A 243,793-nucleotide genomic window follows, 5' to 3' on the forward strand; every position below is an offset into this window, starting at 1 on the left:
AACACATGATGAAGATGTTGAATTTAAAGTGGCCCACAAGAAACAGCTGTAGGATTGTATCCAATGAGAACAGTAGATGAGTTACCTCATGATTTGAAACAGACCATAAACCCATAGTATGGGATTTTACAGGGAAAGATATTGGACTAATTAAATATATAGAACCAGTCCAAATCACTGCAAAACCTAATGCTGTTTGTTCGAGAACACTACCATGCAATTTGACCCCAGGGAACAGTTAAAGGAATAACGCCTGTAACCGATGACATGCTGAGGAAAGGGATTTTAAAAGAAATTAATGCAATTCCTTGCAACTCTCCCATTAAGGGTTTGCAGCTGCTTCAGGTAAATATTGAATGGTGTAAGATCTTTGAAAGCTTAACAGCATTGTTTTTCTATGTTGTCCTATTGGTACTGAATCCAGCTACCATATTTTTCTAAATTCTGTGCACTGCGGAATGGTTTGCCATTTTGGATCTCTGCTAGGCTTTAATTTCTATTCCATTGCATGAGGACTGCATGAGGACAGCATGAGGACAATTATTGTTCTTGTTTGAGTTTTGAGATAGAGTTTTGCCATGGTGCCTAGTTCCACAAGGCTATACAGATAGGCCATCGATTTTCAATCAGATTTTGAGAAATAATTTTGAGTCACTGAAGAAGCCTAACAGAGCAGTATTTTGATGACCTGTTACTGGCATCAGCTACAAAAGAAGCTTGCAGACAGGACAAAATTGAATTGGTGAACCACCTAGCAGAGCATAAGGTGTCTCTGGCCAAACTGCAATACTGTCAGAAAGAAATACAGTATTTGGGACACATAATTTAGAAGTAAACAAGCAGAAAGGTGTCACAAGAAAGGATGGACACTAACCTTAAGAGGAATCACCAAGAACAAAGAGAGAAATCAGGATGTTTTGGGGGAAATGCTGGCTACTGTAAACAGTGATTACCAAACCTTTCCCTAGTGGACCTGCCTTTACTAAGGCTGACACACAAAGATGTGTCCGTTCCGCTTCTGTGAAACAACTATTACTTGAAAGCTTTCCTAGAGCTGTCTCTGTCATTTTCCAGCACTAGAAATGTACAGTATGATGTTCACATTATTTTGCAGTGAGAGGTGGGGCTGCACTCTCTCAATGTTTACTCAAATGCATGGAGATTCACAAAGACCTGAAGCATATTTTTCGACTACCCATGACCTGTGGGCGCACAACTGCCCACCTGCCTTAAATCGGTTTCCATGGTTGGTGTCAGTGTCAAGAGCAGCGCCGGACAGCCATAGCGGGCAACGGGCAATCCCCTGGTGCGCCGCACGATTGGGGGCCAGTTTCGGGCCCCTGGGGGCTGTTTTTGTTACAGGGCCATTTTTGCAGCATAGGTGTAAAATCGTCCCTGTACCAAAATCGTCCGAAAACCGGCCGCAGCAAAGAGCTCGACGGCACCTCCAAACCCCCCCTCGCCCCCCCCCAGTAGGGAGGGGCGCTGACCGATCACTTTGCCAGGGCCGGTTGTGGTTCCCAGTCCGGCCCTTGTTGAGAGATGTGAAAACATAGTGATGAGAAATCCTTTAACAGTTTTTGGCCCTCACTCTGTCCATCAGCTCACCAGAAGAAAAATACAGTGTATGACAAAGTGCAGACTTACAAAGTAAGAGCAACTGATTCTTGCAGCTCAGAATATCACTCGCAGACGAAGTCAAGATTTCAATCTATCCAAATTATTAACTGTAAATGAAAGTTGTAGCGATGATTAAATTGAAAATGACTGCTCAGATGTTAAGGATGTATGCACCAAGCCAAGGCCAGATATAAAAAATGAACGTTTGGAATAACCTGATTATAAAATTTTTGGGGATGGCTCATGCTTGAGAATGGATTGCCCTGATGAGAGCTAAAAATGTATCAGCACAATTAGGAGTGACTATATTTACAGATAGTTAGAGTGGCTTTGGTTTGGTCCATGAGGACATGTAAAAATACTGTTTGATGAATTTCAAATTTCCACAGAGATTTAAGTAGTCAAATCTGTTGCTAATCAAAGTGGCAATGATTACGTTACAGTTTGAAACAGATTTGCTGATAAAGTTGCACAATATTTTGTGGTACCAAGCCAAACCTTATTCCAGTATAATTTTGACTATGGAAATATTGTAATTTCTTCACCCCTAACACGCACTGCACTGTATCACTAACTTTACATAGGGGCTCCTTTAGTAGTGTATAATAACCTATGTTTTAAAATGTGTAGAAAGAATATACATTTCAACATTTTTGAGAATAAAATGAATTTAAGTGTAAGATTGTCTTATTTGTTGAAACAGAGAGGGTAAATCCAGCTTCTTGGATAAGGTTTTTAAGATATGATTGCAAATTAATACAACAGAATCATTATTACTTAGTGAGAGATGATAAAATGCCAGATTTGGAGGAATGTAGTGTCACTCCATCGACGTTTTATTGTGAACCTCTAACATGGGCCACAATGGTGGCCATTCCTTAAAAAAACCTAAGCAGCTTGTGTGTTAAGATCTTTCTTTAAAAATGTTGTTGTTATTGTTATTGTTATTATGGGTTTATATAGCGCCGGGTCACCTACAGCTCTCAGGGCACTTTGACCACAGAACATAACATCCAGGAGAGAGAGAAGGTGGAATGCCTAGGCTGGGCTGAACGATGTTCGGAACAAGCTGGTCTTCAGGGCTTTCCTGAAGCGGAGTAGATTCTCCTCCTTTCGGAGAGTTTCAGACAGGGCATTCCAAAGCTTCGGTACTAAAACCGAAAAAGATCTGCCTCCCATTGTGGCCAGCTTAAAGCGAGGACATACAAGGAATTTGGCATCAGAGGACCTAAGATTTCTTTCCGGCCTATATATCTCGATCCGTTCCTTGATGTAGGTCGGGGCCTTCCCGTAAATGGCTTTGTGGGCTATGCAGAGGCTTTTGAAAACAGACCTCTGTCCAATTGGTAACCAGTGTAGGTCTTTTAACAATGGAGAGGCATGGGTTCTCCGCGGGAGATTGAAGATAAGTCTGGCGGCGTCATTTAAGACTACCTGAAGTCTGTTAGTTAGTGTTTTTGGCATGTTAATGCTATTCTTTGAGTTCCAACTAAGGCCACGGTCCCATATACATTGAGCTCTACTACACTGCAAACAAAATATGCAGTTGAACATATTGGATCCACTGTAGATACAATTATGACCAACACAGTCATAGAGGAGGTTAAGCGTCTACATTCTGTTCCCTTGTGCTCAATAGAATATTCTATCTTTTCTCATTGAATCTGACTCATTTGTGGCCAAATATGTAAATTCTTAAGTCACAGTATTGTCTGGGGAATTGGCTGCCGGGAATGGAGATGAACGCAATTTAAATATGCTCCTATGTCCCCATAGGCTCTATCTGATTCACTCCCTATGCCCAAATTGTTGCTTGGAGTGTGTGGAGCTGCTCGGAGTAATTTTGAGAGCACCCTGCTGGTGTGTAGCAGTCATAGTGGCAGCAACAGGTGAGTAAAGACCTCCTGGTATTAAGATGGTGCACAACACTGGAGGAATCAGGGAGTGGCTGTGGTAAAGACAATAATGGGGCACACATGATTAGCTGTGACCTAGAGAGGGAGTAAGGTGTGATTTTGCCTCCTTCACCAGCATTTTGTAATACTGGGAAAGCACTAGACTGGTGCAGAATACTGAAAGAGAGAAGGCCTAGATACATTGTACCGCAGCCATAGAGACACTTTACCATTACCAACCGGTATATGGCAGCCTGTGCAGAAGTGCAGACCTGCGAGGCTCTGGAGTTCTTCCAGATATGATCAGCTGGGGCACATGGATTACTTTGTCCATGAGCCTGAAGTGGGTGATGGACTGAACATATAGGAGGTGAATTCACTGTCTCTCTCCTATATGTCACTACGATTTGACATTTGTGAGGTGGGGGAAGTAGTTGGACCCCATAAGAGAAAGGCTGATGCTACATCCTGCACACCCACTAAGAATGAACAGTAGTGAGGGCACTGGTGGGTTTTGATTGAGGGGAGGACTCAGCTTTCGGTGTACAAGGAAGACGGCAAAGAAGAAGATGTAGGATTGGCGCTATAGCACCATTAGACCCATGATGGTGCAAATTGCAGCCACTGTGAAGGAGAAGCTGAGGATGGCAGGCCAGCTGAACATGGAAAGATCCCTGAGTGGGGTCCCTGACAAAATATATGGGGCCTCCCTTGCGTCAGTTTTGCGCTGCTGATGCGTCACTTTTTGTGACGCATCGGCGGCGTAAAACATGCGCCTTGTTGCGCCATATTTAAAAAGTGACGCATCTAGGTAGATGCGTCACTTTTTAAACCCCTGCGCCACATTAAACCTGCATCAGGTATAATGTATGCAGAGGGGGCGTTCCCCCGCAAAAAGCCTCGTAATAGTGACGCAGTGAAATCTATGAGATTTCACTGCGTCACTTTTAGGACGCTGTTGCGTCAAAATCTTGCTCCTGCCTCACAGCAGGCGCAAGACTGACGCAAACCCTTTCACATGGGGCTTTCCCCATGTGAAAGGACGCATTGCTGGAGTTGCTTCACTTTTGTGACACACTCCAGCAATGCGTCACTTTTGCTCTTACAGATACGTCAGAAATACTGACGTATCTGTAACTCCTTGCGACATGATGCGTCATACATTAAATATGACGCTTCATTGGTGTCGCAAGGAGTGCGCAGTGAAAAGAGACGCATCGCTGTTTTCATGCAGCGATGCGTCACTTTTCATAAATAAGGCCCATGGTACTGACCCCTAGGTGTCTGAAGAAGATGACTGAGATAGCATGAACCTGCCAATAGTGATTCCAAAGACCTCTGATGTGGTGATTCTATAAACTACAATGAGTGCCTTGTAATTTGAAATGTGCTTGAATCTGAATGCTCTAGTGATCAGATTGTGCAACTAACTGAGTGATCCTGTAATTTGACATTGCTCAGTTCTGTGTAGCTCGTAGCTCAGGTACGCCATGGCCGAAAGGGCACCTATGGTGGGGGATTAATCATTGAATTTCACCACATTGAGAGTTTGGGGATGTTGGAGTACTTGAGACATAAGAGATAATTGTAAATCATTACACACCCCTTATCCTTATCAGGATCCTGTCTCAAGAGGTGTATGTTATTTTATCATTCATCCTATTGGATGTTGATGGTGGGTAATAGTGAGTTGTCATTAGGCCTTGGGAGGGAGATTGTTGAGAAGTTGTGTTTTTAATTTGGTGCATCATAAGGTGGCTTTTGTCATGAAAATTGTGGCAATACAGCAATACAATATCTCAGCTGCAAGGCTATTTCATTTGTTTGAAATCCAATCCAAAACGTGTGCAATGGTTAATAAAAGAATTGGATAATCCACCCACAGACTCAGTAGTCAGCATTGGTTGGTTTCTTGCACTCAGCGCTGGTTCCTCTGCTATGGAGGAGGAGCATCACCCCCCTCCCCCCCCCCCCCCCTGCTGAGTGCCAGGCAGCAGGCAGAATTTGGGAAAATAAGATGATAATAAAACCATTTTATTATCATTTTAGTTTTCTTTCTGCTGCAGGCAGCCAAGTCTGTCATGGTCGGGCCATGATGAGAGCAGCGGGAGGAGTAGTGCACACATGTGTACAGCTGGGTGAAGTTGAGTCGCAGGCTTCTAGGACCTAAACAATTGTCAAAGAAGCAAGCTGAGGCCAATGACAGCCCTGCTTTTACGAAAGCAGCGTCTTGATTTCATCTAGGAGCCTGCGCAGTGTGCAGGGAGCTCAAGCTGAAGAATCCCAAGACAGAGTCCGGCAGCGCAGCAGCAGGTAAGTGCTTTTTTAAAACATTTATTATATTCCCCCTAACTCCCCCCTACCCTCGACCCACAATTTGTTATGAAAGGGAGCCGCTACTGCTTGCACTACTTGATCCAGTCATGTCCTGAATTGGTAGTTTAAATGTTTCCATACATTAAGGTGTACATCACAGATACATCAGATCCTAAGCGGGGTTTTTAAGTTCAATGCACTATCTTACTGAAGTACAACTCAAACAATCAACAAGCAAGGTCGCTCATACTTTATGTCTCATACATGAATCCCATTGAAGGAGAATATGTGGGATTTCTCATTTATAGGTCCACAGGGAAGAAAATACTAAAAAACTAGAACAGTAGGACATCAGTTTTTGGTGCGCATACCTACGCGTCTTGCATCAGTAATGGTTGCATGTCAAAATATTTACTATGGAAGGAAAAATCACTTAATCTTCTGTAACAATCTTCTCGGTGGATAAATTAGACCAGACTGAATTTTGAAACTTCCCATGTTTTTCAGTGCCGAATTGAAGATTTCCCTGTGAAGCACTCCTTTCTGCACTTTTGCTGAAACCTACATTTACGCTATCTGGTGCTCTGGTGTATCTGTATTGACCCCCTGGCTATGCGGAAACTGGTGCACATCTTTCCCGGATTTAGTAGCCCCACATATTCTAAAATCTGCCAATTTTACGTTATTTAGTGATATTTTCTTCACCCGGATGACCCCAAATGTCCGCACAGTTCAACTTTAATAGAGGATCTTGGAGTCCCCAATCTGAATATGTGTACCTTTACCCCACTCATGTTGCAGGACATCTTTTGGGCCCGGTCTTTTCCAATTTGTCAAACTTGGTCACTGCTTCCCCTTGTCCTTTACTCTGGTCCGACTATTTTGTTGTGCCTTTTATGGTTAGAACTCCATCCTCTTATGCATAATCTTAATCTACCTCAACGGCTAAAATAAGGATGTGGTCTGAGCTGAATGTCCCGGCTTTTAACAAACTACTTTATTGTTATTAAGGCCATAGAAAAAAGCTTACCACTCATTTTAAAAAGCTCAGGCCGTTCCTTGACTCCAGCTCCCTGGTTTATTGAAATGCTAAAACATGAAAAGAAACAATGTAGGGCTCTAAAAAAGACTTGGAGAAAGTCCTATATTGAGGACACCAAAACTAATAGAAACTTAAAAAAAATATCATGGTCTCTTTAAACCTGCTCGAGACGTTTTTTACTCTAATAAAATTTTTACGCGGTCAAAATTGCTCTAAAATGCTTTTTTAAGGGGGTGAGGAAATGTCTGACCCTTGCAATTTATCTAACTCTCCTCTGCTTTCTCAAATCCAATGTGAGGAGCTTCCTTTTCTCTTGAATCAAAAAGTGGAAAAGATTCACTAGCGACTACTTACAGGGATCACAACCAAACTATCCTGGTACAATTTCTGACACTCTAAATGTGCTTGCTTGCCGCAGCTTGTTGCTTGCCAAGACTCTACGATCACCACCAGTAAATCACCTAAACTTAATACATGGTTGCCTTTGGACATTACGGGCCAGAAGTAGGTCTCCAAATACCGGTCGGTAACGACCGATTTCGGCCGTTACCGACCGATATTTGGTGATTGAGATGTAGGGGGCCTTAAATTTACCAATTCGGTATATTTACAGAATCGGTAAATTTACAGATTCTGTAAAAAACTGAATCGGTAAATTTATTGAATCTCAAATTTGTGATGTAGGTGGCACTGAAAACAGTGCCACCTGCCCTTAAGAATTCGTTATTTACCATGACATACTATGTCATGGTAAATAACGAATTCCTGTGTACATGCACATCTGTGCATGTACCCCTTAGGGCATGTATGTGTGCCACATGGCACACAAGCCAGAATCAGGGGTGCAACAGGGTGTCAAAGTGACACCCTGTCCCCCTTGCAAATTCGGTAATTTTACCGAATCGGTATTTACAGATTCGGTAATTGACATTAATTCCTATGGGCCTCAAGGCCCATAGGAATCAATGGCAATTACAGAATCGGTAAATACCGATTCATTAATTACCGAATCATACCGATTCGGTAATTAATTCGGTAAAATTACCTACATCCCGATTGCCAGTTCTTAAATATCGAATCGGTATGATTCGGTATTTAAGAATCAGTAATCTGGGATTACCTACATCGGGCACTACATCTTTTAAATGTATTCTTAAATCCATCAAGTCTTGTTGTCCACTGGATCCGTTACCACCCCACATGCTTAGCCAGTTGGATTCCAGCCTAATATCAATGATTATGGATCTTCCTAATGTCTTCCTACGTGAAGGGGTTGTCCTTCAGGAGTGGAAACATTCTATGATCCTTCCTCATTTAAAAAGAGATAATCTGGACCCAGCTAATCTATCTAATTTCTGACCTATTTCTCTGTTTCCCATTATCTCCAAGATTCTGGAGAAACATGTTAACTGCAAGTTGACTTCTTTTGGGGAAGCTCAGAATTTTCTTCACCCTTCTTAGTGTGGCTTTAGGGCTGGAAATTCTACTGAATCCACCCTCCAGGGGGTATCTGAGCTTCTAAGACAGTGCTTGTATGAGGGAGAAACAGCTGCGCTCACAGTGTTACATTTTAGTGCTGCCTTTGCTGTGTCTCACTCTACTCTAAAAGGAAAGACCGATGGTAATTGACCTTGTTTGCTTGGCTCTGGAGTGATTCTGTCAGACTCAAATAGACGATCTCCTCAGAAGCAGATGACCTTACCCCAAATCCCTCCTGCCGCTACCAGTGGCAGATGTGGAACAACTGTCTCTGACTACAGCCATGGGGAGAGGGGAAGTGGAAGACAAAACAAGAGAGACTACCTCAGGGCTCAGGTGCTTCTCCTGGGATTCTTTTGAGGACCTGAAAGAGTAAGCACAAACAATTACTTCTCCCTACCCTAACTTTGAATATCAGACTTCTCTATTGTTATATATTTTACCTTTCTTAACCTGAGATCTAGCCCCTCTCTAAGTTGTTTTGTTATTTTATTATTTGATCAATTGTGAGAATTCTCTGCAACTCCCACGAAGAATTGGTGAATATAAGTTCGCTATTTCAATCAGAGTGACAAATGAATTTTAGAATGCTTTTTCACTCTATTAGGGAATTAGAACTCATACAATCTTAGTAACAACTTCGAGAAAATATTAAATAGTAAATTGCTCATATCAACACTGTTGGGCAAAAGAGGTGCTTTTTACACGTTCAGAAATTCAGTCTTTTATTAGAAATATAACTTGCAGATTAGTTTGCACAGAAACTGTGATTAGTATTGTTCTCACTCATGTGGAAAAGTTCTGCCAAGGTTATGAGGATTTCTGCTGCTGTACCAGGTCTCTTGTCAGCTGCTGTTAGGTGTGCAGTTCTTAGCAGAAACCTCAGGCGAAGGTCCATTAGTCGAAATTAAACACTCTTACTTGAATTGGAGAGAAAACTCCAGAAGCTGTCTCCAATGACTCTTTTCACTCTGCACTCCCTCTGTGAAACCATGAATCCTCAGATGGGTTACTTGTTCTGAAACAGGAATCGTGCGCTGTGAAAGGAATGACAGACACGTCAGGAATTTATCACCACATCGTCAATCAATAGTATACAGAACGTCCCTGAAGGAAGAAAGGCTGTGACTCTGGAAACGGCACTTCAGAATTTCTTCTCAGAACTGAAACGCACTGGTAGCAGCAGAAAAGAAACCTCCTAATCCATATAAAATGGATTGGAGGGAATTCTTCCAAGCAGGACCAAGTCTTCTTTTGAGGGTGTACCATAATTCCTTTTGAAATAAGACTGGAAATAGATAGATGGGTCCTGACAGGTTCTGATCTTTTCTTAAAGTTCAGTCTTTTCAGGTTTTCTCTTCCACAGCCAGGTCCAAGTCACAAGCATTTTCTTCTGGAGTTCCGCGGGGCTCAGTGTTGAGCCTGATGTTATTTAATTTCTACATCTGCCCTTTGGCAGATGAGGTAGAGAGCCTCAGGCTGTCCAATTCTTCTTACGCAGATGACACTTAGATCATCTTCACGCTGTCATCTGCTCAGAATCATGGTTCTTCTGGCCTCAGTTTGGGCTTGAGTTACATCTCCTCTTGGATGTATAGCAACTTACTCAAGCTCAATAGGGATAAAACTGAGGGCATTATTCTGGGCAAGAACACCGCTCTCTGGGGCCCACTACTTTGGCCTGCTTCCTTAGGTGCTTTTCCCATGCCATCTTCAAAGCTTAAGAACCTGGGCTTCCTTGTGGAAGATGTGTTATCCATGAAGCCGTGAGTGGCTAAGGTGACATCTGCCTGCTTTGCAGTGCTCAAGTGACTTAAAAGATTATTTGGTTGATCACCTTCTCAGCACAAAGGATGGTGATCCAACCTTTTATAATCTCCAGACTTGATGTTTTCAACGTGCTGTATTTGTGAGCCTATAAAACTACCATCCGTCGACTGCAGATGGTGCAAAACTCTGCTGCCATGTTTATTTACAGTTGTCCAAAATTTGCCTCAGTCTCAAGTCTCTTTCATGAGCTGCACTGGCTTACGATCTTGAATGGTATCAAATTTAATGCACTCTGCTATATGTACAAGGCAATATCCGGTGTCTGACCTAACTACATTCAGGATCTCTGAGATCTTCTCAACTGGCCTTGTTTACAGTACAGAGGTTCCGCCTGTCCCGCATGAAAGAACGCTCTTTTGCATATCTAGGGCCAAAACTTTGGAAGTCTCTCCCAGACTCACTGAGGAAGTTGACATCTTTCCTTGCTTTTCACAAGAGCCTGAAGACCTGGCTTTTTTAATCTGCCTACTTTGCTCTCTGCATCCTCCCTTCCTGCCATGCACCAGGAAACCCTTTTGGATAGCTGTGGGCATTACAAGTCTATAATAATAATAATAATAATAATAATAATAATAATAGTAATAGTAATACTTTCAACAGACTGTTTTGCACCATGTTAGGGGTGCTGGAAACAAAAACAATGTGGTGCTGTTGGAGCCATGAATCACCCACCCTGGCACCCTGATTTCTGTTTTCCATCCATTTATCAGTGCCCGGTGAGGCAATAGGATGAGAGTGACATCAATTGAGAAGGTATCGCATGGCATTCTAACTTTGGAACCTTTTAAATATTATGGTCTGTGACCATACTTCTCAAAAGGGAGGCGGGCTGGTTAGATCTGCTAGGAATCTACAGGTACATAACATATCCACCAGAAAGATTGTTACTGAAGGTAATTAACCTATTCTTCTGATGGCTATTTCCACATGCTGAATCCTCAACTTTTGCATAGATTTCCAATTAATGCCCAACTAGGTGGAGGGTCTGAAACAGTGGTCAGACCAGGAAATCCTGGGGGACTTAGCGAGCAAAAGTCTATCCTCCTCATCGCTCAGTCCAAGCAATAATGCTTAACAAAGGCGAAAAGGGATGAACATATCACTGCTGTACAGATCTCAGCTATGAGGTATCCCTTTGCTAAGATTGAGCTTGTAGACTTCCCCCTGGTGGAATGGTAGAGGGGGCTCATATACCCTCCTCCGGATAGTTCCTTATGCAATACCACAGGTCAAAACGTTGACACAAAATGTATTGCATGGATGTTATATTTGTTACTCTGCAACACTTTCAAGACTTTCAAGATGTTATAGTCTGCCTGAACTACAAGGCATTTGTTTTGGCCTAATGTTCACTTACGTAGTACTCCTGACGAGCACTACACCGCTGCAAATACTGCATGCTTCTTATTGTTTACCTTTGATGTAATACATAGTCCACTCTTTGTGAACCATTCCAAATGCACGTGGATTGTATTTTCGTGCGTTGTGCATGAAGAGGACCATCACGGACGGTGAAACTGACTAGACACGCTCACTTCGGCACATCATAGCACACGAGTTGAATTCCTCCAGAATCGCCGAAATTAACTGAGCTGTGGTGCCTTCCTGTCATCCGTGCTCCTCTGCTGGGGGAGACGAAAAATTAAATGAAAGAGGGAGGTATTTATTCCTATTCCCCTTCTCTGACTAGCTGATCCCGCCCACCACGGTCAAGGTGCAGTGGTTCCTGTCTAGATATTCCCATTACTTCATAGCATTTTTGGCATCTTTAGCCCCCACCTGTATGATATATAGCTATTTTGAGGATATTCTCTACATTTGACCTCGCTCTGGGATATGCCTTAGTTCCCTTTCTCTCTACTGGTCAGTTTTTATACTGGCTTTTACCCTGAAGAAGGTGTGACTGATACCTGGGGCCTCACTGAAACACGCGTGGGCGCACACCTAAGATTGGAAAACAAGGACCAGAATATTTGAACTAACCAATGTTGTGATTTCATTGACCTAATTTGAAATATGAAATGTATGTTACATACGGAAGAGATATATGATAAGTACTCTTTAGTATACTGGACAAGGGACTGTGATCTTGGTCCTTGTGATCCCTCATGATAATGTTTGTTCTGATATTCTGGATGTTTTTTGTTATGTCTCATGGTATGAACAATATACGTGGTCTGCTAGGTATGAATGCAGTATGTAAGTTAGTATGATTGCTTGGGTTTGGAGATAGTGTACAAATATTCTAAGAGTGAGGGTGTTTCTTTATCAGTTGAGTTTTTGTCATGTTTGTACCCTATGAGACACTGTTTACATTCAAAGTTTTTGTCAAATTGAAAAGTCGTATGTCAAATATGGAAAATTTTGAATATAAACAATGTTAACTATTTTATATAAAATAATTTGAATCACGTCTTTTTGTGTATGTATTTGTTGAATCACTTGGCTCGAGTATGACGCTCTAGCGCTCTATATTGTGGTGAGATATTTGACCCCATTATTTAATCAGGCAGGTTGTTTGTGTTTTAAAATGTTCTATGGCAGAGCCTGCTTTTACCTGAAGAGTATGATACCAACAAAAAGGGTGTTATGTGAGCATCAGTAGAAAATACAGAAGATCTTGGTCACGTATGGCAATGAAGGTATACCACGGACCCTGTCCCCTTGCGATCAAATCTGCAAATGTCCAGTCCGGCTTTGATTATATGCCTCAACTTATCTTGTCCATTCTTTACCACCTCTATAAAATGTTCTTTGACATGGTCTGGTATGTGAGAGAGCACCATTGAGCAATAGCCCCAGGGACCGGTGTCATTTTGTCATTTGAGAGCTTGACTCCCGGCCGAGAAAATCTTTTCCCTGACCACCTCAAGTGTCTTGGACTCCCTATCTGCGGATGATGTTGAGAAGGCTCCTAAAATTTGAGCAAGGCAGCATAAAGCCAAACATACAGGGTCTCCAAGGACTGGTGGATGGAAAGAAATCGGGGTGGTCCAGAGCATGCATGGTCCAGAGCCTATTATTGCCACTGGAGCAGACCTCAGCTTCTCACAGGCCACCAGGAGCAGTATAGAATGGGCCACTGGTTTCAAGTTAGCCTGGCTGATGAGGGGTGATACCCCGAAACTGGTCCTAGGATGCTTGTTTCTGTCCAGGGATGACCTGGCTTGGAAGTTCAGGCAGGACTGCCCAAATGAGGAGCACGGGTCAAGACTGATTGGCATATGGCTGGGTGTAAACTGGGGTGTCATGGTGAGCAAAGGAACAATGGATTCACCCAGATCTCTTGACTGGGGGTGAATGTTTAATTTGTTCCGCATTCCATCCATCATTTGTGTGTCTTATGAAAATTATAGGACTTCTGACACCTTACAGATCAAATAGTGAAAGGAGGCCACATTAAGGGGAGCTCAACCTCTTTCTCTGGAGATCTATTAAGGCCAATGGCATTTCTGAGAGCTGAAGGTACTGAAGAAAATAAGTGTGCTGCTTCACTACTGTAGTCCATGTCTTTGGGTATGAGTTCAGGCTTGCCCAAAGGATCTGAATCATACCCAAATAGGTTTTGTGTGGTATTCCAGTGCCCCTGATGAGGCTTCAATGCCTGCTCTTTGTGTAGTTTTTGCTTCTCCAACACACATTAAGCTTCCCTCCTGTAGCCATAGACTATTTCCTGTGACTTGGAGGAAGGTTGATCATCTGATTACCCCACTGGTACTGGAAGCGCTGGAGTCAGTACTGGTGAAGCCCTGATTAGAATCAGGGGTCTCTGTGAAAGAGCTGATGGTATTGGAGGCGGCGAAGGGGGACTCTGAGGCAAGGCTAATTGTAGTGAAATATATGGTTGTGCTAGTGAAAAGGCCAGTATTAGCTTGACCTTGGGTGATGGACAACAGACCCAACACGTCGGGGAAGGAACCTTCAAAATGAATCCATACAACATCAAAAAGGATCCCATGAGGTTTAAAGACGATCAAGAGAAGACTTCTGCCTTCCTAAACATTTTGAACAATGCATTGAGAAACAACAGTGTATCCGCATTTCTGGTTGGAAGGTCAAAACTAGACCCTTATTAATACACATTCATAAGCATTATCCATAAAGACTGTGCAAGTCGGGAAGAAGAGAGTATCTGAAGGTAGAAAGAGTATCTCCCAGAAACATTGCTACTGAAGGTAAGTAATTTTTTCTTCTGATGAATACCCCTACCTGCATATTCCTCACTTTTGTAAATAGATTGATAATCAATACAGAATTTAGAGGAAGGACTTGAAGCATAGTCAAAAAGGAGGTCGTAGAGGAAAGAATGAGCAATATGGCTGTCTCATCTTACTTCGGTATCCAAGCAATACTGCTTCATAAAAGAATGCAGAGATGCCCCTGTAGCAGCCCTACACTGTCCGCAACAGAGACTCCCCTTGCTAAAGTACAACATATAGCGCTGGTGGAATGTGTTTGTGTGTCTTCTGGTGGTTGTTTCTGAGCTAGATAATAGCTAGATAATAGCAGTTTTAATGCATAAGATATTCCATCTTTATAAGGTCTACTTTTAAACAGTTCTCACTATTATCTTTCCTCTGTCACTCACAAAAAGTTGAAAAAAAACGAACTTCCCTTTTTGGATCCAGTCCGTGGAGCCTATCCTACTCTTCATAGAAATGCAGAGGTTAGAAAAAGAAAGAAGGGTAATAAATTGACCCAGATGGAAAGGGGTGAGAATCTTGGATAAAAAAGCAGCTCTGTTTTTTTTTTTGAAAATTTTCTTTATTGGCAGGATAAATGAAGGTATAGTAAGCAGAGCATAACAGTTCGGCACAAAAGTCACATATTTGCATCATATGATCGCTCTGACAGGATATACACATTTTCATTTTTCATTATGTCACTGTAACTCCCAAACTAAACTCCCGCCACCCTCGCCCTCCCCCCTCCAGGCACTTCCCATTCACTTTTATACCAGCCCGTGATGTCGGACATTCCTACACGTGTACATGGCGGGTGCTACAGCATCCCTGCTGAATGCGCACTAGGGGCATGTGGGGTTAGACACTGTCGTGTGAGTGCCGTCTGCGGCTGTGCACCTCTATATTCATGCGATGGGTCCCACCTGTTGGTTGGCGCCGCATATGTGTCAGGCTATGAAGTGGAACTACCCTTATTCCTGGTGTCCCAAGTCTATGGTGTGTTCTGAGTCCAAATCGTTCCCCGACTCCAAGGACCCCAGTAAAGCATTCCAGTCTAGGGAAATGGGGTGTTTCCTAAGCCCTCTGCGTTCTTCGCGCTGCAACGTCGTACTTTCAGCCTTTCCCCACCTCACTAGCTCCGCCCTCCACATCTCAGGGTCTGGTGGCTTGGGGGATTTCCACCTCATGGTGATCGCACGTTTCGCTAGGAGCATGGCTAAGTCTGTGAACCGTGTACCTACGCTCTTTCTCCGCTACACGGGGCCCAGACCCAGGAGGGTATAATCCAATGTGTTGTATGGTTTGGAAGGGACCAGCCTGGCTAAATCAGACTGTACCGAGGTCCAATAGTACCCCAGCTTAGGGCAAGCCCATAGCATGTGAACCAGTCGGGCATCCTCCCCCCCACACCTTGGGCATGTATTAGGAGTGTCTGGGAACATAGTGTGCAGGCGGTGAGGCGTCAGATATGCTCGATACCTTTTTGGGGTATTTCAGGATCCTGTCCCATTCCTTATCTCTGAGCGTTCTCCCGGTGTCGTGTTCCCACTTATCCCGTAATGGTTGCAGTGATATGGCCCTGCCCTCTCTAATACCATGCGTTATCCACCTGGTCAGGTGGCTGCCAGTCCCCATTAGATACTGCATCGTGATTAGCGGGTTCGTGGGTGGCTCCGTCCCGTCAGGGGCCCATGCCTGTGCAATGTAACATTTCACACCTGCGTGTAGCAAGAATGACCTCCCAGGTGAGTGGTGTGTAATGTGAAAGTCCTCAAAAGCCATCATCTTGCCATCATTAAAGAAATCCCCCACTTGTGTCACTCCCAAGTCGTGTCAATCTGTAAGCATGTGGTTTGATAGTGTTCGCAGCCCAGCTGGTAACCGTAGTAGTGGTATCGTAGGGGCGTAAGTTGACGTGGGAGACGCGTATTTCACAGCCCGCCTCCAGTGGTCAATCGCAATGCGGAGAAGGGGGGGTGTGGATCTCGGGATCCCCGCCTTCGGGAGCAATAGGGCGTGAACCCTCCCTCTATTCCATTCTGAGTCAGACATATCAATTTCGTGCAAATTGCGTCCTGCCAGCCAGTAGGCAAGCCATTGCTGGTGACATGCAAAGTCATATGCCCGGAGGTCCGGGACCCCCATACCACCCGCAGACGTGGGAAGCTGCAATTTCTTTAGGCTAATACGTCGCCTCCCGGTGCCCCAGACCAATTCAGTCAACAGGGTGTCAAGTGTTTTGAATACCGCGGCGGGGATTTTCAGCGGCAGTCCGGTAAAGTAGTACAGCAAACGTGGCAGGACCACCATCTTGGTAATAGTCACCCTGCCCACCACCGCTAACGGGAGCGTGATCCAAAATCGCACCTGTGCTCTCAGCTTCGTAATTGCCCTTCCCACGTTGCCCTCTAGTAGGTCCCTTGGATCTCTATACACTTGTAACCCTAGGTAACGGAAAGTGTGCTCCGCCACCTGGAATGAGTAAGGTGCAAAGGGAAGATGAGTTTCCATCCTGGCTGCAGAGAAGAAAAACCCATATGACTTGGGTTCACTAATCGTAAGGCCCGACATGGTGCTAAAGGTATTAAATATTCCGGGCACAGGGTCTAAGTCCCCTCCCAGGTCTCCGAAGTAGAGTATAATGTCGTCCGCGTATGCTGATACCACATGCGTCGTCTCACCCCTCCGTACACCTCTGTGTAGCGCGGACTTCCGGAGTTTGCACAGTAGGGGCTCTAGCGCTAGTATAAACAACAGCGGGGACAATGGGCATCCCTGCCTGGTACCCTTAGCCACTGCCAATTGCGCCAATATGCACCTGTTTGTGCGGACCCGTGCAGTTGGATATGTGTAAAGTAGTTTCACCCAACTAATGTACTCTATCGGCAGCCCAAAATATTCGAGTACGGCAAACATGTAGTCCCACTTGATGGAGTCGAAGGCTTGTTTCAAGTCTAGTGATACGCAGCCCTCCGTCCCCGCCCCTCCCGGTGTGCCTAGCATGATTTGGCTGAGGCGCCGCAGGTTCATAGCAGTGCTTCTGCCCGGGACAAAGCCACACTGGTCTGGGTGTATGAGCGACGGAATGTATTGAGCCAGTCTGTTCGCTAGCAGTTTACTTAGTATTTTGTAATCCGTGTTTAGTAGTGACAACGGTCTGTAATTTGCTATGCATAGGCTGTACCTATCTGGTTTCAGCAGTGATACTATTAGTGCTTGTAGTGTGGACTGTGGGAGACCCCGGGCCTTAAGTGCCTCCCTATATACCTCCAGTAGTCGTGGTGCCAGAAGATCTATGAAGGCTCCATAGAATTCCACTGGGAGGCCGTCCGTGCCCGGGGCTTTGTTCCGTGGGAGGGCGCGAATGGCCAGTCGAATTTCTGCTACTGTGATAGGCCTCGCCAACTCTTTCCTCTGTCTCTCCTCTAGCTTCGGTATGTCCAACCCCCTCATGAAGTCCCCGAGGGCCCCATCCACCATAGGGTCGTGTGGGCCGTATAACGTCCCATAGTAGTCTTGAAACGCTGCGTTCACACTCAGCTGCGTTGTTGCCAGGGTCCCCCCCTGGTCAAGTACCTCCATTATGGGCAAGTGTATCGGGTCGTCTTTTACCAGCCGGGCTAATAAAGGTCCTGCCTTGTCTGCCTGTGCATGTTGTCTACTCGTGTACTCACGGTAGTCAAGGATACGCAGCTCCTCTAACAGTTCTGCATGTTGGATGTGTGCTTCCTGTAAGGGCGTGAAAGGCACATTCGTGCCGGCAGCTTCACTCTCCAGTAGTGCCAGTCGTCCCTCTACGTCCCGGAGTTTGTCCATCACAATGTGCCTCATGCCCACCCGTGTGCTCATCGCTTCACCCCGAATCGTGACCTTAAAAGCATCCCACTCCACCTGGCGGGCGCTCGCTGACCCCCTGTTTATGTCAAAGTAAGTCACAATGGCCATCTCTAGTGATGCGCGGAAAGTCGTGTCCTCTAAGAGGTCTGGGTTAAGGCGCCAGGTTGGTATGGGAGTTGGGATCCTACCCCACTGAAAAGTGACTTCCACCGGGTTGTGGTCTGAGAAAGTTTTCCCCATGTGTTCCGCCGTTAGGATCGACCCTAAGAGTGGCGTGGTGCAGAACACATGATCTATTCTGGTGTGCAACTTGTGTGGTGGTGAATAGAATGTATATTCCCTGTCCAATATGTGTTTGCCACGCCATGCATCTGTTAATTGCCAACCCTCCGCCCACTGCGCTAGCGCCTCTGCCTGTTTCCTACTTTCCGTGGCCTGTAATGGTGGGTGCGATCTATCCATTGATACATCTAGTACAGCATTAAAATCCCCTCCCAGCAACCAGGGAAAATCAGCCCAATCAGCCAGCACTCCGCTAAGTGTCACCAGGAACGCTGATTGGTTCGAGTTCGGTGCACATACACTTCCCGACACAACTGGGCAACCATCCAGCAACCCTCGGACAAGTACATATCTGCCATTCGTATCCGCCCTCTGTTCCACCAGTTTGAAGGGGACCGAATTCCTCAGCCACACAGCTGCATTGAGAAGGCTGAGTTAGAGGTGGCGAACAGTTGACCCTTCCACTTTTTAAGCAATTTCCCGCTTTCTGAGGTCGTTAAATGGGTTTCCTGAAGGCAGGCAATATTGACCTTCCTGCGGTTCAGTTGAGCTAAGATTCTATGCCTTTTATGGACCGACCCCATGACACGAACATTCCAAGTGCACAATTTATAGTCATTAAGGGTTACCATCCCTAGCGGCAGCAGGTGTAGCCGGTGGATTCCGCACCATGGGGCAGGTATAATTAAACAGCCATGAGTCTCGTGCCCGTACAAGAAACAACCCCGTAACTCCCAGGTCCCCGAACAAAACCTTTCGGGATCCAAACAGTAGAGCCCAACGTGGGCTTGCCTTACAGTTAAACATGTCTATATGGTGGGGGTCTGGGGCCTCTTACACCAGTCCAGAGTCAGTTGGTAGCACTCCATCGCACCGAGAGCAAAGAAGGCCCCCCCACCCCCCGATCGCCTTGCAGATAGTTCATACATTACCATCCGACTTGTCGCCTAGCCACAGTCACAGGTCATGTGCTTCTTGTGCCGTGATCTTGGGAAACAGCTGCAGGCTATCAGCAGACCCCGACACCTCTGTGTGGGTGGCAGAGCGGCTGGCTGAGGCGGCAGGGTCCCGGGCGTCGTGTTCAGCCAAGGCGGCCGATGTCAGTTGGCCTAGCTCCTCGGTCCTGGCCGATGACGGTCCCCCAGAGTCCGCGTGTCGATGCGTGTGATCCTTGGTCGCTCCCTGCTGGTGTCGGCCTCCCCGGTGCGATGATCCCTCACCGTGATCCTCCCCAAAGGTGTCCTGCGAGTTCGGGGGCATCAGTGTCACCTCAATCCATTCCGCCGCTTCCTCCGGTGATTCGAAAAAGTAGGACCTATTGTTATAAAGCACCTTGAGTCGTGCCGGAAACAGCAGTGCGTACTTCAGACCCCTGTCCCGCAGCATGCTCTTAACTCCCAGGAACGTCGAGCGGGCCCTCTGCACCGCCAGGGTGAAATCTGGATACACCGAAATAGTCTTGTCCTCAAAGCGCAATGGGGCTTTCTCTCTTGCGGCCCTCAGGACCGAGTCCCGGTCTTTGTAGTGTAGCAGGCGGGCAATTAAGGGGCGCGGTGACGCTCCTAGTTTAGGCGGCCTCGCCGGCATCCGGTGCGCTCTCTCCACACTGTATAGTGGCGTGAGGTCTTGGGGATCCACTATCTTTTTTAGCCAGTCCTCCACGAATTGGGTAGGGTCCTTCCCCTCGCTTTTCTCTGGAATACCCAGTATGCGCACGTTATTGCGGCGGGCCCGCCCTTCCGCATCATCCAGCTTGTCCCATATCATTTTGATCTGCTTGTCCATTTGCTTGAGTTTCGTAGAATGGGATGTTTGTTGTGGTATGAGGTCGTCTAGCGCTATTTTGTTCTCCTTGACTTTCTCCGCCAGCTTCGTATGGTCCGCCTTGAGCAGTGAGAGGCTCGTCGCCATGTTGTCCATTCGGGATTCGAGCGCCTCCCTGGACGCCTTGATCTCGACTAGTATAAGGTCCAGTTTCGCGTCTTGTGAGGATTTGCCCGTCGGGGGAATCATCTCCACGTTCGATGACGCCAGCGGGTCCTCCGAGCCCGTGGACTGAAGATCAGCTCCAGCTCCGTGGTCCTGCGCCTTGGCCCTGTTCCTGCCCATATTGTGCAATGGATGTGTCCCCAGTGCTACTGGTCTGGGCCAGCGGCGAGTGAGTCCCAGTCGAGTGATATGCCGGTGACCCCCACGTTCCGCCGCCAGGGAGAGGCCACCCGTCGCCGCTCCGCCGCGTCCAGCGTATGCAGGAGGCCTCACCAGCCCCCCCCCCCAGGGCTCAGCAGACACGGTCAAAAAAGTTCGGGAACGGCGGCCCACACAGCTCTCTCGGGAGCTGGTATCTCTCCCCGTTATGACGCCAGTGAAGGGGGGTAGGGGGTCCACTCAAGGCTAAATGTTGTCTGCGGCGTGCCGCAACGCGGTGGGGTGCCTATTATCCCGCTGCCGCTTCGTGCACTGTACCTTCTGGCTGGCGGCCCAATGCAGCAGGCAGAGTCCTCGCAGTGCCGGGGGGGGGGGTAGGAGGGGGGGGCCCTCCGTCCGGCCCGCCACCGACAATGTCCCGTGCAGTCCCTCCGGGCAGCGGCACTCGGGGTAGGGTAGTCGCGGCAGCGTCCTCAGGGGGTCCGTTGAGTGCAGCGGGGGCAGGCGCGCTCAGGCCGGGATCCAACGCGGCCAGCGCCGCTTCCTCACCAGTCAGACAGGGCGGAACGGCAGTCCTCGCAGGCAGCGCCCTCGCCGGTTTCTGTCTCTCGGGGTGTTCGGCAGGTCACTGTCATGTATCCCTCCCGTGGGTTCTCCGCTGGCGCGTTCCGGCTCACCGCCCCTTAGTGGCCCAGGCCGTACCCGCAGCAGCCCTAGTCGGCTCCGGCCGCCTCCACACGCCAGACCGCTGCTCCACCACGAGGGCCAGGCCGCTCCCGAACCACTGCCCGTAGACAGCCGTCCGCAGTCTTCCTCAGCCGCTGATCGGCGTCAGGGGTCTGCACCGCCTCCCGGGACCGGGGGGTGTATCGTGGCAATCGGGGGGTAGGGGGATAAAGGATATTCAGCTAGTGTTGGTGGTTATGGACGGAGCCTCGCTAGATCACGTCCGCCATGTTCGGTCCTTGGCCACGCCCCCCAAAAAGCAGCTCTGGTTTGAACGACCAACTTGTCAGGGAAAAAAGAGTAAAGGACTGGCAACAAAGTCTCAACGAAGCAAGAGCTGCTAGAAAAAGTTTTTTGAATAGTAAAAGCCTTATCTGGCAAATATGAAGGTTTGTGAACAGGGAAACTCTTCAAGGATGTCAAAACACAATTGAGGTCTAATTGCAGCATAATAAATAAAAAATGGGGTAGCATGAACCATGTTTGTATGGCCCTTTTAGAAAAGTATAAGGGTGGGTGACTTAAAGAGGGAATGTTGGTGCAAGGGGCAGAGAAAAGCCTACAGTGCTGCTAATTAACCATTGACCCTCACCATAGCATAGCATAGCCTAGATGTGCTAGCGATAGACAAGCTGTAGAATATCAAAAAGAATAGTCAGTCAGTCAGAATACTTTATTTTGATAAATCAATATCATAAAAAGACAATAGTACTATACAAAATGTACATGAAATACAATTACATTAATTATACACACTAAAAACAGAATTAATTATACAAAGTTAATTATACACAATAAAAAGTATCAAAACTTTTAAAAATCTCCTTAAAAATTCATAAAATTTCATAAAATGAGATCATAATGTAAAAATTTAAAAAGGATCTTTCAATATAGTTACCCTAAACTGCTATTTCATAGTGCGAATAGTTATCCCGGATTTCATCTCAATTCATTTCCATACATTTACGGGTTATCAATCATATTCTTGTTCCTGATCCTGACTGCACCCACTAAAAAACTAGCAACGTGGAAGATAATCCTAGGTTTCTGTAATAATTGCAGATACAAAAGAGCTGGCTTAACCTGCAAAAACCCAGCCTCCTTTAAAATAGGGACCAAAAATGTTGACCTTTATTCCGTATAATGACCACAGAACATCAGAAAATGCATTGCGTTCTGGGTAGAAAAGTTGTCACAGGAACACGGGGTTGCATTTTCAGGGGTACCCCAATTAGGGAAATAGCCCAGGTTCAAATGAATCATATTAAAATGGAATCGGGTTAAAAGAAACCTATGATATGGGTGATTCACTATATTAAGATAGATTTCAGGTTCTTGTTGGCTGGATATGATAAGGTTGGTCCTCACAGTAGGTTTTTTAATTCCAGTTCTTCTCTCTCCAGACTTAGCATTTGTCCCATTGCACCCTTGATTAGTGCAATCTCCTTTGATGTTATTGACTCTGGTGAGAAAAAAAGCTCTGGTCTCCCTAGCTTGACAAAACTGTTTTTAATGTATGTCAGCCACTGAATCTTATTATTGTTGTCTAGGTGTAGACAATCTTTCAGAATAATATGATTCAGGGGATTTCCTGGTTTAACCAGGTCTTCATCCAAGATATTAAAGGGGACATTTTTATCCTATCTGAAATAAAGCCTTCCCCAAGTTCGGTGTGGATAGTATATGAGAAAGTAGACTGTGGCACTGAGAGGACAGATCTCAAAAATTTATTTTCAGTAATCTGCAAACAATCCCGGGAACGATATCCCCAAATTGAACTACCATAAGTGGCCACTGCGAGGCATTTTGCTTCGTAGATTTTCATTAAAGCTACTATAGGCCTTGCCCCCAATTTTTTGAAAAACCCTGGAGAGCAGAGGTGGTTCTTGCCAGGGAAATGTTTCTGTTTTTTAGCTGCGGTCCCCAGTTCCCTCTTTCATCAAAAGTTATCCCCAGATAGGGGAATGTAGATACTCTACAGAGTTCTTCTTTTCCGCAGGTGAATGTTTTAGAGTACTTCTTCCTAGAACACCTTCCCATAATCATGATCTGGGACTTCTTAGCATTTATTTTAAGATCCAGGGAACCCATAAAATTCTCAAAAACATCCAGGAGGTGTTGTAATCCAACCCCAGTCCGCGAAAGAAGGACAGCGTCATCCGCGTAGAGGAGAACCGGAATACCAAATTCTCCTATACGCGGGATGTCAAGGGTGGCCTCCTTTAGTGCAGGTTCCAAAGCGTTTATGTATATCGTAAAAAGAATGGGAGCCAGGATGCACCCTTGCCTGACCCCCCTTTCTGAGTTAAAATGGCTGGTGCAACGGCCCTCCGAGGTGACCCTGACGGAGGCTAATAAGCCAGAACGTAAGTCCGCCAGAAGGTTAACTAAGGCCCTATCAAGACCAATATTAAGTAAAATTTTCCACAGCTTTGACCGATTTACAAGGTCAAAAGCTGATGAGAGGTCCATGAACCCCAAGTACATGGACCCCTCCTTGGTCTTAGTGTATTTATCCAAAAGCAGGTGTAAGTTAAGACATTGGTCTAGAGTACTCCTTTTTGGTCTAAACCCATATTGCACATTGGACAGGACCCCTTTATCGTTCACCCACTCATTCAATTTAAACAAGATGACCCGTCCCAGAATTTTAACCGAGGAGTCAATTAATGAAATGGGTCTATAACAAGGGGGGTCCTGTCTGTTTCCTTTCTTGAAGACAGGGATGATGATCGATTTTTTCCACGAGGACGGTATGTTATCCTGGTTTACAACAATAAAAACATTACACAAAATCTTTGACCAGAATTTCGGTGCGCATTTAAAGACATCTGCAGGGACCCCGTCAGGGCCAGGAGCTTTGTTTTTTAGGGTCAGGTCTATCGCTCTTTCCACTTCTGAAACCTCAAAGGTTACAGTAGAACCCTCGATACTAAGAGGGATGTCCCCCATTTCAGTTTCATTGCTAGGGTCAGAGTATATTTTGCCAAAGTGTTTTATCCATCCCTCATCTGGAATGTTAGCCTCGAGTGGGGAATTCTCCTCACCCGAGAATAACGGTTGGTTTACAATTTTCCAAAACAGTCCGCTATTTTTTAGGGTATCCGGGGCAAGTAGTTGGGCCCATGCTTCATCTTTTAGCTCTTTTATCCTGTCTAAGATAGCTTTCTTGTACGCAGATCTTAAGCTAACTATTTGAGCTATATCTTTTGGTGTGGCCTTCAGGGCCCTAAGTAGGTCCCCATGTGCCTTAGAGCATGTTTTATTAAACCATCTCTTGCCATAATGCGTCTTCTCTCTTGAGCCTATAAGTAAACTTTGGTTTATTTCTCTACAGATATTGTCGAAAGCAAAAACCACATCTTGATTTTGCGCCTGGTTTGCTAGACATACGGCCACCTTGTCCTCAACTTTATCCAATACCTCTACTAAGAAGGTTTCAGGGACGATATTTGACCATTTTAGCCTGCGACCTTGGCCTTTAACGGTCACATTTAGTCCACCCTTGTGTGACGCCGTTTTCATGGAAAATATGTCCGTAGACATTATTTCCACGAACACCGGGTTATGATCACTGAAGACCGAGACCTCCGTTTTATATATTAAAACTTTACACAACAAAAAGGAAGACATGAAAATATAATCAATGATAGTACCATCATCTATTCCCTTAAATGTAGGAGACCTACACACACCTTCACCCGCATCCCGACTCGTATAGGTTCCATCTGGCCAGGAAGTTTTCAAGGGCCTCCCCCCGTTTAGAATGTTCAAGGTGCATAGGTAAAGAGTAAGGGGGGTCTTCATCTTCTAAACTGGCACACGGTAGGTTGCAGGGTGTATATTAAAATCCCCAAGGAATATTATTTCCAAAGTATTCACGTTTACACTGTAGACTGACAAAAAAAATTCCAATACATCCAAATTATAACTGGTGCACTCATTTGCACCTGAATTATAAAAGTTGATCAATACAATCTTACTCTTATCAGGGATGGATAGTTCCACAATTAAACTGTTCTCACAGCCTGAAATACATTGAGATAGTGTGCCCTTTATGTCAAGTTTAAATAAGCTTAGTAAGCCTCCCTTGGCTCTTCTTGCGGCACTACTAATTGCTGGGATGCAAAAGTGTCTATAACCATCCAATGAGAAACTGTTTGTCTGGTCCCATGTCTTTTGAAGAACAATAATGTCAAATGTTTTTAATATGTTAATCCACGTGTCATTCCCTGCTTTAGCCTTGATACCAGCAATGTTCCAGGTTGCAATTCTGAAGATAGGAGGTGGGGGCTGGGCTTTAGTCCTGGGTTTATTTGACTGTCGATCATTTTCCTCCAGTGAAGATAGGGGGGTATAGCGATTCGCCAGAGGAAACACTTGATCAAATTGATTGCACGGCCTAGCCAGCCGGTAACAGTATGGGTCAAGTCTATTTGGTGGTTGATATGCATTTTGCGGGGGACAGATTAAACCCCGCCTAGGTAGAGCAACTGGAAACTTAGACTGATCAAACTGTGAAGGCGCAGGGTTACTAAGTTGATTATAAAAGAAACCAAGGGGCCGTGCACATACAATATTATCCCCGACTGGTAAGGAAGCTGCTCTAAGTAAAACTGTAGCCACATGCCGCGGGTGCTTAAAATTTACAATAATGCAGTCCCCCCCTAATATTCTTCCTAGAGTTTCCTATCCAGCTGACTCTTCGAGTGGAGATTATATCATTAGAGAAGGCGAGTGGAAAACCACAGTTCCTGCTTAACCACAATAGCGATTTATTTTTCAAGGCCTCATGTGTTTCTAGCCTAGAGTCAGTGAGATAAGAGTCCACCTCAGGAACATTAGTTAATACAACAGTATATGGTACACACTCAGGGGGAAGATTAACTGGAGCTCTTCTCTTAGCCACACTCCTCCATTCATTATTCCCCCCACCTACAGATGTCTGGTTACTAGAAGTTGTAGGGAGTGGTTGGGTTACTGGTACTGGTACTGGGGGTGGTTGAGAGGATGGTACCAATGGGGGTGGAGTGCCTGGTACATTTTGTACATTTGTTGTGGCCCTATTCCCCCCATTGCCGGAGCTGCCTGCATCCTTATTAGCATTATTTGCATTATTGCCAACCTTCTGTGTTTTGGTCAAGGTTAAATGAGAGTTCAAAAGACCACCCAGTCTAGATACCTCTTGTGTTACCTGGTCTAATTTTTCCACAAGAGGTTTAATCAATTTTGATTCAATTAAACTTGCCAACAGGTCAATATGGGCAGGAAGCAGGTTAATCATCTCAGCATTATTTGCGGTCTCAGCTACACTCCCTAGACTGGTTGATTGAGTCCCAGCCTTTTTTGATTTCCTGTTCCCCCCCCCGCTTAGCTGGTACCTTCCTACAGGCCCTCAATACTCTTCGTACAGGCGAGGATGCAGGTGAAGGTGCAGGTGAAGGCCTCGGGGAAGGTATCGAGGAGGAAAGTGATGTAATTTCCAAGGATTTATCCCTCTCTTCCTGCCTCTGTTCTGGAAGTATGTCGTTGGCACTAATTACGATCGAGTCCTCATTACAACTACGATCCAGAGCAGGAGAGACTAAGGGGGCATGCAAGCTTGTTGGTGAGACCGGAGGGCTTACCCGGTTTAAAGAAAGACGCCTTTCTTTATTAATTTTACTGACCACCTTTACCAAGTAATTGTCCATTGTGCTAGTCACAAGCGGTGTTTTAGACGATCTAAGTTTAGACATTATAGTATACCTAGATTATAGATCTAAGCACTTTATTTTTAGTGACACGGGTATTATTGTAACAGGCAAGGATTACCAAATGATTGCCTTAACTTCAAATACATCAAACAGGGACCACAGTACAAATAAAAATAGTAAGTCTCACAGTTTTGAAGTATCCAGGGGCAAAAGAACCAAGGTCCGTGGCCCAGCCCAGCCTCGGTCTGCCACGGACGGCCACAGACGGCCCCGTCCTTGTCCCGGGGGATGAGGGAGCGGCGGTGCCTTTATGCGACTCCTGGCACTGCTCAGAGGCGTCACTGGTGGTGGTCACGGGGTGGGAGGGACCCGGCGGAGCCAAGCCCAGCCGGGGAGCAGGCGGAGCAAAGCCCAGCCCTCTGCTGCTGGTTCTGCGGCTGAGTTCGGCGGAGTAAAGCCCGGCCCTCGATGGATACTGCACGCTGGAAAGGCTTCCCCCAGGACTCCGCGCCGACTGTACCTTTATGCGCCTCCTGGCGCTGCTCAGAGGCGTCACTGGTGGTGGTCACGGGGTGGGAGGGACCCGGCGGATATAGTGAGAAACATACAGAGAGTTGCATGAAGACTGCATACCACACCCATCTGAGACAATGTATCAATTAGGAAGAATGACTTGGGCTCTGTGTTGGCAAATTTTCCCAAGAACTTGCTGAATCATGGGTACAGGAGGAAATTTCAACTAAATCGCCTCCCCAAAGGCTCCCCACAACGGATACTGAACAGTACAGAACTGTGGGCAATGGACATTTTTGCAGTTGCAAATGAATCCACCCACCCATGACAAAGGGGTGATTGATCAGCTCCAGTTGGAGATGCCACTTACGGTCAGGCAGACATCGGGTCAGGCTGTTGGCTCTGGTGATTAATGACCCTGCGTTATGGTTGGCTGCTGCCCCACTCCTCCCTTTTTCTTGATATACTGCATTAAAGCCGTATTGGCTGTCAAGATCTAAACATACTGACCTTGAAAGTAGGGAGAAAAGCCTTGACCACAATTTGAATTGCCCCGCATTCATAAGAAGAACTTGTTATTCCAGAGGCCAGAGTCCTCTAATCTACATTTCCTCCAGATTTACACCCCACCCTGCGTTGGAGGCATCCATTAATGTTGTGGCCACTGCCTGAGAAGGCTTAAATGGCAATCCTGAAGATAGGTTGTTTTCTGCTCCTTGTCAGCTCACATCCACTGCAGTGGTCTGAGAGATCATAACATCATTCAACAGATCCCACCCATTTTGGAACCACTGCCTGGGGAGGCACCACTGGCGAACCATTATACACCAGGATGTATATTTGAAAAGGAGGATGCAAGACGTGAGCAGAACTAGCAGGCATAGGATCATCAGGACTGAAATTTAAGATCCATCACAAAACATCTGAACTATAGCCTGAATATCTCAAATTATCTGAGCAGGTAGAAAGGTTCAGAGAGATGCTGTATCCAGAACTACCCCTGTTAACTGAAGGCATTGAGAAGGCTCAAGGTGAAATTTGGGCTTGTTGGCAGAATAACCTAGACCAAACATTAGCTATCCTGTGGACTGCAAGTAGCACAACACCATCGCCAATGGCTGAGATTTTAGCAGCCAGTCTTCGAGGTAGGGAAATACTGGCATCCCCGACCTTCTGGAATTAGCCTCTACCACTGCCATCACCTCCCTAAAGACTCCAGGTACTATACTTAGACCTAAGGGAAGTACCACATACTAGTAATGAGTGGAACATATAAATAAATGGAGGTTTTTTCTGTGGGACAGCAGAATCGGTATGAGTAAAATATACATTCTACAAGTCTAGGGACACCATCTAGTCTCTTTCTTCAAGCACCAATTGGACTTGAGCCAAGGACAGTATCTTGACCTTTTCCTTGTGCAGGAAAACAATTTAAGATTTAGAGGTCTAGGACTGGATGAAGACTGCCATCCTTTCTGAGAATCAGAAAGAACATAGATAAGCACCCCTGCCCAGTATGCTGGCTTTGTACCCTGGCAGAAATTGAATCCAGATATGTATCTACGAAACCAACAAAATTGTCTATGGTCCTTTGGGCTTTTGAAGCATCAAACAACAAGTGATTACTCTATTAGCCTTAAAGTACCCTAAGGCAGAGGCAGCTTTCTCATCAAAAGACTTGAACCATTAAATGGTAGAATCATTAATATGGATTGCCCATGCGAGGAAAAAAACTGAGGTTTTCAGCCAGACATGTCCTCTTAATACTTCCAAGGAACACACAACTATCACTATCTAATCATCTGTATGAAGCCTCCTATTGAAAGATTTACCTTGATGTAGCACAGCCATCAATAACTAAGTCTGAAAAACTTCCTTCTAGGTGGACAGGCGATATTGGAACATCGAGATTAGCCATATTCTATGTTGCATGCATATAACACTCTGAAAAGCAAGCAGCATTGAGGGATTTTAAGACAAGGTTTCATGATGAAAAAATCTTCTTGCCTACAGCATTCAGCATCTTAGACTCACTATCTGCTGGGAAAAGTTCCCATAGTCAACTGTGAGGCACATGATGCTTGTACAATTGGACTTTTAGGAGAAGGGTGTTGAGGCAAAAAAACTATAACCTGTAATGTCTTGCAATTACTCTGTTAACTGCTGAAGAGTAAGAAGGTCTGTTCCAGGCAGCCAATACTGATCCTGTGACATCCCATTAAAAGGCAAAAGAGCTTCTGCTGCTTGAGATAAGGATTGAAGTATCTCTGTGAGAATGTTAGCCTTAGCTTGAATAGAAGGCAAAGGAAGCTCTAGGACCTCGGTAGCTTTTCTAACCACTTTGTGATTTGAAACCACTTCTAGGGGAACAGGACCTGAAGGCTCAAACATCTCAAGTTATAGAGCAGTGTCTACGCCAATTGTTTCCCCAAGTTCTCGATAGACCTCTGTATAGAAGAGACATAAACAGAGGAACCCCTCTGTCTTCACCTGTGTCCGGATCATCTTTAGGCTCTGAATCAGTTCTAAATAGAGCATGGAGAGTGACTCTCCTCTACTGGCTCTATTCAACATTTTTTTGCCTCTTCTTGATAAAATGGGCATTCCTGAACTGTCCAATAGAGAACACTCAGCAGTCGGGGTTGGATCGCTGTACTCAGTGCCAGTAATGATGGGATCAGAATCAGTGCCGACATTGATGGAGAAGGAAGTGGAGCCTTCTGAGACAGCAATAGCTCCTGAGACAGCAATAGCGTCTGGGTCAGCACTGAAGGGACCAAGTGTTTAGGTAAAAAGGTGGTGAAGGGTGCCGTTGGAAGAGGTCTCAAGGGGTAGCAAATGACAACCCGCCTCATACTAGAGGGCAAGAAGCCTGGGGGGGGGGGGTGCATGGCCCTTCCAAATAACTCAAAAGCTGCATTAAAAAAGAATGCTGAATCTGCCTCTGGAGCTGAGAAATCCTTCACCGGGCAGGAGTCTATTGACGCAGGCAGTGTCAGTTCAACTGGAGCCTAAGTAGGTAAAAAAAGCATCTCCCAAAAAATCAAAAGGGTTAGGTGAAACCTCGTGTGTCTTACCTTTTCTACAGTCTACATGTCTCCTGTTCTTTTTATTTTTTTGCCACCTGGAAGTTTTAGGAATAGGAGAAGCAGGAGACTGAGCTCTTGGATGAGATTTATATCTTCTCATGCCTTCTTCTCTTGCCATGGTCATATAGACCTTTACTTCCCTTTTCTTTATGACTTTAGAGAGGATGTTCTCACAGGACTCACACAAAAGTGTGTCATTGTAAGAGCTCACGCACCATAGGCAGATATCATGAAGGTCAGTGATCAACATCTAACCCTCACAATCCCTGCATGGCTTGGAACTTGATTTCTTAGGAGTAACAACATTCACACTTTACAAACGTTTGAATTTCGGAGAGAAACCAAGATGAGAAATTCACATATCTGCATTGCTGGTGTGAAAAAATAGAACTGTTATTGGTACACTGGTTAGGCACTTTTATACCGCCAATGAAATCACAGAGAGGATATTTCTGATGCTGACACAAAGTCAGCGTCCTCTGCCAGCATAGATGAACTGTGACACAATGTTTCCAGACATTCAAAAGGTGAAGAATTGGTGAATAGAAGTATCCGCCAGAAACTCTGGATAGGCCTGAGGACACAACATAAATTGTGGAGGAGCTGGTGGGAGCTTTGGCAGTGGGTCAGAATGAGGCCTTAGGACTGGGGTCAGGCCAGTGACACTGTAAGGTCTAGGTTCAATTGTGATCCTTTAAGAGTTTGATGTAGTTGTATTCTCAATTTATTCCCAGATGTGGGAAAAAGACACATAATTTGCCTGCATTGCTAAGGAAGTGAGCTAAGTATGTGTGGACCCAATAATGTATGGAGGAGTTCCAGCAAATTAAAGAGAACATTGGCACCACCATTCCCCTTAACTTGTTTGACACAAATGATCCCAGTATGATTATGACTGATATTATGGTATCCTGAAGGGTGGTTGTGTGCTGTTTTGCTATAAAACAGAAATGGAAGAAATTAGACTATGGCATTTGAAAGTCAGGGTTTGAGAGGCGTTGAGTTCTCCTATTCAGTAATTGAACATGGATTGTTAATGTGTTGATGGGTTGTAAATGATTTCCATCAGTAACTATGGGGCTCAAATTTGTGGTTCGAGTGGATCATAAACCCTTAGTAGATTTGTTTACCACTGAGTGGGCCGGTGAAGCCACTTCTAGAATAGCTAAGTGGCAGTATAAATTTCAGAAATTTGATTACAACGTGGGATACATTCCGGGGGTAAGGAATGTTTTGGCTGATTGTCTATCCCATCTGCCTTTAGATGATGTACTTGAGAGTGCTGTTATGGATGATGAAAGGATTGTAATTAATGAAATTGGAATTGCCCCTAGTGGTGCAGAAATGGTTTGATACTCTTGCTGAGGATGATGTGCTGAAGGAGGCTATGAACTTTGTAAGTAAAGGGTGACTTACAGAACCGACTTCTTTTATCTACCTCCTCTTATCTCTTCCCTTTTCCCCTTCTTTTCTTATCTTTTCTTTACTTCTCCCTTTTCCTTTCCTTCCTCCTCTTCTTCTCTTTCTATCTTTTTCACTATACTGTTTTCTTATGTTATATGCCTCATGTATTGTTTTATTCAGTTCATATTTGCTTTCATATGGCTTATGTAATGTATTTTTCAAAATTCTAATAAAAATTTCTTAAACAAAAGAAAAATAGATGGGGAAGTTTCACTTGGCTTAGAGGCGTTTCCTGCATGTTATGGTTGTAGGTTGTGTTAAAAGCAAATGCCAATGCTAGCAAAAGTTGCCAAAACATGCTGTTGTACTTACGGTAGGAAGGTGAAAATGCCTGTTGGCCGATGGTGTGGATATCCTCCTCAGATAAGTTTGGGACCTGGGAGGCTAAGGAAAAGTGGCCAACAAACAGATATGGACAGAGCAGGAATCCGTGTGGCTGGTGAAATGTAGATGTCAGGGATGCCGAGATCCTTTGAGAAACTGGACGAGGAGCTTTGACTGTATTAAATATAATAGGAAGGTGCACGTCATACGAGGAGCACGAGGCAGGAAAATTCAAGATTCTCCAAATGGATAAGGTCTTCCAAATACAGCTTGTGCTGGGTACTGGTTGTAAAGTAGTGACCTAACTACATGGGGCACTTAGGAGAATATAATGGGCAATGGGCATGCTAAAGTAGGAAGAATACTTGGGCAGACATTCACAAATCAGGAATGGGCCAGGATTAAACAATTCCTGTAAGAGGAACACTATATTTAAATTCAGACAATGATCTTCACCAGACATATTTGTAATCTCCTGTAGTTGCATCACATCGAGCCTGTGTTCACCAGTCCTTAGGATGGGGGCTCTATTGATACAATACCCTACAGAAGATCAGCAATTTCCCTGAACTTAACACAGTGGGACGAATACAGAGAAGTACATCAAGATCCTATGATTGAAATTATCTACATGAAAATAGTCCACTCCGTTTAGATGCCATGGGTGAAACAGGAGACCGGTCATCAACTTGACCCAAGTACCACCACAGAAGGAATATGTAGTGTGGGAATTGTATCAGCTGGGAAATATAACAGTGATATAGATGGCAGGTAATATAATGCACGAAAAAGAGGAAAGATGGAAGCATTACATTTATTAGAACAACCTCTAAGGCAGAATTTTTTGAAATGTTATTAATGTTATCTGTTACAGATGTCTGAAAACTAAATAATCATTGAACAAATGTACAAAGTGATCAAAGCTCATCTCAAATGTCAATAAAAGAATGAAAAACACAATGGTTGTGTTTGTAAAATATAAATGCATGAGGTGGTTGTTCAGGTTCAAGAGCAGCACTACAGGCAAGCAAACGTGGCAGTCGCAGACAAGAACTGTGGGGCATATTACCAAGAACAAGCGATAATTATCGCTATGTTGGTTTAGCGGCGATATTTTTATCGCCGAGCTGCGGCGATTTTTATCGCTTAGGAGCCTTGCTATTATCAAGGTTTATCTCCTAAGCGATAAAAATCGGCCGAAATGCATGAATATCGCTGTAAAGTCAGCGATATTCATGCATTACCGAGCAAATGCTCTTAGCCATGTTATCCACCTACCATTGGATAACATGGCTAAGAACTGCTCAGGGGCAGGTGTTAGCTTTTGGAGATATTCGCGCTTAGCGCGAATATCTCCAAAAGTTGGTAATAGGAGATAGCGCTGTTAGCGACTGTTTCCATCGCTAACATCTTGTCACGCCCACTTTGCATGTCATTAGTGATAAATATCACTGACATGCAAAGCGGGGCCCAAGATGGTCGCTATCTCCTACTAGCTGTCGCTAACTGGTGTTAGGGACAGCTAGGTAATAGGGAGATCATTTAATCTCCGTTTTCTTCGCTTTTAAAGCCAAAAAAGCAGAGATAAACCCCCTTGAAAATATGCCCCCAGGTTGTATATATGCAAGGTTGTGGGTGAGTGTGGTTACACGCAGGTGGTGAGGTTCACTGAAGAGCAGAGTTGGATTCTCTCCTGGGTTGGGTATTGCGTGACTCAAGAGGTTGAAACTTTCAAGGTTGTTGCTTCCACATCATGTGATTCTGGGCAAATCACTTAGGGCCCGATGTCGGTGGCTCATTACCGTTTGATAAACCCGAAATTCGGTAAATTTCAGGCTTGCCAACCGGTATTGAGCCATTTCCAATGTAGGTGATGATTCGGTAAATACAGAATCGGTATTTACCGATTCTGTATTTACTGAATCATTATTTACCGAATCGGTAGATGGTATGTAGGAAGCACATTTAGGAGTGCTTTTGTGCTTTAATGATTTGTTATTTACCACCAACTACAAGTTGGTGGTAAATATCGAAACCTTTAAAAAAGCTATTTTGTGCTTTTTCAACTGTGCCATGTGGCAGACAAACATGCCCCTAGGGCATGTATGTGTGCCACATGTGCACACATGCATGATTCAGGGGTGCACCAGGGTGTCAATGTTAATGTGACACCCTGCCACCCTTGAATGTGTTCCCCCTATGACCGTCGGAAATTCCCATTCATTCCTATGGGCCTCCAGGCCTCCAGGCCCATAGGAATGAATGGGAATTACTGAATCGGTAAATACTGATTCTAAAATACCGAATATTACCGATTCGGTAATATTTACGGAATTTTTTGCTACATACCTTTTACCGATTCTGAAATACCGAATCGGTAAAATTCAGTGTTTTAGAATCTGTAAATGGCAATTACCTACATATGGCCCTTAATCTCCACGTGCCTGAATGTGTAATGTAAATACGGTGCTCATGTAAAGCGCTCCAATACCTTCGGGTCGAGTTTGCGCTTTATAAATATGCAACAACAAAAAAGTCAATAGGAAAGTTTGACTTATTTGCTACGTGTGCTGAAAGAAACAAAAAGGTGGTGGTCTAAGGGGTCTGACAGAGATGTGATGATGATAAGATGCGAGCCCACCAGCTAGCAGAATTTGCAGAAGGTACTGAAGTGAACCAAGTCTCAGTGAAAAGAGCATGTAGGAACTGTAAGAGGTAAAGTCACAAACGTAGGAGGCATATCTGTGTATGTAGTGAACAGTTACAAAAATGTACTGGAGTCACCAGTGTGCCGGATTATCTAGGGTAACAACTCATCAAAGTACTGCCACCTAGGAAATTAATGATTCTTAGTAGTCGGTGTAGAGATAGAAGATGCTTTTGGGCATTGGCACATGTTGCAAAACAACATGTACAAATGCTGCCCATTCAAAATGTTCACTCCCAAAAATGCTCTAATTCTCTAGTGAGAATAACGACGCATCACTAAAATTATAAACATACTGGCCACAATATAGCTTCAGATTAATCTGGCAAGCCACAATTTGGCAGAATCATTTATACGTGCCTGCGTAAACTGACAGTGCGGAAGCCCTGAGCACTTACAGCAAGGAATCTACCTAGGTGCTTGCAGAAGGGAGTGGACTGGGCTGACAATGGTACAGGTGAATGACTTGGTGATCATTTAAAAAGAGAGATACATACAGAGCCTATGGATGAAGCAAAAAGATACCCTTTGTGGGATGCCTCCCAGTACCCTGCATCCTTCTTCACCACTATTCACATTATATGACAGCAACTGGGCCATGCCACCTAAACACCCTAGCTTCTGCAGCTTGCTTTTATGAAAAGTTGCACTTCACTCCTCCACCCCTAAAACTGTGTCTGAAAGGGTCTTGTATCAGCCCTACAGCCATTTTCCCCACAGGATCCATAGCTTACCCCTCCTTGCTCTACCAACTTATGAATTGCCACAATCACCATGGCTATGGAGATTACTAGATCTGTCTGAAATAAGACCAGTTTCTTTACCGCGACTATAAGCAGACATGCCGCTTTTCACTTTGACAAATGCAAAAACCACAGTTGATGGACAGAATGCAGAACAATGTCATACATTCACCCCAGTACAGAGATCTGGGCCTAAATCCATTGTTTTTTTGCACTACACACCACCCCAGTTCAGACATGGCCATATGCAAATCAGTCTGACCCTGTGCCTCGTGGGAACAGTCCAGCCCGTACTGCCAAGCCATGCCTTCCCTGGACCGGAAACAAGCTTCCAAGGACCGGTTTCTGGCATTCCAGCCGTCTTCAGCTCGGCTTGCTTGAATCCAGTGGTGTGGAGTGCATGGGACTCACGTCTGAGAATACCCATCCCACTCGGGGTGACAAATGCAAAAACCACAGTTGATGGACAGAATGCAGAACAATGTCATACATTCACCCCAGTACAGAGATCTGGGCCTAAATACATCGTTTTTTTGCATTACACACCACCCCAGTTCAGACATGGCCATACGCAAATCAGTCTCACCCTGTGCCTCATGGGAACAGTCCAGCCCGTACTGCCAAGCCATGCCTTCCCTGGACCGGAAACAAGCTTCCGAGGACCGGTTTCTGGCATTCCAGCCGTCTTCAGCCCGGCTTGCTTAAATCCAGTGGTGTGGAGTGCATGGGACTCACATCTGAGCATACCCATCCCACTCGGGGTGACAAATGCAAAAGCCACAGTTGATGGACAGAATACAGAACAATGTCATACATTCACCCCAGTGTGTAGGTATCAGGCGGTAACAACCAAAACTTGCCCACATAATAGTGATAGGACACAACAATCTACTTCCGTAGAAAAGACAGTTTATTATAATTAAACAGAGTACATAAAAATCCACAAAAGCAATTGTCTTTAAATTTTAAAAAAATATGTGAGAAAATACAATACACATAACCAAATAAGGTTACTCTGTTTAATTATAATAAACTGTCTTTTCTACGGAAGTAGGTTGTTGCGTCCTATCACTATTATGTGGGCAAGTTTTGGTTGTTACCGCCTGGGTTGATACCTACACACTGCCTTTTCCCTGACCTAGGGGTTTCATTATCTTCATTACAGGGAACCCTTGTTTGATACATACATTCACCCCAGTACAGAGATCTGGTCCTAAATCCATCGTTTTATTGCACTACACACCACCCCAGTTCAGACATGGCCATATGCAAATCAGTCTGACCCTGTGCCTCATGGGAACAGTCCACCCGAACTGCCAAGCCATGCCTTCCCTGGACCGGAAACAAGCTTCCGAGGACCGGTTTCTGGCATTCCAGCCGTCTTCAGCCCGAATTGCTTAAATCCAGTGGTGTGGAGTGCATGGGACTCACGTCTGAGCATTCCCTTCCCACTCGGGGTGACAAATGCAAAAACCACAGTTGATGGACAGAATGCAGAACAATATCATACATTCACCCCAGTGTGTAGGTATCAACCCAGGCGGTAACAACCAAAACTTGCCCACATAATAGTGATAGGACACAACAACCTACTTCCGTAAAAAAGACAGTTTATTATAATTAAACAGAGTACATAAAAATCCACAAAAGCAATCGTCTTTAAATTTTAAAAAAAATGTGAGAAAATACAATACACATAACCAAATAAGGTTACTCTGTTTAATCATAATGAACTGTCTTTTCTACGGAAGTAGGTTGTTGTTGCGTCCTATCACTATTATGTGGGCAAGTTTTGGTTGTTACCGCCTGGGTTGATACCTACACACTGCCTTTTCCCTGACCTAGGGGTTTCACTATCTTCATTACAGGGAACCCTTGTTTGATACATACATTCACCCCAGTACAGAGATCTGGGCCTAAATCCATCGTTTTATTGCACTACACACCACCCCAGTTCAGACATGGCCATATGCAAATCAGTCTGACCCTGTACCTCATGGGAACAGTCCACCCCGAACTGCCAAGCCATGCCTTCCCTGGACCGGAAACAAGCTTCCGAGGACCGGTTTCTGGCATTCCAGCCGTCTTCAGCCCGGCTTGCTTGAATCCAGTGGTGTGGAGTGCATGGGACTCACGTCTGAGCATACCCATCCCGCTCGGTGTGACAAATGCAAAAACCTTTTCACTTTGACATCACAAAATTTGGCTCAAACTCTTGATCAAGGCCATACTTCATGGCATCCATTAAAACCATTCTATCTTCAGCCACATCCTTATACTCCACACGGGCCAGAGGTGATGTGATCATTTCTACATAGATCCCACATCTCCATTGAACAGACTCTTGTGGCCGCCACCGCTTTCATTTAATTGCACAATTATCTGCCTCAAATCCCATCTACTCAACTATTGTTATCATCTATCTCTAGGCCCTACTGGCAAGAAAAGAATGCTGAACTTCCTCAGTTATCACTCGCTGACTTGAGGATTTCATCCTATGCCACAGATGAAAATGCTTCTTCGTTAAATCAAACACGCACATGTGAACTTGAACCAGTACCTCACAGACACCCACCTCACCAATGACTCAGATCACAAGTTATTTAACTCCTTATCCTCTCTAACTCTATTTACAAAAATTACTTTTGATTACCCTTTCATCTGAACTCATCATTGGGCTTACAGACCATTTATACTGTCCCTTGCTGCACGATCAGCAGGCTGTCCTGACTCTGCTGATCGCTCTCTTTTTCTTTACTTAGCAGGTCTCGCCTGTTATTGTGTGCATTTGTATATTTCCTCCTCTGTTGTTTTTGCCTCCTCCGTTGTCCCTTATTCATGTACGAGTATTGTAGCACTGTTGCCATGTCATAGCACTATCTAATCTCCTCCACTGTTGTTCAGCTCTATCATAGGGCTTAGTGTCTCTCCGCTGCTCGCAGTGAAACACTGTATCACTGCTTTTCTCAGAGTCAGCACGATGCACCACCCACTATTTTCCCTGCCATCTTTCTTGCGGCCTCCGACCATCGAGTTCCCCTGCCAAGACCTACTGATTTAAGGCCTCAGCATGGACGTGTGGCCAGCATGCCAGAGGAAAGCCCTTCTACACCCGTCCGTGCCTAGACCACACCTAGCACCTGGAACACTGGCCCGCCCACCCACCCACAAACCACAGATACACCAATACAGCTTGAAACCCACAACAAAAACCTTCTCATGATGGAACTGTTGCATTACCTGCAACACCGGGGCACCAGTGCTCAAAAAGAAAACCAACGCCAGACCGATCCTGGCCACTTCTGTTCATCTCCAGTGCCTCATGCTCTATGCACAATCTCTCTGAAAGTACGCCACTGAGATATGGTACAACATGACCTCCATCACCAACATCATCTTCGACACCAAGACCTGGCTCAAAACAGCATTCGCACCCAACATCACCTCAGCAACACCCGGCGGCTACAAGATTGCATATCAAAACCACATCGACAAACATGGAGGTGAAATCACCATAATCCGCAAAGACACCACCCACTGCATCACCACTGTGGACGACACCCCCCCAATCATGGAGTATCTCAAATTCCAACTCCACACCAATGGCAAAACCACCATTAGAGGCACCCTCACCTACAGACCAGCTGAGCCCCGCAACAGCTTCTGCAACACTATTCCCGATTTCATCACCCCGCTCACAATCAACTCCAACTACTACATTTCCCTAGGTCGTCTCAATTTTCAACTTGACTACCCCAACAAAACCAACACCCCAACCTCCTCAAAATCATGTGCAACATTGACCTCACCCAGCTTGTCGCCAACCCCACCCACACCGGAGGACACACACTTGACCCCATCTTCACAACTAGCAACAGAGTCAAGTATAGCCACGTCACAGAATTCTCCAACCCATCAGCTACCGAAAACATCATCACCACCTCCCAGCAACTCTGCGTTAGCCTGCCGGACTTCTTTCCCAAAAATCTCCTCCCTCTACAAAATAAACGCACCTCAACCCACCACGCCGACACCCTGAGCCTCCTTGCTCCGACAGACACAAACCCCTACATCAATAATGCTCACCACCTGGAATCAGCTCATCACCAATGACAGCACTGCCATTATGAGTTCCGTACACTCAGGATTAGGAGTGGACAGAACTCACAGAGTTTTACTCCATTGTATTTTGCTGTGTTGCCCAAAAACTCCACGTGATTTCGTGGAGTTCTGTAAATGGCTGAATTCCGGTCCTAGTCATTGCAAAACAGTGGGGCTTAGTCCAATGATTTAAACAAACACGATCGAGCAAGTTCTTTCTATGGTGGCACCTTGCTCGCATAAACTAGTTGGAACTTGCTGGTATTTATGACATGCCTATTTTTCGCCTCTCTGGGAACTCCCCCGTGCACGACTCAGAGGTGACCCTGTTGCCAATTGCATAAAGACCGTATAAATGAGGACAATAAATTTAAAAAAAACAGTGGGGCTTATTTACAAGCCACTTGTGCTGCCGGTACGCCACTTTTTCCCATTTTAACCCCTTCGCTGCGGCGGCTATTCCGCCGCAGCGCTAAGGGGGTGGGGCGACCCCGCGCGGCGGCTCCATACTAGTGACGGAACCGCTCCGTCACGGCTCGCGGGTGAGCTGTGCTTGTGACGGAACGGTTCCGTCACGAACCCGCCCGCCCATTAAAGCGTCAGCGCAGGCGTGAAATCAGCGCCGCGCAGGCGCGGCGATCGGGCCGTGACGGAACCGTTCCATCACAAGCACAGCTCACCCGTGGCTTGTGACGGAGCGGTTCCGTCACAAGCATAGGAGGGGTTAAAAGTGATGCACCTACCTTTCAAAAGGCTACCTATTGTGCCTCGGCAAATGATACTACTAAAAGTGCAGAACTGCACATTTGTTAGGCGGGAGATCCCACTGCTTACAAATCGTAAACGACAAGAGGGAGCATACAGTAGAGCTTTGATTGATGGATGCCACTGAGCAACCTTGAAACCGCATTTGAGTACAACGTGTGTTTCCTGAAGTTTCTAATCTGGGGGTAAAGTCCCCCTGTGACTTGCATTGGTGTTGGTAACCACAGATTGCACGGGATAGAGCTGTGAACACAACAGAACATGACAGCAGAATAATTGCCTGCACACATTATCTACTCGTTTTTACTACACTAATGTAAAAAGAAGCAAAAACGTATAGCTCGCAACCTTTGTACTTCTCTTGCCTCTTTCAAAAACAATGTATTTAGAGAAATATGAAAGCAGAGTGCGTCAGGTGCACCGCCGATTTTTTCTTTTGAACAGAAAGGATGCGTTTGGTGTTTTTAAGTGAAATTTTGGTAACAAGTGCACCATTTGCCCCATGTTTTATTTAAGTCTGCTTGGCAAGTGGAACACCTTACAAGTCACAAGCTTACTTGACACACTGTGAACGTTTTAGAATAATTTCTCACTGCCCCATCAGAAAGGCTTGGAAAGGCCTGTTAAACATATGCGAGCATACTTGACAATTTTGTGAAGGGTATCAACCAAAAAGCATTTCAAATTGAGGCGATCAAAAAATAGTACGAACACAAATGCAAGTCTAAAGAAAGAAAGTAAAAAATACAGCAATTATGAGCTGGTGAGTAAATTCCTAGAGGAGTTCAGTGCATATAACAAAACTTACATATTCATGTCTTGGAGACCAGTTTAAATAGAAACAGTGAATAATTATCATAAAAAATATGCAGATGCACTGTAACAGTGTCGTACATTCGGGTGCACATCCAGCTTTTGAGGGTGTTGGGCTGTGAAAAGAGAGGATATCTATATTTATTCTTGCTTCCTATGTTCTGTCACACAATTAGGCCAGTCTGGTCTCAACTCCCTCCCCGCTGCGGGCCCTCTCTAGATTCAAATCTTTTGCCATTGTGGCTCCTGTGGTGGGGAACTCCTTCTATGGGAGTTCCCTATCCTCCATGCATAGAGCTCAGGAATTATGAAATCTCTTTTAAAAAAAATAGGGGCATATTATCAAGAACTGGGATAAATTATTGCTGCATTAGTGGCAGAAAACTGCTGCTAAAACGGCAATAATGAATAATGGGCTTGATAATATGACCGTGTGAATTTCCATTGCAGCCCAGGTTAACACCAGAACCTGCTCTACAAGTCAATCTCATCCAGCATGAGGAAACTAGACAATTTTCTTAGTGTCCTCTTATACAAACGCTGAGTCTTGATGTAAGTTTGTAATGCTCATTTAATGATCCGTTTTAGGAAAACACCAGCCAACGCGTTTCGTTCTGAAAACAGAACTTCTTCAGGGCTGTAAGTTTAAAAACATATGAAATGACAGTATAAGTGCTATACAAGACAACACACAAAGTATAAAAAATAAAAAGATTACAGTGCCCACATAGAAAACACAACATATAAGAAAGCCGTAGCATTTCATCATGTATACAAAAAGTGAATATATACAGTATTTACATGGACATTTGGCATAAAAACATTTTAGTGCTATACATTATTATTTACATAGACGATTGAGTGGTAGCCAAAGCAGTTCAATTCTACTATTGTTAAATCAGACTCATTTGCGTACCGTAAAGACAGCAATTTTAGTAAAGGCTGTAGGATACATAGAACTTATTATTTGTCATCATTGATACTTTTACTGCTCCTGATTGACACCTCAAACTACAAGATATATTATCGGTCTCATAGCAATAGAGTCAGCAGATTCAGGCGTCCTGTTCCATATTTACACCTCCTACCACTTTAGTCAATAATAAATTTCAAACACAGCAAGTAACGAACATTAGATTGTTACCATTTCCAACCACATATAGGGCAATTTCAAAGATGTGTAATGACAGCGACCATCACAGCCACTTCATTCCACAATTCCTTATGTCCAAGACATATATGCCACTAATAGACTATATGATCGCAACTATACCTTCTGTATGTGGTCATCACGAGCCAATAAGGCCAAATATCAACCCCAACAAAAATATATAATTAAATAGTACACCGTTCATAAATAGAAAACATGCAATGTTCCCTACCGAAATAGTTGTTCCAAAGCAAATTAGCTTCCAATCTTGAGAAATAGCGGAAGGGGGAAAGAGAGCTTTTTATCCTTAAGCTTCTTTTCTATTCTTTATATTATGACTTGCCCCAAAACGAGCTCCAAATAACAAGAATTATATATATCCCACTTCGGTATTCTTCCTTGTGTTAATGATTGGGAAGACCAGAAATTCGTTAATTTCCAGGAGATTTTGTATATATTTAATGACAATTTATCTGAAATGATAAACAGAACGTACATAAACGTTCATAAATATTTACTCTAAGACGATTAACACTAAGCATACAATAATAATATCTCTTCGTCGAGTCATATAAATGTGTACTAATGTTAGAGCAATGTAGACTGACGCCTACCTTAGGAACGAAGATCAGTCCTATGTCATAAGGAATATGCGTCTTATATAATCCAGAAAAAATAAGTATCTTTGCGGTAGTCACCTAAAAAAAGGTTGTAACATTTAGGATTTTTTAAGATTTTTTGAAATATAGAACCAGCATCAGTTTAACAAATTAGACTTCTATTAAATTATCCCAAGATATCAGAACGCTCGAGATGAACCCACTAAATGTAAGCGAGCCATAGTAATCGCAACCTGCAAGCACCCGTGTATGCAAGACCGTGCCTCCAGATTGAGACGCCGCAAACACCCGTGTGTAAATTACCACGCTCCATGCGGAGACATTGTTTGTTTTAAATATATACGCACTCGAAGTGACCCAACAGTATAGAAACGCGGGCCACAATAGTGAAAGCCAGCGAACACCCGTCTATGCCGTACCGCGCCATAAGAATGGGTCCGGTCTCATGTTACCGGACCCGAAAGCATAATTACGGAGATATAGTCCTGTAGCACCAGTTACGTACATGTCTTGATATTTGAGTCTGAAATTACCTGGTAATGTTGATCACGATGCATCAACACTGCGGCGTTCTGCCGTTTCGAAACGCCGTCATCTCCGCTACCTTGAGGGCGCACCCATGATTGGAGGCTAACTAATGACACCGCAGGTCATGTGTTCGTATGTGTAACCCGCTTAACATGTGCATCTAAGTGTTAGGTTAAAAGCGCGGCCATCTTAGCGCTATCATTCTACCTTATAACAATTTAAGAAATCTTTATGTCAACACATTTTGACACAAATGGTTACGCAGAATTTTAGTAAAAACTAGATAAACTTCAATCTCTTAGAGTTACAGTTTCGCTTTCATAAGTTGAAAATGTGTTTTTTCACTACTTCATAGAGATCTTTCTTTTATTTTAAACTCAATACCTCGTATATTCTGTAAGGTCGGTCCGAAGCGTAACCATATGGAAAAATAACCTTTCGTACGGCAACATAGTTAGTACGTAATAATTAAACTCTACAAAACGACCAGACCAAATGTATACAATCAAATGCATACATGCCACAAGTGTGTCGGCGATATTTCATTCAGTATGCATAGGAGGATTGCAAATGAAATATGGTAATTCCTGAATTATATACGAAAAGAGAAATATACAGTAAACAATATTAAAGCTAAAAAGTGGACACAGAAAAATGTCCCATTAGTGGTTGTAGGAATTGTTTGGGATTGCTGTGATCTATTCGTTCATATCATAAGTGGGCGTAAGAGGAGGATGTATGGTGTCTCATAATACCAGTTAAGAGAGAGTGAGTTTGATGGGGCTCAGCGCAAACTCGCCCTGGGGTACCAGATATACCAATATAGTTTTGTATTCTCAATACCATACTGTAAATATTGAGGGGGGACACATGACTACTGTAGATGGTAATACATCTCATCTTCCGTGTTATGTCCCTTCCCAAGGCACCTCAAGCGACATATCCAGGAGGCCTCCCTCTTTCGCAGAGTGAGTTCACGATTGCCCCCCCGAGGGTGTGGGGGGATGTGGTCAATACCCTGAAACCATATGTTTTTAGTGTCTTGGTGATGTTCTTGCATATGGTACGCCATTGGGTATTTAAGGTCATAGTTCTTGAGTGTCCGTACGTGTTCCTGAATTCTCAACTTTAATGGTCGTACCGTACTGCCCACATAGATTTTATCACTTTCACACCCAATTATATAAACCACATGGCTCGTGTTGCAGTTGATGTAATGTCTTATTTCATACTCCCGGTTAGTAATATATTGGATTTTCTTAGTTCTGTTTTTACCAAATGGGCAAATGTTGCAGCCGCCACATGTGAAAAATCCATTTGGCGTTGTGGATAACCATGTCTTGGTTTTGGATGTCAAGGGGTAACTGGGACATAACATATTACGTAGCGTTTTCCCTCTCCTAAATGTGACTCTTGGTGTTTTGCTAATGATATTTCTCAAGTTAGGTACTTCTGTAAGTACGCGCCAGTGTTTTCTCAAAACTCTAAAAATGTTGGTACTATTCTGTGTATATTGTGTGATAAATGCAATTGTCACTGTCTCCTGGGCTTTTTTACGCTTTCCTTGTTTCTTTACTAGGGTGCTTCCTCGAGTAACCTTTTGTATTCTTCTGTCTGCTTTATCCAAAAAATTTCCTTATAGCCTCTATTTTTGAACCTTTTCTTGACCTCATCTATGTGTTCTCTGAATTCGTTGTGTGTGCTGCAATCGCGGCGAACGCGCACCATCTCCCCAAAAGGAATATTGTTAATGGTGGAGCTGGGGTGCGCGCTGGACGCATGCAGTGTGCTGTTGCAAGAAGTGGTTTTGCGATACAGACTACTTTGTATCCTGTTGTCCTTTATGTAGAACAATATGTCCAGAAATTCGATATTAGTTCTACTGGACCTGATGGTCAATTGGACATTGTAGGGGTTATCATTTAGATAGGTGTGATATTCAGCGAGTTGGTCTTCAGTTCCCTTCCAAAGCATGATGATATCATCAATATACCTCCCCCAGAACACGATCATATCAATTCAGGGGGAGGCATATTTGCCCCATGCGTGCTCCTTTTCCCACCACCCCATGAAGAGTCCCGCATATGAAGGAGCAAATTTGCTCCCCATAGCAGAACCACTAGTTTAGTGGTACCAGGTGCCACAATGTAAAAAGAAATTTCTTGAGAGTATCAGCTCAGTCATCTCGATCAGCATATCATTATGTTGAACATGGTCAGCAGTTCTTAATGCCAAAAATGAGGAAATAGCTCTTATCCCAAAATGTTGAGATATGCACGTATATAATCCAGTCACATCCATTGTGACAAACAAAAGGTCTGTAGACCATTGAAAGCCATCAAATGTACTCAGGATGTCCCCTGAGTCCTGGATATAAGCAGGTAGGTTGCTAACAAATGGTTGGAGAAAACTCTCGACATATTGGGAAAGCCGCTCAGTGGGCGAATTGATCCCCGATATTATGGGGCGTCCTGGGGGAAAGGTACCTGCCTTATGTATTTTTGGGAGAATGTAGATACAGGGCGCCATTGGATTTACTACTTTCAGGTATCTACATTCCTCCTCCGAGAGAAGGCCAATCTCGCCCCAGTCGTGAATCCTAGTATTGATATGAGAGACAAGGGAGGTAATGGGGTTGTCATTCAAGCTTTTATAGCAGCTCAAGTCAGCTAGCTGTCTCCTAATCTCGTTGTTGTAGTCTAAAGTGTTCATGACAACGACATTCCCCCCCTTGTCTGCCTCTTTGATGGTAATAGTTTTGTCCTTGGCTAGCCCTTCCAAGGCCAAACTCTCTTTCTTGGTCATATTTTGTTGTTTGTTTATGTATTTGTTAGGACAGTCAATCATTGCATATACATCCCTTGACACTCTCTCTCTGAACAGATCAATATTCTTGTGGGTATTGGCCGGAAGAAACTTAGAGCGTGGTCTTAAACCGCTCGTGATTGTCAGGTCTTCCTCAATGTTGAGATCTGCTCTTATTTCCAGCAAAGAAAGATTATCATCACCTTCGATAGATAGCAATAACTGTGCATTTTGTAAATCAGAAATGGTTGTAATACAAGAAGACACAGTGACAAGTTTATTTTGGGCAACAGGATTATCCTGAAAGTGGTCTTTTAATTTCAAAAGTCGCAAAAACTTAAAGAGATCTACCATCAAGTCAGTCGGGTCCCCAACTTGTGATGGACAGAAACGTAGTCCTTTCTGTAGTATTCCTGTTTCGATTTCAGTGACAATGCGGTCTGATATGTTTACAATAGTCAAGGTATTACCAGATGTTACTTCATTGTCAGTATTATCTGGGTGTGCTATGTCGCTTAGCTTTTCTTGGATCGGGTGTCCATTGGGTGTGCTGTTTCCCCTCTTGTTGCCCGGGCTTTCCAGCTTTTGCCAACCCTCCTGGTTTTGGGTCCTGTTTTGTGTTTGTTATCTTCTTCCCTTGTCTGATTCTTTCCATCTCCAATAAAAAATTCCGTATCGGAGAGATGGCCCGACATGCCCCACCATCCTGTGAAGATGAGCTATCCAGAGAAGAGACTGAACTACTATTAGCACTGATGGATTCTTCTCTTGCTCTTTTGCCTTCTCCCCCTAGTTTTATGTTATCAAATTTGTGGGCAAAGGTATAGATACGTCCTGTTTTGTAATCGTTATCATCACGTTTTTAGGTCTCGCCTGTCGATGCGCATGCGCATCAAGCAAGGCGAGAGTATTGGCACTTATCCGCTCTTTATCCACACTGCAAGGAATCGTGGCGATTCCTTGCAGTGCACGAGAAATTTAAGCTCAATGCGCATGCGCATTGAGCTTAAATGCGCGTGCACATGCCCCCAGCCGCCTACTCTCTCTCACAGCCTCCCCCAGCTCCGCCCCCTCACTACTTGATTGCACGGCCGCTAGGCCGTGCTTCCCCTACTCTCCTCCCCCCTCCTCCTCTCCTCCCCTGCCTGCCTGCCGCTAGGCCGTGCCTCCCCTACTCTCCTCCCCCCTCCTCCTCCTACTCTCCTCCCCTGCCTGCCTGCCGTGTCGCACCTCTCCCCTCTCCGCCCCCTCCCCTGCCCGCCCCCTCCCCTGCCCGCCGTGTTACGGTGAAAGGCTTGTTTCCGTTTGTCTCTCTCCTTTCAGGTATTCCCTTCCTGTATTCTTTTTCCTCGAGCTTTACAATATTTCTCCCAAGTGCCCCCACCTTCTACCTTTGTCCCTCAATTTAAACATTTTCCTTCGGCCTCCTTTTCAATTATGCTCCTCAATTTTCTGCCTTGAGGTTCAGTCGCCCCCTTCAATGGCCTTCCTCTCCTCGTCCTTCCTTCCTCTTGCCTCTCTCCTCCGTTCCCGGTTCCCACGCTGCCTGTCCCTGCCTCCTGCCTGTCTTTGGGGTCTCCGTCTTCTTTGGTTGTCCCTCCCCTTCCCGCCGTGTCGCATTTCTCCTCCCCCCTCCACTGGTCCCCGCAGCCTCCTCGAGTGAAGCCCCTGCCTGCGCCAGCCCTGCCTGTGAGTACCGCGTGCCTGCAGCAGCTCTCCGAATTCGACTGCCTCCTGCAGGCGACCCCTCCCTTACATGTTACTGCTCCATGTCTCTGACCGCATCGTTTCTCTCCGCCTGTGACTGCTCCTGCCTGCGATTGTTCGTTGACTGTAACTGGTCTCCAGTTGTGTGTGTGCGCTCTGTAACTGCTGCACACATGAGCCTGGTCCTGCGATTGCTTCCTGTCCGACTGTTTCTTGTGTTTGTTTAACAGTTTATTCTGACCAATTGATTTACAGTTCACATTCGGGATTTCACACGGTTTGCGAAGTTAGCTGGAAACTAAGTATATGCTGGGGCTTTGTCAGGTACATGCAAACGAGAGCAAACTTACTCAAACACAACTCCAGACCTTCCTGAAGTAAAATCCTTGTCTGACTGGCGCAGAGTTAAAAGAGGCGAACGCGCTGTCGTCGTTTGCGTTCCAACTTAAATATATCGCGCCAAAAGATTAAAAGCAAAGAAGAGCTCACTCACGCGCACACACGCAAATAGTTGTAACTTTTACAGCGCGTGCCTCTTGAATTTACGTAGCAAATCTCGCGTCATTGTTGATAAAAAAACACGTGCTCAATTATACTATATCCAATCCTGGCTGCCCCGCTACAGTATTTGCACTGAATTATTGCTCGCCCATGTCAGGCTTCGTTTAGCGCTTGCAAACGGGTGTAGATTTAATATAATGTTACCCGTCTTCAGCCATGGTTCTTTCCTTCGCGTTTTGCCTCGTTGACTCTGCGAGAACCCCTTTAACTTCCACGGCTCAGAACCGGAACGCAGCAGCCAGTCGGATACCAAAAGCAAACGAAGCCATAATCGTTGTCGCCCCACCGTCGCTCTCTTCCACAGGTTTCCCATCTCTTCGGACATCCGCTTCCAGGAACATACAGTTTCCTCTTTTGGTCACCATATAGCAGTGGGAGTCTAATGCTAAGCCTGCCGCTGCGTTTGGGTTTGAAGTCGAGCAGGCTGTGATGTCCTCGCTTCCAGGCACTGTATCTGACCCTCGGGCGCTCTCTGCTAATAGCCAGTCAAGCCCCAGCACAGTCTGCTCTTATTTTTTTCTCACTCACCCTCACTCACCCTCACCCCCTCCCTCACCCCCTCCCTCACCCTCACTCACCCTCACTCACCCTCACTCACCCTCACTCACTCACCCTCAACCCCTCACCCTCACTCACCCTCACTCACTCACCCTCAACCCCTCACCCTCACTCACCCTCACTCACCCTCAATCCCTCACTCACCCTCAACCCCTCACCCTCACTCACCCTCAATCCCTCACCCTCACTCACCCTCACTCACCCTCAATCCCTCACTCACCCTCAACCCCTCACCCTCACTCACCCTCAATCCCTCACCCACACTCACCCTCAATCCCTCACCCTCACTCACCCTCAATCCCTCACCCTCAATCCCTCACCCTCAATCCCTCACCCTCAATCCCTCACCCTCACTCACCCTCAACCCCTCACCCTCACTCACCCTCACTCTCACTCACCCTCACCCCCTCACCCTCCACCCTCACTCACCCTCAACCCCTCACCCACCCTCAACCTCAACCTCAACCCCTCACCCTCACTCACCCTCACCCTCACCCTCACTCACCCTCACCGTCACTCACCCTCACTCACCCTCACCATCACTCACCCTCACTCATCCTCACCCTCACTCACCCTCACCCACCCTCACCCTCACTCACCCTCACCCTCAACCGCTCACCCTCACTCACCCTCACTCACCCTCACCATCACTCACCCTCACTCATCCTCACCCTCACTCACCCTCACCCTCACTCACCCTCACCCTCACTCACCCTCAACCCCTCACCCTCACTCACTCACCCTCACTCACCCTCACTCACTCACCCTCAACCCCTCACCCTCACTCACCCTCACTCACCCTCAACCCCTCACCCTCACTCACTCACCCTCAACCCCTCACCCTCACTCACCCTCACTCACCCTCAACCCCTCACCCTCACTCACCCTCACTCACCCTCACTCACTCACTCACCCTCAACCCCTCACCCTCACTCACCCTCAACCCCTCACCCTCACTCACCCTCAACCCCTCACCCTCACTCACCCTCAACCCCTCACCCTCACTCATCCTCAATCCCTCACCCTCACTCACCCTCAACTCCTCACCCTCACTCACCCTCAATCCCTCACCCTCACTCACCCTCAACCCCTCACCCTCACTCACCCTCAACCCCTCAGCATCACCCTCACTCACCCTCACTCACCCTCAACCCCTCACCTACCCTCACCCTCAACCCCTCACCCTCACTCACCCTCAACACCTCACTCGCCCTCACCCTCACTCACCCTCACTCACCCTCACTCACCCTCACTCACCCTCACCCACCCTCACTCACCCTCACTCTCACTCACCCTCAACCCCTCACCCTCACTCACCCTCACTCACCCTCAACCCCTCACCCACCCTCAACCCCTCACCCTAACTCACACTCACCCTCACCCTCACTCACCCTCACTCACCCTCAACCCCTCACCCTCACACAGTGCAATAGGTCTCGGAGCATTTGAGTTAGAGCTTTTAGAAATGTTTATGGCTTTTTTTTTTATTCTTTAGCATTGGCTACAGGAAACAAAAATGCTAAAGATTTACAAAAAAACCCATAAACAATTCTAAAAGCACTAACTCTAATGCTGCGAGACCTATTGCATTTCCAATGCTTGTATTTTTTTGAGTTTTTTATCACGCATATAGATTTTATATCTACCTATTACACCATCAAAGATTTCATAATTCTTCTTTATGCTATCTTTAAGGCTTGATTCATCTATCTCCCGTTCCAGATCGATAATCTCTTGTTTTAGACTAGCTACTTTTTTCTCAGAATGGCGAATGAGAATCCGCATCATAGTGTGGGATGCCTGTTTCAAATTGTCTTCCCGATCCTTGAGGGCCTCTTCATCCAGGTCCTCAAAGGTTGGGAAGATCAAGATGCGCAGACCACGTGGGATTTTCTGATTGTCTAGATATTTTTGCAGTGTTATACCGTCCCACCATCGGGACATTTCTAATTTTTTAAGCCTTTCTAACTTCAAAAACTTAGCACGTAGTCCCTCCGTAGCCGGTTCACCTGTCACATTGGAACTAGCGGCTTGACTATTACCAAACAGGCTTGAAGCCATCTCTTCTCTAGTGTCCTTGAATTCAGACATATCTCTCGCAAAATCAGGTCAAACAGTAATATTCAGTATTCACAAATGATCCTACAGCAGAAACTTCAAATTGCAAAGAACATACACAGTAAAGTAATTCTCTCGGTTAGGATTGTGCACACAATGGTTCCAAACAAATTATTTATGCAACAACACTTCAGACAGTGGACCACTCAAAGAAAAGGCAAGGCACCAATCATGGGATCACCAAACAAATTAGTTTTCAAATTCTAGCGTGCTCTTTCCAAATGCTCCCTGTCCTAAGAGCATCACCCAAACCTGGGGTAAGCAGTCAAAACAAAACTATATTGGTATATCTGGTACCCCAGGGCGAGTTTGCGCTGAGCCCAATCAAACTCACTCTCTCTTAACTGGTACTATGAGTCACCATACATCCTCCTCTTACACCCACTTATGATATGAACGAATAGATCACAGCAACCCCAAACGATTCCTACAACCACTAATGGGACATTTCTCTATGTCCACTTTTTAGCTTTAATATTGTTTACTGTATATTTCTCTTTTCGTATATAATTCAGGAATTACCATATTTCATTTGCAATCCTCCTATGCATATTGAATGAAATATCGCCGACACACTTGTGGCATGTATGCATATGATTGTATACATTTGGTCTGGTCATTTTGTAGAGTTTAATTATTACGTACTAACTATGTTGCCGTACGAAAAGTTATTTTTCCATATGGTTAAGCTTCGGACCGACCTTACAGAATATACGAGGTATTGAGTTTAAAATAAAAGAAAGATCTCTATGAAGTAGTGAAAAAACACATTTTCAACTTATGAAAGCGAAACTGTAACTCTAAGAGATTGAAGTTTAACTAGTTTTTACAAAAATTCTGGGTAACCATTTGTGTCAAAATGTGTTGGCATAAACATTTCTTAAATTGTTATAAGGTAGAATGATAGCGTTCAGATGGCCGCGTTTTTAACCTAACACTTAGATGCACATGTTAAGCGAGTTACACATACGAACACGTGACCTGCGGTGTCATTAGTTAGCCTCCAATCATGGGTGCGCCCTCAAGGTAGCGGAGATGGCGGCATTTTGAAACGGCAGAACGCCACAGTGTTGATGCATCGTGATCAACATTACCAGGTAATTTCGGACTCGAATTTCAAGACGTGTACGTAACTTGTGCTACAGTACTATGTCTCCGTAATTATACTTTCGGGTCCTTTAACATGAGACCGGACCCATTCTTATGGCGCGGTACGGCATAGACGGGTGTTCGCTGGCTTTCACTACTGTGGTCCGCGTTTCTATACTGTTGGGTCACTTCGAGTGCGTATATATTTAAAGCAAACATGGAGCGCGGTAATTTGCACACGGGTGTTTGCGGCGTCTCAATCTGGAGGCACGGTCTTGCATACATGTGTGCTTGCAGGTTGCGATTACTATGGCTCGCTTACATTTAGTGGGCTCATCTCGAGCGTTCTGATATCTTGGGATAATTTAATAGAAGTCTATTTTGTTAAACTGACGCTGGTTCTATATTTCGAAAAATCTTAAAAAATCCTAAATGTTACAACCTTTTTTTAGGTGACTACCGCAAAGATACTTATTGTTTCTAGATTATATAAGACGCATATTCCATATGACATAGGACGGATCTTCGTTCCTAAGGTAGGCGTCAGTCTACATTGCTCTAACATTAGTACACATTTATATGACTCGACGAAGAGATATTATTATTGTATGCTTAGTGTTAATCGTCTTAGAGTAAATATTTATGAACATTTATGTACGTTCTGTTTATCATTTCAGATAAATTGTCATTAAATATATACAAAATCTCCTGGAAATTAACGAATTTCCGGTCTTCCCAATCATTAACACAAGGAAGAATACCAAAGTGGGATATATATCATTCTTGTAATTTGGAGCTCGTTTTGGGGGAAGTCATAATATAAAGAATAGAAAAGAAGTTTAAGGATAAAAAGCTCTCTTTCCCTCTTCCGCTATTTCTCAAGATTGGAAGCTAATTCGCTTTGCAACAACTATTTTGGTAGGGAACATTGCATGTTTTTTCTATTTATGAACGGTGTACTATTTAATTATTTATTTTTGTTGGGGCTGATATTTGGCCTTATTGGCTCGCGATGACCACATACAGAAGGTATAGTTGCGAGCATATAGTCTATGAGTGGCATATATGTCTTGGACATAAGGAATTGTGGAATGAAGTGGCTGTGATGGTCGCTGTCATTACACATCTTTGAAATTTCCCTATATGTGGTTGGAAATGGTAACAATCTAATGTTCGTTACTTGCTGTGTTTGAAATTCATTATTGACTAAAGTGGTAGGAGGTGTAAATATGGAACAGGACGCCTGAATCTGGTGACTCTATTGCTATGAGACCAATAATATATCTTGTGGTTTGAGGTGTCAATCAGGAGCAGTAAAAGTATCAATGATGACAAATAATAAGTTCTATGTAGCCTACAGCCTTTACTAAAATTGCTGTCTTTACGGGACGCAAATGAGTCTGATTTAACAATAGTAGAATTGAACTGCTTTGGCTACCACTCAATCGTCTGTGTAAATAATAATGTGTAGCACTAAAATGTTTTTATGCCAAATGTCTGTGTAAATACTGTATATATTCACTTTTTGTATACATGATGAAATGCTACGGCTTTCTTATATGTTGTGTTTTCTATGTGGGCACCGTAATGTTTTTACTTTTTATACTTTGTGTGTTGTCTTGTATAGCACTTATACTGTCATTTCATATGTTTTTAAACTTACAGCCCTGAAGAAGTTCTGTTTTCAGAACGAAACGCGTTGGCTGGTGTTTTCCTAAAACGGATCATTAAATGAGCCTTACAAACTTACATCAAAACTCAGCGTTTGTATAAGAGGACACTAAGAAAATTGTCTAGTTTCCTCATGCTGGATGAGATTGACTTGTAGAGCGGTGCTTTTCCATATTGGACAAAAAATGGACTGCTTACCCCAGGTTTGGGTGATGCTCTCAGGACAGGGAGCATTTGGAAACAGCAAGCTAAAATTTGAAAACTAATTTGTTTGGTGATCCCAGGTTTGGGCCTTGCCTTTTCTTTGAGTGGTTCACTGTCTGAAGTGTTGTTGCATAAATAATTTGGTTGGACCCATTGTGTGCACAATCCTAACCGAGAGAATTACTTTACTGTGTATGTTCTTTGCAATTTGAAGTTTCTGCTGTAGGATCATTTATGTATACTGATTATTACTGTTTGACCTGATTTTGCGAGAGATATGTCTAAATTCAAGGACACTAGAGAAGAGATGGCTTCAAGCCTGTTTGGCAATAGTCAAGCCGCTAGTTCCAATGTGACAGGTGAACCAGCTACGGAGGGACTACGTGCTAAGTTTTTGAAGCTAGAAAGGCTTAAAAAATTGGAAATGTCCCGATGGTGGGACGGTATAATACTGCAAAAATATCTAGACAATCAGAAAATCCCACGTGGTCTGCGGATCTTGATCTTCCCAACCTTTGAGGACCTGGATGAAGAGGCCCTCAAGGATTGGGAAGACAATTTGAAATAGGCATCCCACACTATGATGCGGATTCTCATTCACCATTCTGAGAAAAAAGTAGCTAGTCTAAAACAAGAGATTGTCGATCTGGAACGGGTGATAGATGAATCAAGCCTTAAAGATAGCATAAAGAAGAATTATGAAATCTTTGATGGTGTAATAGGTAGATATAAAATCTATCTGCGTGATAAAAAACTCAGAAAAATAAAACGCGAGGATAACGATTACAAAACAGGACGTATCTATACCTTTGCCCACAAATTTGATAACATAAAACCAGGGGGGGGAGGCAAAAGTGCAAGAGAAGAATCCATCAGTGCTAGTAGTAGTTCAGTCTCCTCTCTGGATAGCTCATCTTCAAAGGATGGTGGGGCATGTCGGGCCATCTCTCCGAAACTGACTTTTTTATTGGAGATGGAAAGAATCAGACAAGGGAAGAAGATAACAAACACAAAACAGGACCCAAAACCAGGAGGGGTGGCAAAAGCTGGAAAGCCCGGGGCAAGAAGAGGGGAAACAGCACACCCAATGGACACCCGATCCAAGAAAAGCTAAGCGACATAGCACACCCAGATAATACTGACAATGAAGTAACATGTGGTAATACCTTGACTATTGTAAACATATCAGACCGCATTCTCACTGAAATCGAAACAGGAATACTACAGAAAGAACTAAGTTTCTGTCCATCACAAGTTGGGGACCCGACTGACTTGATGGTAGATCTCTTTAAGTTTGTGCGGCTTTTGAAATTAAAAGACCACTTTCAGGATAATCCTGTTGCCCAAAATAAACTTGTCACTGTGTCTTCTTGTATTACAACCATTTCTGATTTACAAAATGCACAGTTATTGCTATCTATCGAAGGTGATGATAATCTTTCTTTGCTGGAAATAAGAGCAGATCTCAACATTGAGAAAGACCTGACAATCACGAGCGGTTTAAGACCACGCTCTAAGTTCATTCCGGCCAATACCCACAAGAATATTGATCTGTTCAGAGAGAGAGTGTCAAGGGATTTATATGCAATGATTGACTGTCCTAACAAATACATAAAGAAACAACAAAATATGACCAAGAAAGAGAGGTTGGCCTTGGAAGGGCTTGCCAAGGACAAAACTATTACCATCAAAGAGGCAGACAAGGGGGGGAATGTCATTGTCATGAACACTTTAGACTACAACAATGAGATTAGGAGACAGCTAGCTGACTTGAGCTGCTATAAAAAGCTTGAATGACAACCCCATTCCCTCCCTTGTCTCTCATATCAATACTAGGATTCACGACTGGGGCGAGATTGGCCTTCTCTCGGAGGAGGAATGTAGATACCTGAAAGTAGTAAATACAATGGCGCCCTGTATCTACTTTCTCCCAAAAATACATAAGGCAGGCACCTTCCCCCCAGGGCGCCCCATAATATCGGGGATCAATTCACCCACTGAGCAGCTTTCCCAATATGTCAATGGTTTTCTCCAACCATTTGTTAGCAACCTACCTGCATATATCGAGGACTCAGGGGACATCCTGAGTAAATTTGATGGCTTTCCATGGTCTACAGACCTTTTGTTTGTCACAATGGATGTGACTGGATTATATACGTGCATACCTCAACATTTTGGGATAAGAGCTATTTTTGGCATTAAGAACTGCTGACCATGTTCAACATAATGATATGCTGATCGAGATGACTGAGCTGATACTCTCAAGAAATTTCTTTTTACATTGTGGCACCTGGTACCACCAAACTAGGGGTATTGCTATGGGGAGCAAATTTGCTCCTTCATATGCGGGACTCTTTATGGGGTGGTGGGAAAAGGAGCACGCATGGAGAAAATATGCCTCCCCCTGGATTGATATGATCGTGTTCTGGGGGAGGTATATTGATGATATCATCATGCTTTGGAAGGGAACTGAAGACCAACTCACTGAATATCACACCTATCTAAATGATAACCCCTACAATGTCCGATTGACCATCAGGTCTAGTAGAACTAATATCGAATTTCTGGACATATTGTTCTACATAAACGACAACAGGATACAAAGTAGTCTGTATCGCAAAACCACTTCTTGCAACAGCACACTGCATGCGTCCAGCGCGCACCCCAGCTCCACCATTAACAATATTCCTTTTGGGGAGATGGTGCGCGTTCGCCGCAATTGCAGCACAGGCGACAAATTCAGAGAACACATAGATGAGGTCAAGAAAACGTTCAAAAATAGAGGCTATAATGAAAAAACTTTGGATAAAGCAGACAGAAGAATACAAAAGGTTACTCGAGGAAGCACCCTAGTAAAGAAACAAGGAAAGCGTAAAAAAGCCCAGGAGACAGCGACAATTGCATTTATCGCACAATATACACAGAACAGTACCAACATTTTTAGAGTTTTGAGAAAACACTGGGGCTTACTTACAGAATACCTAACTTGAGAAATATCATTAGCAACACACCAAGAGTCACATTTAGGAGAGGGAAAACGCTACTTAATATGTTATGTCCCAGTTACCCCTTGACATCCAAAACCAAGACATGGTTATCCACAACGCCAAATGGATTTTTCACATGTGGCGGCTGCAACATTTGAATAATGTATATGGCCTAGTGTGTAAAACACTAGGACTCTGACATGCACTACAAACAGAATGCTTTTCCTTTTAACCGTTCAAATTTATTTGAATCAGTGTGATAAATCAAACAATTCCATCACGTATGTGTGATGTACAATGGTTCATTGCTTCAAACAATCATTATGAGGTTCACAATTGAATAATATTGGTTAATGTCAAAAATCAACAGTGCATCATCAAACCATAAACAGATAAATAAATCAACAAAACCCAATGCATTTCGGGGCATAAATAGCCCCTTCGTCAGGGGTCTAAAGGAAAAAAGAAAAACAAGGAGTAAGTTTACTCAATGATTTGAAATTAACTAATGATCATTTTATCTATGAATTTTTATCAGCTTACCTATTTTATATGAACAAACACATATCTTATCAATGGGTTTGGTTAAGCTTTGTTTTCATGATCTGTGAAAGAAAATCACCAAGCGTCAAAAAATGATTGCATATTTTGAGGGCGGAAGGGAGAAATGTGTCGTTATACTATTTTTGTTACCTGTGGTAATGAGTAAAATGTATCTGAAAAACATAATCCGACAAAATCGTCTTAGTTACTTTCTAGATAAAATATTTGTGAAATGGTGAAACAAATAATTATCCAGGCTCACCTGTATTTTAGAAAAGTTGTGTCAATAAAGCGGAGACCTGTAGTAAAACAAGCGGTTTTGTGTAAATAACCTACTCATAGTGGATATCCTCTCTCTGTTCAATTAAGAACAAACAAACGTTTACCTGCGAGCCTAGCGGTTTGAGTGTCGGTCTCGCCGAAATGTCCGCTCTCAAAGCTGAAAAAAGGGGGAAGCGCCCGTTATTTAAAGCTGCTATGAGGTTACTAACGACTGAATATTGTAAAATGAGCCCGTTGTTTAAATTACCTTCCTTCAGTAAGCGTGCCGCTCAAAACGGAATATTTGCCATTGCTGTCACCGCACGAATGCCGTGTGCATGTTTGGTAGTCCTACGTTTGTTTTAACTTCCGTCTTGCTGGAGGGACGGACTATTTTCATTTTGGGTGTTTGTTGTATTGAAAAAACTTTATCAACTAGGGCAGCTTTGTGCCTTGCTCATTTTGCGTGACAGATTAAAGTATTGTAATAAAACATAAATCTATTTGATATTTACTGGGCGCGGATACTATCAGTTGTCTTTGGCGATAGTTGACTTATTCAAAAACCATGACAATGAATTTACGTGTATAGTTAACACACTAAACGGAATATTATACCACCACATACACTGTTCTAGTGTCGTGAGGTAGTACGTAGTCCTGCATCAAATTTTACTGTTTGTATCCCTCTTCTATGTTGATAGAAAGACGTTATATGGTATTCTTAATGACAAAACTTTATCGACTAGAACAACTTTGTGCCTTACATATTTCAAGAGCCAATTTGAAATATTGCTATTAAAAAAAGTCTATTTTAGGGCTGTTAGACGAATTTTGTTCTTAAGCAGTCGAATCAAATACTATCTGTTATTGGAACGTTGATTCACATATTGAACAATTATAACAATGATTTACATGCGTAGTTAACGCATCACATGTGGTTTTCAGAGTGGATGTGAATATGTACTTTATGCTGATTGGGCATTTTGTGATTATCACAAAAATTCCCAAGGGAAAATATGCTAATCATTTTTAGTTACACTGTGATTTTAAACGCTTCAGTTCAAACATGATACTCAAGGATCACAAATACAAATGGCTAAGTATACATCAATAAACACTATGTACAAAAGCTAAATATTTCATTGGAACTAACGAGATAACCCTGCCTATATACAATCTACAACATTGAATTTACATCAACTATCAAAATTCCATCTCTTTAATTGTGTACATGGATGGCTTAAAGCTTTGACGCCTTGTGGATGTGTATAATGTGCAAAGTGCTGTGGAAGTTATGTCTGTTTTACAGAAAACATGCCATTTCTAATTTGTCATTTAATCCAAATGGGGTCAGCGTTTGCAATTTTCGAATCCAATAGGTTTCTCTCTGGATCAATATTTTGGCATTGTCCATTCCAAGTCTTTGAGGCACTAGTTCTATGACTTGGAAACGAATTTGAGCTATGTTGTGGTTCTGCTCTATCCAATGTTGCGCCAAAGGGGATGTTAAGTTCTTGTTGCGTATACGACTTTTATGTTCTGAAAGTCTAATTTTCAATTTTCTATCTGTTTTGCCAATATACAAGAGGCCACATGGGCACTTGATTGAATACACAACATGCTCTGAATCACAGGTTGTGGTATGCCTCAATGCTATTTTTTCGCCAGTCCGTGGGTGTAGTAATGTATTACCAGCAATTACATTGTTGCAGTTCTTGCAATTATAGCACTTCATTGTGCCTTTGAAAAGTTGTTCTTGTTGTAACGGCATGGATTTACAAAGTAATTCTTTGAGATTCTGAGCTCTCTTGTACGCAAACAGTGGACGCTCCTTGAACAGTGTTTCAAAATCTTTTTCTGCTAGAAGGATTTCCCATCTTTTCAATATTGTTCTCTTTATGTCTCTAGATGCGGTCGAGTACTTGGACACGAACACCATTCTGGTGCTGGCAGTTTTGGATTTTTTAGTGAGAAGGTCAGCTCTTGGGATGGTCTTAATTTTTTCCAATTGCGCTTCCAGCAATTTCTTGGGATAACCTCTATCCAGATATCTTTGTTTTTGCTCACTGAGGCTCTTATCACACTGTTCCATGTCAGATGATATCCGTTTAATCCTCATGAATTGGGATACTGGTAAATTATTAATCAAATTTGCCGGGTGAAAACTGCTGAATAGTAGTGCAGTGTTTTTGTCTGTCGGTTTTTTGAACAATTTAGTGCTAATGGAGCCATCTTTGATTTCAACTAGTACATCCAAAAATGGTAATGCTGTATTGCTGACTTTGTGTGTGAATTGAATCCTTGGATCTGCAAGGTTTAGACTTTTGATGACGTTGAGTAGATCGATTGTTGAATGTTTCCATATAATGAAGATGTCATCTATGAAACGCTTGTAATAGATGAGTCCTTGCTGCCATGATGGATCTTCTAAAATGTAGTCTAACTCAAATTTAGCCATATAGATATTTGCGTATATACAGGCTCCTGGGAAACCCATAGCTGTACCTGTCAGTTGGGTATAGTACTTATCTTGCCAGATGAAGTAGCTGTTTGTGAGACAGAATTCTAATAGTTGTAATATCAGAAATTTTTCTTCATTTGGTTTGTCTGTCCTGAGTAGGGCCCACTCCATGGCTTCTATTCCCTGTTTGTGCGGAATAGATGTATATAATGCAGTGACATCTATAGTGCATAAAGTCCATTCAGCGCATCCTGTTGTGTCAATGTTTGATAAACTTCTGAGGAAGTCCGAGGTATCTTGGAGGTAAGTTGGCCATTTCTGTATGAATGGCTGCATGTGCGTGTCAATAAAGATTCCTGGGTTCTCAAATATAGATGAACATCCCGACACTATAGGTCTGAAGGGTGGATTATTTACATCTTTATGTACTTTAGGTAAAAAGTATATCTTGGGTCTCCTTGGGTAGATTTGTTGGAAATATCTCTTTGTGGGATTATCTATCCATTGTAGTTCTTCCGCCTTTTTCAATATCTCATCCAAGTCTTTTCCTGTGTTATTCGTAGGGTCTTGTGGTAGCTCCGCGTAGGTGTTTCTATCATTGACATGCTCATCACCCTTTTGTTTATAGAATGATGAATCCATTATTACGAGTCCACCTCCCTTGTCAGCCTTTTGTATTGTTATGGTGGTGTTCCTAGCCAAACGTTGTATTGTGCTCTGTTCAGCTCTTGTCAAGTTGTTCAGTTTCCTTTTGTAATGTATTTTACTTAAATCTGCTCGAACCAAAGTTTCAAAGGTATCCAAACTTTTATGCGATGTAGGAGCCAGAAAATTGCTTTTAGGTTTAAATAGCCTATTTGAGTCTTCCGAATTATCAATTGGATCCAGGGTGGTGAAAAAATATTTCAGTCTGAGGACTCTCATAAATTTGAAAAAGGATATCTCTGTTTCAAACTCGTTGGACTGGTATGTTCGTACAAAAGAAATTCCTTTGTTTAGCAGTTTTTCTTCAAAACTTGACAGCGGGTACTGGGAAATATTTATGACAAGGTTTTTGTCTGGCTCCGTAATCCTGATTTTTTCTGAAGGTCCTTGTCCTTCTCTTTCTCTCTCTCCTTTTCTTTTGCTTCTTTCTCCTTGTCCTCTTCTCGTCTTTTTTCTTGTTGGGCTAGTGTTAAATCTGGTGGTTTGCTGGGCGGCTGGTCCTTCTCTAAAAAAGTAGATGATGTACCGGGTGTAATCAGTGATACATCGACAATCTGCCCTACTCTTGGTGGTTGAGTTGAAATGGGTTGTCTAGCAATGTTTAACTCGCTGTCTGAGACCACACTCTCGTCTGAAGATGTTGGTTGCTGTCTTCTGCCTGTTAGTCTTTTCTTTGCGTAGACTTCAGCCCACGTATACGTCTCATTTAACTTGTAGTCGATGGTATCGCGTTTAAACTTACGCAGCTTGGTCTCTTGTAATTCTTTCCCGTATTTATCAAGGCGCGTGTTGATGTCCTCTAAGAATCTTGCCCATTGCGCTTCTTCTAGTCTTTCTGAAAGTTCTTGTTTGATATTATATATTTCTTCTTCCAAGTCCTTTAATGTTTTGGCGAGCTCTTCAACCAATAGCAATATTAAATCCAAAGAACACTTATTGAGGATTTCGAACCATTTTTCCATGAATTTTGGGTTATTATTGAGTCTATATAACATTGGTCTAATTGCAAGTCTAAGACCCCTAGGAATCCTTCTGACGCGATGATATTGTATCAAAGTTGTTGCATGTAGACGTTGGTTCAATTCTCGTCTAGTGAGATATTCCAGCTGTTTGAGTTGCTGTTCAACAGATCCTCCTTGTGTGTCGAAAGTCTTAGCTTCTTTGATAAGCTTATATATTAGGCTAGCTTCGTCCGCTGTGTATGCTTTTGTATTCGCTCGATTGTCAGTTATTGAGGCGATTGAATCAAATGACATTTTTAATTTGGTGCAAGGGCCCTTGGGGTGCAGTAAGTATTGATATGTATGAAGAAGGGTATTGCACTCGGGTGTATCAAGTTTTTGAGATATTCCTACGATAGGTGTGCTCTGTCAGATTAGTGCCTGCTCACTAAATAAACAATGTATATGGCCTAGTGTGTAAAACACTAGGACTCTGACATGCACTACAAACAGAATGCTTTTCCTTTTAACCGTTCAAATTTATTTGAATCAGTGTGATAAATCAAACAATTCCATCACGTATGTGTGATGTACAATGGTTCATTGCTTCAAACAATCATTATGAGGTTCACAATTGAATAATATTGGTTAATGTCAAAAATCAACAGTGCATCATCAAACCATAAACAGATAAATAAATCAACAAAACCCAATGCATTTCGGGGCATAAATAGCCCCTTCGTCAGGGGTCTAAAGGAAAAAAGAAAAACAAGGAGTAAGTTTACTCAATGATTTGAAATTAACTAATGATCATTTTATCTATGAATTTTTATCAGCTTACCTATTTTATATGAACAAACACATATCTTATCAATGGGTTTGGTTAAGCTTTGTTTTCATGATCTGTGAAAGAAAATCACCAAGCGTCAAAAAATGATTGCATATTTTGAGGGCGGAAGGGAGAAATGTGTCGTTATACTATTTTTGTTACCTGTGGTAATGAGTAAAATGTATCTGAAAAACATAATCCGACAAAATCGTCTTAGTTACTTTCTAGATAAAATATTTGTGAAATGGTGAAACAAATAATTATCCAGGCTCACCTGTATTTTAGAAAAGTTGTGTCAATAAAGCGGAGACCTATAGTAAAACAAGCGGTTTTGTGTAAATAACCTACTCATAGTGGATATCCTCTCTCTGTTCAATTAAGAACAAACAAACGTTTACCTGCGAGCCTAGCGGTTTGAGTGTCGGTCTCGCCGAAATGTCCGCTCTCAAAGCTGAAAAAAGGGGGAAGCGCCCGTTATTTAAAGCTGCTATGAGGTTACTAACGACTGAATATTGTAAAATGAGCCCGTTGTTTAAATTACCTTCCTTCAGTAAGCGTGCCGCTCAAAACGGAATATTTGCCATTGCTGTCACCGCACGAATGCCGTGTGCATGTTTGGTAGTCCTACGTTTGTTTTAACTTCCGTCTTGCTGGAGGGACGGACTATTTTCATTTTGGGTGTTTGTTGTATTGAAAAAACTTTATCAACTAGGGCAGCTTTGTGCCTTGCTCATTTTGCGTGACAGATTAAAGTATTGTAATAAAACATAAATCTATTTGATATTTACTGGGCGCGGATACTATCAGTTGTCTTTGGCGATAGTTGACTTATTCAAAAACCATGACAATGAATTTACGTGTATAGTTAACACACTAAACGGAATATTATACCACCACATACACTGTTCTAGTGTCGTGAGGTAGTACGTAGTCCTGCATCAAATTTTACTGTTTGTATCCCTCTTCTATGTTGATAGAAAGACGTTATAAACGTTATAAAACAAACGTAGGACTACCAAACATGCACACGGCATTCGTGCGGTGACAGCAATGGCAAATATTCCGTTTTGAGCGGCACGCTTACTGAAGGAAGGTAATTTAAACAACGGGCTCATTTTACAATATTCAGTCGTTAGTAACCTCATAGCAGCTTTAAATAACGGGCGCTTCCCCCTTTTTTCAGCTTTGAGAGCGGACATTTCGGCGAGACCGACACTCAAACCGCTAGGCTCGCAGGTAAACGTTTGTTTGTTCTTAATTGAACAGAGAGAGGATATCCACTATGAGTAGGTTATTTACACAAAACCGCTTGTTTTACTACAGGTCTCCGCTTTATTGACACAACTTTTCTAAAATACAGGTGAGCCTGGATAATTATTTGTTTCACCATTTCACAAATATTTTATCTAGAAAGTAACTAAGACGATTTTGTCGGATTATGTTTTTCAGATACATTTTACTCATTACCACAGGTAACAAAAATAGTATAACGACACATTTCTCCCTTCCGCCCTCAAAATATGCAATAATTTTTTGACGCTTGGTGATTTTCTTTCACAGATCATGAAAACAAAGCTTAACCAAACCCATTGATAAGATATGTGTTTGTTCATATAAAATAGGTAAGCTGATAAAAATTCATAGATAAAATGATCATTAGTTAATTTCAAATCATTGAGTAAACTTACTCCTTGTTTTTCTTTTTTCCTTTAGACCCCTGACGAAGGGGCTATTTATGCCCCGAAATGCATTGGGTTTTGTTGATTTATTTATCTGTTTATGGTTTGATGATGCACTGTTGATTTTTGACATTAACCAATATTATTCAATTGTGAACCTCATAATGATTGTTTGAAGCAATGAACCATTGTACATCACACATACGTGATGGAATTGTTTGATTTATCACACTGATTCAAATAAATTTGAACGGTTAAAAGGAAAAGCATTCTGTTTGTAGTGCATGTCAGAGTCCTAGTGTTTTACACACTAGGCCATATACATTGTTTATTTAGTGAGCAGGCACTAATCTGACAGAGCACACCTATCGTAGGAATATCTCAAAAACTTGATACACCCGAGTGCAATACCCTTCTTCATACATATCAATACTTACTGCACCCCAAGGGCCCTTGCACCAAATTAAAAATGTCATTTGATTCAATCGCCTCAATAACTGACAATCGAGCGAATACAAAAGCATACACAGCGGACGAAGCTAGCCTAATATATAAGCTTATCAAAGAAGCTAAGACTTTCGACACACAAGGAGGATCTGTTGAACAGCAACTCAAACAGCTGGAATATCTCACTAGACGAGAATTGAACCAACGTCTACATGCAACAACTTTGATACAATATCATCGCGTCAGAAGGATTCCTAGGGGTCTTAGACTTGCAATTAGACCAATGTTATATAGACTCAATAATAACCCAAAATTCATGGAAAAATGGTTCGAAATCCTCAATAAGTGTTCTTTGGATTTAATATTGCTATTGGTTGAAGAGCTCGCCAAAACATTAAAGGACTTGGAAGAAGAAATATATAATATCAAACAAGAACTTTCAGAAAGACTAGAAGAAGCGCAATGGGCAAGATTCTTAGAGGACATCAACACGCGCCTTGATAAATACGGGAAAGAATTACAAGAGACCAAGCTGCGTAAGTTTAAACGCGATACCATCGACTACAAGTTAAATGAGACGTATACGTGGGCTGAAGTCTACGCAAAGAAAAGACTAACAGGCAGAAGACAGCAACCAACATCTTCAGACGAGAGTGTGGTCTCAGACAGCGAGTTAAACATTGCTAGACAACCCATTTCAACTCAACCACCAAGAGTAGGGCAGATTGTCGATGTATCACTGATTACACCCGGTACATCATCTACTTTTTTAGAGAAGGACCAGCCGCCCAGCAAACCACCAGATTTAACACTAGCCCAACAAGAAAAAAGACGAGAAGAGGACAAGGAGAAAGAAGCAAAAGAAAAGGAGAGAGAGAAAGAGAAGGACAAGGACCTTCAGAAAAAATCAGGATTACGGAGCCAGACAAAAACCTTGTCATAAATATTTCCCAGTACCCGCTGTCAAGTTTTGAAGAAAAACTGCTAAACAAAGGAATTTCTTTTGTACGAACATACCAGTCCAACGAGTTTGAAACAGAGATATCCTTTTTCAAATTTATGAGAGTCCTCAGACTGAAATATTTTTTCACCACCCTGGATCCAATTGATAATTCGGAAGACTCAAATAGGCTATTTAAACCTAAAAGCAATTTTCTGGCTCCTACATCGCATAAAAGTTTGGATACCTTTGAAACTTTGGTTCGAGCAGATTTAAGTAAAATACATTACAAAAGGAAACTGAACAACTTGACAAGAGCTGAACAGAGCACAATACAACGTTTGGCTAGGAACACCACCATAACAATACAAAAGGCTGACAAGGGAGGTGGACTCGTAATAATGGATTCATCATTCTATAAACAAAAGGGTGATGAGCATGTCAATGATAGAAACACCTACGCGGAGCTACCACAAGACCCTACGAATAACACAGGAAAAGACTTGGATGAGATATTGAAAAAGGCGGAAGAACTACAATGGATAGATAATCCCACAAAGAGATATCTCCAACAAATCTACCCAAGGAGACCCAAGATATACTTTTTACCTAAAGTACATAAAGATGTAAATAATCCACCCTTCAGACCTATAGTGTCGGGATGTTCATCTATATTTGAGAACCCAGGAATCTTTATTGACACGCACATGCAGCCATTCATACAGAAATGGCCAACTTACCTCCAAGATACCTCGGACTTCCTCAGAAGTTTATCAAACATTGACACAACAGGATGCGCTGAATGGACTTTATGCACTATAGATGTCACTGCATTATATACATCTATTCCGCACAAACAGGGAATAGAAGCCATGGAGTGGGCCCTACTCAGGACAGACAAACCAAATGAAGAAAAATTTCTGATATTACAACTATTAGAATTCTGTCTCACAAACAGCTACTTCATCTGGCAAGATAAGTACTATACCCAACTGACAGGTACAGCTATGGGTTTCCCAGGAGCCTGTATATACGCAAATATCTATATGGCTAAATTTGAGTTAGACTACATTTTAGAAGATCCATCATGGCAGCAAGGACTCATCTATTACAAGCGTTTCATAGATGACATCTTCATTATATGGAAACATTCAACAATCGATCTACTCAACGTCATCAAAAGTCTAAACCTTGCAGATCCAAGGATTCAATTCACACACAAAGTCAGCAATACAGCATTACCATTTTTGGATGTACTAGTTGAAATCAAAGATGGCTCCATTAGCACTAAATTGTTCAAAAAACCGACAGACAAAAACACTGCACTACTATTCAGCAGTTTTCACCCGGCAAATTTGATTAATAATTTACCAGTATCCCAATTCATGAGGATTAAACGGATATCATCTGACATGGAACAGTGTGATAAGAGCCTCAGTGAGCAAAAACAAAGATATCTGGATAGAGGTTATCCCAAGAAATTGCTGGAAGCGCAATTGGAAAAAATTAAGACCATCCCAAGAGCTGACCTTCTCACTAAAAAATCCAAAACTTCCAGCACCAGAATGGTGTTCGTGTCCAAGTACTCGACCGCATCTAGAGACATAAAGAGAACAATATTGAAAAGATGGGAAATCCTTCTAGCAGAAAAAGATTTTGAAACACTGTTCAAGGAGCGTCCACTGTTTGCGTACAAGAGAGCTCAGAATCTCAAAGAATTACTTTGTAAATCCATGCCGTTACAACAAGAACAACTTTTCAAAGGCACAATGAAGTGCTATAATTGCAAGAACTGCAACAATGTAATTGCTGGTAATACATTACTACACCCACGGACTGGCGAAAAAATAGCATTGAGGCATACCACAACCTGTGATTCAGAGCATGTTGTGTATTCAATCAAGTGCCCATGTGGCCTCTTGTATATTGGCAAAACAGATAGAAAATTGAAAATTAGACTTTCAGAACATAAAAGTCGTATACGCAACAAGAACTTAACATCCCCTTTGGCGCAACATTGGATAGAGCAGAACCACAACATAGCTCAAATTCGTTTCCAAGTCATAGAACTAGTGCCTCAAAGACTTGGAATGGACAATGCCAAAATATTGATCCAGAGAGAAACCTATTGGATTCGAAAATTGCAAACGCTGACCCCATTTGGATTAAATGACAAATTAGAAATGGCATGTTTTCTGTAAAACAGACATAACTTCCACAGCACTTTGCACATTATACACATCCACAAGGCGTCAAAGCTTTAAGCCATCCATGTACACAATTAAAGAGATGGAATTTTGATAGTTGATGTAAATTCAATGTTGTAGATTGTATATAGGCAGGGTTATCTCGTTAGTTCCAATGAAATATTTAGCTTTTGTACATAGTGTTTATTGATGTATACTTAGCCATTTGTATTTGTGATCCTTGAGTATCATGTTTGAACTGAAGCGTTTAAAATCACAGTGTAACTAAAAATGATTAGCATATTTTCCCTTGGGAATTTTTGTGATAATCACAAAATGCCCAATCAGCATAAAGTACATATTCACATCCACTCTTAAAACCACATGTGATGCGTTAACTACGCATGTAAATCATTGTTATAATTGTTCAATATGTGAATCAACGTTCCAATAACAGATAGTATTTGATTCGACTGCTTAAGAACAAAATTCGTCTAACAGCCCTAAAATAGACTTTTTTTAATAGCAATATTTCAAATTGGCTCTTGAAATATGTAAGGCACAAAGTTGTTCTAGTCGATAAAGTTTTGTCATTAAGAATACCATATAACGTCTTTCTATCAACATAGAAGAGGGATACAAACAGTAAAATTTGATGCAGGACTACGTACTACCTCACGACACTAGAACAGTGTATGTGGTGGTATAATATTCCGTTTAGTGTGTTAACTATACACGTAAATTCATTGTCATGGTTTTTTAATAAGTCAACTATCGCCAAAGACAACTGATAGTATCCGCGCCCAGTAAATATCAAATAGATTTATGTTTTATTACAATACTTTAATCTGTCACGCAAAATGAGCAAGGCACAAAGCTGCCCTAGTTGATAAAGTTTTTTCAATACAACAAACACCCAAAATGAAAATAGTCCGTCCCTCCAGCAAGACGGAAGTTAAAACAAACGTAGGACTACCAAACATGCACACGGCATTCGTGCGGTGACAGCAATGGCAAATATTCCGTTTTGAGCGGCACGCTTACTGAAGGAAGGTAATTTAAACAACGGGCTCATTTTACAATATTCAGTCGTTAGTAACCTCATAGCAGCTTTAAATAACGGGCGCTTCCCCCTTTTTTCAGCTTTGAGAGCGGACATTTCGGCGAGACCGACACTCAAACCGCTAGGCTCGCAGGTAAACGTTTGTTTGTTCTTAATTGAACAGAGAGAGGATATCCACTATGAGTAGGTTATTTACACAAAACCGCTTGTTTTACTACAGGTCTCCGCTTTATTGACACAACTTTTCTAAAATACAGGTGAGCCTGGATAATTATTTGTTTCACCATTTCACAAATATTTTATCTAGAAAGTAACTAAGACGATTTTGTCGGATTATGTTTTTCAGATACATTTTACTCATTACCACAGGTAACAAAAATAGTATAACGACACATTTCTCCCTTCCGCCCTCAAAATATGCAATCATTTTTTGACGCTTGGTGATTTTCTTTCACAGATCATGAAAACAAAGCTTAACCAAACCCATTGATAAGATATGTGTTTGTTCATATAAAATAGGTAAGCTGATAAAAATTCATAGATAAAATGATCATTAGTTAATTTCAAATCATTGAGTAAACTTACTCCTTGTTTTTCTTTTTTCCTTTAGACCCCTGACGAAGGGGCTATTTATGCCCCGAAATGCATTGGGTTTTGTTGATTTATTTATCTGTTTATGGTTTGATGATGCACTGTTGATTTTTGACATTAACCAATATTATTCAATTGTGAACCTCATAATGATTGTTTGAAGCAATGAACCATTGTACATCACACATACGTGATGGAATTGTTTGATTTATCACACTGATTCAAATAAATTTGAACGGTTAAAAGGAAAAGCATTCTGTTTGTAGTGCATGTCAGAGTCCTAGTGTTTTACACACTAGGCCATATACATTGTTTATTTAGTGAGCAGGCACTAATCTGACAGAGCACACCTATCGTAGGAATATCTCAAAAACTTGATACACCCGAGTGCAATACCCTTCTTCATACATATCAATACTGGCTGCAACATTTGCCCATTTGGTAAAAACAGAACTAAGAAATTCCAAAATAATACTAACCGGGAGTATGAAATAAGACATTACATCAACTGCAACACGAGCCATGTGGTTTATATAATTGGGTGTGAATGTGATAAAATCTATGTGGGCAGTACGGTACGACCATTAAAGTTGAGAATTCAGGAACACGTACGGGCACTCAAGAACTATGCCCTTAAATACCCAATGGCGTACTATACGCGAGAACATCACCAAGACACTAAAAACATATGGTTTCAGGGTATTGACCACATCCCCCCCACACCCTCGGGGGGGGGGCAATTGTGAACTCACTCTGCGAAAGAGGGAGGCCTCCTGGATATGTCGCTTGAGGTGCCTTGAGAAGGGACATAACACAGAAGATGAGATGCATTACCATCTACAGTAGTCATGTGTCCCCCCTCAATGTTTACAGTATGGCATTGAGAATACAAAACTATATTAGTATATCTGGTACCCCAGGGCGAGTTTGCGCCGAGCCCATCAAACTCACTCTCTCCTAACTGGTATTATGAGTCACCATACATCCTCCTCTTACACCCACTTATGATATGAACGAATAGATCACAGCAACCCCAAATGATTCCTACAACCACTAATGGGACATTTTTCTATGTCCACTTTTTAGCTTTAATATTGTTTACTGTATATTTCTCTTTTCGTATATAATTCAGGAATTACCATATTTCATTTGCAATCCTCCTGTGCATATTGAATGAAATAACGCCGACACACTTGTGGCATGTATGCATATGATTGTATACATTTGGTCTGGTCATTTTGTAGAGTTAATGATTACGTACTAACTATGTTGCCATACGAAAGGTTATTTTTCCATATGGTTACGCTTCGGACCGGCCTTACAGAATATACGAGGTATTAAAACAAAAGAAAGATCTCTATGAAGTAGTGAAAAAACACATTTTCAACTTTTGAAAGCGAAACTGTATCTCTAACAGATTGAAGTTTATCTAGTTTTTACTAAAATTCTGGGTAACCATTTGTGTCAAAATGTGTTGACATAAAGATTTCTTAAATTGTTATAAGGTAGAATGATAGCGCTAAAATGGCTGCATTTTTAACCTAACACTTAGATGCACATGTTAAGCGGGTTACACATACGAACACGTGACCTGCGGTGTCGTTAGTTAGCCTCCAATCACGGGTGCGCCCTCAAGGTAGCGGAGATGGTGGCGTTTTGAAACGGCAGAACGCCGCAGTGTTGATGCATCGTGATCAACATTACCAGGTAATTTTGGACTCAAATATCAAGACGTGTATGTAACTTGTGCTACAGGACTATGTCTCCGTAATTATACTTTCGGGTCCGGTAGCATGAGACCGGACCCATTCTTATGGCGCGGTACAGCATAGACGGGTGTTTGCTGGCTTTCACTACTGTGGCCCGCGTTTCTATACTGTTGGGTCACTTCGAGTGCATATATATTTAAAAAAAACAATGTCTCCGCATGGAGCGTGGCAATTTACACACGGGTGTTTGCAGCGTCTCAATCTGGAGGCACGGTCTTGCATACCCGGGTGCTTGCAAGTTGCGATTACTATGGCTCGCTTACATTTAGTGGGCTCATCTCGAGCGTTCTGATATCTTGGGATAATTTAATAGAAGTCTAATTTGTTAAACTGACGCTGGTTCTATATTTCAAACAATCTTAAAAAAGTCCTAATTGTTACAACCTTTTTTAGGTGACTACCGCAAAGATACTTATTGTTTCTGGATTATATAAGACGCATATTCCATATGACAAAGGACGGATCTTCGTTCCTAAGGTAGGCGTCAGTCTACATTGCTCTAACATTAGTACACATTTATATGACTCGATGAAGAGATATTATTATTGTATGCTTAGTGTTAATCGTCTTAGAGCAAATATTTATGAACGTTTATGTACGTTCTGTTTATCATTTCAGATAAATTGTCATTAAATATATACAAAATGTCCTGGAAATTAACGAATTTCCGGTCTTCCCAATCATTAACACAAGGAAGAATACCAAAGTGGGATATATATAATTCCTGTAATTTGGAGCTCGTTTTGGGGGGAGTCATAATATAAAGAATAGAAAAGAAGCTTAAGGATAAAAAGCTCTCTTTCCCCCTTCCGCTATTTCTCAAGATTGGAAGCTAATTCGCTTTGGAACAACTATTTCGGTAGGGAACATTGCATGTTTTTTCTATTCATGAACGGTGTACTATTTAATAATTTATTTTTGTTGGGGCTGATATTTGGCCTTATTGGCTCGTGATGACCACATACAGAAGGTATAGTTGCGAGCATATAGTCTATGAGTGGCATATATGTCTTGGACATAAGGAATTGTGGAATGAAGTGGCTGTGATGGTCGCTGTCATTACACATCCTTGAAATTGCCCTATATGTGGTTGGAAATGGTAACAATCTAATGTTCGTTACTTGCTGTGTTTGAAATTCATTATTTACTAAAGTGGTAGGAGGTGTAAATACGGAACAGGACGCCTGAATCTGGTGACTCTATGCTATGAGACCGATAATATATCTTGTGGTTTGAGGTGTCAATCAGGAGCAGTAAAAGTATCAATGATGACAAATAATAAGTTCTATGTATCCTACAGCCTTTACTAAAATTGCTGTCTTTACGGGACGCAAATGAGTCTGTTTTAACAATAGTAGAATTGAACTGCTTTGGCTACCACTCAATCATCTATGTAAATAATAATGTATAGCACTAAAATGTTTTTATGCCAAATGTCCGTGTAAATACTGTATATATGCACTTTTTGTATACATGATGAAATGCTACGGCTTTCTTATATGTTGTGTTTTCTATGTGGGCACCGTAATGTGTTTATTTTTTATACTTTGTGTGTTGTCTTGTATAGCACTTATACTGTCATTCCATATGTTTTTAAACTTACAGCCCTGAAGAAGTTCTGTTTTCAGAATGAAACGCGTTGGCTAGTGTTTTCCTAAAACGGATCATTAAATGAGCATTACAAACTTACATCAAGACTCAGCGTTTGTATAAGAGGACACTAAGAAAATTGTCTAGTTCCCTCAAGCTGGATGAGATTGACTTGTAGAGCGGTGCTTTTCCATTTTGGACAAAAAATTGACTGTTTACCCCAGGTTTGGGTGATGCTCTTAGGACAAGGAGCATTTGGAAAGAGCATGCTAGAATTTGAAAACTAATTTGTTTGGTGAGCCCAGGATTGGTGCCTTGCCTTTTCTTTGAGTGGTCCACTGTCCAAAGTTTTGTTGCATAAATAACACCAAAACCTGGGCTGCTATGGGAGTTCACAAGGACATATTATCAAGCCCATTATTGCCGTTTTAGCGGCAGTTTCCTGCCGCTAAAGCGGTGATAATTGTATCGCTGTTCTTGATAATATGCCCCATAGTTTCTAGAACCCTCTGTGCACCTTTCTCGGGTTATGTTAAGTATGGTTTTGATAATGCCAGCTACTGTTCACTAAACAGTTCTTAGGCACAAGTGCTGTTTAAATACAATTAAATAAAACAAAATCATACAATTTCCATCGTCAGTGTGCACACGCCAGTAGCATGGCAGCATTGCAGTGTAAGCGAGAGACAGATTTCACCTAAAGGCAAAATCAGAAATGTATAAAGAAGACTCAGACACAGAAAGAGAGGCATAACATACAGCAGCGGACAGGTGACTGTAGTCACCAAATTGTAAGACCTAGGGACATTAGCAGAGCATGAGTAATGCACCCTGTGCTTCCTTACACAGGAAGACTCTTACCGGCTCATCGTGGCTACCGTAGCCCTGACGTGGTGAGTTCATGCACTATGTCTTCCAAACGGAATACCGAAAAAGAAGCCTATGGACTTAGAAGGAGGCGTACACTTGGCTTTCCTGACTCTCTGTTGCTCTCTATATCTCTCTCTGCCCCCTTCCACTGCTTCCTTACCCAGGGTCTGTGTCAGGACTCAGGAGGATTGTATAGGGCGGGCGGTTCTGTTGAGACGCATCACTCTGTGACCCACACGATCGCAACAGCAGAGCATGCAGTCACAGCACCAGGTACAGCTGAGCCATCGCCAGTCCTCCGCTGATGAGACAATGCTACTCTTGTGAAATTAACATCCACCTGCCAATTCACTTAGCCCACTAATATAAAGCGAGGCATGCACAGAGTGGCCTCAGCCTGCCTCCAGCCCAAGGTCCTGACTAAGGGTGGACCGCAACAACGGTAAACTCCAATACGTGGTATTGGCAGAGTTTTTGCTGAATTCCACGCTCCAAGCAGAGCTCAGAGTGGCAAAACTCTGTAAACTCTGCTGGGGCTGGCGGTGCAAAGTTTATCAACCAGGCCTACTCAGGATCTCTAACGCACCCCTGTCCCCACCACATCTACAACCTCAGGACCAAGATAATCGGTAAAAAACTCACCACCATCCTCAATGCATCCATCACCCAAGAAATGGAAACACACAGCAGTCAAACCTCTCCTCAAGAACCCTCCTGTCGACCCCAGCGAAATCAAGAAATATCATCCCATCTCCCATGCCCCGCCAAAGTTTTCGAGAACGCCATCAACCACCAACTCACGGAGCACCTGAAAAGTAACAACCTGCAGTTAGCTCACAATCCAGATTCCGCTCAAACGACAGCACTGAAAATGGCTTGATCACAACCGCTGACAACATTAGAACCCTTCTTGACTGAGGAGACATGTTGCCCCGATCCTCCTTGACCTCTCAGCAGCTTTTGAGACTGTATCCCATTACACCCTCAACAAGAGACTTCACCACAGGGGAATCTAAGGAAACGCCCTCAAATAGATCACCTCCTTCCTCGCTAGCAGAACCCAGAAAATCAGCCTACCTCCTTTCACCCTGGAACCCAGGAACATCATCTTCAGCGTCCCTCGAGGCTCATCCCTCAGCCCTACTCTGTTCAACACCTACATGACCCCTCTAGCCACCATCATCAGAAACCATGCACTTAACATCACTTCCTACGCATACGACACTCAGCTCATCCTCTCCCTCTCTGAAAACCCATCCACCACCATGAACAACTTCTGCAGAAGCATAACAAGTATCACCGACTGGATGAGAGACAACTGCATGAAACTTAACACACGCAAGATGCACGTTTTAATCTGGGGTAACAACACTTCTCTGTGGAGCGACTACTGGTGGCTTTCAGAATGGGGACCATTGCCCGCAACCTTGAAATCATCCTGGACAGCAAAATCATCATAAGGACCCAGATCAACACAGTCACCTCCTCCTGATTCCTCACCCTCTGCATGCTCTGTAAGATCTTCAAATGGCTCTCTGTCGACACCAGACAAATTGTTACAAAAGCCCTCATCACCAGACGTCGGTTGGCGTCTCAGCAGGACTACACGAAGTGCAGCGGGGCTCATCTCAAGGCTCAGGCTGTGCCGCATCACATCCAATAAAAGGTTACCTGCAGTAAGAGGGCCCACACAGGAAAGTTAATCTTGCCATATCTTTAATCGAGGATGACAGGTTACAGCAGCATAATGCCTCGAAATTTCTTAAGTCCAGCAAAACGTGTTTCGCTTTCCAGCCCAGAGAGCACTTCCTCATGGGCTCTGGGCTTTCTGCTGAGTGAAGGCTACAGGAGTTTCCTCCTATTTATATTCACTGAAAAAAACAAAGGTTACATTTACGGTATAGTAAGGTGAATTTCTCTGTGACAACATTAAAGTTTTAAGCTCAACAAACCACAGAAATGCACCAGTTAGAATTAGCAGCACTAACTATAACTTGCATCCCCATCATGCACTGCTTTTGACCTCACATACATCACTCATGACATGTTCTATGGCATCATTTATGACATCTCAAATGACATAATTGAAGACACCACTGAATAAATCATCTAAACTTCACTTTCACACATATTACTCTATAAACTACTATGACCTTAATGGCCTGATAGTAAGTACAAAATAGCTCAGGAGAAAATCATCCATTACTACTGCCACCACACAAACAGCTGTCTTAGATGTTGAAAACAAACACTGTATGAAACATTGAGCCTATAGCATACACTTCACAGGCAGCATAGATCAAATTAACAATCGACCACAGATATACGAGAAATACTCATTGACTGCAGAGTTCAATATCTATACAATTGCTGACAGAAAGCAAATATAGTGAATGTGACTTCAAAAACATATGCCCTACTATGGACAGATTTTTTCTGTATCAAGATCCCTCTAAACATCAAACATCAATGGTAGAATCAACCTGATACAAATAATTATACTGCCAAAATTCTTATATTTATTTCGCTCTATCCCTTTGGCTCTCAATATTTGTTTTTTTTAAAAAATTGGATGTCTTATTTAGCAGCTTCATATGGGGCTACCGTAAAGCAAGGCGTTCAATGGCTTAGTTAAAAGGGCCTTTGGATGTAGGGGGATTAAACTTTCCGGGCTTTAAATTATACTTTTGGTCAACATTTATTGAATGTCTCCGATGCCTAATTAATTTGATGGCTGAAGACTATCAATTTTATGTTTTTTACTTTTATTTTAGACATAGACTCAAATATGTTTCTCTGGAGGGTGAATGATCCCAATTACTTTAAAAGGGTCAGGTTTAAGATCGCTAGGGACTTAGTTAAAATATGGCAGAATATCTTGGACTTCTGTCACACTTCCTTTTTCCATCCTAAATTACTACTGTCGGGCAATCCGGGGCTTACGGAAATTTTTAGCACTGGTGCAATAAACATTTGGTCAGCACTCGGTATAAGGACACTAGGAGACCTATATGGAGCACAGGGATTCCTGAGCTTTGACACATTAAAACTTCTTTTTAAAGCCACTGATTGCATGAGATACAAATACATCCAGATACACGATTTCCTTATGCGAAAGATGAAACTCTCTAATATCTCGGATTCAGATATTTGGGACTGTATTTATTTATATAAAAATAAGGGGTTAATTAGTGCTGGCTATAAATGCCTTAATACCTATAAAAATACAGAATGTAATAAAATAGCAGAAAAATGGAGCAAAATGCTAGACAGTTACATTACAACGACAATGATTAACATTTCATTGTGCAATATCAACAATGCTGTTTCTTCATCCAGTCTAAGACTCCAACAATTTAGAACAACTTGTATGCTTTATCACACTCCAGAAAGAATCTCTAAATGGGTTGGAAATTTATCAAATAATAATAAGCGTACTAAATGCCCTAAGTGCGTGCTGGAAGCTGCGGACCTGGTACACATGCTGTACTCATGCTCAATGCTATAAGAGTTCTGGAGTATTTTGGGTAAGATAATTAATCAAAAACTGAATTGCCTTTTCTCACTTACAGCTTCCTCAGTCCTATTGGATATTAATATCATTAACTCTCCACATAAGGATATTATCACTATCATGCTGTCCTGCGCCAAACTGACAATCGCAGGTGCCTGGATTTCCCCTAACCCCCGTTATTCGCTGAGTGGTGGGCTTTGTTAAACGAAATATTTGGTATGGAATCTTCTTTTGCTAGACTAAGGGGCCCGAAGTCAATATTGAGGTTTGAAAGGCTCTCGGGACCTCTCGGTCTCTGATGGTTATTTTCCTGATGAAACCTGCTCCCTCGCCCTATATGTCTTTTCTCTCTTCTTATTTTAATCCCTTCACTTATCCTCAACTGGGATGATCTTTTCTTACCTGCAATGCCTCAGGGTATATAAACCTATCATGTATTCTGTTTTGTATTATAATGATTATGTTTTTTTATGCAATGATAATTCTGGTATCGCTGAATGACTCATGTGTATGCCATTGCGCTTTTGTAAATGTTTTTTCTGAGTTGCAATAAAAAAAAAAAACCTTAACACTCAACAAACCAAGGTGAGAAAATAAATTGATATGAGCTGAAAAGTAGGTATTGTAAACAGTTTTTTCTCTATGGAGATTGTTTACTCTGAATCACCATGTTTGCAAACGTGAAACTCTCATAAGTAATAATCCACAGTGTATTAAAAAGAATCTACTAAGAAAAATAGCCACAATCTGAAGATGCTGAAGAACATACTACCTGCAACATAGACACTGTGGTGAAAACTTTACAGATAGCTCATCTATCTAGCAAAACTAGCACAAATTATCATGCTAACAAGATTCTCTATATTAACTCAAGGCAGCTTAAAAAAGTTAGTATCTACTACATAGAATCTTTATCCTGTAGAAAACATTTTCTGTAGAATCAAAAAACATGTCTGAAGCATAATGAACACAAGTCAACTGTCACCTGGATACAGGTAATCTTGAATAAAAAATGAATAATTTGTTCAATACCTCTACACAGATGTGTTAGGAGCACATGCATTTTGTAAACACTTACAAGTTTTAGCTGAATCCAAGCTCTACAAAATTTGGTAAAAACATAATATGACAACTACCCACCACTTTGTAAACTATAAAACAAACTAGCACGCTCATTTGATGATGTCATCAATTATGAGATTTGAGATGTTATCAGTGACGTCATATTGATGTCATAGCAAATGTCATATGTGAGGTCATAAGCAGTACATAGCAGGGACTCAAGTTATAGTTAGTGCTGCTACATATAAATGGTGAATTTCGGTGTCTTTTTTATTTCAAAGCGTTAATGTTTTACTGAGTAATTCACCTAACGATAATGTTAATTTAAACTTTGTTTTTTCATTTAATCTCTAAGGTTTTATTTTTAAACCAAACAGATATTTTTATTGCACCTAACTATAAAATTACTTTAACCTTTGGTTGGTTATTGTGATAATACAGGCAGGACATGGTCCACAGTTTGCAAAATCTTCATATAATGTGTGTGAGTATTAAACAGAAAAATATTCAATATAAATTGTTTATTTGCTAAGTTATTGTAAATCTGATATCAAGACATGTCAATCTTTTTTGAGGTTTCATTAATCTTGTGAGAGGATCGTAAGAAGCTTGCAGGACACTCGTGAAATAGTAAAGTTCTACATTTCATTGTCGTCAATTTTCTATGGTTCTTTATCATGTTTTCAGTTATTATTTATTGCTAATCTATAATGGAGTAGTGAATAAAACATGATTACATGTACCATAATCCCCTTAAAAGTATTTTTAAAGCTTTTATTATTTTATCTTAATTATTAACATTCAAAACGTCTGCTTTAATTGTGTTTGTTTTATGGTTATTTTAACCAGTTAATTGCACTTATACTGTAGTAATACACACTCTTTCCACTCCCTGTACAATTGAGTTGGCAAGACTCTCGCGGGATCAAGCACAGATCACATGGCAGTGTCACTCTGTAGATTTCCATGCGACTCTTGTGAGAGTCTCACAGGATCATACAAGGCCCCCTTCATCAAGGTTCACAAGCAGAAGCTTGTCAATGACTCTCACTGGATCATACCAAATTTAGAAAATTAACAAATAGAAAAGCTCATACTGTTTATCAAGTAACTGCACCATACAAACATCAGTTGGTCAGGGGCGTAGCTACCGAGCTGAAGATGGCGGATTTCTAGACCCTTTGCTCCACGCTGGCCTATTGCTTATCCTGTCTGATCCGGGGCCGGAGTTGGAGGTGGCCCCAGTTTTTGGAATGCCCAAAGCAGGCAGGCCCTGGGGCCGTCCGTAGCAAGGAGGCTTGACTGAGGAGCTGGGCATTTGCGGTGACTGTGAGAGGCTAATGACTGTGGCCCAAAGATGGCAGACAGACCTGCGGGACTCCAGCAGCTGCAGATCTGCTATTCCTGGCCTGCACCAGTGTTGGGGGCCGTGAGTCTCCCTGCCAGCTAAGGAGGGTGGTGTGGCATAGCCGTGGGTTGCGAGGACCCATAGGGGCTGTTCTCGGGACCCAGGCCGGGGGTCTGGTGGATGACGAGGCCCTGATGGGGCGTGGTGCTGCTAAGACCCCACCCTAGTTGGGGGAGATACGCCTGGCTCATGGCTGGGTTCACATCTCCTTCAGACCTGCTGCCACTATTGGGGAGATCTGCCCTGACCTTGCCAAGGGGCAAAGTAGACACTGGTGAGACCGCTGCTGCTGCGGTCTAGCGTACCACTCTGGGGGCAACTACGGACAGATGGAGAGACAGCTAAATCAACCTTGGGCCCTGTGTTGCTGACCCGGGTGGACCCTGTGAGGTTGGAGCAGCTGGGCTGGAAAGGAAAAGGGAACCACTGGCGACAACGTGAGGAGTTGTGTCGCCCCCCCAGTAGGCATTGCCCCTCTCACAGAAGAGGCTGGAGCTGTCCCGATCCCAGTGACACAGTTTGGAGGACAGCATCGGCGAGCATGGACTGGGGAGCATGGGCTGGCCTCTCTGCCCATGCTGGGATGTCGGCCTAGGGGACCAGTGGTGGAAGTAATTGCCTGACAGGAACAGACTTGGCGGGAGCAGTGCTACAGTAAAAGTAGTGTTGTCCCTATGTGATGTTTGGCTGGGACAGAGTGAACAGTAAGCTGTGATTGGAGCAAGACCTTGGTGCCCTTGGGGAGTGATCCTCGGCTACCAGTGGGGCCTTGAAGTAACAGTGTTAATCCCCACTTGAGGGGGGCAACCGCTGGAAGACTTGGGGCTCCCCTTCTCCCCTGCTGGAGTCCGCTGGCTGCCTAGTGGAGGAGGGCTCCTGGTCACTGTGGGATTGCTGGTTGGGGCACTGGGCCACCACCTGAGAGGAGCACCTTTGTGGCACTGGTAACCTGATAAGGTATAAGGCACCCTCTAGCCCGTCGGGCCTGCAATCATCTACCTCTCCTGGGTACTGAGTCAGCAAATTGTGGGTGGCCCTTTAACCTCTGAATACTGAGCACTGCGATTGGTAAACCCAGGCCCAAACAGGGGGCCCAGGACCGGACTTGGGGGTTACCTCGTTGTCCCCACCCGAGCAGAGGGAGGACAACGAACCGGATGATGCCTCAATAGGCTCCCACTTGTACAGGGTCTTGGCGGCCATTGCTGACACCTAGGCCACGCTACAGTAAGATATCGGGGCAGTGTTCTGAAGCTGCTGCAGACAGAGCACTGTAACTGTTGGACCAGTTTGGTCCTGTGGAACAGACATTGGGAGATCTTCTCTGAGAACACAAAGCAATAAACCACAGGGTTGAGTACTTTACAACCTGGAGCGAAGGGCAGAAGACATGGAAGGAAGGAACTGCTGCAATAATATCCGCATGATTGTCCTCCCTAAAGGGATTGAGGGAATGGATATGGTTGCTTTCCTTGAGGATTGGCTTGACACAATTGTCGCAACTGATCACCTTACAGCCTTTTTGTACTGGAGCGAGCCCATCGTGTGCTGGTCCGGCCCTTGCCTCGACCAGTGAAAGCGCAATTGCTGCACAATCGAGATAGTGACATAATTCTACAGTGTGCACGTTCATATGGCCCTTATGAAGTTGAAAACAATAGAGTGCTCATATTCCCCAAAAAAAAGTGCAACAGCAGAGGCACTCTTTTGTGGAAGCCAAGAAGGCACTTTGCATGGAGGGTATACAATACTCCCTGATGTTTCTGGCTCTGTTTTGTATCATGCTGGATGGCAAAACACACTTTTGTGATACCCCAGGGGCATTGTGTGCCTGGAATGAAACCTACAAAAATGGGGCGCCTCCTGCCAAGTCGTGGGAGAAGCCGGTACCCACCTGCCATAAATCCAGGAGACACCGTAGGAGACCCACTGGGAGTCTGGAACCTGCCTCCTTCTCCAAGACTTACGAAGAGTGTAAAGCTATGCTGAGATTTGTCTCCTCCCAAAAGTCAATTGAGGACATAGACACTTCCTCCGACTATCGATCGGTGGCCTCTGACTCAGCCGGCTCGGTGCTGAGGAAGCATGCTTATTATCACCCCACAGTCTGTTGATGACATTACTTGAAGTGTATTCTGATTGACTCACTCAGAGGCATTCAGTGTGTCGAGTTATGATGCTTTGGAATTTAGGAGCCTATTTATTTCCATTTGTTTATACTGGGCTTGGCCCAGGCAGGGAAAGCACTGCTCGAATGGCCCTCTCCTGTCTGGACTCCTGTTGCAGATGGGCCAGCACGTGCCAGCTCAATTGGGTCTCCTTTTAAATAGGCAGTGATATCCCCCCCCTTGGGATTGCCACCACTGGTATAGAGAAGGTTGTTATGTTGTTATGTTAGTGATTCTTGTATTGCGTGTGAATCACCCTGGGGCATCGTGCGCTGTACCTGAAAGGTGGCTCTCCCTTAAGTATGTTTTTTCTTCCTATAGGTTTGGACGGCCAGCCACTGCTAGACTGCCCTTGGGTGTGGGAGTCAATGATTGGGGATCTGTTTAGTAACCTGTTGGGTTCAGGATGTTGCTGACTTGGCTGGGTTGGACGGGGGGGTTCATGGTTAAGATGCAGAGAGAGTGTATTAGTTGGAGGTCATGACTGATCGTCACTGTAATATAACCCTGTATTTTTACACCCTCACCCTTAGAACACGGTTATGGTCCCAGAGGGCCACTTTTGTCTTAGCTGACTGCAAGGAGAGCAGGCCTCCTCAAAGTGCCGATGACTCTGCGTTTGGAAAGATGCTATTGTAGGCCTGCTCTCAGACACTTCGGTGGCTTCATTTGTGATATTTGTGATATTTGTGGGGGTATTTCTAAAGCGCAGCGTTCGCTCCGGAAGGAGCATCTTGGCGCTGAAATTCCTGATAGACCAGTCATGGTAGCAGTATGAGTTTAGATGGCTGCTTTGGTGTAGTCATCGGGAAGGTTAAAGATCCAAGTCTTTAGAAGTTTTCTGAAAGGTTTTTCGAGAGTTTGTTCTCAGTTGCCTCAGTTATACAATATGCAGAATAAAGGGAGGATGGAGAGTCCTCAAAAGGGGGCGTATGGTGCCTGTCTGATAAACTTGCAAGCAAATATGATATGGCAAAAGTTGTGGGTGTTTCCTGTTATCTATGATGTGTGTATGAAGTTGGGTCTTTTTTTTTCCTCATTCATAAATAACTGTTGCCGGATGTAGGCATTGCAAGTTGAGTGGTGATGTAGGCGTTGCGGGTTGAGTGGTGCTGTAGGCGTTGGGGGTTGAGTGGTGCTGTACGCGATGGGGATTGAGTGGAGCTGTACGCGGTGGGGATTGAGTGGTGCTGTAGGCAGTGCACGTTTTTAGCAGGCACACTCCTCCAGCCGTCCGTGTACACTTTCACCAGGCACACACTACTATCTGTCACTGTACGCCTTCACCAGACGTACACACCACCAGTTGTCAGTGCACGCTTTCACAAGGCAAAAACACCACCAGCCGCCAGTGCACACTTTCACCGGGCACAAACACCACCAGACGTCAATGCACGCTTCCACCAGGCACACACCACCAGATGTCAATGAACGCTTTCACCAGGCACACACACACCACTAGCCCTCAGTGCACGCTTCCACCAGGCACACACACCACCAGCTGGCAGTGCACACTTCCACCAGGCAGGCACACATACCACCAGCCATCAGTGCACAATTTCTACAGACAAACACACCATCAGCCACCAGTGCACACATCATTTGTTAACGCATCCACAATTAACTATTGTAGCAATCGCAGTATGGCGCACTTTACTTTCAAACATATGATAATCTAAAGCGCAGCATTCCACCATTGCTACAAAAATAAATACACATTTATTTGGCCTACAATTTATAGACTTTTGTTGCAGTTGGTGTTGCAATATTTAGCAATTCCAATAGCTCAAACTTAATTAACCCGAGACCTATTGCATTGTAAATGCTTGTTTTATCTGGATTCAGCACTCAGCCACCTTTTTAAAATTTTTATGCTTTTTTGGGCCCTGGGGGTCCTTGTGGGATCTCCTGAGCAGGCCTAGGGAGGCAGGGTGTTTGTACCCTGCCCACTTTTCTGGTCTTTTCACCTTTCTTTAAAATCTTTTCTTGTGATTCGCATGTAGCTACAACAAATTCCAAATAAACACAAGGGCTAGTTTTAAAGCCATCCTATAACCTAACAGTGGGGACTAATCGCTGAGTTATCCGCACTTTAGCGCAGCAAAAGTGGCAAAATAATTATTGTCTCATTCTCAAGTTGGTTCACACTGTCATATTGCCCACAGGCTGATGGTACCAACACAGCAGACAACTAACAGCACCCCGCAGACAAAGCTGCTGGCTGTGCTGAACCTGTTGGTCTCTGGTACTTTCCAACCAACAACGGCCAGAGTAGGAGGAGTCTCCCAGACAGCCCTATTAAACTTCCTCACACGTCTTGGATGCATGTCCACAAAAGCAACAGCGGGCCCATGTTTCTGCACCAAACGCTCGTCCCAATTCGTAGTATTCCTGCACAACCAACCTCAACCCCAGCCATTGCCTTGCGACACTGTTCTCCAGATCAAAGAATGTGGTTTCTGAAATGGGTGTGTGCCAGGTCATGAAGTCCAGTAGTCAACAGTAGTGGAAAAACAGTACTTTATTACAAAAACATAAATTAACAACACAAAAACATCTAACAATGAGGGGCATTCCCAACGGGGAACATCATCACGGCAACTTGTGGATCCAAATAACTGCAGATAGTCTTGGAAATCCTAAAAAAGTCCGTATTCAGAAACCTGTTGGATAAATGGTAACAATGGTCAAGCATTAGTATGGTCCCAAACGTGATCTGGTACAATTTATTGCACTTGGACAAACTGGAATGCTTACAGGTATGATCAATCCTGCACAAAAAGACTGTAACAGTAGTTTGTGTGGTCATAGCCTTGGTAGGAAAGAAAAGGAAGGTTACGACCACACGAACTTCTGTTACAGTCTCATTATGCAGGATTTATCATTTCTGTAAGCATCACGGTTCGTTTCAGCTTGATACACCTGCAGCTTTACTTCCCTCACACTGCGCAGGAACAGCTGGAGACCAAGCAAAGTAACTATACGATTGCAGGCTTCCCTCACATGTTGGGGCAATTGACTGCACACATGTAGTAATTGTGCCCCTGCCGACACTGCACACAATCAACGCAACAGAAACCACATGCATTCTAACAATGTGCAGGCAAAACTGGACCGCCGGGGCCAGTACACTAATGTCATCACAAACTTCCCAGGCAGTGTGCATGATTCCTACATCTTCCACAAGCACCCCAGCCCTGGTCTACAGACCAGTCCGCCGCCCAGCGATAACTGCCCAATCCTGTGCACCCAGAATTCAATGCTTACCTGGCGCCACTGGCATGTCTCCAAGAGGGCCCACCACGTGCCGGGGCAACCTCCTCAGCGGTCGCTGAATTACGCGCCATAGGCCCCCTGTGCACCCTGCTGCAGTGCGCCGAGGAGTCATGTCTGTACAGCCTGCTGCCTTTGGTGTACACTGGGTCCAGCTGAGTTCACAATTCAAATTGGGTCTTGATTGCCAGAATGGCGTATTGAGGCCAAAGCATCACCGCAGGCTGCACGCCCGCTCAGCTATGGTGGCACTAACTCAGTGCATCTCAAGTCATCGCCATGTGGCAGGAGGCCCGTGTGGGCCAAAGTGCCAAGGCTGCCACAAACACTGCACCTCAAGTCATGGGCCCTTTATGATTGAACATCATGCTGCGGACACCATCATGTCACCTCCGGTAGTGGGGGATGGGATGTGGTAGGTCCCTAGACCCTCATGCATAAATAATAACCAGACGGACACGCCCAGATTGAGTGTGCATATGGCGTGGAGCACGTGCGCCTGGCCATTTTTATTGGCAGGGTCACAAGTACTGTGACGCCTGTGCTGGATGGATGTGGTGTGGATGTAAACCAGCCCTGAGGGAGTGGCTGTGCCATGCTGACAACTAGACCTGTGATCAGGCGATCACTACAGAGAAGAACTGGGATATGTAGCGTTGTCGTCCCCCCCCCTGTAAGGGTAAGCGGAGTGGGATGGCCTGGCGTAAGCCAATCTAGCGAAGGGATGTGAACAATGACCCTGGGGATCTGGGTGTGGGTCCGTCCTGGGTGGACAAGGAAGTAACTAATGGGTGTGTCTCTGTTGTAGTGTCAGCGCCACCCGAAGCACAATCGATAATGTTGCACCCTATGACTCAAGTCCCACAACATGAGCAACATAAATGTAAGGGGAATCACTGACCCTACATTCATCCATACTTCTACACTTGAATGATCATAGACATCTGTGTGAATTTGAATGTTTAATGCACATTCAGTGGAGTGTTGTTTTAAAGTATTTTCTTCTCTTGTTTTTGGTATAGCCAGTACTATGTATTCATCCAATCACTCTGCCAATACCTAAGCACTTTTAAATTCACCATGCACTCTCCTTGCAGTACTCTATTCATTAAGGCAGTACCCATGTAATGACCCAGGCACTAACACATGCACTGCTACAATCCTCTGTACACTACCCATGCAGTCCTCTAACCAACTACACACCACTCATTCGCTCCTTCAATATCCCCAGTAGTACCCATTCAGTCCAGCAATCATCCATGCACTCTTCCAATCACTCAGTCAGTACTATGTTCGTATCCAATCACTCCGCCAATACCAAAGCACTTATACATTCACCCTGCACTTTCCTTGCAGCACTCTAATTATCCAGTCAGTACCCATGTACTCAAGCAATGATCCAGTCGCTAACACATGCAGTGCTACAATACCCTGTGCACTACCCATGCAGTCCTCTAACCACCTACACACTACTCATTTGCTCCTTCAATTACCCAGGTAGTACCCATGCTGTCCAGCAATCAGCCTGTCACTCCCCATGCACTCCTCCAATCACCCAGCCAGTATTATGTATTTATCCAATCACTCTGCCAATAACCAAGCACTTATACATTCACCATACACTCTCCTTGCAGTACTCTTATCATTAAGTCAATACCCTTGTACTCATACAATGACCCAGGCTCTAACAGATGCACTGCTAAAATCCCCTATGCACTACCCATGCAGTCTTCTAACCACCTACACTCTACTGATTCACTCCACCAATTACCCAGGTAGTATTCATGTAAGTGCAGCAAACCCCATGTGATTCCCAAAGAAATCATTTCATTGGTTTGTATGTAGAATGTGTTTCTCTAGTAATAGAATAGTATATTTCTATATAGTTATATTAATGATATTACATTTATTTTCCTTTTATTCCCAGATATTTTTCATCATCATTAAGAAAGACTTACCATGACAAAAAAACAGAAAAGAGAAATCAAGAAAAGAAACAATACTATTTAAAGAAAAGCCAACAGCAAAAATAAGATGAACTACAACATGTGGGGAAAAAGAAGAAGTCTTGTGATAAGAGAACAAAATAATTTATTAAAAGACTTTCAAGGACTAGAAAGGGTTTTCACAATGTAGAGAATACCTCTAGAACAAAGAAGAATGAAATGAAAAAAGGACAAATTTATGGCAAATCACCATTTGATAAAACACTGTATGCTAAAAGAAGAAAGAATCAATTTGATGAAATAAGGTAACAAATGTTTAAAAGTACAGTACGACACAATTTATTGAACAATGGCAAGACATATAAAAAAGATCTACTTTTTATAAAAAGAAAAAAAATTGAAACTATAGTTGAAAAAGGCTTTTGAAATAAAAAGAAAATTGTTCATTTTAGTTTTAAAGAGAATGCGAACATTAGATAAACCAATGCATTCTATGAAGGACAAAAGTAAAAAGAAGAGAGTAATTAACGGAACTAACTTTTGCGATATTTTGTGGGGTGAATGGAAGCACACTTCAAGTTCAGAGCCTTTTTTTAATGAAGAGAGCTATTTTCAAAGCAATACATTAGTTCATGCATTTGATACCAATGGTCGTGCTTATGAAGTGAAGAATGGTTGTGCAATTGAAAAAGAAAAGATGGTTCCTAGAAATGTAGAAGTGATAGCTGATGAAGTCCTAGAGAGGCGTACAGTGTATACTTGGGATTGTAGTAGTATTTGTAGTATACAACAGGAGTCAATTGATATTTTACAAAATTACTTACGAGCGTATAGTAAAAAAAGTGTTAAACAAAAAATTAAGATGCTGCAAGGACTAGATCCTAGCAACGTGAGAAAAAATACTGGTTTGCAAGGTCATTCTCTGGCTTGTCTTTCTAGAAAAGTGTGTCAAACTGTTTTTCATCATTTGAGAATGTTAGCAGTACATCACTCTCAAATACGGAAGTTAGTAAGAAGATTGAATGTACTATGTAAAAAGTCCGGTAATCATTTTAAGTGACTTAAACAGCCTCTTTTGCATGGGTCTGTATCAGATGTAAAAAAAAGTTTGTGATGAAATAGAGTTTCATTACTTTGGTCCTGAACAAGAGTGTAAAGTAAGTGAGAGTTTGATAGGTGTAGGTGCTGAAGAAATCGTGGAAGTTAGTAATACTGAGAAGTTTGAAGAAGAAATAACGAAGTTTAAGGTATTTTGTTGTTAAAGACCAAACAATAGGGGTCATTAGGATCGCGGACGGACTTGAGTCCGTCCGCGACCCCTGAGTAGGAGGGAACGTCCGCATGGGCTGCGGCATTCCCTCTGTGCAGATTAGGATGTGACCGCCAGGGTGGCGGACACATCCTCTATTTTTAACATTGCGGCGGTGGAGCTTCAAGATGCACCCGCAGCAATGTTAAAAATGCATGCATTGCATTTGTATGTAGAAAGTGGCAGGCACCGCGCGGTGCTTGCCGCTTGCTGCATACAAATGCAGGGGGGTACCATAGGTACCCCCCATGTGCACCCCCCACCCCCCTTCACCTAGGGGGCCCGCAACAGGCCCCCGCAGTGAAGTTACACATGCTTTTCCACGGCGGAAAAGCCGCCGCAGAAAAGCATGTTTCCAAGCACATCCTAATCTGGCTGACGGTGTCTGAGAGACACCATCACCATATTAGTGCTTTTCCGCCGCGGTTGTAAGCCAACCGCGGAGGAAAAGCTGCGGACAGAAACCAGGACCCACCAGCCATCCCAATGTGGCGGTGGGTCTTGGTGGGTCCGCAGAGGATTTTCCGCATCCTCCAGGCCGGCGGTGGCTTCCGCCGGCCCAGAGGATGCAGAAAATCCTCCATTCTAATCAGCCCCTAAGTTTGTATTTGTTGTCGACGAACTCACTATAAAAATGAAACTAGGAATGTTGATCTGTATTTGAAAAGTGAAACAGAAAACAATGATAAGTGGAAGGAATTTTGAGCTTATTTGTTGGTGGAAGATTGCTTTGAGTTGGGTAGTGATCAACGTATTTGTAAATAGTTTTATACTAAATTAGACAAGAACAAAATGCCAGCTAGAGCTGTACATAATAACCTAGAGTTGGTCGCTATTCCCCCCGAACTGGTAGATTTAAACACGTATGAGTCCATTCTGATTCAATCTGTGCACCCATTTCAGGCTATTGTTCATATGGAGCCTAAAACAGGTAAGCTGCCACCATCAGATTTACAAAGAGGCTTAAAAGAAAAAGTTGTGTATTTACCTTTAGATAAAAAAAAAATATCTTGAAACTTTTGGTGTAGAGACAGAGGAAACTGAACCTAAAGGTATTCTAGTTAATGGTGTTCCTACAAAGAATTAGTAGATGTCAGCAAAGTGCAAAAGGCTACGTTATATCCCACAAAAAAAATGATTACTACAAAAATGTTTATGTGGAAGAAGAAAAAATCAATTCAGTTGATGTTAGCGAAATTTCAAGTGGCCAAATTGAAAAAGTGGACATCTCCAAAAGTGAAGAAATTTATAAACATTATAGTGTACATCCTTTAACATTCAAAGGAAGCGATTGGAAATACTATTGAATTATTCCATATGAGGAAAGAAAAGGTAACTCCCATGAGTGTTTGGGAAAGAAGTTTGGAAGCTTGTGGTTTTCTATAGCTCTTACCCACTGGAAAAGGTGGACGATATGACAAACGACAAGTACAGATTCCAGCATCAGAATATCGTACAACAAGACTGTACTCAGTAGATCTAAGATTTCGACAATGTATTCCATACATATTTCATCTTTTGTTTGAAAGTGAATTGTCTGGACTTTCATATGCAGTGAACCACATATTAAAAACAGGAGTTCATCTTCAACATGTTTCTGCAAAGGAGTTCATGGACAAAGTAGAACAGAGAGATGATCATTTAGAATCTCAATTGATTAATTTGATGGTGTGTCGACATGGTACTAATGAGCATTGGTATCGCCGTCATGGAGACGTTAAATGTATGTTAAGGAACTTAGGAACCCCTACATGGTTTGTCAAGCTAAGCTGTGCTTAATACGCATGGGATGATTTACTTGAATTTCTTCAAGAAGCAAATTCAAATATTAAAAACATTGAATTCAAAACAGCTGGAGAGCTGTGTTCCTTGGATCCAGTAAATGTGTGCAGATAATTTAACCATCGGTTTCAAGTTAAGATGTCTTTTATCTGCAATAAAAATAACTCACCTTTTGAAGAAGTTATTAATTTATTTTGGTGAAAGGAGTACCAAGCTAGAAATGCTCCTCATATACATATGCTTTTATGGATCAAAGATGCACCTAAGTTTGGAACTGATTCGAATGAGGCTGTTTTAACTTTTATTGAAGACTATGTTACATGTGCTTTACCAAAAACAAGAGAAGAAAATACCTTAAGACAATAACTTTTACGGTTTCAAACTCATCAATGGGGCAAATAGTGTCGACAGAAATACAAGTCAAAGGAAAAGTTGTATACCAAATGTCGTTCTGGATTTCCACGTCCAGTAATATCCAAAGGAAGAGTTAACAGTTTCATGTCACCAGTGAGGCATACTATAACTAAAAAATCTCCAACAAATACCTACAATTTCAAAATAAGTGAATAATCAAAGTATATTAATGATTATAATCCAGTGATTTTGTTGATGTGGAATGCAAATATCGATATCCAGTATGTTGCAGATACTTCCATTGCTGTTGCTCAGTATGTAACGTCATACATAACAAAATCTGAAAAGGCGGAGTTGAAAGAAATGTGGGAAGAAATTTCCCAAGAGAAGACTCTTGGTAAGAAATTGTACAGCTTTAGTTTGAAGATGCAGTTCCATCGATAGATTAGATCCTACTAATGTTCAGATCGGTTGACTGCTGCAAGTTTATATTCAAAGTCAAGAGGAATCATTTGGGTTAGTCTAAGTCTTGCTGCAACATGAAATCGAGAACTTAAATCTATAAAAGAAATCGAATATTTAGCATTGAATGAACCAGAAAGCACAGCTATATTTAAAACAAACATGTTGGATACGTATTATCCTAAAAGAAATTGCTATCTTGAAAACATATATAAAGTCCTGCAATACTACAGCTTTAAAAGAAATATTACAGAGAACATGAATGAAGATAAATATCCAGTAATTGTTTCTGACAGATGTTTGGTGAGACATAATAAAGGAAATCTCATTAATCACAGAAAAATGAGTTGCGATACTCCAGATAAAAGGGAATTTTACTATTTAGCACTTCTGCAACTCCTCAAGCCTTGGCGTACTGAAATGGAATTACTTGAAGATTTTAAGTTGTATGAAGATTAATTTAATGCATGTAAAAATAGCATTGAATGCAGTTTTTCAAAATTATCTACAAATTTTGAATGAAGAGATTGAACAAGAACCTACTATTGCAGCTGAGATTGCTAGAGACAGTTCTCAAGACAATCAATGTTCTGCTCCACTGAGTCAAGATTCACTGGGAGAACCAATTCTTGAAAATGAAGCAACAATTGCTATGAGTAAAGTAGAAACGGCAATACAGGATATTATGGAGTTGGGAAACTTGGAAGAGCAACTAAATATTGAACAGAAAGAAATATATCAGCAAGTTACAGAACAGATCAACCGTGGTTTACATCATGAAAATAAAGGATGCAACTGCACATCATTTCAACCTATCCAAATCTATATTAGTGGTCAAGCTGGTACAAGAAAAAGTTTTTTAATTAAAGCTTTGACCAGTTATTTACAGAAAACCACTAAATCACATTTATCTTGTGTTGTAACCACTCCAGTTGGGTTAGCAGCACACAACATTAAAGGGATTTCATTACATCGTTTACTAATGCTACCTGTTGAACATGAAAACAAGTAGGAATATCACAAGCTTTTTGGAGAAGCTTGTTTTGAAGTTTCAAGAGTACTAAAGAAAATGAAACTTCTGATAACTGATGAGGTGTGCATGGTCTCAAACTTAATGCTTGCCTTTGTACATTTACGAATGTAGCAATTTTTAAAAACAGATTATGATGTGTTATTTGGAGGAAAACATGTAATTGTTTTCGGCGATCTACTGCAACTTACTCCTGTAAAAGGGGAACCAGTTTTAAAAACACTTCTGCATGAAGACACCAGGAAATCTTTGGGACGTATTGGAAATGTAAACATTTGGTCATATTTTCAATACAAAGAACTTATTAAAAATATGCTACAGGAAACTGATGAAGGTTATGGAAGTATCCTTCAAGATTTAAGAATTGGTGTTTTGACAGAACATGGAAAAGAAGCTTTGCAAAGTCGGCTACTTACAAACTTGTTTCCAAATGAAAATGTTGCTCTGGAAAAAATATACAAAAAAATTGAATAAAAGAAATCTACAATCTGCCTAATGCCAACACTGCAAGAATGTTCTACAGTCAATGAAGAACTTTTAAAGCTGGAAAAACTAAAAATATTAAAAATGGAAGCTATTGATAAAATAGAACACAAAGGAATTACTATTATTTTGACAGGAAAATGTAAAGCAAAATTAGATTCTTTGGAAAATTCTATATCTAAAACTGCTGGTTTTGAAAAGAATTTGTATGTACGTGAAAACTGTATGGTCATTTTCCGGTGTCATTTGGATGTGAAAAAAGGTTTAGTAAATGGAGCAATGGAAAAAGTTGTTGATTTTGTTAATTATCAAAATAGAGATGGAATTGAATTTTTGAAGAGTAAATTTGATCAGATTGAAGAAGTAAAACAATTTGGACGTTGTGCTGTTAGTTACTTGTTAAAGATTTGTATGTTCGTAGAAACCAGTTTCCTCTTTCTTTGGCATATGCGGTGACTATTCATAAATCTCAAGGTTTAAGTGTAGATAGTGCTTTGGTAAACATTGGAAGTACCGTGTTTAAACAGGGTATGGCATATGTTGCATTGTCATGAGTCAGAACTTTATCTGGATTGTATTTGATTGATTTTGATGAGAGAAAGATGAATGCTAATGCAAATTGAGTAAGTATAATCGGTTAAGAAGACTGTATGTTTCCAACTTAGGTGAATATCCTGTATATGAAAAGTGTGTACTATGTCTAAAACGAACATATGTGAAACTGTGTAGTGAGGTTGGAAAGAAGAAAACAAAATCAAGAGAATGATGAGGTTCCAAACAAAAATAAAAAGGACACTGTTGAAGATATTGTAGGATAACAGTTAGACAATAGTACAGGTATAAACTGCTATGCTAATGTAGTTGTGAATTTCATATTTTTTCTAGAAAATCTACAACGACAAATTATGGAGAATCAAGAGGAAAGATGTTGTTTTTTATTACATTCTATTTATAAAAAGTTCACAACTGATAAAACTAGAATCCACAGTGCTTCTGGCATTCGGCATCTTTTAGATATATGTTCTGGTTGTTCACAATTTACACAGAATGTACAGCAAGATGCTCAGGAAGTTGTAATATTTATGCTTGCAGTATTGGATGATGAAAGAATACTAATTGAAAATCTGTTTGGACTACGTTACCAATGGGACCATGAATGTGATAGCTGGTAATTTTCTTCTACCACTAAAATTGACACTGAAAGATTCATATATTTGACAATGCCAGATTGCAAAACAGTGTCTTTTAACGAATTAGTGAAATCAGCTAATCAAAATATGAAATGTAGTCACTGCAAATCTTAAATGTTTCCAACAATATTTATAGAAAGATTTGGAGAATATATAATTGTAATCATACAAGGTTGTACAGCAGATGGAAGAAAATTGGAAACTAAAATAAAAAATGTTGTGGCACGTCAACTGTCAAAATCAGGAAGAACTTTCAAAGTAGTGGCAATTATTTTCCACGATGGACCTTCTACAACATCTGGACACTATACTGTGTATTTAAAGTGCAATAAAGGATGGGCACATTGTAATGGTGCTCATTTGGAATCCAAATGTCGGTTGCCTAATGAATTACCAAATTCATATCTTATATTTTTGATGCCAAAGTTCAGAAAACATCATTTGGCCTATTGGGAAGGTGTCAACATGAATTAATGATGTTATTTTGGAAATGTTCAATACAAATGATTTCAGAAATATCATTCCGCCTTGTGGGAAGATATCGATATGAATTCAGAAGTTTATTTTGGATATTCTCAATGCAAATCATTTTGGAAACATCATTCGGCCTATAGGGAACATGTGAAGATTTACTGTTTCAATTATTGTTTTTATTCTTTAATATTGTATTTAGAAAATTGTTTTTGAAAGAAGCAGTTCATATATTTGACCTTTGAAGTATATGCAATGTAAATGAGTGTTTACTTTAGAAAATGTAAACAGATAGTTCTATCGGTGATGCCATCAGTGATGTCATTTGAGATGTCATCAGTGATGTCACTGACCATGTCATGAATGATGTAATATGTGACATCAACAGCAGTGGATTACGGGTGTGCGAAATATAGTTAGTACAACTAACTATATAGGAGCAATTTCAATGGTTTTTTTAAATGCTAATTCCTAACTATATAAGGCCTGAAACCTATGGTTTTTTTAAGTGAATATATATATATATATATATATATATATGAAAGTAATTCGCCAACCAACTCGAGGCAGCCGCCCCAGCCCAGTCCCAAATGACGAAGGAGCAGACCCGTAAGTTAGTGCTTAGTCAAGGTGCTTTATTTCGTCCAGCAAGCCAGCCGCCATTACGCGTTTCACTTTCCACAAAGCTTGATCATATGGCAAGTTGCTTAGAGCTGGTGCTAGTGCGCGGGCAATTTCACAGTGCAACAAACAACATAGAAGAAATACTGTCAAACCATGTTGTACATCGGAATTTGAACATGAATGCAATTACACATTTGAACAAATCATAAAATATATAAATATTTAAATAGTTTTTAAATTCATTGTAAATTCATGTATAAATTCAGAGATTCCTAAACAATCATGTATAGTAATTGTACCAAGTGGGATATTGTTAATCATAATATCACTTGAAACTTTACCTAATATTCAGCAATCAATTCACATGTCTGAATCATGGTAACACCTCATATCACTTAAGATAGTAGAAATAAATCTCTACTACAAATGTGTGCTCAATATCTGTCTATCGAATAAAGCCCCAGTGGGCATATACTCTCTACTCAAGAAAATTAAATTCCTCATGACTGTGTGACACCCTGAAAAAATACCAGCATGTAAGAGGTCAACAAAAAATGTGCATTTGAATAATGAAAAAAAATGCTAGTGCTAGTGCTAGTGCACAAATACATAGAGCCAATACTAACTTCCCCAGGAACACTCCTGGTGTAACCCTCTTGAAGTAGCTCATTAGATTTAAACATTAAAAAGAAGTGCGGGCCCCTTTATAATTATAAAAGTTCTAAAATTCCACTACAACATTTAGGTACAGTACAAGCTATAATCAGAACATTCATAATTTTGACCCTAGATTGACAATCCTACATCCTGATCCCCTTTGGCATATAAAACCCTTCTTGATGTCAACTGCTGCAAAAATTATTGTTGACTAAAATAGCAGTTACTTGATTCTTAGATTAGTTAATAGGCTAAAGACATGTATATAAGTCCTCTGTCGCATTTAGCCCGATGGGCTGCTTGCTTTCTATTTCTAGAATGTACCGGGTTTCGAGTAGTCGAAGCCTCGCATCTCGATCCCCACCTCTTTTCATAGGCCACACAGAATCGATAACAAAATAAGATAAATGCGACGGATTAGAACTATGCTCAGTTTCGAAATGCCTTGCCACAGGGTAGGCTTGGTCCTTGTTGTTAATTGCCCTGATGTGCTGGAGTACACGCTTGTGGGCCGGCAAAAGGGTGCTCCCCACGTACCTAAGCCCACACGTGCACTCCAGCACATAGACCGCATAGTCCGTCTTACAAGTAAGGCGCTTGCTAATTTCACGGGGTTCTTGTGAAAAAGGGACAACATACTTGGTCTTGTTAATCCCATGCCTGCAAGCCTTACATTGGCCACATTTTTTAAAACCTCTGCAAAGAGCCTTCCATGTGCTAGACATCTGGGGTTCAAAGGTGTTCTTGACCAATGATTTGGCCATAGACGTAGATTTCCTGAATGTAAGTGTCTGATACCCTATGACCAATCGTTGGATCTCCTTGTATGAGATTCCAATTGCGATAGAGTATTTTTCTGATGGCCGAGTGTTGTCTACTATACGACATAATCATGCGTGGTTTGATCCCATCCCCCGAGGGGTTGTGTGGACATCCTGTTCTTTGGGTGTTAGTGCTACCTCCCGGGACATTAGCTGCGTCCTTCTTAAGGCAGCCTCAATGATGTTACTGGAATATCCCCTGGCCAGGAATCTACGCTTGCTAGCTTCCTGTGCAATCCTATACTTCTCATCTCTGCTGCATATCCGCCTGATGCACAGCATCTCCCCATAAGGGATGCTGCGAATCAGGTGTCGTGGATGGTGACTCGCAGCATAAAGGATGGTATTGCCCGCTGTCGGCTTCCTGTATAGTTTAGTTTCTATACTGTTGTCCTTGATATATATTTCCATATCTAGGAAGCTAACAGAATCAGCATGTATGTATGAAGTAAACTTCAAATTCAAATCGTTGTTATTGAGATTACTGACAAACTCTTTAGCAGCATTTTTCGTCCCCATCCATACAAAAAATAAATCAATGTACCTGAGGTAGGTGACCACATGTTGTTCCATGACTTCCCGGAGTTCCCCCGCCAGGACCTGTTCCTCCCGCAGCCCCATGTGCAAGCACGCGTAACTGGGGGAGAAACAGGCCCCCATGGCGACACCCCTTACTTGTTGGAATATTTGGTTAATGAACAAAAAGAAATTTTGCTCTAAGCACATTCTCGGCATGGTTAACAACATCTTATTGTGCACCCCACAGTGTATAGGACGTTTCTACAGGAAATGTTCAATTGCCTTAAGTCCATCCCGATGTCCAATTGAAGTATACAGGGAGGACACACCTATGGTCATAAGTAATAGATCTGGACCCCACTGCAAATTCTCAATTTTCCGAATGAAGTCCGTAGAGTCTTGCACATAGGAACTCAGTCCTTTCACCCAGTCTTGCAAGAAGTAATCGATGTATTTGGAAACATTTTCCAGCGAACTGTCAATGGCAGAGATTATGGGACAGCCTGGTGGATTTACACAGTCTTTGTGGCTCTTCGGGATCAGATAGAAGGAGGGTACTACCGGGTGCTCTTTTTTTAGGAACCGAAATTCATCTCAGTGATAACCCCCCCACTTCTCAAAGCCTGGAGTTTAGCATTTTGATCCCCCCACGCTGGTTTCAAAGTGGGCAAGTTACTTTTTCTGTAACACGAGGTGTCTCCAAGCTGTACTTCCGCCTCCGCCAAGTATAGATCACGGGGCAAAAGCACCACATTACCGCCCTTATCTGCTTGTCGCACCAAGATCTTGTTGTCCGAGTCCAACTTTTTCATCAATTGTACATAGCCCCAGTTTTGTTTTCTCTTCCTTTGACACTTACTGTTGGCGGCTGCATATAACGTTCCAAATCTTTAACCACCAAATCATGATAAACATCAATATTGTCATGTAGCATTATGGGCTAAAAGGTGGACTTGGGTTTAAAAGGAGTTAGACAGGCATTACCACTTCCCCAACCTGTATTTGCTTCAGGTCCTTGACTTCCCTCAGTTTCTTTTTGGAGGGACCAAATTTCATCCAAAGCTCCCTGGTCCCCCACCGTTAATAGGGAAGGGCTCCTAGCCGCCTCAACAGTTCGCTTTCTTTTTTACTGAAGACTGTGAAAATTACTGAGTTTTAATTTTCGTACAAATCTAAAAGTGTCCATACGTGCATCAGCATAGTTAAAGTTGCAGGGAGGGCAGTAAGACAAGCCCAATGCCAGCACTGCTTCCTCTTGTTTCGTTAATCCTGCGTTAGTTAAGTTAATTACTGAGTTGGAGTTGTTGCTTGCGTTGTATTCCGATTTTGATATTGGTTCCATCTCCCTCTTGGTGGTCCCTTGGCTTTGCCTATTACGCCTGCTGCTCCTTTTCCGGCGTTATGTGTATATATATATATATATATATATATATATATATATATATATATATATATATATATATATATATATATATATATATATCGCCCCCCTCTGGCGGTGTCTAGTAGCTAGTTATATTTAGAACCTAGTTTCCATAGGAAAAGTATTTTTTGATTTGCGTTGTTTGACCAATCATTATGAAATCCCCCCCCCCCCCCCCCCCCCCCCAAAAAAAAAGTGTCACATTAGGTTTGGTGTCATGGAAAGTTTGGGGGTGTTCTTGCAGTGGGGACAGAGAAATAGGGTTGCAAAATAAGAGTGCATTTGTAATGTTAATTCCCATACGAACGCATTGATGAACCTACAGCCCGAATCGCTGAACGGAATGACACCAAATTTGGCAGAAAGGTAGATGTTTTACACAGATTGTGCTTTTTGTTATCTGGTACAAATTAAAGTAATTAAAGTAAATATTCTAGTGATACCTCTGGCTGTGGATATTTCGTGGCAATTTTTCGGTTATAGACGTTTCGCAGTGAATAGCGAATGTGTGCACCAGTGGAAATTCTCTGATTGGCTGGACGCAACCTGAACAGAAAGTTAGGGCCACCATTTTATCGATTGGGAATCGTTCAAGGGGGCTGAAAATTCTGTGAACATTAACATAAGGAGTCAGGGTGGAGTTATGTGTCCAAAATTGATTTTTTTACCAATCACGTATGATATTTGTGATGACACCATGACGTCAGAGGCCCACCTGTGTAACATTGTGGAGACATCGTGAATATTGGTGAAAATATATATATTTGTACACATTTGCCAGTCACTGTAAAAGACTCATGTATGCACTCACATACTCACTCGGACACTTATACACCCATGCACATACCCCCTCACACACTTATACATCCAGTCAACCCCCTCAGATACTCATGCACCCACTCACATAACCATGTTGGTACTCATGCACCCACTTTTAGACTCACTCAGAGTGACGCACCAATGTATATACCTCTCATACTTAACCATACAACCACTCAAACACCCATTGCTTACACATACACCCACAACAGACTGATACAGACATTAACAGTTTAGTCACTAACCCATGCATTCAGTAGGACACGTTTAATTAGTCACTTATACAATCAGTCACACACCTCACAAATCCTACATCCAGACACTTATACACCTACCCATTCTTCAATACACCTTGGTATATATATAAAATATATTTAAACTTTACAGAAACACACCGTCACTGGATGATGTCATCAGTGACATCATTCAAGATTATCATCAGTGATGTCACTGACCATGCCATGAATGATGCAATACGGGACGTCATGAGCAGTCATTGCGGCGGTGTGAGTTATAGTTAGCTGAACTAACTATAACGGGGGAATTTCTATGGTTTTGTATGGATGAAATGTCCAACTAACTAGAACGTCCCTGAAACCTGTGGTTTTCCCAGTGAATTTCTAAGTTTTTTTATATAATAATTTCTAACTATAATGTCTGTAAAACCTATGGTTTTTTCAGTGAATTTCAAAGGAAGTATAAATGCTAATTTCTAACTACAATGTCCCTGAAACCTATATTGTTTTTATGTACATTTTAAAAAGACATGCATACTTTTTGTAGTGAAAAACTAACTGTAACAGTAGTCTGTTACAAGCTACAATTTAACAATGGTTAAAACTTAATTAGCAGTAATTAACATATAAGTGTGGACAAAGTGTCACATAGCAGCTATGATAACCGACTTCGAACAACAGCATTCATAGTTTGATTCCCAGCTCCAGTGGCACATTAGCCCACCACTATGTCACTGTCGGCAACACCTTGTTAATCTTTCTGACGCCCCTGAGCACCGGCACAGCTTTCCGGGGGTAGTTGTACGCTTTACAAATGCTGGCACATTTTTTTCATTTAAAACCATAGTTATGAGAAATATTAGCACAAATTTTTTTTCTTCTATTTTGAACGATATTTTTTTTTATGTCTTCCATTTAGAATTATGGCAATTAACCCCTTGCATTCTCATGACAACTCCCGGCCGTCATGAGTCACGGCGGGCGTGTGCTCACGACGGCCAGGGGCCGGCCGAATCCCGCCCACTATGTAAATGACCCGCACAGCACGAAAATGTGCTGCACATGCAAGGGGTTAATAGATGTTTTAGTCATGAGAATGGAAATGACACGGTTTGCTGGGTAACAGTTTTTAAGCTCTCTAACTTATGTACATATTAAGGATCTTATACGTGTTAGGATCGAAATCTGAACCTTTACCGCTTCACATTTTGTAACTTGTCCCAACACCTGCACAAGTTAAACCATTAAAACGTGAGCATGTGTGAACTGTAAAACGTGACATCTAAATGGCAGAGCCGCATTTTCCTTCCATAGACTACTTAATAACCAAAAAGTATATAATCCACACCCGTTGTTCGATTAGTTTCACTTTTGCGAGTTATTTACCAGTGTCCATTTTGTGATGCAGGTTACCTTTTCTAGCGTCGGATTCTTGTTTTGAGGCAACAAAACATATTCCAGAGTTGTAAGTTGTTTGGTTATGGCATAGTATATATTTCTAATATGTAGCTATTCCTGAATATTTAAACATTTGTATTTATTCGTTGTTTTTGCCTTTTTTCTGTAACGTCAGCAGCTTGTTTTTAGAAACAGACATAATACAGCAAACATTGATCATTTTCTGGCTCCTTTGAGCTCATATACTGTGACTTTGTATACTAGAATATTGACACTGTACTTGACTTCAGAGGTGTTGGTGACGCGTCGGCAAGGAGACTAAAGATTTATATGCAACATCACCAGCTTCTGGTTGTTACTGTGTTCCCCCTTGAGATCATATACGGTCAATATGCATATTATAATAGTGATGGCGATCTCAGAGGAGTTCATGACCCGTTGGAGCGAGGAGTAAAGATTTATATGTAACATCAGCACCTTCTGGTATCAAAGTCTATTTCTCCCTTGGGATTATATAGTGTGAATATGTATATTATAATATTCACCGTCGTTAGAATCTCAGAGGAATTTATGACCCTTCGCCACGAAGATGAAAGATTTCAAAGTCCCAGAGAAAAGAAGCTCTGAACATATTCAACGCTGGAAAGTATTTAATTGATCTGGTTTTGTATTCATAACTTTATTTTCCTTTTCCTTTTTGTGTACCATCAGTGACACACTCTATATTGTAATAGTGTCATGTTGTCACAGAACAGGAACTGGAGATTTGTCAGCGCCAGGAGTAAACAATCTGAAACACAGCTTACTGACCTTTATAGCTTACTTGATCAGATATTTTTACAGTGAGAATATTTTTGGAAATTGCAGTCTAAAAACAGATACTTTGCATAGATACTTTCTTAGTGGATACCTTTGATAAACCCTACATTTCTGAATGATTTTTAGTCATTTCTATTTTTTCTCAGTTGCGGTTCCTATTCACCTTCTCCCTATAGAATATATAGGATCAGTAGTGTATATTATTATACGACTATCCCAAATATTCTTAAAAGAGTATGTGATTTGTTAGTAGAGCAGTGAGCGACCTCTAAGCACTACCACAGAACGTTCCCGAATTCTACAGAATAGAAATTGTTTAAAAGGATAAAGCGTACAACTCTATGTAATAAAAAGTCATTTGAGTTTAACAGTTCTTTACATGTTATTGTTCTTGTGAGCTCAGAGGATATAGTGCTGGAGTGTTTCTTATAGCACTTATTTTCTACTTTATCTAAAAGTAACTCATGCCCTCTTATATTATCAAGCATATGGGGCAACACTTTTACGAACTATAATAGAAAAAAAAAAGGAGGGTGTGGCACGCTCAATTGATATTTTATGAATAGCGTTTTTAAACACCACATTATAACTAAATAGTGCTCTTGGGAACTATCCCACCCGCATACTTAATAAAAAGAAGAGTGCAACACGCACAGTTATTTTTTCACCGTGATTTGTACATCCCAGGCCAATTAAAATATATTAAAAAAATGTTTACCTTCACAATCCATGTCCACCACCTTGTGACCAATGTACAGAGTTAATAGTGTTCCTACCCTCCCTTCTACTACTTAGTTTTCCCGTACTCCATTGAAGTGCATCACAAAATAGCTGACAACAGTGAACCGTTCCCAGCCAATAATGAGCAATCTTGTACTCGGAACACTTTAGCCAATAAAAAGTCCATGGTGTTCTGCAGAGGGGGAGGGAATCGCTCCCAACAATTCTACTTTTAATGCTTCACAGCCAATGAACATTACACTTGGGAAGGTCCTCCTTGGAACACGTTACCCAATTAGATATCCCTCTTACTCCTCGGAGGTGGGAGGGAATGGCTATCAACACTTCTACTTTCAATAGTTCGCAGCCATTGTACATTAAGCTTGGGAAGGTCCTGCTTGGAACACGTCAGCCAATTAGATGTTCAAGTAGAACCTACTGTGAATTCTTGGATGTAGTGATTCATATTGAAGAAAACCAACTACATACATACATAGCTCTTTACGAAAACGACGGCTGGCAACAGCACTTTTAATGCTTCTAGCCAACATCCTGCCCCAATCGTTCATAGCATACCTTATGGTGAGTTCCTTAGGGCTCACCGCAATTGTAGTAGCAATGATGTCTAGTAATAAAGAACAGGAGAACATGAAATATCGATTCATGCAACAAGGTTATTCATGTAAAATGTTGACACAAGCCAGTACAAAGTTGGAGGGGGTAAAACAAGAGCAAAGTTACTAATAAAAGTAAGAAGGAAGACAATAGAGTGAGGCTTATTACCACCTCTAATAAAAGATCCTAACAGTTCAAGAAAACCCTTAAACATTGGAATCTTCTGGTAACTGTTCCAATTATTGGCAGTTCAATAGGCAAGGCGACACACAGATGACCGCAGTCCCTAAGGGATGCCCTAGTACACAGTTTTCAAGAACATATACCACCTTCCAGCTGACTAGATAAATCAAGGGGAGTCTTGAAACCATGTAATAAGTGCAAGACATGTAAGAAAAACCAGATTTATAGAAGATGAACTACTGAGAGTGGTAAAACTAGGCAGATCCGGAAACATATCACTTGCACCACTGAATTTACGATATACATATTGGAATGCCCTTGTGGCTTATGATATGTGGGCAGCACGAAACTGCCACTAAAAATGAGAATTTTACAATACTTACGAGCCATCACTAACAATGATTGGAGTTATCCAGTAGCTCGTCACTTTCAGATAGCACATACTAGTGACAACAGTCACCTGAAGGCTTTTGGCATTGACTGGATTGTAAAACATGTAAGAGGTGATGAAAGAGAGAAAATGTTGCGAACATTGGAATCCAGATATATAATTGACTTGAATACAAGAATGCCGTATAGGCTGAATAGCAGCAAGGAACCACAACGCATTGGCTGATTTGAGTCTCTCCTCTTATCTTCATGTGCTATCTTTTATAATGGCTCAGTATACATTTCCCTCATTATTACACTAACTGGCACTTTTTAAGATGTAGTCGCACACCCGCCCAATACATTTGGGCACTTGCCCGCTCAATTTCTTATTCCCAATAGGTATCGTGAGGTTATCACTAGGCACTCCATTTCATAGCTATAGGTTGTATTTGGGGTGCCGCTCGCATAGGAGATTTGGACTCTGTGCTGCCGTTTTTGCTTCGTGGAGTGACCAGGAGGACCTGCCCAGGGAGAAGAGTGTTTGTGACCAGGAGGACGGGACTGCGAGGCCCAACAGGCTGTGCGTGCAACATCAAGCACACCTGCCGCCTCTTCCCGTGTCTCCGCCTCCCGCCCTGTGCTTTTAAAACTCCTCGCGGCCCCCGCTCCGCGGGAGCCGCTCGCATAGGAGATTTGGACTCTGTGCTGCCCTTTTTGCTTCGTGGAGTGACCAGGAGGACCTGCCCAGGGAGAAGAGTGTTTGTGACCAGGAGGACGGGACTGCGAGGCCCAACAGGCTGTGCGTGCAACATCAAGGACACCTGCCGCCTCTTCCCGTGTCTCCGCCTCCCGCCCTGTGCTTTTAAAACTCCTCGCGGCCCCCGCTCCGCGGGGGCCGCTCGCATAGGAGATTTGGACTCTGTGCTGCCGTTTTTGCTTCGTGGAGTGACCAGGAGGACCTGCCCAGGGAGAAGAGTGTTTGTGACCAGGAGGACGGGACTGCGAGGCCCAACAGGCTGTGCGTGCAACATCAAGCACACCTGCCGCCTCTTCCCGTGTCTCCGCCTCCCGCCCTGTGCTTTTAAAACTCCTCGTGGCCCCCGCTCCGCGGGAGCCGCTCGCATAGGAGATTTGGACTCTGTGCTGCCGTTTTTGCTTCGTGGAGTGACCAGGAGGACCTGCCCAGGGAGAAGAGTGTTTGTGACCAGGAGGACGGGACTGCGAGGCCCAACAGGCTGTGCGTGCAACATCAAGCACACCTGCCGCCTCTTCCCGTGTCTCCGCCTCCCGCCCTGTGCTTTTAAAACTCCTCGCGGCCCCCGCTCCGCGGGAGCCGCTCGCATAGGAGATTTGGACTCTGTGCTGCCCTTTTTGCTTCGTGGAGTGACCAGGAGGACCTGCCCAGGGAGAAGAGTGTTTGTGACCAGGAGGACGGGACTGCGAGGCCCAACAGGCTGTGCGTGCAACATCAAGGACACCTGCCGCCTCTTCCCGTGTCTCCGCCTCCCGCCCTGTGCTTTTAAAACTCCTCGCGGCCCCCGCTCCGCGGGGGCCGCTCGCATAGGAGATTTGGACTCTGTGCTGCCGTTTTTGCTTCGTGGAGTGACCAGGAGGACCTGCCCAGGGAGAAGAGTGTTTGTGACCAGGAGGACGGGACTGCGAGGCCCAACAGGCTGTGCGTGCAACATCAAGCACACCTGCCGCCTCTTCCCGTGTCTCCGCCTCCCGCCCTGTGCTTTTAAAACTCCTCGCGGCCCCCGCTCCGCGGGAGCCGCTCGCATAGGAGATTTGGACTCTGTGCTGCCGTTTTTGCTTCGTGGAGTGACCAGGAGGACCTGCCCAGGGAGAAGAGTGTTTGTGACCAGGAGGACGGGACTGCGAGGCCCAACAGGCTGTGCGTGCAACATCAAGCACACCTGCCGCCTCTTCCCGTGTCTCCGCCTCCCGCCCTGTGCTTTTAAAACTCCTCGCGGCCCCCGCTCCGCGGGAGCCGCTCGCATAGGAGATTTGGACTCTGTGCTGCCCTTTTTGCTTCGTGGAGTGACCAGGAGGACCTGCCCAGGGAGAAGAGTGTTTGTGACCAGGAGGACGGGACTGCGAGGCCCAACAGGCTGTGCGTGCAACATCAAGGACACCTGCCGCCTCTTCCCGTGTCTCCGCCTCCCGCCCTGTGCTTTTAAAACTCCTCGCGGCCCCCGCTCCGCGGGGGCCGCTCGCATAGGAGATTTGGACTCTGTGCTGCCGTTTTTGCTTCGTGGAGTGACCAGGAGGACCTGCCCAGGGAGAAGAGTGTTTGTGACCAGGAGGACGGGACTGCGAGGCCCAACAGGCTGTGCGTGCAACATCAAGCACACCTGCCGCCTCTTCCCGTGTCTCCGCCTCCCGCCCTGTGCTTTTAAAACTCCTCGCGGCCCCCGCTCCGCGGGAGCCGCTCGCATAGGAGATTTGGACTCTGTGCTGCCGTTTTTGCTTCGTGGAGTGACCAGGAGGACCTGCCCAGGGAGAAGAGTGTTTGTGACCAGGAGGACGGGACTGCGAGGCCCAACAGGCTGTGCGTGCAACATCAAGCACACCTGCCGCCTCTTCCCGTGTCTCCGCCTCCCGCCCTGTGCTTTTAAAACTCCTCGCGGCCCCCGCTCCGCGGGAGCCGCTCGCATAGGAGATTTGGACTCTGTGCTGCCGTTTTTGCTTCGTGGAGTGACCAGGAGGACCTGCCCAGGGAGAAGAGTGTTTGTGACCAGGAGGACGGGACTGCGAGGCCCAACAGGCTGTGCGTGCAACATCAAGCACACCTGCCGCCTCTTCCCGTGTCCCCGCCCCCTCTTCCACAGCCTGTACAAGATCTGGTTTCACAACGCGTTAGCGGGACGCGTGTGCGGGACATATCCCGGGACAAAGCCCGGACTAAGGGCGGACCCTCTGAGACCCTCCGAGAACCGAGGAGACCGGACTGGACATATAACCCTGGTATTTATTCTGTGACACTTTGCTTTTAAATCGTTGTGCCTTCGTGCCCTTGGAAAACATCGTTGTGGTTTAATAATTGTGGCTGGCATGTCTGAAAACCAGGGAGCATTGTTGAACAAAACTCTTGATGATTATTTCACCAAAGCTTCCCCAGACATGCCTTTGGAAATAGTACTGGCAGAGCGTCGTGCAGAGCGCCGCCGCTCTGTGGAAAGTTTAAAAAATCGGCACTTGTCGCCATTATCCATACCCCCCGTGAACACCAGTGTAAATTCCCAGCTAGCTGACGTCATTGTCCACACAATGGACAGTCAACACGTGGTACCAGTAGTTAGTACCCCCTGTATAACTAACTCTCCCCAACTGGATACGATTGGTCTTGACGTCATTACACACACGAGCACCCCTGATGCCCTAAGACCGCCCACTCCTATACCATCAAAAGTAGTGCGTAGTAGAGTAAAGAAACCCTCGTTAGCTTCAAGGGTACATGGGCCACCTCCATGCAAAAAACGACGAAAAGGGGGGGTTCAAGCGCAATCAAAATTAAGTCACTCAGATTTTGGGAAAAAGGCTAAAGGTCCTGCAGTCAGCACTGTCATTACACCTGTTGACAATGAAGGGCCTATCATCATTGCTTCTCCGCCATCTACTACTGTGGCCATAGACACGGAGGACATTATGGAAGTCTCTGTGCAGTCTAAGGCGCCTATTATAGCCTGTGATTCTGCTACTTTAGATTCTATAGAAAACTTAATCAAAACCTACTCTGCATCGATCTTGGAGAGGTTGCTTGAAGTAGAATCAAGACTAAGCTCACTTGAACGTGCACTGGGAAATAAGGGCGAATTGGTTCCAAAAACATCAAACCTAACAACGCATAAAACATCTAGCGTGACCAAGCCCAGCCCAGTTGCCCCAGCTCCATCAGCTAGTTCTACACCGTTGGTGAACCCCCCTAATTTGGTGCCTAAAGGGAACATTACAACAACTGTTCAATTAATCCCACCCCCAAAAAACCCACAAAATAAATCTGCTTCTAAGCCAGCTACTGTCACAACTAAACCATCTAATGAAGTAGCTAGCATTCCAAATGAAAATCAACTGATGGAAGCAAGGGGACAAAAGCCAGGATGGGGAAGGCCCAAACCGATTCCAAATCCAGAATTACCACCAGAGGCAGTGCCCTTTGTGGTAGTTCTAACAGGGGTTCCGGTGTTACCAACTAGTAAAAGGGAGGGCTTTGCACAATTAAAAAATAAGATCATGCACTGGCTAGGTCTATACAGGCCTATAGCACCTCATATAAATGGAGAAATTGTCCATGTTCGACGCCTCCAATGGTTGGGAAGCAGAACAAAAAATATTGAGGGAGACGTGGTGGTTGTAAATTTCAGGGATCCCAATGCAGTACAATTTGTACTGAATTGGCCCCCGGGAATTACAAATAACTGCATAATACCCAGACCATTGACATATTTCTACCCTAGGTCTGTGGTTTTTCCCTCCCAGCAACAACTAGCCTCTCATGTAACATCCCAAATTACATCCTGTGCCTATCCATCAGTTATGCAGAGGGCTGGTAACACACAACAAATGATGCAACCACTTATTAGACCTAATCCCATGGATCCCTTTTTTCCCCCAAATCCTCCATCTGCACCTGGAGCTTTTGGTTGGAACTGTGTCCCGTATAGGCAAAACAACCCCAACAGAAGAATGGACCACCTAAAGCCCTTCACCCCTTTAGAAACCATTAACAGATTTGACATTTTCAGCGGTCTAGATGACTGTGATTGATGCCAACAGTCTAAGGGGTTGGATGGAAACGAATTGTTGAATGTTAAATTGTTGGAGGGGGGGGGGAATAGGGAGTGAACCCTGTTTTGAAAGAGCTGGTGTTACCACTAACGAAACTATACTTTTGGAGGATGCAACTGTATTACCTGTGTTGTTCCCTATAATCGGGGACAGGCCAACAATAAGGGGAAGTGCTGTACTCCAAAATGATGTGTCTTTAGAATCTGATGTAACTAGCCAAGAATGCCATATCATAGTGCCTGAGGTGGTGGGAGATGTACCGACGAAAAAAATTCAGGAACCATGGCAACCTATCAAACTGGTTTCCTGGAATATAGCTGGGGTTTCAAAAAACCTAAGGGACCCGGAATGGTCAAGCTTTATTGATACCTTTGATTTTTGCATGATGCAAGAGACCTGGTCAATTGAAATTACTCACAGGCTAGGTTATAAATCTTATGGTATCAGTGCAATTCCCTCCAGAAGTGGAAGACCCTCGGGAGGGTTGTTGATTTGGGTAAAGGTTAATCTAAAAGTGAATATAGAAGTGGTGGATACCAGCTCCCCTGATATACTGATCTTGGAAATTAATGTTTCTAGAGGGAAAAAACTTTATTTGGTGAACGTCTATAATAGACCAACACCTATTGCAAAGGAATCTCCTTTACTAACCCATCTAGATCTCCTATTGGGTAACTTGGACACTAGAGAGAACTATGTGATCATGGCAGGGGATTTTAACTGCAATTTTGAGCCCGTTGTGGGGTTCAGTGACATCTTCTTAGAAGAAGATGAGGCAAATGGTATCCCTGTTCTAGATAATATTAAAACAGTTAAATGCTGCCCCCAGGCCCTCCAAATGAATAGACTATGTGCGGAACATTGCACTAGAGCGTGCAATGGGCGGTTACCATCAGATGTTAAGAAAACGCCTACCTTCTATAGAGGGAACTATAAAAGCAATATAGATTTCATTATTGCCTCAGTGCCATCTTGGGAATTCCTTCTTGACATGGAGGTAATAGAAAGATTAGAAAGCGACCATTTCCCTCTAGTTCTCCAGATCAAGGACTCCCTATTAGGAGATTCAGTTTCTCCTTTGACTGGAGAAGTAAGTAACTGTGACCAAAATGAGATACATATTAGCAATAATAGACGTTCCCTCAAATGGCCACTAATACTGGATAATGGTGAAATTATAGTAGAAATCTATAAGCTTTTTGCTAGCATCTTTGGAGGATATTTAAATGACATCCCAAAGGAGGGGAGTGGTGGTCTTTTTATGAAATTACACCAAAAAATGTTTGATGCCTTAAAACCCCTAGTCACTAAGATGCCAAAGAAAGGGCAGCAGAAAACACAAAACTTGCCCCATAGTAAACCCTGGTATAACAAGGACTGCAGGGAGTCCAAGAGGGCACTTTTAACCGCGATAAAATCGAAGGTTCGATCAGACATTTTGTCAGCCAGGAATAATTATAAACTGGTCCAAAAGACATGTAAAATGGCATGGGAGGAAGCAAAATGGGCAGATCTGCTGCATGCAGCAAAAACTAGAGATAACATAGCCTTCTGGAGGCTGATAGCGAATGGAAACCATCAAGGCAGAGTGGTCAAGGACGTCTACTTAGACGAACAGACATGGGTAAACCACTTTTCTAACCTCTATAAGGAATATGAGGCACCCATTTTAGATAGAACTCCAAATAACGCTATTCCGGGGGATACCCTGGATTTTACTTTAGGTGAGACAGAACTGGCAATAATCCAGATTAAGTCTGGTAAAGCCCCTGGGTTAGACAAGATTCCGGGAGACTTGTACAAGCACGAATCAAAAATTTGGGCTCCATACATTAACCATCTGTGTAACGAGTTATCCCGGAGTCTAGACTTCCCAGAGAGTTGGAAGGGGGCTGAAATAGTTTTAATATATAAGAAAGGTGACAGGATGGATCCCTCAAATTATCGCCCAATAAGCCTTATGGATATTTTACAAAAAATCTATTCAAGACATATCCTATTTCGAGTTAATGATTGGTTGGAGGAAAAGGCAATTTTGTCTAGATATCAAGCGGGATTCAGATCCAAAGTTAGCACCATTGATCAAATCTTCCGCTTTTGCTGCCTTTATTGGAAGTACATTAAGATCAAAAAGGGACAACTATATGTCGCGTTCGTCGACTTAAGGGCGGCGTTCGATTTAGTCCCACGTAATTTACTTTGGGAAACATTAAGCCTAGTAGGGATGCCACCCACCCTGATAGCGCAAATAAAAGAACTCCATAGAGGCAATTTTGCCAGAGTACGATGGGGCCCTAAAGGTGAATTAACTCCAAAAATCCCAATCGAACGTGGTGTGCGCCAGGGGTGTGTACTGGCCCCCACTTTGTTCTCGCTATTTGTGAACGACATCCCTACATACTTGGAGGGATGTAAAAATGACTCTCCTAAGTTGAATGGCGAAAAAGTTACTTCCCTATTGTTCGCGGACGATACTATTTTGATCTCCCAAACAAAAAAAGGTCTCCAAGCTCTTTTAAACTCCTTTAATGATTATTGCATTAAGAAAGGATTGGAGATAAATGGGAAAAAGACAAAATGTATGGTCCTAAACCCAACCAAGACTGATAAGGGCTACTTAACTTTGAATGGACTAAAATTGGAATCAGTTCCACACTTTGGATATCTAGGCGTAACCCTGGATTCTAATTTTACCTGGAAAGCCCAATTGGAAAAATGCAAGATGATGTTTAACCAGAATACAAAACCCATTCTTAGAGAGCAGGGCCAAAGTACAAGTAAGGCTGTGTCTCCTGCAGTTGAACTTTTTAAATTTAAGGTCCAACCTGCAGTGCTATACGGCTCAGAAATTTGGGGCCCAGGGTCTAAAGATACCTTTAGGGTCTTGGACAATAACTTCTTGCGAAGTCTGGTCAGAGTCCCTAGAAGTACTCCGCTGGTCCCACTCCAGCTCGACCTAAATTTCCGTAGAACGGATCATCATATCATTCTACGTCCTTTATTGTTATGGATTAGGTTGTGGCGTGTACCTGAGCTGAAAGTATATAAGGATGGGTTAATAGAAATTATGGAGCTTGACATCTTTAAGGTGATACCCTGGTTTAAACATATTAAATTCTGGCTTACCCTACTAGGTTTGTCGCATTACTGGGAACATCCTGATTCACTTCCGTCCCAATCAAAAACTATGGTAAAAAAGTGTTTTTGGTCGTACATTATGGAAATGATCAAAAACGCTTCTTCTAGTGGGTCACTCGTAACAAGGTTTCTTACCTTTAAAGATGATCCATTCTTCGAGACCTTTCTTGATGAAATAGAACCACCCTTAGCAAAGACCCTATTTATGAAATTTAGATACGGAAATCTTCAGATTGGTTCAACACTAGCCCGTTGGTCTGGTGGTGCAAACTCGGAGAATTATGTAGAAGATGAACTGTGTACCATATGTGGATGTAATCAAAAAGAAAATGAATCACATATCCTCTTCTTCTGCCCAGCATATGTCCAGGCTAGAAAAAGATGGATTAAACCTATATGTTTAACATTAGGTGTAAGATCGTGTTCCCAGGCTTTAAGGATTCTTTTGTCTAATACTAGTCAACCTATTGTATTTAGTGTAAGCAGATTTTTGCACAGTATCTTTTTCCGGAGAAGAAAGATGGGTTACAAACTGTAAAATGTAATGTCATGTCAAAAGTTCTGTTTAGTACTAACTGAGGGTTAATCAATGAAATTCTATTCCTGTTGCCCATAAGTGTTCTCACCAAGTATTACGTATGTTTTAAACACCTTGACTCAACTGCACGCAACTTTAAAATCGACATGAAAATTGAATGTATTTATATAGCATGTTGTGCATTTTAAAAAGAAATGTTTTATTGTATTAATGTATTTGTTCTTTTATGGTATTCATGCCGAAATAAAGATTGAAATGAATGAAAATGAATGAATATAGGTTGTATTTTAAGACCTCTAGTACTTTGGCAAGCGATCCGTTGCTATTAGACTATTTTACATACAAGGGCACTTGCCAGGTATAGAATTTCTGGTTTGCATAATAATTGTAACCAGACCTAGAATAAGTCTACTAGTCTTGTTTTCGTTTTTGCCGCTATATATTTCCACTTTGAACCTGATTTTTCAGTTGCCCATGTGGAAGTGCGATGGTATGCCTTACGTACACATTAGGACATGTAGAATATAAATGAACTAATGTGGGGATATACAACAAGAACTGTGGTGCCAGTTTTTCTTTGTTTATAAATACACTGTAAATCACAGATGAATTTAGCATTTAGGGTACGCTGCTGCACTCGATTGGCATTTGAGAACATGCTTTGATAATGTTGATGAATTTATCATGAGAATTGTTGCGATAATACATTTCATTATTATTTTTTTCAACATAAATTATAGTAGAATGGTATGAATTGTGACAAACATTATCATGCAAAAGTCTTTTCTCCATGTTTTCTGGCTCCCATCATATTTCTTTGGTGAGTGGAGCACACCATGTAAAGTTGAAAAAGGCGTCACAGCTGAAACTCGTTGTTTTTGCACATAAATCTTGATGCTAAATCACTTGGTGTGCCGCTTCTTTATTCTTAATTGTGGAATGTTACTTTAACATATGTACAAATACATACATACACACACGCGCGCACACACACACACACATATAAATATATATATATAAAAAAGAAACATACATGCACACACAGCTGCATAACGATCGTTAGTATTGTCCAACCAGAAGCAAACTGCAGTGCACTACTATCAAAGAATAGAGGTTTTGGAATATGTAGAGGAGAGTATATCAAGGTGTCTAATCTAGTGAACAGATCCGTTGGTGAAAGTACTCCCTACGTAGGTAGAACCCTACATTCATATCGGACCGGGTGAAGATAATAGGGCGGCTAAGGCAAGAGAAAAATGCTGTTAAGTAATCATTCAGCATGTGGGGTGTGCCTATTAGATGAAAATGTTGCTGTGTTCTAAAGTCCTTCTACCGATTTTCTAATATACCAGTGAAAGTTTCTAAAAAGAAAATTAAGTGAGGCTGTGAAATGCAACTGTGGTAATTACGGTTTTAATATATATACACTATAAAGTTTTGGTGGGAGGGGAAATTCTCCAAAGCAGAAACTCTATAATGAAGAGGCTGAGTTAAACCTCGACAAAGCTTATACAGAATACACTGGCAAAGCTGGAAGAACATTTCAGTCACCAAAATTTCAAAAGTTTTCCATTGTCAATAAAAGGATACAGTATAGTAAAAAAAAAAAAACATTAATGTGCTTGTTGTTATGTGCAAGTACACTGGACATTAGTGAGGTTTAATTTTATGTATTTATTTTTATTAAGAGCGGGCTCTGTCTCTTCTTACTTTTCTACGTGGGGTGTAAATATAAGAGGCCAGGATTAAAGTACCAGCAATGGCATCACCGTTCAGAGTGAATCAAGCAGTATAAGAATGAAAATCAAATTGAACTCATTTTATTAATCTTCAGAGACAACAGAAATGTTCAACTTGGATTAAAAGTTTATTTACAACAATTTATGCACGTAAAAGCTTTTTTCTTTTCTTTATATAACAAAATTTACCAACCTTTGGGTTAGCACAGTGGTACTGGTATTTCTTTTTGTCACAATTATTTACAATAGGGGGGAAGAAAGAAATGTTCATCTGGGAGTTCTTAGCATCTCATAACATCTCCATCCAATATCCAGCTAGCTTTCTCCACACCCTGTCCACAAAAATGACTCAAAATCAACTTCTAGGATTAAGAACTTCAGGTGCCAACAGGCAAGATTCTTGCCACATTTGGACTTACAAGAAAATTATAAAAAAAATAATATTAATTCTGGTTGTACATGCATTTTACATACAATATTTTTTTTTACTGATTTAGGCAATCTATACTGTACATAACTAGAATTATAAACAGAATATATTACACTGCTGAAATGTTCATATAAATACTATACAAGAAAGCATAATTTCCTCGAAAGGAAAAGTCACATTTTAAATATGCATTATCTGAACACTCCATAGTTCAAAGACTCACTTCTATACAGTGTGCAATAGTTTGAAAATGCTTGGCTGTTCTGTATTCATTATGGAAATAAACATTAATATTTAATAAACATGTTCACAATCATCATTCAAACACTGGTTCCCTTTCAACACAAGGTTTCCCTATTGTTTCTTTAACCACAACCTATTGTTTTTTAATCACGTTGTAAAAGCTCAGAAAATAATTTAGAATACATTTCATCTGTGGCAAATAGAACATTGCCTCATAACAAATCTATGTCAGACTTACAGAAAATTATTTTCATTAAAATACTACTAATGCCCATAAGTTTATAACTGTGATTCTTCAATATGAATCTTTAAAGAAATCCAAACAAAGCAATATATGATGAAAAGGTGCCATTGGCCAATAACAATTAGATCCAGTGTACACTGGCCACAATATAAATAAGTTGTAGTTCATCTTTAGCAAATCTTCAATCCGGCATATCAATATTAAGTTTGGGAGCTGGCACAACATATTTTCCAGGACTCTGAGTGATGACTGTTCCAGCTTTCTTCCGCAACATTGGTGGAATCTTTGCAGGTTCCGGAATAGGAGTTTCTTCCGCTTCATCATTATCTTCATGATGCAGATCATAAGAAATATTTCCATATTCTCTCAAGAAAGGGAAAATCTCCAATAAGAACTGACAAAAGTCTTTTCGAATTCCAAACCACCCTAGATCAATAGAAATATAGGTATGAACAAATTTTCTTTCCAGATATTCACCAGCCACAATAGAATACGTTTTCATATGTGCTTCGAGTCCATCAATTCACTATTATGAAGGAGAAAACTGTTTTGAAGGAAACCACAACAAGAAAAGTACCTGCCTTCAGTTCTATGAACAAATTGTCCTTCTGAACTGACAGTTTCATATAATATTACTCAGCAGCCACCTGTTAGCATGTGTGGTTGTAGATTCACATGCATTTCACACTCCAATTATCTACTGTTGGGCCCGAACCTTAACAACTTGTTTTGCTTTGGAGAAGTTAGAGTTGCAAGACCTCTTGTGACTCCACCCTCTGTCCACCACTCCACAGCGCAGTGGTTCCACCTCGGATTATTTTATCGCTGAGCAAGTGAGTTGTGTACATGGAGTTAAAGACAATGTGTGCTGTGCATAATATGATAAATAAATATATATATCAATATCACTGAAAAAAACATAGGTTACCGGGACGATACAGTTTGTTGGAGATTTCATTCGTACAAAACCATAGAAATTCAGCCGTTATAATTAGTAGACCTAACTATAACTCGCACCCCCGCAATGCACTGCTGATGATGTCACATATTATATAACTCATTACATGCTCAGTGACCTCACTGATGACATCATCCAGTGAATGTGTTTAGTAAAGTATAAAAATTGTATATATATGTATGAGTGGGTGTATGAGTGTGAATGGATGATTTAGTAGCTGTGTGACTGACTGTATAAGTAAGTGATTAAATGTGTCTTGCTGAATGCATGGGATAGAGACTAAACTGTGTGAATGTCTATCAGTTTATTAGTTGGTGTGTAAGCGGCTGCATGGCTTGATGAGTAGCTACATAAGTGTCTATATGGGTTATTTATTTGTTGTCTGAGTATCTGTATGGGTGCCTGAGTGTCCTGGTGGGTGCTGAGGGTCCTGGTGTCCTGGTGGGTGGGTTTTGGGGGTTGACTCTGTGCCTAGATATGTGAGTGGTTCTTTCACTGGGTGTATAGGTTTGAGAGTGCATATGGAAACAGTTGTATGGGTGGACGAGTGTGTGTATGAGTATGTTGGTGAGTGAATAGATAGATGTCTCAGTGGTGCATGTGTGAGTAACTACATATGTTTTAAAGCAGTATATGTAAGTGTTGGAGTATATAAATGACTATATGTGAGAGTGAGTGATTGCAAGAGTATATGTATGGATGAGTGTGTGTTTCTATCAGTGATGATTGTTTAACAGAGTAAGTATGTGTTAGTATCTGTATAAATAAGTGTGGTGGTGTGTGTTTGACTGTATAAGCAAGGAAATGGGTGTGTGATAGTTTCTTTGCTTGACTGACCAGGTGTATGAATAACTCTTTGGGTGAGTGGCAGTGCGTTAGTGTCTATATGGGTGTATGAGTGGATATATCAGTGACTGTATAGATGAATGACTGTGTATGAGTGACTAAATGGGTTAGTGGGTGGATGTGTGTGGACGTATAAATCACTGAACAGGTATATACTACTGCTATTGGTCTGTCTATAGTTTTGATATTGGTGGTCTGCATTTTAGAGTGGGTGTATGAAAGGTTTTATTAGGGAATGAGGAAGTTCATCAGATGATCATGTGGATAATGTCATCAGTGATGTCATTTGAGATGTCAGTGATGTCATTGAGCATGTCATGAGTGATGTAATATGTGACGTCATCAGCAGTGCATTGTGGGGGCGCGAGTTATAGTTAGGTGTTCTAACTATAACGGTCAAATTTCTATGGTTTTGTACCTGTGAAATCTCCAACTAACTATAACGTCAGTGAAACCTATGTTTTTTTCAGTGAATTTCTAAGGTTTTTCTAATGCTAATTTCTAACTAGAAGGCCCCTGAAACCTATGTTTTTTTCAGTGAATTTCATAGGTTTTTTAAATGAAAATTTTTAACTATAACGTCCCTGAAACCTATGGTTTTTTCAGTGAATTCCCAAGGTTTTTTAAATGCTAATTTCTAACTATGCCTACAAAGGTGGACATGTGAATAAAGAGGAAGAAAAGCTCAGAAAGAAGCAAGACAAATGCAAAAAGAGGCAAAAGAAGTCCAGAAAGATGAAGAAAAGTGCAGGAAGAAGAAGAAATGTGCAGAAAGAACCAACAGAGGAGTAGAAAGTCCTCCTGTGCCCCCAACTTTTTGCTGTTGGGTACTGGTGGTAACGGACTCCCAGGCCTAGAGCTAGTGCTATGCTAAAAGACACTTAGAATACAGTGAAAACATTTACATACACAAGGGAACACTACGTCTTGGGGTACCCCTGTGATTAGCATATATTTGCCATGAATTAACGCCTGGCTCATTGCATGAGTACATGAGTAGTGACTGGATGATTAGAGTTCTGCGAGGAGAATGCATGGTGATTTTATAAGTGCTTGGGTTTTGGCGCAGTGATTGGATGAGCACATAGGATTGGCTGGGTGATTGGAGGACTGCATAGATAGTACCAGGGAGATTACTGGACTGCATAGGTAGTCCTGAAGGTATTGCAGCAGTGCATGTGTTAGTGACTGGATCATTGCATGAGTACATGGGTACATGGGTACTGAGTGGATAATTAGAGTACTGCAAAGAAAATGCGTGGTGAACTTATAAGTGCTTGGCTATTGGAGGAGTGTTTGGATTAGTGCAAGGTGGTGGCTGGGTGACTGGAGGACTGCATGAGGAGTGACAGGGTGATTGCTGGACTGCAAGGGTACTACCAGGGGAATTGAAGGAGCGAATGAGAAGTGTGTAGGTGTTTGGAGGACTGCGTGGGACTACACAGGGATTGTAGCAGTGCATGTGTTAGTGCCTGGATCATTGCATGACTACATGGGTAGTGACTGGATGATTAGAGTTCTGCGAGGAGAGTGCATGGTGAACTTAAAAGTTCTCGGGTTTTGGCGTAGTGATTGGATAAGGACATGGGACTTGCTGGGTGATTGGAGAAGTGCATAGATATTACTAGAGAGATTACTGCACTGCATAGCTTGTCCTCAATGGATTGCAGCAGTGCATGTGTTAGTGCCTGTATCATTGCATGACTACATAGGTAGTGACAGGATGATTAGAGTTCTGCAAGGACAGTGCATGGTGATTTGATAACTGCTTGGGTTTTGGCGGAGTAATTTTATAAGTACATAGTGCAGGCTGGGTGACTGGAGGAGTGCATGGGTACTTGGAGTAATTGGAGGAGTAAATCAGTAGTGTGTAGGTGGTTCGAGGTCTGCAAGGGAAGTGCTTAGGGGATTGTAGCAGTGCATGTCTTATTGCCTGAGCCATTCCATGAGTACATGGGCACTGACTGGAAGATTAGAGTACTGCAAGGAGAGAGCTTGATGAATTTAAAAGTGTTTCGGTTTTGGTGGAGTGATTGAACAAGTACACACGTCACACCAGTCCCGCTCCCTCCCTTCACCACTCTGCTTACACACCCCCTGGTAGGTTTTACAGTTGGGGGATAAATTCCTCTAGAATCCTGGGGGTCCTTGGGGGACAACTAGCCCACCAGGTACCTCCAATAAGCACCACAGAGCTGCGTTGCAGATAGGTGGTCCAAGGCCACACCCCGTTTTACACCTGTCTGCAACGCAGCTCTGTGGTACACGCTTCTTTTAAAAATGTCAACGGGATTCGCGACCCCAGCGTAACTTTCACTGAATAAAAAAAAAAATGCTGTTTTGGGCCCTGGGGGTCCTCGTGGGACCCGCTGAGAAGGCCTAAGGGGTCAGGGGGTTTCTAACCTGCCCCTTTTATTTTTTTTCACCTTTGTTTTTCTGTGTTTTCTTGTGACTCGGTTCTACCGCCTCACAAGATGGCTGCCAACACTTCCTGGTTTGGAGTGTTGACAGCCAATTAGAATAAAGCTCGTGATCGAGAGGGTTTGCGAATCCAACGCTGCCCCAGGTATCAAATTTTTTTATTTTCTCATCAACTACTGAACGGATTCACACCATTTTAAAAAAAGGTCGCTTTCTGAGCCAAGCACTACTTTTTTGCCAAATTTGGGGTAATTCCGCTCAGCAGTTCGGACGGTAGCCTGTCTCAAAATTTCCTATGGAAAATAACATGGGGAAAGCTCATTTTGGGACACCCCTTTTTTCAGAGCCCCGCTTGACATATCACCCCCAGGATAGGAGCCGACCTGGATAGACTTTTCTTTTGGAGAATTTCGCGAAGATTCGTCAAATGACGGCAAAGTTATTAGCAAATCAATAAATGCGTTTCCTATGGAAACTAGGGTCTAACTATAACTACCTACTGGCGACCGCCAGTAGGAAGGAAGGAAGGATGGATGGAGATATATCTTTCTTCAATTGATACTGCTCCCACAATGAGGACGTCACTCACAATCTTATTTCTCTCCTTTTATTGCGGTCTGTGGCAGCGAACTCAGTCCCAACCTTGCAGCATGATATGTGCCATAAGCGCCAAACGTTTCAGGTGTTCTCCCTTTTTCACTGACAGGGTTTCGTGGTGGGGGAACAGCTGGGCACTTTTAACTTGATCACGTTTGGCAGCATATATATGTGGAGGTAAAGCAATGCCAGCACACACTGTGGCAATATTTACTTGACTACATGTACCAGAGTGCATTGCATGAACACACCCATCGGGCGGACTCAGCAAATTTCAAATGTGATCAAGTTAAAAGTGCCTAGGCCACAATGAGAGAAACCACAAAACATAAGTACGCTCTTAATGCATGCTGTGCTGCGTAAATCAAAAGAAAAAAAAGGTTCTAGCCTCAAAAGATGAACAATAAGCTGCTTTTATTAATCACCATCTGGGACAAAGGAAAAAGCTCCTTGACAAATATCACAGGAGTGGAGAGGATGTAGCGCAGGGTCAGAGTTGCTGACTCAAGAGCCGGGATCACAGTTTGAGTCTCAGCAGTACAACATCCTGTTATCACGAGCGAATCATTTAATCGCTGGGTGATAAGTTGCGCTATATAAATCTGCTGCATTTATGAAAAAATTGTTACCCCCAAAGAAGATGTTAACAGTATTTTGGCTACAGGAAACTGATAAGAGAAGCAGACTAGGAACAAGTATTAGTAAACAAAGGTGAATATGATACAGTCAATGAGAATGGAGGAAAAGTAAGTGACACGCACGGAACAAATGAAAAGTAGGAAAGAGAGGGGTGGGATGAAAGCCCCTTTTCAGTTTATATTAAATACAATAGATTTCACAAGCAGGTGGAACCTAAAAATCGATTATTATATTGTGAACAAAACTAGACCAAAATGACAAAAATCAAATGAGTACAACTCAAGTTAAAGAATACGTGAAAAATAGCGCTTAGAAGCAAATAGCGCTTTGGGGTTACTGTAGGTAGAGCTGGACCGGGACAAAGTCATGGTTTCAGGCCACCCGGGACGGAGCGCAGGCACATTACAGGTCCCACGCAGGGCCTGCTGAGCAAAGTACTTTAATCCTTGTTGAAGAACGAAATGCAGTAGTGGTGGTGTGTCGGTTCTGTGGATGAAACGGCGAGTCTGGAACAAGAAAGCAATGCATCAGTTTAATCCACACTGGAGGCGATATGTTGATCTTCCACGTGTTGGCGGCTGAACAGGTCTAGGATAAGTCTGAGGGCTCTGTCATTTTTTAGAATAAAAAAGCACAGGGAGAATATTCCCTTCCAGCATAGATGTGCTGGTACTAGCTGTATTGCCTCCTTGTCATAGAATGCTTAAACCTCTTCCCGTAGAAGCTAAAGATAGTCCCAGCTAAGTACGTTGCAGCACGTTAATATGTTGTGGGGGCGGGAAGGTGAAATAAGAGACAATATTCCTCCCATGTAATGGAAAGTACCCATTGATCGAAGTGATTCACCACTGAGGTAGAAGTGCCTCAACCTTCTCCTAAAAGGTGTTGCATGATCAAGTGGGAAAGTAAGGCGAGTCACTGCTTTGCAACAGGGGAGCCCCTGTCATGCCCATGGGATTTGGGTTGCTGAAGGTCCTGAAAGAAATGCCGATATGCCTGGTAAGGAAGCCTTTCTTTACAGCCTTCTGGCTTGGACTCTCCTCTGAGCTGCTCTCATGTAAGCTGCATCTTGATTGGGGCACCCACAGGCTTAGCAATGTCTGCCTCATTCCTAATATTTGAGCATGTAGTCCACCTGAGGGTTGAACAGATACTTTCTATCAAAAGATACATTAAGATGCTGTTGCACCTCGGGCATATACCCAAACACCCTAATCAATGCATTTCTGCTAAGGAGTATGCTTTTGTGTTAATCCCCTCACAGTTGTTTTTGCAGCATTAAGAGTACATCCAATATTAGAATTACTAATAGTCTTACCCTCGGTGACCAATTCTGTTCCCTCTTATGACAGGCCCAGGTAGGAGCTTTACCAGCTCCTCCATCTCCTTCCAGTGATAACGATCGTACCTGGAGGGGAGACCTTCAGAATTAGCGATGTCCTAACATGTGGCTGCCCTAAACACTACCTGCTTGCCAGCTGCATTACTTCTTTTTAGGTTTCGCTGGGGGACGGAGCTGTAAGCTCCGCCTCCAGAGAAATCTGTAGTTTCTAATATGGGTGACTTGAACACGCCCCTCTGCTTCATTGGCTAGCTCCATAAATGGAGGCTAGCCATTGGAACAGAGAGGCGTCCGTCATGGCCGGACCAGATTCGGGGGCGTTCCCGAGAATCTTTGGCTTTTGGCTACGTCACGATACGTCAGCCAAAAGCCGGGAACGCCCCCGAATCTGTTCCGGCATTGCCGGCACCCACCTTCCTGCTCCGGCCGTCTTCTGCGTCTCTCCTCCCCCTTTCCCGCCCCCTCCCGCAGTCAGTCCGAAGCGCTGTGCTTCCCCCTGAGCGCTTTTTGTGCACAGCCGTTTTGCCCGTGAAAATCACCGCCGCAGCCCCGGGGCCGCGGAGAAGCCGAGGGAACCACCGCTGACGTCACCCGGGAGCCTCGCTGCCATTGGTTCAGGCTGCGGGAGGCTCGCCGGGTGACCTGCGCGGTGATTGGCTGCTGGAGTGAGGAGAAACCAGGAAGCGGACGGGAGGCCACCCCGCGCTCCTGCCGGGAAGAAGAAGGAACCGTCCTCCGGCGAGGCTCTCCCGAGGAGAGAGCCCTGCCACCGTCACCCAGAAGAGCCCAGCGGAGAGGAGCCGCCGCCGCCTCAGACAACCGGTGAGTGCGGGCGGGCTCCTGGCCGACGGCTCTATCTGTCTTATGCTTGCTCCGATTCAAGGGCGTTTTTGCGTTTTCTTCTCCTTCTGACGTAATTTCTTCGTGGGGTGTGAACAAATGTTCTGTCTCCACCTGATTCGTTTCTTTCGGCCGGCCAATCCCTGCGCGGCCGGAAGTCCCGCGGGCGTGGCTTATTGTTTGTCGTCCTGTTTTGGCTCCACGAAGCTGGCCCCAGGTGAGGAGGAACTGTTGGCCGCAGGCGCCAGGCCCAACTGGCCCCTCGGACCCACGCCCAGTCAGAGCCGCTTCCAGGTGGACCCGGTGACGGAGGGGGAAGCCCGAGACGACGAGGACAGCGGCGCTGACTCTCCGGAGCCCTCGGCGCACGGCGGGGTGAGCTTCCAGAACGGGGACACGGCGCTCGCAGTTTGTGCAATGGGCAGGAGCTACCGACCTGAATTTGGAAAGAATCTACAAGGGTGAGTGATGCGGTGGGTGTGTTTATTTTTTTTCTCTTTCTGCGGCATCCTTCCTCACACCAGCCGGACGGCTCTCCCTGTGAGGACGCAGACCTGGATTGCAGCCAGAGCAACAGGGCGCTGTGTTTAATCAATCCCCTCTTCATCGAGGTGCACAACCGGGGCTCCGGGGGGAGCGTGAAGAGACCGGGGAAGCGGGCTTCTGAGGTGAATGGCACAATAAGGCCTCGCTCGCCTCCTCCGAGACCTCCTCCACCTGAGCCCGCAGCTGTGCAGGGCCACGCGGCCGGAGGCAGCAGGCATGCCAGAAATAGAGAGCCGCCAGCTGCGTGTGAGCAGCGAACCCCCCCCCCCACCCCCACCCTGGCGAAAATGCAAGCTCCGATCCCGCCCCGCGTCGAAAGAAGCAGTCCGTGCTCATCGAGTGGGACATGGGTGCGAGGATCGCTTCGGAGCCTCTCTTGCCCCAACGCCGCGCTTCGGCTGTAGACTGCGAGGCGAGACGCAGCAGGAGCCCCCCCAGATATGGCCGGGAGTCCGCAAACGGTGGTGGGCAGCCTGCAGCCGGAAGCGCCTATCAACATACAGCGGCTCAGCGACTTGTTCCTATTGTAACGTACCGTTTGCTACCTCTTGTGTTTTGTTTGCTCTTTATACATGCACAATTGTCACTATTGCCCCATGTAACGTAACGTTTGCTTTTGTAACATGCTCACTTGTAATGTTCACTTCATGTATCATTTCTAATCCTATTGTGAAGCGCTCTGACGCCGGGTAAAGTCCGCGCAATATAAAAAGCATCAAATAAATAAAAGAACATGTCCAACCTGGCTCCTGTCACCGATAGTAGGTACGTGTATGCATTTGCATACACGACTTTAAACGTTTGGAAGTCAATCTGAGATGCGCTCTACCGTTGAATACCGCAAACTTGTTAAGTGTACTTCTTTCGTAATTGGTGGTGTGAAGGTTGGGGGACGTTACAAATATGCGCACACTGAAGATCGTAAGGGTTTTACGTGGTTTGAGTGATCGAAACGCGCATGTTGTTTAGCGGCACAGCCAGCCAGTGTATGTTTGGAAAGACCCCTTTTCAAAGCTGGAACCTCTCCTCTGAGGCTTTTCACCGTCCACCTTCCTCTCAGCAGTTTTCGTTCCTCCCTGAATGTCTGTCTGCAGCTGCAGCTCCTGCTCTTTGCGCCGCCTCAGCCCTTCATATCACTTTCACCTCTCTGCAAACCCTGCACTACGCCAGCCCTACCAGCTGCTCAAGCTCTGTCCTATCCTCAGCTCACCCCAAATTCCACTATTCTCCATGTGTGCCCCACTCTCTGACATGCAGTCAGTGGATCTGGGCGCTGAGCATGTGAGAGCTGCACCCTCACATGCAGCCTTCATTCCCAGAGACCTGGAGAGAGTTCTTCCTCGCCCGGTAGAGCCCCTCGCTTCCCACCAGCAGCCTCACCTTGGAAGCAGCAGTTCTTGCGTCCTCCTCGCCCTCCAGTGTACCTCTTTGGAGAGATTCCACGCGCCGTGATGTGTGCCCGTGCAGTTCTACGCATGTGCAGAGTCCTCTCCCACGTGGAGCACCTCTCATGAGTTGGCCACCACCTTGAGGACGAGAGCCCCCAGCAGTACCATCTTGCAGCAGTTTCCTTTTCAACCAATAAGCTCCCCCGTTTCCCTAAAAAAGAAACCACTCGCTGCCAAACTTAAGTGCCCTAGGGGCCAAAGTGTTCTTGATTCTTCCTCTAGGGGGCACTTTCCCATGCGGACTTCAGGTCCGTGTCTGGTTGATGACAGTTTGATTGGAATGGTGTGAGCCAGGGGGGCGGTGAGACTTACCAATCCCACACTATCCGTAGTGCAAATAAAGTAAGTTCTATTTTTCGAGCCTTTCGCTGTGGCTCACCTCTACATTGTCACTTCGTAAACCTGAGCATCTGGTTCAATACACTCCAGTACCCAGGTTCGGAGCCCTTCAATCCACTGCCCACCTCACCACCCACACAATCACTGTCCATTCTTACCTCTCATGCACCCACTGTCCATCCGCACAACTCCCAACACTCAGCTTCAATGCCCTAACATCCACTGCCCACCTTACCACCCACACAATCACTGTCCAACCCTACCTCTCATGCATCACTGTCCGCCCGCAGCACTCCAACACCCAGCTTCAATGCCCTCACATCACTGCCCAGGTCCACCACTCTCACATGCATGGCCCAGCTCCACCACTCTCACAACCACTGCCCAACCCTAGCTCTCTCACATCCCCTGCCCAAACCTAGCTCTTTCACATCCCCTGCCTGGCTGCACCACTCCTACATCCAGTTTCAGTACCCTCACACATTACCGGTCTCCTCCCACTCACATGCAAACTCCACCATGCTCAGATCCAGTGCGGTAGGGTGTTGAAATATCGATTACAAAAATATAGTTGACATAAATATAGTTGTAAAAATATTGTTTACAAAAATATCGACACCCTATACTTAAACAGGTAATTACATAAATATCTACTCAAAAATATCGTAAATAATATAGATGTAAAAAATATTGACTTTTTAAATTAATTAAAATTACATTAAATAATAAATATAAGTACTATTAACAAAATACATTACATTACTTTTATTTTTTAACTATTTAAAACAAATTAACCACACTTTTTCATTATAAACTTAATAAATGTGTACATATACATATATTTAACACATTACTTTATATAGCAACAATAATACATACATATAATTAAAATATACAATATATTATTTGTTAAAACATTTGATAGTGTAGGGGTAAAAATTACTATTCCCACTACAGAGGGTGCAACAGTAGGGAAAGCGTTGGATAGCATAGGGGTAAAAATTACTATTCCCACTCCAGAAGGTGCAACAGTAGGGAAAGCGTTGAATAGTGTAGGTGTAAAAATTACTATTCCCACTACAGAGGGTGCAACAGTAGGGAAAGCGTTGGATAGCATAGGGGTAAAAATTACTATTCCCACTCCAGAAGGTGCAACAGTAGGGAAAGCGTTGAATAGTGTAGGTGTAAAAATTACTAAATGTATTTAGTCATTTATAAAATAACAAATCTTTATTTTTATTTAATTAATCATTAATTAAATAATTATTCAATTAAAATGTAATTAATTTACTACATTTTCACTAAACAATGCCAGTACACACACCTAAAATTAACATAATTATTTACATAATTATTAATCAATTAACTAATTTAAATTAATTAACTATTATTTATTACGCTATTTATATTCATTTAAAACATTAATTCTATTAATTTATTATATTTAAATTACTTCCCACCCTACTCCCCTATAAACCCACAACCCGCTACGGAACTATTAATACTAAATTCAACATAAAATACATTATTAACTAATAAAATACTACTTTGACTACAAATACTCATTAAAAACACTACATTACTTATAATTATTTAAAAAACGATATTTTTGTAAACTATGTTTTTGTAAACGATATTTATTACAACTATATTAATGTTATCGATATTACTTACCTGTCTGTCGATATTCTGGTCAGACTATATTTTTGTCATCGATATTTCTTCCTGTAGATATTTTTGCAGCGATATTTAGGTTAGTCGATATTTTTACGACAATATTTCCGTTCTGTACCATCCAGTGCGCAGTTCCACTCACAGGCCTTCACTTTAGACACTCCGTGGATGGACATGTGGCGGGTCACAGGATCCATCTCAGGCGGCCAGACAACAGCAGCTTTCTCTGAGCTCTGTGTATACTAACGAGCACAGAGGGGGTTCTAGCTTAGCTACACAAAGTCCTCTGGTATATTTACTTTCTAAGTTGACGTTTTCAGTAATACACCCAGGAGTTCTATTCAACTGGACCAAGTGGGCCCATGTCATGTGCCACGGCAGATTCTAGTCCTAGCTTGTTGCATCCAACCTAAGCAACCTGGGGGGGGGAGGGGGGGAGTGCGGCCCTGCATCTCAGCAGAGCACAGGTAGCAATACAAGCGCTGGATGATACAACTCTGCTTCCGACATAGGGGTACAGCCCTGCATGCCGGCCACCCACGTGCAGAGTGATGCAACCGTGCTTCTTACCATGGCGTCTCGACCGGCATCATGTACTGCCCCCGTCATCCCTGCCGTTCCTCCACTCTTGTGCCAGGTCTTCCCAGCTCCTTTGCCCACACCCAGAATTTGTCACAAATACGACTTCTCTCCTCCCTCGTACCCACAAACCCAGCAGTTTCACCACAGTTCTGCTTCCTCTCTCAAGGCCACCGAGTACAATCAACTATAGACAAACGGGCGGTTTTTCGTTTTAATGTATGTCCAGATTTGTGTCGCAATGTATGGTGGTGCAGTGTATGACTGGGCGTTCGAGACCAAGTGAGTTGGGAAGGGAGCATGTATTGTATGTATTGCACAGTCTTGAATACACTACCTCCTACAGGGACGCCTGCTGACTGTCCTCTTGATACTCTTCTGTAGGAGTAAATGCACAAGCCAGTTTTCATGGTAGTGCAAAATGATAACTGAAATAGTTGCAATACAAATCGCATTTGCGAGAGATTAAGCTATTGCCATTGTAAATGACAATGCCATTTATTTATCTGTTTTCAAAACCAACACATAAATACAAATTTTGTCATTTACAATGCCAATAGCTCAAACTTTTCCAAAGGCGAAACCATTGCATTGTAAATGCTTGTTTTAACTTTTTAATAGGCGGGGAGTCTATCCTGAGTAGAAGCCCTGCTGTGGGCAGCATGGCCCCCCCAGCAAGTCCAGAATTATCTACCCCTCTTATGTAAGCTGAGGCATCTGGAGCAAGCTTGTAGTTTTTTGCACGCTTGGCGAGACCACCTTAGACTTCACCAGCTTTTTAAGTTTTCTGTTGCCTACCTCAGCATAACCTTAAGCATTGTAAGTTAGTGAACTGCTGTCAGTTTTTGACAGGGTTTCGAATAAAAGTTGTTCTCATCTTCCACTCTATAAAGGTTAACCTAATGATACTACACTGCCCCCCTGAATTACGCTATCTCTCAAGCCACAAGTTTGCTGGTTGACCTGAAGGTTTGTTTTTTCTGGCTCAGCTCCAGACTCAACGTGAAGTGCATTTGTGCAAGGTATTTGTGGGCCTGGGACTGACCTTGAAGCATGCCCTGTGTACACGGCATAGACTTTCTCCTTGACCCAGAGATTGGTAGATGTTGCATCTCCTGCTTGAATAATTAAATCTCGACTGCCTCCATCTCTATTGGTTCATGGTATGCCTGGATTACTCTTGTGCACTCAACAGGTCTTCAACGTCCAATATATCAGGTGTCTAGGACAAAATTTGTATTTGCATTTTGTAGTCTGCCCACCTTTTCTCCATCCAATGCCAGAGAGCATTTTGACAGTGGAAGGGAAGGAAAGCATCACTGGATGCTTCCCACTGCTATGAAGATAGGCAAGGATTACAGACAGTGTTGATCAGACCATGGGTATTTCGTGTTGCACTGTTTGTGTACTTGCAAGAAGGGTTTTTTCCATGTTAAAGCTTGGAGCTCACAGACACACATGAGAGAGGATATAGTGAAAATGAATGCCACCTTCCAGGAGAGGAATTGAAGGGGGCAATAGTGGAGGGGTTCAAAAGAAGGGTCCACGGGTCTAGTGAGAAAAAGGTTTATACTCTTTACTGGGGTCAGGGACCAATAGAGGAATTACTTGTTTGAAACCTTCCATAAAAGCTTTGATAACAGGGATCCTGAATAGGCATGTGTGTTCTCTGTTTTTGAAGGTGGGCAGCCAATGTAGCTAAGTGGAGTTGAATGGAGGTGTAGGCTAGGCCAGAGGTCTGTAAGTGTATGAGGTAACAAATAATGTCCTGGACAGTTGCTGCTACAGGGTAAATAAGTCATGATAGGCAGTATTGGAAAAATCGTTCAAACTTTGTAGTATCGCAGGCGCAGTTCTGCGTGCTTCCTTAATACTGTTAATGCATTCTGGAGTAAGGTACAGATATCCAAACTCTAGGACCTCAGGAGCCAAATCGCATGGTTGAGTGTCCTTGGGTCAGAGTGCCTGATTTCTCCATGATTTTGCGTGTGAAGGTCCCGTTTGCTGGGGAGCCTCGTGTGTGGAACTATCAAGAGTTTGAGGAGGGTGGTGAACAAAGGCTGCCTGAACAGTTGGGACCCACTAGGATAAGGGTGAAAAGCATCTGTCAAAGCCCCTGAACCACAAACTGAATAAGTGGGAAAGGTGGAAAAGCACAGGCAAATGTCCCTGACAAGTTCATCCATAGTTCACTGCCCATGGACTGTGGGTATGAGTACCTAGAAGCAAAGCTTGGGCATTTTGAGATTTCTGAAGTGGCAAAAAGGTCTACGTCAGGAATCTGCCACCAGCGGAAGTACGGAGGCGGACTTACAGGTGGAGTTCCCCCTCATGGACTTGTTGCATCCGCTGAGGTCTGCAAAGTCACTGTTCGCTCCCGGAAGGTGTTTCGCCAGCAGACGGATTCTGTGGTGGAGTGCCCACTGCTAAATGCTCGGAGCCAACGACGACAGCTGAAGGGAGTGTGTGGCGCCTTGCCTTAAATAATACACAGTGGTAATGTTGTCGATGGAAACGAGGACCATCTTGTCCTGTATGTGATAATAGAAGGCTGTCAGTGCTAGTTGAATGGCCAATAGTTCTAGGTAATTGATGTAGCAACCCTGGTGATGAGAACCACAGACCTTGGACAATGAGGCAGTGTAAATGCACCCCGTTACTGTGAGGGGAGCGTCCATGGTGATCTGCAGAATGGATGGAGGGGGTGTTGAGAAAGGGCAACCATGCAAAAGGTTGGTGGTCTTCCACCACTGAAGAGAGCTATACACGGTACCCCTGATCAACACCAGATCTTCCATGTGACCCTCCGCTTGAGACCATTGTTGGGCTAAGCATTCTTGCAATGGGCGCATGTGTAACCTGGTGTGGAGTAATACAGCAATGCAGGAGGCCGTCTTGCAGAGAAGGTGCATGACTGTTCTGAACGTGAAGTGGTGATCTGGCTGAAAAAGAGGGAGCAATGCCTGGAAGGTTTGCACCCTTGCAGGACTGGGATAGGCCCTGCCCACCAGTGAGTTGAGGGCATCCCTAGATAGGTCTGTATTATAAGAAGTTGGAGATGGGACTTTTGGTGTGATAGGGAACCCCAGGGCATGTGGGTGGTGTTTGGTAACCTGAGTATGGGCTTGGCACTGAGGGTAAGGTGCGCTCTTGATCAGCAAGTCATCCATGTAAGGGAAAACATGTATATCTGTGCACCTCAGATGTGTGGCTACCACCGCTAAGCACTTTGTATGCACCGTCGGGGCAGTAGTGACCGCGAAGGGCAGCACTTTGAACTGATAATGTTTGCCACTTACCACAAACTGGAGGTAGCGATGGTTAGCTGCGTGAATTGGGTTGTGAAAGTAGGAGTCATGAGGTCAAAGGCAGGCAAGAAGGTCCCTTCTTGCAGTAGTGGTATGACATCCAGTAGTGTGACCATGTGGAAGTGTTCTGACAGGATGCACTCGCTGAGGGGTCGGAGGTCCAGATAGGCCAGAGGGCCCAGTCTTTTTTGGGAATGAAAAAGTAGAGGGAGTACACCGCTCTCCCTTGTAAGAGAAATGGCAGTGGCTCCATGGCACCCTTGAGGAGGAGCACGTCTACTTCTTACGGAAGGAGACGTTGGTGTGGCAGGGAAAGGATGGGTCTGCAGGGTTGTATGTTGGGAGGAGTGGAAGTAGGCTTCTAACAGTAACATTGGCGTGTGATATATACTAACAATGGTCTGAGGAGATTTGCTGCCATTTTTGTGGAGAAACTCTAGAAGTCAACCCCAGTCACATGCACGGTCATCGGGGAAAGGAGAGGCAAGTCACTGTTTGGCTGGGGCTGCTCTCTTGTGGGAACCAACTTTGCCTCTTCCTTTGGAACTGTAGCCTCTGTAGGTGCCTTCAAAACAACTTCTTGTGGAGGGATGTTGTAACTGCTGTCACTGGAAAGAGGTGGAAGCCTCCAGGGGGGCAGTACCTTTAGAGCTGCTACAGTAGGTAGGCAACGAAAAGAATTTTCCACAGGAATCGTTCAACGGAATTACACCAAATTTGGCAAAGAGGTAGTCCTTAGTTCAGACTTGTGCCTTTTGCTTAAATAGTATAAATCCATTTAATGGTTCCTGAGAAAATCACATTTAAATGTACATATATATCTATGGCCGCGCAGGATCCGCGCATCCTAAGCGCACCCTGCCGTGCACGAGCTGTATTCAAATTGGCTGTCAACACTCCAAATCAGGAAGTGTTGGCAGCCATCTTGTGCCTCGGTAGAACCAAGGCACAAGAGACCTATAAAAAAAAAATGCGCAAAAGGCGAAAAGGGGGCAGGGTAGAAACACCCTGACCCCATAGGCCTGTTCAGGGGATCCCACAAGGACCCCCTGAACAGTGATGTCATTTGAGATGGCATGAGTGATGTCATGGTTTATGTCATGAGTGATGTCACAGACCATGTCATGAGTGATGTAATATATGGCGTCATCAGCAGTGTACTGCGGGCACGCGAGTTATAGTTATACTGAACTAACTATAACGGGGGAATTTCTATGGTTTTGTCCGAGTGAAATGTCCAACTAACTAGAACGCCCCTGAAACCTCTGTTTTTTTCAGTGAATTTCCAAGGCTTTTTAAATGCTAATTTCTAACTATAACGTGCCTGATACCTATGTTTTTTTCAGTGAATTTCAAAGGTGTTTTAAATGCTAGTTTCTAACTATGCCAACAGAGGTTGGACATGTGAAAAAAGAAGAAAAAAGCACAGAAAGAAGCAAAAGAAAAGCAGAAAGAGGCAACAGAAATCCACAAAGACTAAGAAAAGTGCAAGAAGAAGCAAGACGTGCAGAAAGAACCAACAGAAGAGCAGAAAGAGGCCTGGTAGGCAAAATCATCCTGTGCCCACAACTTTTTCAGACAGGTACTGGTGGTAACTGACTGACTAACCAAGCCTACAGCCAGTGCTATGCTAAAAGACACTTGGAATACAGTGAAGACACCTACATACACTAGGGAAGGGAGGTGGGGCCTGAGGTGACATGTGCGCAAACACACCCTGTTAGTTTAAGTTAGGGGATAAAGTCCCCTTGAGTCCTGAGGGTCCCTGGGGGCTAACTAAACAACAGGTATGTCCAGTAAGTGCCACAGAGTTGCACTGCAGAAATGTATAAAATGAGGCCTGGCCTCAGACTACCTCTCTGCAATGCAGCTCTGTGGTGCTTACTGGAGGTACATGGTGGACTAGTTGGACCCAGGTACTCTCAGGACTCAAGGGGACTTAATTACCAGACTTAAAACGCGCCTCAGGGCGTGTTTGCACATGTCACCTCTGGCCCCGCCCACTCCCTTTACCACTGCACAAAGGCGCCCTGTGTCACGTTTTAAGTTGGGGGATTAAGTCCCCTTGAATCCTGAGAGTCCCTGGGTCCAACCAGCCCACCATGTCCCTCCAGTAAGCACTACAGAACTTGCATTGCAAAGAGGTGGTCCGAGGCCATTCCCCATTTTACACCTCTTTGCAATGCAACTCTGTAGCACTTACTGGACTTAACAGGTGGGTTAGTTGACCCCCAGGATTAAAGGGGACTTAATTCCCCAACTTAAAACGCGTCACAGGGTGCGTTTCCACACTTGTGACATCAGGCCAGGCCCCCTCCCCGCACCACTGCTGTAAACGCATCCCATTGGTGCATTGTAAATCGGGGGTTAAGTCCCCTTGAGTCCTGAGGGTCCATGGGGGCCAACTAGCCCACCTCTTACCTCCAGTAAGTGCCACAGAGCTGCGTTGCAGAGTGGTGTAAAAAGGGGAGTGGCCTCTGTACACCTCTCTGCAACGCAGCTCCCTGGCGCATACTGGAGGTACCTGGTAGGCTAGTTGGCCTCCAGGGACCCTCAGTATTGAAGGGGAATTAATTGCACAATTTAAAACACGCAACAGGGCACGTTAGCGGAGTGTTTCCATGAGGGGCGGGGCCTAGGCACGAGCTTGTGTCTTCGTTTTTTGGAAGGGGGGCTGTGTAGCCCCCCTTCTTTTTACTTTTTTGGGGCCTGGGGATGAAAACGTTTTAACGGGAAGGGGGCCCCCCCTCCCATGGCCAATTTCGGGCCCCGGGGCATGGCCATTTAAAAAAAATATTATTAAAGAGGGGGGCGGCGGGCCCCCCTCCTAAGGCATGCCCCCAGGGACCCCATCCCCGGGGCCGGCCTTTGGGTGTTTAAAAAAAAATATGAATATATATATATTATTGGGGAGGGGGGCCGCGTGGCCACACTCCCTGGCCACTTCTGGTCCCGGGGACCCCATCCTCCGGTGCCTGGCCACCTCGTTGGGGACCGTGGGGGGAGCCCCAATGCCCCCACGGTCACAGCCGGCTCCCCGCGGGAGCTGACATTGCTTTTCCACATGGGGAGCTGCTAAGATGCAGCTCCCCGTGTGGAAAGCAATCAGCTTTGGTTTTTGGAAGAGAGAGCAGGTTTCCTGCTCTCTCTTCCAAAAACCAAAGCAGAGTTTGCTATGGCAGGGCGGGAGCTGCGAGGTTCCCGCCCTGCCATAGCAAACTGCAGTGTCCCGGGGGTGGGCAGCCCCGCGACACTGCAGGAGCCGGCCCTAGGGGGTTGTCATATAGCTAATTCTTTTCTATATACTGTGTTAAGTTAGCATGAGCTTATTAAATGTTTAAACGCCATTTTTCCTTTCTGCTTCATTTTGCACACGACACATAATTGTTGTTTTAGCTTTCAACCCAGAAGAGCTTCGTGATTTACTTGAGAAATAATATGTTATTGCTCTGATATCAGTTTTGCTCGGTACACTGTCTGAACAGTGAGTGCTGAAGGCTCCAAGGATAACTCGACACAATGTTGTTGTTAGGTCTGATCTTCGCACCCCCATAGACATAACACACATGCTGCTGCCAAAATCTGGCTCTAGGCGGGTTTTATATTGTTGTGCTGAACACACACGTAACACACTTGATGGTGCTTCTCATGCATAGAGCTGGTGGAAGATGATGTGATCCTCTGCCACTGAGATTTTGAGGTATGGGCCCGCCCTGCTAAAACCCAAATGAGACCTTCATAGATATAAAATACTACGCTAAATAGGGAGGGTGAGAATTAGGTGTTGTTAATTCCTATTCATTTCAGGATCTTAGTATGCTGTCACCATTCGCCTTTTATGGACTAATAACTATGCTGATAACTTTGTTGCTTATAATATGTTTGCTAGTATTGTACAAGATATTGCGTTTGAGAACCCTGCATTAGTAAATAAATATTTCAAATATGCACGTGTCCTCATTTACTCCACGTTCTGGTTTGCAATGATTATATAACGAAAGAGTGTTCATGTGTTCCACGATACCTGAGGTAATCGAAGTTCTGGTCTGTCTAAGCATTGGGAGTTTGTTATGACCAATGAGACACTGTAGCTAGCTCGGTAAGGGGATTTTGGGTACTGAGGTGAGTTTTGGGCCATCCTAATTCACCGAGGTTCCAGGTCTCTATGCACAGTTCTGTAGGAGAACGGAATTCCCGCTACAGGGTATCCGTCCCCAGGGCCATCAAGGGCTCCAGGAGGGGGGCCATTTGAGATGTCATCAGTGATGTCACTGACCATGTCATGAATGATGCAATATGTGACATCATCAGCAGTAGATTGCGGGCGCACAAGTTATAGTTAGCAGAACTAACTATAACGGAGGAATTTCAATGGTTTTGTACGAGTGAAATGTCCAGCTAACTATAACAGCCCTAAAAACCTATGTTTTTTTTAGTGAATTTCTAAAGTTTTTTAAATGCTAATTCCTAACTATAACCTGTCTGAAACATATGGTTTTTGCAGTGAATTTCAAAGGTTTTTTTAAATTATAATTTTTACGTGTGATAATAGTTATATGTATTTTTTAATACTGATTTTCTACAGTTTAACCGTTTATTTTTACATATTCTTTTTTTTAAATTACATTATATTTTTTAATATAAATGGAAATAAAAATGTTTTATAAAATATTGAAACTAAAATTGTGTTTTTTGTCAGTGTTACTGGCTGAGTACTTGGGTACTGACAATTAGAATGCTGCAAGGAGAGTGCCTGAGTGAATTTATAAGTGGTTGGGTTTTGGAGTAGTGAATGGATTAGTACATGGTGCTGAATGGGTCACTAGAGGAGTGCAAGAGGAGTGACAGGGTGTTTGCTGGAGTGTATGTATACTGACTGGGGAATTGAAGGTATGAAAGACAATTGTGTAGGTGGTTAGAGGACTGCATGTTTAGTGGAAAGGGGTTTGAAGCAGTTCATGTGCTAAGGCCTGGCTCACTGCATGAGTACTTGGGTACTGACTGAATGCAAGGAGAGTGCCTGGGTGAATTTATAAGTGGTTGGGTTTTGGTGCAGTGAATGGATTAGTACATGGTGCTAAATGGTTCACTAGAGGAGTGCAAGGGGAGTGGCAGGATGGTTGCTGGAGTGTATGGATACTGACTAGGGAATTGAAGGTGTGAAAGTGAGGTGTGAGGAGAAGTGTGGCTCACTGGTTAGAGCAGGCAGACCCTGAAGCAGAGGTCAGACCCGGGACCAGGGTTCAATTCCCGACGCGGCAGGGTCTTGAGTTCAAATGTCCATGGACTCGATAATTCTCGCTTCGATGCCTGACCTAATCATGGTTTCACACTCTGCAACTTTTGGCATTAAGCTTGCTTAATCTCCACAATGGCCCCCCGCGGTGGGATGCCTGGCTTTCACCTTGGAGATGCCCTGTAGGGGCTATCTCACAGGGAAAAGCCAGGACGGGTTCCCAAGGCAAGCGCAGAGATACCCCTTCGGGGGTCGATTCTGGCGCTATATAAGAAACATAATAATAAAAAACATAATAATAATAATAATAAGTGTGTAGGTGGTTAGAGGACTACATGCATAGTGGATAGGGGTTTGAAGCAGTTCATGTGCTAATGCCTGGCTCACTGCATAAGTACTTGGGTACTGACTGAATGATTAGAGTACTGCAAGGAGAGTGTCTGGATGAATTGGTTGGGTTTTGGCACAGTAAATGGATTAGTATATGGTGTTGAATAGATCAGAAGAGGAGTGTAAGGGGAGTGACAGGGTCTTTGCTGGAAATGTATGGATACTGACTAGGGAACTGTAGGTGTGAAAGCCAAGTGTGTAGGTGGTTAGAGGACTGCATGCATAGTGGATAGGGGTTTGAAGCAGTCCATGTGCTAAGGCCTTGGTCAGTGCATGAGTACTTGGGTACTGACTGAATGATTAGAGTACTGCAAGGAGAGTGCCTGGGTGAATTTATATGTGGTTTGGTTTTGGTGCAGTATTTACAATTGTTTCAGATGGGTGCTGGTGGTAACTGACTCCGACTAACCAGTCCTAGAGCCAGTGCTATGCTAAAAGACACTTAGAATACAGTTAAAACACCTACATACACTAGGAAACACTATGCGTTCAGGTACCCCTGTGATTAGAATGACCTCCTCGTAAGCCTCTAGTACATAATAGGGCAGGGGGATTAAAACTACCTCTTAAAACGCGCCACAGGGTGCGTTTGCACACTGGTGAAGGGAGGGGGGGGGGCAAAGCTGACGTATGCAAACACGCCCTGTGGTCGTTTTAATTTGGGGAATAAAGTCCCCTTGAATCTAGAGTGTCCCTTGGGTCCAACTAGCCCACCAGGTATCTCCAGTTAGCGCCAAAGAGCTGCGTTGCAGAGAAGTGCAAAAAGTGGCATGGCCTGGACCTCCTCTCTGCAACGCAGCACAGTGGCGCTTACTGGAAGCACCTGGTGGACTAGTTGGCTCCCAAGGGCCCTCAGGATTGAAGGCAAATTATTTCCCCATCTTAAAAGGCGCCACAGGGCATGTTTTTGCTCGTCACCTCAGACCCCATCCCCTCCCTTCACCACTGTGTAAACGCGCCCTGTGGCCGTTTTAAGTCGGGAGATTAAGTCCCCTTGAATCCTGAGGGTCCCTAGGGTCAAACTAGCCCACTAAGTACCTCCAGTAAGCGCCGTTGCAGAGAGGTGTAAAAAGGGGCACAGCCTGGGTCACCTCTCTGCAACACAGCGCAGTGTCACTTATTGGAAGCACCTGGTGGGCTAGTTGGCCCCCAGGAGCCCTCAGGATTGAAGACGAATTAATTCCCCGACGTACAACTCGCCAGGGGGCATGTTTGTACAATGGTGAAGGAAGGGGGCGGGTCTGAGGTGCCATGTGTGCAAACACGCCCTGTGGCGCATTTTAAGTTGCCAACGAGCCCACCAGGTACCTCCAGTATGCGCCCGGGAGCTGCGTTGCAGAGCGGTGTTCAGAGGCCACGCCCCATTTTACAACACTCTGCAACGCAGCTCCGTGGCGCTTACTGGAGGTACGTGGTGGGCTAGTTGGCCCCCAGGGGACCTCAGGATTGAAGAGGAATTAATTCCCCAACTTAAATTGCGCCACAGGGTGTGTTTGCACACGTCGCCTCAGGCCCCGCCCCCTTCCTTCACCACTGTGCAAACGCACCCCTGGTGCATTTTAAGTTGGGGAATTAATTCCTCTTCAATCATGAGGGTCCCTGGGGACCAACTAGCCCACCATGTCACTCAAGTAAGCGCCACAGAGCTGCATTGCAGAGTGTTGTGAAATGGGGCTTGGCCTCTGAACACCTCTCTGCAACGCAGCTCCCTGATGCATACTGGAGGTACCTGGTGGGCAGTGTCCCGGAGGTGGGCACCCGGGGACACTGCAGTAGCCACCTTGGGGTGTGGCGGTCCCCAGGGCCATCAATGGCTCGGGAAGGGGGGGGGGGGGGCAGCCCCCCTCCCACTTAATTCAAACCCCCGGGGGTGGTGGTCCCCGGGGCTTGGGGTTCTGTAACAGACCCCCATTTTAAATATTTAGTGCCTCGGGAGGTGACGGTACCTGGGGCGTGTGGGAGGGCTCGAGCCCCACCACACAGGTAGTTTATTTATTTTTTTAACAAGCCCCAGGGCTGCGGGGGGGCCGTGAGCCCCCTGCAAATATGTAAATAAAGCCCCGGGGTGGCAGTCCCCGGGGTTGGAGGGACTGAGAGCCCCCCCACATAATTTTATAAAGTCCCAGGGGTGGCGGTCCCCGGGGCGCCCCTCTGGGCCCCCATTACATTATAAACACTGCCCCGGGGACTTGCCCCCCAGGGGGCTAATTAGGAACGAAGCGCGGGAGCCTGTGCTTTCTTTTCCCCCCCAAGGTAGGATGCGCGGATCCTACGCGCATCCCACGATTTAAAAAGACACAAAACTTTTTTCTGGCCTTTGGGGTCCTTGTGGGACCCCCTGAGCAGGCCTAGGGGTTCAGGGGGTTTCTTCCCTGCCCCCTTTTTGCGTTTTCTGCCAACACTTCCTGGTTTGAAGTGTTGACAGCCAATTAGCATAAAGCTCATGCTCGGGAGGATCCGCGGCCCTAGATGTATATGGGTTTTTACTTTTTAATTTCTCAGCAACTACTGATCGTATTTACGCCATTTCTGAACCAAGGGCTGCCTGTTTACCAAATATGGTGTAATTCCATTCAGCAGTTCGGGCTGTAGCTGGATTTCCTATGGGAAATTGCATGGGGAGAACACGTTTTGGGACCCTCCCCCTTTTATCTCGCCCCCACTTGACGAATCACCGTGAAACTTTCACGAGTGGAGCGCGCCATAAGTTTTGAAAATTTTGCGAAGATTTGTCAATCGGCGCCAAAGTTATTGGGAATAGAATGTTGCGGATTTCCTATGGAAAATAGGTCCTAACTACAACTACCTACTGGCGACCATAGATAGATAGATAGATAGATAGATAGATAGATAGATAGATAGATAGATAGATAGATAGATAGATAGATAGATAGATAGATAGATAGATAGATAGATAGATAGATAGATAGATAGATAGATAGATAGATAGATAGATAGATAGATAGATAGATAGATAGATAGATAGATAGATAGATAGATAGATAGATAGATAGATATGTGTGTGTGTGTTTATATTACTCATACTCATGGCTTGATATGAATGGTAAAACCTGCGTACAAGGTAATGACTCACAATGCAATTCCTACAATGTAACAATCTCCCTACGCACTGCCTGTGATGCAAAGGTAGCACACCCATCTCGTAAATGAGCCACAGGAGATCCCGTTTTGTCGCATGAAAGCATTAACACTTCCATAAAGTATTTTGTTTCTGAAACATCCTTAGATGTTTCACTAAAATTACAACCAACAGGTTGTATTTTCAATATACATGGTACAAGCCACAGATTCGCTGTTTAGTTATTGTCTGTCCATCCCTGTGATTTAATGCCACATCACTGACATCAAACTAGAAAGAATTGGTGATATATTTTTAAGTGCAAGATCCCTGTGATACAATACGTGACACCAAAGCCCACCTTAGAGCAGTCATCATGAAATACATTAAATGTGATAATGCACAAGCAAGACAAACATTAATGACGTCTCTCTGGACTCTTTAATGTTAAAATACCATTGATACTTACAATGATTTCCTCCTTTCTGTCCAAACGTTGTTGCCATTAAGGTTATTAATGAGAGCCAAAGAGGTACAAATATTGGAATATATGAGAATAAATTATGGTCATCCAATCGGTGAACAAGCAGAATCTAAATAAAGAGAAAGTTAACCTAATTACTTTCAGAATATCTTATGGAGAAAATAGTCATTAAAGGAAGGGACATATTACAAATGTCTGCATGCTGAGGGTTAGCAATTGAGTTTCTGGGTGGCTAGGGTATGCACCTAAGCCAGGCAGAACCCATCACTCTAGTCAGATAACTTACACACCAAAGATAACCTGTGCTCATCACTTGGTAGCCTGGCGCAGAAGGGTCATGCTTATCATCAGAGGCAATGTGTTAAGCGTTAGTGCAGCACACTCACACCAGTAACACAATACATACACCACAAAAGAAACCCCACACAGAATTATACACAAATATATAATAAATTGTATATAAAACATAGACCAAAATAACATTAATCATAATTACTGTGCTTATTATGCAGATCCCGAAGTAATACTTGTTTCTCCTAAGCAGTGCAAGATTCAAAACGGCATACACTAGACCAGTGGTCTTCAAACTTAGTAATGCTGCACCCCCCATTTTGAGGGGGGTCAATATGAGCCCCCTCAGAAAACATTTCACAATCATTCTATTAAATTGGAAATGTTCAAATAGGTCTACACGTATTTGAACATTGACGTTCAGTTGTGTTACCGATTTAAATGCATTCAAATACATGATTGCCAAGCATACTATTCTGGTCAGGTAAGACTTACTAATGTAAAAGTATCCACAGTGCGATTATTAGAAATGGGGCTGGGGGCTTAGAAGAATATTTGGAGTCCTTTCCGTTTTGACAAATACTCGCAGCTAGGATATCAGTGGAGCACGGTTATCTGCATAATGATTGTTTTGGCCTGAGCCTGGAGTACTCCCTAGGATCACTTGAGGCACCCTGGGGGAGGGGGGAACCCAGTTTAAAGACCCCTTCACTAGACCCTCCAGGCATGAAATGCAATAATGAACGTAACACGAGTCACCACATGTCACCATAAATCACCAGTATTATATAACATACTGTAGGAAAGCGGTCCACATGGAATATAAAAGCAAAGAGCTTTTATTGTATGAACTGACCCCAGCGAAGCAGCAGCAGAGCATATATATATATATATATATATATATATATATAAAAACAAAACCTGCAAGAAACAATATAGAATTGCAAACAAAATCCTGTAATTTCTTTGGTCTAATTACATTTCGACCCAATCTACTTTGGAGGTAGGAGGCAGATGTTCCGGTTGTCCAACCTATCAATCTTGCATCTTCACCTACTTAAGAAGTAGAAGGCGATTGCCTGTCTCCTACTTTAGAAGTATTAGGTGATTGCTCAGTCTCTGGTTGGTCATCACCATTATCATACACTTGCTGCAAACGTTCAATACCACTTCTACTTTCTTCTACTCCATCTTCACTCAATACGTTACAACTGCTATCACACGATAACCAATCAGAACTCTTGGTATTCACAACAGTGGAACCCAAATTAACATGCTTAATTTCTCCTTTATATAGAAAAATATGCCCTAAGTGCCACACCTTTCCATCACTCAACAAAACAGAAATGCACCGTACTTTCTTCACACGCAAAGGTTGTAAGAATGTTCCTACACCTTTTCCATAAATACCAGGCCTTTTAACTCTCACCCAATCTCCAACTTGAATCGCCTCGTCCTTACATTTGTTCTTATAATAACAAGTTTTGCTTTTATCCTGTGCCTTACACAACCGTCCTGGATTACTATGGAGGTCCACTCACTATTTTTGGAACACTCCATCAATCCCACATTTTCCTTCCCATATGGAATCCTATTCCTCATTACTTCAAAAGGACTGAAATCAGTAGAACATGATACAATCCTGTACAACCACACGGTTCTCCACACTTGCTTTACCCAAGACATGTTAGCTTCCTTACATACTTATATTATATTCTGTTGAAGGGTTGAATGGTTCCATTACACCATTTCTTCTTAAGAAATCCTTGAACACCTCTGAATAGAATTGGGGTCCATTATCAGTTACAACTACTTTAGGTAGTAACCCTTTTCTTTAAAACAAGTTATCTAAAATTCAAACAACTGTTTGAGCTTCAACCTGGTTAACCATCTCATTCTCTGGGCACTTTGCTAAATGACCTATCAACACAATTATATACTTAGATTGGGAACCAACTTGTAGGGTCCCCAAAATGTTTAACCTCAACCTCTCTCAAGGCATTGCTGGGCATTTTACAATCAAAGAGGTGGTTTCATAGTGAGGAGGGTTTTCTCCGAATTATTGCACAACACACAATTCTTCATCCTTCTTTTCTATATGTAGCTCTATACCAGGCCACCAATACAAGATGAATTCCCAATAAGCACACAAACTGTCTTGCTCTGTTCTTGATTGGCCAAGCCTGTAGAAAGCAAACTATACATTTCTGTCAAATATATTTTTCAGTCACCTCAACCCACTCATGTTCATGTATGCGGTCAGCGACTTCTGGGACAAATGTGTCTTCAAACTCTTCTCCCAGTTTGGTTTTCAAGGGAAGGGGCAACCTACTAAGAAAATCTGCAATCCTATTCTTGACCCCTGGAACCAAGCATACATCATAGTTATAGTCTAACAATTTTATGGACATACGTGCTAACCTAGGAGAAGCCATCAAAAAAACCTTTGGCAGTCAGTACTTTTTTGTTAATGGTTTCTGATCACTTCTCAAAGTGAAATGAGAATTCCAAACAAAAGCTATGTAGTGCTCCAAACCCCAAGCGCAAGAGGTCCTCTTTCTCAATTACACAGTACCTCTCTTCTGTTGGGATAATCGCATGTAAAGCAAAAGCAATGACCAACTTGTTACCGTTACCGTCAATCTGAGTAAGGACGGCTACTAAACCTTTGCAGCTGGCATCAGAGGTCACAACGCTTTTCAAAGCTGGTTCAAAACCCTAAAGTGCAGCAGCACTACAAATGTCATCCTTTATCAACTAAAATACACCCTGATATTCTTCAGACCATGTAAACGCACATTTGACTTCAAGTAGCTGTATCAAAGGAAGGGTTTCGCTTGAGAAATGCACGACATTTTACAAAAAATTCAGCTAATCCCAAGAAAACTCCAATTTCATCCGTACTAGAAAGACCAGTGGCATTAGAGATGCTTTTGGTTTTAATCCCCTTCCACTCATTTAATGCCCTAAATATGTTACTCGCAAATTTACATTTGGCAAATTGTGCAGTTAGACCATTTCCACACAATAAACCTAAAACCTTCCTAAGATTTGCGTCGTGTTCCTCTTTCGTCTTGCCCATAACCAGAATATCGGCTTGGAAAGAATAAGATCTTTAGAAAGACATTTTTTTAAACATCAGCCATTGAAACATAGCAGATGCTAATCCAATTGATACCCTCACAAACTGAAAGCATCTGAAAAGTGTAATGAAGGCTGTTAAACTTCGACTTTCAGGATGTAAGGGCACCTGGTGGTAGGGTGATGCGAGATCAATGGTCCTGAACCACTGGGAACCTCTGTTAATAGAAAGCATTTCATTGATCCTTGGAAGCGGAAATGAGTAAACCAGAATATTTGTATTTAAATCTCTCAGATCTATGCAAAGCCTAAGTTTGCCGTTGGACTGTCTCGCGACCACTAAGGGGGCAATACAATCAGAGGATTCTACTGGCTATATAAACCCTGCCTTTAGTAATTTGTCAATTTCTTTGGAAACCTCTTCTCGGATGGTAAAGGGCATGTTCCTCGCTTTATGAATGCAATGCACAGCATTCTCCTTGAGAATGATCCTATGTTGCAAACCCTGGAGTCGCCCAACCCAATTAGAGAAGACTTCAGGGAACTCCTTGGAAATGTCATTATCTCCATTATACTCATTATGTATTACCAATACTGGATCCGGACAATTTGGATCCAAAATGTTCCATAGATCTCCCTGATCCTACCACCCCAAAACAGAGGTACCTGATATGAAAACATGATTTGCATTCTGCTGTATGTTTTTTAAATTGGAAAACTAAATTCCTGAACCCCAACAAAGAAATAGTTTCACCCGTGAAACTTTTAGAAGATATATCAGGGGACTCTAAGTTCTCACTGAACGCCGTTTTACATTTCTCATTCCATACTGACTGACTTATTATAGTGTATAGAGGTTCAGAATCAGCAGTACTTGTAAGCAATACACCCCCAATACTAATTTCACATTTAGGTTGTTTCCTACCACCATGCACTCCTATAACTTCTGAATCTACACTCAAAAGACACATACTGGTGTCCTCGGTATCTGTATCCTATGCGTTTGAATCGGAATCTTCTTCTAGTAGTTTGATAGATTTATTTTTCTTGATCTACTTCCTGAAGACCGTATGAAAATGACCAACAATGCCACATGCAGAGCAGCGCTGATTGAGAGCTATGCATTTTTCATTGGGCAAATGTCCTAACATCTCACATCTGTAGCATCTTAAATCGTTGCCAAAATCGGACACTTTTTTCCTTGTAGGAGGTATATGCTCTCTCCGAGCACTAAGAGTTGATAGTCAGGCCATATTATATTTAATTTACCGTCTCCTTAATGACTTGTTTCTCAGATTCGCTGCCATTCGCTAAAACAGATTTGGCACACCTCCCAGTTAATTCAGCTCATTTAACAATTTCTATGACTTCTTGGAGAGCTGCCCCACCTTTTGACTAAAGGCATTCTTGTATGGAAGGATTGGCTGTGTGCTTAACAATTTGGTATGACAAAAGGAGGGGAAAGGAAGGATCGGTTATGATCCAATAGGGCTGAGATTTACCACTCAAGGGGGATGAGTGGAAGGTCCAGCCACAGTCTTAGCCCTGAGAATAATGGACAACAACAAGCATTTACAATGCAATGGTTTTGCCTTTGTTAAAGTTAGAGCTATTGGCATTGCTCTTGACATTATTTTTATTTATGTTTTTTTTAACATAAATAAATGGCATTGTCATTTACAATGCCACTAGCTTTATCTCTCGCAAATGACACACACAAACACACACAGAGCCCCCCACACACACAGCCACACAGAGCCCCCCCCACACACAGCCACACAGAGCCCCCCACACACACAGCCACACAGAGCCCCCCACACACCCACACAGAGCCTTCCACACACACCCACACAGCACAAGCAGGCAACAGGGGCACACGGAGGCACAAGCAGGCAACAGGGGCACACGGAGGCACAAGCAGGCAACAGGGGCACACGGAGGCACAAGCAGGCAACAGGGGCACAAAAACGGACGACAAGCAGGCAACAGGGGCACACGGAGGCACAAGCAGGCGACAGGGGCACACAGAGGCACAAGCAGGCGACAGGGGCACACAGAGGCACAAGCAGGCGACAGGGGCACACGGAGGCACAAGCAGGCGACAGGGGCACACGGAGGCACAAGCAGGCGACAGGGGCACGAAAACTGAGGCACAAGCAGGCGACAGGGGCACAAATACGGAGGCACAAGCAGGCAACTGGGGCACGAAAACGGAGGCACAAGCAGGCAACAGGGGCACACGGAGGCACAAGCAGGCAACAGGGGCACACGGAGGCACAAGCAGGCAACAGGGGCACACGGAGGCACAAGCAGGCAACAGGGGCACACGGAGGCACAAGCAGGCAACAGGGTCACGAAAACAAGCACAAGCAGGCAAAAGGGTCACAAGCAGGAATTGTAATTTAGACGGGGCTGAAGTGGAGAAACGTCAGTAGGGAAGTAGTGCGGCTGGTGCAGTGGTACCAGGCCGAAAGGTGAGAGGGGCTGTCTGCACCCCAGTTTGGACAGTTTCCACTACCTAACAGGGATTGGTGGGAGGGGGGCGTACTTCTTGCTTGCTTTAGGGCTGTTACTTCGGGGACGCAGTGCACGCTCTTGCCTGCTGCCTGCTGCCGCTGGGACACCACAACAGGCAGGGAGAGGACAAGCTGGGAGAGGGCAGGGAGGGGACAGGCTGGGAGAGGGCAGGGAGAGGACAGGCTGGGAGAGGGCAGGCTGGAAGTGGACAAGCTGGGAGAGGACAGGCTGGGAAAGGGCAGGGAGGGGACAGGCTGGGAGTGGACAGGCTGCGAGAGGACAGGCTGCGAGGGGACAGGCTGCGGGGGGACAGGCTACGAGAGGACAGGCTGCGAGAGGACAGGCTGCGAGAGGACAGGCTGCGAGAGGACAGGCTGCGAGAGGACAGGCTGCGAGAGGACAGGCTGCGAGAGGACAGGCTGCGAGAGGACAGGCTGCGAGAGGACAGGCTGCGAGAGGACAGGCTGCGAGAGGACAGGCTGGGAGAGGACAGGCTGGGAGAGGACAGGCTGGGAGTGGGCAGGCCGGGAGAGGACAGGCTGCGAGAGGACAGGCTGCGAGGGGACAGGCTGCGGGGGGACAGGCTGCGGGGGGACAGGCTGCGGGGGGACAGGCTGCGAGAGGACAGGCTGCGAGAGGACAGGCTGCGAGAGGACAGGCTGCGAGAGGATAGGCTGCGAGAGGACAGGCTGGGAGTGGGCAGGCTGGGAGTGGGCAGGCTGGGAGTGGGCAGGCTGGGAGAGGACAGGCTGGGAGAGGACAGGCTGGGAGAGGGCAGGCTGGGAGAGGGCAGGCTGCGAGAGGACAGGGCAGTAAGGGGGAAGGACTGGGGGTGGGCAGTAAGATAAGATTGGGACAGGGGAAACAAGGTAGTGGGGGTGGGGCAGTAGGACTGGGAGTGGCGGCAGCCGGGACGGAATGGGGGTGGCTTGGTACTGCATAGGTAGGGACCTGTGGCAGTCGGTATTAGCGTCCACCCCACCCCTCCCCCAGAATAGGCCTTGGGTGTGAGACAGGCTCCCAGCCTGCCCGCAGGAGACGAGTCACTGTGGCTGTAATGTGAGCCACATACTTGGCAGGCAAACAAACACCAGGCCAGACCTGCAGAGCTATCAGAGGGCGGGGAGGGGTCACTACATCAACCCCCTCCCCACCCAACCCCGGTTTGAAAAAAAACAAACATGCCAGGCTGCCTGGGTTATCAGAGGGGGCGGGGAGGTACCTCTACCTCTACATCTGCCCCCACCCTCCGCCAAGTTTACACCACACATGCCCGGGATGTCTGGATGATCACAGGGGGCGGATCACTACGCCCCCATCCCTACACGCACAGTTTACCATTCTCCACTCCCGCAGGAGCCACTTCCGTGCATTGTCACCACAACAATACACTTGGGAAGTGAGGCCACGCCCACCCTGGTGCCTCGGTGCGTGCAGGTCCGGGTGGGGCGCAGTGCCACGTTCATTGCAGCTCAATGAAGCATCACCGGCGGGTTGGCCGGGGTAAGGAAGGATTAAGAAAACAATTTAGGAATTATGGAAAGAAAGGCGAAAGAATGAGAAAGCAGAAAGGGGAGGCTAAGGAGCGTCGGGAGGAACTAAAAGCAGAAGACATAGGAGCAGAGGGAGTAGTAAGGGAAAATAAAAAGAAAGAGTGGATCTAGCAGACAGAGTAAAGGAACGAGTCAGAGGAGACGGTTCAAGGAGGGGTAAAGGGGTGTGAGCTTGGAGGGGATGGGTCGAGGTCAGGCATTGGGTTAGGAGAGTACAGAAGATATAAACACAGTGAGGGTGTAAGAGGTGGGTGTAAAGTGTGCTTCATAAGTTGACTGATTGAATGCTGGGGATAGAAAAGAAGCGTATCAAAGGGGTGAGTGTGAGTAATATTGTAGGGGCAGGGAGGAGTAAAGGTAACATTTGTAAAGCACATGTTCACCCCTGGGTATTTTGGCGCTGCCTAACAGATGCTTATTCTAATCCCACTCAACGGCGCTCATTGTAAGAATGTATTTGTATTTACTATACCACTGACATCACTGCGGGGATTCGAAGCGCTTTATATAGGCAGGTATGAAAAAAACACCAGGTGCAAGTCGACCATGAGTTGACTTAAGACATAAAAAGCACGTTTCCAATACATGGTCTTATACGAACACACGGGATTTGAGTTCAGTGATGTGTGTGTTGAGCAGTGAGGGCGGTGCAGTGTTTGATGAATTATAGAGGATGTATCGACATTGGGCGGCTGATGAGCCGAGCTGCCCGCACGGATTTCAGCCTGTGGCCATGGGGTCTAACACAGATCCCCGCAGTCGGTACACGCATGACTTCGCCGAGCCATCAACCACGTGGGGGCTGGGGGGGTTTAGAAGAAAGAAGAAAGCATTAAACAAGCACTGGCGTTGCCAATAGGTCTCCCAGTAGGAAAGTTGGAGCTATTGGTTTTGTAAATGACAAAGCCCTTTATGTTTTTAAAATGAAAAAAAAATAAAAGGCATTGTTATTTGCAATTGTAATGGTTCCAACTTTCCTACTGCGAGACCTATTGGCAACGTGAGTGGTGTTGCGTGTGTGATTGGCGTTGCGTGTGTGAGTGGCGTTGCGTGTGTGAGTGGCGTTGCGTGTGTGAGTGGCGTTGTGTGTGTGAGTGGCGTTGCGTGGATGAGTGGCGTTGCGTGGATGAGTGCTGTTGCGTGGATGAGTAGTGCTGCGTGGATGAGTGGTGCTGCGCGGATGAGTGGCGCTGCGCGGATGAGTGGCGTTGCGTGGATGAGTGGCGTTGCGTGGATGAGTGGCGTTGCGAGTGAGTGGGGTTGCGTGGGTGAGTTCTATTGCGTGTGTGAGTGGTGTTGCTTGGGTGAGTGGCGTTGCGTGGGTGATAGTGGGCTTGCGTGGGTGTGAGTGGCGTTGCGTGTCTGAAAGACTATTACTGGGTCACTTGCTTCGCCACTCGTCATGATCCCCGCATGTCCGCTTCCCACACTTGCTTAATTTTTATTAATATTGCTGCAAAGGCCCAGGGATAGCACACTGCTACCGGAGTGCTTGCTTCTGTTGCTTTGCATAACATCATGCATACTTGTTTTTAAATTTACTATTCTAGTGAAAGCTGATTGCGGTCTACTTTTAGGGTCTTGTGGCGTGTCACTGTAAAGAAAAGTTGCATTTTACTAGCTGATACCTCATGTGATTGCATCTTCACTTGTAAATCCAGTGTATTTCACCAGCGCATTCATACCCTGGATAAAGTGGGATTTGATACTGTACATATTACGGCTGAATCAGGAGCGTGGTGCATCGGCCGGGCCTGATTAGAGGAGACTGCCTGCAAAGTGCCGATAGCTCTCTGCGGCAGACAACATGAGGCCCGGGTGAGGCCTGCAATACGGCTGAATCAGGAGCGTGGTGCATCGGCCGGGCCTGATTAGAGGAGACTGCCTGCAACAGCCACAAGCTGGTGAGAGCGGCTGCTGTATCCTCGGTGTGGTGTGGCTTGGGAGGCGGCGGCTGGGGTCACACACAAACCTGGGAGTGCCGACCCGGCTCTTGGCCTTCACTCTGAGTGCCTGGCTGAGAGGGCGCCCCCTGGTGCGGCACCCCGGAAACTCCACCGGTTTGCTGGCGACTGGGGATGAGATGACTGGCTCGCCCTGGTGATCTGGATCTGCTGCCGCCCTGCATTGGGTGGAACATGCGGAGTGCCGATAGCTCTCTGCGGCAGACAACATGAGGCCCGGGTGAGGCCTGCAATACGGCTGAATCAGGAGCGTGGTGCATCGGCCGGGCCCGATTAGAGGAGACTGCCTGCAAGTGCCGATAGCTCTCTGCGCCAGACAACATGAGGCCCGGGTGAGGCCTGCAATACGGCTGAATCAGGAGCGTGGTGCATCGGCCGGGCCTGATTAGAGGAGACTGCTTGCAAGAGCCACAAACTGGTGAGAGCGGCTGCTGAATCCTCAGTGTGGTGTGGGAGGAGTGCTGTTGCGGGGAGAGAGAGGGGAGGTGCTGGTGTGGGAGGGGGGAGGTGCTGGTGTGGGAGGAGTGCTGCTAGGGCAAGGCTGTGTTGTGGGAGGAGTGCTGTTGCGGGGAGAGAGAGGGGAGGTGCTGGTGTGGGAGGGGGGAGGTGCTGGTGTGGGAGGAGTGCTGCTAGGGCAAGGCTGTGTTTGCGGGGAGAGAGAGGGGAGGTGCTGGTGTGGGAGGGGGAGGGGGAGGTGCTGGTGTGGGAGGAGTGCTGCTACGGCAAGGCTGTGTTTGCGGGGAGAGAGAGGGGAGGTGCTGGTGTGGGAGGGGGGAGTTGCTGGTGTGGGAGGAGTGCTGCTAGGGGAGGAGAAGCCTGATGCCGGATGGGGGCGGGAGAGCCTGGGAACTCGAGAGGCTGGGCTTGCATGCGATGCGCGTGCATGTACACGGGAACTGCATGAAAACCGCGGGGCTGAAAGCCCTTTGGTTTCACGATGTTTTCGCCACTTGAATTCTCGCTCCGCTCGATGCGCTTGCGCACATCGATAGGTCACGAGACCTAAAAAAGGGTGATTGGATCGAGGGGGGGGGGCAGCAGAAAGGGGGGTGGGGTGCAGACGGCTGGGCAGAGGAAGAAGAGACGGGAGGGAGGAGAGGTGAGAGAGGTGCTGCAGTGGAAGGAAGCATGAAGAGAGATAGTTATTAGCCACGGGGGGGGGAATGACGGAGCTAAGAGAAGGGGATGGGGATGGGGGAAGTCACAGTAATGACTGAAGGCGAGGAGTGACTGCCCTGGCATGAGAGGGGCAGTGTTAACCCCAGTTCACCCCATACCACCCAGGCTGGCCAGCATTCATTTAGTCACTGCTTCTTGCACAGCGTGGCGCGTCACCTCACAACCGCCTCACACCACTTTATTTCTATTCGTTTTGCTCGTGGTATTTATAGCGCCCAGAGGTACCAATTCTTAGAAGCATAGCAACGCCTGTGGCTTCTAGGTGCTGTACAAGAGATCTTCGATAGGCTTTCAAAAGAGGAACAGTGGAGGGGGAAACGATCGAGAAATGTTCAGGACTCAACAGCAGCCCCATCCATTTCTGAAAACGCACGCCTTCTCCCTTTCTCACATCACGCAGCTTTCCTCGCGCTGCCTGTAACTCCTCTAAGCGCTATCCTGTGCGTGCCCCCGCCCCATCCTGTACCTTTCACCCTGCTGCCCCAACCCTCTTCTGCTGCATCTTTCCCTGCTATGTTCACTCAGCCATTCTCACATATATGGCACTCAGCACCAGTCCAACACAAGTGGCAAGCGCCTTGAAGCAGCTGCCTTCCGGGAGCGTAAGGTACACCAAACAACTCCTCTACCAGAGAAAAGCACATTGAGGATGCCTGCAAAGAGGCACATGGAGTAAGCACTATGCAGTCATACAAGTGGCAGAAAGTGCTATAAACATGCTGATAAGACACGATAAATAACTCCGACGAGCACACAAAAGCACCATGAAGCAGCTTGTCACATGTTGCATTACAGAGAACCGATCTAGCTGGGCTCGACATCATGTTCGGAAGAAAGCATGTTTCCAGCCTAGGTCTCACATTTAACATGACAGCCTCATACGTTCATGCATCTTGCTCTTTCCTGCCGGGACTTGCCAAACAGAAGCGCTGCAGTGCCCCCCAGTGGCCAAAAGCAATACTGCACAGAAGTCAGCCCTAAAACGAAAAGCAATGGACGTCTTCTGGGTGCCGTCAATGCCAGACCAGATTCGGGGGCGTTCCCGAGAATTGGCTTTTGGCTGACGTAGCGTGACGTCGCCAAAAGCCAAAAATTCTCGGGATCGCCCTCGAATCTGGTCCGGGATTGACGGACAGAGCCGTCTTCCAATGGCTAGCCTCCATTTATGGAGCTAGCCAATGGAAGACAGGGGCGGATTCCCAGCCCCATACTATACTCATTAGGTTTTCGCCTAGCGAAACGATGCTTTCGCATCGTTTACGCCAGGCAAAACCTAAAAAGGAGGCTGGGCTGTTCCTAAAAGGAGAAAGGGACGGTCACTAAGGTGTAAGGGGTAGTGCTCGTTGGAGAGCTAACCCTGGGTATCCATTGTGTTGGATATAGTGGCCTCGCACACCCTTGCGAGTGTCATGCTTCATCATAGGCAATGCTCCTCGTTGGGTAGGCGGTGCAACACCCAACGGGCACACCTCAAAGAGGGGCACTTTATGGGAGATCTTTTTATCCAACTGCCTATAGGTGAAGTGTGGGTAAGGGGCCAGAACAAGGTAGACCATGTGGGTGAGTATAAAATGAGGCACAAGGTACCGGAAAGCAATTTTATTCTGGTGGTCCTATGCCACAATTAAAATCAGAATTAGTCTGTACTCGCTGGAACTTAAGTTTACAAGAGCGGTAAAATACTAAAGGGTGAAAGGTGTGGTCAACATGTTTCTCGCTTAAAGTTCATTGGCATGCAATTCTTCAGGACCTAATATAATTCAGAACTACTATCTACAGAGACATGACCTATGAAAAGTGTCAGTTTACAAAAAGCACACAAGTTGTACTACCTGTTTACCACCTGCTCTTGCCTAAATTGGGAGACAAAAGAGACCGTTACCACAGGGAAGTGACAAAATGCAGTCCCTGTAGTGACCGTGAGCACACAGTGATAATGTGACATACTAGTGAATGGTGTGACTAGTATGTGGTTAAAACCAAAGTGACAATTCCTAAGTTGGATATCTTAAAAACAATAAAACCAATTGTATGCAGCCGCATTCATATCTGGTAAGCTAACTAAATGAGTAGAGGCAATTACTCACCTAGTAATTAAAGTTAATAGGTGTCAACAGTACCCGGCAGGTCTGACATCAGGGGAGAAACCATAGTAAATCAGGCTGGGGAGAGGTATAGAGAGCTTCAAAATTGCGCCAGAAACTGGGGTACATGTATGGCATTCTTAAAGAGTAACAGTGGGCCAATGAGGTTACCGGTTATGGGGATAGAGGACCCGGTCTATGTAGAAGCATATATTTTAATTTGAAAATAGTTCAGTCTAGAATGATCGGTTTATTAAGTCACCACCGTGTATGTTAGTGATTATATCTAACTGTATGATTTCAACCGATTTTCCACCGTCTTGAATGTAGTTACAGAATGTAAAGGCTTCAGAAGATGTACATAGTCTGCATTCATTTATACCTAAATTGACATTGTGCCCATTGTTATCTATACAAAGCCCGGTTGATTCACAATAAAACATGAAGTTTATTATCAGAGACAGCTGGCTAAATATGAAAGACCAGCTCGGTTCGATGCCCATTGTTGTATGTGTTCCGTGAGGTGAAGGCAGGCCCGAACCGGAGGTCTATCTTACTGTGAATACCAACTAATTAGAGCACACTAAATATGTAAGTGACCTGGGGCGGCCTAGAGCAGTCCTTCATAGTCAGTTACCAGCCCACACTAAAAACAGGAAAAGGGGTCCAATAGAACCCCCGAGAGCCCCGGGCTAAAAGAGACCGTATCAGGGTCCGGTAGAAAACCCATTGCGTCTCGTGGTTGGAGAGAGATAGTCTCGGCATAAAAGTACCTAGACATTTCACTTACTTCATACTGCCTGTGTCTGTATCTTACGCCTACCCATCGCTGCCGGGTCCGGAAAGCAAGGAACCGAGGCGGCGTCTGAGTTAAAATAGCGGGAAGGGCGTAGAAGGGCTCATTAATGTAAACTGGGCGACCATGACTGAGTGGAGTAGGTTTATTCCGAAGATGCATGGGAACTGGTGTAAGCGCACGGGGGAGTCACCCATATTCGATTACACAAGCTAGTCCATGATGTACAAAGTCATCTTATTGTGTCGGGCACAAAAACAAGTGTATGCCTCCTCTTTGCAAGGTTTACGTTTAAGACTTGGTATTTAAAGTATACAACCAATGTTACATGGTCAATAAATATAGCATATAATGACCGCCCAAATCATAGTACAGCAGTGGTGGATGGTATTTGCGAGTGAGGGGGGTCTGGGAAGAAGGGAAAGGCTGTGGTTACCAAAGTCAGACTGTCATGGTAACATGGATTAAATACCCCTATATTCGGTTGGCATAGAATGCTCAGAGGTGAAGGAATCTGCCATGTAGGATTACATGTATTGTCTCAGGAGGAAAAAGAGAGGAGGACAAAACGAATATTCATAGGTCTGCCTTCTGTCTCTGGAGGTGTGTGGTATAGGGAAGGAAACTAACCTACATTGTCAACTAGACTGGTTCAGTTTGTGGTGACATGACTCTAACTGTCACGGCGGGTCATGAGTGCAATGTAGGTGTACATGATGTCTGCAATAGCCACTTTAATACCAGAACGTCCCCTTCGGTACCGGGTTAGCAATGTTGAACATATTATGGGAACGGCTAACAAGATAGGAGTTAACACAATGTTGTGTACGTTTACAGTGCACTCCATGGAATATCTTTGTTCTGCCCGTGGCTGTCTGAGGCCAATCGGTGTATCCACCTCTGTTCTTTAAGGAATAGATTCTGTTTGGATTTGTCAGAGGTAGCTTCTAGGATCAGCCATCTGATTGAGTCAGCCATGTGGTTCTGTTCCACATAGTGCCTGCACCTTTTTTTTTTTCTTCAGAACAAAATTTATTATGTTGCTGACGAAGTACATATGGGACACTGTCCCTCAACACATCGAAGGACCAGTGAGCAAATAATGAGTCATCACATATAGTCAGTGCAATCAACATTTGGTATTGATATGGCCCTCCCAACTCCCAACTCCCTACCCTCCCTCCCGAGTCGCACCCTCACCCCCACACAGTGTCTACATAGTTCCAAGGCACAGGTTAACGAAACACTAACAGTGTGTGCTCCTTTTCACCCTTGGTCTACCAGTAAATGTTCTGCTCCAACGTCCTGTGACGCAGGTGGCTCCAGCCACAGCCCTCTATAGTCCACCCATCGCTTCCATATCTTAAAATGCTTCTGGGGGCAGCCCCTGGCCTCAAACACTGGACGCTCCAGCCCCATACAAAAGTCCAGTCCCCTCCTCCACACCTCCAGCAAGGGGACCCTGGGGTCCTTCCTGGCCCAGGCTATATCACGTTTGGCCACTGTAAGTCCCAAGATTAATAGATGACGTTTGTATATGTTGCCTCCAACCTGTTCCATGATATGCAAAAGGCCTAGCTGCGGCGATCGTGGGAGGATCCAGCCCAACACCTCAGACAAATCCCAGACACCCATCCAAAACCTCGACAGTTTCTCGCACGACCATACTGTGTGAAGAAATGTATCCACCGCCCGTTCGCACCTCAAACACTCAGGGGAGGCAATCAAACCAGCCTTCCACAGTCGGTCTCTGGTGTAGTAGGCCCTATGTAAGTACTTAAATTGAATGAAACGTAATCACACTGCTATCGCCGCACCCCTCGGGGCCTCTAGGGCCTCCCTCCAGTCCTCCTCTTCGAAAGCCCCAACATCTCCCTCCCACACAGCGCGCAATTTATCAAGGGAAGAGGAGCAGTGCGTGACTAGGGTCTGATATATGTGAGAAATTTTCTTTTCCTCCAATTCCCCCATGAACACCTTAGCCTCAAGGGGGCTAAATTCAGGCAATGACTCCAGGCCTACCAGGGAGGGGGACAAGGCATGACGCAGCTGCAGATATTTGAAGAATTGGGTTCTAGGCATAGCATATTCTTCACTCAATGCTTGGAACGACTTGAGGGTTTTGCCTTTCATGACTTGTCCCAGCGTCAAAATGCCAATGGCGTCCCAGCCCCGAAACCCCTGCAGGGATGCCAGTGCCGGCAGTTGCCCGTTCTGCCACAGCGGAGTTTCTCTCGTTAACTTGTTCCACCACCCCATGCGGCGCAGCGCTCCACGCCACACTCGGAAGATCACCTGGGTAACCACGGGGAGCCTCTTCCTGACAGTCGCCGAGTACAGGATGGTATGTAGCGTATTTGGATCCATCATGTATCGCTCAAGGTCATAGGCCGGATCATTCCGGTCCCCATACCACCATTCATTTAGCACCAGCAAGTGAGACGCTTGGTAGTATGACAAAATGTCCGAAGTGGCCAGGCCCCAACAGTACGTGGATAGGAAGCAAGTGCGAAGAGCCACTCTCGCCACTCCTCCGGCCCGAAGGAACTGACTCAACGCCGCATTCACTTGGCGAAACCACTGCAGCGTTATGGGATACGGGTGGGTTTTCAGCTGGTATAGGAGGCGCGGGAGGGCCACCATTTTAAATATTGCCGAGCGGCCATAAATATTCAGGGGCATCCTGGACCAAGTTTTCATGTCCGATCGCACTCGGTCCCAAACGGGCACCACGTTGCGTGCCCAAGCCACACCTGAAACATCAGTCAGAAAGACGCCTAGGTATTTAATTCCGCCAGCCGCCTCCTGTAACATTGACGCCCAGGGTCCCTTGCCTCTCACCTTCCCCCAACACCCACAGCGTGGATTTCCACGCGTTTAAGTGTAAGCCTGATACCTCCCCAAATACACGCATTATCTCCAGGACTCTAGGCCCAGACCTATTTATTTCCGTAAGAAAGAAAAGGACATGGTCGGCGTAGAGTGCAATGCGATCGGACGGACCCATCTCCCATTCGAGTCCCCGCAACTGTGCATCCATCCGCACCCACGCCGCTAGCGGCTCCATGGCCAATGCAAAGAGATGTGCCTGCAAATTTTGGTGTTAATTTTCTTGCGACTGAAGTTGCTCCTATGTTCTGAGATGCGGGTTTTTATGGGGCGGGTGGTCATGCCCACATATTGCAGTTCACATGGGCATGTCAACAGATATATGCAATGTGAAGTATTGCAAATTGGTGTGCCCCCGTAGTTCCCATGTGAAGGTATCTGTCAAGGGGATCGTCTTATGTATAGACGTGAAAGGGCACGCACTGCAGGATCCACAAGGGTAGTGTCCCCGTACAGGTGGTAATTGCCACAAGGTGGTTTGTCTGGTTGCATCCACTCTTTTAGGTCTCGTGTGAACCAAGATGTCTTTAATATTCTTTGACCTCTTGAAGGCAAATCTGGGTTTTTCAAGGTTCAGGGTACCTGCGTTGAGGATAGGCCATTGCCGTTTGATAATCTTCTTGATATCATTGGAAGCTGGCGTAAAGGTAGTTACACAGGTTATTAGGTCAGTGCCCTGTGTGGTTGAAGTGTTGTATTCCAGGAGGGCTCCCCTATGGTTGTTCTGGGCACGTTTACGTGCCTTATAGATCTCCCTAGTAGGGTAACCTCTATCCGTCAGATTTCTGGATAGTATGGTGGATTCAGTCTTATAATCGGTCAGGTTAGTACAGTTACGCCTGACCCTCAGGAATTGTCCAAAAGGCAGATTTAGCCTCAGTGCCTTTGGGTGGTGACTCGTGAAGTGAAGAAGGCTATTCCGGTCAGTGGGTTTCCGGTACATGGTGGTATCAAGTTTGCCCACCACTAGCCTAATGGTTAGGTCCAGAAAGGCGATGTTTGTAGTGGAGGCCGTCATAGTGAAGTTAAGATATTCATTTAGCGTGTTAAGCCATTCAAAGAACTCTTTGTATGAGTCTGAGGTCCCTACCCAGAGGCCAGGATATCATCGTGAATCTCCTCCACAATTTGATGTTAAGGTGGTCGGGATTCAATGGATAAAGAGGTTCAGAATCAGCAGTACTTGTAAGCAATACACCCCCAATACTAATTTCACATTTAGGTTGTTTTCTACCACCATGCACTCCTAAAACTTCTGAGTCTACACTCAAAAGACATATACTGGTGTCCTCTGTATCTGTATCCTATGCGTCTGAATCGAAATCTTCTTCTAGTAGTTTGATAAATTTATTTTTCTTGATCTACTTCCTGAAGACCGTATGAAAATGACCAACAATGCCACATGCAGAGCAGCGCTGATTGAGAGCTATGCATTTTTCATTGGGCAAATGTCCTAACATCTCACATCTGTAGCATCTTAAATCGTTGCCAAAATCGGACACTTTTTTCCTTGTAGGAGGCATATGCTCTCTCCGAGCACTAAGAGTTGATAGTCTGGCCATATTATATTTAATTTACCGTCTCCTTAATGACTTGTTTCTCAGGAGATTTGCTGCCATTCACTAAAACAGATTTGGCACATCTCCCAGTTAATTCAGCTCATTTAACAATTTCTATGACTTCTTGGAGAGATGCCCCACCTTTTGACTAAAGGCATTCTTGTATGGAAGGATTGGCTGTGTGCTTAACAATTTGGTCCCTCATCATGCAAACAGCCAAAACTGCAGGTTAAAGCAAGATTTTTAAGTGCTGAAACATATTCCTCGACTGCTTCACTTTTAGACTGTTTCCTGCGATAAAATTAGTAACGGTCTATTCCTATGTACACAGTGGGCACATAAACCAAATCTTTGAATTTTTAAATATGGTTACATATCCTCACCCTATTGGAAATAAGGAGTGTAGGAGGATTGGTTTTCTTTTTTCTGGTGAAAAATCCTCTTCATCATCAAGAGCAGATATGTAATTGAGAAAGTATTCTTTCCATTTCAAAGCTACTTCACCAGAAGGCACGAATGGTTGAGGAGGCATTCAAAATAAGTGCTCCACTTACAGCCATAGTTTAGTGCAGAGCAAGGTATAAAGTAACTTGGAAAGAAAAAAATGTACTTACTATTTTGTGGTAACTGGACAGTACTATGAAGAGAGCAATCCAGTAGAGGTCACTGGCAATGAATTACACTCTGAAGTACAGAAAAAAAGACACCCGACATGAGTAAGAAACTAAAGGAAGGCAATCCGGAGCTTCAGCGCACACTCTTACATAGAAAGGTATGGTAGGAAACCGAAACTCCTACATTGGCCACTGTGCGGAACAAGACGTCAATTTTCTTTCTGAAATAAGAGCTTGTTTTTGTACTCTTTAGTATCACGCGATTCTTGTGATGATGTGTCACGCGATGGCTAAAATGACACGTTACTAGTGTTGCATTTGGCAGATGAGAAGTTAGGAGGCAGATTAGGAATGTTGAGAGGGTCTTTGGTGCAAACAGAGACTTTTTCCTATTTGGGGGTATTAATTGACAGAAAATTGAGCCGCAACTAGACTGCCTTTCTGTTAAACATGCCCAAATTTCTGGCGTTTTGCTCAAGGAACACAAACGGTCACATACTGACCCAATAGCTCCTGTGCTACAGATCTATAATGCCAAAATTGGTGCCTCAATCCTATATGGGGTGGAGTTGTGGGGAAATGCCAATTTGGATAACTTAGTGGTGGGTCAGAATAAATTCGTAAGGTCCCTAATTGGCCTCCCCAATCCACTCCATTAGTACCTCTGTTTTTGGATCTGGGATGCCATTCATTAAGGGATGTGGCACACTATAGGCTTTTAGCATATTGGAGGCGGCTTTCAGTTACACCTGAGCTTGCACACTATGCCCAGGGCCTCCTAGAAGTGAGGGATTTAGATGTTAACCGGACAATTGTGTGGTTTAGTACTGTCAAAAACTTATTATGTGACTTAGGGATGAGCGGTTTGTGGACCACCCCAGCCGGAACCGTATTTCCCAGTAAACCTGAGCTAAAGGCAGCCTACTGGAACTTGATTAATATGAAACAATTTGCATCTTGTTCCAGCAGCACTCTGTCTAAAGCTTTTCTCCAAATCAAACACAAGCCCGAGTTTGAGGGGTATCGGGACCTAATTACTTGAACACAAGACAGGAAATTATTCCATCATCTTAGGGTGGGTTCTTTGCCCACACATACTTTCACCTCTAAATGGAGCAACACAAATAGCAGCGTTTGTCCCTTCTGTCCAGATGTGATTGAAACGTTGGCTCATATTCTTTTTGTCTGTCAAGCCTATACCAAACCCAGACGCACCTGGCTGAAACCCATATGCTCTAGTTTGGGCACAAGATCCAGTAGTGAGGCCATCAGAATTCTAAAAACATCTGTGGAAGGCCCGATTGTGGTTGCTACAGAAAAGTTCCTGGGTTGGGTGTGGGTGATTAGATGGAATAATAGGAGATGTTTGTAACTGTCTATGTTGTTTTATACTCCTGTATTTCACCACAGCACTATGCACTTTCTTGTATCACGGTTCCACTCCCCCATACATATGAATTTGAATGTCAACGTCAATTTTTTTTAATTAGTTTCCCAAACTATGGGTTTGTTTAAAAAAAAAAAATTTTTTAATCTATTTATTGTTTTACGTAGGATATCCAGGGTGTTAGCTTCACACTTATTTAATTAATAAGTCTCCTGTTTTAGAATTATGTGGTATCATTATCCGGCCTCCATGTATGTATAGGTTGTTTTAACTTTTGTGATTTTTTTTAACCAATCGAAATAAAGTTTATAAACTGAAACTGAAGATTGCAGTGGTTTGAAAGAGATACTTTAGGACTGTTCTCCAGGTAAACTGCCAGTTTTTCGTTAGTGTCTTCCGACATTGCTGCAAACAGCGTACATTGACAGTAGGGGCAACAACAAGCAGGGTGCAATAGCAGCAAATAGTCTCCTAACAGTACCTGGAATGATGCATTGTGCAGCAGGTGGACTGCCTCTGTTGCGGTCTCCACCTCTGGGGCCCCGCGAATTCCACTAGTGCTGCACTGATCCTGAACTATGTGAGAATACGTGGCGAGAGGTGCTCATGCCAAGACGCTCGGAGAGCGGAGACCCTTCAGGTAATTACCCAGAGCAAACTCACTGGTAGACAGGACGACACAAGCCTGGAAGCATGCTGCAGTGCTGCCATATCCTCTCAACGGCAGCGTTGAGCGCGCCTCAATCAATAAATCAATCAATCAGTCATTTGTAAAGCGCACTATATACCCGCGAGGGTCTCAAGGCGCTTGGGGGGGGGGGGGGTGCTAATGATAGAACAGCCAGGTCTTGAGCATCCTCCTGAAGGTCAGCAGATGTGGTTGGAGGCCAACTCAGCCAGCACTAGATAGTGAGAGCATGTCGGGGAACCCAGTAAAGAGTTTAAGGATGCCTCTCAGTTGATGTCTGTCCTGCAGGCAGTGCATAGCTTGAGCACCAGGGAGACTTTAATGTCTCAGAGTCTTCTACAACAGGGGGCAGTAGAGGACAGGATTCTTCCTACCTCACTGCAGAGGTATCAAACAGCAGGCCAACACAGCAGGGCCCGGAGCAAAGTGGCAGCCCCTCCTGGAAACACAGCAATCAGCTTCAAGCAGGCCAACAGAGCACACATGTGGCAACGTGGAAGACCCTCCGGACTGCGTGGATCCTTTTAGTGGCTGAGTCTCTTCAGGACCCCATAGTAAAGTAAAAAACATGGGGTTGGAGCCCCTGTACTTAAAACCATGGTGCCCTGCTCCTAGAAGGTGAGAGAAGTTTCCAGCAAGGTCTGTAAAGTTCAAGGAGATTCCCTTCTCCCCTGTCATGGCTCCAGACATCAGTAAGGGGTATATTAGCCCTTTGTGTGAGGGAAGGACACAACATATACAAATGTAAGGATTAGTAACTAGTTTTAAATGCCAAATCAATGTGGCAGTACAGGCCTCGCAAAATCCACTCGCCCTCTCCCAATTGCAAGAAATGTTAGCAGGTCAAGCTATTTTTAGCACTTACCCGACCCTGCTGGTGTGAACTTAAGCTGGAAGAAACAGGTGTTCTGTTTGTTCAGAAATGGAATGAGCAATTAAAGCGCCTTTAAATCTTGTTTTATCTGGACACATTTGCCAACTGCTCATGGACGTCAAATGTCAGTTTGTCTTTTTACTGTTTATTGCTCATGTGTTCCTGGAAATTAGTTTTTACTTTTTTTCTCTTTTTATAGTTGATGCTCTTTGTCAAGTGAGCTATTTGAGAATAATTGTGAAACAAAATGCAGTAAAATGTGAGTTTTTCTCAGCTTGTAACTTAATAGTACAAGTAGATCAGAGATTATGAAAGAACTTTTTTTGTAATTTAGAAATGTGAGGCAAACAAAGATTTAAATTGAAGGAAAACAAATCAGAACACTTTAATTGGCGATGTGCAAATGACAAATATTAGCAAAAACTTTATTTCCAACCATTGTACACTATATAGTTTAAAAACCACACGTCCGTGACAAATTCTGTGGCCATTTCAATGAAAAATATGCTGATTGCAAATACCAGGGGGCTGCTACTTTATGCTTTAGGTATGTGTTTATCAAAAGTGATTGTTTTTAAACATGATGTGAGAGACATTCCTGGCCAAGCCCTGATGACCATACATTTTATGAACTAAGAGGCAAGTCTGCAGTCAAGGGTATCTTATATGTGGCTAGATTTGTATTCTATATGGAGCTAATGTTTAGTCTATTAAATCAAACAAAAGCGTTTTCTGTACAGCAGACGTGCTAAACTTGCATATTTGAAGGTGCTCTCATATATGATAAAGAAGAAAATGGTGTCTCAGTGAGTTAAAATAGTTGCCCAAAATCACATATTTTGAAACCAGTTTATGGGTCAAGAGCATTATAATGAGGCCGAGTACATTATTTAAGTAACTAGACCTGCAGGTCTAGTATCATTTTTGTGATTTTACGAGCCCTGCAATAAGCTGCACATGCAGGTACTGCAGTGGCAGGCCTAAGAACAGGTTTGGAAGGCTACTTCGGAGGGTGGCACAATTTGCGCAGCAGTCCCACAATAATCATTTAATTAATAGGCCCTGTGTATATATGGGATACCACTTTCCAAGGGACTTCAAAGTAAATTAAATATGCCAAAAAGGTGTAACCCAATCATGCATGTTCTCTCACGTGTTTTAGGGGTGAGAGAACATGCACTTTAACACTGATTAGAGTCCTAAAGCCAACAAAAAGGCCAGAAAGTAGAATGAAAAAAGCAAAAGGTTTGGGGATAACCCTAGAGAAATGGTCATTTCCAGCACTGGGGGGAGACGTGGTGTGCCATTTAAGATTTAAAGGGAACATGTAATGCACTAAAAATGCTTTAAGAACTCATTTTTGGGCAAATTGAGGAGGTCCTGAAGATTAGATATGAGCTTTCTGGAGATTTATTCGGATTTTTTGGAACTGCTTTACTTTTTCTCTCTGCATATGCAGATGTGCTTCTTTCATAAAACATAGCTTTTGTTAGACAGATGTACTGTATGTGTTTACTGTCAGTCTGTATCATAATTCTACATCTATTGCCACCTCCTTGAATGCTATTCCAAACTAACTTTGGAAAATTGGGATCTGTTCAGTCTGAGTGCATTAGTTTCCTAGTTTCCCTCACGAATGTTTAGCAATGTGGGACTGTCCCAGGCCTCAGAGAAAAGTTCTCACAATAGCAATAGCATCCAATAAAGTGAGCTGCACACTGTAAAACTGTAACCTACCAGAAGGAGAAGATAAAATATGAATTACCCTTTTGAGTAAAACTTAAGATGTGCAGTCTTCTTGTTCAGAGGTCCGACTCTATCACTTCTTGTCAAACACAGAGTAACTCGCTAGAAAATGGGTAAGAGGCACCGGCCAGTTCCGATACTGTTTTGCTGGTGAAGCAACAAAACATGGAGCACAGTCAGCAGTCTTGCGTGTATTTAGGCCAAGGAAGTGGGTTGAGGGGGAGAGGATGGAGGGAATCGTTGGGGACTACCACAAATAAAGGTATGCATTTCAAGCTCAAGCACGTTACAGCAGCATACAGATTGTATACTATGTGCATGTAGGGTAAGAAGGTCGGACTAATTGCTAGTGTGTTGAATCAAGGAATGCTGCAATGAAATCTGAATCTGGAGGGCACAATTAGTGAAGTGATGCAGACCGTGGCTGATCAAGAGTGAGGTTCAGCTTACACAAAAAAACTGTGTTAAGTCCAACCTCTTGAAACTAAACAAAAAATAGCAATACGAACACAAACAGGTATCACTTACAAATAAAACTGAAATAAATAATGTCCGAGAGCCAATGACACTTCAGTTGAGCAAAATGTTCAACCAACTGTATTTTTCTTTAAAGGAAAAAACGTTAAATTTCCTAGCAAAATAATACTTACTTCGAATGTGAGTAAAGGAACCACAACTGCCATCCAGCTAATAGCCATTGTTATGTGTGTTCTCCTTTGTTCAGCAATCACATCCATAGAGCGCAGGAAAAGCACTGACCAGACAATGTAATAAAGCACCACCAGGCACAAGAAGGACATCAAGATCCACAAAGGAACACAAACAACCTAAAAATAAAATTACAAATAGGTAAGACTTAGATATTCTAAGGTAGCAAAAATCTTAGGGAGTGACATTTTTTCTGCTATAAATTAACTACGCTGTAAAATTAGTTGCAGGTTACCATGTGGGTGTTACCAAACGTGAGATTTACGTATGGATGACACAGATCAATGGCAAAGACAAGCTTACACCAACACAATCTACACAGAGAAGGTTACAAATGGCTCAAATTGGTTCAAGCACTCCCTTGCATTACTTTGGTGCCATCTGAGTATACTGGAAACATGGACACGTATATGTGGGGACAACACACATTGGATCTGCAAGGACCACAGAGTTATTAGATTTCTAAAAAGATAACATATGTGCTTTCTACCCTAAGGCAGAATTTCTAAGGCGGAATTTTTTATTTTTTTATTTTATTTGATAAAGAATACAATCACAACCACTGTTACAGGGTTAGCCAAGACTGGTAGTAGTCATTTGTACAATGGTGCACATATGGGTAGCCCCTACTGCTTGTACTTTGAGAATGAAAGAGGTAAGAAGGAAAGGACAGAAAAATTATTGGTGAAACAAAAGAGGAATAGGTAAAGGAATGTGTAATTAAATGACTTTTTGCATGTTCAACTCCATATTTTTGGACTTTTACGGTTTATCAACTCAGACTGCACTTAGGCCTGCTAGCCAGACCTCGGTGCCCGTGTTCTAACCCATTGCAAAGTGTATATCGAATCGGCTAGCCCCAATTGGAACAGACTGACTTTCTCATAAATCCCTAGTATATGGTACTCAGGGCATGTAAGGAGTCTCCACCCAGGGCTGCAGCATTGATTGTACCACCCTGTGTGTGACAAAGTTCCTACCAGCCTGCCACTGCAGGCTAGAAGGGCTGTATTATGACCACTATTTCGACTTTGCCATTTAAACCAAGGGTAAAGCCCTCACTTCCCTTACAACATATGTAAGGCTCCTCTAAGGAAGGCCTTTTGAGCCCTAAAGGAGGGAGCTTCACATTATTAAGTGGGATATGTATTATTCTTATATATCCTGACATATGCAGTGGGAAGTTTAGTAGCCATATTGGCTAGTACAAAGTTACCGGCTGACCACTCAGCCCAACTAACGTCTGAATGGAACTATTAGAATAGGTACTTCAAGGTATCAAATTAATCGTAGCATTCAACCAGACTTGATGCCCAAGTCGAATTTACTGTCACTTTTACAAAATGCAACTTTTAGATGGTTGCCACTCTATGACCCAGTTGTCGCACATATCACTGGTCACAAGAGAGCTTTCTACCCTCCTCGGGAATAGTGTGAATAACTCCCAGGCTTACGATCAATAGCAGCCTACCACAGGACAACTGGTCACCTCCCTTTCGCAGGAAGCCACTCAGGATGTTACCACAAAAGGGGAGCCTCAAAGGGGAAGCTGTCTTTGGTGAGCCAACGGCGATTACACTCCTGTGGCGCGTCCTTTGTCTAGGTAGACAGGCTGGCGACGGGGAGAGAGGCGGGAGACAAGTGCCCAACGGGGTTTAACAATGGGCGTGTAGCCCACAGGTTGCCACACCTCTAGGATGGGCTCCCAAGCTCCTAACATCCGAGGAAGGTTCAGGCATTTTGAGAGTGGGATTGCTAAATGCCGCGCATAGCCGGGAAGAAGTCAAAAAACAGGAGGGGACCGGTTATCCCATTAGTCAGAGATTGCATCATCCCCCAGGGCACTTTCTGAGCATAATTATGGCACCCCTGGCACCATGAACCTCAGATCATGCCGGAAATGGAGAAAGGACCAAAGGAGGACTGCCATGCTGCCCCTGGACATGGTAAAAAGAGGGTGTATCGTCTGTTGGACTGCACCAGTGGCACCTTGGGTTAGCGAAGAGAGGACTATGCATGTGGACCCTGGCTTGGGGAAAAGTCACTACTCAGCCCCAAATAAGTGATTCCAAGGGTCAGTTAGCTGACCACCTGGTACCAGCACCAGGACCAACAAAGCTGAAGTACCCCAATTCGGCAATGCATAAGCCACTTTGATAGAATCGCTGCTGACTGACGCTGGGCACCCTAAGAGACCAATCCTCGACAGCCAAAAGTTGCACCAGAGCCTGCCGGTGGCATCTAAGTCCAGATTGATCATCCAAGAGGGACATCAGGCTCCACCAAAGGATATCTCTGGGACCACTGTAGACAGAGACCAGTAACCCAGTAGCAACTGGCCTTCTACTGGTTCAAAGAGGACTTCAAAGGACCCCGGCTTTTGTGGTCCACGTCGCCAGGACCACTCTATAGAAGTCTATAGTGATGTGCTGTAAAGTTGAGAAATGGGCTGAAGAACTCTTTGGCAGCCAGGTAATGGTCCAAATACTCTCTATTGGCCCCTTAGTCTTTCTCTCCCTGTCTGATTTGGTAGCCCAAGCTAAACTTTTCAAAAGTTTACAAACTTTAGGGTTACCAATGCTGGTTTAGGGTTGTACTGCGATTTAAGTTGTCTTTAAAAATATGTATCTCTGGAACCCAATGTGCAATTTTGCTCATCTTGGATTCTAAAAATTCATTTAAAAATCTATTTTTATAAATTGGTGTCAGCTTTCTTCTGTGCTGTGTGACTTTGTTATTCTGTTGTTTGGTACTGTTAAATGTGTTACACTAGTTTAAGTGTGTCCAACTAGTGGATTGCAAGCTACTGGTAGCTCTCTGAGACCTTCAGAATAGCTCGCAGCCTTAAGTTAGTTTTTAAATAAGTGCTAGGTTTATCTTTAAATCTTATAAATAAGTGTTGCATTTTCCTTTTAAAGTTAATTGAGCATGTGTCAGGGCTCTTCAGCAACAGACAACTGGGCCTGATAATGATTGGTGCTCAACTTTGCCTTAGGAGCCAGGGTGGGGCACAGAGTTAAAGAACTGAAGTATTTAACTCTTGTATGTTTTATGGTTGAGTCTGGGCAGCGCATGCGCTGCTCTGCGAGGCATGCTGTATTAGAGTATGCACGTGAAGCTCCATCCACTGTCCACCCACATTTTTCATTGGCTTGTGTCTTTGCCCTTAGTAAATGCTGGCTTCTGATTTGGTAAACGGCTTGTAAAACCCTCCTTAGTACCGCCTTGTCTTCATTTGTAACCTCCCATGAGGACTGGCCCTTAGGCCATCTGGGTTATTTAGTATGTAAGCACCATTTTCTTTAGTGAGTTTTGTCTTACTTCCAGCACGACGTGCTTTTCTTACATTCAGCGCGCCATGCGTGCTTTCACTTTCCAAGCAGAAGGGACAATGGCAGACGCTTCTTTGCAATGCCGAAGGTCTTGCATTTAGGAGAGTTTGACCTATTTGCATTGTAAATGACAACAGCTTAAACTCTAGCAAATGCGAGACCTAGTGAATTGCAAATATTCTTGTTTCCAGGCTCCCCATGACGTACTTGCACTTAATATAGGCCACACCCCTTTTTTTAGACGCAGCTCATCTAAAGAAAGGGGTTTGGCCTCGATTAAGTGCAAGCGCGGGCTGGGGCACTTGGAAACAAGAATATTTGCAATTACCTCATGAAGATCCTGACAGAGAGAGGCTACAGCTTCACAACTACAGCCGAAAGAGAAATTGTGCGTGACATCAAGGAGAAGCTCTGCTATGTTGCTCTGGACTTTGAGCAGGAAATGGCAACTGCTGCATCTTCATCCTCTCTGGAAAAGAGTTATGAATTGCCCGACGCTCAGGTGATCACCATTGGCAATGAGAGGTTCAGGTGCCCGGAGGCCCTCTTCCAGCCGTCCTTCCTGGGTATGGAATCTTGTGGTATTCATGAAACCACTTACAACTCTATCATGAAGTGTGATGTTGATATCCGAAAAGACTTGTATGCCAACACAGTGTTGTCTGGTGGTACCACCATGTACCCCGGCATTGCAGACAGAATGCAGAAAGAAATCACAGCTCTAGCACCAAGCACAATGAAAATTAAGATCATTGCCCCACCTGAGCGCAAGTACTCTGTCTGGATTGGTGGCTCCATCCTGGCTTCCCTGTCCACCTTCCAGCAGATGTGGATCAGCAAGCAGGAGTACGATGAATCTGGACCTTCAATTGTCCACCGTAAATGCTTCTAAATGACTGTAGCTCAATACAGCTTGACAAATGTAACTTCGCAAAAAGAACCAAGACGAGGCATGGCTTTTTACTTTGTTTTTGGCGCTTGACTCAGGATTGAAAACTGGAACAAAGGAAGATGGCAGTATTGTGGAGCAAACATTCCCATGTTCTACAATGCATGGAGGACTTGATTGTACTTTGTCATTCCAAATTGTTCAAATGCATTGTTACAGGACGTTACTTGCCTCTGTGAAGGCTGCCCAGTTCCATGGGGCGTGTACGGGAATCATATATTGGTGATAGTATTGCTTGTATGTGAAGTTATGTTACCCAACAAGTCTTTTGTATCTTTCGCCTTAAAACACTTGGTCCGTATCTTCAATTTTGTTCCTCTAGTCCATATGGACAATCCCCAATTTGCTGTTTGAAGGTTTACAAACTTTCTTCTGACATCAGTAAGATGTGGTGCCATTATGTGGGGAGGGAGGGCTTACCTGTACACTTAATTGAAGACATTCAAATAAAGTGCACATGTTAAAGGAAAAAAAAAAAAAAAAAAATAGGTCTCGCATTCGCGAGAATTTAAAACTATTGACATTCACAGTGCCAATAGCTCAAAGTCTCAAATGCGAGACCTTTTGCATTGCAAATGCTTGTTTAACAAGCATTTGCAATGCAATAGGTCTCTCATTAATTAAGTTTGAGCTATTGGCATAGCTAAATATTGCAACACCAATCGCAACAAACGTCTATAAATTGTAGGCCAAAAAAAATATTTTTGTAGCAATGGTGGCATGCTGCACTTTAGATGAATATGTTTAAAAGTAATGTGCGTCATACTGCGATTGCTACAATAGTTAATTGTGAATGCGTTAACAATTGATGTGTGCTCTGATGGCTGGTGGTGTGTGTGCCTGTAGAAATTGTGCACTGATGGCTGGTGGTGTGTGTGCCTGGTGGAAATGTGCACTGCCGGCTGGTGGTGTGTGTGCCTGTTTGGTTCGTGAACAGATGGCTTGTGGTGTGTGTGCCTGGTGAAAGCGTGCACTGATGGCTGGTGGTGTGTGCCTGGTGAAAGCGTGCACCGATGGCGGGTGGTGTGTGTGTGCCTGGTGAAAGCATGCACGGACGGCTGGTGTTGTGTGTGTGCCTGGTAAAAGCGTGCACTGACGGCTGGTGGTGTGTGTGTGCCTGGTAAAAGTGTGCACTGGCTTCTGGAGGTATGTGCCTGGTGGTAGCGTGCACCGACGGCTTGTGGTGTTTGTGCCCGGTGAAAGCGTGCACTGACAGCTGGTGGTGTGTGTGTGCCTGGTGAAAGAGTGCACAGATGTCTGGTGGTGTGTCCCTGATGGTAGCGTGCACCGACGGCTGGTGTTGTGTGTGCCTAGTGAAAGCATGCACTGACGGCTGGTGGTGTGTGTGTGCCTGGTGAAAGCATGGACAGACGTCTGGTGGTGTGTGTCTGGTGGAAGCGTGCACTGACGGCTGGTGGTGTTTGTGCCCCATAAAAAAGCATGCACTGGCGGCTGGTGGTGTTTGTGCCTGGTGAAAGTGTGCACTGGCAGTGTGGTTGTGTGTGTGTGGTTGTGTGTGTGTGTGTGTGTGTGGTTGTATGTATGGCTGTGGTTGTGTGTGGTTGTGTGTGTGTTTGCAACAAACGTCTATAAATTGTAGGCTAAAAAATGTGCATTTATTTTTGTAGCAATGGTGGCATACTGCGCTTTAGATAATTATGTTTAAAAGTAAAGTGTGCCATATTGCGATTGCTACAATAGTTAATTGCGGATGCGTTAACAATTGATGTATGCATTAATGGCTGATGGTGTGTGTGCCTGTAGAAATTGTGCACTGATGGCTGGTGGTGTGTGTGCCTGGTGGAAATGTGCACTGCCGGCTGGCGGTGTGTGCCTTGTGGAAGCGTGAACTGATGGCTTGTGGTGTGTGTGCCTGGTGAAAGCATGCACTGACGGCTGGTGGTGTGTGTGCTCGGTGAAAGCGTGCTCTGACGGCTGGTGGTGTGTGTGTGCTTGTTGAAAGCGTGGATTGACGGCTGGTGGTGTGTATGTGCCTGGTGAAAGCGTGCACTGACGTCTGGTGGTGTGTGCCTGGTGGTAGCGTGCACTGACGGCAGTCGGTGTTTGTGCCCGGTGAAATTGTGCACTGACGGATTGTGGTGTGTGTGTGCCTGGTGAAAGTGTGCACTGACGGCTGGTGGTGCGTGTGTGCCTGGTGAAAGCATGCATGCATTGATGTCTGGTGGTGTGTGCCTGGTGGTAGTGTGCACTGATGGCTGGTGGTTTGTGTGTGCCTGGTGAATGCATGCACTGACGTCAGGTGGTGTGTGTCTGGTGGAAGCGTGCACTGATGGCTGGTGGTGTTTGTGCCCTGTGATAGCGTGCACTGGCGGCTGGTGGTGTTTGTGCCCGGTGTAAGTGTCACTGACGACTGATGGTGTCTGTGCCTGGTGAAAGTGTGCACTGACGGTGTGTGTGTGGTTGTGTGTGTGGTTGTGTGTGTGTGTGGTTGTGTGTGTTTGTGGTTGTGTGTGTGTGTGTGTGTGTGTGTGTGTGTGTGGTTGTGTGTGTGGTTGTGTGTGTGTGGTTGTGTGTGTGGTTGTGTGTGTGTGGTTATGTGTGTGTGGTTGTGTGTGTGTGTGTGTGTGTGGTTGTGTGTGTGTGTGTGGTTGTGTGTGGTTGTGTGTGTGAGGTTGTGTGTGTGAGGTTGTGTGAGTGAGGTTGTGTGTGTGTGTGGTTGTGTGTGTAGGTTTGGGTGTGTTTGTGTGTGTGTTTGTGTGTTTGTGGTTGTGTGTGTGGTTGTGCTTGTGGTTGTGTGTGTGGTTCAACTGAGGGGTGTCAACTCTCGGGATTAACCGTCCCAGGACCTGTGCAGGTGTGCGTGTGCCTGTATTACTTTCAATCACAACCCCATTTTGGAGTGAGTGACGATGGGAAAGCTAAATGCTAATGGGTCAGAGCCCAAAAGCTCCTACGGGCCCGCAGCAGGTTTTGACTAGACATTACAAGATGCATTTTTATGTGTTTTGGGTGTGATTGTAAACACATGCGTTAAATATGTTTTAGTGCTTGAATTTAGTAATGTCGAACACAATAAAGTGGAGTGAGTGTTGTATAGCATTTTAGGACTCTAGTGTAATTTTCCCGATTCATGCCCTTATATAGGTATAAATCACCTTGTCCTTATATAGGCATAGAAATCATAACCATATTTAGACATGACCGATCCAGTGCAAATACGGCACAGCTACTTCCACTAGTTCCGAAAATCCACAACGATTTCTTGGAAAACCCGGCTTCAGCAGTTAGGGACTTTCCCTTGCTTGAATATTGATTTGTCCAAGATATCATGGAGTTTTCAAAGAACTACGACTCTTTGATGACATCATTATGTCCAACTGTACGTCAAACTCGGCACCTTCAAGGTATAAATATACCCACACTTGCCACAGCAAACACACGGTGGTTTAGAGCAGTTCGACTAGCTACTTGCCCGACGCATCTCGCTACAGCAAGTACCGAAGGAAGCAGACCCTCCAGCAGACGCACTGAGAGAGACGCTGTCTTTTCTCTTGCCGAGAAATCCAGCTCCAGTGTTTCCAAGCTCCCCTTGCAGGGTGTTGGGAAATCGAGTCCTGAGACAGAGAGATACCAGACCTCCTTCATTCTAAACCAAAGTACGGAGCAGATTAGACCCTAAGAGAAATCTTGGATAGATTCTTGGCAAAAGAATACTAAAGTTATGCTACACCACACTTACTTCTTCCCTCGTACTAGACTTAGGTTAGGTACATCGGGGTAGGCGTATTTTAGAAGCACCAGTTGAGTACTTTTAGCCTTTATTTATTTATGTATGTATTCTATGGCTTAGAAACCATACCATGCTTTTACAGTATTATTTTATAATACTCTTCCTGCTATACGCATTATACTTTACAGCCAGTCTTACGATTGTAGCAGTTTATTTCTTCTGCATGAGAAGACTGTTCAATAAATACTTTTATTGAAAACGCCAGTCTCTCCATTTCTCTGCACCTGTGGTGAAACGAAGCATGCACGAATGAATGAGTAAAATATCTATCTATTGTTTCCACAACTCTGAAGATCAGTTTTTATATTGAGGAAACAAAGTCATGTTTATGCGGTTGAACAGAAAACAAAATGTAAAGGAGGGTCTGAGGGGAAAATTATTTAAAGACCTGCTCGCATCCTGTCCCCCAATCTAACTGACAAAAAACACACAAGGGATGCTAAGGGTCTAGAAAAAGCTACAAATATCTGCACACTCAAATGTAGTGTGGAGGACTGGTCAGTGTAAGGAGAGAAACAGAAAAATGTGAGAAAGGTACCCATCAGCCCACCCATTGGCAGAATCTCGTCATCTGTTTTTTTTTGGTAAACTGGTATCTTACTAGGTGCCTCACTAGGCGTACTGTGAGAAACACTAGTACAAGATCCACCAGTGAGAGAAAGTCAACAGGATTAGGTAGTAATGCTGAAGGGAAGCTGCAGTGCTCAAAGGGTGTAGAATGGTGAAAAAAGTGGTGTTTAAGATTGCCTGTTATGATGCCAAAGGAAGACTTTATTGGGAGCGGTCATCATAACGGCAAGATTAAAAACAGAGTGATGATAGTGTGTCAAACAAATACTACTATCAGTTGATGGAACTATACGGTCAACATGTTTCAGCCGGACACGGCTTTCTTCAGGACCTGTAAATAATACACTACAGCAACAGTGAAAAGTAAATGAACTATAGTGAACCATGCAAAAAGAGAGACCTACCGTTAGTGAAATACTATATGGTAGTCTTAGGTCATGGTAAAGAGAGTTCTCTCCCATAAAGTTGTATGGAGATAGCCTCACCTCGCCTGGCACTCGCTCAGGTTAAAGAGGCCCCGCTCTGTCCGTCGGTGCCTCCGGCTGCCTTCTGAGCCGAGGGGAAGGTGTTTATGCGGTTGTCAGAAACTAATCCCTTCTTGTTTATTCGAGAAAGTTTCTAGTGACCTCTGAGCTAGCTGTCACTCACAATTAAGTTTAATATATTCAATAGAGACCTAGTCGAACTAAGTCCCACGTCACATCTATAGGATATATTATTCTAATGCGCAGAGCCTATTGGGAATATAGGAACTACACTACAATTGGTTGCCAAAGAGGGCACGGGCCTTCATCAAAGGATATTGCTGGGACCGTTGTGGATGAAGACCAGTAGCTCAGCAGCAGTTGGCATTCTACTGGCTCAAGGAGGACTTCGGGGGACACTGACCTCTGTAGCAAAAGTCATCCCAACTGACCCGTTGACCGAGGAGATACTGCAAGGACCCTCCGTCGATCACGTGACACCCAGTGCATACTTGAGCATCCTCCATCTCCTGCACTTGCAGCATCAGGCATAGAGGGAAGTGGCGTAGAGTTTAGTGGTGAAAGGTAGAGTGATATAGAGTAGTGGCGAAGAGTGCAGTGGCGCAGAGTGGCGTATAGTAGAGTGGCAGAGAGTTTAGAGCCAGAGAGTGCAGTCCTGCAGATTAGTGTGTTGTAGACTGCAGTGGTGTAGAGTAGAGTAGAGGAGAGTAGAGTAGAGGAGAGTAGAGGAGAGTGGTGTAGAGTGTATTGGTGTAGAGTGCAGTGGCATACAATAGTGCAGAGTAAAGTGACGTAGAGTGCATTGGTGAAGAGTACAGTGGCATAGACTAAAGTATAGTGGCGTACAGTGCAGTGGTGCAGAGTAGAATGCCATAGAGTGCAGTGGTTTAGAATGTATTCTTTGGAGTAACATGGCGTAGAGTGCAGTGGTGGAATGACATGGAGTGGCAAGGTGTGAAACGATGCAGAGTGCATAGAGTGGCACAGATTGCAGTGGCATAGAGCTGATTTTTTAGAGTAGTGTGAAGTGGCTTAGAGTGTAGTGGTATAGAGAAGAGTGTCGTAGAGTGCAGAGTAAATCAGAGTGGCGTTGAGTGCAGTGGCATAGAGTAGTAGCGTGGAGTGCACTCGCGTGGAATAGAGTGGCGTAGAGAGCAGTGGTGCAGAGTAGAAGAGAGTTGTGTAGAGTGCAGAGAGAGTACAATTGCATATAGTGCAGTGTCGTAGAGTGCAGTAGTGCAGAGTAGAACGGCGTGGAGTCCACTGGTTTTTAGTAAAGTGGTTTACAGTGCATTGGCATAGAGTGTTGCGGCGTAGAGAGGTGCAGAGTAGAGTGGCATGGAGTAGATTGTTTCAGAATAGAGTGAAGTGGTGCAGAGTAGAGTAGTGGGGATCATCATACAGTGCACTGTAAAACAGCAGTTCTACAGAGTACAGTGCAGTGGCAAAGAGTAGTGTGAGGCAGAGTGCATTGGCGTGGAGTGATGTAGAGTAGGGAGGCGTGGAGTGGTGCAGAACAGAGGGCAGTGACACGTAGTGCTGCTGAGTAGAGCACAGTGGCATGAAATAGAGTTGAGTTGAGTGGGGTAACCAGTAGGCCAAGTATGGCAGCGTACTGCCATTACACACAACATATCTTCAATTAAAATGACCATTACATTTGTACTCGCATATAATTTTACTGATAAAGTATAGTGTGCACAAATAGAGTACTGTAGGTAAGTGTTATCACCCAATGTATTAATTTGATCGTCAGCACAGTTTATTTCCAGGCATTTAGATTTTGTTGTGTGCTAGGAACAAAAAACATAATACATCCTTCTTCAAGCAGCTCCAAGAAGCCAGCATAATTGTCACATACACCCTCTCACTTTGAAGTTAGAGAAAGAAAAATAAACACCAAGTTCCCTGGAAAAGACAGCCTGACATTTGACCTCTATCTTTAAATGCACAGCAAATGTGACAAGATAAGAACAAGATGTAAAGGACTGCTAACAGAAAGAGAGTTTGTGGAAAAATACAGTAAATGAGTTTTGGGCAACGGGAGGGACGAGCTGGGGAGCCTAAACAAATAAATCCAAACAAATAAATCCAGCAAATGTGTGTTACAAACTACAAAGCCAGTGGTAAGCAACAGGTGGAATGCATTCCTAGGTCAACTTTCTGAATGCCCATAAGATGTCTTTAGCTGCCTGGTAGGCTGTGACCTACAAATGATTAATGCCTGAACAAAAGTTGACGTCAACAGAATATTACATTTTTGCAGACCCTAAAACTGACATTAATTAATATATCAAGGTCAAAAGTGAGGAAAGTTTGAGATGGGCTGGTTTAAACAAATGGGCTTTTTACAGTGCGTTAGAACCAAAATATAAGTAAGTGGATTATTATTTGAGGTGGGTAGTCATCCACCTCCAATAATAATAACATTTCCCCATCAAGGTGAATCCCAAAAGCCACTAAATTAGCCTGAGCCTGGGGAGGAGCTTCGCGGGCAACCAAGATGGCCGCGTAAGCTCGGAGCTCCGCGGACCTCCCGATCCTCCGCAGCTATCCTGTCTGAAATCCTGATCCACGAGGGTGGATTTTTGTTGCTGATGGTCTACTGAGGCGAGAACCGTTTTCAGATCACGAATCGGTGCTTCCTACGCTGAGCTACGTCGAGTGGGACTCCGTGCCAGCTCAGTGCCATTGTCTCTCCGGACTCCGTCGCTACGCACGACCGTCCTGCGGAGTGCCTGCTTGTGGTCTCCACCGGTGGGATACTAGTGGCCGCAGTGCGTTCCTGAGACGGCCTCTTACTGTCCGGCCCGGACAAGCTCTCCTGCTCACTAGGCTCGGGTTTGCCTGGCATACCCTTTGTTCTCTTCGGACCTAACATAGCGGGCAGAGGGGACCCCGACAAGACATCGAGCAAAGGCGTCCGCGGCAAAGCACAGTCGCAACAGAACAGGATTGAGCGCTATACCCAGCCGAAGACTCCACCTGTTACCGGACCCTCTGCCAAGAACCTCCTGCCCTCGGGCTCGCCGGAAGGCTCTGAGCCTACCCTGGGCGACATCATGGGAGCCATTACTAGTTTCCGGGCGGATATGCAGCAACAACATGAGGTCCTTACACATAAAGTGGACACTATGGCCGTTGACCTGACTCTCATTAGAGCCGACTTGGGCAAGACTAATGATCGAGTCAAAAATCTGGACATTAAGACCTCCAGCCTTACGGCCGATGTCTCGGACCTACAAACAGAGGTCCGGAACCTGCAGAGGACCGCGGAACAATTCTCAAGGCGGCTGGAGGACTTTGAGAGTCGTGCCAGGCGGCAGAACGTCCGCATTGTCGGTGTCCCGGAGGGTTCAGAGGCGGCGGCTACGGACCTCCTCGTTGAAGAACTGATAAAGACCCATCTGGCACCGCCTGGCCTTAGCAACTTTTTCTCGGTGGAGCGAGCTCACCGAGTGCCGGGTGGCCCGCCGAAGTCGGGCGTGGCGCCTAGACCCATCGTGGCTCGTTTGCTCAATTTCCGAGACAGGGACGCGGTCCTGCAGGCTTCCAGACGACATGGACCGCTTAAATATCAGAACGCCGACATCCATTTCTATCCGGACTTTACCAGGACAGTACAGCGACAGCGCCAGAGCTACGCCGGGGTGAAACGGAGACTACGGGACTTGGGATACAAATACTCCATGATGTTCCCTGCCAAGCTCCGGATCGAACACGAGGGCCGTGCCCTCTTCTTTGACTTTGCCGAGAATGTGAGTGACTGGCTGGACACTTTGTCGCCGCGCCGAGACGCTCAGGATGAACACGATGGCGGTGCTGCTGGTGGCCCGGACCTATGAGACTTGGCTCTATAGTGGGAGAACCATCGCTTGGTATTTCTGCCTCATGTGACTTTCGGGTATTGTTTTATTTGACCCTGTTGACTTTCCTGTTAGTACATGGAGGGTGGCGGGGGGCGTTCGCGGAGATTTCTTACTCCTCTGGGTCTCTTCTTGTAAAGTAGTTATGGGGCGACAGGCACACTGCTGGTTGGGGGGGCTTTTTAGTCATATGCAGGGGTGCAGGGTGGGGGGTGCAACTATGCAAGTTTATTTGTTTGTTCGTTCTTTTTCTTCCTTTTTCTTCAGGCAATGGATTGTGTGTATTACTGTTTACTTGATGACTGAGTTGGCTGGGGTCGGGAGGAGCGGGTTGCTGGACGATGGGGGGGTAGAAATTTAAAAGTGATCAGTTGGAATGTTAATGGGTTGGGTGACCGAGTTAAGAGAGGGGTGGTGATCCAACTGATAAAGCGACATATGCCCGATATTGTGCTTCTGCAAGAGACGCATTTGGTAGGGAACTCCTGCAAGGCCCTCAACCGTAAAGGCTACAAAATGGTTGCCCACTCTGGGTTCTCCTCGGGTTCCCGGGGGGCGGGCATCCTGGTGCGTGCGTCCCTTCCCCTTGAAATAGACGTCACAGTGCTTGATGAAAGGGGACGCTACGCCGCTGTGGCGGGAAGATGGGAGGGGCGTTCCTTAGCGTTACTTTCGGTTTATGTTCCCCCGGGCCTCCAATCCAGCACCTTTCAGGACCTTGGTGGCGCCATCTTGTCCCTGCCTTCGGGCCTATTGATCCTGGGGGGTGATCTCAATTCAGTCTGCTCCAGCTCCCTGGACCGCCAACCGCCGAGGGACCTCCGTAGTTCCCAAATGTGGCTGCCGGCCTTCCTCGACTCCATGGGGTTGGTGGACAGCTGGCGATTATTACATCCCGCACTCCGCCGATTTTCCTTCCTCTCGAGTGCCCACGGGAGTCTGTCCCGTATAGACTACGTTCTTACCCTGGCGGCACATTCACCTGCCGTGTCTGAGGCCCGCTTTCTGGCACGGGGTATTTCTGACCACTCCCCGTTGTGGGTCTCGTTTGACTTTGGCATCGTCCTGTCTAGCCGTCCGGTGGCGGTGAATCCTTGGTATTTTCGCAATCACAAGACGCGCGCACTCCTAGCCAAGGCCATTGACCTGTATTTCTCCGAAAATGTTGGTTCGGTTGGCTCGGCGGTCACATTGTGGGAGGCGTTCAAGACTGTGCTGCGGGGTGAGGCCCTAGCTCTCATTGCGGAGGCTAGGCGAGTTCGTGATGCCGACCTTGCGCATATTGAAGAAGAGGTCCTGGACCTCGAGTCCCGTTTGGGGCCTGAGCCCGACCCTTCTCTTTTACACGACCTCTCCCTTAAACAATCTGAGTACCATGATCTCGCCACGAATGCTGCCCTAGTTCTGGCTAAGGAACAGCAGGGCCGCATATATGACGTTGGGGACAAGGCCGGAAAGTTGCTGGCCTGGTTGGACAGGCGTGAGATGGCTAGTCGGGTGGTGCCGGAGATCTTGGGCGAGGACGGAGTGACGGTCACGGACCCAAGTGCCATTGCCGAGTCTTTTGCTGACTACTTCCGGGGTGTCTATACTTCTAGCTCAGACCGCTCGGAGGCTGACTCGGCCGGGTTCCTCTCGACGATTGACCTCCCCTGTCTTTCTGACGAGGAACGTGCCGACATGGATCGGGATATAACCGCGGACGAGATTGCCTTGGCGATCCGTGCCTTGCGGTCGGGTAAAGCGAACGGCCCCAATGGTATACCGATCGAGTTATACAAGATTCGACCGGACGTGGTTTCTCCTCATCTGAGAACTATGTTCCTGCGGGCTCGAGAGGAGGGTATCCTCCCCTTGGATCAACGACTGGCCACTATTGTGGTTATTCACAAGGAAGGAAAACCGAGAGACGTTTGTAGATCCTACCGTCCTATCTCTCTCCTCAACGCGGAGCCCAAGATCCTAGCTAAATTGCTTGCAAATCGGTTGATCGGAGTCATTAGTGACTTGGTGCACCCGGATCAATCGGGCTTCATTCCCCGCCGTAACACTGCCCTTAACCTGCGACGGCTGCATGGCGTCATGGCCAGAGCTCATACCCTGGAGGCGCCGGCGGTACTTGCTTCTCTTGATGCCACGATGGCCTTTGACTCCCTGGAGTGGAGTTACCTTTGGGCTGTGTTGGAAAAGCTTGGGTTTGGACCGGGCTTCCTGGGCTGGGTGAAACTTCTTTATTCGTGCCCATTGGCTGCTGTCGCAGTCAACGGCCGCATGTCAGCGTCCTTCGCGCTTCATCGAGGTACTAGACAGGGCTGCCCCCTGTCACCTCTCCTGTTTGCCTTGGCCCTGGAGCCACTTGCGGCCATGCTACGCTCGCACCCTGACCTGCATGGTATCACTTGGGCCCCGGGTTTTGAAGACAGGGTCTCCTTATACGCAGACGACATCCTGCTTTATCTTACCTCTCCCGGTAAGTCACTTATTGTAGCATGTGACGTGCTCCGGCTGTTTGGGCGCTACTCGGGCCTGGTCATTAACTGGGCCAAGTCCTCCCTTTACATCCTGAAGGGGGACACGCCGCGCCTCCCTAGGGGTTGCAATATACAACTGGCCGGGCAAGGTTTTAAGTACCTGGGAATCTACATATCGGGTAGCCCGAAGGCGCGATATGACCACAACCTCCTTCCTCCTCTCCAACGACTGCGGAGAGATGTAGATAGCTGGCGCAAGCTTCCGCTTTCTCTCCTGGGCCGGGCGGCATTGTTTAAAATGATGTCCCTGCCTAGGTTCCTGTATGCCTTACAAAATACCCAAGACTTGGTCCCGGCTCGCTACTTCAGAGAGGTTGAGAGCCTGCAACGTGCCCTGCTCTGGGAGGGTCGTCCGCGTGTCGCCATCCAGAAGCTCACATTGCCATGGTACGACGGGGGCATCGCTTTGCCGGACGTGCGGCGGTATTACTGGTCCTCTCAACTCGTTGCCATCAACCATGGCCTTTACGGCCCCGCGGAAAGTCCGGGCTACGCTATGGACAGATGGCTTCTGCGTGGAGGCAATTACTACCGCGCCCTGTATTCCAGGTCCTTTGATCAGCGTCTCACGGGCCCGACCAAGGCAGCGGTTCATACGTGGCGGACGATTACTAAGATACAGGGCTGGCAGGGCAGACTGACGAGATTCACACCTTTGTATGATTCTGATATCCTGGGCAAGCTCTGGCACACCAAGGGTTTTGATAAATGGGACCTTATAGGTATCTCCAGGGTGGAGGACATGGTTGCCAAAGGAGAGGTCAAGACCTTCTCCCAACTACAGGCCGAGTATCACTTGGGCGGATCGGAGTTTTTCCGGTACGCCCAACTGAGACACGCGTTAAACGCCGCTAGGCAGGCGGAGGGCGAAATCCCTGAAAGCTCCCCCTTGGAGGACAGGATTTTGGACGGCCATATGCCTGATTGATCAATTTCTTGTAGGACAAAGAAATGGCACTATGTTAGAATTGACCTCCTCCTGCGCTTGCGAGAACAATGGGTAGCTGACGGCCTGGAACTGGACGACGAGGACTGGCAGAGTGCTGTGTCTTCCCCTAAGGAGGTCGCCATTTCCTCGCGCCTACGTCTAGTGCAATTCAAGATCCTTCACCGGGTGTATGTCACCGGCCCCCGGCTTGTGCACATGGGCTTCTCGCCTGACGGCTTTTGTCGTCGTGGCTGTGGAGCCCTTGCTACCTTCATGCATATTCTGTGGGAGTGCCCTGTCATTGCCCCTTACTGGGAGAGAATACATCGTGTAATGAGGGAAGTGACTGGAGTTGAGTTGGCGGCAGAGGCGCGGAGGTGCCTCCTCAACATTTGGGAGCCGAATGATTATAACACGGCGCAGACCCGTTGGGCTACACTAGGTAACATGATTGCTAAGCAAGATATAGCGCAGAAATGGGGTTCTACCACGGCCCCCCTGGTGGTGCAATGGAAAGCCAATATGGATTGGTGTATGCTACGGGAAAAGACGGTGTACGCTGCCAGGGGGAGGCCTCAAACGTGGAACAAGGTGTGGGGGGCCTGGAATGCTTACAGGGGCGATTTGTGCTTACCACCGGAGACTATTCCCCGCGAGGAACACCTGTCACCATGACCATTGACACCAGTTGTTTCATACTTACTGTAATTCTCCTGCTTTCCTTCCCCCCCCCCCCCCCCCTACATCCTACTATCCGTTCTTTTCTGGACTTCTACCTGACCTCCGATGCCTCTGACTGACTCATACACGTCTCTTTTACTCCATTGCCTTTCTAATGCGCCCTTTGGCGTTTCTTTCCTGGTTTGGTTATCTTTATAAAATAATAAAAACAACCTGCAATGTCCTGCTGTAATTTGTTTCGCACTTTCGTCCTCCTGATACCATGCTGCCTTGCCTCCGGGATGTTAGGCTGAATAGCTGTGTGCTTTTATATAATAAAGATTTAAAAAATTTTTAAAAATAAATAAATTAGCCTGAGCCTAATCCTCTGGAAGCTGTGACAGTGCAGACAACCTTAACTTTGGTAATGAGCAAAGTATTTACGCAAAACCAAAACAGTAATAAAGTCAAAACATCAAACAAAACAAATTCCAAAATGAACTTGAAAAAAATTGAGTACAATTTACTAAGCAAAGTTACGCCAAGACAACTATAACATTCAATAAATTGAACCAGGAATATGAGTTTTTGTAAATGTTTTGAGTGGAAATAGCATACAAAACATCAACCACCAATGATAGTCTATGGTCACGAAATACCGGGACCCAAGTACACAACTAAAGGTTTATCTTCCCCACTTCGCACCTGACAATTACTTGTAAAAGAGTAAGCCTGTTAATGATGTTCCTGGGTCTAACCTAACTTGGCTTCCTGCAAGAGAAAGAAAATCACCTCCCACACCAAGGTCATTGTTTCTCCTCTGGGAGCAGTTTTCATGTCTCATTATGGTCAAGCCCTGGCAGCCAGCTGTCAGCAAGCTAATACTAATTTGTATACTGGCGGTTCAGGCAGGTAAATTGTACCTTTCTAAAAGGTTCTTTTCCTAAATATTTATTAACAATAAGACTGAGATTTTCTAGGATTCAGCTCCAGCTCTGCCAGTGAAAGTAGCTGATCACTGGAGGAACAGGCCAACTTCAATTTCGCATGTGTTCCACTTTTAAATAAAAGACACCCTACCATGTGTGCAAGAATGATTTCTTAGCGGTGATTTATTATAGCCTTATAGCCCGCAATAGAGGGCTATACCGGCTATTAAAGGCCCTCTCCAGCGTTAAAGCCCCGAGCCGAAGGCGAGGGCCTTTAACAAGGGAGAGGGACTTTAATAGAGGTATAGCCCATCTACAAAGGGCTATAAGGCTATTAGAACATTCTGTCACTAGAGGACAGAATGTTCTAACAAAAAAAACAAAGCCTTTTGGGAGCGTGAGGGGATTGGAATCCCCTCAGGTTCCCTGAAGCCTTTGTTCACAGCCAGAGCTGTGAACAAAGAAACATTGGAATGTTGGAGCTCCAGGCTTATACCAGCCATTATAAGCCCAGAGGACTCCATTGTTTTCAATGGAGCTCCCAACATTCCAATGTTCTAATAATGTTTAAACAGAGGACTTCCTGCCCATCAAAAAGGTTTAACTTCTAGACACTGGGTGCCTTTTCTATACCAAATGCAAAAGGCAAGTTAAATAGGTCCGTCAGGGGTACGCCAATTTAACCACGCTTAAAGGGGAGCACAGGTACTTTACTCTAGTTTAGCAGAGGTAAAAGGGCAGTGTACAAAATCCAGCAAAAATAGGGATGACCATGCAGAAAAGGCACATTTGCTACATAGAGATACATGAGAAGTTGAGAATTCTTCAAGTGGTTAAAACTGGTGAAGGCATTAGCTCACTTTGGGGACATATTCCGATGTGAGTCAGAGGTAGAGCATAACCAGAAAGGCTATACCTAGATAAGGAGTGTCATATCAAGATATATTTGGATATGAAGCAGAGAAAGGGCACACTGAGGTGTCTGCTGGATCTTGAGTCAACTATTCCTTCCCAGCTGAAAGACAGCCAAAGGCCATTGTACATTCCCTGGCTCCTTCTTGAGCAGGCAAAATTTATGGCAGAAAACCTTACCCCTCTGCGCCTGAATATTCAGTTGGGTGTTGCACCATGTTGTGGTCATTAAAAGACCGAAAGGGATAGCAAAGAAACATTCTCTTACGATTAAAAAAATAAGGAGGCGTGGAGCAGATAGGAAATATAAACAATTCCTAATATTCACCTGTCAAAACTGTAACCACTGTATAAAAAGGATGAAAAGATAAACCCCTACTGGTAAAGCACATAGATAAGTCTAAAATTAAACTCAAACTTTTGGTAAAAAGAAAAACATTCATGGGAAAAGGGGGAGGTAAAAAGAAAGCCTAGAAACAAGCTTCTGTGCATTATGAGAACCATTTATGTCAAACAGAATAAAGGACAGAACTGATGGCTGAGCCGATTAACAGAATTATGGCAACTCTCTGGGTGAGAGTCTTAAAGAGGCAGACTGTATGCTATAAAGAACAGGTAATTGTAATTACACTGTAAAACTTATGTTTTAGATTTTTCTATAGGTTTGTTAAACAGTATAAAGATCCCATGCTTTGGTACATTGGGTAATAAAATGTTTCGAATTTAGTGTCCTCAACTGTATAAAAAGGCAGTGAATAAAGTCTTACTGGGGTGGGGGCCGATAAACTGCTTATTAATTTTAACAAGGACTGGCAAAGTCAATAGGTCTCTCCTTTGTGATCTACTGGTTATGACCTTGGGTTTTAGGTTGTGCTGTGCAGCGTGACTAAAGTTAAACAACAATGATGCAGGCATTTCTTTTTTCCTTTTAGTTACTGATCTGAGTTGGACAATGGGTGAATGGTGAAGCAACACAGAGGAGAGTGGGGGAGGGGGTATTGAACACCACAAGAGGGGACACAAAAGGAACAGGAAGGTAGGAGTGACAGCAACAGGGGGTGGGGGTAAGACATCACAGGGGTGCAGATGGGGGCAGCAATGGGGAGAAGCAACCGAGCAAGTGCAAGAGTGATGGGATGGAAAAAGCAGGTGGGCAACCAAAAGCAACACGGAGTGCAGAGGAAGAGATATACACAAGGGATACAGCTCTAATAAAGTGCTTCATATAAAAGAAAAAAGTAGTGGTTAAAAAGCAAGCAGCGGAAGTAGCAATACTAGTAAATCAAAGAGATTGTCCAGACCATAGAGTATTGCCTCTTTACAAACTCAAGATTGAAAAGGTGTGACATAAGAAGCAGCCAGATAAAAGTAACAAGGAAAGCCAGCCAATTGGAGGACTTCAATAAACACTACGTTCTTGGTAAGCCATAATATGACTGTCAGACGGAGTACGCGCTGCCTAGTACACTCAACCTAAAATTACCTCTAAGCAATTACCAATGATTATCTCATGTTTGTTGAGATGTAAAATTATATATTTTCTACATTTTACTAATAACGTGCCCTGTGGAAGAGGGCAGACTACTGCAGGGTAGTTCCTTTCTGTTTGACAATAAACTAACCAGCAATGTCCTCGACAGAAACACAACACAGCCCCTGCAACACATTGCAAACAAATTCAGGGTCTTTTCTGTACTGCAGGAGGCATTCTTCCTATTTAGTCTGTGGCACGATAAGCATAGGTTATTTTCTACTGCTTGACAATCATTGACTAGAAGAACACATATTTCAATACCAATGCCACAAATATATGAAAAAAACATTGAACAAAACATAAAAGTGCATCTTTTGAAGATTTGTCCTCCCATAAACTAGTGGCATACTGGTAACAGGACAAACAACTTTCTTTTCCATTAGGAACAATTTGTCAAAAGCATGAAATAGATCAGTAAGCATTGTAAAATCACAGTATTTTGACACGGACTTGGGTGGGAGGGGAGGGTGACGTGTGTCACACATGCCTCAACAACTTAAAAAAGCTCTTCACTCTATTCGCTGAGCAGTGAAATATGTATATTTGGAGTGGCATTAATAGAGCCATACCAAGATGGGGCATTAATTTGAGCTCCCATCAAGGAAGGGAAATACTGATATAATTCTGGCCTATCAGGGACTGTATTAGACCCCAGAACATCTGTACCAGGTGGAGTGTCATGAAGTTTGGGTGGCAGAGCAATCCTGGGACGCGGTTCCTGCGATCCTGGCATAGAGTTGCAGCAACAGGTGAGGTTGTGTGGAAGGAGAGTTCTTGATGGGATGCCGCGGTGAGTACATATCTAGACCACTCGGCTTAGCCGGAGGTCAGTGTCAGTGAGCTGTGGGAGTGAGAACCTGGGGTGGTTTTGGCAGCGACTTTGGAAGCGGGCCTATCGGTAAACTCAGTTTGACAGCCAGGGATGTGGGTGTGCCCAGTAGATGCCGGGGCCCAACGGTCTATCCGGGGTGAGAAGAGCAGGTTGCACATTGGGTGGGCAGCCCCTTCTTGATCCTAATGCACGTACTTCTGTGGCTCCTGGGTACAATGTAGGCCGAGCCTCGACAGCTGGCACTGGACTGTTAATGAGCTACTCTCTTCGCTGCGTGGCACGCCTATGCTCATATGCCTAGCAGTGGACAGATCAAGGTGGAAATCCTCTTCCCCATCTATTAATAACAAGATGGTCCGTGATGAGGTCCCAAGACAACAGTGGTCAACAAATTGGAGGAAAACGTCCAGGAATGAGTGATGATCCACCTTCCACAGATAAGGGTGGCCATGATCGGTCTCTGAGAGAATAGATGTAAGCAGTCAAGTAGACCAGATCGGCCCTGGAGCATAACATTTATACCATGGCTCTCAATATCAATCTCCTATGTAATGACCTTCAAAGGATGTCTGCCAGATTGGAGATAGCTATGTGCACTTTGAAGTTGTTTCATAGCATCAGCATATTCCTTCACACAGACGTTCATCAGCTTACTGAGAACACCCAGCTTCTGCATGACAGGGCAAAAGATGTGGATGGGAAATCCAGGCAGAACAATGTATGAGTGATAGGCCTCCCAGAAAAAACTGAGGGCAGATATTTTGAAAATATGGAGGGCCTTCTTATAACTATTCTGCAACCTGACCACTTGTCTACCCACTTTGTGGTGGAAAAACCTCACTGAGTGCCAGGAGTGACACCAAAGCCCGGTGTGTGACCCAGGCCTGTGATTGCAAGACTCCTAAACTATAGGGACTGAGATTCACTATTACGGGCGGCCCAGCAACATGGCCCTATTACAGTTGAGAATCAGAACATCATGATTTTCACAGATTATAAATAGGTGGTTCAGACCCAGAGACAATCCTTTGATAGGGCAAAAATGGACCTGCGTATGGAGATCTACAATACATGATTCTCTTTTATGCAGAACTCAAAGTCATGGTGGAGGGAAGGTCCTTGGGCTCTTCACCTCTCCCAGGTAACGTTGGGGCTGGCAGCTGGTAGACCGTGGTAGGCAACATGGGACCATAACACTGAATCAAGATTCGGCTAAATCACTATTAAAACTTAGGCGGGTGAAGGCAAGAACATCATATTCAACTATTGATCTGGACATCTATCTGGGTTGAATAGCTGTAGGTGGGTGGCAACACAATTTGGAGCTCATTAGACCCCACCTTAAACTCTCCCACAAGAGGGAATAGTTTTAGTGTTATACACTACTATCAGATAAGTTGGATGTTATTCATTGGGTGGGGGTCGGACATACCCCTCTCGTGTTAGGATGGTGTGCAGTTCAGCGCCTGCAGCAAGAGGCTGTAAGGAGGGTGGTAGTTGGGAGGCAAGGGGAGTTTGTAATGGCGTCTTGGAGTTGGGAAGGATAGGCAGTGATAAAAGGGCATCCAGGTCGAGACAGCAGAGAAGCCATTCATGGCTATGTCAAAAGAAGATGGGCGTAGGGCACTAGGCCTCAAAATTTTGACATGGAATGTTAATGGTCTGGGGTACAATTTAAAGAAAGGGGTGGTCTGAACATTTTTAAATAGACATGATCTTGATCAAATACTGCTGCAAGAGACCAACCTAATTAGTAATAGCTGATTTTCTTGGACAGGGTAGGTACAACGTTTTGACCCATTCTGGGTTTACATTGGGTTCAAATGGAGTGGGTATTTTGGTCTCAAAATTCACTCCCGATGTAAATTCTGGAAACATGGACGGACGCAGAGGGCTGCTAAGTAGAGATACTGAGAAAGCGGAACAGTGAGAGAGTTATGGTGGTGTCTTGGTATGTATCCACAGGCTTGCAGTCAGAAGCGTTGGAGAAAATGGGGAAATGGATCATACAGGCAATGGATGCATTACTGATTAATGAGCGAGACCTAAACTATGCATTCAGAACTAGACAGGATAAGAATATACAACAACCAACGGTGGTTGGACAATAGGTTGGGAGACTTTGTTTAGGCCATAGGACTGACAGATCTATGAAGGGAGGTACACCCTGATGAAACAACAGTCAAATGTCCCCAGCAGCATTAACTTGTGCTAGAGACTGCATTACATACTGGGTGCCTCAGACACAAGGAAATAATTATGGACACATACTACCTACTACAAGGACTCTTGGAGCACTCCCCATTATGTACTAGACTGAAGACTGAAACAACCCCCCACAGGCCTACCTGGAGACTGGACCCATGGGGTATTAGAGACTGGGACACGAAGAAATACGCGTTACAGACATACAATGGCTATTATGGGGAGTATACTAAATTAGTAAAATCTGAGATAGAACTCTGAGAAGCATGTAAAATGGTAATATGGGGCAAGTTAATATCCAAGAGATCTGGAAAATGTAAGACTTATGGGAGAATTAGAACGGTGCCTGACAGAGTGGGAGTGGGACTGACTGATTAATTCAGTACCTGGTTTGGCACACTGCATCGCACTGGCCAGGGAAGAATATAGAGACACTGGAAGACAAGGCAAGAAAACTCCTCCATGCCTCCCAACAGTGTCTTTCCGAGGTGGGCAATAAGACAGGTAAACTGCATGTGTGGCTGGCCCGCCAAGAGGAGGAACAGAGGCGGGTGATTAAATCCACTGCAGGACATATGGCAAAAGTCACACCTGAAATAGGTTGCAAAAGTCTGCACTATCTACAACTATTATCCCAGCCTAGGTGAAAATATACCAAGGAAGAAGTGAAGAGATTTGTGGATGATATCCGCTTTCTTTCCTTAACGAAGGAGGAAAGGGTTAGCCTAGACCAAAAACTAGAAGTGGTCGTAGTCATGGTCGCGGAGGCCATAACCTTACTAAAGCATTAGCCATCTGCCAATATTGTGTAACTTAACACCTCATCGCTATGGATCATTCAGGGTTTATTTTGTGTGGGTCCACTTGCCACAATCTTCGCTGCTTATACAGTGTACTGGACAGATGTGAGAATCTAGGAGAGCCAGCAGTAATATTTTCACTTTATGTTGTAAAGGCATTTGACTCACTTGAATGGCCATACTTAATGGCAGTCCTTCAGAAAATGGGCTCTGGCCCTGAATTTGGAGCCCAACTGTTGTATACCAAATCTCTGCCAAGGGTGTGAGTTAATGGCACACTACTGCCAAACAGGGCTGGTCACTGTCCCTCTTGTTGTTTGCCCTCACAGTATATCCACTGGCCAAATGGACGAGGCAAGACGCATTATTGAGGGGTATTTGCTGGGACTCAGGATGAAAAGACATTCTGTTGACCTAGCTTACCCTATGCACTCCATCCCAAGGGTATTAGCAATACAAAATATATGTGCGAGATATGCAGGTATAAACACCAATCGGAACAAATCAGTGGCATACTCACCCACTGGATAGTGCCCCCTGACGGACTGGGAGTGTCCGCTGCAGTGGTCTAGCTTAGGATTTAGAGACCTGGGAATATTGATAATTAAGGATTCCAATGAATGTATTGTATTCTCTTTCAATATAAGGCAGATGTGGCCCACTGGAGAAAGCTACTATTTTCCCCGATTGGGGGGGGGGCATCATTATATAAATTATAAAAATAAATAAACTAAATTCCTGTATGTTCTACAAAATATACCACAAGAGGCTCCAGACAAATTCCTTTAAAACTGGGAACACAATCACTAGGTCAATGCTATGTGATGGTGATCCACCTAGAATTGTTTTGCCTACCTTAATGTGTGGTCCATACGATGTGGGCATTGCCCTCCCGAGTCTCAAGTTATATTATTGGGGTGCTCAGCTGGTGGTTGGTTAACAAACTAACATTTGCTATTCAGCAAGAACCTTCCCTCGTGGCAGACAGAAGAGCAATGTCCCAGCACGAGCAGCAGTGTCCTAAAGTTTTAAATACCTACAGGTGCAATATTCAGTGGCTAGATATGCCATATAGATGTCAGATATGGTAAGTGACTCCTTTTTGGAGTGTAGACTTCTGGCTGCCCCTCTCTAGACGCATGCAATTTGCAAATATACAAATCATACACAAATATACGCAATAACTGCTTGCAAACCCTAGATAAATAAAAGACAAATGGGAACAGTATTAGGGTGTTACTGACGACAGAGTGGGGAGTTGCATGTTAATACGGAAGGGAGGTCGCAATCATTCCACTTAAGATTTTACATCATGTTTATAATACTAAAACCAGACTTTGCAGAAAGGGCAGGCGAGCTAATAATTGATGCTATTGCAGGTATAATCGAGGGGGGATACCTTTGATCCATGTGTTAAGGGAGGGCCCAAGGCTGCAAGACTTCTGGGGAGGGTACACAGCTATCTTACAAGGTCAACGGTATTGATCTGAGTGTGCAGGTGGTAGGTCTGGGAATGAGGGGATAGCAGTCAATACCCAAGCAGATGCTTTTGTTATGCATTACAGCCCTAGTGATAGCTATTGGAGAGACCTTGTGCAGTTGTGAGGGGGGCTGAGACTTTGCACAGAATATGGACTGGTGTATGCAGGCAAAGGATAGTGTAACAAGCACAAGGATATCCAGGAAAGTTAGAAAAAAAATCAGAGGCCCATGGAAGGAGGTCTCGAACAAACAAGAATTCCGACAGTGTGTACCACTCTATGCAGTAAAACTCCACAAGAGAGGGCAACAATCCTGTTGGGGTTTATGTATCTGACAAATTTGAGTACATTTTGGTTCCGAAGCACACCCAAGCATGCTGCCGATCTTTGTTGCATCTGTGACACGAGAAATGTTCAAAATGGTTTCATTATTTTGGGAGGGGCACACGCGTGCCAACTCAAAAAACTTGCGCTGGTTAGGTCAAAACCCAGTTCTAAGAGAATCTCTGTTCACGCATTGATGGCTATAGCACAAGCAGCAAGCAATTCCTACACAAATTTAGAAAAGTAGAGAAAACTCGAATGTGCAAAAAGACACCAAGTTTATCAGACTAGGTGTAGAGGAACAGGAGACATGGATTTGTAAAGTTTTATGACAAAAAGTAGATAGAAAAAGTGAAGCCCGATGAAGAGACAACAGTTCATAATGGACTGCGATTTAGGCGCAACTTCAGTTAGACCAAACAGGTTTTCCTGGTCAAAGATTTTAACTTCAGACATAATCTTCAACTACAGGAAAAACTGCTTCTGGCCAGTCCTGCAGCCTCTGGCTGCAATTTAAAACCTGACTTTGTATTTCTCCCGACCATGCACTTTTAACAGAATTGACAATATGGGTCTCCTGCACATTGTAACCCTTATTGTTATATGTAGCACATAATTTACACTGATATTAACACTTTTATGATTTATTGTCAGTGTATAATGGGAGTGTGTGATGTAAAGCACTCTGTTAGCCTATATGGGAGGAGTAGCGCTATAAAATAATTAAATAAACAAAATAAATTACTAAGTGCTATTTAAATTATATGTGTAACTACTCATACAGACTAATACATACGACATTCTTACAGATCATTCATATATCAAAGTCAAAAACGTGCCTCCAAATCGTAGTTTCTCTTAAGTGAAGTGATAACAAGCTGTGTATCTTTGTTTCCCTACATTGCACTGGCATCTAGGTGATAGGCTCTGGATGGCTCCCAGCCAGGATCACATCTGAAGTAAAGGGCTAATGGCTCCCTGAATTCTGTCTTTGTTTGTGGCGGAGCAGGAATTCAAAATAGGAAAGCCACCTCGTCGCCTGCAGGCTTGTGCTCGGAGGAAAGCAAACAATGTTCGGGCACTGCTGAATGTGTCGCGGTGTTGGCACCGAGAAAAATACAGCAGATTTCACTGACACCATCCCAGACCAGGCTCAATAAACAACTGTCAGACCTGGGATCCGGATGGATCCCTCCATTTCCTGCACTACATATGAACTTAAATCTCGCTAAAACCTTAAATGTAGAGTCTAAATAAAAGGCAAAAATAAATACATACAAGCCAGGGCCAGGTGATGATCTTATCCAGTCTGAGTGCAATAAATATGAACTGTAGAATATTGACGGAGCACAGGATTTCGAGCTGCAAAAAAGAAAAAATAATAGTACAATTACATTACGATAGAAGACAAAACGTTAATCACTTGTAGTATTTTCAGCATAATTCTAGGCAACCTACGTAGGAGTGGGGGGAACAAGTCCCGAACTTTAAAAAATATTTTAACTTTGCTCTGAGGACGGTTCTTCTAAGGAACCCTCTTTCATCAACTCAGCTCCTAGTGTTAGTTGCTGCAGGACAACCCCAACCAAAATAACCGCTCACATGAAAGGGAGCATTCATTGCCATGGAAAAAGCAACTATACCATTGAGCATAACCAAGGGGAAATTCCTGTCTGTGTCAGTCAGCTGCCACAGACCACGCGTGAAGGGTAAATATAGGGCTGCAGGTATTTTACCTATTCAAAAAGCACAACTTGTCTTTTGGCAATAGCTGGAAGTCTTTAAAAAACAGGCAAATTTCACAGGTACCATGGTATTATACAGGAGTGTCTAAACTTGGGTCGTTAAGGGCCAGAGGAATACTAGAACAGATTTTCTGAACAACATGATCCATTACATAGTTACTCTTTGGAAAGACCATTATATAGATATGACGACATTAATCAAGACATGCTTCCCTTTCTAATTGCTGATTCACTTGCGCCATCAGATCTTTGTAACAAGTAATGGTGAGAGTTGCATAAAGATATAGATTTTTTTTGAGGCATGTACAATTCTGCTCTAGAAAATAGACCTTATTTAAGGTTCAGCAGAAGCAGGGCATTCACCAGAAGTTTTACAGAGCAGAGAGGCCCAATACACTAAATAGGGTAGACTGGACACCCATCACTTTTTGGTGGAAGCCTATGTCCTTCAAACGCAGGGCTGTACGTTTTCCTAAAAACCTTGATAATTTACTTTATCCACCGGTGCTACATAATTAATTTTACTTGATATCAATGATATTAAAAGTAAGTTCTGAAGGGGGCATGACATGAGCCTAAGCCAAATGGCAGCTTAATTCGACTGCTCTGCGCCCCATCATGCAGTTTCCAGTGCTTCTGTGCGCAATAGGCCCACCAAACTGCCTTCAAATCTCCTATTTTCAGGGCCCCCGTGCATACTTAAAGACCGCTAATCAGTGGCCATACTTACCATTCCACTCTGCCGTCCTCGATGACTATTAATGACTATTAAAAAATCGTGCAAAATTAGCAGCATCCCCAAAAAACAAAATGACAGGAATGCCCCTGCCTGCACCCCGGTGTAGTGGGCTGACACACTAGGTCCTCTTCCCACTCCTGTTAAAAAGGCAACAAAAATTGGGAGTCTGGATAGACAATCAACTTAGTTTCAAGGACCAGCTGAATGCTGTGGTGTCTTCCACCTCCGACATTCTAAAAGCTTGTAAGGAAATCATGCCAGTTTTGCCTAAAGATAGCCATCAGTTAGTTATCACTGCTTTAGTGAGTAAGACTGGATTATTGTAAGAGTCTATATGTCAATATCCAGGAAGGACTGATGAATAAATTAAAACTTTTACAGAACGCAGAGGCCAGATTGCTCAATGGCACTCCAAAAAATGCCTCCATCTCAGCTGAGATCAGAAGGCTTCCCTGGTTGCCGGTGCGAAAACGGATGCAGTTTAAGGCTCTGTGTACAATTCATAAAGCCCTTTATAGAACAAGGCCTAACCATGTCGAAATGCAATTCCAATGGTATATACCAACGAGATGTCTACGCTCTTCAGAAGCTAAACTGGTGTTGGTGCCTTTTGTTAAAAAAGCCAATTGGAGTGGAAGATGTTTTGGGGTTGGTGCAGCCAAGGAATAGAATGGCCTCTCGCTGCATCTTAGAGCCTTGCCAAGCCTGCTTGCCTTTATAAAGGCTTTGAAGACTTGGCTCTTTACTGTATAGTCTCAGGTTTTGGTTTTTACCCTTTCGCTCAGGACTCTTGTAGGACTTCATGCAGCACCAGGACACCTTCGGGTAGCAGTTCGCACTTTAGAAATGTCGATAACATTAACAGTAACATTAACATCACTAGGCAGAAAGAGGCTTACCCAACCTGTTAAACGTAAAGTAGTGTTTGATTAGTGTAACAAACTGAAGGGGGACATCATCCTCTTAAACGAGACACACCTAAAAATTAATCACTGTGGGAAATTCTATAGTTTATGGGTTGCAAATATTGGCCTCTCCCCAGCCCAACAAAACAACAAGCATTTGCAATGCAATAGGTCTTGCATGTGTTGGAGTTGGAGCTATTGACATTGTAAATGCCAATGTTTGTTAGTTATATTTTTTAAGTGGAGTGATAATTTAAATAAACAAGGAACATATTAACCTGTGATTATGTGCTAGAATCAGTCAGAGGAATATGGTTAAAGACCAATGTGCACACTGATGAGAGGTATGTGAGTCTAGAACAGTGTCTCCTATGAATGAGCAGTGCGGACCCTGAGTAACAGACTCTTAATCATGCAGTTTTGCCATCTGCACTAGTCCTGTTATCAGCGCTATTCTTATTGTTGTCATCGGCACTAGTCTCGTTGTTATCATCAGCGCTATTCTTATTGTTGTCATCGGCACTAGTCTTGTTGTCATCGGCAGTTGTCATCGGCACAAGTCTCGTTGTTATCATCAGCACTATCTTCGCTGTTCCATTAGTGTTGTAATCAGCACTAGTCGCATTGTTGTCATCAGCGCTATTCTTAATGTTCTCGTTAGCACTAGTCCCACTGTTATCATCAGAGCTATAGTCATTGTTATCAGTGCTATTCTGATTGATGTCATGAGCAATAGTCCCATTGGCATCATCAGTGCTATTCTCATTGTTGGCATCGGCACTAGACCCATTGGTATCATCTGTGGTATTCTCATTGTTGGCATCAGCACTAGTCCCGTTGTTATCATCAGTGCTATTCTCATTGTTGGCATGGCACTAGTCCCATTGTTATCATCAGCGCTATTCTCATTGTTGGCATTTGCACTAGACCCATTGGTATCATCAGTGCTATTTTAATTGTTGTCAGGACCACTAGTCCCATTGGTATCATCAGTGCTATTGTCATGGGCACTAGTCCCATTGGTATCATCAGCGCTATTCTCATTGTCGTCATGGGCACTAGTCCCATGATTATCAGTGCTACTATCATTGTTGGCATCAGCACTAGTCCCATTTTTATCATCAGTGCTTTTCTCATTGTCGGCATCTGCACTAATCCCATTGTTATCATCAGTGGTATTCTCGTTGTTGTCATGGGCACTAGTCCCATTGTTATCATCGTTGCTATTCTCATTGTTGTCAGGAGCACTAGTCACCCGAGTATAAGGTCTATGGCCAGCTGCATATCTGATGGTCACTGATTTACATTGGTAAAAGGCTTCTGCTCCGGTCCACCCCGCCTGTAGCACAGCGCCTCACTGTGAGGACAGAGAAGGAGGTGTTAAGAATCAGAGAACAGAAAGCTCGCCAGCAAGAAAGTAGATGAGGCACATTCGGGCTAATGAAGTGTCCGAGACCAATTGAATAGGAGGCAAAAAAACACAGAAGGCAACGCATCTCCTAAAAAAAGATCAAACAATAGGAACCGGTGCGTTGCACACTTCCAGAGACGCACACTTCCAGCTGCACTCACAGTTTTAATTGCATTTACATAGCACTTACTACCCGTGGCGAGGCGTCGAGCTATGCATGACATACTAAATTGCCCACACTCCCTCTCAGAAGTCACCCCACTCACATTTACTGTCACTACCTTCAAACTTGAACAGAGTCTTTTAATATGGCTCGCTCTACTGCACCACTTTTCCCTGTGAAATGGATCCCAAAAAAAAAACAGAAGCCCGCGAGTGGTGCGAACCACAGCGAGACATGTGCTTTCAATTATCGCGCCCGTGTCTGGGCACGATAATTTAAACCACATGGCCTTTAGTGCGCGTAATAGACACCAATAGGCCATGGGCGGAGCAATGCGCCTTTGGCCTATTGTGTGCCGTCTTAGTGAAAAACATGCACGCTAAGGCCAATAGCGGGACACAAAAGGAAAAGCACACGCACAAGCGTGTGCGATTCCTAGGGCACTCTGAAACCCCATTTTTAGCTACTAAATGTCTCGCACTGCACCGCTAGGCGCGAGACCTAAAAAGGGGTGATAAGACCAATATAAAATAAAATAATTTTTTTAATTGAATATTAAAAAAATGGAATATCTTAGTCATAAAACATACAGGTGACCAATCGGGCAGATGGCTCATCTCTATGCTGAAATAAAGAAGAGATCTGGAGTTCTTCATTGCAAACATCTATGCTCGAAATGACACTGCTACAGAGTTCTGGAGGGACTTGGACAAACAGCTCTCAGACCTTCCAGATAACATAGGCGCTATCTTATTTATTTTGAAGGTTTTATATAGCGCGGACAAGACCCCCTGTGGGTATTTGAGCGCTAGTTACAGACAGAACCTAAAAATAGTTTTGATCCAAGCACATCATACAAAGAATCACAGCATGTTAACATAGTTCATGTGAACTTGGACAGGAGAACAGCTTTCACTTCTTTTTTGAACGACAGAGTGGATGGATTCCGTCTGGTTTCAGGAGGTAGTGCATTCCAAATTCTTGGGGCAATCCCAGAGAAGGCCTGATTGAATGGTTTCTTCTTAGAAAATCGTTGTGGTTTTAGTGGAAAGTTATTAGCGCTTCTGGAGTATCTATTGCCACAAGATAGTACCGGTTTCCGTGCCAGGTAGCTCAGTGAATTGTGGTGAATAGCCTTGTGTGTCATGCATGCGATTTTCAGTTGAACTCTAGCTTCATAACGTAACCAATTGAGGGCTCTTAAGTCTGGGGAGATATGGCAGTTTCTTTTGGAGCCAGTGAGGAGTATAGCAGCTGAGTTGATTGAGGCTCTTAGGGGGACTGTCGTCGATCTGAAGAGCCCGCAAAGGGTAGCACTCCCATAGTCAATTTGGGGGAGTACTAGAGCTTGAACAGCAAGTTTGAGGTCATTTGAGGGGAGGAAAGGTTTGAGTGTTCTTAGGATATTCATTTGATAAGTTGTTCCTTTTTTTGCGTTGCGGATGTGTTTATGTATGTTAACGTTTTTGTTGAGGGTAACTCCCAGTGATTTAGCGGAGTCAATGATAAGAGGTTGGCAGTTGAGTGCTGTGAGGTGTTTCGGCCAGACACAGACGATGGTCAAATGATTGGGGGAGCGATGAGGAGGTTTTCTGTTTTGATGGTGTTTAGTTTCAGATGGTTTTCAGCTAACCAGGTCTGGGATTTTAGAAGCGTTACGTTGATCGATTTGATGTCTTCTGGTGAGTGGATTTTTAGGTAGATTTGTGTATCGTCCGCGTACATGTGATAATGAACATTAGAGGAGCTGAAGATGTCGGTGAGTGGTTCCATGAATACGTTTAAGAGATAGGAGAAAGGGAAGATCCTTGTGGAACTCCCAAAGGAAACTAGGACAGGATTGGTAAGGATTGCTTAGCCTTGAATTTTTGTGATCTATTATGCAAGAAAGAGGTGAACCATTTTAGGACTGGCCCTGATAGCCCCATTCTGTGCTTCAGGAGGTTTAGTAGGTTGTCATGATTGAGAAGACCAACAACAAGAAGGCAACTGGCACATCCTAAGGGGGCTGGAGGCCCTACAAAAATCAATCAATAAAAAAAAAAAAAAAGAAGAAGAAGAACTTGTGAGAAAATCTGGTTCATTCCAATACCTAAAAATAAATCTGGATCCACGCCAAGAGGAATACTTGGTCATCCACCAATCATGAGACACCACACATCGACTATCAAAATTGTACGATGAATGCACTTTTTTCAAAAACATGTCTTTTCATATTGATTTGTGACTGATGCCATCATATCAATTTAACATATGTTTCACAATATCCTATGCTAGCAAAATCAGAAGCAGCTGTCATCAAATGAGTCCCCATTTAAGATGACATTCAAATCGCACAGTTTTACAGATATATCACATGTGGTGTAAATGCAGAAATAATAATATAAAATAAGAAAAAGTGTATACTTGCATTCAGAAAAAAATCTCAAAACTTTCCACTTTTGTGAATGCTATTCTTTCTCTGCTTTCCTTTTCTCTCTGTACCCCATCTCTTCATGCAACATGTTTGGAGTGATAAGGACATACATCGGTTGAGCAGGTACACCAAGTACCAAATAATGTCCAAAACGGCAAAAGACTATTGTCTTTACCATGCTATTGAGCTCCTTCACAGAGGATAGTAAGCATTGTCAGTCTTTGTCTCTCCAAAGTGCCTCTAGATTTACACTCCCAAATTGATTCTCACTACGTTTACTACCCTGATCACATTGTTTTGATACAGAAGTTATTCTTTTTTTTGTCAAAAAGCCCTCATTTTTTGCACCAGCGTTTTAATGATGTCATCGCTTTAGACTAAGAAATATCTTTAAACTGTAAATAACAATCCCGATCATTATCAATTATAGTTATGTGATCAAACATGTACATTTTGATGGTGGGCTTATGTACGCCAAAATATATTAGTGGGGTGCTGGACGTAAAAAAAAAAGCAAAGAAAGATCACAACATATTTACTTGAAGAGAAAGAGATTGCCAAATGTATCAGAAGAGATGTAAGCATCGTCTAGATTTCTCATAAGTTTAGAAGGAAGTACCAGGTTTAAAAAATAAACTACCCTTTTCACTTCTACTAGAATTTAAAATGCAAGGCTTGCATCAAATCAAAGTAGTGCTACTGTGACAAATGAAGGAAATTTTGTAAACAAAGGCCGTTTTAACCCCTTGCATGCTCGTGACGGAACCATTCCGTCACGAGCCACGGTGGTGCTGTGCTGGTGACGGAATGGTTCCGTCACGGCCTGGCCGCCGCGCCTGCGCTGAGGGTTCTATTAGGCGGGCGGGGCTGTGACTGAACCATTCCGTCACAAGCACAGCGCCACCCCAGCTCGTGATGGAGTGGTTCCGTCACGAGCATGATGGCGCCGCGCGGCCCCCCTCTCCCCTAGCGCCGCGGAGGAATTACCGCCGCGGCCAAGGGGTTACGTTTTAAATGTTTTTGTTCTAAATAGTGCAATGTGATGAACACATAGATCCGAAGATAACTCACCTCCAAAGACCGGTCATGTCGAAAGCCCCAGACACAAGCAGCAACAGAAACAGGAGATACAAAAAACAGAGGCATAAACACAAGAAGCCAGAAATGGTTTCCTCTCTCAATCCTATCACAGACCAGAACTTCAAACATGAGAAGGAGGAGGTGGATTCCTACAGCAATTAGCATTGCCTTGAACTCCACACATGTTTCACCTTCCGCCCTACAAGAGAAAAAATGAGAGCAGACAACGTTAAAAAACAAAACAAAAAAACAAGATCAAGCGGCAAACAACAGTCACATTTAACTATTTTTAAATTGAAGAGCTAAATCAGACACATTTTATGAGTGGCAAATAATTCAAATACATTTGTAACCAGACATATGTTGAAGCAAGATCTCTTCCAAACATGAATGCCTGCGGATAAAGCTAAAGAAACAAATTATGGACAGAATGCTGAACAATGCAAACATTCACCCCAGTCACTAAGATCTGCGTTTAATCATCGTTCTTTAGCTCACCGCGCCAGCCCAGTTTGGACCCAGCCATATGCAAATCAGCCTTGACCCTGCACCTCATGCGAACAGTGCAGCCTGAACTGCCAAGCTAGGTCCTAACAGGAGGGTTAAATGAAATGAAATGAAAACAGTTTTTATTAAGCGCTAACAGCTGCCCTGAGGCGTCCAGGCGCTAAAAACTACCATCAGCGCTCTGAGAAGAAAAAGAAGAGATGTAGGGGAACCCTGTTGATTGAAAAGAAATGTTTTAAGCTGCTTGCGAAAACTCAGCAGGTTGGAGTCTGCTCCAAGATGAAGCGGTAAGGTATTCCATATTTTCGGGGCTTTGTAAGCAAAGGATCGGCCTCCAGCCCTCGCTCTGTGAATCCTCGGGACTTGAGCTAGGAAGGCATGTGAAGAACGGAGGGCTTTGGTAGGTTTATATGGCGATACCAAGGAGTGGCTGATCTCTGGACCTGATTTCCAATAGGCCTGATGTGCAATGCACAAAGATTTAAATTTGACTCTCTCTTTAATGGGGAGCCAGTGCAATGCTCTTAACCACATCCGTGCTAGTTGAATTCTCCTTCTATGCTGAGATTTTAAAAAACCCATGCTCCATGACGAGCTGGGATCGTCATCAGCGTGCGAGGAGGCTACACCATGACGAGCCCAGCTCGTCATGAGCCTGGAAGGGGTTAAGCCAGGTTGTATTGAGGTTTTACGGGGGGTGCCAAGCAGTGTGCGAGCTGCACAGTTTTGGGTGCGCTGTAGTTTTTGTAGGGTGTACTCCGGCACCCCCAGGTACAGAGCATTGTTAAAATCAAGGCAAGATTGAATTAAGCCTTGTATGACTATCTGTCTGGCCTCAAAGGGAAGAAGTGGAAGGATTTTTTTAACCATCCTTAAGAGGCCAAAACAGGTCGCAGAGACTTTGGTTGCCTGCGTGTCGAAGGTCAATGATTTGTCCATCCACACCCCCAGGCTTTTGATGTTGTCTCTAGGGGTGGGGGCTGTGCCCATGCTCAGAGGCCATAACAACTCTAAGGTGGAGGGAGTTGGAGGGCCTAGGAGCATTAGCTCCGTTTTATCATCATTGAGCTTCAGACATGACTTAGTCATCCAACTCTTGACCTGTTCCAGGTATGTTGTTAAGTTGGACTGCGGTAGTGGGTTGCTCTTTTGTGCAAGAGAGACCACTAACTGGGTGTCGTCCGCATAGGTAATGATGTTGATACCATGCGGACGCACAATTCCAGCCAGCGGTCTCATATAAGCATTAAAGAGCGTAGGGCTCAATGAAGAGCCCTGCGGAACCCCACATCCCAGAGGCTTACTCGAAGAGACCTGGAAGGTTCGGTCAGATAGAAAAGACCTGAACCATACCAGGGCTTCTCCCGAGATTCCCATATTGAGGAGGCGGTTTAAGAGTATTTTATGATTAACCGTATCAAAGGCGGCGCTCAGATCAAGGAGGATCACTGCCACTGACCCTCCCTGATCGAGTATCTGCCTTGTCTCTTCTGTCACAGCCAAAACAGCTGGCTCCGTGCCGTGTTTTGGGCGGAAGCCTATCTGGGAAGTGTCGAGCAGATGGTTGTGCTCGAAGAACTGAGTTACAATGGTGTTGATATGTTTCTCTAAGATCTTGGTTGCCCAGGGAAGCAGTGATATCGGACGATAGTTGTTAAAATTCGTTGGATCCAGAGTGGGCTTTTTCAACAATGCTCGGACCATGGCATGTTTCCAGGCCTGTGGCACTATCCCGCTTGTGATGGACGAGTTCAACAGCTCCACTAGAGTGGGAAAGATGACTTTATTGGCTTGGATCAGCGTGTCAGGGGGGGCAGGGTCGCAGGGTGAGCCAGATTTAATTTGATTTATTAAGGGCTCAAGAGTGTCGAGATGTAGCATTGGGAAATGGTCCAGATAGTTGTTATGGGAGGAGGCCTTTGGCTTGATCGGCGAATCAAGTTTTTGCGAGGACAGTTCTGCTTCTGGATCAAAAAAGGAAAGATAAATTGTATTTACTTTCAGAAAGAAAGCATTAGCCAGTTCATCGCATCGAGAGGATGAGTTGTCATTACCTGTCGATGGAGATGGCAGCCTGGTCAATGTTTTCACAATCTGATAGATTCCTTTAGGCTTAGATTTGGCTGATTTGATCTTCTCCGTGTAGTGTGTAGACTGTCTAATTCTTATTTCATTTTTATAATTCCTAATGGCTTCTCTATAAGTCGCTTTGTCTGTGGAATCGAAGGATAAGTGCCACTCCCTTTCTAATCTTTTGCAGAGACGTTTTTTTTCCCTGAGCTCTTCAGAATATCAGGGTGCTGTTTTTTGTTTCCTTTTTATGCCAAAGGCTCGGAGGGGAAGTACAGAGTCCAAAGAACTCGTTATCCAGTTGTTAAATAGCCTGTTGTTGGCGCAAGGGTCAGAAGAAAGTAGAGGATTAGTGGCAGTAAGACTGCTCATCCATTTATCTATATTGAGCTTTGACCAGTTTCGGGTTGCACGTGGAAGGGGAGTAGAGGGTAAGATTTTAGGAGTGGACCAGATTAAAGGGATCAGAAAATGATCAGTCCAGGGAAGATGGCTGATATTACCCACCTTTAGGTGTTTGCTATTACTAAATACTGGATCCAGGAGATGGCCCTTGATGTGTGTTGGGCCTAGGACCAGTTGCTCTAATTGAATAGCAGCTAAGCTGGCTGTCACTCCTGTGGCAGTAGTGTCTAGCATATTATCGAAATGAATATTAAAATCTCCCAGTAGTGTAAATTTTGAAGGGGAAGTAACTAATTCTGCCACAACAGATGGGAGATCCGTCAGAATTTTTTTTATAGGACCAGGGGGTCGGTAGATGAGAATGCCAGAGAGGCTGTTATTGGGTGTAAATTCAATGACAAAGGGGAGACTTTCACAGTCCGCAATGGACTCCGTCAGGCAGCGACATACATAGATGTCTTTATAAATGATAGCCAGCCCTCCGCCTTTGCCCTGCGGACGATCTAATCGGGCTATCTGATAGCCGGGAATGAGGGCTTGTACTACATCAAACTGGGAATCTTGAGTGAGCCACGTTTCCATTAAAAATACCACATCCGGCATATGTTCCTCCAACAACAAAGATATCTCCCAGCTATGTTTAGGGAGAGATCTGCAGTTAAGGAGAAGCATGTGATAGTCCTTAGGGCCCAGATGGGTGGAAGGATTAATTAGCTCAAGCTTACAGTGAGGGCAGGAATGAGGAATCTCCAGAGGGAGAAGATGGTGAAGGCAGCATGATGGTGTGGGGGGACAAAATCGGAGCAGGGAGTCCTTATTATATACTAGCCTCTGTTGCTGGAGACAACCAGGGGGGGTGGACCCTGGTCCCGGTCGGGTGCAGACGGGCTTGCCTTTGGCGCGCCTTCGGAGCGCCGCCGGCACGCCCGCCCGCTGCGCGGATGTGGAGACATGTGGAATTTATAGGGTGCTGAGGAGGGTGGGAGGCGTCCTGCAGCTAGACTACAAACCCCTTAGCCCTCTCAAGATGGCGGCTCTAACTGGCTGTAAGCCCTGTCTCTGTCTCTCAGCGCCAGCCCCTACTCGGCTGCGCAGGAATCGGTGTTGGGGGTTTTTGCTGGCTAAACAATCTGTCCTTAAGAATCCCACAAGTAAGTAAGCTACTTGAAAGACGTACGGCGCAATTAAAATTACGTAATAACAAAAAAGCTAAGCCATTATTGCCAAATAAAAGAAAAAATTATTTTCCATTCCAAGTGAAAAAGCAATTGCTGAATGTAATCCAGATTTATGGAATGGATCACATACTGAGAAAGAAATAGGAAGCAGTTCTAGAGAAAATACTTATTTGCAACATTACAGCACAGATTCACATGCTTATCGATATTAAATATCAAATTCTATAATCTGGGAATGCTGAAAAACGTCTAATCACTGTGAATGAGCTTTAGCTATAACACAAAAATATGCATCAAATATGTTGACTTTCTCCCGCACAGAACCATACCACTGTGTCAACTTACACCCATTGTGTTAATTTACACCACGTAAGTAGTGAACAGACCTAGATGGGACCATATACTGCATGCAAATATAGGTAAACTAGAAATGTGGGAGAGCTAACGTTACAGGCAGGTAAGTTTTGTCTTGGAGTGCTCACTAAATTCACATGCTGGTCCTGAGTAGATCCAGGTAAAGAAGGAAGTGAAGACTGCTAAAAGTACCTATCAAAAGAAAAATATCAAGGCAACCCTTTAACGACATACAGTGTAAGTTGCGCCATGCAGTTTTATATAGTCCACCATTTGTCGATTACTAAGAGTCTTGATGCTTATTTTTAGAATATGTTCAGCAGTTTAATGCTTCCTCTCAGATTATCTTTTTCGAGGGAGAGATTATTTGACCATTCCCTGGCCCGGGGGAATAGGAGTGATGTAGTTTGGAATACAGATTCCCTTGGCATCGCTTTTTTTGCTTTTGCAGAATACCTGCCAAAATAGTCTTTGATTAGCAAATACTTTAAACAAAATACTTGTTTGTAGGCTTTAATTGTGCTCTGATTCTATCGGAAGACTTGAGAATTTCTATGCAATACATTGAGGCATATATTAAGTGTGACTTTTAAGTCACAATAGTTTAACTGTACATTCCTTTTCACTACATTTAATTCTGTGTCAGGACTGGAGGCGAGGATTATGCCTTCTCTCTTCGCTTTATTTGAATGGCAGCTCATTAGAAGATTAACCTCTTCAATGCTAATGACAAGGGTAACTCGTCATGCACTGCCCATTCATTTCAATGGAAATCTCATTATATGGGCCTGATTCCAATAGCGCCCAAGTGGTTAACAAAGACTACATTTCCCATGAACCCTAGGGAAAGGTAGTAAATAAAAAAAAAACACACGGTAACATACAATCATGTAGGAATAACAGAGTCCGATCAGGGGCTTCCTAGCCCAACATAGTCCTTTGTTAGTGTCCCTTCGCCCTCTTTCTTCGCTGCTACGCAGACAGATAAGTACCCTTCAGTCTTTGCTCACTGTTTGGTGCTGTGTTTTCTTTGCTAAATGAGTTTAATTTCAGGCAAGATTTAGCACGCTTTCATTACAGCTCTGAATTGTTATGTGCGCGTGTCGCGCTTGGTTTTGGATTTGCGTGTCAAGGTTTATGATATTTTTGCGAGCTTTGCGCTCGGCTCTGTTTTTCCCTTTGCAGGTTTGCCTCAATGTTGTGTGAGCGATTTGGATCGCTTCCTTCTTCAGATAACCGCGGGAACGGGTTTGCCACTCCTACGCGGTGAAACGCTGGTGACCGGCTCAGCGCCATAGACCTCCCACCGCCAGAGGGAATGGGAGGCAACGCCTAGTGCGGCGCAGTTCTTAAACTCTCCTCAGTCATAGGAGTTCAAGCCCCCTTGCGCATCGGAGCCTACTCGTCCGAGGGAGACGCCCGCTCTTGGTTCCGTAGGCGGTAAACCGCTTGAATTACAGCAGAGGTCGATAGCATGTGACAGCGCTAACGCTCTGTTCCCTTTCTGACAAAAAAACGGGCAACAGAGTCTATATCTTTAAAGTTGAACGCCCTTGTTAGGGTCTTGTTTTTTTCCTGAAGGCCTGTTAGGGATATTACCCAGACCAGTCCCTGTCATAAGTCCACTGTTAATATTCTACACCAGCATCTTGTGTCCCCTGGGGCTTGAACCCAGTTAATTGAGGTACATCCGCCCATATATAAAGGCTGCCACCCAGCCTAAAAGTCATTAGGCCCTCACTCAGGCCTGGTGATTTCCACCCAGTCACCCTTTTCTCTACTCACCTCAGATAGCCTATGGCTATGGAATATTACGAGGACTATCAAGAGGAAGATTCTCTGGCAGATTTGTCGTGGGGTGACGCATTCTATGAGACTGTAGACACCTCCATTTACCATGCGGTAGACGAGGCCATCACTCCTTTAGAGAAGAGGCTCTTTTGCCAGATCACCCAAGCCTTTAAGAGGCTTACACCCCAGGCTACCGCCCCTTCCCCAACCCAGGTTCCAGGGGGTTCAGGAGAACTTGGCTCACCGCAACCTAAGCGGCCCGGGACTCTGGGGTGGTTCTAGATGCTTTTGCGAGACTTAAGCAAGCCTTCTTAGATAGCCAGCATGCCCTTCCTGCAGGGAATCTCCCTACCCAGAAGCCACCAGCCCCTACCACTGACCCGGATACAGCAGGAGATGCGGATGCAGATCCAGTCCCCTCGAGACCCTGGCTTCCATCCCACCCTTCTCAAACTCCTCAGGGCACGTCAGATATGCTTGACCCAAACAACATCGTCCACCCACGTTCTTCAGAGTGGGCCCCGGCCAATAACGTGGCCTCTTATGTGGCAGGGCACATCCATAAGCCGTCGAAAAGGAGGCCCACAATTCTTTACAATGTGGAGTGCCCCTGACCATCACTGGAAGGGAAAGTGGCCATTACCCCGGAAATTGACCCCTGCATGGCCACTTTCGTGCAAAAATGTATTAGGGTTACTAAAAAAGGAATCATGGAGGGCATGCCAGGATAAACTCCTGAATGTCCTCGGCCCCATTACCAAAATCCTTGATATGACGGAGGAAGCTAAAAAGAGTCAGGCTCTATATTTTCATCAGAGACCTTGTCAGGATGGTGCCAGAGGGCCGAAATATTTTTGGGCAACGCAAATTGCGCCCTTTTCACCCAGAGCCGCCGTTCTCTACTTATTAAGATCGACCCAAAATTGGGGGGGTCGGGGGGTGGGGGGCGGTCTGGCGGACTTGGGGGCAGGAGCCATTGCACAAGGAGGTCTCTTTGGCGAGCCTTTTGTGAAAAGAGCTCAGAAAGTTTCTCAACACTTTCACTTTGTTGGGTAAGGCCTAATTCACGATTGAAAGAATGTTCCCTCGTGTTTTTCACAGGGCAGGTCGAGGCAGGGGCCGATTTGCTGCTCGTCAACCACATCAGAACACACAAAGAGGCTCCAGACAGTATCAGGACCAGTCTCGCTTTGGGAACTTTTATCCCACCAGAGGACATAGCGACAAGGGCAAAGGCTTCTGAGGAGGAGCGACCAACTCAAGCCCCGGTGAGTGTTCTCCATTTTTCCCCAACTAAAAATAGGGGGACGGATGGCAAATTTTTTCCAGGCTTGGAATTCCATCACGCAAGACACGTGGTTGCTGCAGACAGCACAGGAGTTTCATATAGAGTATGTAGGGACTCCGGTTCAACGGGCCAAGACCCGACCCATTCAGTTTTCCACTCAAGAAGCCACCCCTGTAGATGAAGAAGTCGCATTCCTCCTCAACCCTGTCCCCTCCTCACCCCTGGTGGTTCTTAAGCAATATCTATTTGGATGACAAGACTGATGGCGGTCGAAGACCAGTCATAAATTTAAGCGAATTCAATAAATGGCTCGGTTACCGCTATTTCAAAATGGAGGGGATCCACCTCCTCTGGGATGTCTTACATCCTCAAGATTGGATGGTTCGCTTGGATCTCAAGGACGTCTATATGGTGATCCCGATTTTTCCTCCCACAGGCGCCTCCAACAGTTTGTCTGGCACCATCAAACTCACGAGTTCACAGCTCTCCCATTCGGACTCTCCTCGGCTCCCTGGTGCTTCACCAAGGTGTTCAAACCAGTGGTGGAGTTCCTGAGAGCTCGGGGTATCAGTATGATCGTGTATCTGGACGATCTTCTTGAGGGCTCTTGTCCCCATCAACTATCCGCCATCTTCAGATGGTGGTGGACCTGCTGCAAATCCTATGCTTTGTGATAAACGAGAAAAAATCCCTGCTACAGCCTGCTCAGTCTGTTACCTTTTTGGGGTTCGTTATAGACTCCACCACATCTACTCTCGGTCTTCCTTAGAGAAAGGTGACCAAGATCCGTTACCAGCTAAGACGCGTTCTTTCCCAACAGGTATACCTCGGTCAACTGGCTCGGATGGTGGGCCTCCGGTAGGCGTCAATCCAAGCCATTTTCCCGGGTCCACTTCACTACCCTGCTCTTCAACGCCTGAAGGTGTTCTTCCTTCGCAAGGGTTACCCTTATTTCCACAAGGTTTCCCTTTCCAGCGAAGCCCGGGAGGAGATCCAGTGGTGGCTGGATCATATGGAGACCTGGAACGAGCGTGAGATTTTCGGTTCTGCACCAGATCTTATTATAGACTCAGACGCCAGCAGGCTAGGCTGGGGTGCCAGGTGTGAAGACCTCTCTACGGGAGAACTGTGGTCACCAGACGAACAGAAGTTGCATATAAACTGTCTAGAACTTCTGGGGGGTCCTTTGCCGTCCACTGCTGGACGAGAGACACAGTGTAGTCATATGTCTTTCTCAAGATGGACAACATTTCAGTGGTCTGATTTGCAAACCATATGGGGGCACCAGATCCCAGGCCCTCTCGGACCTAGCTGCAAGCTTCTGCCAGTATTGCCTGGACAGTCAGATTACAGTCCCGGCAGAGTATCTGCCTGGGCGAGTCAACCAGGAGTCGTATTTTCAATCCCTGCCACATCAGGGATTCCAGTCTTTGGATGCTCGACCGGAACATTATTGTGATGTTGAACGACCGAAGGGGTCTCTTCTTTGTGGACCTGTTCGCGTCGAGATTGGACCACCAGATTTCCCGGTTCTTCAGCTGGACACCGGACCCCCCTGGCGGGGGCCACTGACGCATTCCTTCAGGATTGGGAAACAGAGAAGGGGTGCGCTTTTTCCCTCTTCGCGATGATCTCAAGGATAACTTCCCAAATCCGCAGACAGTTAGGAGATCTTGTTCTAATAACCCCCCTCTGGAGGTCGCAAATCTGGTTTCAAGTTCTTCTGGAACTTTCCTGGGATTCTCCAATCCTACTCCCCCACTTTCCGACTCTCCTCGTGAGCCCCGACAACGCTCCGCATCCTCTGGTGCTGGCGAACTTGCTGTGGCTCATGGTGTGGCAGACTTCAGGGGCCAATGGAAAGTCCCAGGCCTTTCGCAGGAGGCTGAAATATTCATCTACAAGGCTCGGCCGGACAGGTCAGTCAAGAGATACAGATCAGCGTGGGGCAGATGGTCCAGTTAGTTTTTGCGACCGGGTTTTGATCCCCTGGTCGCGGACGCCGTACATGTTGTGAATTTTTGGGCGCTATTGGCGCCCAGCGGAATGGCATACAGATCAATAAACACCTTCCAGTCTGCCATCTCGTCCGGCCATGTGCCAGTTAATGGCACCACAATGGGAGAACATCCACTGGTTTGCAGATTGTTCAGCGGCATTCGGCTCTCGTTACCACCTGAGCCTCGCTACCCTGCTCTTTGGGATGTGAAAGACAACGTTAAGAACATCGCATGGTCCTGTTAATATAGCCTGCGCCTACTACGTAGAATTCTCCCATATCTACCACTTGAACATTGTAGAACTGTAGTTCAGGCAATGGTTATTAGTCGGTTCGACTACGGAAACGCCCTGTTGGCTGAAGGAGGCATTACCACTCTGGCAAAACTTCAGGTAGTACAGAACACCGCCGCAAGAATGGTCCTAAATCGCCCTCCTGGATCCCCATCCCTCCCCTTGCTCAGACAACTGCACTGGCTGCCGGTGGTAAAAAGATCTTTCTTTAAGGTCTGTTGTCTCTCCTTTAAAGCACTTAAAGGTGGGGGGCCACGCTACCTTCAAAACAAACTCTTCAAACCAATATGTGAATGCAATTTAAGATCAAATGCTTTAGCTCTCTTGAAGGTCCCACGCATCCGGTTAACTCGTACAGGTGGCAGAGCTTTCTTTTATATTGCCCCTAAATACTGGAACTCGCTACCTGTGGAAAATCCACCTCCTGTATGTCTTTCAGGAAACAATTAATAACTTTTCTGTTTTAAACTTTGTTTTTTACAGAACCATTTCTCCGCTACCCTTTAGGAACCCCCTTGGTAAGCGCTGAGATGCCCTCGGGTGAGTCATGCGCGGTACAAGAAATCATAACATGACAAGTTTGTTGAATGGTTTTAACTGTGTGCTGCTTCAGTTTCAGGTTGTAGTAGTTATGGTTCAGTCTGTAATTTGTTTTTGTAGGTGGAGGCGAAAAAACAGGACGCATGTAGACGTTGAGATGGCGGACTTCGCGGGACGAAAGAGGGCGAAGGGACACCAACGTTGGGCTAGGAGACCCCTGATTAGACTGTTATTCCTACATGCCCGCAATCTCTGCTTCCTTTTTGATAACTCTATGTCCTGTAAAGCTCAGGTCAATAGAGTTACCGCTGCCTGCTTTGGCAAGCTGCGCATGATTAGGAAGATCTTTCCCTATCTCCCTTTGGTGTCCCGCAAAACGATTGTCCATGCTCTGATCACGGCACATCTAGATTATGCCAACAGCCTGTATGCCGGTGTCCCCCTCTACCTCATTGATAGGCTGCAAATTGTTCAGAATGCGGCGGCGAGACTCATTGGAAATATCCCTGCCCGTAACTCGGTTTCAGCCTACCCGAAAGAATTACACTGGCTCCCCATTTCCCGTCGCATTCAATTCAAAATTCTGATCCTTGCCTTTCGTGCTATAAACGGAATTGGCCCGGCTTACCTGAGTAAAAGACTCAAATTATCTGTATCCGTCAGATCCTTGAGATCAAACAGCCTTCGTCTTTTGGTGGCACCCAGATTTCGTCGCACCAGGAGTGGTGGCAGAACGTTCGGAGTGGCCGCGGCCAAGTATTGGAACAGCCTCCCTCTGGACCTCAGGTTCATTGAGTCAGAGCAAGTATTCCGACGTAAACTCAAGACCTGGCTGTTTACCAATCTCTGATTATTTATCCTTTGAGGCCCCCTGTAATTCCGGGTTATGATGGACATGCACCTGGTAGTTCCTCCTCATGAATAACATGTATTTCACAGCGCCGGGACACCCCCTTTGGGGGTAGCTGTGCGCTTTATAAGCTTCTTAATAAATAAAAAAATAAAATAAATGATTGGATGTTACCATGTGTTTTTTTATTTACTACCTTTCCCTAGGGTTTATGGCAAATGTAGTCTTTGTTAATGTTCTAATGAGCTGCTATTCAAATAAAGCGAAGAGAGATGGCATAATCCTCGCCTCCGAGTCCTTAATAGAATTTAAACTTTTCCATTATGTTAGCTAGGAAATTTTTCATTCTAGGTCAATATTACAATTCTCCGGTATCTGCAGTAAAAGAAAAAGAAAACCTGTTTTAGCCATGCCAGTAACCTTGTGGAGATTTCTTCAGCTGTCCTTTTGAATGAAGTATCAGAAAACATAACAGTGTTTATTGATGAAGGAGCATTTCAAACTGAAAATGCTGTAGATAAAATGATATGGGTGTGAGACCTGACTTAGCCGAGATTACAGAAACAAGGTATAAATGGGTTGAGCGAGTACTTCATAAAACAGCGGGACATGGCTGGTGGGTTACGCATAGTATAAAGTGGCATAGCTAGGCCTTAGGCTGCCTGTGGCGGGCCCTGCGTTTGACGCCCATGGTGGCCTGACCAACGAGTGGGAGGGGGTAAAATGGGGGCTGCCCGGCCCGCCCCCAGCTGCACCACTGATAATAGAGTTTTCAGGTTAAAATGTAGTCAAAAAATGATTATAGTGATCATTAGTTTTAAATGAATAGAGAGCTTAGAGGATCATATACCTTATTTAAGTTACAAAACGGCATAATGCCCTTTATTTGTAAGTTCCTGCTGCAAAAATGTAGGCTAGTGCTAAAGAAGGGAAGGGGAATGATTGCATGTGTAACAGTTCGCCTAACGTAAATGTTTGCTAAACCTGAGCAATGTGTAACAAATTTCAAATTTTACAGCAGTTATGTTTTTTTTGTTTAGCACTAGAAGAAAAATGATCTTACCTGTACTGTGGGTTCCGTGCCCAGACTCCAGTTCCCACAGATGCACCGATGATGACCATTAATTTCCATAGCCATACTGGTGCAAACACAGCCCAATAGTTCCACTGAATAATTTCATCCAGACGAAGCGACAAGAGAACAGAGAAGAGTAGTAAACAGGCATAGATAAGAAACTTGCTGCAAGAGAGAGGACAAGCTTCCATTAGAAAAAAAATATCCCTTACAAAACCTGATCACAGGTCGAGTTAACTTTCACTGGCTAAGCCAATTAGAATGCTGACAATGTTGACAACAGCTTCTATTCAATTTCTAAACTGAAACAGAAGAGGCAGAGGAGACAATGGATGATAGAGACAGTAGGTGTGTTTATTTGCCTCTGCTGGCTGAGATTAATGGCGATGGAACTAAAATTCGTAGGGTCGACATATTGTTGGACAGGTATTAGTTGCCTTGTCCCTGATTATGCAACTCTAGGTTGGGCAATTAACAACTGTTTATACCCTGAATAGTGACAAGTAAACAGAAATAAAAATAAGCTTTAGAAAATAATTTTAAAATCACAATGAAGAAGAGTAGGTCTTCTCGATTTGTAATAATGAAACTATTACAGTCCAAAGGTCTCCAACCAAAAATCATATATATAAGAAACAACACGTCCATGATCAGGCTCTCACAGCACTAACTTCTAATGCAAATCTGCTAAAGGGTGTCCAACTACGGCTCTTGGCTTGACCTATCCGCGGCTTTCGATACTGTGTCTCATGACATATTACTGGATCGCTTGCACAATATTGGGATTGGGGGTACCCCCCTGGCCTGGGTAAGGTCGTTCCATGAAGGTAGATCTCAACAAGTCTTCCTTCCGCCTTTTGTATCGGAAGCAAAGCCCCTGCTTTGCGGTGTTCTACAGGGCTCTGCACTTAGCCCTGTATTCTTTAATATCTACCTTACTCCGCTGGCAAAGTTGGCTGAAGACTGGGGGTCAGAGTGATCTCTTACGCTGATGACACTCAGCTTGTGTTTTAGAGATCATTCTGATGGCAGCTTGGACAATTTTCATCACTGCCTTAGTAACATCTCCTCCTGGATGACGTCTAACAATCTTAAGCTCAATACGGATAAAACAGAAGTCTTGTTTTTTAGTCAGAAGTCCCCTCTTCCCCCTCCGCTTTGGTGGCCGGCAGAGCTTAATCCCCCTCCTGCTCCAGCATAAACAGCTCGTAATTTGGTCTTTCAATTTGACAACGTCCTATTATGTAAAACCCATATTAATAAAGTGACTTCAACCTGTTTTGGCAAACTTCGCATGATTAGAAAGATTTTTCCATATCTTCCTCTTGACTCACGTAGGACGGTTGTGCATGCCCTGATTACCTTTCATTTGGATTATTCAAATAGCCTGTATGTTGGGGCTGCAAATCATGCAGAATGTTAATTGGTAACATCTATATAAACAACAGGATTCTATCAATGTGCATTAGTGAATAATTTTAGTTTTTGTGATGATTATCTATCTAATGAGCGTAGAACAAGGCTCTCTCTTGAGATGGCAAGACGAGGGCACTATGTGCCTTTAAAATACCCCTCACACACTAAGAATCCCTTAGTGTCATGCTTCATCATGGGGGTCTTCCCATCCCTCTACGGGGCGGGGCGTGCTGCGATCTACGAGCTACGTGGGAGCACTAATTGTTGTGACAGTAGGCTATGTGTGGTCCAGCGTAGGTGATATTAGTGAAGTGTAGGGACCTATATATGTGAATGCAAAATTAAAAATTAAAAATTCCCTGGCTAGTAGAAAAAATATAATTTATTAACTTCTCTGGCTGGGAACATTAAAAAGGGGGTTTTGTTGGTAGAGCTTTTTATGCTGGCTACCTGGTCAACATGTTTCGTAAGCAGTCCCCTACTGCTTACTAATCAGGACCTCTGATGATCCCTAGAGAAAAAATACTCAATTTTGAATTCTAAATAGTATGCCTAAAGTCCTACAATTAACCACATCAATGCTTACAGAATTCATTGTCAATGCTGAATTTTTTAAAATCCCATTGTTCATGACGAGCTCAGCTCGTCATGAGTGTATGGAGGTGTACATCATGACGAGCTGAGCTCGTCATGAGCGTCCAAGGAGTTAAGTAGCAAAAATCGGCTACCTAGTTTGGCTTCCGGGCTTGAGTGGGCCCAAAGTGAAGCGTAGAAAAAACTGACCTAATGTGGTCTCTTTAAAGGAAAGCGGGAGAAAAAAGGAAGGAATACAAGAAACATGTCAAATCAATGCTACATGCGTCTTTTCACATAGTTCTCAACGTCTGCATTCTTGCGAGGGTTACACTGTCATTGCGTGTGTGTCCCTCCATGACATAAATGTTAGTGTTTCGCTTAATGCGGGGAGAGAAAAGCTTAATACACTTTTCTTGGTGATTTTATTACTCGTATTGGCAAAATTAGTCATACGGTTTTTTCAACCACATTATACGTGGGCAAGCAGATCTCAGAGCGCACCCACACATGTCTCAATACAACTGAGTCAAACCCCCAACAAAAGCGGACCAGGGCCGGGGAGACACAAGTGCTTTCACTGATAGTTGCGATGTAGTGGTTCAGGATTTAAAATTAAAGGGAAAAGCATTCTTTGTATCTCAATGCTTTGGTGGAAATGCAGATACATATAAAAACGTGTTTATCGCGTGTGACTGAATAAAGCGTGCATACATGCTGGTAAGACACATCTAGCGTGCCTCATGAGCTGGCAAGCGAAGGGTGTTCCACGAGGTAAAGTGAAAAGAAAACCCGCATCCTTCAGTCATTTCACGATACTCGCAAGTTATCTTACCTTTGTATTGTACGAGCCCAAGTTTAGAGACTCATGGAGTCTTTTACTTACGTTACCACTTCTTTAAGCAATGCCTTAGTCATACCCTTGTGCCGCTCCGAGGGATAAGATGGCCGTGTCTCTGCCGTCTTTTAACCTGAGTGAGAAACTGTGTGGTCATCTCGGACTCGTATCGGCGGTATAGACTAGAGCGCTAACCCAAGATGGCCGCCGTTCATGGCATAGCTAGAGAGAGCCTTGTTCCACGCTCATTAGATAATCATCACAAAAACTAAAATTATTCACTAATGCACATTGATAGAATCCTGTTGTTTATATAGACCGGTAAGGAGGGTGATTCTATAATCACCTCTACACTTCCTCGACTGTTGTTTTGGAGTAATTGGAAACATCCCTTACCGCCACTCTATTTCCCCATACTTAAGGAAGCTGCATTGGCTGCCAGTGACCCGATGTATTCAATTTAAAGCAATGGTCTTTGCTTTTCGGGCCCTTAATGGCCTTGGCCCCATTTATCTGCAAAATAGGCTGAAACTTCTTCATTCAATTAGAAATCTCAGGTCTAACAATCTCCGTCTGCTTGCCACCCCGCGGTTTCATTGGTCCAGAATGGGAGGCAGGTCCTTTACGGTAGGGACCGCTAAACTCTGGAAAAGCCTCCCACTAGAGCTTAGGCTGGCTTCATCGGAATCACTGTTTCGTAATAAACTGAAAACTTGGCTGTTACCCTGTCCCTAGTTGCTGCCTTCTGTATTAATAGTTCGCTGTCTATCTGCTGCCATCTTTACTCTTAGGTCGCTGTCTGAAGCGCCGGGACACCCCCGTAGGGGGTAGCCGTGCCCTTTATAAGCTTCTAAATAAAAAAATAAATAAATGACATACTAGACTTTAGATTACGAACATCCATTTTGAGAGAAAAGGCAGCGAGCTTACTGTCTAGGAGATAACATATTCTTTACATTGCGGCAAATATAAAAAAGAAAATCCTGCAGGGAACCATACTTTGTAGGGCTGAGGGTGCCATGACTGTCAGAGGATAGCTCCTCTAAATCACAGATTCGGGGAGGGTTGGGGTGGGAGAAAGAACTGGTCGAACAATTGTCTCCATGGTGCAAGAAACATTTATAATGAATAGCACGTTATAATGCATGGGTAATCTCATGTTCACATGGAAAGCAGTGTGTTCATTGATAAAACTGACATCTCAGCCTAATTAATAGAATCACCCCTTCTGAACTCCACATCAATTTTGAATCACAAATATGTGGTCAAGCAGGTCCTGAGACCTAGGCCCAGGATAACCGAATGATGGGTAACAGGTTAGAAAGTGCACAGCTGACAGGTAAACAATTTTGCAAGAAATTCTTGATCAAAACCACAGATAGGTTGCAGGGACATTACAGTGGTAAGGGGATATTGATGCACATGGCCAGTGGGGTTACGCGCACTCCTAAAAATACCATTAAGTCGGATGCCAAGTGAGTTAGGAATGCATAGCCAATCAGGACCTAACTCACATAGTGATCATGAGCTCCCAACATCTAGACACATTATCCACTGGCCACACTGTGTCTATGCGAGGAAAATACCCACCTGTAGCAACCATTTGACCATTAATTTACGACTCCAAAGACAAAAACGAACATTCATAACCATATATTGTACGCCGGAAACTTTCAGAACGTGTCTTGTTTTGTATAAATGAAGGACATAAACCCATTGTAAATTGAGACAGTCCTCATACCTTGTTCATGAAACTGTTCTCCTGGCCGTAATGTTTAAATAAACAAATATGTTTTGCCAACAGCCTCTATTTTTCTGCTTTTTGTAAGGATTTCAAACTCAAGCAACACTCTTTACAATCACGGATATTCTTTGTATAAATGAGCTATGGAGGGCGGGTCAACAGCGAGTCACTAGGGAGCATTTCCTGCACTAAAAGGCTGCAAATATTTCGGATTTTAAAAAGTAGTTTGGCATGGAGAAAAGGTTAAAAATATATTTCTCGATTTTATTTCAACACAAATTAGCTTTTGTACCTTTTCTAATCTATTACAGATTTAGGAACAATAATTGAAAATGGAATTGTTCAGTATAGCCATGAAGAGGTTATTCATTTGAGCTAAGAATGTGCAAAATATATAGATCAAGATCGCACAAGCGTTTGAAACGCGTCCAGGACGGACCCTTGTCTGCACTATTATGGTGACATAATAAAAAGATGAAGCTGTAACTTTGCGTACTTGGCATCTATTTTAACAAAAAGTGGTAGTCCGTACCTGTTCTACTCCCCTCTGGAACGATATCCCAAAAATAAATAAATATATATATATATATATATTCTATTTGGAATAACTTTGGCGCCGGTTGACGAATCTGCCTGAAAATTTACTCAAATTGGCCTCGCGGAGCTCCGGTCCTTCCTTGAAAGTTTGGGGGGGATTCGTGAAGCAGGGGCCGTGATAAAAGGGGGGTCCCAAAACGTGTTCTCCCCATGTTAATTTCCATAGGGCAGTCAAACTCATTTTTAGCCCGAACGGCTGAATGGATTTCCACCAAACTTGGCAAAATTGTAGGGACTAGTAGCCCGATGTGCCTTTGCTATGTCTCAAGATATGTGCTCCAGTGGTTTTTGAGTAATTTAGGTTAAAAAACAAAAATATATATCTATAGCAGCGCCCCGGTAGGCGTAACGGGCGCGCTACGCGACCTGCGTGCGGAAAGCCGATTGGCTCTTTGATGTCTGTAAACATTCCAAACAGTCCGGAGCGGCCGCCATCTTGTGTCTCGGTAGGATCGAGACACAAGAGGTGGCTAAAACAAAGGGGGAATTGACCATAATGGGGCAGAGTAGACCCCCCTTGACCCCCTAGGTTTTATGTGGGGGCCATGAAAGGGCCCCGCGGGGCAAAAAAAAAAACAGTTTTTTTAAAAAGTAGCTGTTTTAAAAAAAAATCTTTTTGTTGTTTTTTTTATATATATATATACATACACATACACATACATATAAATAAATGCATATGCATATATGTGTGAGGGTAGAGAGGTAGAGGTGTAGAGGTAGCGAGGTAGAGGTAGAGAGGTAGCGGAAGAGAGGTAGAGACTAGTAGATAGAGAGGTAGAGAGTAGAGAGTGAGTAATAAAGAGTAGAGAGTGAGTAGTAGAGAGTAGTAGCGAGCAGTAGAGAGTAGCAGAGTGTGAGTAGTAGAGAGTAGTAGAGAGTGAGTAGTAGAGAGTGAGAAGTAGAGAGTAGTAGAGAGTAAGTAGTAGAGTGAGTAGTAGAGAGCAGTAGAGAGTGAGTAGTAGAGAGTAGTAAAGAGTGAGTAGAGAGTAGTAGAGAGTGAGTAGTAGAGTGAGTAGTAGAGACTAGTAGAGTAGTAGAGACTAGTAGAGAGACAGTAGTAGAGAGTGAGTAGTAGAGAGTAGTAGAGAGTGAGTAGTAGAGTAAGTAGTAGAGAGTGAGTAGTAGAGAGAGTAGTAGAGAGAGAGTAGTAGAGAGTGAGTAGTAGAGAGTAGTAGACAGTGAGAAGTAGAGAGTGAGTAGTAGAGAGTAGTAGTGAGTAGTAAAGAGTGAGTAGTAGAGAGAGAATGAGTAGTAGAGAGTAGTAGAGTAGTAGAGAATGAGTAGTAGAGAATGAGTATTTGAGAGTAGTGGAGTAGGAGAGAGTAAGTAGTAGAGAGTAGTGGAGAATATTCCAAAGTTTGGTACAGCACCACTTGCACAATGAGTCCAATCAAATCATATCACTTAGAGTCCTTATTGAAGCGCTGAATCTTGGTGTATATTCAAATACTTTTATTTTCCTTAAGTTTATGTACCACAGCCAGCCGAAACGTTTCGTTCTGTACAACAAAACTTCTTCAGGGCGTTCTTATTTCCTTCAAGTTATGTCGGTATCCTGTCGTCATATAACTAGATATTTCTTCCAAATGTTAGACGAGACGCAAGTACATTCTTATTCAAAGTGACTAGGTATCAATTTTACCCACACAATTCGGGCAGACTTGAGTAATTTATAGCATCATTAAAGTCAGTCTTTCAAAAATTACAAAGTATAGGACATGATAATCCAAATCCAAATGTTTCTCAAGAAAAGTCATATTCAATCGTTCTGAATATCGGGGTTTGGGCAGATATGACCCAGAGACCCCCAGTACGCAAGGGGAATTAGTCCCCCCTCTACAAACGCGCCAGTGGCCTGCATTGCAGAGAGGTGTAAAAAGGGTGTGGCCTCATTACACCTCTCTGCAATGCAACCCCCTGGCGCATACTGGGGGCTCCTGGTGGGCTAGTTGGCCCCAAGGGACCCCCAGTATGCAAGGGGAATTAGTACCCCCTCTGCAAACGCGGCAGGGGGCTGCGTTGCAGAGAGGTGTAAAAAGGGTTGTGGCTTCATTACACCTCTCTGCAATGCAGTCCCCTGGCGCATACTGGAGATTCCTGGTGGGCTTTCAGGTCTTATATAGTTAGGAATTAGCATTTAAAAAAACTATGAAATTCACTGAAAGAAACCATAGGTTTCACACCAGTTATAGTTAGCTGGAAATTTTACTGACATAAAATCATTTAAATTCCCACATTATAGTTAGTTGGACTCACTATAACTTGCGCGCCTGCAATGCACTGCTGATGACGTCACATATTACATCACTCATGACATGGTCAGTGACATCACTCATGACATCACTGATGACACCATCCTTGTGACAGAGTGACAGACCTCCTTTCAGTGTAATGTAACCCTTGAAACACATATTCAAAAATAGAAACTAACATTTTCATAAAAATGGAGATACCCATACCAGTTACAACAACCAATTCAGTAATTCCACCATCTAGATACACATCCACTCATTCGCCAACAGTTCTATATAGTCACTCGTACATATACTCACTCATCATATGTAGTGATACACCTATACATCCTGTTACACACCGACAGTCATCCAAAAGTTACTCACACACATAATCACACATGCAAATAAACTATTGAACATCCATTTATTTGCATATACAGCTATACACACACTACCACCTTACTTCTAAGAAAACTTACACATACTTACTCTCTTAAACAATCACTTATAGAAACACATACTTATTTAAACAAGAACTCTTTCAATCTCTCACTCTCACATATACTCACTCATATACATCAATACTCACATATACTAGATTAAAACATATGTAGTTACTGATAAAGACACTAGTGAGACAGTCATTCACTCACTAACACACACATATACACACTCATCCACTCATACAGTCCTGCACATATGCTGTCTTCAAAACACATACAAACAGTGAGTCAGTCATTGATGCATCTATGTGCCAAGTAAGACCCCCACCAAACCATACAGACACTCATACTGATACTAAAAAAAACATCTAATAAACCATATACACACACATGTAGCTACTCACCAACCCATGCAGCCACTTATACACAAAGTGAAACACTGATACAAACATTCCAGGCGCAAAGGTTGTTGGAGGGGGGTTTTAGTTCGGAGGTGGGTGGGGTGGACTGTCTCCAAAGCTGTTATGTATGTCAGCGATTTTGTTGTGGAAGAACGAGGCTAGAGTCGCAGAGGTCTTGGGAGGGAGTGATGTCGTTGGTACCGGCGGTGGGGTTGGTGAACTCTTTGACGATGTTGAATAGTTCCTTGCTGTTGTGGGCGTTGTTGTTGAGTCGATCCTTGAATGCTGATTTCTTGGTGGATCGGATCAATTGGTTGTGTCTGCGGGTGGCGTTCTTGAAGGTGGCCAGGTTGTCAGTGGCTGGGTTTTTTCGCCAGGCTTTCTCGAGGGTGCGACAGATCTTCTTGGATTTCTTAAGGTCATCATTAAACCTGGGGGCTTTTTTGCTGCCTTGCTTGATTTGATGGTTTTTCAAGGGTGCTAATTTGTCAGCGCTGTGGGTGATCCATTGTGTGAGGTTGGTGGCTGCTTGGTTTGGGTCCGATGATTTTGCATGAGGGTTTTGGTGAAGCGATGTGAAGAGCTGGTCAGTGGTAATTTTGTTCCAGTTTCTCCGGGGAAATTGTTGTGGGTCGTAGTCTTTTTGTAGTTGAAGTGAACGCAGCTGTGGTCCGTCCAATGGAGAGATGTGGTGTGATTAAAGGAGATGTGCTTGCTGGAGGTGAAGATTGGGTCGAGCGTGTGCCCGGCATAGTGGGTGGTGGTGTCAACAAGTTGTTTGAGTCCGAGATTGGCGAGGTTGTCCAGAAGGGTGGTGGTGCTGCTGTTGTTGTTCTTTTCCAGGTGGAAGTTGAGGTCTCCCAGTAGAATGTAGTCCTCGGAGGGGAGGGCGTGTGGGCTGATGAAGTCAGTGATGTCTTCGCTGAATTGTGTGCAGGGTCCGGGTGGTCTATAGATGAGGGTGCCTCTGAGTGTGGTCTTAGGGTCGGTGTGAATCTGGAAGTGAAGGTGTTCGGCGGTTGTGAGGTTGTCATCGGAACTGGTCGTGATGCGGATGGTGTTCTTATGGACGATGGCGATGCCTCCTCCTGTTTGGTTGATGCGGTCCTTTCGGATGATCTTGTAGCCGTCCGGGATGGCTATGGCGATGTCGGGCGTTGATGAGGCGTTCATCCATGTTTCTGTAAGAAAGGCGATGTCCGGCGATGTGGTGTCGAGTAGGTGCCAAAGTTCAATGGCGTGTCTGTGGACCGAGCGGGTGTTGAGCAGGATGCACTTCAGGTGGTTAGTGTCGGAGCTCTGTTTGGAGTCTATGGATTTGGTGTGGGTCCTGATGCAGTCGAACTTGCAGGAGTGGCAGGTGAAGGGTCCATGGGTGTGTCCTGGGGCGGCTTGGTAGCAGTTTGGGAGTCGGCCGGGGTTAAGTGTTGAGAGGGTTGCGGCGTTGTACGTTATGCGGGTGGAGTGGATTTTGCGGGGGCCAAGGGGTCTGGCGCTGGGCGCGGTCCAGGCGCAGACGGGCGTAGACGGGCTTACCTTCGGCGCGCATAGGTCGCGTCCGCTGCGCGTGAACGCTGCGCGCAAAAGTATCTGTCATAAGTGGATAGTGGAGGGGGTGGAGCGAGGGAGGTGCAGCTGGGAGGCGGGAGCGGGGTGGAGAGATGGGCTAGGAGTCACAACAACAAAATGGCAGCACAAACAAAAAGCGAAACAGGACGAGATTGGGGCACAACCGGAATAACGCTATGATCTGGGCAGTGGTACCGGCACAATCAGGCACAAATAATTTTGCAGGCAATGCGAGCAGTGCAAAATTACTAATTAACAGCAGTGAGCAGTAAGCAGTATGGCGCTACGATACCAAGCACAAATAATGTTACAGGCAATGCGAGCAGTGCTCAATTAATAATTAGCAGCAATGAGCGGTGAGCAGTAAGCGCTACGATACCAGGCAGCAATGAGGACTATAGCGCTACGAAGTCAGGAAGCGTGAGGAACGACCGCTTCTGAGCAAGCCAGGACGGTCACAGCGCTAGACCAGATGGGTCAATCCTTATCTATCAGTGGGAGGGAGGAGCAGCTGGGAGGCGGGAGCGGGGTGGAGAGACGGGCTAGGAGTCACAACAACAAAATGGCAGCACAAACAAAAAGCGAAACAGGACGAGATTGGGGCACAACCTGAATAACGCTATGATCTGGGCAGTGGTACCGGCACAATCAGGCACAAATAATTTTGCAGGCAATGCGAGCAGTGCAGCAATTACTAATTAACAGCAGTAAGCAGTATGGCGCTACGATACCAAGCACAAATAATGTTACAAGCAATGCGAGCAGTGCTCAATTAATAATTAGCAGCAATGAGCGGTGAGCAGTAAGCGCTACGATACCAGGCAGCAATGAGGACTATAGCGATACGAAGTCAGGATGATCAGGGAGCAATTCCCTTATGTTGCCACGTTTCCGCAGACCTACATACTGGGGCTGAAGGTAGTGGTAAGCAATAGTTCCAGGGTTGGAAACCCATTTCGAGTCTGTGCAAACCTACTAACTTGCATGTTTTAAGGGTTTTCACCACCTCTTCTCTAATCTTTTCCCACACTGAGAAAGGTTGGAAATGTACTCCTGACAATGATTGGGGGAAAAAGCAGTAGGAGGGAAAGTGAACTTGCAAGCACTCAGATTTTTGCATGAGCAAATCTACACATGCATATTTGCTCAAGTTAAAATGAAGGTGACAAATATTTTCTAGTAGTACTGCTTCTGGGTCTACATCTATAAATTCTTGTGAATTCACAAAAGCTGTATATCTGCACTCACTGCAAGGACATATACCATGGGTGCACTTGTGAGACTTTCTTTAATAATTGGGCCCCTAATTAAGTCTGACATTAATCATGACATTTTATGTTTAAAAAAATACGGTCTCTCTCTATCGGCTGGCTTCACACCGAGTGGCAGCATTCTGCTTTTTCATAAGATGCATGTCGGTACATAAAGTAGTTTTGTTCACTACCAGGGACTACTGTTGCAATGTGTGCTTTTTGAGACCAAAAACAATTGTTGCTGTTGCCAATGTTTGTAATAACAGTGAGGGCTCGGCAGCTCCCACACCAATAACGTTTTACAAAAACCATGCCAAAACAAGTCACGCATTGACAAAACCAAAAGGCTGACCACCACTTCCATACCTACTGTCTTTACCAATACTTGTTTATTTTTATGTTTGACATAATCTTATTGAAACTGATTACACTGATTTTCCATTATGAATATTTTGGAGAAATACTGGCATAGATCAACACTTTACTAAAAGATGCTGCAAAGGAATGGTACCTACAATTTTCCAGTAGTTTAGCTAAATGTTTTTTCCCCACTTGCATTTTTTTTTAAACATTTTATTTTGAAAGGAAAGACTCATCAATCTTGCTTTCAAGCTTCAGCAAACATTTGCATCTAATCAGAGAGCATTCGGGGAGCATTATGCATAACCTTATGTTGCTAAACTTTGAAACCGTGTGTACACATTTGTATACTGGAACCACTGTGAGTAGTGCAGTCTGAACTTACAACATTTACTTAGAGTGCTCACCCTAAAAATAAAGGCTTTGCATTAATGAACCATAAATACATGTTTGGACAGCATTAACACATGGGCACAGATATTACATTAACTGCAGCCAATCCCTTTCCTGATCCATAATGTGGTACTATAAACTGGCAGCCAAAGGGTTTGTGCTGTAGTGGGTTAGGCCTACTTGTCCCAGGAACAAAATACACATGAAAACCTCTTGACCACCAACATTATGTCCTGGGCATTGGACTATAGGAATTCAACATTCCTGTCTGGCTGATAATATTTAACTAACATTCACTTTAACACTGTGAAAGGCAAAAAAATGTTGCGTCAAAAGGAGATTGCACTTTACCCAGAATCAAAAGATGCTGAGCCTAAGGATTCAAACCTGGTTACCCATGTCTTAAAGTCAGCAGCTATAGCTGTTATGCCACATCTCCTGCCATAAGTTCATAATTGTAAATGACTTTAATATTAAATCAAACTCATAAGTACACATTGTTTACAAAAAGTTTCAGAAAAAGATAGATCTCTAGCAATACGAAACCAAGGTATTATAGTAAAAAAAAAATCTACTGTTAGCACCATAATTAGAATTGCAGTGTTTTATTTTGTATCGTAAAGGATTTCATTTACCAGTGTACAAAAAAAACTTTATACATTTACACACTAATGCCTGTACCACATTGGTCAGTACTCTTCAAAATCTGTTAAACATATAGTACTGAAAGCAAATAAACACTGGTACAGCCAGTAGATATCACCGTACCTGCATATTAGTCATGGTCTATTGGCTTTGACGATGCTTATTTACTGTATGTTGTAGAAATGAAGTCCCACCTGTTGAAGCCTCTACCTTGGGTTCATCAAGAACACAGGAGTATGTGGGGTCTATATTATTTACATGTTAATGCATTTATTGTTTAATGTGTTTTGAAAGGCAGTTCACCGAATGTGTTTAAATAAAACACTTAACCTTAGTTAAGGGTCTGCCCCAAGTGGCAACAAGCCTGATGCTTTACAAAATACTTAACCTTAGTTAAATACCTGCCACTGAGTGGCAACAAGCCTGGTGCTTTTTTTAAAGGGATTTCCTCTGTTAGAGCTAAACTTTATTTGCTGAAACCAGCAAATTAAGCATGAGGATTAGGCGGCAAACCCGGTAACTTCGTTAAATATGCAGAAACATAGCAGCCATCACATACTTACAGGTACTCATTATATTGAAAGCTGCTCATTAACTATGGGCAATAAACAATTTCGGTAGTCCTTGTCGTGCTGGTTTACAATAAATGTGGGCTTCTGTAGATCTCCATTTAGTTTTGAGCATGAGCTGAGAGTTCAGAGAAACAGAGCGGGTACCACAATAACTAAGTCAGCGTTATTTAATATGTATAGTTGCCGTTACAGTGACTTACAGTACGTTTAGAAAGATTTTGTGATAAATCTTGAATCTGAAAAATGTATCTTGAGAAACGCAGTGGGTGCAAAACAGGTTGAGAACTTTTATTCTAAAGAACACATATTCCTCTAATAAACATTGCTTATTATATGCAAATCATGTTCCCATAAACCTGCGATGGGTGCCTTTTCTTGTGGACCACGAGACCCCAAATCAACGGAAAGCCCAAGACTTTAGATCAGCTTCAGCAAGAGGTTATCTTCAGCAGATGGACATACAGAACGGTTGTCCAAATGCGTCAACTAATAAGAAGCGTGGTTCAACTCGAAACTAGTAAGCACATTCTTCTTTCTAAAAATAAGTAAAAGTAGGAAGGAGATTTCTTCAGGACACCTTTTTTAGGTCTCGCCTATCCCATTCCACAAGAAATGGAAAGGGGAGAATTATAGGAGGCAAAATAAGTCCTCAAACCATCGGGCGGATTTCAAGCAGTTCACGTGAACACAAGCACGCGCTTTTCCCCCACAGGCTTTTTATTACCATTTGCTCCTGCCTCCGAGAGCTTCAAAGGGATCCGCTCCCCCGCCCACTGCTTCATTCTTGTCTGCAAGTTCCTGCGGTCACCATTGTGCTGCTGTAATCGTCTAGATTAGGACATTGGCTAGTTCTAGTTTGGCAAAATGTTAAAACAAGCGCCTTGTCTGTATGTCTGATTGTGGCGCTGCAACCAGGTGAGTCAGACTTTATGGGAAAGCTGCCTATTCCGGTCTTGCAAGACACGATAATGGTCACCTTTGTTATTTCCCAAAAACAAAAGGCTACTTTTTACCGTTAAAGATAATATTAACGTCGAAAAAACGTCTGTTTTGCTGTGCATCAATATGAGAACGCTGGTGTTTGTTTAATTTAGTGACTGGCGACTGTTTATGCATCATTTTGTGCTTCATATAGTTCCCAAGGAGTTGTGATTCCATATGTGCTGTCGTCATTGAGGTGACGGGATCTGACTAACTTGGAAATGGCTTTTGTGTGGCTCGCAGGACACTCCAAAGCATCAACCCATTGCTTGTTCCGAAACAATATGTTTATGTTAGGAGCATTCTTGAACCAACCACTTGAAATTCTTTTTAGGTCTCGCCTGTCGATGCGCATGCGCATCGAGCAAGCGAGACTATGGGGGCTTATCCACTCTTTATCCACTGCAAGGAATCGTGGCGATTCCTTGCAGTGCCCGTGACTTTTAAGCTCAATGCGCATTGAGCTTAAAAGCGCGTGCACGTCCGTCTTGTTTTACCCGCTCCGCCCCCTCCCCTTCCCGCCGTGTCGCATTTCTCCTCCCCCTCCCCTCTCTTCCCTCCGTCTTGTTTGTTTATTTTACCCGCTCCGCCCCCTCCCCTGCCCGCCGTGTCGCATTTTTTTTTAAATCCCCACTTCCCCCCTACCCCCCATCAATGCCAACACTGACGCCGTGCTCTGCTGCTTCCTCTTTCCCCCGCCATTGCTTGCCTGTCTCCCCGCACTCTTCCGGTCGTTGCTGTTGTGGTTGTTATCACTTTTTAGGCTAATCCAGTTTTGCACCTTACGCTGTTATCACCTCTAACATACGGGACATATATTTCTCCATACAACCTCCCTTGTTTTCTTGAGGCTAGACTGCAGTAAGTCTTCAGAATGCACTATTTGTTACAAATTACATTACATTTAATTTAAGAGCCGTGTGACTGGAAACATGAAAAGAACGCGGCAAACATGGAGATGCTATCTGCCTCTAAAAGCGAGAGAATGCAGCTCTGAATAAATTGCCAGCAAGCCGCAGTAACCGCAGTGAATTTCACAGAGTTCTATCGTAATCAGCACGCGCGCCCTCAAGCAGGTGTTCAATTCCCCCGTCATTTAGGAGGAAGGAGACGAAGATGGCAAAATAATACAATTTAGGAGGTATTTTTCAATTCAATGTTTTTGTGACTCGCCCTAAATGTATAAAAGTCTGAGGCAGGCTGCACTCACATGAACATCATGGAAGCACCAGATGCCTTTAACCCGGCGGTGTCTCCAGAGATGACTGAACCAATTTGCGTTGTTGCATGTTTATCATGAGTGAAAGGATAATGTCCGATAGCATTAGGCTCGGCGCATGCGTCCGTCCAGCACCTGCTCGGACTCTAGTTTCTTGCAATCGATCCCCTCTCACCGTCTTACATCTTTGTCTCTCCCTTCACCATCATTTATTTTCATTACGTAACTTTCTGTACCTGGCTTTTTCATTTTTTTTTTCTTCGTTGTCTGCCGTGCCTGTTCTCTTCCACCCTCTCTCCAGTTATCTGACTTGCCTACCGCTACCTTCAAACGTGGCTGGCACAGGTAAAAGCGGTGAGGTGTGGCGTTGGGGGGAAGTCGGCAGACGACCGGATAGGTAAAATAAAATAAATTAATTAATAAATAAAAAAATAAAACCACATCAATTGCCCTCGACGCATCTGAAAATATGAGACTGTGTGAAATACACATTACTAAGGCCTCTGGAAGGGGTACTGGTCTTTGGAGTGTCTCAATCACTCCCGCTCTCCGCTTCACTCCACTTCCCTCTTCACTCTCTCTTAGACACTTACACCTTCGTTGCTATCCCCCTCTTTTGAAATTCTCCATCTGTACATTCTGCATGTACCTCCTTGCATCTCCTGGACTCCAACACCTCTGTACACACACAACGCTCCCACTCACCTGTAAGCACTGCATTTACTTTCTCCCTGTCAATATTTTGGCAGCTATGTACCTCTTTTGCAGGCTTTCACATTGAACCCCGAATACAATTGGTGCTTGTGACCATTGCTCTGTGCGATCAACAGAGAGGCCAATGAATAAATGGGCGTGTATGCTGAGCACCTTTATGGCCCACGGATAGGCACTGTGAGAAACTGCCACTGCCTTCTGCCTCAACTCCAGGGCGCTCAGTCATGGCCTGTTATAAACACCCACCACAACCTGGACTCACAGACTAGAAATGTCTCTGTTCACAGTAAACACTATACAAGAGTTTTATGGTGCATGAAAATACCAGTGGAGGCTCCTCGAGGGAGTGCTGCGGGCGGTGGGCGGGGCAAGGGAGAGGCAGGGTGAGGGATAGTAAACTCTGGCATACAGACAGAAGGGAGTTCACTCTCACTCATCCTCACTCACCCTCAACCCCTCACCCTCACTCACCCTCACCCACCCTCACCCTCACTCACCCTCAAACCCTCACCCTCACTCTCACTCACCCTCACTCACCCTCACCCTCACTCACCCTCACCACCTCATCCTCACTCACCCTCACCCTCACTCACCCTCAACCCCTCACACTCACTCACCCTCACTCACCCTCACTCACCCTCAACCCCTCACCCTCAATCCCTCACCCTCACTCACCCTCACCCTCAACCCCTCACCCTCAACCCCTCACCCTCACCCACCCTCACCCTCACTCACCCTCAACCCCTCACCATCACTCACCCTCACTCACCCTCAACCCCTCACCATCACTCACCCTCACTCACCATCACTCACCCTCACTGACCCTCACTGACCCTCACTCACCCTCACTCACCCTCACTCACCCTCAACCCCTCACCCACCCTCACTCACCCTCAACCCCTCACTCACCCTCAACCCCTCACTCACCCTCACTCACCCTCACCCTCACTCAGCGCAACCACAGCATCTTAAACTAAAATATATTTAATAAACTTTAAGCTATTGGCAATATAAAATAAAATCCATTTTATTTACGTATTAATTATTAATTTTTTTTTAAAGCCATTGATTTTTTTTTATTTCAATACATATAAGTCACATATAAGTCCCGTTAATACAAAACATGTTGCTTTACAAATGCTAGAGGTGTCACATTTACAAAAATTATAACTATTGGCTTTGTAAAGAAGAAAGCTATTAATTTCGCTATTTAGAAAAAACAACACATAAATAAAAAACAAAAAAATAAATAACACCTATAGCTCAAACTTTACTACTGCGAGACCTATTGCATTTCCAATGCTTGTTTTAATTGAAGGCCATTCTTCAAGAAGTGACATAAAATCGTTAAAGTGCTGCTTGATTTATAAGCTGCACTCCTCCGGTCTTTAGGCCTGCCCTCTGATGAAGGTCAGCCCCGTAGAATGACAGTGTGTACATTATTAAGGGACAACAAACGGCCCATGAGCTTCTGCAATCGCTTAACTAGGTTCTTGTGCTGCAGCCCAAAATCAGGCAACGCTAATTGTTTACGTTTTTAATTATTCATCTGGGAGGAAATAAATAAATAAAAAAGCCCTCTGCGTGCATGCTACTTTCGCGGCTCCTTTGATGTGCGTCCATTTGCCACCAGCCACTTAGCCACTTTGTGTGCACGCGCCGCCTCTGCTGCCAGGCTTCAGCACACCAGGCTGCACACCCCCAGTCACTTCATCTGCGCCCACTTCACATGCGCTCTGCAGGTCATAAACAGGACCATCTGCTCCACTCTCAGCGCTGCATGACCGTCTTCAAAGCAAGCTTGTAACACGAACTGGCCTCAGACGTTCCAAGACACACACTTTTCATGCTTCTGAGGTCGATAACATGAGCCCTGTTGCATTGACACACACTGCCCTCGGAGACACAAGTTACTGTCACACACACAATGCTCTCAGACAGACAGGCTGCTCACACACACAGGCACTGTTCACACACAGGCACTGTTCACACACACAGACACTGCTCACACACACACAGACGCTGCTCATACACACAGGTACTTCACACACACACCGGCACTGCGCACAACCATCGCCAAGTCAATATTTCTTGGATTTAATGGTACACACATCCTCGTTTTCCACCTACTCAAATATACAAATGACCATGCTCGTCGAAAAACGTCTGTTTTGCTGCGCAGCAATATGAGAACGCTGGTGTTTGTTTAATTTAGTGACTGGCGACTGTTTATGCATCATTTTGTGCTTCAAATAGTTCCCAGGGAGTTGTGGTTCCCTATGTGCTGTCTTCGTGACAGGATCTGACTATCTTGGAAATTGCTTTTGTGTGGCACGCAGGACACTCCGAAGCATCAACCCATTGCTTGTTCCGAAACAATAGATCTCTGCGCCTGCTACTGTTACGTTAGGAGCATTCTTGAACCAACCACTTGAAATTCTTTTTTTAATTGAATGCCATTCTTCAGGAAGTGACATAAAATCGTTAAAGTGCTGCTTGATTTATAAGCTGTACTCCTTTGGTCTTTGGGACTGCCCTCTGAGGAAGGTTAGCCCCGTAGAATGACAGTGTGGACATTATTAAGGGACAACACACGGCCCATGAGCTTCTGCAATCGCTTAACTAGGTTCTTGTCCTGCAGCCCAAAATCAGGCAACCGCTAATTGTTTGCGTTTTTAATTATTCATCTGGGAAGAAATAGATAAATAACAAAAGCCCTCTGCTTGCATGCTACTTTCGCAGGTTCTTTGATGTTCGTCCATTTGCCACCAGCCACTTAGCCACTTTGTGTGCACGCGCCGCCTCTGCTGCCAGGCTTCAGCACACCAGGCTGCACACCCCCTCACCCCCAGTCATCTCATCCGCGCCCACTTCACACGCGCTCTGCAGGTCATAAACAGGACCATCTGCTCCACTCAAAGCGCTGCATGACCGTCTTCAAAGCAAGCTTGTAACACGAGCTGCCCTCAGACATTCCAAGACACACACTTTTCATTCTTCTGAGATCGATAACATGAGCCCCGTTGCATTGACACACACTGCCCTCACACACACAAGTTACTGTCACACACACACACAATGCTCTCAGACACACAGGCTGCTCACACACACACAGGCACTGTTCACAAACAAGCACTGTCCACACACAAGCACTGTTCACACACACACAGACGTTGCTCACACACACAGGCACTTCACACACACACACCGGCACTTCACACAAACACACCGGCACTTCACACACACACACCGGCACTTCACACACACACACCGGCACTTCACACACACACACCGGCACTTCACACACACCGGCACTTCACACACAGCCAAGGGTGCCAGGGAAAACGTATAAATAGGGATGGTTTTAAAAGAAATTTGCACTTGGCACCACCACATTATCACTCGGCACCACCCCATTATCACTCGGCACCACCACATTATCACTCGGCACCACCACATTATCACTCGGCTCCACCACATTATCACTCGGCTCCACCACCTTATCACTCAGCACCACCACCTTATCACTCAGCACCACCACAGCACCACTCAGCACCACCCCAGAATCACTCAGCACCACCCCAGCACCACCACATCATCACTCAGCACCACCACATCATCACTCAGCACCACCACAGCACCACCACATCATCACTCAGCGCTATCCCAGCACCACCACATTATCACTCAGCACCACCACATTATCACTCAGCACCACCACATTATCACACGGCACCACCACATTATCACACGGCACCACCACATTATCACTCAGCAGCACATCACTCAGCACCACCACAGTACCACTCAGCACCACCCCAGCATCACTCAGCACCACCCCAGCATCACTCAGCACCACCCCAGAATCACTCAGCACCACCCCAGCATCACTCAGCACCACCCCAGCATCACTCAGCACCACCCCAGCATCACTCAGCACCACCCCAGCATCACTCAGCACCACCCCAGCACCACCCCAGAATCACTCAGCACCACCCAAGCATCACTCAGCACCAGCCCAGCATCACTCAGAAACACCCCAGCATCACTCAGAAACACCCCAGCACCACAGCACCACGACAGCATCACTCAGCGCCACCCCAGCATCAATCTGCCCAACCATTCAACAACAACTGGTTCAAATATGTTCTCTCAATGGTTCAAGCTTTATTACAAATGTCACAAAAAGATGTTAATATATCACTTCTGTTCTTGGATTTGTCACAATAAAATACACTGAACATAATCTTCACAAAAGTTATTTACAAAAGTTTAAGGTATTGCCATTATAAATTACAATCACTTTTATTTAAGTATTATTTAAAAAAATTAAAAGCCATTCTTATTTGTAATATAAATACATCTAAGTCACGTAAATGCAACATATGTTGCATTACAAATGCTACAGGTGTCACATTTGCTAAAGTTATAACTATTGGCATTGTAAACGACAAAGCTATTAATTTAGCTATTTTCATACAAACACAAATAAAAAAAATTGTCATTTACAAGACCAATAGCTCAAACTTTCCTAATGCGAGACCTATTGCTTTGCAAATGCTTATTCTTTTTATTGTTCTCTCCCCCTCCGTTGCACTGTTCATGTATTTCTCCTGCTGTATTTTTTATCTTTGGTTTGCTTCCTTACTGCCGGCCTACTATGTAATGCAAGGTCCTTCTGTTTTTCACATTGTGTATGTAAAGCGCTCTGATACCTACGGATCAAGCTAGCGCTATATAAAAGTTTTAAAATAAAAATAGGGGCGATAGCCTTTGCCTAGAAAACAAACACCGAGCCAGTGAGAAAAGACAAGGTCCTCTACTCTTCGCTGTGATGCGCCCTATGGGAGGGGCGATCGCGGGGTCCTTAAACACCTCAGCCCCCGAGGTGCTGCTTCCGATACCGATGCTAACAATGTATGACTCTTCCAAACACTCAACGATACGACCCAGGCCTCGTACCTCACACCGAAATTACCAGTGCTCTTCTTTCCCCCACTTCCCCGTACATGCGCTTTAGGGTCTCCCTCCCCGCACCCCACACATACTCTCAATCACCCTTCGGCTGCCAGCCCCCAAGCCCCTTAGACCCGTGTTACCTGGGATTAAAGTCCTGAAAGAGTCCCCTGAGATTCATGGTTCTCAGATGCCTTCGTTTCCCACAACACCGGGCATCCTTTGTCCCACTTCCGGTTCAGCGCAGCCAGCGGTGTTACACTCAATGCCCTCCCCGCAGCTCGCGTATCCACTCTATCGGTTCCGGCTTCAGTGCAGTCTCCAAGCTATGGGTTACATAACCCGGAGACTGTTGTTTCTCCCCGTTGCCACTTAAAACTCCCTTAGTATTGTTGTTTTCAAAATGTGTAACACTGTAACGCAGCTGTTCATAATTATTTTGAACTTATTCTGCTTAACAAATCTCATTTTATTTTGCAACGACAAAAAGGAGGTCATGATACTAATTTAAAATTTATGGAACTGTGGTGGATCTGTTGTTGTAAGTGTATTAATTTAGCACTTTATGTCACTGAAGCGTATTTGTTGATGCGTCACATGCTCCGCAGTGGGCGTGCATTCGGCTTTGTTGCAGGAATGTTGAAGTGTGCCGGGTTTAAAGTCGGTCGGGCAGACGCTGAGATTCTGCACTAAATAACAAGCAATGGCAATGTCAATAGGTATTGCTTTAAAGGTAAGAACAGGAGACTCCCGGTTTTGTAAGCCAAAATGCTCTATTTTGGCTGTCTACCGCCTGAAATTGACTCTCCCGCAATAGAAGTCAATGGAAGAAATACATTCTCCCGATTTTTTTTTTTTAAATAAATCTCCCACTTCCCCCTTCTAAAATGTGGACAGGTAAGGTTGTATGGTAATGTAAAGCACTGCAAGTAGATAGCATAGGAAAGGATTTATATTTCTGTGGAAGAAAAGAATTGTAGAACATATTGGTGGAGGTTTAATAGCTGTCGGTGCGCAGACCTGCATCTCATTTACATGTCCAATGCGAAGCTACAACTTGGACCGTGAGCAGTATAGACCCTAACGAACTTTAGTGCTCCCTGATGGTCCAGTCTCTATTAAAACTAATACATTAGAGTAAAGCTGTAAACATTCTCGATAAGAATGACAGACAAGGACTAACGTTTAAAAGTTTACTGGAAGAATATAAGTTAAGCAATACATAAGCTGGTCCATCAATCAATTTAGCCTAAAGGGGCATACATCAAAAAGTGCACGAACAATTCAGTAAGGTCTACAGAACATTAAGCGTAGAGTCACCTTCTAAGAAAGTGAAATGGAGAAAGCTTCCAAACAGAAAATACAGAACCTTCTATACAGAGGCGCAACTAGAGCCAAATATCGGGGGGCTGGGCTAAGAAAACATTTCGGCGGGGGGGGGGGCTGAACCTTTAATCAGTAGGCAGAGTGGAGCTGCAGGGGCTCTTAGAAGGGGTGAAACAACTGCAAGGCCTAATTAACATTCAAATGGTCTTTGAAAGACCTGTGAAACGTTCGGGTGCGGCTCTGTGTGTCGACCGGGATCTGTTTCAACCTGGGCTGCCACACACGACGGGGGGGGGGGGGGGGCTGAAGCCCGGTGAGTCCAATAGGTGTTGCGCGCCTGCTTCTATAGGACTTTAGACAAAGGATTTCATACGTTCACTACTCTCAGGGTATACACCAATGGGAAACAAGGAAGTAGAAATATTTCAGTTCAGAATATTTTCTAAGATTCTTTCATAATTCTACTACATTAGATTCAGATGTTCCCAGAGTCTATTCAGGTAACATTACTTGATATATAGTATGTAATTCGGTCTGGGACACCTAGGTTGTCCTTGATTAGGTACATCAGGTTCAATGTGACTGGAAAAGTCTCAGTCTTTCGGTGTAAAGCCACACGATCCTTTATTATAGCAAGAAAAACAACAACAGTGATCATGTGGCACACTACTGATGGAGCAAGGATTCGCACGAGAAGCCACTTGCTTGAATTCATGAACCTCGAATAATGCTAATTATGTAATCAACATGTTTGTCTTACTAATTTGCCCTTTTTTATCATGATTGGGTATCCGAGTGAAGCTTGCTTATGTGTTTTCTAATCCTAATACGCTTGCATTTCAAATGGCTGCTGCTATGCGGGAATTTCGTCTGCGCATGCGTCTGTCATACCCACGTGATATGACGTACTCGCAGCTTTGGAGGGAATCTGTCACTTCTGCGCACTAGAGCCATTATGGCTGCTCTGTGTTCTCACATGCAAGAGGCTTGCACTGCTGCTTTTGCCAGGCTGTTCGTTCTACGTAATCCTAATGCTAAAGTTTATTATAAAGTAATGGGTATAGTGTAGAAATTCATGGTATACAGTGTATTCATTTTATTTTGAGTTCTAAAACTGTTTCCTTTACTTTTCATGTATCGTAATCTTTGGGCCTGGGAGGTGTTTTTTACTCCATCTTGGAAGTCTTTTCCACACATGACAGTCTGCAGCGAGAAGATGAACTCTGTATTATTGAACCCAAGCCAGATGGCAGTCACAGGCAAGATGCGCCTGGGAAGCTCACTTCTGACCCCACTAGAAGAAGCCAAATTGCATACAATGTATTTGTCAATAGAACAACCATTGTTAGGTGAAAATGCAGATGTCATGTCAAAGAAATTGATGAGGGCAGGAACGGGAGAAATTAATATTCAACACTGAAGTCTAAATTTTAGGTGGTGTGATGACCTGTCCTCCTCCTTTGTCCAATCGAAATTGGGGATCCCTACAATTGCAACATTTGGGGGTTGGTACACTGACCTGAAAAATAGTATAACTAGCGTAGGCTTAGCTGGAGAAATTGTCTGACTTGTCCGAATAGCTGACCTGTCACTGACCCAACGCACTCAATCAGTGACTAAGAGCAGAGGGCTGCGGAGCACTCTGTCGGGAGGTTCGCTGACCCAATCGGGGTTCTGGAAAGTAGAAGTGCTGGCAAAGCACTTTGTTCGTGACTACTGTTACCCAATTGGGGGTTTGGCTGATTCCTTGCAGAGAGGGAGTAGTGCAGGCGTTGCAACTGAACTGCGGGTGCTGGTCTTAACTTTTGGTGGTCCGGTCCTGATCCAAATTCTGGGCTTCCTGTCCTGATTTCTGAACTCGCACCTACTGGCACTCAAATCTTTGGGGTTCTTATGTCCTTTCAACTGACCCGTGGCCAGGGTTGGTCTTCACTCCATCTTAGGTAAATATAAATCTGTGTGGGTAATTGTCAGCATAAATTACGTCCTTTTCTTTATCTTCCCTGATTTGCAAAGCTTTGATTACATATGTTCCTTTTCTTACCCTTCCCTTAGTAAATGATAAATCCATGTTTACAGTTTATTAGCGTGTTCCACTTTTCTTACCCACCTTTTAGTTGTATACTATAACATTTTTTGGATTGCATAATTGTTCCTTCTCTTTACCTTTCCCTTTAAGAAGCTAAGCTTGATTATCTGAATTTATAGTATGTTCCAATTTTTACCTTCCCTATAGTTACATGCTAAAATTAAGTTTCGATATTACACATTGCGTTCTTTTTCAAACCACTGATAATTGCGAAAAACTGTTGGTTTAGTATGTTCCTTTTCTTTACCCTCCTTTAAGTCAAGTTGCGAAAGTCTGTATCTGAAAATAGTATGTTCCTTGTTTTACCTTCCCTTTATTTCAAAACTTACTAAATGCTTGGTATAATATGTCTTTTGCATAGTTATACATTGTTTCTAATCTTGGTTATTGACAGTCAAATTACTTTAAATGTATGGCTTATGACTTTTGATGATGATTAGATAAAGAGATTAAAACTACCCTGAGTCTGTGGTTATTATATGAGTGCAAATGTTATTGTATTTTGACTGCCTTCTTTACAACTAACTCCCTGATCCATGTGGTGATAGGTACCAGTGACAAGGATTCGTAAGTCAATGGTATCGGAAAATAGAATAATAAAATAGACTGGTAGTAGACTGTGGGTTACCTGATTAAGTACAGGGGTGGGGAATTCCTATCTCCCGACGCCCGAGACATCAAGATTTCTAAGGAGGGCAAGAGGTTTTAATTTGTATTTTGTCCAAAGGACAAGTAGACAGTCTTATCTGTAATCCGATACAATGCTGTTCAACCCTGTTGGTCACAGCCATGTTAATAAGTAGCTCTGAGCAGTTTAATGGCAGTGTAAGGGTCAATGCAAAAGCTGGGGCCTGCACTTTATTTTCCCCAGCACAGAAGAATAACATGATAAAGCAGAACTCAAAGTTGCAGCCAGCTCCAGAGGCTCGTTTGGCTCCCTGGTCCGCCCCTGTTCCTTTTATTTTCTTTCAGCATGAGACAAACATCGTGCTTCTGCAGCTCCAGAACACTCACAGCACTGGCATGTAAGAGGCTGCTTTATCTGCCTCTTGGCCCCTTGCTCTGACCTGAACTGTATGACCCCTGCCTTTTAATCTCTGCTCCACTCTTGGGCCTCATACAGCGCCAAGATCCCTGTTCATCTTCAACTCACTTTGCTTTCCCTTCCCATGCAGCTTGTGCGCCCCCTTCTTTGCAGTTTGCCTTTCCTGTACACCTCCTATTTTGCTTTTCCTGTACACCTTACGTTTCACCCGGTGCCTAAACCTGCTAATCCCACCCCACCACCCTCCACCACCCCTTACCCGCTCCCCATGGCCTCTCATATCTTACGTTATCCAGGGCTTACATTAAAGCTCATACATTTCTCCATGAGGCTTTCATGCAGGTCTAAGGCCACACCCATTTCTATCCTTGCACTAGGCCCTCCTCTCACTTTGTGCATGCACCAGGGGCATTTTGAACACACTGCCGTAGCAACTACCGCAGCTGTGGAGTTCTTCATGGGCCTCTTCAGTCTGCAGGTCCGCACACAAAAGCCCATAATGGATTTAAAAGGGGTGGGTGACGGGGTGAGAGAGTGATAGGGTGGATGAATAGATGCATGGATGAATGAGTGAAAGGGTGGATGGATAGATGCATGGATGAATCCGTGAGAGGGTGGATGGATAGATGTATGGATGAATAAGTGAAAGAGTGGATGATAGATGCATAAATTAATGAGTGAAAGGGTGGATGGATAAATGCATGGATGAATGAGTGAAAGGCTGGATGCATAGGTGCATGGATGAATGGGTGGAGTGAAAGGGTGGATGGATAGATGCATGGATGAATGAGTAAAATGATGGATGTAAGGATGGATGCGTGAAAGAATGGATGGATAAGTGCAAGGGTGAATGAAGGGATGGATGGGGTGAAAGTGGATGGCTGAATGAAAGGTTTGGATTAATGGGTGAGAGAGAGTAGATGAATGAATGGATGGCTGGGTGGCTGGATGGGTGGATGAATTAGTGGGCGGGTAGGTGGCTGGCTGGGTGAAGGGTTGATGGATGGATGGATGGGTGGATAGTTGAGTGTAAAGGTGGATGTAGGGATTAATGAAAGGCTTGATGGATATATGAGCGATACAGAAGATGGATGAGGCGAAAGGGTGGATGGATGAGAGAAAACAAATGGAGGAAGTGAAAGGGTGGAAGGATATACGAGTGAAAAGGAGGATAGATGGATGGATGAGTGAAAGGATGGATGGAGGTAGGGATGAGTGAAAGGGTGTATTAATATGAGCGAAAAGGAGGATGTGTGGGGTGAAAGGATGGATGGATGAGCAAAAGGATGGATGAGTGAAAGGAAGGCAGGATGGATGAGTTTGATCGATAGGTTTGGAGATGGAAGGATAGGTTTGAACAGTGGCTTCGTGAATGCCCCACTTTAGCAGCTACTGTAGAGATGGAGCTCTTGATGGGCCCCTTCTGTCTGCAGCTCGATAGACAAAGGCTCATAATTAATGTGAAAGGGTGGGTGTGAGTGAAAGGATGGATGGGTAGATGTGCAGGTGAAAAGATAAGTGAGTGCAAGTGTGGCTGGCTAAATGGATGGATGAATGAGTGACCGGGATGGTTGAGTGACGGGGATGGTGGATGGACAAAGGATGTTATAATGAAGGAAAAGGTGGATGGATGGATGGGTTATAGGGTGTATGGATTAGGGAGCGAAAGGATGAATAAGTGTAAAGGATAAATGGATGGATAAATGGAAGGATGGATTGATGGATTAGTGGAAGGGTGGATGGATGAGTGAAAGGATGAATGGAAATGTGAAAGGGATGGTGGATAGATCGATGAGCAAAAGGATGGACGGATGGCTGAAATGGTTAGGTTGGAGATGGATGGGTAGGTTTGGATATGGATGACCGGATGGACTGACAAATCAACAGATGGACAAAAATATTGATGAAAGGCTAATAGATGAAAGAATGAATGGATGACAATGTAAAGATGAAATGCTAGATATCAGTGGGTGAAAGGATGAATGGATAGATGCTTATATGGAAGAGGCAAAGCAATTCTAGAGAAGATTCCAATGATTTTATTCGCTTGCTTTGTCGCATAAGAGCTTTGGATCAAAGTGGGGAATATTTTAATTTTCTGGTTACTCACTTGGCCTGCTCTATGCTCCTTTCTCTACCTGGGGATTATCAGGTAGGGGTGGTGCTGTTTGCCAGCGCGTTCTTACTAGACAGCCAGTATTAGTGCTCATAAAGGCCACATTGCCATAGAAATTCCTAGCACTGAAGAAAACTACTTTGTAAAAGAGCAAAATGCTGTCACACACAATGAAGCCAGCCAATAGATAGGAAGAGAAAGTATTTTAATAAAAACAAAAGGTCTTGGTTAACTCAGATTGAATAAGTAACAAAAGTGCACCCATGATATATGTCCTTATATTAATGCAGATTTACGTTTTTCATGAATTCACATGAGTTTCCGTTAGTAGGCCAGGAAACAGTAATCCTAGAAAATATTTGTGAATTGCATTTTAGCATGAGAAAAGATGAATGTGCCCCAGTGGTAATCTATTGAGTGTTCACAAGTTCACTTTTTCTCCAACCCCATTTTTTCCAGCCCTGGAAGAAACTTTACTTCTGCTGTTGTCAGCATTAAATTTCCAACCTTTCTCACTATGGGAAAAGATTAGAGAAGAGCTGGTGAAAAACCCCAAAAGTCAAATCCTTATATAGTGTTAGCCTGACGTTAACCACAGAGGCTATTATCAGAGCTCTTCTATAATGAGATTCCTGCCATTATTTTACAGCACACTAGGTGGCACCAAAGGGACAAGTGGATTTTGTTACAGGACAAGTAGATTTATGAAGCTACTTGTCCCATGGACAAGTACATATTTCATTAAATTCCACACCCCTGTAAGTAAATGTGGAAAATTGAATTATGGGCCCAGGTGAGTATTGGTAAAATATTAGTCGGGTGACCTGCTCACTCTATCAGTATATTTCTTTGGTAGCAGAGGATGGTTAGGGATTAGTTAAATAAAGGTAGTTAGTTAGTTGGTTATGAGAATATGTTGATCGATCAAATGTGATATTATTTGAAATGTTTGAAATCTTATTGAATTTGATGCTGCTATATTGAATTTATGGATTAACCAAAATCGTTCGAACCTGTTATATGTTTTGTTTGGAATCCCCGGGGGCAGAATAGCCGGTGGTAAATAGAAGCCACATCCCGGTGAGGTCACTTACCCGCAGGAAGTTAGTGCATGGTTGTGCAGAACCGGAAGCACTATTTAGGGTTTTCTGTATGAATGTGTGAATAAATGATAGCGAAGAGTTCACTGGCAAAACTTTTGTTGTGATATCACCTAGAAAGGGTCACTCGGAAGAAGTAGCAGGTTCATCTGAGCTCAATTGATTTCAAAGGGGTTCACTGGTGAAACTTTGGTCTTAGTATGTATCCCGGAGTGGATAAAGTCTGAAGGAGTAGCAGGTTTTTTAATGCTTGTGTGAAGGGTAGGCTGAAGGGATCTACTCGTAGTATATGAAAAGTAAACGGAAGGGATTTACTTGCAGTGAAATATTTCTTTCCTTTCTAGTCACTCGGGTACAGTGGTGAATGTTTTTACGTTGTTGAATAATAAAATCTGCATTAAAAACAAAAGAATTGAGTTTTCGTATTACCTTGTGAAGGAGGGAGTCAGTTGCGGAGCTGCGCTGACGTCACTCAGAGCCGCGCTGGTATTGGTTAAGACAGCGGGCGTGTAGCTGAGATAGCATTGTAAAGGAGGGGTGAGCACAAGAGCGTGGGAACTCATCTCACGGGAAAAGCTGCGCAATTATTGGTTGAAATGATTTGAAACCGCAGTGTTGGTTGGTTGAAGAAAAATAAAAGACGCGCTAGTATTGGAAGCATTTAGTAAACAGAAATAAGTATTTTTGCACACTTTGAACTTTTACAAAATATATGTGGTATCCAAGCCATCCAGAAACTTGACCTGATCCAAGATACCAAAGGTTTGCTAGGGATAAGATGATAGGAGGCAGACCTCGCAATATGTACGGAAGTAAGAGAAAATTGTCACTTGTAGACAGAGTTAAGAATTACTTAAAAAAAGACAAGCCCATTAAAACCAGAGAAGGAGTCATTATTCCGCCTCCGAATACTCCCGCATCATTTATGATGTTTGACAGGGGTTTCCACTCTTGTGTATGGTTAGAAAACTGGGTGGAATACACAAAAGATGATGTAATTTTGGCATTTCCCTTAGAAGGCACATTTGATGGAAGAATTTTGTTTAATTTAAGGACTCGAATGAATGATTTATATCCCAGACCTAGATTTATGCAACATGAGGCACTAGAAGAATGGGAGATTGAGGCTTTTGAGCGAGACAGACCTAGGATTGACAAAGGACTGAGTACATTTTACCCAAAGGTTCCACGAGATTCCAAAGATAAACAGATAAAACAATGGAGACAAAACATGTTAGTGGAAGGGCCATGTCCTGAATTAACTTTAGAAGAGCTGACAGGAAGTAAAAGGACTGAGAAAACCAAAAATTTAATGACTAGTGGTGATTCAGACGATGATTATATGGAGGATTTATTAATGAAAAATCCACCGCCTTACAATGAAGAACCAAGTACAGTAAATCCGAATGCCCCGCTTTTAAAACCGCCTTTAATTCCGCAAGTGATACATGAGACCTCCATCGAAAGGGTATTGCAGGAGTGAAAAAAAGAAGCGTTGAATAAACAGAGAAGTGAATTAATGCAGAACATTTCCCAATGAAATACAAGTCCAGAGGCTTTGACAATTCCAGTAACCATTGGCCCAGTTGTTCCCTTGTACGGAGATAAGCAAGCTACTCCAAAAGCTCCGGTTATAACTACATCAGTAGTACAGCCAAGAAAAGAACCATTGATAATAGATGATCAGGCAAGCGAATGTAAGTCAGTAATCTCCTTAGTGGATTTACCAATAAGAGAACCAGAAGGTAGTTCAATGAGAAAGACCACTCCTTCAAACTCGAGAGAAGTCCAGATAGAGACATCCTCAGGTATGAGATGTGCCACTGTAGTAACTCCTGAAGAAATAGATAGATGGACACGAGAAATAGAAAAACCAAAGACACATCCAAAGCCATTAGATATATATGAATTAAGAATCGAAATAGAGGAATTGATGGCTGGAAATGTGGGAATGGACAGGTTAAATACCCTTGGTGAGGATAAATTACTATTCATCTGTAAAAGTATTAACAGGAATACACAGGTGCTTCATGAGAAATTAATGGACACTGCAGCTAGCAGGGGAATCGACACTGGAAAATCTAAAGTATTGCAGAAACCATATTGAGTAGAATTTTCTGACAAAGATTTAGAAAACATGAATGTATCAGGGAAAAAAGTGCAGATAAGAGAGCTGCTGACACTGTTGCAAAAATGGGGATAACTAGAAAAATGGAAAGCCAGGTGGGCAAAGAAGAAGGAAGAGGTTCGATCAAGGCAAATGACATCAGAGTATGTTTTAAAAAAAGCAGAGAAGGTGGAGAAATGATGTCCCATGCGAGAGGTACCAGGTGGAGGCTATGTGCATGTCCATGGTCCCGACAGGATATTTTGTCATTCACAAATGATTTCCCAAAACTTTGTGAAAAACCTGTAGAATGGTACAGACAAGTCGAGAGATTTGTAAAGGTGTCAAAGTGTCTTTTGAAAGACTTAGATGGATTATTTGACATTGTAGTTCCCGTAGATTTGTGGACGGAATGCAAAATTGCTGTAGATTGGCTTAGCGATGAGTACCCAAGAGACCCAAAGACAGGGACACCTTCTGAGGATGTAATGAAAAAATACAATCAGGTAATACTTTACCTTAAAGGGAAGGTGCCTGCAAAAGAGACAGACTGGATGAAAATAGATAGAACCACTCAGAATAAAGACGAGTCAGTGCATTCATATTATGAGCGTTTATTACAGACATTTAAACAATACAGTGGACTAGACAACATTGATATGAAGGATATGACACATTTTATTTATCGATTTCTGTTAGGATTAAGACCAGAAATTTCACAATGGATTAAAGACAATAAAATTTGTTGGCAGGCTAAGCCCATAGATGAGGTCCTTTAATATGGAAAATATTGTGAAGATGAGCTAGAAAATAAGGGGAAAGAGTTGAAAGAGAAAGTCGTGTGGGCACAAGTAAAATTAGCAGAGCAACAAGAACAACGGTTAAACCAGATCACTAGCAACCAGAATAAGGGCGATGGAAGTGGAGGAAGGCCAAGGGGAAAATTCAATAGGGAGGATGCTAAGAAGAAGTTCCCCTGTCACGGGTGTGGCAAGTTAGGGCTCTGGAAGGACGAGTGTAAGGCTGTGCAGAATAGTAATGTTTCAAATAATGATTTAAATCTACAGATGCAGAATGAGGTGCCACGGAAGACCCAGCAGCAGGTAATACAGAATCAACTACCCCAGCACCTATGCCAAATTACAGGAGCAAAGCACAACAGAGTATAGATACTTCGAATTGGGAAGGAAGGGAAAAGAGAGAAGAAGCAACATCACAATTTCTTTTGAATGACACTTCTTTTTTGAAGAACCTTACTGATGAGGAGTGCGTGCTTGGCGCCTCCTTGCCGGTAGACCAGTCAGGGCCATACATTGAAGGAAAGGTTGAAGGAAATAATGTCACCTTTCTGTTGGACACTGGTGCTACCCGTTCTACTGTGAGAACAGAAGACGTTCCAAACCTACCCCTCTCGGGAGAAGCGATCTAAGTAGTGGGCATTTCTAATAAACAAATTAGCACCCCAGTTACAGAACCCATGGAAGTTAGAATAGGTAATTTTAAAGAAATGCATAGATTTGTTGTTTGTGTTTCAAGTCCTGTAAACCTGCTAGGTCGAGACTTGTTGTGCAAAATGAACTGCACCATCTTTTGCACTCCAAATGGTGTTGAAATTCAAACCCAGACGAAGACGGAATTTACAAATTAATGTTAGCAAGACCAGAGACAGGAATTAAAAGAATGACAATAAAAGACTTACCACAAGAACAGCAACAGACGGTAAAACCAGAGGTATGGGACTTTACTGAATAGGATGTAGGACTAATGGCAAATGTTGACCCAATAAAAGTAACCATAAAAGAAGATGCGTTTACCCAAATACTCTACAGTACAAAATGAGTGCAGAAATAAAGGCAGGTGTTGCAGTAGAAATAAAGCGCTTGGTTGAAGCAGGCATTTTGCAAGAAGTAATGAGCAGTCCATGTAACTCTCCCATAATTGGTATAAAGAAACTGAAAGGTTAATTAGATTGTTGTTCCTTGCTGTCCAGTCGTGCCAAATCCTGCAGTGATTCTGTATCAGATACCGTGGAAAGCTGGATGTTTACTGTCATTGACCTATGTCAGGCATTTTTCTCGATTCCATTGCACCCAGATAGCAAATTTATTTTCTCATTTGAATTCGACAGTCATGTCTATGTTTGGAATTGTGTCCCTCAAGGGTACAAAGAAAGCCCCTCGATTTTTAATCAGATTTTGAAAAAGTGCCTTTAGTCAGTAGTACTACCTGGACAGTCAGTCTTGATTCAGTATGTAGACGACCTTTTGGTGGCATCTAAAACACGAAAAGACTGTTGTTGATACCATTGCTTTACTGAATC

At 44.2% G+C, this 243,793-nt stretch overlaps 2 protein-coding genes across 2 annotated transcripts; one reads left to right on the forward strand and one right to left on the reverse strand.

Moving 5' to 3' along the window:
• Positions 1-114,420: 114,420 nt before the first annotated feature.
• On the reverse strand, positions 114,421-232,052 carry TMEM185A (transmembrane protein 185A). Its single transcript, XM_086918609.1, has 7 exons — positions 231,834-232,052; positions 210,771-210,947; positions 198,424-198,631; positions 191,252-191,335; positions 163,827-164,003; positions 139,940-140,063; positions 114,421-115,654 (listed from the first exon to the last, which is right to left on the reverse strand). The coding sequence occupies exons 1-7, from the start codon at positions 231,869-231,871 to the stop codon at positions 115,410-115,412; spliced, it is 1,053 nt and encodes a 350-aa protein (XP_086774735.1). The 5' UTR covers positions 231,872-232,052; the 3' UTR covers positions 114,421-115,409.
• On the forward strand, positions 167,533-168,453 carry LOC147718639 (actin, cytoplasmic 1-like). The gene has a single exon (XM_086918610.1). It carries the CDS (start codon positions 167,548-167,550, stop codon positions 168,106-168,108), a length of 561 nt encoding a protein of 186 aa, XP_086774736.1. The 5' UTR covers positions 167,533-167,547; the 3' UTR covers positions 168,109-168,453.
• Positions 232,053-243,793: the final 11,741 nt, after the last annotated feature.

The sequence above is a fragment of the Lissotriton vulgaris genome, chromosome 4_1, assembly GCF_964263255.1.
Source record: "Lissotriton vulgaris chromosome 4_1, aLisVul1.2, whole genome shotgun sequence".
In the NCBI taxonomy this organism is placed as follows: domain Eukaryota; kingdom Metazoa; phylum Chordata; class Amphibia; order Caudata; family Salamandridae; genus Lissotriton; species Lissotriton vulgaris.

Coding starts and splice junctions, on each gene's coding strand:
- LOC147718639 (XM_086918610.1), top strand. CDS start 167,548: ATGAAGATCCTGACAGAGAGAGGCTACAGCTTCACAACTACAGCCGAA.
- TMEM185A (XM_086918609.1), bottom strand. CDS start 231,871: ATGAATCTCAGGGGACTCTTTCAGGACTTTAATCCCAG. Junction 140,064..163,826: donor TTCCTTTACTCACATTCGAA/GTAAGTATTATT, acceptor CTCTTTATTTAG/ATTCTGCTTGTTCACCGATT. Junction 115,655..139,939: donor ACAGAAAGGAGGAAATCATT/GTAAGTATCAAT, acceptor CTATTGATCTAG/GGTGGTTTGGAATTCGAAAA.